This window comes from Pongo pygmaeus, chromosome 13 (genome assembly GCF_028885625.2).
Source record: "Pongo pygmaeus isolate AG05252 chromosome 13, NHGRI_mPonPyg2-v2.0_pri, whole genome shotgun sequence".
NCBI classification, from domain to species: Eukaryota; Metazoa; Chordata; class Mammalia; order Primates; family Hominidae; genus Pongo; species Pongo pygmaeus.
Window position 1 is genome coordinate 64,353,220 of NC_072386.2, and position 257,880 is coordinate 64,611,099.

General features: G+C 40.5%; 2 protein-coding genes, 1 non-coding gene and 1 pseudogene across 3 annotated transcripts; 2 read left to right on the forward strand and 2 right to left on the reverse strand.

Moving 5' to 3' along the window:
- Positions 1–8,045: 8,045 nt before the first annotated feature.
- TRPM6 (transient receptor potential cation channel subfamily M member 6) lies at positions 8,046–172,847 on the reverse strand. Its single transcript, XM_063649604.1, has 39 exons — positions 172,595–172,847; positions 144,028–144,107; positions 140,866–140,904; positions 129,268–129,445; positions 127,130–127,343; positions 121,120–121,244; positions 114,904–115,075; positions 108,800–108,968; positions 107,434–107,557; positions 104,043–104,115; positions 103,820–103,920; positions 96,377–96,511; positions 94,892–94,945; positions 92,100–92,240; positions 87,879–87,971; positions 85,962–86,239; positions 84,326–84,554; positions 80,804–80,956; positions 76,628–76,774; positions 72,602–72,730; positions 69,845–70,096; positions 66,661–66,835; positions 66,344–66,458; positions 59,843–60,036; positions 55,667–55,799; positions 45,936–47,071; positions 45,632–45,744; positions 39,301–39,421; positions 36,266–36,357; positions 34,655–34,713; positions 31,883–31,908; positions 28,094–28,144; positions 26,561–26,626; positions 23,737–24,023; positions 23,382–23,464; positions 22,422–22,627; positions 16,709–16,760; positions 12,245–12,351; positions 8,046–8,748 (listed from the first exon to the last, which is right to left on the reverse strand). The coding sequence occupies exons 1-39, from the start codon at positions 172,610–172,612 to the stop codon at positions 8,615–8,617; spliced, it is 6,054 nt and encodes a 2,017-aa protein (XP_063505674.1). The 5' UTR covers positions 172,613–172,847; the 3' UTR covers positions 8,046–8,614.
- On the forward strand, positions 143,029–143,135 carry LOC129044856 (U6 spliceosomal RNA). The gene has a single exon (XR_008504831.1). It is a non-coding gene; the product is annotated as a U6 spliceosomal RNA (small nuclear RNA).
- A 49,770-nt stretch (positions 172,848–222,617) lies between the features above and the next one.
- On the forward strand, positions 222,618–223,231 carry LOC129043481 (required for meiotic nuclear division protein 1 homolog; annotated as a pseudogene).
- Positions 223,232–233,992: 10,761 nt separating this feature from the next.
- Positions 233,993–240,842, reverse strand: C13H9orf40 (chromosome 13 C9orf40 homolog). Its single transcript, XM_054500103.2, has 2 exons — positions 239,595–240,842; positions 233,993–235,619 (listed from the first exon to the last, which is right to left on the reverse strand). The coding sequence occupies exons 1-2, from the start codon at positions 240,018–240,020 to the stop codon at positions 235,461–235,463; spliced, it is 585 nt and encodes a 194-aa protein (XP_054356078.1). The 5' UTR covers positions 240,021–240,842; the 3' UTR covers positions 233,993–235,460.
- Positions 240,843–257,880: the final 17,038 nt, after the last annotated feature.

The following is a 257,880-nucleotide window of genomic DNA, read 5'->3' on the forward strand; positions in this document are numbered from 1 at the left end:
TGAAGATGACAGAACCCTGTCAGCCTGGATCCCAGAAAAACGGTGTGGAGCAGAGAACCCAATGACTTGCCACTGCCCTGGACTTTTCAGTAGGCAAGAAATAACTATTCACTGTGTTAAGTCTTCACATTTCGGTGCCTATTTATTATTGTTGCCTAGCCCACATCATAGAGAACCATTTTAATACTGACATTCTAATATCTATGTCATGAACTATTTAGTCTTTGAAAAAAAGAAGCAGCTCCAGCTTTACCCATCTTAGATTTGAGATAGCTTTGGTGATTAAAAAAAATAACTTAAATAATAATTCATAATTTGGAAATAAAATTATTCATAATATGACATTTTAATAATTTCCCATCATGCCTATTTGTGTGCCAGACACTGTACCAAGTGCCTTATGTACATCATCTCTAATTCTAGCAATAATCCTGCTTGTTAGACATTAGGTTACAGAGATGAATTTGCTTTATAACACTCAGTCACAAGAAATGGCACACTACCTTATTTTTCTAAATCTAGACATAGGTCCCCTCTCTAAATGATGAGAGAGTTACTGCCAGTCAAATTTGGGTATTCTAAAATATGTGAGGACAAAGGTAGTTCACAGGAGGCCTGAAAGATATGGGAGGGCTTCTCACCTTTAAGTCATCAGGCCCATGGTTCAGGGCCCTATAGTTGATTCCCAAGCAAGTGACTCCAACTGCTCCATGATTGGCATGGACATTATTGCTTCCTATGACTTCTTAGGCTATAGCTATAGTCAGTCCTCCTGATATCTATGAACTAGCCTACACTTCTCACCAAAAACATCACCATCTTCCCTATCCCCGTAAATAAATCTCTCTTCTCTTTCCCACAGGAAGGCACCTTCTGCCTCAGCAACTCCAATAACAGCTCCCATCCATTTCCAGAAGTCTTGGAGGGAGGTTGTCATACTGGGGCCTTGCCACCTCTGTGGTATGCCATTAACGTCCTGAGGCATGACCATCCACCTACCTTGTTGGGATAGAAAAGAGCAAGAAGGAATAAGAGTTTGGTATATTTACAGGTTTTCCTGCCATGTTCAGATAACAGATTGAGGTTCAGAGAGGTCAAATGAGTTGCCCAAGGACACAAACTACTCAGCGGCAGAGCTTCATTTCAAACCCAAATCCATCTGGCTCCAAGGCCTACAGAATTTTCTATAATCCCAGTTTCTCCCAGAAAAACCCAAGGCACCACAGGCCTAAGAAGTTTTTTTTAATGACAATGGAAAATAATTATAAATGATTTAAATGAGATGAAATATTTGAAATCCAAATCTTACAGGGTTTTTTCACTTGAAAAATCACCCAAATAGCTTACCTTTTATTTACACACACACATAGAAAGACACAGACACACATACAAATAAGTGAAGACAATTGGTAAAAATCATTAATTTGTAATATCATCTTGCAACTAGAGTTCTGAAATCACATATCTAATCAATTATCTTCATTGAAACACATCGACAATTAAAATCTCACTTGGCCCATCTTAATGACAGTCTTATAAAGATTTCCAAGTTTAAAATTTAACTGTATACATATCTGAATTTTTTCAGGAAAACAAAAATTTTAACACAACAAGAGAAAATTATTTGCTTTAACATGCAAATGGGGCCATTATTAGACTAAATAAGGGTGACTTAGGAGGCCTGAGTTATAGTCTCTCTTCTAACAATAGTTATACAAATTAACTTCGGGTGAAGCCCAATTTCTTTGGATTTAATCGTTCTTATTTATCCTTTTAGCTCTCACATTTTCTAATTTTACATTTCTTGGAAAACTGGTATCTCTTAAAATCAGTGATGTTTATTGATCCACATTTGTAGCCAATGTAGTGTAAAAAGGGGTAACATAAAGAGGGCATCAGAGAAAGAAAAAAGGAATAAAGAAGGAAGGAGGAGAAAGAGACAAAAAAGAGAGAGAAAGAGTGAGAGAGAGGGAGAAAGGTGAGAGAGGGTAGAAAAAGAGTAAATAAATATTTTCTCATCATGGTCCATGTTTCTCAAGGCTGGTCGAAGAGTTGCTTGAAATTCTGTTGCATCCTTTGGAATCAGTCTGAAGCATTTCAAACTTCGAGTATTCCACTCCCACTGGCAGGCCCATCCCTCCAGAGAAGATGAGATGAAACAGGATGTCTTAGCCTGACACCATTAAAAATTTGATTTATCCACCTCTCTTTGTTCTGATTCCATGCGCTTCAAGCAACCTCTTGATTATAATCCAGCTTCCGTGGCCTCCAGGGACACTGTGTGATGGTCAGGCTGATAAAAGTTTTGTAACTTGCATAGGTTCTATTTCTCACTATAAATTGATATGCTGCAGGTCACTAAATGCTTTCAAGTGGTAAGTATTGTTGGATTGACCAACAAATTGTCTAAGTAGCCAAAAAAAGGAGGGGAGGGGCAGACATGCAAATGGAGGCACAAAGATTCACCGGCTGACAGTGCCAGACTCAAAAGAAGCCACCCATTCCCTCATGACATGCCAAGAGGAGCTGGCTTTCCCATGGACTCACAGGGTCTACAGATGGCCATTAACTGTGCAAGAAAGATTTTCCTGACATGACAGGAGCAGAGAAGACATTGGGAAACATTCTATAGACTTCATTTTGGTTTTTCTCTTCTGATGGCCTAAGTTAGGTCCCAATTTTCAAATCTATCTTTCAAACCATCATAGGGATTCATGTTCTAGTACTTTAAGTGTGCTGGCTAGCATTGCATAGAATTCTACGTCATTGATTTGATCTAGCTTCAAATCCCAGCTCTCCCTTTGGTAGCTGATTTAGTCAAGTTACTTAATTCATAAGCAGTATTTTAAAATATTTATAATGGGAATAATAGACCTAGCCCATTGTCATTATTCAGATTAAATGAAATTATGCACAATGCTTAAGACATAATGACTGCTCGATACATATTACCTACAGTCATAACAAGTTATCATTATAATGATCATGGCTGAGCAATGCTGAATCAGCATATTGTAAACTCTTACTTGTTTTAGAGATCCTTAAAGACAGAAATGGATCTTATCTAATAAATTTAATCTTAGTGTCAGTGCATAACGTGGTAATGCTCTAAAAATATGTCTTAAGTAGGATATACAGTGAACAGTTGCACAAAACTAAGGACCCAACCACAACTTTCTTTCCACTCTACCTTCTAAGACATCCCCAGAAGCCCTTTCATGGTAGGCAAACATCCAATCCCATGAAGCCCAGCCCATATTTGTTTTCATCTGTAAGATACATGTGATCTTCCAGAACACACCACTCCCTACTTTCTCAGTAAAATAATTCACCAATCCTGCCACCATCCATGACATTCTGTAACCTCACCCATAGCAGACACACACATCTGATGATCGTTTCTCCTCCTCCTCTCCACTGTTGTAACTAGCACCTCTGCTCCCCAAGTCCTTATCAACAAAATTTCCAGGGTGACTAGGGAATTCTAAAACATGGCAACATACCAAGGGTTTCTTTTGGTTACCAAAGCATCCTGAAGTCCTGTGACCTGTTGGGGGGTGACCATTAGGATACAGAACAAAAGATTTATTCAAAGCCCAAGTGCAGTCACGTGACATCATTGGTGATTTCCCCAAATCCCTCCAACCAAAGGCAATTGTTATGTCCATATTGGGATAGCCATTAGCAAGAGTCTCCACCATAATATTTGGAAGAACTTTGTGACTAATTTAGCAGATGGAATTTTTTAAAGTTACAATTAAAAAATTCACTATAAGATGAAAATCCTAAAGAAAGTCAGTTGCTAAAAGCAGATGCTGGCAAGTTATAGGCCAGAATTTTCTTATTCCTAAACAGCCCAACACTGACAAAATTTAAATCATCATTAATTAAAAAAACCTTTTTTTTTTTTTAGACAGAGTCTCACTCTGTCGCCCAGGCTGGAGTGCAGTGATGCAATCTTGGCTCACTGCAACCTCTGCCTCCTGGGTTCAAGCAATTCTCCTGCCTCAGCCTCCCAAGTAGCTGGGATTACAGGCACCCGCCACCATGCCCGGCTAATTTTTGTATTTTTGGTGGAGACCGGGTTTCACCACATCGGCCAGGATGGTCTCAATCTCCTGACCTCATGATCTGCCCGCCTCAGCCTCCCAAAGTGGCGTGTGCCACCGCACCCAGCCAAATTTTTTTAAACCAAGTTTTATAGTATCAAGATTCTAAACCTACCCTCTTTTCATGCCTTAAAATGCCACCAATGATGGTGCCAGCTTGGCACTTTACTTTTTCTCCTGGAACCCTTTCTTTGGGCAAAGGATGGCAAAATAAATTAGCTGAGTAATCCCAAATCCATCAAAAAGCAAAATAAATAAGACATACTGTGAAATGGTGAGTTTTCTCATCTTGAAATATTTAATTAAGTTTTAAAACAAAAAGGCAGCAATGAGCTCTTTCCCCTTGGAAAGGGAGAAATAGCAGAAATCACTTGTGTTCATGTTGAAACAGGTCCACTGAGCATCCTCTGTAAACATTAAATAACTATCACATAACATCAAAAATGAAAAGCCCTTATTATTTATTTATTCAACTGAATTCCATGCTCACAAGAAGCCTTTTAAATAAGAGTCTCAGAGAACTTCATAAATAATCTCTCATTATCACTCACCTTCATTTGAAAAGGTATTTTCATCCCCATTTCAGCATTAGGGGTTAACAGAAAGGTTAAATGAATTATATAAAGTTATATTAAATGCCTGCAAACAATAGAGACCAAGGTTTATTATCCCTTGAGAACTAAACGTCTTTCTTTGAAAAATTAAGCAACTTATCTAATTATTTTTAGGAGGGTGTTTCACAAAAATACAATATTTTATGTCTACATCATGGTCTATAAAGAAAAGTCACAAAATAATAACCATGCTAAATAAAACATCAGTGTAGTTTCCAGAATCCTTTCTGTTCTCTGTACCCACCCATGTGGCTGGAGATTCGAAATGCTATTTAAGTCTCATTTTCCTTCAGAAGCTAACCTCTGTGGAATAAAATGCTGTTAAGGGGGAAAAATCTTTTCTGTCATTTGACTTTAACTTATGATAAATTAGCTTCAACTAGTTTCTTAGAAAATTGCCCAAGAAATGACTACAGAAAATTAAATACCAAGACTTCAAAGAGGCAAACACACAGCCTTCAAATTCCGACCTTAGAGAATAATCCTCCCTTTCTCATGCTTTAGAGAGATGTGAGTAAAGAAATCGTACTAGGGCATGGTAATGAACCATCTTTCAAATGACTTTTCTATCAATCTTCTTTTCAAAGGGTAATAAAGTGATGATTATTTCTAGGCAGTTTCTGGGAAGTTATCATCTCATTTCAATAGTCACCAGTGAAGGACTGCACTCTGGTATTCTCACCAATGGTGATAAGGGCAAGAACTGGGTGAGAATTCAATAGACAAGCTATAGGTTTTTAAAAGCTATTTCCTAGAAAATTAAAACAGAGAAAGATCAAAAGAATTGTGTTGGGTCTTAAGGAATTGGTAATTATTTCCTTCTAGATTAAAAGTTCAAATCTGATTTATTACCTAGTGAATGAAATCCACTATTATGTGAGTATTTTTTTCTTTCAACAAATATTGTTGACAGCATATTATGTGCCTTCCTTTGTGTCAGATGTTGGTTACTAATTGAGAAGGACGAGAGACAACAAGGGAATCTGTGTCATGATTTCTAGAACCAGAGCAATAGGTCTCATCTAAAACAACAGTAACAAACAACAACAACTCAAAAAAATTCTTTGAAAGCATTGACTAAATGGTTGCTGGGAATTCTTAGTCACCCGGTGTTTGTTTTGCAAAACTGCAGAAAATAACAACAGGGCAAAAATATCCAAAATTGTATCTGATTCCATTCCCCAGAGCTCTAAGAAGCTTTAAGATAGCATAGGGCTTCTTTAAGGACCATATGGCCTTGAGCAAAGAAAATCCTATGCACTGGATGCCTTCAGGAGAGGTCTCTCTGGAATGTGGCTGCTTCTCTGGTTGCCAAAGTCAAATTCAGATCCTGTCTGTGATATGGTCTTTGTGCTCAGACAAGGATTATGAGGTCTGCTTTTCCTCAGTAGATTCTAAAACCAGCCCCAGCCATGGCTTCTTATTTGTCCTAATTCTCTTACCCAGTCCAATCCTACTGCGCACTGGCAGATAGGATATGAAACACATTTCTGAATTTGACATTTGGCCAGAAGTTCAATTTCTTTAGCATTAGCTAGAAATCCAAACGTGGAACAAAACAAACAAACAAAAAGAAACATGAGACAAAGCTTTCTGAGGGCAAAAACATGCCATGTGCACCACTACATCCTCATCACTAACGCAGTTCAGAGAAGGCACTTAATATCTGTTGAATAAAATCAACTGACTGAATGAACACCCCACACTTTCGTGGTCATGGATCACTCAAAGTCAAGATTGCCACACTGGTATTTGTATGCAAGTATTCCCACAACGACTTTTGCTCAGCAGTTCATCTTTTTAAAATGTTATTCTGTTGATTTTTCTTAAAACAAACAAAAGAAAAGGCACACCACAGAAATTTGAAATCCAAATGTATTTGCTTTCAAGTTCCATTCCAGGTAACAAATATTTGACCAATGAACTGATGTCTTTAGTTTGGCCATTGGGCAAGCAAACTCTGCCTCTTTCCATAGTTGAGTGCAGCACTGAGGTGAGTACCAATTGTTCCTTTACTGATTTGTAGAATAGGATAAAGTTGTTAAGCCCCCAAAAAAGTATTAACATTTTATCTTCATTGCCAATCAACAAATCCCCCAAATTTCCTGCCTTCCATCACCCCAAAACCCAAGTAAAAGGGGAATAAATTAGCCCTTGTGGAACTCAAACTTACAAGAATCAGAGGCAATCATTGGCAAACTAAATTCTTGGTTTCCACCTTCCTATTCAACATTTCCCCTGTATACCTAAGAATGCAAGAGTGTAGATTTTTAAAGCAAGCTCACTAGCAAGTCAGCTAATGTCAGGATTAAAGATAAAAATAAGCTGGAATTTTTCAAACCCAGGAGGTTTGCTGCCTGTGAACTGGAGCATCTTATAATAAGAAAGGGGATGCAATAGGATGGGGAGAGGACTCCCAGCCCCCCATCTCTCCTTGTGTGAAAAGCTGGTGCTTGTTCGAGGTAGGGCGACCAGGCCCAGCATACAAGAGGGATGACTGATCCCTCAAATACACTACACAGTGTGGCTTCCAGGAGTCCTTCACCTTAGGCCTCACAAACCAATGACATGTTCTCAACCATATTTCAAAATATATATACATTCTTTATGCCAGGGGAATAGGGAACTCTGCCCTGGAAGGAAGCAAACACCTGTGAAACATGTTTTCAGTCTGAAACCATATCTTTCTTCATAGGACCTGACATAAAGTAATTTAACCTGCAATATTATATATACAACTTTGGAAAGAGGAGTGGTGTTTTACAGGCTGAGTTAGTCAACTCCTAACTAATAGTACCCCTGAGCTTTAAGGAAGGGAAACCCTTTCTTAATGATTTCCAGTTCTTCATATTCTTGTTCTCTTGTTTTAAAAAAAAAAAAAAAATAGGCCAGGCGCAGTGGCTCACACCTGTAATCCCAGCACTTTGGGAAGCCAAGGTGGGTGGATCACCTAAGGTCAGGAGTTTGAGACCACCCTGGCCAACATGGTGAAACCCCATCTCTACTAAAAATACAAAATTAGCCAGGCATAGTGGTGCACACCTGTGGTCCCAGCTACCCGGGAGGCTGAGACACAAGAATCGCTCAAGTCCGGGAGGCAGAGGTTGCAGTGAGATCGCATCATTGCACTCCAGCCTGGGCAAAAAGAGTGAAACTCCATCTCCAAAAAAATATATATATATATATATATTCCATATATATTGTATATATTATATATGGAAGGGTATTTGTTTTAGATTTCCCTTTCTTTTACAGAAACCTGAAATATCCAGGCATCATATGATTCACTGACAATATCTGAAACCCATCTAGATTTCACCAGTATACTTGGTAGTTTGCGCAGGAATGTGCTCCAATCTGTGCAAACCCACCCTCATTCCATTGTTTTTCCTATCATTGCTATTCAAAGTCCTATGTTGTGGAAAAGACAAGAGGAGGAAATCACATAACTTTTTATGAACATATATACATAAATACAATCTGTGGGTGAAGTGACAAATAGTAGTAGGGGGTCCAGTCTGCACACATAGTGAGAAAATAAAATAAATGTATCCCCCCCAACCCCATCCTTTAATGTGCAGGATTCTGCTCCAAGGTTCCAAGTGACCAGCTAAAGCAATGAGGTATACAAGAACAATATTCCCAGCTGACTCATCCAAGTATCTTCATGTGGAACTTGAGGATGGAGCTGCAAAGTGCCCTGGACAGAGGTCAGTGTCTAGGAGAACCCATTGATCGTATACCAATGAGGCCTTTGAACAGGAGATGTGAGGCTCAGAAGGCATGTCCCAAGGAGATGCTGATGTAATCAACATCACGTTGATCAATCTATGTTATCACAGAGTTCCTGGCAGGCAGGGCAAGCACTGGGATCTTCTTGCTCCTCCCTTTTTATAGTTGCATATCATCTTCTGGGGAATTTCTACCCCTCTCCCTTGCTGGAGGCTTCTCAGCTGATTCTATTTTTATCTCAAGTCCAAAGGTGGAATTTATCCTTTCAGGGGAATAGTCATTTCTTTTTAAATCTGCAAGGAGGACAAGTAAAAAGGTTATAGTGGATCCCCAAGAACCTACTGTTCATGAAGACAAATGGGACTTCAGGCTTTGCCAAGTGTTCAGAGAGATCTCCTCTTCCTCAGACCATAGATATTGGAATTCAAACCCTCAACCATGTCTAGATTAAGCCTCCTTTCCCACCCCAATACCCCCTCTCCCTTCCCTATGCTGTTTGGGCGCTGTTTATGGGGGCAGGGAAGAACGACTTGGTGGCTTGCTTCAATACACAGTGCCCTATAAGGCATAATCTGGCCAGAGTTAAGTAAGACCAAATGGGAAATGGGGCATTTTACTATTGAATGACAGGCAGAGGCAGAGAGGTCAGCCAAGAAGGCTGACTCCTCATCTCAGTGGTCAGTTTTCTATGACAAAAGCTCCACCTCAGGTTTGGTACAGCCAATAAAAGCTCCATCCAGTTATCAGATCCTATGCTTCCTAAGCCCTCCTTCCATTTGAAAAGAAAAAAGTTAAAAGAAAATATTAATAGGCATAACCTTTGTAAGATAAGTATGGAGGAAAATGGAGTTAAAATGTTTGTGACCTTTTTGTGCTGTACTGATTGTATTTGCTAGCCTAGAACATGTATTTCTTATTTTTTTAATGTTAAATGAGGATTATGTGAAAATAAAAATAATACATACTATATATTAATAATAAAACAATCAACATTTATTGAATATGTAAATTGATATGGTTTGGCTGTGTCCCCACCCCCAAATTTCATCTTGAATTGTAACTCCCACAATTCCCACATGTCATGGGGGGAATCCAGGGGGAGGTGACTGAATTATGGGGGTGAATCTTTCCTGCACTGTTCTTGTGATAGCAAATGAGTCTCACAAGATCTGACAGTTTTAAAAATGAGAGTTTCCCTACACAAGCTCTCTCTTTGCCTGCTGCCATCCAGGTAAGATATGACTTGCTCCTCCTTGCCTTCTGCCATGATTGTGAGGCCTCCCCAGCCATGTGAACTGTAAGCTCATTAAACCTCTTTTTTTAATAAATTGCCCAGTCTCAGGTATTTTCTTTATCAGCAGCATGAAAACAGACTAATACATATACTACATAATTCAATCTTCACACAAACTTTATGAAACAGGTGCTATTATATCTGGTTTACAGACGAGGAAACTGAAGCCCAAGGTCATATAGCTGGTAAAAAGCAAAATTAAAATGTTTGAGTTCAGCCTCTCTGGCTACAGAGCCTATGCCCTTTATACTATCCTAAACTGCCTCTCATATAAAAAAATATGAAGGGAAACGTAGTCAAACAAAAATGAAAAATCACCTCTAATCCTATTTTCCAGACAAAACTCTTTTTTTATTTAGATTACCAAATGTCTGAATAAACAAGGATATTTCTTATTTCCACTTAAATGTTGGTCAAAAACTAAGGTTTTGAAAGAAAACATGAATTAGGACTACAGATGGTGGAATTCTTGAATTACTCAAAACCTACCAGTGTATCACACCTGTGATCCCAGCACTTTGGGAGACCAAGGCAGGTGGATAACCTGAGGTCAAGAGTTCGAGACCAGGCTGGCCGATGTGGTGAAACCCCATCTCTACTAAAAATACAAAAATTAGCTGGGCATGGTGGCGGGCGCCTGTAATCCCAGCTACTAGGGAGGCTGAGGCAGGAGAATCACTTGAACCTGGGAGACAGAGGTTGCAGTGAGCCGAGATTGCCCCACTACACTCCAGCCTGGGTGACAAGAGCAAAACTCTGTCTCAAAAAAACAAACAAACAAACAAAAAACCACCTACCAGTGCAGTGTAAAAAAAATTATCTCAACCTTAATCATACAGGACCACTAACTGAGCTCAAGGATTGGAAGTAGTGAGTTCTGTCTCAAGTCTCCCTGTGTCCTGGCTCCTTAGATGTAGTACTTGTATCTTCAAGAATGCAGGCTGCCCTTCCAGGGTAGGAATGAATCAGACCTGGGAAAAGGACAGTATCGGAGGATGTTGAGTGAACGAGCTGGACTCCAGCCTGCCATCATGGAATGACTCTGATCGTTGTCAGCTCCTGCCTTCCAGAGGGCCCTTACCTGGAGGTCCTGATGACTCTCAGTCCAGTCCCAGCCCCTTCCTGAGCTCCTTTTGACCAGAGAAGCCAGTGGGCAGCTTGGCTGTGCACTAATCTCTTCGCTCACATCAGGTATGTGATTTGTGAGAGTGAGTCCTGGCCAGTTGTGAGAGTTATGGCCCTCCCCTCTCTGACTGCTGCATTTTGATCTCCCCACCCCTGGCTGACCACTATATTCCCAGTGGAACTGGAAGCCTGCTCCAACTCTGTCTTTCTATGCCTTCACCACAAGAGCTCCCCCTACCTCTAACTCCAACCTGTAATCCCAGCACTTTGGGGAGGCCGAGGTGGGAGGATCACGAGGTCAGGAGATCAAGACCATCCTGGCCAACATGGTGAAACCCCGTCTCTACAAAAAATACAAAAAATTAGCTGGGCTTGGTGGTGAGCACCTGTAATCCCAGCTACTCAGGAGGCTGAGGCAGGAGAATCGCTTGAACCCGGTAGGCGGAAGTTGTAATGAGCCGAAATTGCACCACTGCACTCCAGCCTGGGCGACAGAGTGAGACTCCGTCTCAAAAAAAAAAAAAAAAAAAAAAAGAAACCTCCTTCATTTGTTATAAATTTACACCTGTCCCATCCCAAGTTACGATGGATGGTGCTCTTTCACTGACTTCAAATTCAGGGTATGATCATTTATTATAAGGCAAGAAGAGCTACTCAGCTTAAGATACATGAAATCCCACTGTAAGGACAAGTTCCGTGTGACCAAAAGTAGTGGGCAAGCTGAGGCACACATGATGCTCCCCTTCTGGGACAAAAGAAAGGAATGAAACAGAGCCAGGACTGCCCATTTGGAGGGCACAGGCCTCCAGCTGCTTGCTTTTATAGTAGGAATTTTTAAGTATGTCATATTATCAAATCAGATTTTAAAAAATATATGTTGCAAAGTGTGTTCAAAGTAGCAGATTTTTACAGTGAAAAGCACTACTTTAATTGAGGGTGTCATTTCCCTCCATACCACACCCTCCCAAGTACCCAATGGCGAAATTAGAATAGAATAGAAATGCTGTGGGCAACACCCTGCGGCCATCGGCAGCTGGCAGGACCCAAATGTGGGGGGTGGGGCGGGGGCAAAGACCTGCCTCGGTCAGATTTCATCCCATTTAAGTCGGTGGAACTTTTCCTTTGGAATGACTGTGACAAGTATTGGGCCCCAAGTTGTTTTATCACATTTTGGCAGAACCTAAAGTAAAATCCCTGTCCTTTTAATCCCTTTAGAGACTTGAAAATTTTGCAGTCAGAAAGTCAGGCTCTGCGAATGACTGTGAATGGGATAAAAATGTGATTACGATTTTCTACTTTATCCCAGGTTACAAAGGATGTTGTTCTATGGGAGATTTACTTAGAGAAAAATAGAACTGTTAGTGGCATACCCGGGAGTTTGAGCTTCCGGCAGCAGGAGTTACAATGATGTTTTGCAATGAAGTTTCTAATTGCATCTTCCCCCAAATTGGCCGGTCCAAACACCATTCCTCTTGATCTAGAGGAAATATCAGAATATCAATTAGATCACAGCTAAGAAAAAGGAGCTCAACTAGGATTCTCCGAGATACCGAACAGTATCCCATAGTAACCCAGTAAACTTGAAGGAGCCAACAAAGAACAGAGCACTTTGGGGGAAACAACAATGTTAGGTTTGCAAATTTAAAATTCAAATGCACTTAAATCTTTGTTCCCAACTCCAAGACCTACTGTGAAACGCATTTCAACGCTAATCTGATAGAAGAGTGAATTTTCTATGTACTACATTAAAACAAAATACAGCGAAATCCTTTTTAATGCATATGGGGTGAAAGAGTGACATTCATTACCAAATGCTCTACTAGAATACCCCAAAGGTAAGATATAAAGTAAAATACATTTGCTTTTGGGACACGCCTTCTAAAACGACGCATAGACATTGTTTCAAACCCAAATACTTTTCTGAAAATAACCGTCCTCAAAAACAAATTCCTGACTAAACCCTAGATCCTTACTCATGGCTCTTTCAAAGCCACTTGCTCTCCTGCAAACTGCTAGAGCTGGGCTTTTTGTGGAAAGACAAGACTATGACACAATGTGTTGGTGGAAGTAAAGTACATATGCTCGATGTAGGTGACAGAGTTACAAATAGAATCAGTATATATAAGGCACCTTTTGAATACTCTATAATCATAACAAATCCCTAGCAGATTCTAAGATCAGTGTTCATCTGTTATCATATCAAAGGCGACCATCATTCTTTGGATTTTGACACTGCACACCACAGAGCAGAGCACACCAGAAACATTTCCCAAGAAACTTTATGAAAGCTAATATTTTATTTTAATGACATGCAGAGTGGAAAAAGCACATTTTAAAATCTGAACTCAATTACCGCTCTTAAATACCACGTCTTAAGAAAAAAGAAAAGCAAACTATCACAAAAGGAAACAATAAACTTCGCTTCTAAGGAATGCGGTTTTTCAAAAGGGACGTGGTGTAAAAATGGACTTTTTTCCATCCAAGGATTGAAACATTTATCTCAATTTCCACTTCCTTTTGGCAGAATAACAGTAGCTGCTCTGAAGATGTGCCAAGCTCAGAATGAGGGCTGATGTCAGTTTGATCTCAGATTGCCTCTTTGCTCCGAGGCGAGTAGGTGGAGGAAATCTCTTGGGAAGACAAAGTGAACAGACACCCAGGATTAACTTTCCTGGTCACTCAATCGCTCTTACAGAATACAGCTCTGGGGATATTTACCCTGCTGCATAAGCTGCCTCTTGTTAACTATTCCTCTCTCTCTGTCCATCTGGTAAGGAACCACTTCAATAAGGTGAAACTGAAGGTGGCAAAAAAAGTCAAAGCACTCAGCATTTAGACCAGGATTCTACGATGCCAATAAAGTGAAACACAGTGTTATTTTAGTCGTTTAAATTGAAGAATGCCTTTTCATAGTCTCTCCAACATGACCCTGTTAGAATATTTCACTCATTTGCTTTCCATACCTGCCATTTCTTTCTCCCAGTAAAACGTAAAAGCCCCCAACTTAGAGATGCAACACTGAATCTCAGATAAAACCTGTAAGTTAAATGATTTCCCTCTATGAGCTCTGGGAAAGTTAAGACAAAAGAATCAAAATTAATACCAAATGCATATAGCAGGAGTTCGACCACTCCCGGTGTAGGGGAGAATGAAGGAGAGTTGTAGGGAAATTCATTTGCATCTACCCCCTACAGCACGCCTAGAGCCTTGCAGTCTTAGATAACCAGGTTTTAAAAAAAATACAAGTAGCTGTTTTCCAGATTTTTCACAACACAGGAAAAGCAGGTGGTAGCTTGGTTCCACATGCGAGGAAACGCTAATTAGTGCCATCTATACATAGATTTACTAAAGAACATCTCATCATCATTTCATACTTGTCAAATGCCCAAAACTATCAAAGCAGCAAGCTAAAAAACTGTAATCCCAAATGACCAATAACCAAGGCAGAAGGTTAGGGAAAGTTAAGAGACAATAAACATTAGAAACAATATGAGAATTTATACCACAAGAATATCTTCTCTTTTGGTAGAGGGTTATCCTTTCATTGACCCCTTCTCTTCATAAGAAAGTTACCATCTTCACTGAGCCTAAGTTTTCTCATTTTTGAACTGGGATTGAAAATGCTTCCTTTCATTGTTGTTGCAAAGGCTAAAATAAATAACCTATGAAAGCACTTGCTTAAATCAGTGCTTCCCAAACTTTAATTTACACCGGATCACCTGAGGATCTTGTGGAAATTCAGATTTTGGTTCAGTATTTCTGGGGAGGGTCCTGAGATTTTGCATGTCTAACCATCTTCCCGGTGATGCTGACCTTGTTGGTCCATGTCCCATGCTTCCTGTAGCAAGTGCTTCAGACATGTAAGGCATTCGAAATGTGAGCCCCATTGAACTAATCAGACGTAATTCCCCATGATCATGAGAAAATAGTGCTTCTTGTTATCTTGACCATGAAGGCCAACTGCATCCAAAATTGGGTAACCCCACAAAACCAGGCAGGCCACAATGAAGCCATCCTATCAGTTTCCAGAGTTCCTATCCTTAAGTCATAAAAAAATAAAGTTGTCATAAGACAGAGTTTCTCAACCCTGGTTGCCCATAGAATCACATGAGGAACTTTTAAAAAATACAGATATCAGGGCCCTATCTTCAGAGATTCTAATTTGATGCCAATCCTTGGCACTTTTTTTAAGTTCCCTAGGTGACTTTAATAGAAATTGAGGCCCACTGGCCTACAGCATGCAATTAAACACCTACCTGTCAAGTGGGATAATATAATCTTAGAATTCTAAATGATAGAATATTCAGGTCATATTAAGTGACATATGCCAAGGTCAAAATTTAATAAATGATAGATGGGGTATACATAAACTTGGTTCATTATATATGCAAAAAATTTCCACTGCAAAATTATAGAGTACTTTTAGTACAAGATTCCTACTACTAACCCTTAGGCACACCGGACTACTGAAGAAATCATATTCTTAGCTAAAAACACTTTAGCAGAGCTAAAGTGAAAAATAATAAAGTCTTTATGTATATAAGAGCGGTAACATGGTCTCTACAGTCAAATAAATATCATAGGAATTAGCTGTGTATGTTCAACATGGATCACCTTTATTTTCTCTAGTTCACCTAGTCCAATTAAATATCTAATACACTTTTAGATGGGCCTCTTTGCATAGAAGCCTACATGTTTAGATTAAATCACTCAGTAAAATAACAGAGCACTAAAGCAGTGAATACGAGTTCTTGGGGAGGGAAAGTAAAAATTTCAGATTTTATTGATTGCCCACTTATGTAGTTATATATATATATATATAGTTATGTATATATTATGTAGATATATAGATATACACATATTATATATATATATATAAAACTACCACCCAGGGGCCAAGTATAGACAATTATGACAATTAAGAAGTAAAAATGTATGCTGGCAGTTCTCAAGAGTGGTCTCTGTACCAGCAGCATCATAATTCCCTGGGAACTTGTAAGAAATGCAGATTATTTGGCCCTACCCCAAACCTACTGAAGCAGAAACTCTGGGAGTGGGGCCCAGCAATCTGTGTTTTAACAGGCTCTCCTGGTGATTGTGATGTAAGCTCTTATTTGAGAACCATTGTTGCCAGCCATATTGATCAGTGTTTAACCCTCATGATCACTTCTTTCTACCCCACCTTTAATAGAAGAATGCAACCTGAGATCCTTTACTGCCAAGTCTTCCCAAAAGCCTGCTTCTGGGATAAAATATCCATGGGAATTCAAGGGACAGGTTGATGAGTCATCTCTCTATAGAATTTAAACTTCAGCTCTTATTTAAGTCAGACAATCTGATGTTTCATATTTAAGCTCCATTGTTTTGTCCTCTCATAAGATTTGCTGTTACTAAATAGCACACTTTATGCCCCCAGCTTTCATTTTATAAGCATATGATGGAAGATGCTGCCCATGATAAGATGCAATGACTCCATTGTGAAGACAACAAAGGAAACTGTGCTTCTCCTATAACATTGTTCTCATATCAAAGCCACAGAGGCTGAACTTACATATTGGAAACTCAGTCAAATTTGCATTAGTCCTCATAATTTCCATTTATGTGTACAAATCTAACTGCAGATTTAATATCATTTTACATATTTCCATATTTTTCCCCCCATTTCCTAACCTATGCTTTTTTATAATCTTATTGTTTTTGGTCTATATAGATAAGCTACCTAAAAACCTTTCTAGGATCTAGGCAGGGAACATATATGTTTGTAAATTATTTTTAAAACCATTTACTATGTGTTAAATGCAATTTTCTAAATGATAACACATAAATTAACTTACTGTTTGACTTCAGGTTTTATAACAGATGGATCTGTCAAATTTTCTCCAACACCTCAAAAGAAGAAACAAAATTTGTTTAGCAAATGGAGATTTCATTTTCTTAGAAATTCAAGAAAATAATAATTAAATTCTAATTTCTTAATTTAAAACTCACAGTCACTCTGTAGTAAATTAAACGTCATGAGCCCATACTTCACCACTAAGCAATACTGGCAAGTAAAAAATCTGGCTGGGCGCGGTGGCTCACGCCTGTAATCCCAGCTCTTTGGGAGGTGGAGGCTCGCAGATGACCTGAGATTAAGAGTTCGAGACCAGCCTGGCCAACACGGTGAAATCCCATCTCTACTAAAAATACGAAAATTAGCCAGGTTTGGTGGCGCATGCCTATAATCTCAGCTACTCGGGAGGCTGAGGCAGAAGAATCGTTCGAACCTGAGAGGCAGAGGTTGCAGTGAGCCGAGATCATGCCACTGCACTCAAGCCTGGGCAACAGAGCTTAACTCCATCTCAAAGAAAAAAAAAAAAAGCATGCAAAAAAAATCTGTACTTGTACCCCCCAAATATATAAAGATATATAAAAACTAAATATAAAAAAATTAAATATTTTAATTCTCAAAAAATCATGTAAATTAAATGCACTATAAAATTGTTCAGAAATGTTCGAAAATTTTAGTTAATGCACTGTTTCCCACAAACCCTCTGTTATAATAAACTTCTAGGCCTCAAATGATTGTTTTAGTGGTGTGTTCACAGTTACTGATAGTGGCATCTGTCATTCATTTACCACTTGTATATACCAGATATTCTAATTTTATTTTCTGTAATTCTCAGCAATTATAAAAGAAAAGTGTTATCCTCGTAGCCTCATTTTACATTTTATCCTCATTTACATCAATGAGTACACTGATGTTCAAACCAATTATGTCATCTGTCAGAGTTTGCACAGTCCATACATGGTCAAAACAGGATTAATGCTGAGCCAAAGTTTGTGTTCCTAGTAGCTGGACTACAGGCATGTGCCAACACGCCTGGCTAATTTTGCATTTTTTGTAGAGACCAGGTTTCTCCATGTTGGTCAGGCTGGTCTCGATCTCCCGACCTTAGATGATCTGCCCACCTCGGCCTCCCAAAGTGCTGGGATTACAGGCGTGAGCCACCGTGCCCTGCCACATACTTATACTTTTATTCTACTTATAAACAGTAGAATAGAAACCACCAAATTCTTGATCTGGGTGATGGTTACACCTGTGTATTCAGTTGTGAAAATTCTTTGAGATGTATGCTTATGCTACGTGAATTTTCTAAATGTATATAAGTCTTCAATAAAATTTACCTTTGAAAAAAAGATGACACTAAAGCCTAAAAAGGTAACATAGGTGCAATGTAAAGCTAAAATTTATCAAAACAGGGATCAGCACCTAAAGTGGATCTCTTATAAAATATAAGTGGTGAGGAGGCTGATTTCCATTGGTGGAAATGTTCCAGGACAGCCAGTAAGATTTGGGCACAATCCAGCGATTTCTGAGATCATTCTCTAATCAACCATGCTTCTCTTTGCTTGAAAGCAACTAACCTTGGGGGAAGATTATTTTAAAATTATATAAAATTTGTAAATTTTAGTGTATTTCTATTTGTTGAGAAAACTCATGTTTTCTAGCCAGTATGTTTTAAAAAGATTTTTGCTATCATCTGTAGGTTTTACAATATGCTAAACCTTTCATAAGAAAATGTAATCCTTATAGACTTTCACCCTATGAAACTGACTTCCTTAGAAAAATAACCTAGAGCCTGAAATTGGGTGACCTGGATACCTTCCTTAATCTCTTTGAACCTCAGTTTTATCATCTGAAACTGTGAATAATAATGGGCCTAATCTTACAGGGTTACTAGGAGGATTAAATTAACTACTGGACACAAACTGCTTAGCAAAGTGTCTGCCCCCTAGGAAGCTGAAAAAATGTTCACTGTTACTTGTATTATTTTTCTTCTATCAAGAACTTCTTGTGAAGTGAAATTTTATTTCCTTATCACTAGTAAAATCATGTTTCTGATTGATTATCTCATTTCCCTAAAGTACTATGTTCCCTAAGGAACAGAACTCCTTATAAGAATGAGGGTAAAGAGTATCCACAAAACTTTATACCCCTAAACCCAATCTGACAGTCCAAAGATTAACTAATAAATACATATTTGGGGGCACACAAATGGCAGAAGGACCTTTCAATGTGTGAAAACAGAGAATAGGCCAGGCGCGGTGGCTCACACCTGTAATCCCAGCACTTTGGGAGGCCGAGGCAGGCGGATCTCTTGAGCCCAGGAGTTTGAGACTGGCCTGGCCAACATGGTGAAACCCCATCACTACAAACAAATACAAAAATTAGCCAGGTGTGGTGGCGTGTGCCTGTGGTCCCAGTTAACTTGGGAAGCTGAGGTAGGAGGATTGTTAGAGCCCAGGAGGTTGAGGCTGCAGTGAGCCATGACTGTGCCACTGCACTCCAGCCAGCCTTGGCTACACAGTGAGACCTTGTCTCAAAAAAAAAAAAAAAAAAAAAAAAAAAAAGAAAGAATTGGAGAGGAGAGGAGAGGAGAGGAGAGCAGAGGAGAGGGAAAAGAAAAGAAAAGAAAAGGAGAAAAGAGCAGCTCCGAGTACCAATCTGACTTCAAGAGAGTAAATGCTCATGTCAGGTAATATGCAGCATGCCTTTATGAGGAACTCAAGATTGACATTCTGATCCCAACCACCGTTGAGTACATCAATGAACTTGCACATTGGTGGAAAGAAGCTACCTTTTTGTAGTAGCAGAATTTATGATGATGATGATGTCGATGCCAATGCTGACATTCTGGAAACTGCTTTGTTGAATAAAAAAATTAATATCTCTAAAAATTAATATTAATATCTCCAAATTAATGTTGAAAAATACAATGAGCTAAAAAAATGCTATAAACCACTGTAATTTGAAATACAATTGTTTTTAATTTCTGTTGCTGGGAGCTAAAGGTTGGATTTTAATGATGATGATTTAGGCCCTCACATGTAGGATTTTTTAAGTGGAAATAGAGCAAAAAACTTTAGCATAATTACAAGTGATTGGAAATTGGTCAAGTCTCTCCTTAGAGTACAGTTTCTGACCTGGTGTGGCAGCTTCTGGGGTTAGTTATTGGCACTCCCTTGGAAGAAAGCAAGGAGGAGGAGAAAAGAAACTGAAAGAATCAACTGCTCGAGTGTTTCACACTCCTTCTTTCTCTCAAAGCGGTAGGGAACCACAGCACACTGAGCAGGGCCTTCTTCTATAGAAGCTGAAGCTGCAGTCTCTCTGCAGCACCAACAGGACCACACAGCTGAGGGCGGACTCCCTGCAACTGCAGATTAACCTCCATATTAAAGAGTCACACAGAGATTAATGCTTACAGCAACAATTACTAACATTTGCTGAAGGCGGTGTATCAGGAACTTGTCTCAATTCTTGCCCTTAACAACTCTATGGCTTAAGTGCCTAATACTATTTTCCCCATTTACAAATGAGGGAAGTGGGGCTCAAGGTGGTTGCTCCTCCGTGTTACGCAGCTAATTCACAGTGGAGCCAGAAGTCAGACTCCGGCATTGCAACTCCAGAGCTCCTCCTCCTAACTGCTGCTGGTGAGCCTCTGTCTCCACTTCCACCACCCAGACAATGTGCATTATCTCTCCAAAGACTAGAAATACAAATAAATTAAACACAATATAAAACTGAACTAAAAACCATTAAGAGATTTTAAAAATACATTCTATTTTCCCTTTCCAACATGGTTTGGATTAAATATAATAATGCACGTAAAACCTTTAGCCAAGTGCCTGGCACATAGTAAATGTTAGCTAGTAGTAGTGGTGTAACTGTTCATAATTACTATTATAGGATTCACATTCTTCCATAAATCCAGGTCTAACCAATTGGCCAAAACTCTCTGATAAGTATCTCAAATTTCATAACACTCATTCTATGATGTCCACTCTTCCCTTCTTTGAAGGTCAATGTTTTGACATCGTTTATTTGGAGCGGCCTATTTCTGCAATTCACATAATTGCCCATTAAAAGAATAAAGTTAATTCTCTTTTTCCCTCAAGACTGTCAACGCAGCATTTGTTCTGTTTAATGTTACTTTGGATTACTAAGAGACATAAAAATCCCCAAACATAAACATCATTACACAAAAACCTATTCAAGTGGAATACAAAACACACTGAAGAGTCATCATTAATTCCTTAAAGTTTTTCTTTGGTTGTTTTTTGTGTGTGTGTGTTTCTGTTTTTCCTTTTTAAACAACTCCACCCAAAACTCAAAGCACAAACAGTCAAATACAGATGAAAACAATCAACCTCTCTCCAATTTGAGCTACAAAAATAGATGCCTTGGGCATCGATGCTCTGGGTTTATATGGATCAGGTACTTGCTGGTTTAAAAGCTGAATCAACTTGGTCATTTTAACTTTGTTTATATTGCTTCCTAAAATATTGGCTTTGAATTGAATTAGAAATATAATTCAACTCTGTGAGCAGCATAAATATGAAAGGACAGAAGCACCTATATGTCATTTAAAAAATGCACTTATATGTAGTTTAAAAATTTGTGTCACATCCTTGAGCATGTGACACAAGTTTCAATCAAAGTGACTTTGCAGCCTTACCGGACATTGCTCATGATGCCCCAGGACTGTCTGCTTATCTCTACATTCTCCAACCTCCAAGCCTGGCTTTCAGCATAGAATCCCAGAACCAGAGAGCTGGGAAAGTCAGACAGGACAAGAAAAAGGCCCAAGTTGTTTAAACAAACCATAAGATGGTTATACCCTCTACATATGAAACTCTTAAAAGAAATAAAAGAACAGTGAAACGAAAAGAACAGGGATGTCTTAAGAACAGCTTAAGTCTGCATCCTGGCTCCCCCTTAAGTAGCTGTGCAACTCTGGGCAAGTTATTAAACTTTCTGGGCCTAAATTCCCATAATATTTACCTCAAGGTGCTGCTTCTAGGATTAAATGAGGTAACTTCTATGAACTTCCTGGACTAAATCTCTTATTTAAAACCAAAGCCCTAGTCAGTGAGCCTAAGGACTAAACATTGACCTCAATACGTATTTTGTTCTGTCCCTGCAAGGAAAGCCTGCTGGAGATACTCTGTTTTGTGCCGCAGGATTATAAGTCACATGTGAGGTGTTGATAGCCAGGAGATGTGCTGATCAAAGGCTTCCATTAAATAAGAGTGTGCTGTGTTGCCTCTCTCATTCTGTGTATTTTCATGAACTGTTATAACAAGGGACACAGCAAAGAGAGCATGCTAAATTATAAATTGCTAAAGCAATGAGCTCAAAATCATGAAAAACACCCAGAATTTAAATGTTCCTATGCATATAAATGCATGCCTAAATATTAACATAAGGCTAAGTGAAGTCATAAAACCGAAAAATTTGTTACAAAAATCATTCCCCATTTTGCTCAAAAATTTAGATGTCTTTACATTTTAAATAATCATCTGCCTACATTTTTCCCTCTACCTAAGTGGGAAATAACATAGCAGATTCCATGATTATCACTGTACAATGTCTCTGAAATAAATGTGCCCACCTCCCTTCAAAGCTAAACAGAGCAACTCCATATATTACCCATCCTGGTTCTTGCAAGATCTCTTTACACTTTGCCTCAAGCTTGTTGTATCAAATCCTACATCATCAATCACCTTGCAAATCTAAAACCAGCAGCTCTCCCCGAGTGTACTCATAGGTCCAGTGAGAGAAAGCCAACATCAGCTCCTCCAGGGTGTTGGTGGGGGTGACTTCATCACCATTGTTGTTGTTGTACTTCCGGAACTCCCCTGTCATATACTTCTCAATGGTCAACCACTGGTTGGCTGAATGGCAGTAGATTAAGAAAACTTCCAGGAACCTGGTAGGGAAAAAGAGGCCATTGATACCCCACAATACAGCAAAAATGGGACTTACCTTACTGAACAGTCATCAGCAGGAAAGATTACCTAACTCTGGTATGATGCAGCCTCAATGCACATGTCCTTGCCCTTTCTATGGAACGGATAGGATGCAAATATTGGGAATTTTTCTTTCCATGCTGACCCACCTCCCTTTGCTTTGAGGCAACTTTCCAACTCTTTTATGAGTACCAGACCCAACTCTTCTTGCTGTGCTCTATAAAGTTCCTTGTAAATGAAAGAATGAAGTTTTACTTTGTCCAGCACCAAATTATGATCTGTGTCTCAATAAATGAATGCAAGTGTATGAAGACACTCAAGTGAAAGTAACAAGAGTTTATTCTTACAAAATTCCTACTTTCTATAAGATATTGGGGGAAGAGACCACGCTTACAATAAGAATAACTTTTCTACCACAACGCCCCTGGACATTAGTAACACCCAAGATCTGTCTGTTTCCCATAACTGAAATCTTAGTTACAGCCTCTGAACCTCTTTTTTCCACTCATGTTTAAGTCCAGTGATCAACACCAAGGTATCTCTGGGGTCTCTAATTCTCCTTTTGCCAGTCTCCGAAATTATGGAAGGAAGAATCCAAAAATAAGATCATGGGGAATTTCCCCATGGATAAGATTTCTCATGAGTAATGGGCTGAGAAGACATGATAGAAATTCCTACTTGAAATAAAGGGCCAAGGTACCAAGATTTTCTTACCTTGGAGTGTAGGGTATGGTTTGTGGTTTCATTTGGTTGAAGGTATAGATCAATTTTTGAGCAGCTCTTTGTTGTTGAATTTCCTACAAAATAGGGGCACTGATAAAAATACTGATTTACTGTTGTACAGCTATGATCATGAAATTACTATAGGCCACCCCAATGTGATTTTTAGCCTTATTCAACTCCCACCACTGCCTGCCCCAAAAGCAAAAGTCCTACAAAGCAATACTACCTCTAAAAAATAATAGGCTCCCCTTTGGGTTGAAGATAATGGCCTTAGATAAGGATGTAGCCGGATCTCTTTTCTTTGACTTGTCCCTCTGGGCTATGGGTCTCTGAGTTTCAGACTTACCCTGAGGCAAAGATGAAGCACAGTGCTCCCCTGGAAGATTTTATGCCATGTCCGCACAACCTCAGGAAGAAAGGACTTGACAATGAAAACTTGTCCCGGCTTGAGAATGTCATCCTCAGACCAAGTGCTGACGACTCGCATAGCTTTACGGAGGCCCCCATCCATCTCCTCTCGGGACAATACCTGGATCATTGCTGCTCTCCCACGCTGAGACCAAGAGGACATGCTTTTATCAAGGTTTAAAGGGGAACTCTCCTCCAACCTGTAGACAGTTATTTCTTCTCCTGCTGCAAAGAGAAGTGAAGGCTAGGAATTCAGTAAGATCGCCATGTCTGTGACATGGATAGTATTCTAAATATCAATGCACAATCAGTTCAGTTACCCAAATGACCAGAGGAGAATGGGACTAGCAGGGAACAGAACAGAATAAGGACATGTATCAGGCTGGCAATGTTTCCATGTTATTTATTGTCTAGTAGATGTGGGGAAGGGGAGAAGGGACAAGTATCAGAGGATACAAAAGAATTAAGCTGTTCTTACTGTAGACTATAACTGGACAAAAACAAAGTGGTAAGGATATGCTTCTTTTGTTAAAGACAAATACTTCTAAAGAGACGGTTTAACCTGATGGTGTTGCTCATTATCATCCTCCTAAGGAGCCTATAATTAGACATTCTTTTCTAATTGTTCTTCTCATGACCTATTAATACAGGTTGCATATCCCTTATCCAAAGTGCTTAAGACCAGAAGTGTTTCAAATTTTAGATTTTTTCAGATTTTTGGAATATGTGCATATACATAATGACATATCTTGGGGATGGGACCCAAGCCCAAACACAAAATTCATTTGTTTCATATACACCTTATACATATAGCCTCATAGTAGTTGTATACAATATTTTTAATAATCTTGTGCACAAAACAAAGTTTTGACAGTGTCTTGATTCTGACCTGTCACATGAGGTCAGGTGTGGGAGTTTCCCACTTGTGGCATCACATTAGCCCTCAAAAAGTTTCAGACTTTGGAGCATTTTGGATTTCAGATGGATTTCGGCTTGAATTTAATACAAGCTCAACTTGTATTAAAAATATTCTGTATATCTGCTTATGTGTACTCTATGTAGATCTGTGCTTTATATCATAAAAAAACTTATTTTTTCCTAGGGGTGATATTACTTCATTGAAAATGCAAGGTTTAACTCAGCTGGAGTCAAACAGTACCAATGCCATATCCCAGAGCCTCTCCTTCCTTCCTTTGTGCCTTTGGATAAGTTACTTAAAGCCTCAATTTCCCCATCAGAAAAATGGGGATGAAAATACTGTTTTCATTGGGCTGTTGTAAAGGTTAAATAGGCTAACATGTCTAAAGTGAATTACAACCTCAGATACAAACTCAATCCCACTTAAAGGATTTTAGACACAAAATACTACTTAACTGCTACATAGCTTCCACTTTTAGGCTGTTGAAGAGGGAAAAATTCCTGTTGAACCTAAACGCTACCAAGTCGGTGTTTAATGTTTCTTAACAGAGCAACATAATCTATATACAACTTCTGTCCAGCCCCAGCTGGTGTTTCATTTCCCCCTTACACCTTTGCTTCATTTTATACATATGAGCACGGTACTGGTTTACCAAGAAAGGAATCCATTCTCTCACTCTTGCATCTAATTCCTCACCAATAAACACATCTAGGTAGTGCTCAGTAACAACTTTTCAAACCTTTCAAATATTTATTCTTGGTGCCCAGATAAATGCCACTGAAGATCTCTTTGGAGTTCTAAATCCCTAGAGGCTTTAGAGCAGAGCTATTGATTTGCAAAGCCAGCCATGGGGCCAAATGGAAGGGGAAGGCATCTGCATTAACAATCAGAAGCCAGGCCGGTGCGGTGACTCTGTAATCCCAGCACTTTGGGAGTCTGGGGCGGGTAGATCACCTGAGGTTAGGAGTTTGAGACCAGCCTTAGTAACATGGTGAAACCCCATCTCTACTAAAAATACAAAAATTAGCTGGGCATGGCGGTGCACGCCTGTAATCCCAGCTGCATGGGAGGCTGAGGCAGGAGAATCACTTGAACCGGGAGGCAGAGGTTACAGTGAGCCAAGATCCTGCCATTGCACTCCAGCCTGGGCAACAAGAGCGAAACTCCATCTCAAAAAAATATAAAAATAAAAATAAATAAATAAAAACAATCAGAAGCCAACCTGGTCTGTCCCCATGTGAACAGTGTGAGAAGAATCAAGATCAAGGACAGTTTGGGGACCCTTGCTATACTGTCAACTTGCTCATGCCTTATCCTGCCAAACAGAGAAATTTTGGTAGCTTTAGCCAGGGTGAGATTGTTTTTCTTTACTACTCCAGACTTTTAAAATGACATTCGCAGTCTGAGGTAAGAGCAATTAGTGTACACAAAACAAAATAAACAAAAAACAATACACAAAACATTTCTCTTCAGATGCCTGTTGGCTTTCACCATATTGACATTTATCGCTTTCTCCTGTGCTTATTATAAATGGTTGGTTTGTTCTTTTCTTTCCTACTTACTTCCAGCCTTGAGTCAGTGAATGCCAGGTGCAATATTATTGCTTTCTTCCCAACTGCTGCTCATTATAGGTCTTATTCCCATAGTATTAGCTTTTGTCACAGAATGCTGGCCATGACAGTTAACAAGAATTTCCATTTTAGGAAATGAATCTCACTAAACTACAACTATCAACAAAACAAAATTTTAAACTAAAATAATGCAATGTGGTTTCTCCTTTGATTCACTCAGATTTTATGCCTCTGTCCTGGCATAAACTCAAGAAGGTAGAAATGCTACTCACCAAACAGTTGGACTGGTGTAAATGGTATGGTCTGAGAAAGCCTCATTAAATTATTCCTTTCAATGGCTGCAAACAAAAACAGATTTTCTATTTTAAGTATGCATCAGTGGGCTGAATTTACAGAAAGCCTCTCCACATCAATATATTCATATAATGCTATTTAATTTCAACGACCTCTTATTTTTGCCATTATCAAAAATATAATCTATAATACAGTCTTAAAAATAAACTATGCCTTAAACAGGAAAGAAATCCCAATTTTAGAGGCATTTAATGAGATTATCTCACATGGTCTGAGGTAGGACTATCACCTCCACTCTCCTGAATACCAAATCACATACTAATCCATACATATGTGGAACTTTCTTTTAAATGGCATTTTAATCCGTGGACTTTGGTTTTCCTTTCCAAAGCAAATCCAAAGCACAGTGGACTGTGGGGACACCTACTGTTCACTTTGCACAGTTCATCTTCTTTTTCCAGAGAGAGCTGAAGACCAATTTTAATTAGAAGCGAGCGATCTGCATTTTCCTGTTAAGAGCTATAGCCTAACAGATCAGAGTCAATATGAGTTACAGTATTCCTCACTAGAGACTTTCTTAAGTTGACAGCTGGAGTCAAAATAATAGATTACTGCCGAGCTGAAAGACTCAGTTGTAAGAGCCTGGGTTGAGGAGTCTGGAATCCACTGCAACTCTATTCACTACAAAGGAGAATTCAGGATAAGGCAATCTATTACTAGACCCTGAACAAACAACCTCATATAATTATAACAGTAATTATCGCACCAATAAGCTCTTACTCATGTATTGAGCTTTAGATTTGTAAAAGGCTTGCCCATGTATTATCTCATCCAACGCTGAGAGCAATGACTCCCAAGAAACCATCCAATGGCACAAGTCCAGTTGGTTTTTATATTGCTTTGCATTTCAAAGTGTTTTCCTCTTAATTCTCAACTAGCCCTTTGGCAGACTGTTCCTCAGGAAGGGCAAGTACAATTATTCCCACTTTGAAAGAAAGACAACTGAAGCACTGTGAAGTGATGTTGCTTAAGAGAGTCAAGACCCTTGACATCTTTGTTTAATAACATCTTTGTTGAACTCACTCTGTGGGGTTGGCCTTCATTCAGTGATCATACTCACTGAGGCCCCATTGAGGGTACAAAACCCTCCCTCAAGGAACTACTTTCAGGTCTGCCTTTTCCCCAGTCCAAAACATTGAGATCTCTGGCTTGGGGCTGCTTTGAGCTTGCAAAGAATTTTTAGATCTCAAGGTCATCTTTCTACTTTGCAATCTGGAACTTGAGAATGCAAACATTTTGCAAAAATGCAAATTCTCTTAAATTCTGAAAACTTGTTTTCCCAAGTCAATGGCAAAGTTAGAAATTGGAATGCTCTTCTCATCAAAGTGAACAATAACTTTTCAAGTTGCAAGCCATGTCAGTAACACGGAATTTGTCAATGTTTCTGTTTACAAATGCAGAAGCACAGACATTTAGCTCAGCTGACATGTCTATGTGCACACGCATCCTACCTGAATAATGATGGTGAGGCTCTTGAGGGCTTTTTAAGGAGGCTGAGATCTCTGAAATTAGAGAGGAGATTGGCATTTTAATTACGTGGCTGGAGATAAATACATGTTTATGAATATATTGCCTTCAAAGTTATTATTGAACAGGTTAATCAGAATGGCTTCTCAGTATTCGAAAAAGCTTGCCTAATATTTTTTAACCACAGTATTGCGCATGGTATCCTGACAGCTTCCAATCATCAATGTAATATCTCCAAACATATTTATATAGGGAATTGAAGAAAGGCAGGTAATATTAGCCTCAAAGATGTATTTCCTCTGAACCAATTACACCTCTGGGTTGCAGAAGGCACTCAGCTGCCCATCATACTTCACGACATCCCAGAAGCATGATTCTCTGAGCTCCCTACCAAGATGCAGTACCCGTAGAAAGACAGTATTAATACCAAGTTATTAACAGACTACTTCACTGACCTAAAATAACAACAAAATGCTGAAAACACATTAAGAGCTATATACTGGAAACAAAGAAGAGGGTGGATAATATAGCACCAAGAGATTTGTTTGGTTATACAAGGACTATGTGTTGGGAACACCTCTTCCAACTTTAACTAATTCTCTTCTGTCTGCTCCAGTCCTAAATTACAAGGCTCTAGAGAAATCCCTTGCAACAGTTTTGCTATTTCATAAAATCAAAATTAAAGTGGAGAACTTTGGTCTCATGATGGCAACTGCTTTATACCTCGTAGAGTAAGCAGCATAATGAGCCCAATTTCGCAGATCTCTCTGGGTTTTTGTTGCTGGATAAGGAAAGGAACAAGAATCACTTCCTTTAGGGAGTGTTGGCAAAAAGTAAGATCAGCAGAAAAGACTGTTTCTTTCTGAAGTCATCAATAAAAACAAAAAGTATTCCTCTCCCATATCATACTAGGCATGAGAGATATGGGTAAGATGTGGTTCCTACCCTACCGAAAAGCAAATGTATTAGGAGAGACAGGTAACTATAATCACAATACAGTTAAAAGTAATATACGTAATAAAGGTATATACAGAGGTTTATGGAACACATTGATTCCACCTGGAAGGTAGGGCCTTCATAAACAGTGTGAAATGCTTGAAGTGTATGGGCATCTGAGTCTGATAAAACTGAGTTTCAGTCCTGGCTTCACTGCTTAAGGAGCTGTGAGACCATATTCGTATTTATTCAATATACATTTATTGAGTACCTACTATGTGCCAGGCACTGGTCTATGCTCAAGAGGAAGAGCAGTAATCAAAACAGATAAAGTCTAGTTACATTCTAGTAAAAGGAAATAGAAAATAATTATATAGTGCATATAGTATAGTGTGTGTGTGTGTGTGTGTGTGTGTGTGTGTGTGTGTATGCATCAACTTGAGAGAGTTAGAAAGCATGGGGATAGGAAAGTTGCTGTTTTATATAGGGTGGTTAGGCAGAGCCTCTCTCATAAGGTGAAATTTGAGCACAGAGTTGAAGGAAGAGAGGGGCAGCAATATGAATAAATGAAGAGTATTCCAGTGATAAGTAACAGCAAGTGTGAATGCCCTGGGGCAGGTCCATGCTTGTCATGTTTAAGGAGAGTGTAGCCACAGTGAAATGCACTGACAGAAATGAGGTTGGGGGGGTGGCTGGACAGCAGAACAGGGTATTGTAGACTCTGTTTGGACTTTGCTTTTGCAAAGTGAGGAGGAATGCCATTTGAGCAAGAGTGACTCAGTTCAACTTTCAGTTTAAAAGGATTATTCTGGCTGTTTCTGGAAAAAGACTACTAGAGAACAATAGTTTGGAGGCCATACTATAATCCAAGAAAGAGATTATGATTGCTTAAAAATGGTGTTATGGCCAGGCGCAGTGGCTCATGCCTGTAATCCCAGCACTTTGGGAGGCCGAGGCGGGCGGATCACGAGGTCAGAAGATTGAGACCATCCTGGCTAACACGGTGAAACCCCGTCTCCACCAAAAATACAAAAAATTAGCCAGGCGTGGTGGGCGCCTGTAGTCCCAGCTACTCGGGAGGCTGAGGCAGGAGAATGGCATGAACCCAGGAGGCAGAGCTTGCAGTGAGCTGAGATCGCGCCACTGCACTGCAGCCTGGGCGACAAAGTGACACTCCGTCTCAAAAAAAAAAAAAAAATGGTGTTATGTGGAAATAGCAAAACATGATCAGAGTCTTGATATATTTTGAAAGATTTACTGATAGATGGGATGTAGGGATGTGAAAAAATGGAAGACAAGTATTGCAAGACTTTGGCCTCAGGAACTGGGAGGATAGAATTGCCATTTCCTGAGATGAGAGAGGACAGTGTTGGAACATTTTGTTTGAGACACCTTTTAGACCTCCACATGGAGGTGTTACTATGTGGTCAGTCATATTCTGCAAGGCAGAAATAATGAATGAAAGGGATCATGCCTATGGGCCTGGAAATTTGAATTGAGATCCAGCTTTCAAGAGCATTGAGGAAAAACTCAGGGGTTTGCAGTCTACCTTTGGGTAACAGGGAGCCATTGAAGGCTTCTACTTGAGTGATGATTTAGCATTCATAAAGATAATTCTGATAGAAACATAGGAAAGTTTAAAAGGAGACAAACCAATCAGACTGCTAAGGCAAACTCAAGGGCAAATGAAAGTATACACTTTTGTTTTGGAAAATAAATAATGGTGGCTTTAAGGCAGGAGCAGTAGGGTAGACCAAACAGATTGCTTTGAAGATGTGGGGGTGGGGAGTAGCAGGGGAGGGACGGAGTTAGAAGTCAAGGTTAATAGCTAAGAGCAATGGGGTGGGAAGGAGATTGTAAATGACTAAGATTTCCAGCTTGCATGAAGGAACAAGAGGCTCTCAGAAAGACCAAAATAAGTCGACGAAGAAGTAGAACAGCCAAAGAAGAAGAGCCTCAAGGAAACACAGAAAAGAGAGGGTGCCACGAAGGAAAAATGGTCAATATCAAATGCCACGAGTTCAACAAGAACTGAAAAGAGTCATGTGAGTTAGCAGTTGTAGTGGAGTTTCAGGAAAGTGATGGGGCACACCCCATGGGCTGAAGATCAAATGTTAATTGCTCTTTCAATTAATTTGGAGGTGAAGGGTTGGAGTGGCAGCTTGAAAGCTAGGTAAATCAAGAAAAAGACTATTTGTTTCTTTTGTATAGAAAACAACCTAAATTTGTTAGTAGGCTGAGGAGAAGGAATCAACTGCAAAGGAGGTGGGGGAGTACTGGAAACCCAAGAAAGTGTGATGGAACAAGAACACAGAAGACGAAGGTGCCTTTACATCAGGGAGTCAAGAATATGGAAAGGAGTTTGTAAATTGTAGTCAAGTTTGAGAGTAACTGTAGTGGCTTTACCAGGGAGCTGTCTCACATGATCTAATCCTATTTAGCCATTTGGGGCCCCGGATCTTACTAAAACCCTACAGGAAAAGGCATCCATATAACAATCTTATAAATGGCTCTTAATGAGTAATTTGTGAAAAAACAAAAGGACAGTAAGAGTTGGTGAGCAAAATGAGCTCAGTGGTTTACTTTCATTCACACAGAAAATGGGGAAATAACAGTCAGAAACCGTCATTCAAAAAGTTTTAAACCAGACATCAATCCCAATTTGTCTGAAGAAAGATATTCAGCTTTCTACTCTTCTACTGAACTTTCTACATTGCATGACAGACAAAAATCATAAGTACAATTTCAAGAATGACAAAAATATCAGCAGGACAGTGAACCTCAGCATTAAAAAGATGAAAAAATAAAAAATAAAATGTTTAAATAGAAAAACTTACTGTCAACTCCATTTGAACTTTTCAGCCTGTTTGAAAAAAAAATGTTGTTTAGATAATGCTGCCTTAAATCTTACAGTTTTCAAAAAAAAGGAAACAGCATGTGAAACAGTAACAACACAAAGTATATATTTTATATATATGTGAAATACATATACAGTCATGCACTGCCTAATGATGTTTTGGTCAACGACAGACAGCATATATTACAACGGTCCCATAGATTATAACAGAGCTGAAAAATTCCCAACACCTAGTGATGTCTTAGCCATCATAATGTCACAGCGCAATGCATTACTTATGTGTTTGTAATTATGCTGGTGTAAGTAAGCCTACTGTGCTGCCAGTCATATAAAAATATAGTACATACAACTATGTACAGCACATAATACTTGATGATCATGATGGATGACTATGTTACTGGTTTATGTATTTATTATATTATGCTCTTTTTCATTCTTTTAGCATGTACTCCTTATATTTATGTTTTCTTTTAAGTTAACTATAAACAGCCTCTGGCAGGTCATTCAGGAGGTATCCGGAAGAAGGCATTGTTATCATAGGAGGTGATAGCTCCATGCGTGTTATTGCCCCTGAAGACCTTCCAGTGGGACAAGATGAGGAGGCAGGAGACAGTGATACTGATGATCCTGATCCTGTGTAGGTCTAAGCTAATGTGTGTATTTGTGTCTTCATATTTTTAAAAAGTTTAAGAAGTGAAAATAAATAAATAATTTAAAAACAGAAAATGGCTTCTAGAATAAGGATATAAAGAAAGAACATATTTTTGTACAGCCGTACAACGTATTTGTGTTTTAAGTGTTATTGTAAAAGAGTCAAAAAGATTTTTAAATGTTTTACAGTTTATCAAGTTAAAAAGTTACAGTAAAGCTAAGGTTAACTGATTATTTAAAAAAGAAAAAAATTATAGAAATTTAGTGTAGCCTAAGTGTACACATAAAGTCTCCGGTCGTGTAGAGTAATGTCCTGGGCCTTCACATTCTTTCACCACTCACTCACTCTGACACCCAGAGCAAGCTTCCAGTCCTGCAAGCTCCATTTATTGTAAGCATCCTATACAGGTGTACCATTTTTTATCTTTTATACTGTATTTTTACTGTACTTTTTTTGTGTTTAGATACACAAATACCATAGCTTACAGTAGTCAGTACAGTAACACACTGTACAGGTTTGTAGCTTAGGAACAATAAGCTAGATCATATAGCCTAGGTGTGTAGTAGGTTAGACCATCTAGGTGTGTGTAAATGCACTCTGGGATGTTTGTACAACGATGAAATCACCTAATGACACATTTCTCAGAATGTATCCTGTCGTTAATTGATGCATGACTGTATATATATTTGAAAGAGAAGCATTAGTTACATCTAATCCCTATCGTATCAATAAAGAAGTAACTTTTCAGCGCTGCAAGTGTTTTTATAGAAAAATGAGCACCAGATATGTATGTAAGTCATTTACTGTGTACATCCTAAGCTAATTGAAAAGCAGTTGTTGTTTTTTAATTAGCTTTGTGATCACACAATATATATAACATGTAACTGTGTTTGTGTTCTTCTGGATCAATTAAACTAAAGGGTTCCTGAACTATGCAAAGCAGATGCCTACAAATAAGTCTGTGAATGTCTCTGGACAAGCCTACAAATCAGTTTCATTAGCCCACGTGGCCCCTAAATGTTCACAGGCTGAAATTAGTTCTCTTTAAACTGTTACTTGCCCTGCTCAAATGCACAAGTGGCCACAGGCGAGTCTGAATAAATACATTCAAATAATATCTTCAGTATTTAAGGTCTCTAAGAAAGAAAGTACAATTACGATTATTGTTCAATTTCATGCTGCAATAAACCCATACTCTGCATGAGCACAAACTACTGAACCTCTGGGAGAAGAAAGTCATGTGTCCTTTAAGTTTGGAGGCAGGCTTGCACAGGGTCCATGATGGGAGCCCTAGAGAAAGACCATCTCTAAACAGAGCTGACTGCAAACTGAAAGTCACCTTCTACCTGCTGGGTATCAACTGGCACTTCCATAGAGTAGATGATTTTGAATTCTACCTGTATGAATAGTTAATGTGATGATGCAACTAGGAAAGTTCAGAAAATACTACAAATAAAATAGGATAATCTTTGCTTGGTTGATTTACAACTTTTATTTCTCTAGATATATACTAATAAAATTCCAGGAAGATACTCAAGTGAGTTATCTATCTTCTTTCTCTCTCCAACCCGTCTTCCTCTCCCTCTCTGTCTCAATCTTTCTCAGAGTTATTGCTTTGATGATTAGGATGCTACTGAGAAACCGAAAACAAAAAAGATATGCCTTATAAACTGAAAGGAAAAAATAATTATTTTTAAAATTAAAGAATAAACGTAATCAGGTGTTCAGTCTAAGTCTGTTTCGTTAAGCAAGACGATTTATTTCTACTCTTTTATGCAAATTCACAATCTTATCTATCCAAAAAGATATGATAATCATTATTCCATGTGTGTTTTGACACTGAAAAGGCAAATGTTTAATTTGTTGTAGGAGTATGTGTTTCGTTATATTCTTAAAAGGAACTCAGGTGAGATCTTGTTGCCAGAAACAGGAAAACTTGGAGAAGAAATCATTTTCATTCTGCTAACAAGAGAAAAATATTGTCATTTGACACACACTTCTTTTTTCTCCCTTTCTGACTATATTAAACCTTTGTTCCTTACAAAGTTAAAAAAAATAGAAGCCAAAGATTCTTAAAGATAGACATTTAGAAATACTCACAGGGAGTTCCTATTGAGGTTGGTGCTCCTGGAATTCCACAAAGAGTTTTTGCTGAGATCCTGAGCAGAAGGGAAAGGCCGTTACGTGTGTGCTCAACATAGTCCCACCCCAAGATTCTAGGAATGATCTGCCAAACACGCTCCTTGGAGAATCTTTCTTTTTTCTTCATCTACCTGAATATTCTTCTTTTAAAAAACATACTAAACCCAAGCTAGAAAGATGCATAATGTTAGGGCAATGTCAGAGTAACTCAGTGTGTTGATGGACTTTAACAGAATGAAATTACCTTTAAGGAGATATCAAACAGAAAATGTAATATATGAAATTTTTACAGACTGAACATAGAAAATCAGGATTAAACATACACAATCAGTTAATCAGGACTGAACATACACAATCAGCTAATGACATGGAGAAAAATGAAAGTACAAGTTGACAGACAACACGGATCATCACATTGTTATGTCTTATGAAAAGATTCTCATCTCAGGTCATGATGATTATTTAAAATAACATTACCTTGGATTTACCTCATTTGATTTCCTACTCAAATTCAATTATTTCCTGAGACTTAGTATACTCCAGGCATTACTCTAGGTAGGTCTTTTCATAGTTGTTATTTTTGCTGTCCATTAGCAATAATCTTATAAGGATGGCATTAGTCCCACTTTAGAGATACAGCTAATGAAGCTCATAGGTTAACTGATGTACATAGCTTTGAAACATAGAAAGTGGCAGAGCCAGAATTTGAACACAGGTCCCTGCTTCCAATTACCCTCAAGTAGTCTGACACTTTACTTTGAAAATTTTTCACAGATCCTATTCCTACAAGAATATCTAAGGTTGTTAGTCATAAAGGTCATGTCTCAACAGTTCTCAAGTTCAAACAGGTAATATTCAAACAAAGACTTAAAATTAGGTTTCTTGGGTTAAGCTAACTATTCACACTTCCCATGTGGTGGATGGCACAAAACAAGGCCCATATTTTTAGACAGCAAGAAAAACAGACTGCAAAACCAGAGAATCTCAGCATTGAAGAAACACTAAGGGTCTTTACCCTGCAAGGCTTGAATCCCCTCCATCATGCCTGCAAAGAGGTTTGTTCAGCCTATGCTTGACTGATCGCACTAGTGAGGGACTCACTACTTCCAGAAATAAATCATTCCATGCTTGGAAAGCTCCAATTGCTAAAAATTTCTCCTCAGATTGGGCTGAAATCTGTCTCCCAGTGGCTTCTATATGTTGATTCTAGATCTACCTCTTAAAAGTGTATAGAAAATAGCTTATTTTTCTTCCACATGACAACTTTCATATATTTGAAAACAGTTTCAAAAACTCCTGAATTCTTTCTCTCTCATGCTGAACATCCCCAGGATAAATTATTGAGTGGATAGGTAAATTGCATAAAGAAAAATGTCAAAGAAAGAATAATGTGGAGGGGATTGAAAAAATAGAACAGGAATTCAACTGAGCATAGCTTCAAAACAAAGATTAAACAGACTGTCAATAAAAAGTAGAAGCCAATTAAGGGACATAAAGGTAAAATGGGCATAGTCAAGAGTAGCACTGCATGCTCGAATGCTTTTTTTTTAACTCCTAAAATATTTTTACCTCTTGAGACTGCTTTAGGTAATCACTGATTTGTACAGCATATTGTCCAATTTCTTTAGTTTTCATTTTCTGATGTATGTAAGGTTCTACACCTTGTAAAGAGGAAGAGAAAGATTAGAAAATACATGAAAATGTGTTACATTCAAATCACAGTTCCCAAATAGAAAAATCTGAACACAGTACATTCATTTAAACTTGGATATAGTTTTCCCTTTCTGTTTTTAGCAAGTTTTACCAAGTTTCCTTTATCCTTTTTTTCTCAAGAGGTTGAAAACTATATATTCTATTTCTATTCTTCTATAGTTACTTTCACATTTATAACAACTTACACTTCTCTATTGAAGTCAAGAATTAAATGATCCATAAACTGTCCTCTTATAAGACAATACCTTTAGAAATTTTTTATATCTATCTTATCCTGCACACTATTGCACATGCTTTACTTAAAATATGTGAAATTTAATTCCATTCCTAGTCTAGTTAGGAATCCTTCCTTAGCAACTGCATCAAACATCATAGTAGGCTACTTAAAAAGAACAACAAAAGAATAATAGAGGCTGGGTGCTGTGGCTCACATCTGTAATCCCAACACTTTGGGAGGCCAAGGCGGGTGGATCACCCGAGGTCAGGAGTTCAAAACCAGCCTGACCAACATGGGGAAATCCTGTCTCTACTAAAAATATAAAAATGAACCAGGTGTGATGGTGCATACCTGTAATCCCAGCTACTCAGGAGGCTGAGGCAAGAGAATCGCTTGAACCCCGGAGGCGGAGGTTGCAGTGAGCCAAGATTGTGCCACTGCACTCCAGCCTGAGCGACAGAGTGAGACTGTCTCAAAAAAAAAAAAAAGAAAGGAATGCCATCAAATAAATAGATTTAATTTTTAGCCTTTTATTAAAAAGGATGATGAGGTTCATTACTGTTATTCTTTATGTAGCTGGTACCTACAGAGTTACTACATATAGTAGATGCATAATAAATATTTAATGAGTACTTGGTTGGATTAATTCTGAGAATAATACTTATTAGGAGTCCTGACTAAAAATAGGAGATAACAGTTGCATTTTTCCCTAATGATTTTGTGCTGGGAAAAAAAAAAGTATACAAGAAGTATAAAAATTACTATTTGAAGGCCAAGTGGAGTAGCTGGCTCATGCCTGTAATCCTAGCACTTTAGGAGGCCAAGACAGGAGCATCACTTGAGGACAGGAGTTTAAGACCAGCCTGGGTAACATAGTGAGACCCCCATCTCTACAAAAAATAAACAAAATTAGCCAAGCATGGTGGCACATGCTATAGTCCCAGCTACTCGGGAGGCTGAGATGGAAGGATCGCTTGAGCCCAGGAGGTCAAGGCTGCAGTGAGCTGTGATCACGTAACTATACTCCAGCTTGGGTGATGGAGCCAGATCCTGTCTTTAAAAAAAAAAAACAGAGAGAGAGAATGCTACCTGGCAGGGCATCTGCCTATTCACAGACTTTTATTTTTTTAATTCTTTTTCAATTAATTATTAACTCAGACACGTTTCAAAAAAACAAGCTTCTCAACTCTGGATGTGGTTCAAGGAAGACAGTGGGCCTCATTACTCACTCAGATTAGCCGGGCACTCAGATCAACCTATTTCCCTAACCTTACCTCCCCCTCTGATCATCTGACTTAATGAGATTCTTTCCCAGAAACCTCCTGCCACTTGCATCTCTCGATGTTTGAAATTCATTGGAAAGAACTTAAATGATTTAAGAATGATATATAACATCCTAAACATAAATTATACTATTAATAAAAAATATAATACCTAATATATATAATATAAATATATTACATTTATAAATAAAATGAATCTATTTATAATTGGTCCTGGAGTCATGTCTTTAGATGTGGGATTTAATTTATCCAAATTTATGGTCTCTAGTAAATGGTATGATTAAAGTCAAGGCAAATTAAGCTCTCATGCTATATCTATAAATTGAGGGGGTGCTGACTAATTTAATCTCTAAATGTCTCTTTCAGCTTAGAGACCACTTGATTTTCAGTGATTTAACAGACAACTGAGTATTTCTAAACATAAAATCAGGGTTTCTCCACCTTAGCAATGACATTTTGGGCTGGATAATTGTCATGAGGACCTATCTATTCCATTCATTGTAATCTATTCCATTCACTGTAAGATGTTTAACAGCATCCCTGGCCTCTCCTCACTAGGTGGCAAGAGCATTCCCCCCACTTGAGTTATGACAACAAAAATATCTCCAGATATTCCCAAGTGTCCCATGGGGAAAGTGAGGGGAACATGTAAAATCACCCCTTGGTTGAGAACAATTTACCATATGAACAAGCAGATTTTTAGAAAAGTCTGACAGCATAAATTTCAATACAATGTCTACTTGTACCTTAAACTTAGTATTTTAAATATTTTTAAAACCTTATGACTACTTAATCACTTAGTCCTTTCTGTTTAAAAATTGGTAAATGTCTCTTATCTAATGCAAGAAGTCCAAAGTTCTTATCATTGCTATCTTTTCTGTTCACAATCTGCCCTCATCTTACCATCCTTCTCTCCTCTACAAACACCATTATTAAGCTTATTAAGAGATAATTGCCCACAGAATAAACACTAAATGTAGACAGTAGTAAATAACCAAATATAACTTAACTCACTGAATTCTGTGTAGCGGTCCATATCAGTGTCACATGTACTTTAAGAATTTATAAAATTAGACAATCCCCTATCCATAAATCGGACTAAATGAATGCTGTCTGGATAAAACACTCTGAGTCAGGTTCAACAGCTTTGAATACAAGAGACTATCTAAATCTTAATTTTTCTTTTCTGGAGTCCTTTGGACAAACAAAATTTTGTCCCTTTCATAAAAATGAAAAACAGAAAAATGCTGTTTTCTTTACAGAGTGTAGCCACCTTCTCTTTCCCTCATCTCCATGTGAAAGAACAGGAGGGACCGCCAATGGTCTAAAGACTGTACCCTGAGAAAACTCCACCAGGGTTTTTGGGATCCAAGATTGTAGATGTTACACACCTGTGTGACTAAATTTGGACACTGTGAACCAGTTCTTGCTGTACTCCTCTTCAGAGATGCTGTTTTCTCCTGGCTCTGGATTCAACTGGTGACTCTGAGAGCAGGCATTGACTGTTATGATCTGGAGAGAAAGACACTTGTTGGAACACAGTGACACTAATTCAAAAGCACTGTGAGTCACACTAATAGAAGCACCAGGGTGAAGGGCAGTGTCCATTAACACTGGCTGCATATGACAATTGCCTGGGAAGTGCTGACAAATCCCATCACTTAGGCTGGCAGAACACAAGCATCCATGGGATTTCTCTTTGCAGTCATGACAGAGAACCCCTGCTCCACACCTTGGTTCTTAATCTTGAGTGCACATCAGAATCACCAAGGGCTTGGGGGCTGGTTTAAGCCACAGGTAACTGGGTCCTACCTCTGGAATCTCTAATGCAGCAGGTCTGGAAGGAGGAAGAATTTGAATCTCTAATAAGTTCCCAGGTGATGCTCATGCTGCTAATAGGAGATCATATTTTGAGAAAATATTAGAATCCAAAGAATTTGTTTTGGAATTCTAGCTCTGTCATTTAGAAGCCATGTGAACTTGGGAAAATCACTTAATGTCTCTGAGCCCCTTTTCCTTCATTACTAAAATAATAGATAGCCAATAATATGACTGTCCTATATACTTCCGAGCTGCAGAACAAATGCGGTAAATTGGTAACTCAAAAGCAATAAATAAATAAATGCAAGCTTGAATTACTGAACTCAGTTGCAATTTCTAGTTGAACTCTGGACATTTGAACTATTCCAAAAATAAATCTACTTAAGTGCATATTTCTTGGGATTCCAGAAACTCATGGCATTTTTCCTGAAAGAACAGCCTTCCTTAACTCTCCCCTAAAAGGTTCTTTTACATAATTGTCTCAATACTAATCTCTTTGCTTCTGCTTCTCATTCTAAAAAAAGGCTGAGGTATTTTTTTAATGCATCCAGATTATTATTTGGAAAAATAAGTGTAAAAATTTTTTAAATAAGGCAGAGCATTAAGATCATGAAAGGTGAATTCTTACAGAATTGCTACTTGAGATCTAAAACTTCCTAACGAAATATAAAAAGACTCACTGAATGAAAATAAAAACAACACATCAAAATTTGTAGGAAAGAGCTAAAACAGTGCTTAGAGGGAATTTTATAGCACTAAACGACTACAGTAGAAAAGAAGGACGGGCACAGTGGTTCACACTTGTAATCCCAGCACTTTTGGGAGGCTGAGGCAGGTGAATAGCTTGAGCTTAGGAGTTTAAGAACCAGCCTGGGCAACATGAAGAAACCCTGTCTCTACCAAAAAAAAAAAAAAAATACAAAAATTAGCCAGGTGTGGTGGCACACCTGTGGTCCCAGGTACTCAAGGGGCTGAGGTGGGAGGATCACTTGAGACTGGGAGACAGAGGTTGCAATAAGCTGAGATGACAACCGCACCCCAGCCTGTGTGACACAGTGAAACCCTGTCTCAAAAAATAAATAAATAAATAAGAAGGAAATCTGAAGTCAATGACCAAAGTTTCTACCTTAACAAACTAGAGGCTGGGTGCAGTGGTTCACACCTGTAATCTCAGTACTTTGGGAGGCCGAGGTGGGCAGATCACCTGAGGTCAGCAGTTCAAGACTAGCCTGGCCAAAACTGAAAATACAAAAGTTAGCTGGGTGTGGTGGTGTGTGCCTATAGTCCCAGCTACTTGGGAGGCTGAGGCAGGAGAATCACTTGAACCCAGGAGGCAGAGGATGCAGTGAGCCAACATCCTGCCACTGCACTCCAGCCTACACGACAGAGAGAGACTTTGTCTAAAAAAACAAACAAACAAACAAACAAAAACCTAGAAAGAGAAGAGCAAAGTTAAACTCAAAGTAAATAGAACAAAAGAAATAATAAAGATAAAAGCAAGCATGAATGAAACAGAAATCAGAGGCTGGGCGTGGTGGCTCATGCCTGTAATTCCAGCACTTTGGGAGGCTGAGGCAGGCGGATCAATTGAGGCCAGCCTGGCCAACATGTCGAAAACCTGTCTCTACTAAAAATACAAAAATCAGCTGGGCGGGGTGGCACAGGCCTGTAATCCTAGCTACTCAGGAGGCTGAGGCAGGAGAATCACTTGACCCTGGGAAGTAGTTTGCAGTGAGCTGAGATTGCACCACTGCACACCAGCCTGGGTGACAGAGAGAGACCCTGTCAAAAAAAAAAAAGGAGGGGAGGGAAGGGGAAAACCCAAATTTAAAATGTTAGGAACGGGCCAGCTGGGCATGGTGGCTCACCACTGTAATCCCAGCACTTGGGAAACCGAGGTGGGTGGGTCACCTGAGGTCAGGAGTTCGAGCTCAGCCTGGTCAACATGGTCAAACTCCATCTCTATTAAAAATACAAAAATTAGCAAGGCATGGTGGTGGGCGCCTGTAATCCCAGCTACTCGGGAGGCTGAGGTGGGAGAATTGCTTGAACCTGGGAGGCAGAGGTTGCAATGATCCAAGATCAAGCCACTGCACTCCAGCCTAGGCGACAGAGAAATACTCCATCTCAAAAATAAATAAATGAATAAATAAAATAAAATGTTAGGAACAAAAGAAGTGATGTCACTAACCACAGATCTCAAAGACAATAAATGAATAATAAGAGAAGATTATGAACATTATGCCAATAAATTAAACAACTTAAACAAAATGAATAAATTCTTTGACATACACAAAAAAAGCTCATTCAAGAAGAATTACATAACCTAAATAGCTCTATATCTATTACAGAAATTGAATTTGTAGTTAAAAGCTTTCCCACAAAGATGGTTTCATTGGTTAATTCTACCGAATGCTTCAGACTGAAATAATATCAATTCCTTACAAATTCACCCAGAAAACTGAAGAGGAGGGAATACTTCCCAACTCAATAAATAAACCAAGCATCATCCTAATACCAAAACCAGACAAAAATATTACAATAAAAGTGAACTAAAGACAACTATCCCTCAATAATTCTGATGCAAAAAAACTAATGAAAAGTTTGGCAAAATGAATACAATATGAAAAAAATACATCATGACCAAGTGGGGTTCATCCCAGCAAGGTAATTTAATATTCTAAGAATTCTAACATTATAAAATTAATGAATGAAATTCACTGTAAAATAACAAAATCAAAAGGAGAAATACCTGATCACCTAAGTAGATACAGAAAAAGCATTTGACAAAGGCTAATATCCATGAATGATAAAAATTCTCTGAAAACTAAAAACAGAAGGAAAGTTTTCACCCTGATAAAGGGCATCCATAGAAAAACCTATAGCTAACCTCATTCTTAATGGAAAAGGATTAAATGCTTTTCCCCTAAGAACAGACACAGGAAAAGATATCTGCTTTTATCACTTCTAGTCAATATTATACCAGAGGTTCTGTTCAGTGTAATCAGGCAAGAAAAGGAAATACAACATGTCCAGATTGAAAGAAAGAAATAAAACTATCTATGTTTGTAGATGACATGGTCATGTATATAGAAAATTCTTAAAAAGCTACACAAAATCTACTGAAGTAAAGAAGTTTAGCAAGGTTGCAAAATACAGGACCAGTATCAAAAAACTTCTATATACCATAAACAAATAATCAGATATTAAAATTGTTAACTAATAGCAGTTATAATAAAATTAAAAAATATGAAATAGGGATACATTTAACAAAATACGTGCAAGATCAGTACTCTAAAAGCTATAAAACATTACTTCAAGAAGTCAAAGAAGGCCTAAATGGAGAAATACATCACGTTCGTGAATCAGAAGACTCATTATTGTTAAGATGTCAACTTTCCCCACATCGACATATAGATTTATGGCAATTCCATTCATAATCCCAGTCCACTTCTCTATAAAAATTGACATGCTGATTCTAAATTTATATGGAAATGCAAAGAACACAAAAAGCCAAACTTTTTGAAAAAGAAAGAAAATTGACCTTTAATATATGACTCAAAATTTATTATAAAGTTGTATTCAAGATAGCATAATATTGGCATAGAGATAGAAATCGATCCATACATATTGTGATCTATATGGTCAATTAATTTTTGACAAAGATGTCAAGGCAACAACAGAAAAAAGAGATCTTCTATTATTGTTAATACGGTCAAGAACAAATTGAAAAAGATATCTTTTTACCAAAAAAATGGTAGAGAATTTTGATATTCATATTCAAGAAAGAAAGAGAAGGGCAGAAGAAACTCAATTCTTAGCTCAAAAATTACCTCAAAATGGATTATAGGCCTACATGCAAGAGCTAAAACTATAAAATTCCTAGAAGAAAACATGAGAATAAGTCTTAGTGATGTTGGCAAAAATATTTTAAATGTGATACAAAAAATCATAGACTATCAAAGAAAAGAATCAAACACTTCATCAAAAAAATTATGGTTTCAAAGGACATTTACGAAAATTAGAAGGCAAACCACTGAGACAAAATATTTGCAAAAACATCTACTCAAAAAAGGATTTATATCTAACATATATTTTAAAACGCTCACAACTTTATAATACGACAACAAGCCAATTTTTTAAACGGGCAAAGATCTGAGCAAACATGTCACCAAAAAAGATATACCGTCATGCCCTGCATAACAATATTTCAGTCAATGACAGGCCACTAATACAACAGTGGTCCCATAAGATTATAATGGAACTGAAAAATGCCTGTCACCTAGTGACATTACAGCTGTGATAACATCGTAGCACATTTTGTTTTTTATAAATTTAGTGTAGCCTAAGTGTACAGTGTTTATAAAGTCTACAGTAGTATACAGTAATGTCCTAGGCCTTTGCATTCACTCACCACTCACTCACTGACACTCCTAGAAAAACTTCCAAGTCCTGCAAGTAAGTGCCCTATACAGGTGTACCAATTTTTATCTTTTATACTGTACTTTTACTGGCCCTTTCTATGTTTAGATATGCTTAGATACACAAATACCATTGTGTTACAATTACCTAAAGTGTTCAGTACAGTAACATACTGTACAAGTTTATAGCCCAGGAGCAACAGGCTACATCATACAGACTAGGCATGTGGTAGGTTAGACCATCTAGGTTTGTGTAAGTACATTCCATGATGTTTGTGCCATGAGGAAATCACCTAATGACACATTTCTCAGAAAGTATCCCCATCATTAAGCAATGCATGACTGTACAGATGGCAAATAAACATATGAAAAGATGCCTAGTAGCATTCGTCACTATGGAAATACAAATGAAATTGTACCATGAGATACCACAACACATTCACTAATATGGCTAAAATTTAAAAGATTGAGTATAGTGAATTGGTGAGTGCTATGATTTGAATGTTTGTTCCTTCCAAAACTCATGTTAAAACTTAATTCCCAGTGTAATCATATTGAGAGATGGAGCCTTTAAGAGGTGACTGGATCATGAGGGCTCTGGCTCATGAATAGATTAATTCATTCATGAGTTAATGGACTAATGGATTATGGAGGGGATAGGTTATTTATCATGAGAGTGGATCTGTTACAGAAGCCTGTTTGGCTCTCTCAGGAGCCTCCCTTGCCATGTGATGCCCTGTGCCACCTAGGATTCTGCAGAGAATCTCTACCAGCAAGAAGTCCCTACCAGATATGTTCCCTCCACCCTGGACTTCCCAGCCTCCAGAACTGTAAGAAATAAACTTCTTTTCTTTATTAATCACCCAGTCTTAGGTTTCCATTATAGCAACACAAAACAAACTAAGACAGTGAGGATGTGGAATAGCTGAAATGCTCATAAATTACTGGTGGACATGTAAAATCTTACGATTACCTTGGAAAGCAGTTTGGAAGTTTCTTCAAAAATTAAAAAACACTTACCATATGACTCTGACATTCCATTCCTAAGTATTTACCAAGGAGAAATTAAAACATATGTCCACAAAAAGACTTGTACACAAATGTTCATAACAGCTTTTTTGGAATAGCCAGAAATTGAAAACAACCCAAATGTCCTTCAACATGTTAGCAGATAAATAAATTGCAGTATATCCACCCTAATGACTCTTAAATTTATATCTGGGTGTGGTTGTATATGCCTGTAGTCCCAGCTACTTGGGAGGCTGAGGTGGTAGGACTACATGTGCCCAGAGGTTCAAGATCAGCCTGGACAACATAGCAAGACCACATCTCTTAAAAAGAGGAACAAATTATATCTTCAATCCTTTCAATACAGTGTTATTTTGTGTAGATGGCACTTTACAATAAAGATAAATCAAACTAAGATAGGCCACTACCTTGACTACTCAAAACCTAAAAGACAGAATAACAGTACACTTACCGGCACCTGGAGTCCTTGAGTATTCTTCTTTTTCTTTGACAGTCTCCTGTCTTTGGTTAGCATTTTCGCTTTGACCCATGCTCCCTGCCCTATTTCTGAAGAGCCTGAAAGATCTGTAAGGGAAATGGTCCAGATGAGAAAGTTGACAACAGTAAGTGGGGAACATTTTATTTTACAGAAAAAGCTGAGAGAATGAGGAGAATGACAATGTGGTTAAGAGTCATAGATTTAAAAAACAAAACAAAACAAAACCAGTAGCAATGCAAAGGACTTAATGCTGATTTTTTAAATGTTTATTCCTTACTTTTAATCTTACAGATCTTCATCAATTTCTCCTCCTTATGGAATCTAAAACTATGACTCCTAGCGAAGGGCCTGTCTCTGCGGAGAGGATTGATCCAAAAGGATGTGTTTGGCTGAAGCCATGGTCCCACCTCTGAGCATTCACTACTCTGGGCCGATCTTGTTGAGTTATTAGATAGGGAGCTGTCCTGGGCCTGCTTCTGGTGCTGTTCACTCCAAGCGGAATCACTGTCACAAGTGGAGGGCAAGCAGGTTTGCCATTTTTCCTTAATGCTAAACACACCAGTTTCATCACCTTCTGAAAATGCCCAGTTTACATATCCACCTCCAGTTTGCATGATCTTGGCTTGGGAAAGAGGGGAGCTCATTGTCATGGGTTCAGGTGTGCAACTCAAAGTGGGTAGCACTTGCTCCGCCTTGTCTTGTCCATCCAGTAAGTAAGCAATTGGCTCGTGCTTTTCCTTGGGTTCATCCACTGATGCCCGGTCAGAGACAACTGGGGTCTGCCCAGTCAGATGAACAAGAACCTCAGTCTGGATGGCCTGTTCAGTTGCCAGCACATCTGGCACAGAGGGTCTGGACAGAGGCAAGACAGTTTCTGCTGAAAAAGGAACTCGCTTTAGATTAGAAGGGACCAGAAGAAACTGGCCATACTTTGAGTGTGCTTGCCTGTTAGGAGACACCCCAGAAACCACTATACTACTTTCTGTTTCTTGCCTTTCCTGGTCATTTCTTACATTTGTGGCCTCTCTTTTACTGTCTGTAATCTCAAGAAGCGCCCCCCTCTGCACTCTTGGGGGATGCCGGCCTCCAGCCAGGCTCCTCAGCAAAGAAGAGGGCATGCTATAATACTGGTATTTCTTCTCTCCAGCGATCTCCATGCTGCCTAGAACCTCTGCACAGATGACATTGCTCCAGCTGTGGGGAAGTTTTTTGCAAGTAGAATGCTTTCTCTTGGCCAGGAGAGCCTCATCCTCTTGCAAAGTGTCAACAGCAGAAAGGACTTTTAGGGTATCCACAGTCAGGGCAGAGAGATCCTGCAGGTGTCCCACCTGGCTGTCCAAAGACAGTAAGGAGTCGTTTATAAAAGACACCTTTTCATTCATTTCTTTCAGCTGGAAGTACATCTCTGTAACCCTAGTGGTGAAGGAAGGGAGAAAACCAATAAGCACATTAAGCCAGTGGGAATTTGCTCTCTTCCTACCCTACTTCCATCCTTAAATGGCTCCTGAGCCTCAGCTGCTTCCCTAGGTTAAGTCTGTCTTTTGCCTTCTTCTTCGCCCAATACATAACTCTCAACTCAGGTCATCTCATCCACTCCTATAATGCCCACTACTACCCACAGGAGAGGAAAAACTTACATATCTACATTTCCAGCCCTTATTTCTTTTTAATATTTCAGAACCACATTTCCAGTTCCAGCTAATGATTCCTTCAATTGTGTGATCAATCATCCCATTTTTACTCATTAATATATTTATTCATTTACATGACAAACATTTGAATACTTCCTAACTGCAAGCACTGTACAATTTTAATGCATGTAGGAGATCCTGAGGAAGAAATAAGAATGACAGAAACAGAATCAATAATCAAATATGTAATTAAGAAAAAGAAAAAAACACAGATCTTTAAAATTAAAAAAATATATATATCTAACTCTACTGTTCAAACAGGCTTCCCAAGTTTCAAACAAAATCCATTTTAGAAGACTTATATTCAGAAAAAGCCTAATGCAAATTTTTAAAGTTGTTTTGAATACTTTAACCCAAGATTATGATGTTCAGTCATTGATTCATGTAAAAGCAAGACAACACATGTTCACCTATTCAAATGTAAATGTTAAGTTGCAAGTAAATTGAATTAAATGTAACAATTAGTCCAGGTGCAATGGCTCAGGCCTGTAATCCCAGCACTGTGGGAGGCAGGTGGATCACTTGAAGTCAAGAGTTTGTGACCAACCTGGCCAACATGGTGAAACCCCATCTCTACTAAAAAATACAAAAATTAGCTGGGCACGGTGGCAGGCACCTGTAATCCCTGCTACTCAGGAGACTGAGGCAGAGGTTGCAGTGAGCCAAGATCGCGCCACTGCACTCCAGCCTGGGCAACAGAGTAAGACTCCATCTCAAAAAAAAAAAAAAAAAAGTAAAAATTAATTTAATTGAGAGATGGTTACTATTTGTCTGTACATTTCTTTGTAATTATCTCTGTATGTGGATGAGGTTGGTTTTGTATCCCCCAAAGAGGATATGTTGAAGCCTTAACCCCAGAACCATAGAATGTGACCTGATTTGGAAATCAGATATTGATAGAGTAATCAAGTTAAAATGTGATCATCAGGCTGAACCCTAATCCAATATGACTGGTGTCCTTATAATGTAAAATCCTGACACAGACACGCAGAGGGAAGATGATATGAAGATACACACGGACAAAATGGCCATTGACTAGAATGATGCATCTACAAGCCAAGGAACACCCACGGTTGCCAGCAAACACCAGAAGCTAGAAGAGGCAAGGAAGGATAGCAACATCGGAGAAAGCATGTCCCTGCCAACACCTTGATTTTGGACTTCTAGCTTCCAGAAGTCTGAGACGATAAAGTACTGTTAGAAGACACACAGTTTTTGGTATTTTGCTGCAGCAGCCCTGGGAAACTAATGCAGCTATCTAAACTTCATGAGTGATGGAATAAATTACAACATGTATGAGTTGATTACATAAAAAGAAACTTGTATGCAAAAATAGAACACAAAGGTTTAAAACAAAAATAAATTGGAAAACTAGTATTCTAATAAATTTGATGAGGCATTGATATCTCTTGATTAAGCAAAAACGTTCACAATTTATTGAGGAAAAAAAATTACAAAGACTCCCAAGGACAGGAACAGATGAAAAGATACAATACAAAAGGTAAGGAAACCCAGTAAAATAGTCAACCTCATTAGGTAATCACAGATGAAAATTAAGATAATAATGAGTTCATCCATATCATAACAGCATTTGTTTTAACCCATTTGTTTTAACCTAGCAAATTAAAAAAAGAAAAAGTGAAACAACTCAGTGGTAGCAAGGATGGAACACAGGGACACAATATTGTAAAGGAAACATAATCTTACTATGCTAAAGCAGACAGATATGTTATATTATGAGATAGAATATTATGCATCCATTAAAAATCATATTCACATTGTTGATAATTATTTTCTTGGGCTATTTCTGGTGGTAGAGGCAGGGCTGGGGATGTCTATTATGTTCGGCATTATGTTTTCAAATTTGGTATAAAATTTTAAGTTCAGAAACAATAGTTAAAATATATTTACAAAGTATATGTAATTAATTGGAGAAAACATTTTTGATGTGTAAAAGCAAAAAAAAAAAAAACAGGATACAAAACAGTATCATTTTAACTGGAAATATGTAGAAGACTAAATTTTAAAAAGCCAAAATTTTCACAGTGAACTCTGGCATATCACATTGTTTTTTCTTTCTTTTCTTCCTCTGTTTCGTTCTATTATTTGGGTGAGAGGAGGTATAGTTTCAGTTTCTCAATAATGAAAACCTTCAATAAACAAGATTAAAATAAAAAAACAGCATGGGAGGGAACCTAACCAATTGTGTCATGGCTGACGTGACCATTGCAGAAATGAAAAATGATTCCCGCTCTTATCTGGGGGCAGGGAGAAGTCGTGATTGTGCCATGAAGAGTTTAACACTCAGCTGTAACAAGTACTTCCCAAAATAGTGTCAGACTTCCCATCTTTAGAACACATCTCAAGTCACAGGGATTGAAAGAAAGATCTTCCACTTCCTCTTTCTGGGACCTTTGTAAATAGAAATTAAAGATAAAAAGAGTGGCATTTTTATTATATTCCATTTTTATTATATTCTATGTGAGTAGAACCCTCTCTTTCTTGCTTCTGCTATAGAATTCAACTTCTATAACTCAATAGAGGCTTAACAAATGCTTCCTGACCTTCTGGAATCTGCAAAATTAGAACTGGCAAGGATGATGTGGGAAACAGCACAAAATATATGTATACTCCCTTCCAAATATGCTTAATTAGAGCCTCTCCATCCAGTGAACTGTTTCATCTAATTCAAAAACAGTACAGTCTGAACACCAGTAATGGAGACTCATTAAGTTCCATTAGCAGCAGTCACATCGAAAGGATACAATAGAAACCAGCAACTATTCACAGCCACAGGTAACATGCTACAATAGAAACCTGTTAGACAAACAACCTGGTCACCCTTAAATCAGGTCCCTTGCTTTTACAGACTTATTTTCTAAAACTTGATGTCCCGTGAAACATATTTTAATTATATTGCTGGACCACCAATGACATTAATTTAGCCTTTCAGTCATTCTGACACATAAAATTTATAATTTTAGTTTCCTCCATGCAAGGTACGAGGATGGAAGAAAGATGAGAATGGTAGTTGTTTTATTATGGGCCTTTAGGCAAGATGGCTTAAAATGAGATAACAGCAAGTATAATTACAATCATCATGAAAATCACCATATTCACTGAGTGCTCACTATGTGCCAAGCATTTTATAAAGATTCTACCTGTACTATTTTATTTAATCCATGTAACAACCCTATAAGGTGGGCATTACTATTATCCTTTCATAGAAAAGAGCCTGGGTCGGCCGGGCACGGTGGCTCATGCCTGTAATCCCAGCACTTTGGGAGGCTGAGGCAGGTGGATCATCTAAGGTCAGGAGTTCTAGACCAGCATGGTCAATATGGTGAAACCCCATCTCTACTAAAAAAAAAAAATAGCTGGGAGTGGTGGCAGGCACCTGTAATCCCAGCTACTGGGGAGGCTGAGGCAGGAGAATCACCTGAACCCAGGGAGCGGAGGCTGCAGTGAGCTGAGATCATGCCATTGCACTCCAGCCTAGGCAACAAGAGCGAAACTCCGTCTCAAAAAAAAAAGAGAGGTTAGGTCACATAGCCAGAGTCACACGGCCCATGAAAACGTCAGGCATCAAACCTAGACAGGCCAACTCCATATTCAGTGGCATTGACCACTGCCTTCTGGTACCTCTCAGCAACTCACCTAGGATCTAGGCAATTTCTTTTGGGGGTTCCTAGAGTACCATGAAATACTACATGAACTACACCAACAATTCTCATGCTGGGAGGTGTCACAGATGTTCCTCAGTAAGGTTTCATGGTCAAATAGTGCTGGGACCTGCTTAAGCTATAACTGTACTGATGAATTACAATGCACATTATGTTAAATATTTTTTAAAACCACAGTATTTCCCAAATATAATGTACCAAAACATGCTTAATGTGGAAAAATACCTAAAAGCATCTTACTGCACAGAACAGAGAAAGGGAAAAGCTGACTTACACTACTAGAATCAAAAAAGAAGTTAGAGTCCCAAATAGGGAAAGTAAGATTTAAAACAGCCTTGCTATGTTCTCTTTTTCCACTGTCACAACTCACTTGATTCGAGAAGGATATAGCAATCTCTTCTTCAGAAGTAGGCTAACGTGCAAAATCCTCTGAATCTTCTTCCCTTCCCTCTTCAAACTATTGCTCAGTTACCTCAGGAAATATTCTCCCCCCTTTCCCATACCTCATTTATGAGGTCCCCACAAATGACCTCAACAAAGATGACAGTATAAGAACAGTGCCACTGAGATAGCTCCATCAAGAGGGAAAATAGATTCTATTTTGAAGTTTAATTAGAGCTGCAGGCTCAGATGTCGTAACTCATGCCTGTAATCCCAGCACTTTGGGAGACTGTGGCAGAAGGTTGCTTGAGGCCAGGAGTTCAAGACCAGCCTGGGCAACAGTAGCAAGACCCTGCCTCTATAAAAATGAAAAAATTAAAAGTTAGCTCAGCATGGTAGCATGTGCCTGTAGTCCTAGCTACTTGGAAGGCTGAGGCAAGAGGATCGCTTGAGCCCAGGATTTCAAGGGTGCATGAGCTCTGATCACTCTATCTAAATAATAATAATAACAATAAATTAGAGCTTCATAACCAAATTCTAAACCTCTTGGAAGCACCCATAATTTTCAGAAGGTACATATCCATTGAATTTCTAACCCTCTACTCAAATCCCAAGAAAAGAATCCAAGAGAAACACAATGCTTTATGATGGTTAATGTTTTTAGGATTTTATCATTGAATTACTTGTTTATAAATGTCTGGTTCTCAATTTTCACTCTATGTTCTCTTAGTTTGTGATACCGCCTTCTTCTAGTTCTCTTTATACTCCTCTGAATGGTTATTTATGGTCTTCTCCATGAGTTTCTCTTTGTTTGCCCATTACAGGTGTTGGCACCTCCCAGGATTTAACTCTCAGCTCACTAGGTTCCCTCACTCTTGCTTCCTGGGCATAATCACTTCCTCTGTCATACTTCTAGTTTCCTACAATAGGCAGATGACTCCTACAGTTGACTGTACCAATAAGCAGATGAGCTCCTCCACCAGTTCAAATGCTCCCTAGGGGCTTCAGATGCACACATCCAAAGCCTCCTGAACATCTCTGGCTAAATATACTACAAGAATCACAAGCTCAAGAAATCTAAAACTTATTGCTTTCTCCTCACACCTCCTGTGCCTTCATTTTGGTGGTGCCACCTTTCACCTGATTACCCTACTCTTTTCTGAAAGTTGTGCTGGACTGTATGCTCGCCCTTAGCTCCACATCTGATCCTTAACATGCCTAATGAATTGTTCTTTCTAAATGTCATATTCACCCCTTCCTTTCAGTCCCACCACCACCAACCTTGGCAAGGCTGTGGACACATCAGTGTGCTGCACTATTCTCTCAAATGGTCTCCCTGGTTCTTATTCTGACCCCTCAAATCCACACCATTACTGAAGGTAAATCTATCCATATCTTTGGCCACCTGAAATCCTTCCTTAGTTTATAGTTTAGAGTAAACGGCTCTCCATAAACTTATCCCAGTTCATAATCTTGGGGAGGCAGGGAGGCTATCCTGTCCACATCTCATCTGTTCACCCCCCTTTCCTTAAGGGTTGGAGAAGAATTTGTATTTAAAAAGAAATTATACTAACAATTTTGAGGGGCCCGTTTTTACTTAATAATAGATAACTTTCATTGTACTCTTACTATGAGTCAGCACTCTGCCACACAGTTCATCTATATTATCTCATTTAATCCTCACAACATCTCTAAGAGGTAGGGCTATTTCCGGGGTTTGTTTGTTTGTTTGTTTGAGACACAGTCTCATTCTCTTGCCCAGGCTGGAGTGCAGTGGTGCGATTTCAGCTCACTGCAACCTCCACCTCCTGGGTTCATGTGATTCTTCTGCCTCAGCATCCTGAGTAGCTGGAACTACAGGCATGTGCCACCATACCCAGCTAATTTTCTTTGTATTTTTAGTAGAGACAGGGTTTTGCCATGTTGGCCAGGCTAGTGTTGAGCTCCTGATGTCAAGTGATCCACCTGCCTCGGCCTCCAAAAGTGTTGGGATTACAGGAGTGAGCCACCTTGCCCGGCCTCCATGTCTGTTTTACAAATAAGAAAACAGCCTGGCATGGTGGCTCACGCCTGTAATCCCAGCATTGTGGGAGGTCAAGGGGGGCGGATCATGAGGTCAGGAGATCCAGAGCATCCTGACTAACACGGTGAAACCCTGTCTCTACTAAAAATACAAAAAATTAGCCGGGTGTGGTGGCACACACCTGTAATCCCAGCTACTCGGGAGGCTGAGGCAGGAGAATTGCTTGAACCCGGGAGGCAGAAGTTGCAGTGAGCCAAGATCACGCCGTGGCACTCCAGCCTGGTGACAGAGTGAGACTCTGTCGAAAGGAAGGAAGGAAGGAAGGAGGGAAGGAAGGAAACCAAGGAGGTTCAGTAAATTTGCCCACGTCCATATAACTAGTAAGTGCCTGAAGCAGGACTTCACCCCAGCTCCGTAAGCTCCTAATATGGGTCTATGCTTCATACAAAGCGGAGAACCAAGCTTTCCTGTCGGACTCAATGAGCATAGCTATAAAGGGGGGCAAAACGTGTAGAAGAAGGAAAGAGAAATTCATATAACTATGGACTAAAGATATTATGTAGGTGAAATCAATTTTTGTGGACTCAATCTTTGATATTCAATTTTTTCTCCATATTAAATTTGATCTGAAATTCAGGCACAGAAACACAGATTTATATAAATACGGTATCAATAGAGAAGTCCAGATTTATTTAAACATGACTTATGCCCATAGTGAACCATTTAGAAAGTTCTTCATATGATTCAGTTTAAGTAAAGCCATATTTAAGGATTCACATCTCTCTATCTGATATTTGCACATCAGAAAAAAAATACATAATTAGATATAATACATCATAGTTCCATGTATGTTCAAAAATAAAGGAACTCATTTAACTTCTGTCAATTTGCTTCCATTTACAAGAACAATTCTGTGTTTTAAAAAAATGCATTTCATCACATATAGCCTTCCATATTTTCACACGATGCCATGCACCCACAATTAGTAATAAATCCACAGTAACTCAGATCACATTATAGCTTCCTAATATGTTCAATCTCTCCAATACGTCTCCTCCTCTTTCCTCAAATCTCTGAATGTCCCCCATACCGCCTGCCTCCCTCGAAATCCCACACACAGGCACACCCAGCTGACGACTCTGCCTCAAGACCTGGGTCCCCACCAACCTTGTCTGCCTTCCCATCTACTCTGGCCATATCCTGTCCCGTTCCCCTGCTTCGGGGAAAAGGCCAGACCCTCCATTTTCCCAGCTTCTTAGGGACTTCTCTTCAGCAAATGGCCTCCTCCCTCCACTCCTGAGTTTCTCCCTTGCTGGTGGATCATTTTCAGGACCATGCTGTTTTATTTATTGCCACATTAAGCAAAATCCAACAAAAAAACCTCACTGTGTCCCCATACCTCATCAAGCTTCCCTGCACCGTAACACTTCTCCCAAAAGCCACCTGTAATTGCAGTTTCTGCTTCTCCTATTCTCTCTTCACCCACTTCAGTGAAGCAGCCGCCAACTCCACCGCACGACAACCGCCAGTCAGACGCCCTAAGAACCCCACTCCCCATCCAACCAGCACCCTCTATCTACCTCCTCCTCCCCTCTGGCTGCTGCCAGACACACCATGTGGCCTCAGGCGGCTGCGCTTGCTATTCCTTCCGCCAGGGGCGCTATTCCACCAGACACCCCTGCCTCGCCCACTGCCTCACTTCCTTCAGGCCTCCACTCAATGCCCTCAGAGCGACCTTCTAGGACCAGACCATCTAAACAGTCCACTCAACCCCCAGCTCCGCTAGATTTCACGCCACCATCATTTCCTATTCTCTCCAACTACTTTATTTTTCTTCATAGCTCTTTTACTGCCTGATATTAAATGACAAATCTATTTTTGTGGTTCCTTGCTTAGGTTTTGTTCTCCATCCACTTCATTTCTCTCACCACCTACACACATGCACACACACACACGCGCGCGCGCGCGCATGAATGTAAGTCCCATGAGGACAAGGATTCTTATGTCTTATTAGCCACTTATTCCTAGTAACTAAAAGAGTGCCTGGAATATAGTAGATGCTTAATAAATATACTTTGATTACATGAATATTATATATTATTAAATGTTTCAAATTATAAAGAACTCAAACCTCTGGGATTTGAAAGTAGATCTTTCTACTCCTTTAGATATTCTAGCAGAATCACGTTTTGTTAGTGGTTTCAGAATGGAAAAGATTTATATCTTTTACCTTTCTGATGTCACTCGGATTCGTTCCTCACAACTACAATTCACATCTTCCATCTTCTCATGGAAGTATTTTTCCACGCACTGCTCCTCAAAATCATGAAGTTTTTTCAGATCCTCCTTACTCAGGTAGAGTTCTATAGAAATAAGTATGAAACACAGAAAGAATCATTATTCACCTCAGGGCATGAGTGGCTTTTCTTCCACTTGTATTGAAAATGAGCAACTATAGCCTTTTGTGATAAAAGTTTGTCACCTTGTCAAACTATTTCTAATATTAATGCAGAAACAGCACCAATAAACAACTGGAAGCCAGGCGCAGTGGCTCACGCTTGTAATCCCAACACTTTAGGAGGCTGACGGAGGATGGATCGCTTGAGCTCAGGAATTAGAAACTAGCTTGGGCAACACAGGCAGACCTTCTCTCTACAAAAAAATTTCAAAATTAGCTAGGCGCCTGTGGTCCCAGCTACACAGGAAACTGAGGCAGAAGGATGGCTTGAGCCTGGGAGGTCAAGGCTGCAGGAGCCATGATCACGCCACTACACTCCAGCATGGGCTAAAAAGCGAGACCCTGTCTCAAAAAAGGAAAAGAAAAGAAAGGACTGGAAACACCAGCCTGGGTCTCTCCTACTCATTCTCTGAAAATGACTCATATATAGAATTCTTTCTCTTCAATATTTTCACAGGTTAGAATGTTTTCACATTTAACAAAAATTCACTGCGTTTATATGAAAATGGGGAATCTGATTGTCTTTTCTCTCTGCCAACACTTTCTAAAATTAATTAAATTTTAATTGATTCATATTAGATTCACATATTTTTGAGATACATGTGATAATTTGATACATTCATAGAATCAAATCAGGGCAACTGGTGGCACAAGCCTGTAGTCACAGCTACTCAGGAGGCTGAGGTAGACCACCTTAAATATTTACCTGTCCTTTAAGAGAGAAACGTTTGAATTATTCTCTTCTAGCTATTTTGAAATGTATAATCAATTAATTTTAACTATAGTCAACCTACTGATGGAGGGGCATGGTGGTTCACACCTGTAATCCCAGCACTTTGGGAGGCCGAGGCAGGTGGATAACTTGAGATCAGGAGTTCAAGACCAGCCTGGCCAACATGGTGAAACCCCACCTCTACTAAAAATAGAAAAATTGGGTGTTTCCTCTCTCAGCTTTGGAGGCCCCGTCCCTCTGTCTCTGTACAAGGGAGCTTCTTCCTTATTTGCCTATTAAACTCTCCGCTCCTTAAAACAAACAAACAAAAAAATTTAGCTGGGTGTGGTGGTCCATGCCTATAATCCCAGCTACTCAGGAGGCTGAGGTATGAGAAACATTTGAACCCAGGAGGCAGAGGTTACAGTGAGCCGAGATCGCTCCACTGCACTCCAGCCTGGGCAACAGAGCGAGACTCCATCTCAAACAACAACAACAAAAACCCTACCGATCTATTGAACACTAGGTCTTATTTCTTCTGTCAAAGTGTATATTTGTACTCATTAATCAACCTCTCTTCCAACTATTTTAGCTGTTACAATGACAGTAAATAACCAATAGGTTAAATGCAAGATTAGAAGAAGGCAGTCTGTTGAAATTAATCCAGTAAGTATAAGAAAGTTTTACCTTGTTACACAGAGTTTGTGCATACTACGTCCTTCTACTGAAGAATGAGATGTTATTATTGCCATTCAATGGCCCGCCACGGCTGTATACCTTCTCTGACACAATTATAAATAACTCATTAAATAGACACATCGCTAAGTGATATTATAAGGCTAACACAATTCTTCATCAAACTCCAGCATTCACATTTGGTCTATTACCTTGGCTTTCACTCCTGCCTAATAGAATAATATACCATCTTTTAAGCAAGTTTATAACACTTAGAAAATATATAAATGAAGTGATGCTGCTAAAAGGATTAAATTGGAAAGTTCTCTTTCTTGAATGGTTTTGCTTACATTAGGAGAAAAAGAACTAACACGGTTCTCCAGAATTTATTTAAAATGCAATTGTTACATTATTTTCTGATAAAATTAATGACCAAAAAATCTTAATTTTAAATTGAAAACATAGCTAAAAGTATTATTCAGCTGTAAAATGTATTCACAACTCAGGTATACAGTGCTTTCTGATTTAAATGGCAGGAAAAAATTTTCAGACACTGAAAAGATTCGGTATCTCCCATCCCCTACCCAACTCTAATGTCTTCTTTCACTAAAGAATCTCCTATGAGCAAGAAACTTTACAGGTGTCATGATGTGAACCTTATGTGGATCCCTGAGAGCAAACAATCCAGAGTAATTCCAATGACAGGTGTAGCTTGCAGTATGTGGCGCTTTCCTGTAATTGTCCGCAAGGTGGCACTGCTGCCCCTTTTGTAAATGTCTTTATCCTCAATATAAAGGATTAGAAGCAATGTTATGAAAATTCAAGAATGTTCCAGAAAGCTCAGGGTGAATTCATTTTAAACTTTACTTGAGTTTTATATGAATCCTCCTATAAGCACAGACCAAGGTGAACCCAGGAAACGTTCTTTCATGTGGTACTAGGAAGTCTGGGCAAATGCTAGTCAATTTCAGGATTTATCAAGCGATTCACACTCTGCTATTAGGTTGCAATGGTTCTGCAGCCAAAGCCTGGGACGTCTCTCTATTAGCAGCCTGAAATTCACAGTATAATTATAAGCCTTCAAGTTAACTTCAGTTATGCTTTGGCTTTTGTACAAAGGCTGAATCTCTTGGTCAGGGAGCGGGGTATGAAAAAGAAAAAAAAAATCTTCAGAGTGACTTAGGAGGAGAAAAAATACTTCACAGAGTCACCTACCACCAGCAAAAGCATATCACCCTGTCAACCCCATAATATATTGCAGGGGATGACCTGTCCCCCTAAGGACCTACCTAAACACATTAATAGCCCACTGTCCCTTAGCTGAAACTCCCGGAGTCCAGAGTATTTTAGAATTCAGAACTGTTCTTTTCTAGTTTCAGAAAGTTAATATAGTGAATATATCATAAATGAAGTGAAATCCCTAGTTAAGATTAAAGCAATCCCTAAAATCAAACATATTACTATTTTCTGCAGCAACATCAATGAATATTCATACTACAAGAAATAAAGAGAATAAATGGCTTCACATCAATTCTCATCAGCCTTTTTTGGCCAAATGAGTCTTTCCTCAATTTATGAAGAAAAAAGGCTTTCAGTTTTCAGAGGTATTTTAGATTTAGGAATTGGGAAAAGGATTGTGCATTTATGCCCTCTGCTTCCTGTATTTCTGGGAACTATCTAGAAATGGGCCTGGTACCAATTGTGGAATTGTTTGACAGGAACTACAGAAGATCTGTAAAACCACCAAACGCAATGTTCTCTGACAACAATTAGTACGACAGTCATATCATGCAGTGAAGATCTGGCTAAACGAGATGAATAAGAAAACCTCAAAATATATAAGCTTATGCTTTGAAAAAACACAAGTGAGAACCCCTGTTTCCGCATCCTGACTCACAATGTTGCCCAGGCTGAAGTGGCTATTCACAGGCATGATCGTGGTGCACCCCAGCTTTAATATTCTGAGCTCAAGCAATTCTTGTGCCTCAGCCTCCTGAGCTAGGACTACAGGCATGCACTACCACACCCAGTTTCTGAGTTGAGGTGCTTGAAAATAAGAAACATCCATTTCAGAATCACTTCCATGCTCAGGAGATTAGAGAACCAGAGGATCGTGACTCTGGTTAATAAGTTAAGCCCAGCTTTGCTTATCTTTTCCCTTAGACCCCAAGGCCTTCTGTAACTCCATTCTCTCTGAATTCCATCTTCCACAACAAGGAGAACAGTACATGTCACATGACTACTCTCTAGGAGTTATTCTGATGAGTTCTCCAGTCAGCAGAGAAAACAGAGGTTTTCCATGTGACATAAAGCCTTTACACAATCAAGCAGAGACTCTCTTCCTACCTATTCCTTTCTAAGTCTCTGTTCATCTTGGCAAAAGGCATTGCGACCTCATAATGAGGTCAATATATTTACTTAGACCCAGAACATCAGCTGATATCTATTGTCAGGGAACTCCCAGAGCCCCACAGTGCCCTGGACTTATGATACTCCACTGCATCTTTGTCTTGAATCCTACTTTTTGCTCTCTTTCTGCTGCCTCACATAGAACAACTTACTTAATCCAACGTCACCCTCTTCTTGATCGTGAGGAGCTCGATGACAGCACAGGCGGCGGAGGAGAAGGCCCACGTGGCTCAGCAGGATGAGAGGTGGGGGCAGCCAGGGCTTCTCATGGTAGGTCATGATGTAGCGATAGCGGTTATATTTCCACAGGTTATTTGAAATGGATTCCATATCTAAGTAAACGTTGCTGTAAGATGAAGTGAGAGAGGGACAAGTTTTAATATGAAGACTTGAAAGGTAACAGATTCTATATTTTCCAACATTTATGATTGGCTCACCTGACATTACCAGCAGTTACCCAATACAAATACTATCCATGTGTTTACGATTCTTCTTCCATCAAACAAATATATTAGCTACCTTCTACAATGAAACATGCTAATCAGAATAACAAGCAAAAGGCAGACATTACAATCAGAGAAAAGAAAATGCCAACATTTTCAGTGTAACGAACAGAAAATCCATTCTGGAGCTCAACACTATTCTCAAGTCACCATCTCTTCTCACATAAGAAGCTCTTTTTCAGTCCATAATTCATCGTTTATGGGAAACAGCTTTAACGTTCCTCTGTATCATCTACCTAATGTCAAATGTGAGAACTGCTAGAAAAATCCCAGTTAAAACACGCAAACGAACAGTGTTAGTGAAGAAATTGAAGAAGAATCAATTCATCTTAAATCAAAAAGCAGAGCTTCTATTAAAATCCAGACAAATTATTTAGATTAACTTTACAATAAAAGTAACTCCTTATTGGTAGGTCACTTTGTAGTTGTAACATGGAGATAGGATGGTGAATGTTGATATTATAGAACTTGCCATGGGGGTAACGATTGGAGGTACAGTTATTCTGAAACAATACACCATCCTTAACTACTTAACTTTAAGTATATAATATGATATAAGAGGAAAACAATAAGATGTCCACCTTAATATTTTGCATAGACTAACAAAATTTAGTTTCTTTTTAAAACAATTCTTCTTCTTGCAGTGTCAAAATTTTAGTTTCTTTAGAGAAAGATAGCAGAGTAGAACTTGAGGAAGGCAGCCAAATCTAGCAAATAAAAACACAGACAACCCTAAACTTCAACAGTGATAAAGAAAAGGAACCAGGATCATCCTGGAGAAAGCCATCTTTGGGTAAGAATAGATGTTTCTCAGAATCCATACAGAAGGTGATTGAAACATAGATGACTGGGTTATACCAGTAGTTCTCAAGCATGTTTTCTGAACCAGCAGCAGCAGCATCACCTGAGAACATGTCAGAAATGCACATATTTGGGGCCCGGTCAATGAGTGGGAAACTCTAGGGTTGCACATGCTATTAATAGCAGTTTCACTCCAACGTGACAACAGCCTTCCACCAGCAGATGGCGACCTTAACAGTGTATTTAATTTTGGGGGGTTTGTTTGTTTGTTTGTTTTTGTTTTTTTCAATTATTTTATAAAGAATTGTCTGTAACCGGCTCCTGGACAAGTAGTCAGGTCTGGGGTTGGTCACTTTGTATGGTCTTCAGTGTGTTCATCTCTAACGTGAGAAATTTGTCCTATGCGAGGATTTCTCAACTTCTTTTTTGATGCTGGACATTTGTTGTTGTTGTTGTTGGCCAGGAGGCTCACAAAGAGGCCTTTATTTATCTAGCTCAAAGTATACACTATCACAGTCTTATTTGCTACTCCTTCTACTAAAATAGTTCAAATCAATGTTTCTACCACACTATCAAAAAGTTATATTTCTTTTTGCCTCCCCACATCAGAGTGGTTGAATAGAAGGTAGAAACAGGCCGAGAGTCCATAGGCTCCCAGCTCTAAACAGTGTCAGGGCAGGAAGGGGTGGCTCCAGGTCTCACTGTGGCACCTTCTACAGAAAATAGACGCAGCTGCCAGGCCTGGGGACAGAAACCAGACATCCCAGTCCATCTCCAAAAAGCAGCACAAATACTTTCCCCCGACAGTATGAAAAATACACACCTCTAGCACACTGCAGTGGTGCATTTAGTTTTCTTTAAGAAAAAACAAATCAGTAGTTATGTATCCTGTTTCCTCAAGTTTCAAGAAAAAAAAAAAATGAAAGGTCACTCTTTTCTCTTTAAACACTGATGTGTAGCTAGTAACTTGGATAAAAAGGTAACCACCCTACAAAATGTGCTCAGCATGTTCTGATGCCAGGATGGGCTTGGCCGCCTAGGCTGGGGCTAGAAAGGAGAACTCCATCTGTCCCAGTGGAAACTGAAGCCAAGTGTCGGTGCCGCATTTGGCTTCAAGATCGAGAATCAGAGCCTTTGAAATGGAAAGGGGGCATCTGAAAGGGCACCCCCACCAGGGGCTTTTCAGAGCTAAGGCTCCAGAAGGAAGGAGTCGCCCTGCTAGTGACAGAGCTGGGAGTCACTCTGAGCTGCAGCTCCCACAGGATCCCCATGTGAGAGGCCCCATCTGACCCTCTCCAGCCCATGGCTCTCTGCAACTGCCACCTATACTCAGGTATATGGCTTTGCTGCTGCTGGCTTTTCAAATCAGCTATTATGTTTGAGATGTGACTGTCACCAACACAGTTCTGTCCTAAAAAGCCATCCCAGTGCCATGTTGGCTCAGGGGGCACCAGCTTTGTGCTGCCTCCGTAACAAGCAGGAGAGTTCTCAAAGCAATGTTCCACTGATCCCTGGACGCCACTGCAGCATTAGGGACAGGTTCGGTCCCCTGGAGGGGAAAGGTGGCTTCAAGGCTGTTCTCTGGGCCGTTTGCAGGAGATCTGCAGGTACCAGGAGCCCGTACTTATCGCTTCTTTCAGTGGTGGCCAAGCCAACCAGACCCAAACATGATGCACACGGGCTCCCAGACTTGGCTCTCACTCAAAATTGACCCACACCCCTTGGGCTGCTCTGCAGTTCTTTGGACTCCAAGACCCAGAAGGGCCTCTGCCCAGCTGCCTGCTTGGGCAAGACTCACTGGGTACCATGAGCAGCAGGTGTTCACCCAACCTCGAGTATACACCCCTAGTGACTGGGAGCGCACCACCTGACCGGGCGACACTCCTTCCCAAAGAGTCCAAAGAGCCTCTTGGAGACACCCACAGCAGGAGCATCACGCCATCCCATCAACAGCCCCCATTTACCTTCCTGGGGCTAAGATGCGGGGTGTGAGCCTTTCCCCTGAGAGCAAATGGGCAGTGAGACACTGGACATTTTTAATAAACAAAAATCTCAGACTACCAGCCTGGGCAACATGGCGAAACCCCGTCTCTACCAAAAATACAAAATTTAGCTGGACATAGTGGCACGCATCTGTGATCCCCGCTACTCGGGAGGTTGAGGTGGGACGATTGCTTGAACCAGGGAGGCAGAGGTTGCAGTGAACTGAGATCACACCACTGCACCACTCCAGCCTGAGTGACAGAGTGAATCCCTATCTCTCCCCATGCCCCCACAAAAAACTCAGACCCTTTTATTATTTGATATATAAAAATAGCTATTATAACTAAACACCAGCAAATATTCCAAGTTCCTAAAATGGTTGGGCTAAGAGACATGATGACTATCATATAAAAAGCAGGAAGGTATGTCTTCCCCATGTATAGGTAACAACACAGCAGTCACTTTTTTTTTAAGAATTTTGATTTACTTTGCTGACTCTCAACCCTTGTCTTCCCTACTTTCGTTACTCATACTGCATAAATTGATTTTCCCTTTTCTTATCTTTTCCTCTTCAGTAAGATAAGCAAGGAATCAAATACCTAGCACAGTGCCTGACAGTTAAGAGGCATCTAGAAAATATGAGTTTCTTCCCATTACTTCACTTGGTTTCTTTTGTCTAGGAAACAAGTATGTGTCAGGCACTCTTTTCAGTGTTTGAGGTAAATTGCTTGCTTCTGAGCAAGACGAGAAGATGTGAGGAAGTGGCCCATACTGGTAGCTGCAGGAAGAGCATTCTAGGCAGAGGGAATAGCAAGTGCAAAGGCACCTGTGTGGTCTGAAAAACTGAGGGGCCACTGTGGTTGGAGAGAATGGGTCAGGGGAAGACTAGTGTGATGCACGATTTAAGAAGTGACGGCTGGGTGCAGTGGCTCACACCTGTAATCCCAGCACTTTGGGAGGCCAAGGCAGGTGGATCACAAGGTCAAGAGTTCAAGACCAGCCTGGCCAATATGGTGAAACCCTGTCTCTACTAAAAATACAAAAATTAGCCGGGTGTGGTGGCATGCACCTGTAGTCCCAGCTACTTGGGAGGCTGAGGCAGAAGAATCACTTGAACCCGGGAGGCAAAGGTTGCAATGAGCCGAGATAACACCACTGCAGTCCCGCCTGGGCAACAGAGAGAGACTCAAAAAAAAAAAGAAAAAAAGTGACAGGGGCCAGGCATGGTGGCTCACACCTGTAATCCCAGCACTTTGGGAGACCGAGGCGGGTGCAGGAATTTGAGACCAGCCTGGCCAACAGGGTGAAACCCTGTCTCTACTAAAAATACAAAAATTAGCCAGGTGTGTGGCACACACCTGCAATCCCAGCTACTCGGGAGGCTGAGGTAGGACACCTGCTTGAACCTGGGAGGCAGAGGTTGCAGTGAGCTGAGATCGTGCCATTGCACTCTAGCCTGGGTGACAAAAGTGAAACTCCGTCTCAAAAAAAAAAGAAGTGACAGGAAAGCCAACTCACATGGGGCCATATAAGTCATTGTAGCGACTTAAACTTTTACCCAGAAGTAAAATGGGAGGCACTGAAGAGTTTGGAGCAGAAGAGTAATATCCTCTGATGTCTGCTTTTAAAGGGTCATTTGGACTACTGTGTTGAGAAAAGAATATAGGGAGTCAAAGACAGAAACAGAGAGATAAATTAGAGGCTCTGTGGTAACAGTGGGGTAGTGAGAGGTCGTTAAATCAGTTATCTATTTGAAGGTTGAGTTAATAGAAGTTCCTGAGAGTTTAGAGGTAGAGGTTCAAGAGACATTAAGAATGACTCCATGTACAGAATCATGGTGTAGAGTAGAGAAAAAGTAAGAATGACTACTTAGTTTTTGGTGTAAACAACTGAAAAGCTGGAACATCAACAAAAACTCATGTTCTTCCTCGCAGATTTGGGAAAGACTACATTAAATATTATAAATAAAAGTATGTTGGGAAAGAGGGGAGATGAAGAGTTTGGGTATTTTAAATTTTAGAAACTTCTAACTGGTGAAGGAAGGGGCCAGTTGGATCTCCATGGCTGGAGTTTAAGAAAGAGAGCTGGGCTGGGGATATAAATTGGGTGTGCTCAGGATATACAGGAAACTGAAAGAGATCACAAAAAGCATAAATAAAGGAAAAGGCAGGTCCGGGTTCAGGGACATTCCAATGTTAAAAGGTTGGGGAGAAGATGATCCAGAAAAGAAGATTGAGAAGTAGTGAGAAGTGACAGAGAAGAAAACAGAGGGCCTGACACCGTGGCTCACCAATCCCAGCACTTAGGGAGGCAGAGGCAGGTGGATCACTTGAGGTCAGGAATTTTAGACCAGCCTGGTCAACATGGTGAAACCCCGTCTCTACTAAAAATACAAAAATTAGCCAGGTGTGGTGGCAGGCGCCTGTAATCCCATCTACTTGGGACGCTGAGGCAGGAGAATTGCTTGAACCCAGGAGGCAGAGGTTGCGGTGAGCTGGGGTCACACCCACTGCACTCCAGCCTGGCTAACAGAGCAAGACTCTATCTCAAAAAAAAAGAAGAAAAAGAAAGAAAGGAAAAGAAAAGGAAAGGAAAGGAGAGGAGAGGAGAGGAAAGGAAAGGAGAGGAAAGGAAGAAAGAGAGAGAGAGAAAGAGAGAAAACAGAGAACGGGGAAGCTGGGAGCAAGTGAACAAAGAATATCAAGAACTCCTTAGCCAACTTGCAATTCCATCACTTGCTATCCTTTCATAATTTGAACTTACTGCCTAATCACAACTCAAGATCTCCTTGCATTTTGATGTTGTTACATTGTACTTTCCCCCCACAGTCAGTTCTCCATATCTGTGGGTTCTACATCTGTGGATTCAAACAACCACAGATTGAAAATATTTGGGGAAAAGAAAAGGATGATTGTGTCTGAGCTGAACATGCAGAGACATTTTATCTTTGTCATTATTCCCTCAACAATACAGTATAGCAACCATTTACATTGCATTAATACTATATTAGGTATTATAGAGAATTTAGAGATGTTTTAAAGTATACAGGAGGATGTGCCTAGGTTATATGAAATACTACACCATTTTCTATAAGGGACTGGAGCACCCATAGAGTTTGGTATCTGCAGGGGGTCCTGGAACAAGTACTCCACAGATAAAGATGGATGACTGCATTTATTATTTCACCGTTTCCCATGCTCCGTGTCCTTCTTACTAGTAGTTTTATGTGCATATTTCAAAACAATAATAATAAAACATAGAACACACAAAAATCAAAGGTTACATACTCAAAGTACATGTGAATCTACTCAACATATCTGCCCACATTTCTTATTTAAATAATCATATTTAATTGAAATAACCTACTTGAAGAAAGCAATCAACAGGTTCACCATGATGATATATTGCACGAAGAGGTAGACAGCTTGCAAGAATGGAGTAAGAAAAGAACCAGGAGGGCAGGATGGCTGGCTTGAACAAACTACAAATAAAGAATTTTAAAAGAATGAAAGATAAGATGAATCACAGTCCTGCCACTCTAGATAAACATTTAGCACATTAACTGCACAGAATACCATAAATTCAAACATTTTTAAGATTTAGATGATTGTTTTTCAGATTTATTTTACTCTTGTTAACTATGAAGGCACAATTTCTGCATGATGGTAAAATCCCATACACACCATCTATGTCTCCAGCATAGACTTCTCCGTATATCATCCAGTATGGCTCAAATACAATATCTCGAGCTAGACTCCAAGATGGTGGCTCCTTTGGCGAAAGGATGGCCTTGCGTGCCACTCCAAAGCTCAGCAGGACTATGGCCATGATGATCACAATATAGAACATGTTTGCTGTCTGCAAAAGAGCATAGTACAACCAGAATTTTACCACAGATTTGAAGTTCAAAAGAAACCAAACACCAGCAGCCATCATAATTATACCTGCAAATAATAAGATTGTCTAGTCATTGACTAAAACACCCTTGTGCAGGAACAGCTAGACTTTCTTTGGCTAAACTCTTGTTTTCTCACACAGTATGCATTTCAAGTCAACTTGGTCTATGGAATAATATAAATGTGCTGAGAGGAGAGAATCTGTGCTTCTTTGTTTAAGCAGTAATGAATTGTGAACACTTTTTGATTAGCTAATATGTAAGTTTGCCCCTAGTTGGACCAGAGGTTAGGAAAATTAAAAAAGAAAAAATAGGGTATTGTTGAATTAGTCCAATGGCTCCTTATTCCCAGAATTGTCTTCAGGAATTGATTAGAGTCTAAGAAACTGATCAAGCCAGTTTAATTCCATCTACTAAATGTACATCAACTCAGTCCTTTAGTTTACTGTAACAGAGAGAGCATTCACCACAATTCCCATCATTATTTCAAGAGCTACTCTACATCTCTTAGCTTTCCTTCCATTAGGCTGGGGCTGTGAAACCTATTCCAGCCAGTGGGCTGTGGTTTGATGGTGACTTGGGCACTTCTTGTCCAGAGCAGTTAAAAGCCATTAGACTTTCTCCATCCCTCTCACTCCCTACCATAGACCTTAGGAGCTAAATGTTCACGTAGCTATGTCACAAGACAAAGGGATCCCAGATTCCTGAGTCACTGCACAGAGGACAACCCCCATGAGCACTCACCAAACCTTGCATTAGGGAGAAATACCCTTGTGCGAAGTCATTGAAATATATTGATTATCTCGGCATAGCCTATCTCATAAAGACTAATGTCACCAAGACAAGAGAAAACATTTCTAGTCTAAGAGAAAAATGTCAAATAGGAAAAATCTTTGGAGTCCTGGAGGTTGTCTCTTTTCTGTCCTCTTTGTTTGTTTGTCTTAGCACTACCCTTCAATCTCCAGAACTTGCCCCTTCCCTGCCAGTAAGTATTCTAGAAGGAAAAGTCAAAGATGATCTTGAGACACTGTAATTATTAAAGCGTAGGTCTTAGGTCCTTGTGAACAGCCAGATGGAAAAAGCCGGCCAGGCTCAGTAGCTCACACCTGTAATCCCAGCACTTTGGGAGGCCGAAGCGAGCAGATCACTTTAGGTCAAGAGTTTGAGACTAGCTTGGCCAACATGGTGAAACCCCGTCTCTACTAAAAAATAAAAAATTAGCCTGGCATGGTGGCAAGTGCCTGTAGTCCCTACTATAGGCTACTCGGGAAGCTGAGGCAGGAGAATCACTTGAATGCAGGAAGTGGAGGTTGCAGTGAGCAGAGATTGCACCACTGCACTCCAGCCTGGACAACAGAGCAAGACTCCATCTCAGAAAAAAAAAGAAAAAGAAAAAAAGAAAAAGCTGACACAACTGTATGGCAAGCTCAGATGACAGACTGGAGCTAGGTGGCCCAATTTTGAATCCTGGCTCCCCATATATTCCTTTGAGGAATTTGCTTAACCTCCATTTCCTTGTATGTAAATATGTATAATAACACTACCTATTTCCTAAAGTTGTTACTAAGATTAAACGAGTTAATACATACTAATTACCTAGAACAGTGTGTGGCCTATAGTAAGCACGATCTAAGAGTGTGATGGTAGGGGAGAGTCAGTGAGTGATACAAGAATAAACGGATATTTTAGCAGAAAATATCATTGGTGGTAGCCTCACATGAATCTGGTCCTCGGGAATTATTGTGCTCAGAGACAGATTTGACTCAATCCCATACCATCTGGTCCTAATCAAAAGGGTAAGCTGAGTGTCCCAACCAACTAACTATGCAATATACTATCCAAGTTCATTTGCTAATACTAGTTTGTGGTTATATGGAAGGCAGTGGTGACATGATCTTGCTCGCTGTGCTTCTATAAATAATTCCAAAATAGCGAGGCACAATGGCTCATACCTGTAATCCCAGCACTTTGGGAGGCTGAGGCAGGAGGATCATTTGAGCTCAGGAGTTTGAGACCAGCCTGGGCAACATAGTGGGACCCTGTCTATATAAATAATAAAAAATAATTAGCTTGGCATGATGGTGTGTGCCTGTGGTCCCAGTTACTCAGGTGGTTGAGAATTTCTTGAGCCTAGGAGGGTGAGGTTGCAGTGAGCCGTGATCGCACCACTGCACTCCAGCCTAGGTGACAGAGCGAGACCCTGTCTCACATAATGATGATAATAATAATAATAATTTCGAAAGTTAAACTATCCGATATAAACCATGAAGAGCCATTAAAAAGAAGCCAGGCATGGTGGTGCATGCCTATAGTCCCAGCTACTCAGGACGCTGAGATGGGAGGATCCCTTGAGCCCAACAGTTCAAATCTAGCCTGCACAACATAGCATCTTTACAAAGAACACTAGAACAACAGGGGGACTATATTTAATAATAATTAATTGTACATTTTAAAATAACTAAAAGAGTGTAAGTGACTTGTTTGTAACACAAAGGATTAGTGCTCGAGGTGATGAATACCCCGTTTACCCTGATGTGATTATTATGTATGCCTATATCAAAATATTCCATATACCCCTTAAATACATACACTTACTTATGTACTCACAAGAATTCTTTTAAAAACTTTTTTTTTTTTTTTGAGATGGAGTCTTGCTCTGTCGCTCAGGCTGGGGTACAGCGGTGCAATCTCGGCTCACTGCAAGCTCTGCCTCCCGGGTTCACGCTATTCTCCCACCTCAGCCTCCTGAGTAGCTGGGACTACAGGTGCCCACCACCATGCCCGGCTAATTTTTTGTATTTTTAGTAGAGATGGGGTTTCACCCTGTTAGCCAGGATGGTCTTGATCTCCTGACTTTGTGATCCGCCCGCCTTGGCCTCCCAAAGTGCTGGGATTACAGGTGTGAGCCACCACGCCCGGCTAAAAATAATTTTAAAAAAGAATACCAGGATATAAAACTAGACTGTACTCACCATTTTTGCAATCATGGTCACATATGGACCTGCATGTTGATTCACAGCAAAGAAGTCCAGGAGCCGTGAGAACCAGAATATGATGTCTATGCAGTAGATCAGTCTTCCCGCTGTGTGAAAAGGAGGGTCACCCCATCGAAGAACGAAGCCAACTGAAAACAGGCCAATGGCCACAGTTTCTGTTAAGTTCCAGTACTCACTAATCCATACCTTCACCTTTTGAGTAAACTTCCCAGGTTCTGAAATACAGATCTAAAAGAAGGAAGAAAGAAACTTTAAAAACGAGGTACAACCAAAGAATCCCATCAATATGATCTTCTTAAATACACAAACCATTCACTGAAAGAGTAATCTAAAACCTGCCAAACCTTAAATCACTCGCAGATTTCAGAGACTTAAGTTATCATCAGTAATGAATTATTTAAACAATGCTATACAAATATAATTTAATTCATTTGATAATGCTAGATTGTCACTTGAAACTCCAACTAGAAGTCAAAAAAAACAGAAAGCACTTTTTCTAGCTTTCAATAACCCTAAAATACCATGAGAAAACACCAAGACATTTTAAAACAATACTGCAGGCTGGGCGCGGTGGCTCATGCCTGTAATCCCAGCACTTTGGGAGGCCAAGGCGGATGGATCACGGAGGTCAGGAGATCGAGACCATCCTGGCTAAAACAGTGAAACCCCGTCTTTACTAAAAATACAAAAAATTAGCCGGGCATGGTTGCGGGCGCCTGTAGTCCCAGCTACTCGGGAGGCTGAGGCAGGAGAATGGCATGAACCCGGGAGGCGGAGCTTGCAGTGAGCCGAAATCGCACCACTGCACTCCAGCCTGGGCGACAGAGCGAGGCTCCGTCTCAAAATAAATAAATAAATAAATAAATAAATAAATAAATAAATAAATAAAATTCAATACTGCAGTGGATCTGTATAGCTACGATTTCATTTCAGGAGGCACAGCAGGGTGCAAAGAAACACTGGATGGAGCAAGGGATCCTGTAATCCAGTCCGACTACTGCTATTTAGTGAGTTGTTGACAAACTACTAAGAATATGATATCGGGCCGGGTGCAGTGGCTCACGCCTGTAATCCCAACACTTTGGGAGGCCGAGGCAGGTGGATCACTTGAGGTCAGGAGTTCGAGACCAGCCTGGCCAACATGATGAAACCCCATCTCTACTAAAAATACAAAAATTAGGCCAGGTGCAGTGGCTCACGCCTGTAATCCTGACACTTTGGGAGGCCGAGGCAGGTGGATCACTTGAGGTCAGGAGTTCAAGACCAGCCTGGCCAACATGGTGAAACCCTGTCTCTGCTAAAAATACAAAAATTAGCTGGGTGTGGTGGCAGGCACCTGTAATCTCAGCTACTCCGGAGGCTAAGGCAAGAGAATTGCTTGAACTTGGGAGGCAAAGGTTGCAGTAAGCCGAGATCTCACCACTGCACTCCAGCCTGGGTGACAGAGCAAGACTCCGTCTCAAAAGAAAAAAAAAAGAAAAAAAAAGAATGTGATATTGGAACTCACTAAGATAAAAAAATACCCCTGAAACACCATATCAGACAAACAGAAATGTAAAATAGTACACCAATTTTCCCTGAAGCATTAAAAAAAAAGGGTACAGTTCAGATAACTATCTGTTTCTCTCCTGACTTATTTTCTATAATCATAAACTCCACATAGGAATTAGCAGGCAACATAGGTATAATTACAAAGAATATAAGTATATAATGGTTATATTACTTCTAGGAGAAAATAAACATAGGTAAATACACAGACACAGAGACACACATTGACATCTAAAACAGTCTGAGTCAGAAATATTTATGATTGCAGTTATAACTGATAGGAATGCTAGTTTTTGTTTTTGTTTTTGTTTTTGTTTGAGATGGAGTCTCGCTCTGTCACACAGGCTGGAGAGCAGTGGCACGATCTTGGCTCACTGCAACCTCCAGCTCCTGGATTCAAGCAATTCTCCTGCCTTAGCCTCCCAAGTACCTGGGATTACAGGTGCGTGCCACCACGCCCGGCTAATTTTTTGTATTTTTAGTAGAGACGGGGTTTCACCATGTTAGCCAAGATGATCTCGATCTCCTGACCTTGTGATCTGCCTGCCTCGGCTTCCCAAAGTGCTGAGATTACAAGCATAAGCCACCACGCCCGGCCCCTTTTTTTTTTTTAAAAGTAACTCACTATGAACTAGAAATTTTTAAGTTTTGTTTTTTTGCTTCTTGGATTATTTGCCTCAGAGAGATTTCCAGCTTCAATTTTCAAAATGTTTGGTAGGAGCTTTCAAAAGCTATAAACATATTCCTTACATATTGCACAACTTCAGCCATTTATGCCACTCATTAGATGAAATTGATAATATGAAAATAATGCAAAGCAACAAAAATCCACCCCACCAAAAAAAAAAAAAAAACTCAGGGAAATCAAACAGTTGGAGGGTTTAATACAATTCTATGGCACCATCTATCCTTTAGGATTGGTAAACACACCAAGATATCCACTTCAAAGATAACTGCTTCCAAAGTGCACCAACCAGCAGAAAGCAGCTGATAAGGATAAAGGGCTGGAATCAAGGATTCTCCCCCAAATAACCTTTATGCAGCATGTAAGTCAAGGTAAGTGTGTCCTGTCTTCCCCCACCCTTGACATGTCCGTTTTCATCACCAGAGCCAAGGAGTCTTTTAGCGGACACCTACAGAAGCTGAGGACATATGCAGAAGATAAAGGTAGATGGCATAACTCACCTCCCTGACCGCCTCAATAGCATTGGTGAAGATGTAAATGCTAACAAGCCACTCCTGCACGCTGGGCTGGGGCTGCATCTCCACCAACACGGTGTAAGTGAACAGCATGAGGAATGCCAAATACGCCATCTGTGAGGGGGACACACATTCCCCAGATGTAAGTGAGAGCAAGCATGGAGCATGCCAAGGAGAGGCAGATGGAGCAGAAACCCAGGCATGAACTTCAACATGATAACATGAACACAGAACTAGCACCACCTTCGGGTTATTGATGACCTACTATCAAGGAAAGCACAATAATCCATGGTGTTCTAGTCTAGGATTTAGAGGCAGGAATGAAATCACTGTTCTCAGATACATGGAAGGACACAATGTGTCATTCTGCTGGCTCCTGACTAGCATTTCCAGGACCCTGCACATCCAACAGGGGCACTGGCAAGCTAACAGCAAGCCCAGGAGGAATCACAGGTCTTCCCCTCCATCTTAAACACAGAAAGAAAACATGTGTGAAGCATGCCAGATCCGCAGTGGCAATAGATGCTTATTTTCAAATACAGTGAACTGTGGCATTTACCACTGCTGGAAGTTCTATTTTATGTTGATTAAAATACTCTGTTTAATAGAAAAGTTGTGTCCAACTGTGAGCCCTTTTAACTAAGGACTGTTTGTCAATATTTATATCTTCAGCACTCAGCACTCAGCACTCTGCCTGACACATGATAGATATTCAATAAATGTTTGTCTAATTACTGTGTATATATATGTATGCCTAGATTTCCAAAGTCTTGAAAGAATTAAGACATAGTGATCACACATATAGATACATCGTGATTAATAGCTTTGTAATCTTACCTAATATTCTTATCTTCTTAAGATATAGTCCCAGAAGCAGAATATCTGTCCATGCACATTGAAAACTGTGACAAATATTACTAAATTTTCTGACAGGAAGGCTTTACCAATTTACACTATTATCAACAATGTATGAGACTGCAGTCCTCTAAATAGCCTCAGAGACAACACACAATGCTCACTGATCAATACTTGCATTTTAAAACCTTGTATCGGCTGGATGCGGTGGCTCATGCCTATAATCCCAGCCCTTTGGGAGGCCAAGGCAGGCGGATCACCTAAGGTTAGGAGTTCGAGACTGGCCTGGCCAACATGGTGAAACCCCGTCTCTACTAAAAATACAAAAAATTAGCTGGGCATGGTGGTGGGCACCTATATAATCCCAGTTACTCAGGAGGCTGAGGCAAAAGCATCTCTTGAACCCAGAAGGCCGAGGTTGCAGTGAGCCAAAATCGCACCATTGCACTCCAGCCTGGGTGACAGAGCAAGACTCCATCTCAAAAAAAAAAAAAAGAAAAATCAGTTGAGAGAAAAATGTGTGTGTATGTGTGTGTGTGTGTGTGTGTGTGTGTGTGTGTGTGTTCATTCTCACAAAAGTCATATTATTTTAACCTTGATCCCTATTTCTCATATATTTTTATCTACCTAAATGGATAAGTCTGCTTCTAACTTTAGTTCTGCACAGATAACACAGAGAATAGCTTAAACCATTTCTAACTAGATAAGAATGGTATTATTGACAATAGGTTGTCTTTTAGGCAGTCATAATGGATATTAGTGCCTATGATTTACGGAAGTGTAGAAGAGAAGCATATAAGAAAGTAAAGGTAAATTTCAATAATTCTATACTTCTCTTGGTCTATATCTCAAAGTCTGAGTTTTTTTGATGACTCCTTCGGGACACACTTTAAGTTAATTTGTTCTTTCAAGCAACTTAAAAGTTTTTTGTCATTGGTTTCAGCATGGCTAGACAATTTACTCCTTAACTTTTACTCTGCGGTTCAGACCTTAGCCCATTTGTCTGTATATATTTTATTATTTGTATTTTGTTATCTCCTTATACTGATTCCTTATACTGGACTCATTTATGTACATTAATGGTCTCCCCTACATAAGTGCAAGCCGTTTGATGTCAGTATTGATGTTTGGCAATGTCTTCTTCTCACCGCCCCCACTGCTGCCTAGTATACTATGTCTTAAAGACAGCAGTTAGCTGTCAGTAAAATCGAATTGAGTGACCTGAACCTTAGGTTACCCTCAGCCGTAACTTTCTTTCTATATAGTGTACAACTATATACGAATCTGGAAGATTTATAAGCAAAAGACTACAAACATATTCGATAAGTAGATATTCAGATTGAGAAAGCAGCACAATTCCTCTACTTGAGAACAGGTTGGATTCCTAAAGGCTATGTTAAGTACACTTACTCTTTAGTCCAAAGTGGCATCACACAAAGGCTACAAGCAACCAAAGTACTCACACCTAGGTAAAATTAGGTACTAAACTCTCTGGACATTGGCAGTATTGCTTCTGACTCTTTTTGATTCTTTCCAATTATTAAAAACACCATGGTGGGCAGATCTGGCTGATTTTGTGCTATTGCTTAGCTTTGTTCCTGTTTCTTAAAGCTCCTGAGCTAGATGTTTCCAAGGGAAGAAATGCCTAAATACGCTTTTCCCAATGGTATGACTATGGTTAAAACTCTCCCAGCACTCCTGTCAGAGTCTTTCATATATGTTGTTGCACATTACAAAAATAGCAAAACCTCATTGTTTGAAAGCAGATGTGATTTTTGGAAACAGATAAAAATCATACACAGCTATGTACTTATTCAATAAGTATAGGAAATAAGTGTGTGGTTGGCCAGGTAAATATTTGGAAATACAACACATTTAGATAAATATCCTTTTATAATCACACTTCAAATGTTTTAGATATACAAACTCTTGGCCATGAGCTATTTGAGTATAGATAAGCATTAGAAAAATAAATGCTATGGGAGCACATGTTCTCAGATCTCCTGAGGGCTGTGTCACGGAAAAAAATATTTAAAAAAAAAAGAAAAGAAAATTATATGAAATAAATGTGAAAAGCACCAAACACATCTAAAGCACAGTTCATGCTTTCTCTGTAGCTCTACTATCCATAATAGATTTAGTATTTGTTCACACAGTTCAGCTTCTAAAATTTTTCATTTTCTCTCTATATTTATAAACATATACTACTGAAGGCAAAAACAAACACTTGCATCATTTTCTACCTATATAACACATTCCTACAAACAAAAAGCTGATTCAATTGCTGATTGTTTTTTGTTTTTTTTTCTTTTGAGATGGGGTCTCGCTCTGTTACCCAGGCTGGAGTGCCCCAGTGTGATCTCGGCTCACTGCAGGCTCCGCCCCACGGGGTTCATGCCATTCTTCTGCCTCAGCTTCCCGAGTAGCTGGGACTACAGGCGCCCACCATCACGCCTGGCTAATTTTTTGTATTTTTAGTAGAGACGGGGTTTCACCGTGTTAGCCAGGATGGTCTCGATCTCCTGACCTCGTGATCCACCCGCCTTGGCCTCCCAAAGTGCTGGAATTACAGGCGTGAGCCACCACGCCCGGCCTCAATTGCTGATTTTCTAAGAAGAATCCACCCACCTATTGCTTAATTCTACAAACACTGCTATTAATTTGGTTGTTCCACAAATCTTTGAATGCTCAGTCTCCCTTCAAATGGTGAGGTTTTACCACTTTTGTGGAATGTGCAACAACATATTTGAGGGACTCCGATAGGAGCACTGAGTTTTAACCACAGTCACACTGTTAAGAAAAGAATATTCCAGTGTTTCTTTCCATGGAAATTTCTAGCTCAAGAGTTTTTAGAGACAGGAGCAAAGCTAAGCAATAGGGCAAAGCCAGCTAGATCTTCCCACAATAACAGTGCTAACTCTTAGCACTCAAAGAGAGAAGAAAATGCTTGTTCTCAAACTCCAAAAAGTAGGCGAGCTCCACCCTAACCTCTCCTTGCATTCCTCCAGTCCTCTTTGCTACCTACTTTGTCATGCCCTCACTTTTAACTAGGTTTCTACATTTTTATTGCAAAGTGGCAAATCAGGCATATTATCAACATCATCACTAGCTATCAATCATCATTAATCCGACATATATTGTTGTAATGACACCAACCGTATAAAACCAAAACTTGACAATTGGAGCACTGTAGAACTCATAGACTTTCCTGGTCCACGGAAGGTGTTGGTGCCCACTTTCCAAACCAAAATGCTGATTTTCATCCAGTTTCTCATCATGGCCCCTTTCCAAATCATACTCTTTCTGTAAAATAAACAAATAATCATTTTCTTGTCAGCAGCTTAACTAAAATAGTGACAAGCATGAACATCCAAAAAATATCATAAATAATATATTAGAAATTAATTGGCTGGGGGCGGTGGCTCACACCTGTAATCCCAGCACTTTGGGAAGCCAAGGTGGGCAGATCACCTGAGGTCAGGAGTTCGAAACCAGCCTGGCCAACATGGAGAAACCCTGCCTCTACTAAAAATATTAAAATGAGTAGAGTGTGGTGGCACGTATCTGTAATCCCAACTACTTGGGAGGCTGAGGCAAAAGAATCTCTTGAACCCGGGAGGCAGAGGTTACAGTGAGCCGATATCATGCCACCGCACTCCAGCCTGGGTGACAGAGTGAGACTCTGTCTCAAAAAAAATAATAATAATAATTGGGCACCCACATGCCAAATTATAATCTTTGAAGGGAGAGAAAACTGCATGTATTGTATAAATTATTGACCAGTTAAAACGCATGAGGTATTTCTGAAATGCAAGCTGACTCTGTAGTAATCAAACCCAAAGTAAGAATAGTTCCAAGGATTTAAAAATTGGTCCCTATTCCCAATATCCTTTTTTTATGAGATGAAGTCTTGCTCTTGTCGCCCAGGCTGGAGTGCAATGGCGCGGTCTCAGCTCACTGTAACCAACCTCCGCCTCCCAGGTTTAAGAGATTCTCATACCTCAGCCTCCCAAGTAGCTGGGCTTACAGTCACCCGCCACCACACCTGGCTAATTTTTGTATGTTTTTCAATTCTGGAACCTAAGGATACTCATAAAATCCCTGTGAAATCAGTAATGAACAATACAATTATTTCCTTAACACATAAGAAATTGAGCATACATTGATGATGCATGGCCATCCCTTGTCATAGGAAATTCAGGCACTGCATTAGTTTTAGGATTCTGACCTTCGATAGCATCCCCACTGATTTATAGCAGAGGGTCTGTTTGCCTGCAGTTCATGTGCTCTCTGAGCTTCCAGAGTTCCTTGAACACCCTACAACCATGTGCAAGTATTTGTGTTGTACATGTATTTTTCTGGGGAAACAATCAGATTTTTCATCAACTACCAAAAAGGTATGTGTCAGTCCAAGGGAATTAACTCATGTAGAGAATTAGCAATGAGTATATGTAAGGCAGAGCAGGAGTTGCCTGAATGTGACTACACAAACACCCACGCAGAATGAGCTTTGAAAAGAGGAAGGAAAGGAAGAGAAAAGAAAAGAGAAAAAGGAAAAGAAAAGACAAGACAAGACAAAAGACAAGACAAGACAAGACAAGACAAGACAAGACAAGACAAGACAAGGAAAGAAGCACTTATAGCCTGGCTACCTTTAAGAAGCAGCAATATAAGGGCAGCAAAAGGAAAGCAAAAGCAATATCACTCTACTGTATAGATTTATAGGTGGTTTTAGTTTTTTAATAGGAAACACATGTAATTTTTAATTTTTTAAAGTAATATTAAAAGAAAAGAATGTTCTCTGCTGTCTCTCAAACTAGTCCATTCTTGCAACCTAGCCACAAAAGTTATCTCTTTAATGTCAGACCTGCAAGATTAGCAAAATTTTTTAAGCCAAAGAATGAATCAAATTTTGCTTGAGTTGTCCATGTAATTGCAGAAAAATGTGATGTTTAAGGCCTCGGGCATCTAGATGGGTTATTGTCAGTGCCTGATTAATTATTCAGTCATTTATTTCACTTTGAGCAGTGAGGTTAGGATTGTGACTGTAGGAATTGGCCCAGTTCCTAGCAGGTTTGAACCAGCCTAGAATTAAAATGGTGTAAAACCAATTAGAAAAGTCATCATTTATGAGCTTTTAATGACACCAACACCACATCAGAAAGACCCCAGAAAGCAATTTAAGTAATGACTTTATTATTAAATAACTTCTCTTATTATTTTTCTAGGAGTGTTTCATTAGCTCTTAATTGCTCTTGACAGTTTGGAGTGGATTATAAAGTGCTGATCGGGCCTGTCTCTGAGTTGACTTCAAAGACACCAATTGCTATGATGAAGACAACCTGAGAACGTAAATTCAGATTTTTTTTTACTGAGAAGAAGGTAAAGACAAAAACATATGACTTGAATAACTTTTATTATATATATATAGCTCCCCTCACCCCCCACACCCCCTGACCACCCCACACTCTTTTTTTCTCTCTAATTGTAATCTGACACACAAATTAAAATTATGACTACAGCAGTAAGTCTTCCCCCCATATCTGTTTTGCAGTCATCTTTCCCACTTAATTATGCTCTGATAGAATAGATTTTGTTATACAACTTTCTTAGTATTATTTCACTGTGATTTATCTACCTGTCTAAGACCGAGCTCATCTTTCCCCTTCCGAACCCACTCCTTCTCCAGTTAGCCTTGTGTCCCTTCAAGACGGCCTTGTTTAAAAGACCCTCTTCCTCTCCATGTCCATTGCTACTGACTCTCGTTAAAGGACTTATTGTTTCTCATCTGGATGGCTACCCTGGCCTACCCTGCTTCCAGCCAGTCTTCTTGCTAAACCATCCTATGCCCTGGAGGCAGAATAATTTCTCTAATAGTCAGATCATCTCACTACTCTGGCATACACATTCACTGGCTGTCCGTAACCTACAGAATAAAAATCATACTCCTTCACAGGATATACAAGATTCTACATGATCTATCCTCGATCTACTTTCCAGCCATTCCTACAAGTACTCCCAGCTTGTCACATAACCCTCATAACCTAGATTCCAGCCGAACCATACCACCTGTGATGCTTTACATACACCTTGCCACTTCCCAACTCCATGACCCTGTTGATAGTCTCCTTCTCACGATATGCTCTTTTCCCTCTCCACATCATCAAGTCAAGCTCAAACACCATCCCAATCATAAAACTGTCACTAACCCCTAATCCTTACCTACTGACTCCTAATGGGAAGAGTCTTCTTCTGCTGTTGGTTAACCCATTCCACCATCTTACTGTAATTTAGTCCTAAGAAAACTCATGTCATCACAGGTCATGTTTTCAAGAGGTTATCAGCTAAAAAGATCTAAATTTCACATGGCAAAGTTATTCTGCCTGTAAAAATTTCAATAACGAGTTTTATAAAACCTCAGTGAGTAAATGCAGTATTTGATGCTATACAGCTTCAGCTCCAGAATAATGGCTTTCCTTCTCTAATTACCAGAAGTGCCTTCTTTATATTCATTATTACCCACTATTACCACAAGAAGACAACACAGTGACACTCTAAAGAGCATCTAAGTATCACCTGCCTTCAGTTTCCTGCCACAATACATAATGCAAATTATGTTCCTCAACTAATAAATTGCATTACTTAATCAGTGTTATGAAATCTTATCTACCCCATCAAAAGTGCTGCCTCCACCCCTTACCCCATGCCTAGCAAAATTCTAAAAACATAGCAGCTTATTAATAATTACTGCTTAAGTTAAATTCAAAGGCAAAAGAAAGATTGTTCTTATGATTATAAGCCATTGATAGTGAACAGACTTGAAACACTTTTTCAATACCTGTTTTAATTGAACAATGGTGAGATATTGTGGATATTCTGTCTGATTATAAGCCCCACAGTTGAAAAGGCTGCATCTGCCTTAATTAATTCAGTATCCACAGAACCTCTAGCACATGTAAAGTGGCCACTAATGAGTCATTGAATTAATAAATTGGTATATGGCTATGTCCAAACCACGTCTTTGATTTTGGCTTCGAAGTAGAAATAGAATATTTTGCTTAATTGTATACGGGGCTTAATTAGGTCTATTGTACATAGTATACCTGACCATAGCATAATATGGTTAAGATTAAGAAAACTAAATGCTTGATTGATTAGTCAGAGGCATTTTAAAATAATGTATAACCCCAGGACCATATGTCATCACGGGCCTGAAATAGAGGCAACATAACTTTTGTTTAATAGATGGCTATATAAGTAAACTTTAAGGATGTGTATATTTGCGTGCAGTCAATACAATGAAAATTCAGTTCATTATGATTTTGCACTAACCACAGAAGCACTTTCTTTGGAACTGCTGGCATTCTGGTCACTGTAATACCACATAAATTGGAAGTCCTGGGACTGGGGAACATGTGACATCTCAGCTTTGCTTTTAAATTCCAGTGTCAAAATGGTGGGTGGTAAAATAATGCTTATAATAATCTGTAAAAGAAAAAAAAAGCAAAACAAAGTAGTAGGGACTACAAAAGCACATACCAGACAAATAACGAAATTAAGAATTTCAGTGTATATAAAATGCCAGACCCATCCCAGTCAATTTTCATCCCGTTTCTATAAATAATTTTTTGACTCAGCAACTTCAGTTCTAGTGTCTCTCTCAGAAATACTCATGAGTACAAGCATTTGTGGATAAGAATGTTCATTGCAGGACTATTTGTAAAAGCAATACACTGGTGTCCACCTAAATGTCTATCTAGAGAGGGACAACTGGTCTGGAATAACCTAATAGTGGAATACTGTGCAACCATTAAAAAGACAAAGGCAATGTTGAATATAATGAAAAGGTAGCCACGCTATATTGTTAAGTGAAAAGATCAAATTACAGTTACCTCTTGGTGTCCAAAGGGGATTGGTGCCAGGACACCCCTGACCCCCGACCCCAAGGATACCAAAATCTGAGCCTGCTCAAGTCCCTGACATAAAATGGTGTTGTATTTCCATATAACCTATGCACATCCTACCCTATACTTTAAACCATCTCTAAATTACTTACAATACCTAATACAATGTAAATGCTATATAAATAGTTGTACTGTATTGATTTTTCATTTGTATAACTTTTATTGCATTGTTATTTATTTGGGGGTGTTTTTCCAAATATTTTTTATCTGAAATTGATTAAATCTGCAGATGTGGAACCCATGGATATGAAGAGCCAACTGTATAGAAGAACATAGAGTGATCCCATTTTTGTTAAAAAATAAAATTAAAAATCTTAGCTATTTATATGCATATAAATATACATTTAAAAGTTTAAAAATATGTATACTACACTGTAATTATTTATCTCTAGGAGTAGCAGGACAGGGCAGTGACAAGTATTATTTTTCAATGAGCACACTGCTTTAATAATATTTTAAAGCCATTAAGTAGCTACTACCACATAAAACACATTAAAATTTGTTGACATTATAAAATCAAGAATCTAAAAGTATACCATCACCTTCTGTTAGATCCATCTCCCATCCCACAAGTATCTTTTCTCTACTAGTAAAACCCAAGGAGGGTATAGATCCAGACATCCACAAGTTTTTTTCATTATATTGCTATTATTCATTAATTGCTAACAGTCTTTTCAAAAAAAAATTTTAAGTTCAACTTGTATGGCCTTCCAAGGTAAAGAGTTTAAAAGATTTACTAAATGCTCTGATATCAACTTGATGAACACTACTTCTTCAAGCTAAAAGTAGGCCTTAGTATTCTGGTATTCAGTGATGAAAAAGAAGATTTAAATTGACTATTTGACATTCATTATTAAGTATGGTAAACTGAAGTCATATCCTTGTTAACCTTTTTTTTTCATGATGAAATTATCTTTTGTCATTCTGTTTTAAAGCTTGATCTCCTATGAAGATTCTCTGGACTTTCTCCAGTTCTAATAGGATTTTATTTGTGTGTTTGTTTTCTGTCCAGATGTACAACCCAAAATACATGCAATCTTCTAGGTCTGGAAAAATTGCAGTTACCATGCTCAGTGGTAATATTGTACTAATTAATCTCTAGTCAACTTCCTGAAAAGGCCCCACATTCTGTTGCCCTTGTGCATTGCAGAACAACTGGCTTATGAAATAGTATTTGACAACATCAGTATCCCATCTCTAAGGGATTGGATGGAGCATTACAATGAGTTTTCCCATCCACATCTCTCTACATGGTTTTCCTACAGTCTTCTTCTACTTGGAATTAGCCTAGCCAGGACATCTCACAATTATTTGCAAATGTGTTTCTAAAACTCACCAACCAAGCACTGATAAAGTAGCATCTAAACACTGGAGAAGAATGTTTACTGCAGCTTAGAGACTTTAAGTAGCTAACTCAGCCTTTTTTATTATTAACTCACTCATGTTTTGGGGCAAAACATTTAGTCTTACTTCACAAGTCTCCTTTTTGATATGAAGTATATGAAGAACAAGAAATAACATTAAGTTCTCAGAAATAAGGATTTCTAGTAAACTAGAGTATATACAGGACAGAAACATGAGGAAAATTATTTCTCAAACTACCAGCTATCTATATCTTATCTCACTCCCTGAACGTTGAACTTATGTAGCTAGGGGTGAACCCATTCGCATCTCTGATTCCTCAGTTCCAAGGGTGCAATCAAAGCAGATCATTGGAGAACTTCTGAAAACAATTATTGTTTCTGATATTTTCTTTAAAAGGATTTATGTTGAGATCCTTTTTGGTTGACATTTCTCTTATTTCTATAATTTCATCACTGGAAAAATAGTCATGTTTGGGACACATCATATTTTTAAGAACTCTAGGAAAAATAAAATTAAAATATAAAATACAGACTTATGTAGTTCTTAATACTCACTCTTTGTCTCCTTTTATTTATTTGGTTTCATAAGTATATGTACTCCTTAAGCTTGTCCATAACCTAAAGCCTTTAGACTTAGGTTTGATGTCAAAGGTTAAATGTCCTTAGCAGTCAACTAAATTATTCTTAATTTAAGATAATAGATGAGGCTGAGAAATTTGAGATAGTTACTCATATGAACAAATGTATTGGAGGGCAGCCTTATGAAACAGTCATTTATTCTCTCAAAAAAAAACACACACATACACACACACACGCACACACACACACACATACACACACACACATTGGGTGAGCAGAACAACAGAAGTTATTAATTTTATTTAGTTTATTATCTGTTAGTATTCTTACACTGAGAAAAAAATTCACTAAAAAGTCTCATTTACTTTTGTTGTAATTATTGGAGGCAATAGCAACTAGTAATAATGAAATCTTGCATGTTTGTCTATGCTTTTAACTTCTCAGCACCCTCACCTTTGTGGTGGACAGGGCAGGTAAAATTATACCTATTTTTCAAAAGGAAACTGTGGCCATGGGAGATAAAAGTCGTCTTCACAGATTCCTCTGGAAAGACCCCAGATCTTCTGTGAGAATCAAATATATTAACTGGGATGTAAGGGCGATCTGGCTGTGACATCTGTCAGCCCATTGATCGCCAGGGTTGATTCAGCTGATCTGGCTGGCTAGGCAGGTGTCCCCTTCCTCCCTCACCACTCCATGTGCATCCCTCCCAAAGCTGTGCACTCTGTCGCTCAGTCGCAGAAGACGACCATCCCCAATAGGGGAAGACCAATCTTCCGTCAAGGGTATACGAGTAGCCGCACTCCCCTGCTAGAACCTCCAAATGAGCTCTCAAATATATTAACTGGTTTTCCTGAAGACACAATTCTGGAACAAAATGTAACTCGAGTACAGAATTTTATACAAGACTAACATTAAACTCCATAAGACAAGTAAAGTAAATTTACCTTTAACCAAGAGTTTTTCCTCATTTTCAGCCGCCCCATCCACATGTCTGTCAGTAGCATCTGGGTACAAGTATGTGAAACAAAGGGTCGTAATCCTCCCGACACGGCCAGTTTCAGGCAGGTCGAATTGCTCCAGTTCCTGAGTTCATACGTCAACAGCGTCATGGCCATGCGCTCATTCTGCTTGAATGCCTTCTCCAACAAGTCCAGAGCCAGCTGGCCAAACTGTCTGCCATGACGGCGGCCAATTAAGAAAACAAAGGCAGGTGAGAGAGCTGCATTATTAGAAACATTTCAGAACATTTAGAAACATTGTAAAAGATTGGATGTGAGGCTCAGAAAATAACAATTCATAAGGCTTCCTTTAAAAAAAAAAAAAAAAAAAAGCAACAACACCAAACAGCAACTGAATAATCTTAGTTTCCAGAAACTATTTGAAAGGAATTACAGCTCAGGAAAGGGATTTTTCTCCCTTTCCTGAAGGAACAGAACTAGGAGGTTTACATTGTAGCATACAGAATTTAATTTACACCTGAGCTATTCATAGGGAGTAGCCACTCCACACTATTGGACATAGCTTGGTTTGGGACTTATACATAGGCTTATACATAGATTGGTTTGTTTGGGACTCCCTGATAAGACCTAATAAAGTGGGGTTTTTTTTGTTTTTTTTTTTTTTGACAAAAAAAAACTATTCAGAACCCAACTAGCAAGTAAAGAAAGCTGTGGAGTCACTTTTTTTTTTAAAGATTTTATAAAATATCTACGTGACTTAAGAAAGCTATAGACGTAGACCTAGAGACACCCTCATGTGATTTTCGAGGAGAATGTTTCCTCTGAAAGGTAGACATTGTCATGCTCTGGAATTTGTCTTTTTGGTAGAGACAGGGTCTTGCTATGTTGCCCAGGCTGGTCTTGAACTCCTGGCCTCAATCAATCCTCCCACCTTGGTGTCCCAAAGTGCTGAGATTAAAGGTGTGAGCCACTGCACCCAGCCTGGGAAAATTTTTTTTTTTTTTGACGGAGTCTCACTCTGTCGCCAGGCTGGAGTGCAGTGGCACGATCTCAGTTCACTGCAACCTCTGCCTCCAGCCTGGGAATTTTTAAATCAAAATTATAAATTAGTTTCCATTGATTCTAGCTTTCATTCTTTCTTCACTACTGTAACACTTCAGTAACTTAAAAATCAAAAGCATTTTTAACTTCTATTTTCCACCATTGCTCTCTGGCTCCCTAAGACAATGTATTTATTTGTTTTCCCACCTGAGAGATACTTAATGAAAACAATGTCTTAATTTAATTTAGCATCAAAGACTTCTAGAGTTAGGGGGAGCTTTCAAAATCATTAATTGAACATTTCATAGTTAGTAAACTAAAGCCCCGAAATCTGGTCAACTGACTTGTCTAATTAGTCAACAGCTGGACTAGAACCCAAGTCCCCTGACTTGAAGGTCACCTCTTTTCTTTACTTCACAAAGCTCCTTAGAATACCTGAAGACCCTTTTAATAGGAGAGTCCATAAAATGCATGGCGGTAAGTCCATTTGTCCTACAAGTTTAAAGACGAGAGAGATAAAAGTGTCTAACCATTCTAAGAAGTGTTGATGTTTAGTATGAAGTGAAGAGAGAACACTTACTTTGAGTAATTCTTCAACTCTTCTGAGGCATCATCCACCATGTGACTCTCCTTAGCTTCATGGGCCATTGCCCGGTAGAGGATACACGCAATCACGGCTTTAACCGTGGCCTCCTCTCCATGCTGCCAGAAGAACATGGCCATCTTCTGCCTTTTCATCAGCACAGCCCAAACTAGCAGGTCATTGTAAGGGTAAAGAAAGCCAGTAGACTCAGGGTCATCTGATACATTTTGTTCTTTTGACTTCTTCCTTGATTTATGAAGGACTATAGACTTTTCCTGTTGGAAAATAAAATAGGAATGAGTTTTCATATACTCAGATGCATGATGTTTTACCTAATTCAACACGGCAGGTGTCCTAGAGATTTTTTTTAATCACTACTAAAAAAGAGATAGAAATAATAAGAAGATTTTATAAGCCAGCAAGCAAAATTTAGACCATAAAGGGTAATCTACTTCTTGTTGCATTTAACAGATCCAGAGTCCCTGAACTGATATATCTTAAGGTTATTTAGCATAACTCAAAGCAGTGCCTCTTTAGGATATACCCAGAGTGCTTAATTGAATTTGAAAGATGGGTGGGTAGGGGGAGATATAACAATGCCTGAGAAATGGTTCCATCTTCCTCAGAGTAATAACCACAGAGCAGTACGATGAGTGCTGAAATAGAGACTACATGACAACTTTTAATTTCTCAGGGAAATGGATCAAAATGGCATATTGGATACATGAGAGTGATGTATTTTTAAAACGCTCTAACCTCACTTAGCAAATAGATTCATTATCTTCCCTTTGGGAAAACATCCCTAGTGTAGCCAACATGTATCCAAATAGATTGATTTGAAGTTTCTTTTCCTTTATTCTGATTATATTTACCAGCAAAGGTAACAGGTGATCATGAAATACCATTCTCCACCTGATAAATCCCCATTCATCATGCCATTCTACCTCCTCACATAATCCTGTATCATCACTTTGTGTGTCTCTATCTCTGGGCTCATCATACTGCACTACGGTTATGACTTTCAGGAAGATGAGATCATTTCTCGGACACAATTATATCCTCCCCTCCCCACCCCCCTTCCAAGTTCAACCAAGCACTCAGTATAATGCCTGGCAAACTCTAAAGATTCAATAATTACTCCTTTTAATTTGAGAGGTCATAGCAAAAAATTATAATCCATTTCCTCTATTTCTATAAATAAAAGGAATTCATGTTCATTGATGATGACCAAGGGTAATTTTATAAAATGCCTCTTTCATACCAGGAGCTATGGAAAGCAAACCTCTTTCAGCTAACATAACAACCATTTGCATGGAAATTCTTGAGCAAAAGCATTTATTCTCAGAGTAAAGTGGGACTGGAGGAGTATGAGACTAGGAGGAATAACAGTGTTGTAAACACACACACACACACACACACACACACACACTCATCATCATTGTCATACTGTAATATTAGATTCATAATAATTTCAAGAAAGCCTCAAAAAGGAAAAAATATTAAAAAAAAAAAAAGAAGATGCAAAAAGTCAATGCGACAGAGAAGTGAAGGAAAAGAAGGAAACAGACTTCACATCCAACTGGCCTTAGGGAACAGGACATAAGAGTATGGTGTTGGATTAGTGATCACATTTTTTAAGTACCATCCCATAGATCACCTGACTGAGTCACTGTCTAGACACAGCAGGGATAGCAGCAAGGAAGAGAGGCTAAAGTGCAAGTCCAGAGAATCACTGTGCCTTTGCTCACTGTTGTTACCGGACAGCTGTGTTATGCTTTTGACTTGCACCATCTGTTTATGGCACTTATAAATGGTCCCTCTATTTGCACCTCCCTTTCTTTGACGTAAATGAAGGAACAGTCTCGAGCTGCAAAAAACATTTTCCTTTCAAGTCTAAAAACAAGTAAATGGTACCTTGAATTTGTATGGCTGTGCAGTTCTAATGAACTGGGAGTGCAGCGTACTTTCTGCAGACTCATTTCTATTTCCTGAGGAGTGTCTCTGGTGCTGGGAAAGGTTTTGAACAAAGCTGGTCACTCTCTGGCACATGTTATTATTTTATTTTTAAAATAAAACAAAAGGAGGGGAGAAGATTATAGTGGTAACAATATTTTATTTCTAGACAATAATGAAAACCAAATATAATGTTGTGTCCTACCAAATATCCATGCCTCTGTTTCTCATCCATGATTAGCACCCAACAAGAGCCTCTAATGATCTCATTGTGCATTTTGTTATTTCCTAACATCTTAGAGAACACACTCTTTTGTTCCCTATTATATATCTGCATACCTTCACTACGTGGAAATTCGATTAGAATGAATGGATGTTCTCTCCCTGGAACAAGTTCAAAATAGGCAATAAAGATCTACAGTTCTGATAAGAAAAAATTCCCATTCACAAGCAGTTCTAAGGTTAAGGTTAAGTCAGAAAGTTATGGAATTTCTCAGGTATTATATAATATCTCCACTGGAACTCCAGTGGCCAGGCCCAATAACAACACAACTCATTGCCATTAGCAGGAAGTTTTCATCAATGAGAAACAAAAACAAAAAGAAGCATTCTTAAAGGGACTAACATAAAATATGATAAAAACCATTAGCTTGCCTGATCTCTACTTCTACAGAGATCCTGAAGAGATTGAAAAAGAAGAGCAGGCTGCTGCTGAAAAGGCTGTGACCAAGGAGGAATTTCAGGGTGAATGGACTGCTCCAGCTCCTGAGTTCACTGCTACTCAGCCTGAGGTTGCAGACTGGTCTGAAGGCGTGCAGGTGCCCTCTGTGCCTATTCGCAGTTCCCTACTGAAGACTGGAGTGCTCAGCCTGCCACGGAAGACTGGTCTGCAGCTCCCACTGCTCAGGCCACTGAATGGGCAGAAGCAACCACTGAATGGTCTTAAGCTGCCCTTGCACGGGCTCGTAAGCAACATGGAAATAAGCTTAATGTAAAATAAATATCAGTTTCTAAAAAAAGAAAAGTCCGAAGCACAAAAAATCCCAAAATATGCACATAGCAAATGAATGATTATAAATATTTATGGAAAATAAAGTTTAAAGAGGGAGAACTTTTTAATAGAAAAATAATAAAAATGTTTGAAATGTCATCTTAAACAACTAAAGACTAATTAAAATTAGTTTAATTTTACATTAGCTATAACAAAGGTTAGATGATCATTGCAACTGAGCACAACTCCTTCAACTGAGCAAAGACTGAATCAATTAATTTTTCTAACATAATTGGATAAAATCTCCAATCCTAATTTGTGTTTAAACTTTAGTGGCAAAACCATAAACAGGATGGTTTTGGCATGAATGTTTCCCATTTTTCCTAAGGCCTCTCTTAGTTTTTGATACTTAAGTCATTCTCCTAGGAAGAAATACAGATTCATTTTCACCTTGCTATTGATTTGGAAGATCATCCGCAAACCTATGCTCCCTAATGCAATTTCTTAAAAAGTAATGTCTTCACTTGTTGAGGGAGAACATTTACCGCTAGATAATCTGCCCACACTAAGAGCCCACAGGTTCAGTAAAGAGTGGGTCTGGCCACTAAACCCAGAAATTACTCCCTCATTACTGAGGAAACTTATAAAGAAAATAGAAACAATCTTCAGACAATGCTACTCCAGCCAAATGAGGAGGCCATAGAACTGAGATGGTGCTTAAGTAATATGTCTCAGAATGTGACAAATACGTGCTATCTGTGAATGTGAATTTTTCACATTTTCACCTGGATGCAAATTTGAAAGTTGAAGTTTAAGATCATTGGTGTCCTTAAAGCAAACTATACCTGGGTGACTGTGGCAGGGATGCCCAGAAGCCCCAGGCAGGCATTAGGGTGGTATAATGACTTGGGGATGACGAGGAGGTGAGGAGAGCCCTAGTTGGTTTTTCTTAAGTATCGAAAAGACGACTGGAAAAAAAAAAAAGTGCCTGCCTATTTTGAGGTTGGAAATCTTAATACAGAAAACACAAAGAGTTAAATGCAAGCAAGCACAAGTTAGACCAGTTCAGAAAAGCTGGAACTGCTTAAATTGAAACCCTCACAGCTGAATCAGAAAGCATTGTGAATGTTGATTGGATATTTCATTATATTAAGGAATTATTCATTGATTATATTAAGGAATTATTCATTTTTTGTGTATGATAATGGCATCATAATTACATTTTCCTAAGTACATTTCATTTAGAGATATTCACAAGAATTTATGAATGAAATGATATGATGTGTAAGATTTGATCTTAAATAATCTGGGGGCAGGAGGTTGGCCATTGTTGCTATTATTGAAACTGAGTGATAGGTACATGTGGATTCATTATACTATTCTCTATTTTTGTATGTTTAAAATTTTCCATTAAAAAATACAACTGAGAAAAAAAAACCATAGGCTTTTAAAAAATTTGTTTATTTATTTATTTATTTAGAGAATGGATCTCACCGTGTTGCCTGGTCTCGAATTCCTGGGCTCAAGCAATCCTCCTGCCTTGGCCTCCCAAAGTCTTGGGATTACAGGCGTGAGCCACTATGCCCAGCCCAAACTATAGGCCTTGAACTGCTTTATTTAAGTTTCTGTTTTGTTGATAAAAATTGAACATAGAAATGATGAGGTGAAGACTTTTTAAAGGCAACACCCAAATTATTATTACTATTGTAATATAGATTTAATAGTGTCATTATAGTAATTATCATAATGACCATTATTACTCTGCACCCTCTGTGTACCAGGAACATGGATTTTTCATATATTATTTTATTTAATCCTGACAAATTTATAAAAGGGGGATTACTATTCCCATTTATAGATGAGAAAACATGCACAGAGAAGTTAAGCTTATTGTTCAAGATTACACAGCTACTAAAGAGCAAAATTGGAGGCAGTCCTAGCCAGATGTCTCTGACTCCGAAATCATGTGCTTGTAACTACTACAATCTAGTTTAATATGACACACAATAAACTCTGCACTCCACTGGAAGACAATCCAAGAAATGGGTGACTTCATACTGGCAGGCCATTTAAAGAAAGGGCAATAAGGGAAGTTCCCTAGCAAGCTCTACACTGGGCTGCACCAGCGCCACAGTCAGTCCTCCTACTTGTCACTGGGAACCTCACAGCAATGTCTGTTCTGTTTAAATGAAGTAGCTGATACCTCCTTAAGTGTATCCTTATGCCTGTGAAATCTTAATAAAGAACATTTTTCTGTGTCAGATTTGGCTTTCCTGTTTTGCTTTTTCATTTCTGAAAGCCAAGCTGGGCTTTCACGTCACTTGATTCTTTATAAAGGATCCCAAGTAGCTTGATATTCTAGGCTGTTTATGGAATCTTACCCCAAACTGCCTTTCCAGTCTCCTGCCTTAAAACCATATGACACTGATTCTCCAGCAACAAAGGTCTCCTTGTCACAGCAGAAACATACCTGAATATCCAAAGGCTTTGCCCTTTACTGCTCCTTCTCTTCTCTCAACAAAAATACCCAAAACTACATTTTCTAATCCTCCCCTCATCTTCTAATAAGAATGAGTCTCCTCAGGTTGCTAATCCATAATGGCAATTTCAAGAAATAGGCAATGTTTCCTCTGCTAACTACTAACCAACAACTCTAATTTTACATTCCTAGATTCTCAAAACTATCATGGAAAATAAAATATGTATCACTTATGTTTTTAAGGATATTCTACACGCATCTTTCAATATGATCACTACATGCTTATACCAAGTTTGTTATCTCCAGACTATGGACTAGGATGAGTTTACATATCTAATCTGATTAAGCTTTTGATATCAGTATTTTCGGAAGAACAAAAAGAAAAGAAAAAAAAAGAACTAGTCATCTCTCCCTCTAACCTGCCTCATCACATTACTTCTATGTCACTATAGCATGTATTATATACTGTTTTGTATTATGGTTAGTTACTCATAAATCTGTTTAAGAGTTTCTAAACTTCTGATCCTTATGCATCCCAAGCCAACATTGCAACACTTAGTACAGTATACTTTACATACAGCAGATAACAAATATCCATAAATAAAATGACCATTTTAGGAGCTATTTTTGTCTGAACTTCCAAGGCCATTTTTCTAAAACAACAATTCCTAATCATTCTCAATTTTACTTGGGCACTTTTCAATTACTCTACCTTGTATTTTCTGTAGAGGTTGTTGTAGAGGGCTCTGAAATGTTTTCTAGTGTAGTTGCTGCGATATGCTCTACCAATGAGGTATTCTACTACTAATCCAATGTCAATCAAGGTTATTCGGTAGCTTGAAAGAAGGGTATGCTGCAACAAAAACATGCAACAACTTTTAACTTTTAGTTATCTTCTTCCATTTCTCTTGCCATGCCATTAGAACACAATCAAATTCATTGCAAAAAGGTAGACATACCTTTTAAATATCTTTACAAACTGATTAATTTAAGTGACCAGCCATTGATACAATATGCTAGTTCAGAAGGAAAAATATCTTAGCCTTAATATGTTTTCTCATTTCATAGACATTAAATGTGTGCTTCCATCTATGCGTGCTCTCTCTCTCTTACTCTTGCTCTCACTCTCCTTATCATGCACACAAACATAAATACACACACGTTTGAGTAAAATACATTTAAATATTTTTTATTCCATATTGAGTTCCTAATTGGAAGTAAGAGAAAAATATTAAACAAGTAGAAAAACAAACAAACAAATATGTATACAGAGTTTTTTAACTAGAAATAATATAGCTACTCCAACAGAAGTAAAATCTTAAAGTCTACACTGAATGTGTGTGATCCAAAATTAACATTGGGTTAGCTTTTCAGCTTCTCTCTTTGTTGAAATGGATATAACACTTTGCACTGCGTTGACTACATCATATGTAAAACAAGAATATGGGAGGAAGTAGAACAAATGAAAACAAGGAATATAGAATGACAGAGTCAAATTCAATACCAAAACATGAGGCTTATGCAGCCACGTTCTTCCTTGAATTGAACTTAATCCCGTATAGACAGTATAGTGTTTTCTATATTTCAGGGCATATTTGGGGGTCTTTGTGTCTATAATCCACTTTCCCTATGGTCCAAAATCCCACAGGATATATTACAAGGGTATTGAAGTTGTCAGCTTGCATGTCTGTCTTCCTTTACAGACTGTGTGAAAGGGTCCGTCTTTGTCTACCCAGAGTTTAGCATATGCACTTGGCCAAGCTGAGTAACTATCTGAAACTCCATACAGGCATACCTTAGAGACATTTGCGGGTTCAGTTCGAGACCACCACAATAAAGAGAATATTGCAATAAAGCAAAACAAACAAACAAAACCATGAGGCTGTGCCAAGACAAGTGTTACGGTTGGTTGGCAGGAGGGATGAGTGGTAGATTTCCAAGTATGTGGGTCTTAGTCTAAATGAAAATTATTTTGACTCCTTAAATCGCACTTTACTACCTCTTCATAACTATTCACTTTTGAACGGCCCATTTACAGTAAATTTGTAAAGGCACACAGTGTTGAACAAGGTCTCTGAAATGAAGATTGTGACTAATATTCACAAAGCTTGGAACAAGAAATAAGGTTATATATGAATGAATGTAAATAATTTAATTTTTCTTTTTCACATGCATAATTTACTTTTTTCAAGGAATGCCAAAAGTAATGCTCTTATTGCTGCTAGTTAGAACATATTTAACCTAGTTCATCACTTTTTTTCAGTTTACTGTGGCAGAGTTTAAGAAAAAAATAAATAAAATCATTTTTATATTGCATAAATCAATACAAACTAAATTTACATGAGCATGGACACTTTTGCTTACTGCTAATTTGCCAAGGAATAGGCGGGGCATGGTGGGCCACGCCTGTAATCCCAGCACTTTGGGAGACCAAGGCGGGTGGATCATCTGAGGTCAGGAGTTCGAGACCAGCCTGGCCAACATGGTGAAACCCCATCTCTACCAAAAATACAGAAAAGTAGCCGGGTGTGGTGGCAGGCACCTGTAGTCCCAGCTATTCAGGAGGCTGAGGCAGGAGAATCACTTGAACCAAGAGGCGGAGGTTGCAGTGAGCCAAGATCGCATCATTGCACTCCAGCCTGGGCAAAAGCAAAACTCCACCTCAAAAAAAAAAAAAAAAAACGAAACAAAACAAGGATATGTCTTCCTTTCACTCCGGCTCTCTCTCCACGTCAACATAATCTGAAAGCTCACATTCCTTCTAACAAGATATCAGACTTTAGAAAAACAAGAGAATTTTAAAAATGTGCCTTGGATTTTAACCATAGTGACAAATAAATAAAAAGTACTCCCAATTTTCAGGAGATGTGGATAAAAGTCACTGGTAATGGAAAGAGAAGAAACTGAGGTATAAAAGTTTGTTAAAGTTGGAAGGCTTTGGTAACTAATGGGAAATCAAATACTTTAAGTTTGACCTAACTCACAGTTCAGTGAGAACACCATGAGCAAAACATGACCAAGAGTATAGAACAGGGAGGGGAACCACCTGACTGCCTAGAACAATGCAGACTCACAAAAGCAGCAAGAGAGTGCCGGAACTATCACTGATATCAAAAACAATGGAAATCACATATTAGTCCTCCAATAAGGATAACACAACCACAAAGTTCTTTATTTCCAGCTGGTATCATCTTCATAGTCACCACCATGGTATCGTGGTAAGCTGAAGTTCTGATTAGAAGCATGGCATGTCTCTGATTCATGGCTTTTTATTAGCAAATATCACCTAACTGGTGGATCAAGTCTTTTAAAACATAAAGTAAATTAAGGAAAAAAGTGTACGAGTGTGGTTTGTTGATGAACTTGTTCAAATCAAGGTAAAGAAGATAGGTAATTAACAAAACAATCCAAATCTGCATTTTACACAGCAAAATTCAGTGACTCCTCCAACACAAAGCTAAGGCAATATACAAAGACACAGTCACGCCTTCTTAATTAGGTTACCTGTTTCACATCTTGGACGAGATGATGCAAGAGTGTATTAGTAGGTCCTTGTTTCTGAAATAAAGAACAAAAGGAAGAATTATTCTCTTTAATTACCATGTGCTGTGGGGTAAAACCTTTACTTCAGAATGCATAAGTAACTCAGAATACTGAAAATTGTGTTCAACATTTTTAGTAACAATGCTTAAGCCAATTAATTCTAAAGAAGGTGTTTTCCAAGAGAAGATGTAATTATATGAAATATTTTTCAAAGCAAGATGCAAATATGTAGATAGTAAAGACTTTATGTGATAAGAGATAGAAATGAATCTTAGGTAATTTATTACTATCCTTTATCATACAATTACAAATCCTATCACACGAGCACATTCCAGCAACAAATATTTATTGAAAACTTACTATATTCAATCAGGGATTCAATGACAAATATAAGCACTATTTTCCTGGAGTGTTTATAATAATAGAAAAGAGTGGCTACTTACACTAAAAAATAACCAACAATATGTGTGGGCTCAAAAAGAGTTACAAATAATTGGTACTCTAGAAACAAATCACTGTGAACTAACTGTAGTAATCAAGAAGACAAGACTTGAATAAATCATTGAAGAAAGAATAAGATTTAAAGGACAAGGAAGGCTATTTCAAGAAGTGTCCATGGCTTGAGCAATTGGTGTTTTCACACTGTGTAAGCCAGGCTAGTTTCAACAAAGGGTTTACATGGGAAAGGTACAGGAACAGTATTTTAATAGTGGCCTTAGGTTGAGATACTTCCAATCACTCAATAAAAGGTAATTTCTTCTTATTCACAATTTAGTCTTTAACTATGTTTTTACTAGGATAAAATAGAATTGGTAAGAATGTTTCTCCTTTGGTTGAAGAGTCTATCTATAAACTATCTTTGTACAAGAACATTCAAGGAGATAAATAAGTCTTAAGCTGATCAATAAATAATTACCAGGCAAAGTGTCAGACCCCTGGCAACGGAAAGTGACTGGCTTGCAGATAGTAAGAAGAATTTACTGACAACAGTATAGGTTTTGAATAAGGAACGTTTTATTAAAAGGAAAGAACGCTGGAGAAGAGTGCAGAAGGGAGCTTCCGCAAGACAGAACTGAGCTCACAGCAGTGGATTTTCCTCAGGAGTATTTATGGACCTTAAAGTGGGAGCTTAAGGGTAATTTGAACCATGTTAGCCATGTAGGTCAGGATAAATGATTGCATTTGTAGACATTTTGGTGCCTTCATGTCAGGAAGGGTTGCACAATGAGTTTTAACATGTATCCATTTTGAAGACGTACAGAAATTCTAGTTACTTATAAATATTGGGGAAAGAAGCCTGGAACTAGATCCAGCTTCAGATAATAGGGAAGTCCAATTACTTCTAACTTCCTCAGATAAGGAGTTTTGCCTCCGCATGGTCTGCTTGATGATCTTTGCTCTTCTCGAATCTGGAGAGAAATGATTGATGAAATGTTCCATACTCACTGTATTATAGAGCTCTTCCAGTCGAGGGATGGTAAGAAAGCGATGGAGGTTCACTCCATATTCTATTAAGAGCTTCACAAAATCCACCCGATCCATCACTAAAGCATCTGACATTGCTTGTTCCAGGGCATCAGGCTTCAGAAAGCACAAATAAGAAATGTAAAGACAATTAAGAAAGTAGAAATAACTAAAGAATTACGTTTTTGAACTCAAAATTACACAAACACAATAATTTTACAATAAAATCCTGCCATCAGTGGGTACAGAAAAAAAAAAAAAAGAAAAAAATTTAAATATGGTCTTACTAGGCCAGGCTCAGTGGCGCACACCTGTAATCCTAGCACCCTTGGAGGCTGAGGCAGGTGGATTGCTTGAGTTTAGGTGTTCCAAACCAGCCTTGGCAACACAGCAACACCCTGTCTCTACCAAAAATACAAAAATTAGCCAGGCATAGTGGCATGCACCTGTGGTCCCAGCTAATTGGGAGGCTGAGGTGGGAGGACCAATTGAGCCCAAGGGGTCAAGGCTGCAGTAAGCCATGAATGCATCACTACACTCCAGCCTGGGCAACAGGGCAAGACCCTGTCTTGAATGAATGAATGAATGAATGAATGAATGAATGAATGAATGGTCTTACTAGGAAATGTGCAGGACTTAAGTGAAGACATCTTGAATAAATCAAAGAACATCCCATGTACTTGGATGGGAAAACTGATTATTGTAAAGATCTCAAAGCTTCCCAAATGAATGACTGTACAGCCTTAATGGAATTCTGATAGACATTCAAGGTTTCTTCTTCTTCGTTTTTGTTACTTGTCATGTGTCCATTTAAACTCTACCTGGCTTCTAGGTACAAATGGCAGGTTGAACACGCTCATCTAATTTTTCTCCCACTCAAAACTTCATTAAAACTACAGTAGCTCTCCCTCTCCCTCTCCCTCTCCCTCTCCCTCTCCCTCTCCCTCTCCCTCTCCCTCTCCCTCTCCCTCTCCCCTCTTTTTTCGGTCTCCCTCTCCTTCTTTTTTCGGTCTCCCTCTGTTGCCGAAGCTGGACTGTACTGCCGGGATCTCGGCTTGCTGCAACCTCCCTGCCTCGGGCTCCTGTGACTCTCCTGCCTTGGCCTGCCGAGTGCCTGGGATTGCAGGCGCGCGCCGCCACGCCTGAATGGTTTTTGTATTTTTGGTGGAGACGGGGTTTCTCCGTGTTGACCGGGCTGGTCTCCAGCTCCTGGCCTCGAGTGATCTGCCTGCCTCGGCCTCCCGAGGTGCTGGGATTGCAGACGGAGTCTCGCTCATTCAATGCTCAATGGTGCTCAGGCTGGAGTGCAGTGGCGTGATCTCGGCTCTCTGCAACCTCCACCTACCAGCCTCCTGCCTTGGCCTCTTAAAGTGCTAAGATTACAGCCTCTGCCCCACCGCCACCCCGTCTAGGAAGTGAGGAGCGTCTCTGCCTGGCCGCCCATCGTCTGGGATGTGAGGAGCCCCTCTGCCCGGCCGCCCTATCTGGGAAGTGAGGAGCGCCTCTGCCCGGCCGCCCATCATCTGGGATGTGAGGAGCGCCTCTGCCCGGCTGCCACCCCGTCTGGGAGGAAGTGAGGAGCGCCTCTGCCCGGCTGCCCCGTCTGGGAGATGAGGAGCACCTCTGCCCGGCCGCCCCGTCTGGGAGGAAGTGAGGAGCGCCTCTGCCCTGTTGCCCTATCTGGGAAGTGAGGAGCGCCTCTGCCTGGCCGCCACCCCGTCTGGGAAGTGAGGAGCGCCTCTGCCCGGCTGCCACCCCATATGGGAAGTGAGGAGCGCCTCTGCCCAGCCGCCCCTTCTGGGAGGTGAGGAGCGCCTCTGCCCAGCCGCCCCGTCTGGGAGGTGAGGAGCGCCTCTGCCCGGCCGCCCCGTCTGGGAGGTGAGGAGCGCCTCTGCCTGGCCGCCACCCCGTCTGGGAGGAAGTGAGGAGCACCTCTGCCCAGCTGCCCCATCTGGGAAGTGAGGAGCGCCTCTGCCCGGCTGCCACCCCCTATGGGAAGTGAGGAGCGCCTCTGCCCGGCCGCCCACTCTGGGAAGTGAGGAGCGCCTCTGCCCGGCCGCCCACTCTGGGAAGTGAGGAGCGCCTCTGCCCGGCCGCCCACTCTGGGAGGTGAGGAGTGCCTCTGCCCGGCCGCCCCGTCTGGGAGGTGAGGAGCGCCTCTGCCTGGCCGCCACCCCGTCTGGGAGGAAGTGAGGAGCACCTCTGCCCGGCCGCCCACTCTGGGAGGTGAGGAGCGCCTCTGCCTGGCCACTCCGTCTGGGAAGGGAGGAGCGCCTCTGCCCGGCCACCCCGTCTGGGAGGTGAGGAGCGCCTCTGCCCGGCTGCCACCCCGTCTGGGAGGAAGTGAGGAGCACCTCTGCCCGGCTGCCCCATCTGGGAAGTGAGGAGCGCCTCTGCCCGGCCGCCACCCCATATGGGAAGTGAGGAGCGCCTCTGCCTGACCACTCCGTCTGGGAGGTGAGGAGCGCCTCTGCCCGGCCGCCCCGTCTGGGAGGTGAGGAGTGCCTCTGCCCGGCCGTCACCCCGTCTGGGAGGAAGTGAGGAGCACCTCTGCCCGGCTGCCCCGTCTGGGAGATGAGGAGCACCTCTGCCCGGCCGCCCCGTCTGGGAGATGAGGAGCACCTCTGCCCGGCCGCCCCGTCTGGGAGGTGAGGAGTGCCTCTGCCCGGCTGCCACCCCGTCTGGGAGGAAGTGAGGAGCACCTCTGCCCGGCCGCCCCCTCTGGGAAGTGAGGAGCGCCTCTGCCTGGCCGCCACCCCGTCTGGGAGGAAGTGAGGAGCGCCTCTGCCTGGCTGCCCCATCTGGGAAGGGAGGAGCACCTCTGCCCGGCCGCCACACCGTCTGGGAAGTGAGGAGCGCCTCTGCCTGGCTGCCCCGTCTGGGAAGGGAGGAGCACCTCTGCCCGGCCGCCACACCGTCTGGGAAGTGAGGAGCGCCTCTGCCTGGTCGCCCCGTCTAGGAGGTGAGGAGCGCCTCTGCCCGGCCGCCCAGTCTGGGAAGTGAGGAGCGCCTCTGCCCGGCCGCCCTGTCTGGGAGGTGAGGAGCGCCTCTGCCTGGCCGCCACCCCATCTGGGAGGAAGTGAGGAGCGTCTCTGCCCGGCCGCCCCGTCTGGGAAGTGAGGAGCGCCTCTGCCCGGCTGCCCCCTCTGGGAAGTGAGGAGCGCCTCTGCTCGGCCGCCCCCTCTGGGAAGTGAGGAGCGCCTCTGCCCGGCCGCCCCGTCTGGGAGGTGAGGAGCGCCTCTGCCCGGCTGCCACCCGGTCTGGGAGGAACTGAGGAGCGCCTCTGCCCGGGCGGCCCCGTCTGGGAAGCGAGGAGCGCCTCTGCCCGGGCGGCCCCGTCGGGGAAGTGAGGAGCGCCTCTGCCCGGCCGCCCCGTCTGGGAGGAGAGGAGCGCCTCTGCCCGGGCGGCCCCGTCTGGGAAGCGAGGGGCGCCTCTGCCCAGCCGCCCTGTCTGGGAGGTGAGGAGCGCCTCTGCCCGGCTGCCCTGTCTGGGAGGTGTACCCAACAGCTCCGAAGAGACAGCGACCATCGGGAGCGGGCCATGAGGACGATGGCGGTTTTGTTGAAGAGAAGGGGAGGAAGTGTGGGGAAAGGAAGGAGAGATCAGATTGTTGCTGTGTCTGTGTAGAAAGGGGTGGGCATAGGAGACTCCATTTTGTTCTGACTAGGAGAAATTCTTCTGCCTTGGGATGCTGTTGATCTATGGCCTTTCCCCCAGCCCCCTGCTCTCTGAAACATGTGCTGTGTCAACTCAGGGTTAAATGGATTAAGGGTGGTGCAAGATGTGCTTTGTTAAACAGATGCTTGAAGGCAGCATGCTCTTTAAGAGTCATCACCACTCCCTAATCTCAAGTACTCAGGGGCACAAACACTGCAGAAGGCCGCAGGGTCCTCTGCCTAGGAAAACCAGAGACCTTTGTTCATGTGTTTATCTCCTGACCTTCTCTCCACTATTATCCTATGACCCTGCCATATCCCCCTCTCTGAGAAACACCCAAGAATGATCAATAAATACTTCAGAAATTTAAAAAAAAAAAAAAAAAAAAAAAAAACTACAGTAAAGGGATTTTTGTTACGAAATAAATCTACAAGGACAAGGAGGACAAGAGTGGAGACAAGAATGCAACATTTTGGAAGCTGGAAAGCAGATGGTCAAGTCGTAATTGACTGAGCAGTCACCAGAAAGCCAAATAGCAGAAGTGGAAAATGTCAAGAGACAAACAGATTTATACTACAGAATTCCAACAGCAACAAAATACATGTATACATGCTGAATCCCTAATGTTAGGGTCTTTCCAGTCATCTTTCCCCTTTGAGTCCCATAACACTAGCAACAAGGCTTACACCTTCCAGTCAGGCAACTAGAGGATTCTTTTCTGGTAATGTCACCAATACAAGAGAAAAGACATGAATATGTTGGTATCTGGGGGCCCCTGAACTAATGGCAGTCAGATCACCCTACTGTGAAACTCAAACCTATAGGCAACCTCCAACTACAGGCTCGGAATTTCCAAAGAGTTTTTTATCCCCTACACTTAAACAAAAAGACCAAAACAAACAGATCAAAAAACATCAACTAGCAGGAAGCAGACAATGCAAGAAGAAGAAAACTTCAAAAGAGCTCTCATTCATACCCTCAAAAAGGTAAAAGAAGATATTGTATTCTGGGCCGGGCACAGGGGCTCACGCCTATAATCCCAGCACTTTGGGAAGCTGAGGCAGGCATATCACCTGAGGTCAGGAGTTCGAAACCAGCCTGGCCAACATGGTGAAACTCCATCTCTACTAAAAATACAAAAATTAGCCGGGTGTGGTGGCAGGAACCTGTAATCCCAGCTACTCGGGAAGCTGAGGCAAGGGAATTGCTTGAATCTGGGAGGTGGACATTGCAATAAGCCAAGATTGTACCACTGTACTCCAGCCTGGGCCACAGAGTGAGACTCCATCTCAAAAAGAAAGAAAATATTGGATTCTGGATGCTAACGAAAAACATAGCGGAGGGTGCAATCAGGGAGCAAGTTTGCTGTCACAAATTAATAGACTGCCAGGCATAGAAAGACAAATTTACATGTGCTCAATAATTCATAGGAGCTGAAATTTAAAACAATTGAATCCATGGAGATGGAGAGCAGAAGGATGGTTACCAGAAGCTGAGAAGAGTACTGAGGGGGATAAGGGGGATAATTAATGGGTACCAAAATATAGAAAGAATGAATAAGATCTAGTATTTGATAGCACAACAGAATGACTATAGTCAATAATAATTTAATTGTACATTTTAAAATAATTAAGAATTATAATTGGATTGTTTGTAACACAAAGGATAAATGCTTGAGGGGATGGATACCTCATTTACTTTGATGTGATTATTACACATTGTATGCCTGTATCAAAATATCCCAGACACCCTATAAATATATACACCCACTGTGAGCACACAAAAATTAAAAATTAAAAAAAGAAGAAATTAATAGATTCATAGTATGCTACCAGAAAAGAAAAGCTTCGTAGAAGGCTTGAAAATTAAAGTTGAGGCTCAGCCTATAATCCCAGCACTTTGGGAGGCTGAGGCAGGTGGATTGCTTGAGCCTAGGAGTTCGAGACCAGCCTAGCCAACATGGCAAACCCCCATCTCTACTAAAAATACAAAAATTAGCCTGGCGTAGTGGCACACACCTGTGGCCCCAGCTACTCAGGAGGCTGAGGTGGGAGGATTGCTTGGTGTGGGAGGTGGAGGTTGAAGTGAGCCGAGATCATGCAACTGCACTCCAGTATAGGTGACAGAGTGAGACCCTATCTCAAAAATAAATAAATTAATTAATTAATTATTAAAATTAAAATACAAAAATAAAGTTGAGCAAAGCTACCAAAGGAAAGATAGGGAACATGGGAGGAAAGAGATAAGAATATTAGAGGAGCAGTCCATAAGGTCCAATATTCAAAATATAGGAATTACAAAAGAGAACAAAGGTTGGGGGTGTTATGGAAGAGAATGGAATGGAATGCAATGAAAACATGTGATTTCCAAGTTGAAATCATGTGCCCAATTGGCAAAATGGATACAGAGACTCACAACAACACACAGCATAACACTGGAAAAGAAAGATTTTTTTAACTTCCAGATAGGAAAAAAAAATGGTGACAAAGAATCTGAAAACAAAAAAAAAAGTGTTTACTTCTCAATAGAAATTCTGGGTGCTGGAAACTAGGCATTCAAATTTCTGTAGGAAAAAATAGTTTAAATCATGAATTAAAATACACCCAAACATGTAAGTCCTCAAAATATGTCTCTCTCAAACTCCCTTTCTCAGGAACTTACTGAAACACGTATACCGTCAAAATAAATGAGTAAACAAAGAGGAAGACAAGGGACATAGAAGACATGCCCTCTAACATGGGAAAGATGCAAGGGAATCCCCAAGATGATGAGGGTGTGTCCCGGGATGACAGCTGTGCACCAGGAGGAGAAGGCAACTGGTCCACATTGCAGCTGTGAGGCCCACAAGACAGAAGTGTTGAAAAATTTCTGAAACTGATGAACCAAAATATAGCAATATGACATTATTTAGAAATGTCAAAATGACATTATTTAGAAAAATCAAAAACGTCTTAAGTACTAGCTCTTGTGATTAGCAGGGCAGAGAACTACCATCTTTTAAAATTGTCTTTTAATATAGTGATTATCATTAGCATTATGGGTAATCTTTCTTCTTTTTTATGTTTTCACTAATTTCTAATGTGAGCACTTACAACATTTTAAAGCAAAAAGTAAACTTTGAGTTTTAAATAACAAGATAGAAATCTACCCAAAAATAAATCAAAAATTGTATGCCAGGCACAGTGGCTCACGCCTGTCATTCTGGCACTTTGGGAGACCAAGGTAGCAAGATCATTTGAGGCCAGGAGTTCAAGACCAGCCTGGACAATATAGCAAGTCGTTGTCTCAAATCATAAAATAAAATACAATTTCCAAAGAAATTAGTTGGGCATGGTGGCATGCGCCTGTGGTCCCAGCTACTCAGGAGGCTAATGAGGGAGGATTACCTGACCCCAGGAGTCAAAGGTTACAGTGAGCTATGATCATACCATTGCATGACATCCTGGGCAACAGAGTAAGACCTTGTGTCTAAAAATAAAATAACATAAATAAATTAAAATAAAAACCTTCCATTCTGTCTTTCACTCAACTTCCCTTTTCAGCTTCAGTTAGATTGCAGAGCCAGGAAAACAAACAAACAAACAAAAAAAAACAGATGGTTTTCAGGAAGGCAAAGTCGATGGGAAAAGTGTCTTAGCTATCCCAGCTACAGAGATGCTACCCCACACTTCTACCAAATCAATATCTCCCCTCATTTTCTCTTTTGCCCCTTCCTAACAGACCATCACACAAAATATTTTTTCCAAATAACTTCATTTTCACTATACCTTCCAGTGTTGTTCATAAGTTAGGATATGTTTCTTGGCAATGTCCACCCTGTCCCAAGCCATTGCCAGATTTAATTGCTCTGATGCTGATAAATTTGTGCCTAGGGTAAAAGAAAGGAACAATCATATATTCTTTTCAAGATATCTACGCAAGAAGCACAAAGTACTGTGGAACATGAGAAGCGTAAGTGAGGAACAATTGCAACCCCATCCAGATACTCACCCTTCAGCAAAGCTGTTAGGATTGCTAAGTCCAGGTCTTGCTGCTCTTCAGAGTCAGCATCAAATATGGTAATCTACAACAGTGAAAAACAAAGAGCCATACATTTGGGGAACTACCAAATAAATGCTTTCAAAGAGTACCCACAGAATTCAGACTGGAGCTAATGAATTGAGGAAAACATTCTTCTTTAAAACCTTTTTTTACTTATAGGAGAGAAAACTTTTAAATAGGGTAACAAAGAATTATGGGCACTTGGGGGGAAAAAAACTAAAAATTCCACATATACAGAGGAAACATTTATGAAGGAATGTTATTACATGAATTTACTACGTACATGCTACAACAAAAAGAACCTCGATGTTAATTTCTGATGTAAATAAAATCATGTCTCCTTTCAAAGAGACAACGAATGAAATCCTTCATTCACCTAGCCTTGGAAACTAAGACTTTTGCTTTTTTTTCTCTTTTCTTAATTTTTTGTAGAGACAAGGTCTCACTATATTGCCCAGGCTGGTCTTGAATTTCCTGGGTTCAGGCGACCCTCCGGTCTCAGCCTCCCAAAGTGCTGGGATTACAGGCGAGTCACCACGCCCAGCCAGACTTGCTTTTTCATGAGAAATGAATCCTCAAGGGTTTGTCATAAAGTAACTGAGGTAATTACAGTGGACCCAATGAGCAAGTACCCTGGGCAACACAGACGGTCTTTGACTCTTTTAAAGACAAGTAAGTTAGTTACTTATGGTTCCAAAGGGTCACCTATGGGCCCTTGAGGCACTTGCTCACCCGTTCCCACCCTGTGGGGTGTGCTTTCATTTTCAATAAATCTCTGCTTTTGTTGCTTCAAAAAAAAGGGGGGGGGAGTCACCTGTTATTAATGACTATATCTCAGTCTTTTTAAATTAAAACACATTTCATATAGTAGAAGGAGCTATTTTAATGAAAAAGCCAAGATTGGAAAGACCTAGTTCCAAGTATGCCACTAACAAGCTAGTCCTAGGTAAATATCTTGAGGCTGCTGAATCTCAGGCTCCTCATCCATAAAATGAGAGGAACCTGCTGAATAATCTCTAAGGTATCATAAAGATAAAAAACTATGCTTCTATAACTTCACACATTGTTTCCTTTCACCTGACACGCCCACTATGTGCATGAATAAAATCAGCCCTCAATTGTACAACCCAATTCCTATCATCTGCAAGCCCTTTGCTGCCTTCTCTTGACCCTCTTAGTCATTACATTGCTTATTAATTATTCTGCTTGATGGCAGGAAGAGGCAAACATAAGGGCAATCTCTTTTACCTGTCCTTTTCTTAACTTACTGATTACTGTGGCAAATAGAAAGTGTAATAGACTAAGAAGATTTCAACTCTTCTGAAACTCAAGTTTCAGATCTATCATTTCTTTTTTTTTTGAGACAGGGTTTTGCTCTTGTTGCCCAGGCTGGAGTGCAATGGTGCGATCTCGGCTCACTGCAACCTCTGCCTCCCGGATTCAAGCGATTCTCTTGCCTAAGCCTCCCAGGTAGCTGGGATTATAGGCACCCGCCACTATGCCCAGCTAATTTTTGCATTTTTGGTAGAGACAGGGCTTCACCATGTTGGCCAGGCTGGTCTCGAACTCCTGATCTCAGGTGATCCACCCACTTCGGCCTCTCAAAGTGCTGGGATTATAGGCGTGAGCCAACGCGTCCGAGCCTATCTGTCATTTCTTAACTGCATGACTGCAAATCCCTTAAATTCTCTAGCCTTCTGCTTCATCATTTCCAAACTGGAAATAACCACTGCCATACTGAACTCACTCACAGGGCTATTTCAAATGAAAAGAATACATTTAGAAGCAGGCTGCTAATTAGAAACATGGTTGCTATTATTGTTGTTATTGGGCCAACTAAAACCCCAAAGAGTTTTTTCCACATAGATTTTGTCGTGCTTCCTCTAGCCAGAACATTTCAGTTGGTTTTTTTTTTGAGGCCAGGTACTTAAATATTACCAAAATTCTTATACAATTTGGTCCAGCCTTCAGATTCTAGAAAGATCACCTTGAATCATGACATATCTGTATATTTACTGTAATTGTCAGCTTCATATCATCTGAGTCATTGATATGAATTGATAATTCGGCGGGCACAGTGGCTTACGCCTGCAATCCCAGCACTTTGGGAGGCTGAGACAGGCAGATCGCTTGAGGCCAGGAGTTCGAGACCAGCTTGGCCAACCTGGTGAAACCCCATCTCTACCAAAAAATACAAAAATTAGCCAGGCATGGTGGCACGCACCTGTAGTCCAAGCTACTCAGGAGGCTGAGGCATGAAAATCACTTGAGCCTAGGAGGTGGAGGTTGCAGCGAGCCAAGATCTCGCCATCGCACTCCAGCCTAAGTGACAGAGTGAGGCCCTGTCTCAAAAAAAAAAAAAGAATTGATAATTCATATCATCCAAGTCATTTTGTTCATAGGCTGGCCATGGTGGCTCATGCCTATAATCCCAGCACTTTAGGAGGCCAAGGCAAGAGGATCACTTGAGCCCAGAAATTCAAGGCTGCAGTGAGCTATGACTGCACCACTGCATTCCAGCCTGGGCAAAAGAGCAAGACCTTGTCTTTACCAAATTAATTAATTAATTAAATAAATTAATCTTTTTCTCACAGTACCCTAAAACACTAAAAACTTTTCCTGAGTCTACATTATGGTAGCAGCCCATAGTTTGTGGGCTCCATTTTTTATCCCAGAGTTTATTCTCACTTTTCCCATTGTCCAGTACATTCCCAATGATTTCCTGCAGGATTTACTCAGGACGCTGTGAGGCAGTCATGTAACTCAGCACCATGAAGCTGTGTTTGTTGAAGACACAGAGCTGTTCCTTTACCCTCCGAAAATACTTCTGTGTAATTTTCGCTAAATCTGATAACTTTTCTGGAACATTGTTATACTAAGTGCCTTTTCTGTAGTAGAGTCTAGTATTTGAAGCATGGGGAGTGCGGACAGCAGTGACAGTAAGAAGTCAAGTTTACTCAACTAAGAATCAAATTCTGTAGAGCTAGATACACTCAAAATCAAAATGAAAAATCCATATTTTTTATTTTTAATTATTTTAATTTTAAAAAATTTTACTTTAAGTTCTGGGATACATGTGCAGGATGTGCAGGTTTGTTACACAGGTAAATGTGTGCCATGGTGGTTTGCTGCACCTATCAACCCACCACTTAGGTATTAAGACCTCCATGCATTAGCTATTTATCCTGATTTTCTCCCTCCCCCTCCCCCCTGACAGGCCCCTGTATGTTATTCCCCTTCCTGTGTCCATCATGTTTTTTTTAATTGTGAAAATAAATATTACAATGTTTATAAATTAGCAGTTCTTAAGTCAGTTGAATCATCAACTCCTCATACTCACACAATCCCTGTGAACCATACACTCCATTAGAATTTGGAAAAGGTGCTTGGACTGTTTAAGACTAAAGTTGAAAGTGTTCTGAATCATGCAGATGATCTCCTCTTTCACCTGAGGTCGCAGCATCCTGGAAGAGAAATAAATGGTCTTGACACAACCCAGAGAGGGGAATGAGCCGGCAACATCAATAGAAGAAAACACCCCATCAGCTCCCCAGACTGAAAAGGTGTCTATGGACAGTTCTGCCAGAAGAGCAAATGAGGGGGAGCAAACGGAAGCAGGAGCTCAAGAAGAAGGCCGAATTTGAAAGTGGGAATGGAGCCGGGCATGGTGGCTCACACCTGTAATCCCAGCATTTTGGGAGGCCCGGGTGGAGGATCACTTGAGGCCAGGAGTTCGAGGCCAGCCTGGGCAACATAGCAAGACCCTGCCTCTATTTTTACATTTATAAAAGAAGAAAGAAAGTGAGAATGGGTTGATCTGCCACATCCTGAAAAGAATATACTCTGAAGTGGAGTTCTGAAGCTGGTAGATTTCCAGAGGGCTGGGAATCTCCAGAAATTATAGGTATTATATTCTCTAAAGGATCTGAAACCCTAAAAGGTTTAATAACCACACATCCAGGTGATTTTAGAAAAGGGAGAGGAGTGAAAGCAGAGGGAGATGGTAGAGGGCGGAAGTAGAGGCAGGAGGAATGAACAGGGAGAGCAATCATAAGCAAAGGCACTCCAAAGAGCTGTTACAGCATAAGCAGCGAATAACTGTTTACTAAATAAATTAGTGGGGTCAACATTTTAGTTCTTAGGCACTGTACTTATTTATACAGTAGAAATATCATGCTTTTGAAATTGGAAGAATCACACTGGATAGAGGGATGGCAAGAGAAAAATTATCTTCTTATTTGAGAAGGGGAAAGAATTAAAGCCTGAAATAAGCATGACATATGCTATGAAAACGTCAGGATATAGACCTTCCCAATTTCTGCTATTTCCATTAAGGGCAAATGAATTTGAAGGTACTCTGGGCCCAATACTGGCCACCTCCCTTACAAGGTCCTTACGGCTGTAATGGCCAATTGCTCAAGCCACACCTCCCTCACTCCCCCTGCAAACACCTTTTCCCCAAAGTTCAAGCAAGACTCAAGCTTCCCTTTAAAGGCAGGCCTTTCTTCAGCTAAGAAAATAGCAACTCTCATCGCTGAAGGGCATTTTGATGTTGAACAACAAACACAAAGTCACTGAGAAATGAAATCCAGTCTCAACTTCTATAATCCAAGAATATCTGGCCCACATAAATGCACAGTCAAAAGAACTAAAATGGAGGAATAAATAGCCCCTATAGTTTCAAAAAAGAAGAGCCAACAACTCACCCTTCATCTGCCAGGTGTTTGTGTGTGAAGGCCAGGAGGTCAGCCGCCCTGCCTGTGCCCTCACACACCACCACCGGGTCCTTGTCCTTGACAGTCTCCCACACTGACAGGATGACGTTGGGACCGCCTTCCACCACCAGCCCCACCACCGGCACGCCTTGTCTTGAGCCTATTCCAGACCACAAACAATACCACACTGTTAGAGAATCCCTAGCTCAGCCAGTCGGCCATTTTGACTTCCAGACACAAGTCTCTCAATTGCCACCTATGTTCATTCCTCGCACTGGCCCATCTCTCATTTTACCCTGGTTTGCTTAGATCAAGACCAAGCCAGAAACTTGGACTTCAAATAAAATGTGGCATAAATATGGTGACAGCATCTTCAAGCTTTTACCAGGTAAAAAGGCTTTCAATAATTTTTCAAAAAAATAAGTATTGCTTAAGAAATAAGTGTTCCATTATGGGAAACTCCCAAAGTATCTAAAAGTAAACAGAACAATATAATAGATCCCAATGTGTTCATCACTCATCTCCAAAAATGAGCAACCTTAACCAGTTCAACAAACATTTTAATTATTACTTATTTATTTATTTTATATAAGACAAGGTCTCACTCTGTCAACTAGGCTGGAATGCAGTGGTGTGATCACAGCTCACTGCAGCCTCGACTTACCAGGCTCAGGCAATCCTCCTGTCTCAGCCTCCTGAGTAGGTGGGACCACAGGTATGTACCACCACATCTAGCTTTTTTTTTTTTTCAGTTATTTGTAGAGATGGGGTCTCCCTATGTTGCTCAGGCTGACCTCAGGCTCCTTGTCTCAAGTGGTCTTCCTGCCTCAGCCTCCCAAAGTCTTGGAATTACAGGTGTGAGCCACCACACCTAGACCCTATAAACTTTTAATGGTGGTTATTTCTAGGAACAAGGTAGGATGACAACCCTCAAAGACTTTTGCATTGCCATTTATTTCATTTTATTGTTTGAATTTTTTATCAGGACTATATATTACCTTTTTTTCTTACAGACTACATGACCCAAGCCTATATATATATATTACTTTATTAAAGTACGGGAGAAAGAACAGAAAGGAATAACTGCAGAGTCAGTCTTTTAAAAAAGATGTAAGCAAAAAAGCTTACAGAATAATATGCACAGTATTATCCTATGTATTTTTAAAACAATACACATATATACATATTTTATATGTATATATGCACATACCTGTATGTATAGCATGTTATATAAATGACCAGAAAATTCTGGAAGGATACACATCACACTATGAACAGTGGAAAAGAGAAGCGAAGATTTAGGAAAATGTTGAAAAGGGACCTTGACTATTTATTCTATAGATTTCTTATTTGCTTTATGTTTTCACACCACACATATATTGATATACTACATTTAAATCACTGTATTTTATTTTATTTTCCAAAAGAAGAAAATTTGGCAAGCAATGCCACACTCACCCCTAAGCAAAAGAGGACTTTACTCTGGGCCCCATGTTTTCAGGGGCGCACATTGGCCTTCCTCTGGCCACACCCCTGCCCTCACTGTGAGACCTCTACAGGGTCAAGAGTCAAGGGAAGCCTGTGCTCCCTCCCCAGCTTACTAGGATGCCCAAGGAACACCATGTTGCTCAGTACTTCCAAAAATCCAAGGTTTCCAAACTCAAGTCTGGCCTTCCAGCTGTATGTGTCAAGATAAAAGGCTAGGACATATTTTATACAGTTATCTAGATTTAAGGCATTTAAATAGCTAGACATATAGTATGTGGTCTTCCATGTGTATCCTGTGTCAGGCTCGCAAATGTTAGGGATGGGTCAGTTAGCAACCATCCACAAGCTTCACTCCATCGATTTAGTTGCTTTGACATTCTACTCCTTTTCCATACACCTCCACCTCATTATTTTCTCCATATCACTAAAAAGCATATCTATGATGTACCAACTAATAGACATGGGGTTTCTCTAAATAGATAGTCTTATAAAAGCCAAATGAAGCGGCAAAAATAGTATAAGGCACAAAAGTAATAGAAGAAAATTTCTATTAATATTTTATTAATTTTGGAATAAAAACATTTGTAAGTGAATTTTTTGTATCTTGTGTAATAAAATGTTATTCAGCCATTAAAATGTACTAAATTATACTCACTGACATGGAAATAGGACCGTGTTTAGTGGGGCAGGGGAAAAACTACAAAAGAAGCATTAAGAAATCACCCCAGTTTTTGCTTAAAAGATGTTGCTTGTGTGTGTGTGTGCGTCTGCATGTGTGTGTAGAAAATTTGTGAAAATATACACATGAAAAGGTTAAGAATGGTTAGTTTTGATAGTGAGATTACAGAAAACTATCCCTTTCTTCTGTTATATGCTTTCTTTGCATTACCTGAATGTGGAAGTATATAATACTTTTACCATCTGAAAAAGAAAAAGAAATTAATATGGGCATTTTTGTGGAAGAGGAAGAGAATTCAATTTCTGTTAGGTACTCTTTTTTTTTTTTTATGGAGTCTCACTTTGTTGCCCAGGCTGGAATGCAGTTGCACCATCTTAGTTCACTGCAACCTCTGCCTCCTGGGTTCAAGTGATTCTCCTGCCTCAACCTCCTGAGTAGCTGGGATTACAGGTGCGCACCATCATGCCCGGCTACTTTTTTGTATTTTTAGTAGAGACGGGGTTTCACCATGTTGGCCAGGCTGGTCTTGAACTCCTGACCTCAGGTGATCCATCCACCTTGGTCTCCCAAAGTGCTGGGACTACAGGCGTAAGCCACCACGCCTGGCCCACTTTTCTTGAAGTAATAACTTATTCCCACAAAATCAAATATATTTATGGCTTTTTCCGAAAAAAAAAAAAAAATCTTACTGATACGCTAATAAAAATTGGTTTAAAAAGAAAAAATGTAAAATTCTTGCTGAGAAATCTCACTAGAGAGCTGCTTCTACTGTAAGGTCCCAGGGTGAGGCAGGAATACAATATTAGACCTCCAAATTAAAAGTTCCTAGAACAGACATTCCAGGAAAGAGGACTCTTCTCCCTTGAGACTTGGATTATGAAAAGATACAGAGGCATCAGACCCTATGTTTCCTATCTTGAAATCACATCCTTAGAGTCTTACAAAACAGAAGCTGACATTGGCCACATTTCAAATGGCTGAAAGCCAGGATTCCTACAGCAACTTTATAATGTGAGTCTTTTTTTTTTTTTTTTTTTTTTTGAGTATTCTCTGCCAACAACAAGGGTTTGCCAGAGTCGCCAAGAAGACTGGCTGAAAAGCAATAAAATAAATCAACCAAAGGCTGGGCACGGTGGCTCACACCTGTAATTCCAGCACTTCGGGAGGCCAAGGCAGGTGGATTACTTGAGGTCAGGAGTTCGAGACCAGCCTGGCCAACATGGTAAAATCCCGTCACTACTAAAAATAGAAAAAAATTAGCTGGGTGTGGTGGCAGGCGCTTGTAATCCCAGCTACTCAGGAGGCTGGGGCAGGAGAATTGTTTGAACCAGGGAGGCAGAGGTTGCAGTGAACTGATACCATGCCACTGCACTCCAGCCTGGGTGACAGAGCGAGACTCAGTCTCCAGAAAAAACAAAAAAGTCAAATAAATCAACCACTAGTTAAGTATTTTCATGCCATCAAAAATAAATCCCTTCTTGATCATATCAACAACAAATACAAATACAAATATGGTAGCCAACCTCCCTCATAAGTATGTTAGGTATGAAGATCAGCTTGACACATAAGAATTTTGAGTTTCTTGAGGGCATGTCTTCTCTTTCTTCCGTGTGTGTGTGTGTGTGTGTGTGTGTATGTGTGTATGTGTGTGTGTATAGGTGGCTGCTTCTTTTTGCTGTTTTTATATGGGTTCTCCTTAGAATAATAAATGTTACCAGTCCACTGGAATTGACTCCACAGTCAGCAAAAGCCTCCGGATAAATCCTAGGTTTCAAGGTCTTTGAAAGTAGAAATGTCATCTGCTACTATAAGCAAGCTCAGGGTTGTTGCATTCATACTAAAATGGGCAATCAGCAGGGAATAAGAAAGACAAAGACTCTCATACCTCCCATGGAGCATACATTATAGCGCTGCACAGAACCCCACGCAATTTAGGTGGTGGGCAAAGGTCAACAGAGGCAACAGGACATTTCAGGTAATATTTCAGGCCCCTAATGGATCCCTCTCCATACAGATTCTTCTTCAAGGTCCTTCTCTGACCTCTCTTCCTTCCCTCTGCTCTGCTGGTCTCCCTTCTCCCAGCCTTTCCTACTCCGCAGAAGACCACATACCCGATCCTCTCTCCCCTTTTCCCGACCTGCATAAGCCTCAGAATCCTTATTCACACTAAGAGCTAAGTGAACGACCCAATTCCCAGAGTCCCTCCCCTCCTCCTACCTCACAACCATGAGATGATCACTATACCAAAGGAGGGAAAAAGGAAGGAAAAAAACAGACATTTATTAAAGACATACCGTGCACCCAACACAATTCTAGACACCCCTAATATACATCTTCTCAATTAATTGTCACAACAAACGTTAGAAGTAGGTAGTTCTTTCCATTTTATAATAAGAAAACAGTTTGACAGATGTTAATGCCATCTGGCCAAGGTCACAGGCACAAAATGACAGCCCTTCAATCTGTCTGACCTCACTACATTCTGCTGCCTCCAGGGATCAAGGCCAAAAACTAAATGGACTTCCAGCCTTTGATTTTTTCGCCCAATGCTCAAAGGCTGAAGAGGACTTGAGCCTCCTGAAGGCATTCCCACTCCCTGGCCCTTTGTCCCAAAGAAGTATTTTGTGGAAGATTTAATTTGGCACAAGAGGCAGGGGTCCACTTTCTGGTGCCTTGAACCAAAAGTCTCCAGTTTTCCAGGCAGTACTCAGCCCTCCTGCTCTCTGTAAAGGATTCACACTTCCCTGCCCAGTGGTGCATGCTGATTCTGGCCCTCCCTTCTCCTTGCCCTCCTCCAGATAAAACTACCAAAATGGCCCTCTTGAAGCACCACTGTGAGCATGACACAAACTTGAGGACTTTCCAAGGTCCCTATTTCTTTTTCTTTTCTTTTTTTTTTTTTTTTTTTTTGAGACAGAGTCTTGCTCTGTCACCCGGGCTGAAGTGCAGTGGTGCGATCTCAGCTCACTGTAACCTCTACCTCCCAGGTTCAAGCCATTCTCCTGCCTCAGCCTCCTGAGTAGCTGGGATTACAGGCATGCACCACCACACCTGGCTAATTTTTGTATTTTTAGCAGAGACAGGGTTTCACCATGTTGGCCAGGCTGGTCTCGACTCCTGACTTCAGGTGATTCACCCGCCTCGGCCTCCCAAAGTGCTGGGATTACAGGCGTGAGCCACCACACCCAGCCCCAAGGTCCCTATTTCTAAAACTCCTGTCTGGTCTTAACCCGTTCCCTGCCTAGGGCCACCCCACCCACACATGAAATGTCATCTTCCCTGACCATCAAAGCTCACACCCCTAGTCCCCTCAAGCTAGCCTCCTTAATGCTCTTCAGCCACCCCCCTTCCCACATGGGTATCTCCCCTCCTCTCTCCCTCCATCTATCCAACCCAAATGACTCTTTGAGGATCCACTAAAGTCTTCATCCCTCCATCATCCCCCAAACATTTCTTCCTCTCTCTCAACTGTCACCCACAAGTCTGCACTGTCTTATATCCTGCTTTCTTCTGGCTTCGGGTTCACTATGTTAACTTAATCCCCCTGGCTGCTCTAAGGCAGGGGCCAACTTGGGCCTCTCTACTCTGTGCAGATGATAAGTGAGCACCTTGACCACGGTGAACCCACAGCCGGAAGAACACAGGATATCAGACGGTGCAGACTTGTGGGTGACAGTTGAGAGAGAGGAAGAAATCTTTGGGGGGATCATGGAGGGATGAAGACTTTAGTGGATCCTCAAAGTGTCATTTGGATTGGATAGACGGAGGGAGAGAGGAGGGGAGATACCCATGTGGGAAGGGGGGTGGCTGAAGAGCATTAAGGAGGCTAGCTTGAGGGGACTAGGGGTGTGAGCTTTGATGGTCAGCGAAGACCATGAAAGACCTCAGCAGGCCTGCGACCAGGTGACTGAGCCCCTGTGATACTCACGGCAGTGTATTTTCTGCAGAGAGAGGTATTTCTCCAGGTTCCTTCTGAGCTTCATTTCATTTCCATACTTGCCCACGGTCCCGTCATCAGACAGGATGAAGTGCGAGTGCATGCTGTTGAGTGTTGTGAGCTTGCTGAGGGGGTTATCCAGAGTCTGATACAGGCACACCACCTGAGAGACAGCAAGGACAAGGGAGGGTCAGAGCTCTAGATCCTTCCCCAGGCTCACTTGCTCCAAAGGCCTAGCTTTATGTGCTAACAGAGTTCCTGTCTAGTTTAAAAAGTATTACTTGCGGCCAGGCATGGTGGCTCACGCCTGTAAGCCCAGCACTTTGGGAGGCCAAGGTGGGCGAATCACAACGTCAGGAGATAAGAGACCATCCTTGCTAACACAGTGAAATCCCGTCTCTACTAAAAATACACAAAATTGGCCAGGTGTGGTGGCGGGTGCCTGTAGTCCCAGCTACTTGGGAGGCTGAGGCAGGATAATTGCTTGAATCCAGGAGGCAGAGGTTGCAGTGAGGTGAGATCGCGCCACTGCACTCCAGTGCAACAGAGCGAGACTCCGTCTCAAAAAGAAAAAAAAAGTATTATTTGCAATTTAGAGCAGTGCTTCTCGAACTATCTGTGGTATCAATTTTTTAAATTTCCCATGTTTTAATGGACCAATATGTGATCCTACTATGAATAACTAGTAGGCAGCTTGTGGTACATGAGATTCACAACACAAGTTCAACAATATTGAAACAAACCCCGTTCAGCAAGATTAGCCTGCTTTCCACGTGCTTGAATGACACAACATGGTCACATTGCTGGCAGTGGTTTTAAATATTTTTTTTTCCTTTCTTTCTTTTTCTTTTTGTTTTTTTTTTTGAGACGGAGTCTTGCTCTGTCGCCCAGGCTAGAGTGCAGTGGCATGATCTCGGCTCACTGCAACCTTAGCCTCCCAGGTTCAAGCGATTCTCCTGCTTCAGCCTCCTGAGTAGCTGGGACTACAGGCACACATCTCCACACTTGGCTAATTTTTGTATTTTTAGTAGAGACGGGGTTTCACGCCCAGCCTTCTTTTTCATTTCTGTGCTTACCTTGTTTCAAACCATTAAAAAACACTTCAAGGACTGGCACCAGTACATAGACCACACCATTATTCAAAAATACTGTCTTTTTATAGATTTATTCCAGAATAATATTTTGACACTGACTTTTCTCTAGTATTTCAAACAAAATAAAGAGTAACAGCTGGCCAGGAGTGGTTACACCACTTCTGGCAATACCAGCACTTTAGGAGGCTGGGGCTGGCGGATCAGTTGAGGTTAGGAGTTTGAGACCAGCCTGGCCAACATGGTAAAATCCTATCTTTAACAAAAATACAAAAATTAGCCAGGCATGGTGGCAGGCACCTGTAGTCCAGCTACTCGGGAGGCTGAAGCACAAGAATCACTTGAACCTGGGAGATGGAGGTTGCAGTGAGCCGAGATCTCGCCACTGCACTCCAGCCTGGGCGACACAGTGAGACCCCATCTCAAAAATAAATAAATAAAACAGTGGAACAGCCAACCAGCCAAACAGCATTTCATTCATTATAAAACATCAAAATCTTTATTATATTAATGGACATTTTCTTAAGCTGCTCCACTTCATATTTGCTTTTAGAGGCAAAAGCACAATATTTAGAGTAAGAAAGCCCAAGTTTAAGTCAAGGCTCTTCTACTTACTAACCTTAACTCTGAGTAATTCTTGCCTTCTTTCTCAGGCTTATTTTCCTCAGGTATAAGTAAGGATGATGATACTGATAATTTTTGTTCAGAGGATTGTTGTGAGGCTTCAAAGAAATAATGGATGCAAAAGGCACTATGAACTTTATAAACATTAGACTTTAAATGTTACCTTTATAATTTTGAAGCATGACACTGAGGCAAGAAACCAAAAGGAAAATAATTGAGAGATTTAATACATATTTTGTATTTATTTTAAAAAGATAAGAAATAATATAAAATAAAAACTATGAGAAATGCAGCATACTTGACAAACAAAATTGTTACTAGGCTGAATTATAGGATCTTTCAAGGCTAGGCACAGAGAGAGGCTCATTCCTATAATCCCAACACTTTGGGAGGCCAAGGCAGGAAGATCACTTGAGGCCAAGGGTTCAAGACCAGTCTGAGCAACACAGCAAGGCCCCATCTCTAAAAGAAAAAAAAATTTAAGAATTAGTTGGGCGTGGCGGTGCATGCATGTAGTACCAACTACTCTGGAGGCTGACACGGGAGGATCACTTGAGCCAAAGAGTTCAAGACTGCAGTGAGCTATGATCATGTCATTGTACTCCAGCCTTGGTAACAGAGCAAATTTTATCTTAAAAAACAAAAACAAACAAACAAAAAACTTGAAGGTTAAGAACTCTAAAATCCCTGCTTGAAAATGTACAAAAACCATATGAAGAGATGTTGAACCTCACTAGCAATCAGGGAAATGTAAATAAGAAAAATCAGGTATTATTTTATACCTTAACAGAATGGTATAGCTTAAAAAAAAACAGAATACTCAGAACTCAATGGGCATCCACATACCCCATTGAAAATAATATGAATTGTTTTGTTTTGGGGTTTTTTTGTTTGTTTGTTTTGTTTTTTTCTTTTAGACAGGGTCTAATTCTGTCACCCAGGCTGGAGTGCAGTAGTGCCCATCTGGGATCACTGCAACCTCTGCCTCCCGGGCTCAAGCGATCCTCCCACCTCAGCCTCCTGAGTAGCTAAGATCACAGGCACATGCTGCCATGCTGGCTATTTTTGTTTTTGTTGTTGTTTGGTTTGTTTGTTTGAGACAGGGTCTCACTCTGTTGCACAGGCTGGAGTGCAGTGGTGCAATCACAGCTCACCACAACCTCAACTTCCCAGGTTCAAGCAATCCTTCCACCTCAGCCCCCCAAGTAGCTGAGACTATAGGTGCGCACCACCATGCCCAGCTAATTTTTGTTTTGGTTTTTTTTTTTTTTTTTTTTTTTGTAGACACAGGGTTTCACCATGTTCCTCAGGCTAGTCTCAAACTCGTGAGCTCAAGCAATCCGCCAGCCTCGGCCTCGGCCTCCCAAAGTACTGGGGTTATAGGCATGAGCCACCATGCCCAGCCAAGAATGTGAATTGTTACCACCTTTCCGGAAGGCAATGTGTCACATTTTAAACGGTTATACAGACTGGTCCAAGCATTCCACTTTGAGAATTAATTCTAGGGAAATAAGCAAGCTAGTATCAAAGATTTACATATCTTATCATATTATTATTATTATCCTCAAAGGTGAAAAACAGAACATGACCTAAATGGACAATAATAGAGGAATCATTGATTCAACACAGTACAGTATGATACTAGCTGACGTGAAAAATCAAAATGTTTCCTTGGCCTCCAGATGTGCTCTGCTAATACTATGTCCCAGCGACCAGGCACAGTGGATCCCGCCCATAATCCCAGCACTTTGGGAGGCCGAAGTGGGTGGATCACAAGGTCATGAATTCGAGACCAGCCTGGCCAACATGGTGAAACCCCATCTTTACCAAAAATAAAAAAATTAGCTGGGCGTGGTGGTGGGCACCTGTTATCCCAGCTACTTGGGAGGCTGAGGCAGGAGAATCGCTTGAACCCGGGAGGCGGAGGTTGCAGTGAGCCAAGATTGTACCACCACACTCCAGCCTGGGCAACACAGCAAGACTCCATCTCTGGGGAAAAACAAAAAACAAAAAACTATGTCCCACTAAAAGCAAACAGCCTTTACTCTGGGAAACAAAAAATATACACAATGAGCCTGGAATATTTTTTCATACTAAAAAGCAAGAAAGTCATGATAGACAATGGAATTGTATGGAAAGACAAGGAGACATCTTGAAAACACTCCACTGGCCAAAATGCATTTGAACATTATTAAGAATAATAGCTGCATTGATTAATGGATTGAAATATGACAAATATGTTTAAATTTATGAGTTAACAAAACTCATCATTCACCTTTCATTATTTTGAAAACTGGCAAATAAAAAGAAAAGAGTCAAGCATTTATTCAGCCCTTCCTATACAACTGTACCACAAGGTAAACCAAGTGATTGCTGAGAAAACGTTTCTCTATATGGAGTATTTAAGTATTAGAGTGTTAAGTACATAGAGCATGTAAACTAATAAACAAAGGACATTATAATTAAATGTCAGCATGTTGGAACTCTGTTGAAATAGTGAATCTATGCAAAGACTGCTAACATTATAAAAAGAGAGACCACCATATATTACAAGGGAAAGACATACCTCCTCCTATGGCATAAACTTACATAGAAAACCTGAACCTGATCATACCTCTCAATCAAACTACCAATTTACAGAAAAGAAGCAAAGAAACATGCTAAACACCACTACAAAAGATTAAATCTGGAAAATCCAAGCTGGAGGAAACTCTTCAGAACAAATGACCCAGTTTCCTCAATAAATAAATTACACACACATAAAAAAATGAGATGGAGGTAAAATCCATAGATTAAAAGTGACAAAAATAAAAGTAAGTCAAGAGATATATCAACCCATCACAATATATGAAACTTTTTTGGATAATGAAATCAAATCATTAAATAATGAAGACTTAAGAAATCCTGTTTTTGAAAAAAACATTATGAGGCAATGAAAAACTTGACTAGACTGGATAGTCAGTGATACTCAGAAATTCCTGGTAATTTTTTAGATATAATAACTTCATTGTGATTATATATTTTTCATTGTCCGTATATTTTAGAAAGAACTACTGAAATATTTATAGATGAAATTATTTGATGTCTCAAATTTGCTTCAAAATAACGGAGGGCGTCGGCTGAATGGATAAGGGAAGAGGCGAAACAAAATTGGCTATGAGCTGGTAACTGTTGAAGCTGGAGATAGGTACATAGAAAACAGTTCATTTTTCTAATTTCTCTACTGCCTAATATGTTGGAAATTTTCCAAAATAAAAGTTAAAACAGGCTGAGTGTGGTGGCTCATGCCTGTAATCCCAGCACTTTGGGAGGCCGAGGCAGGTAGATCATCTGAGGTCAGGAGTTTGAGACCAGCCTAGCCAACATGGTGAAACCCCATCTCTACTAAAAATACAAAAATTAGCTGGGCCTGGTGGTGGGTGCCTGTAATCCCAGCTACTTGGGAGGCTGAGGCAAGAGAATTGCTTGAACCCAGGAGGTGGAGATTGCAGTGAGCCGAGACTGTGCCACTACACACCAGCCTGGGCAACAGAGCGAGACTCCGTCTCAGGAAAAAAAAAAAAAGTTAAAACAACCCATAAGCATGTCTGTATTAATCGACATGGAGAAATAACTATGGCAAATAGGTAAGCTAAAAAAAAGCACATTTATCGCAATCAGTTCTGTTACCATTTTTAAATATACACTTTTTTTGCTGTACATATATACACACATACACAGAAAAAATTCTGAAATGATCCTGACAGAAATATTAACAGTCATCTTTCTTCTTTAGAACATTTTCTTATATCTGATATTTTACCAAAAAATTATATTAGTCTTACAAAGAGACTGAGACAAGTACATTCCCTTTGAAAGAATACATAGGATCAAAGAATCAATACACAAGAAGGAACGAAGCGGAGTAATACAAGATAACAGATGAGAACTAGAAGGGCCAAAATAAGAATGTCCCTTGTTTCACTACGGGCAAACCACTTCAAGAACCTTGGCTACTACCTTAAGTAAGACAGAAGTCCTTGAAGTGTTTTACACAGAGGAATGACATGATCTGATTTGTATATTTTATAAGAATCATTCTGGCTACTATGTTGAGACTATGCTGTTAGGAGACAAAGGTAAGAGTAAAGATGGCTATTGCAATCATTCAGGCAACAGATAATGGTGGCTCGGAATCACTCAGTAACAGTAAGGGCAGTGAGAAGAAGAAATCAGATTTTAGATATATTTTTAAAGTGGAACTGATAGATCAAGTTTGAGTGTGAGACAAAGAGATCATTCCAGGATTAGTCCAAGGCTTTTGACTTGAGCAACTGCAAGGGTGGGACTGTCATCTTCTAAGACAGGGTGAGGGAAGCAGCAGAAAGTCAGGAGTTGGTTGTGAATGTATTACATCTGTGATGTTCAATCATTAGACATCCAGGTACAGTGTTAAGGTGGCAATTTGCACACGTGTTCATTTGCTTTTGTTATGAAAGGATTGTCTACTTACATCTTTTCCAATAAGGTCTCTCTGGTTCTCAATGACACCCCAAGGAGGGATTCCAACTGTCCAGATTTTTCTCAAGGAATGAGAGGAATGGGATTTCAAGGCATCCCCAACATGCTTGGACACTCCTATGAACAACCAGTTTAGAAGTCAAACTTTAATTCACAAATCGTGCAAAACAAAGAGACTGCCAGAAACAGACAAATAAATAGGCAAGCATATACGAAGGGCTATTCTTAGGGAGAGCTGCTGGCACAGTGGAATTAGTTTCTGATATCTTGGCTTCCTCTGTTCTTTCTAGACACATCTTCCTTTTATCATTACCTCTCTCTACCTGAACAATGTTACTCTGAGCCCTTTGGGCAATTTCTGCCTACAACTTCAGATCCGATCCTACTCTTGCCTAAGCAAAATGCTGTGCACTGTCCTTCCTCAGCAAGCCCAGCCCTAACATTATGAATGCTTATTATTATTATTATTATTATTATTATTATACTTTAAGTTCTAGGGTACATGTGCACAACGAGTGGGTTTGTCACATATGTATACATGTGCCATGTTGGTTTGCTGCACCCATTAACTCCTCCTTTAGGTATTTCTCCTAATGTTAGCCCTCCCCCAGCCCCCCACCCCCTGACAGGCCCTAGTGTGTGATGTTCCCCGCCCTATGTCCAAGTGTTCTCATTGTTCAATTCCCACCTATGAGTGAGAACATGCGGTGTCTGGTTTTCTGTCCTTGCGATAGTTTGCTCATCTATATCCCTACAAGGGACATGAACTCATCCCTTTTTATGGCTGCACAGTATTCCATGGTGTATATGTGCCACATTTTCTTAATCCAGTCTATCACTGATGGACATTTGGGTTGGTTCCAAGTCTCTGCTATTGTGAATAGCGCCGCAATAAACATACGTGTGCATGTGTCTTTATAGTAGCATGATTTATAATCCTTTGGGTATATACCCAGTAATGGGATCGCTGGGTCAAATGGTATTTCTAGTTCTAGATCCTTGAGGAATCTCCACACTGTCTTCCACAATGGTTGAACTAGTTTACACTCCCACCAACAGTATAAAAGTGTTCCTATTTCTCCACATCCTCTCCAGCACCTGTTTCCTGACTTTTTAATAATCACCATTCTAACTGATATGAGATGGTATCTCATTGTAGTTTTGATTTGCATTTCTCTGATGGTCAGTGCTGATGAGCATTTTTTCATGTGTCTGTTGGCTGCATAAATGTCTTCTAATGAAACGTGTCTGTTCATATCCTTTGCCCACTTTTTGATGGGGTTGTTTGATTTTTTCTTGTAAATTTGTTTAAGTTCTTTGTAGAGTTTGGATATTAGCCCTTTGACAGATGGGTAGATTCAAAAATTTTCTCCTATTATGAATGTTTTTTTATCCCTAATCTTACCCAATGTCCCAGCACAACATCCTGCAGATATGTCCCTTGTTCATTAAGGCAAACTAATTTAATAGCTTTATATACACAAATATTTCAAAGCTAATACATTGAGGAGTAACATGTTAATGTTCACCCTTCTGGAATTAATACTAGTAATTAGTACAGTAGCCAACACTTACTGGCCTACAGTAAGATTTCAGTAAATGTTGGCTACCTTTGTATGTATTTACACTTTAAGTAGGAATGTTTTTAGTCCACTTTACAGGCAAAAAATTGTGGCAATGAGAGTTTAAATAAATTGTCCAAGGTTTGTAGAGCTTTGGACAATTTATTTAGAGCTTGGATTTTGTAGAGATTGGATTCCAATTTGGGCAATTTGACCTTTTTCAAGAATAGACTTTGTTTTTTAGAGTAGTTTTGGGTTCACAGCAAAATTGAATGAAAAGTACAGAAAGTTCCCATGCCACGCCCTGCTCCCACACAAACACAGCCTCCCCGACTATCAGCATCCCCCATGAGACTGGTACATCTGTCACAGTTGATGACCCTACATTATAGGGTCATGACAATAGAATATCACTGTTCTCCATAGTCCACAGTTTACATCAGTTTACATTAGGGTTCACTCTTGCTGCTGTACATTCTAGGAGTTTTGACAAAGATACAATGATGTATATCCACCATGTTAGTATCACTGCCTTGAAAATATTATGTGCTCTGCCTACTCATCCCTCTCTCCCCTCAGCTCCTGGCAACTGCTGATCTTTCTACTGTCTCCATAGATTTGCCTTTTCCAGAATGTCATATACTGTAGTTGGAATCATACAGTAAGTAGCCTTTGAGATTGGTTTGATCTGACCTTTAAATCACAATACTGCATTGTAAGACTTATTCTTCCTATTCTTCCTATGTGTGGTACTGACCTTATATGTGTCATTAGCACAGAAGGAAAAATAACCTGCATATGGCATGGATCTGATGCATAGCAGCTAAATCACTTCCTCGTTCCTGGCATCTTCCCTTCCAACTCATTTTCTGACCCTCTCCCAGAGCCATCTCTAGAATCTGGGATCTGGATCACGGGCACACATCAATATCAAGTGTGGAGCCATCCACCCCAGTAGAGATTCTGATTCCATGGTTTGGCATGGTGTGCCAACATTGTTGTTGTTTTAAGCACCTTACATGTGATCCTAACACATATCGTTGGTTGAGACTCTCCGTAAAACCCAATTTGACCATGTTATTCCCCTATTCATCCTGCTGTTCAAATTCCTTTCAGGGCTCCTTGCTATGTAGAGAATAAGACTTCAGCATGGCACACAATCTGGCTCAGTCTCCTTTGCAGTCCTTGTCCCTGCCACATGGCACACACTCCAGCCAGGAGCTTTATCACTTCTTTCTACACATGCCTTCACCTCTAGCTGTGTGCCTAACCCTGAGCTGCCACTTCTTACTTATGCCGCTTCCTACCTTTCCCACAAGACCAATGCCAAGTGCTATATCCTTCCCAAGACTTCCAAGGTGCCCTCAGTTGAAACTAGAATTCATGTCCCTCTTCCTTGAATTCTCAAAACACTTCCTTTGAATCTCAACTATAACCCAGTCAGCATCAATTTCTCACTAGTTGCTTTTTGTCTGTCACAGCCCAACCCATCACTAAATTCAGGGTCCATGTTACTCTTCTTTCATTACTAACACCTATCCAAATGCTTTTCACATAGTAGATTCTTAAGGCTTATGGTATTCAATTTAAGTAAATGTCAAAGATTCATGCCAAATTATGTTCAACTATGGTTGAGAAGCCTGTCAAGAATAGACAGGAGCTCATAAGCAGAGTTCAAATTTAAACGTGCATGGGAATCATCTGCGGATGTTGTTAAAACGCAGGTTCTGATTCTGCAGGTCTGGGGTGGGGCCTGAAATAGGCACTTTCAGCAAGCTCTCAGTTGATGCTGATGCTGCTGGTCCAGGGACTAATCCTTAAGTAGCCAGGCCATAGAGGAGCTGTGGTTGAATCAGGTTGGACTGATTGTTTTATGTTGTTGTTGTTTTCTTTTTTCTTTTTTTGAGACGGAGTCTCGCTCGTCACCCAGGCTGGAGTGCAGTCGCCCAGGCTGGAGTGCCAGGCATGATCTCGGCTCGCTGCAACCTCCGCCTCCCAGGTTCACACCATTCTCCTGCCTCAGCCTCCCAAGTAGGTGGGACTACAGGCGCCCGCCACCACATCCGGCTAATTTTTTGTATTTTTAGTAGAGACGGGGTTTCACCATGTTAGCCAGGTTGATCTTGATCTCCTGACCTTGTGATCCACTTGCCTCGGCCTCCCAAAGTGTTGGGATTACAGGCGTGAGCCACCACGCCCGGCCCTTTTTTTTTTTTTTTTTAAGACAGGGTCTTGCTTTGCCACCCAGGCTGGGTAGAGTGACATGATCATAGCTCACTGCAGCCTTGACCTCCCAGGCTCAAGTAAACCTCCCACCTCAGCCTCCCCAGTAGCTGGGTCTACAGGTGCACAATACCACATCCAGCTAATTTCTGCAATTTTTTAGAGATAGGGTTTTGCCACATTGCCCAGGGTGGTCTCGAACTCCTGAGCTCAGGCAATTCACCAGCCCTCAGCTTCCCAAAAGGCTGGGATTATAGGCATGAACCACTGCATCTGGTCTGACTGTTGTTTAGTGGAGATCCAAGTATTTCTCATTTCCCATTTCTTCTGTTTATATGAAGTATTTCAATCATCTCCACACTACTCATTTGTGTTCCTTTAGGTTAACTGGCCATAAACTCAATGATCTTTTTAAGGTATTAAGTAAAATGAAGCATGACATGCAGTTAGTTATTCAAAGAAAAAGCCTTGCCCAAGCTTGTCTTTTTAATGAATGATGTGAAACTTCCCTACCCACCCACTTTACTGGAAATCAAATAAGAACTATACAATGGACTCAGAATTCTGCCAACTTCAGTTTCTTCCAAGAATGTGAAACAATCTCTATAAAATATGTACAATAAAGTATGCGTTACCTATTTGTGATGGGCCAAATCCCTTGGTTTTATTTTGCTTTGTTTTTTCAGTCATTCACTTCCTTCATTCCTTTTCAGTCAAAATGAACTTTGTTATGTCAGTACGAGGTGCTAAATGCTTAGGCAGATGCTCAGGCCCTTGCCTCTAGTACACAACCAGAAGGAGAGCTAACACACTGACTCATCCTAGCCTGTAAGGCAAAATGCCAACATTCTACAAGTGCTACAGGCAGTAAATGCTGTAGAAATTAAAAAACAAAAGTGAGTAGCCCTAGTTGAGATATTCAAGAGGCTGTTTGATGAGTGCGTTGGCATCCCGTGTAGATCTTAAAACATGGGCAAAATTTGATAGGAGACACTGGGCAGGGCATGCCAAATCAAAAGAGAGAAAAGTAAAGGGAAAATAGAAAACCACAGGTTAGGCCAGACACGGTGGCTCATGCCTGTAATCCCAGCACCTTGGGAGGCCAAGGTGGGCAGATCGCCTGAGGTCAGGAGTTCGAGGCCAGCCTGGCCAATATGGTAAAACCCCGTCTCTACTAAAAATACAAAAATTAGCCGGGTGTGGTGACAGGCACCTGCAATCCCAGCTACTTGGGAGGCTGAGGCAGGAGAATCGCTTGAACCTGGGAGGCGGAGGTTGCAGTGAGCCAAGATTGCACCATTGCACTCCAGCCTGGGTGACAACAGCAAGACTTCGTGTCAAAAAAAAAAGAAAAAGAAAGCCACAGGTTAGTAACAAATTGGTAAGAGACAAGAGTTTATGGAATCACTAGTTCTCAATCCTGGCTGACATACTTCAGAAGCTCCAGACTAAAAGCCTCTAATTCATCTGGGGAAGAGCCTGTACATCTGTATTTTAAAAGCTCCCCAGGTTGTCCTTATGTGCAGACAGTTCACAAACACTGAAGCAAAGAAATAAGGTCAGAGCCCACCATATAAAATTCTTGAATTTCAGATTTTAAGAAGTATAGAAGAGTCAGTGATTGAGACGGTGAGTGTTTTGGCAATCATGTAGTTAAAAAAAAAAAGTATCTACTCATGCCCAAAACACGCAATGCAAGTTTTACCTACATCACTGATTTCCCAAATCTGAGAAACTGACAAAGATTATATAAGTTTAGTGAAAGTCCAGGCCCACACACACTATGCACTTGCATGGATTCGATGTCCCTTCTAGCCTTACTGTAGTTGGGAGCTCAGGAAAGACTATTTTCTTTTCCAGAGGTTTATCTGAAGTTACATTAAAATAGTATATTCTGACAATGGTGAAAACACATTCCAGGAAAAACCTATGATTCTTCTGGGTTTATTTTCTAGTCACTAGGATTTTCATCTTTCTTCCTCACAGCACCACGTATCCTAGGAGCGCTACAGAGCAGAGATTATGTGGCACACTACCTGATTCACAGTTAGAAAGAAGATAGAAAAAAGAGAAAGAGAAGAGAGAGAGAGGAAGGAAGGAAGGAAGAAGAGAGGGAGGGAAAGAAAAGAAAGAGAAAGAGAAAGGAAAAAAGAAAAGAGGGAGGGAGAGAGGGAGGGTGGGAGAGAGGGTGGGAGAAACAGAGGGAGGGAGCTTTACCTGTATTGATGCCTTCAGTTATTATCCACGCTCCTGTTGTCTCTGCAGCTTTAACCAAACCTTGGCTGAAAATCTCTTTAAATTTAGAGGGCATAGTAAAGTTCTGGATGCCCCCATGGACTGAGATCACAAGCTTGGGCAGTTCCATTTTCCACTCTTTCAACATTAAATGTAACAGATGATCCAATTTTGTATCATAAGAAGTTCTAATATACTGCAAGAAAAGCACATGTAGGTGAACAGAACATTGTAAAAAAGATATGCCAGGCACAGAAACAATGAGCACACAGCAGGGCAACTGAAATGGCCAAAATCTAAAAGGAAGTATGTGGGATCTCTTTAAAGTTCATCTTCATGTAATGGAAATATTTACTTTTAAAAGATTCCACACTCCCATTAAGTTCCTTCTGGGAATTACAAGTCACTGTAGGAAAGCTTCCTCTGGTTTTCAAGGCTGGCCCACCAATGCTCTCCAGAGAATCTGGGGTGAGGCAGAAATACTTCAAAAAGGCAGGGTGCGGTGGCTCACGCCTGTAATTCCAGCACTTCGGGAGGCCGAGGCGGGCGGAATACCTGAGGTCAGGAGTTCAAGACCAGCCTGGCCAACATGGTGAAACCCCATCTCTACTAAAAATACAAAAAAATTAGCCAGGCATGGTGGCACACATCTGTAATCCCAGCTACCCGGGTGACTGAGGCAGGAGAATTGCTTGAGCCCAGGAGGTGGAGGTTGCAGTGAGCTGAGATCACTCACTCCACTCACACCACTGCACTCCAGCCCGGGTGACAGAGCAGGACTCTGTCTCAAAAAAAAAAAAAAAAAAAAAGAAAGAAAGAGAGAGAAAAAAGAAAAGAAAAAGAAATACTTCGAACAACTGGCCAAAATCACTATGTCAGCAAACCTTTTCATCAGAAGCTATAACAAACAGGTGAAATGGGATTTTTTCATAAATGCTATGGCTTTCTGTTTACTTAATCATTTCACAGATTTGCATAATTTAAATTAAGATTTTAGAGCATGGACATTTAATTTATTGTAAATTTTACCTTCTAATCATTCCATTAAAATTGTAAATTTTACCTTCTAACCATTATCCCTCTGAAAACACTTTTGTTCTGAAACAAATACTTTTCACAAAACAGTCATCTCTTTAATCGTCAATGTAAGCAAAAGAAAAGGAAATCAAAGCCAGCAGGTAGACCCAGAATCATTTTTTATTTTACCTAATATTGTATTGCACCGCTGGCTTGCTTATTCCAGCAAATGCAGATCACTCAAAGAATATTGAGATGAATTTGCCTCCCTTAAACTTATGCGAACCAACAGCAAGAATAAGCCAGATTTATAGAAAGAAGGACAATAAGAAACCATGAATTGTGAAACAAAACCACAGGCAAAGATCTCCATACATGCAAATAGGAATTAACACATGATCCTCCAGAACGTGACAGTAATTTAAAACAATTTCCAATTCATCTTTGAACTTTTTTTCTTTTTGAGATGAAGTCTTATGCTGTCGCCCAGGCTGGAGTGCAGTGGTGCAATCTTAGCTCACTGCAACCTCCGCTTCCCAGGTTCAAGTGATTCTCCAGCCTCAGCCTCCCAAGTAGCTGGGATTACAGGCCCATGCCATCACACCAGCTAAATTTTGTATTTTTTAGTAGAGATGGGGTTTCGCCATGTTGGCCAGGCTGGTCTCAAACTCCTGACCTCAGGTGATCCACCTGCCTTGGCCTCCCAGAGTTCTGGGGTTACAGGTGTGAGCCAACATGCCCAGCCTGAACTTCTTGATACATAATTCCTTTATTCCAAAATTAAAATATTAAAATTTCTGAACATCAGGAATGGTGCAGCTATTGAAAAATGTGAAGGCACAAATACTTCAAACAGGCAGAAACCTGTTAGTAGAAACCCCGTCTCTATTAAAAATACAAAATTAGCCAGGAGTGGTGGCCCATGCCTGTAGTCCCAGCTACTCGGGAGGTTGAGGCAGGAGAATCACTTGAACCCAGGAGGCAGAGGTTGCAGTGCGCTGAGATCGTGCCATTGCACTCCAGCCTGGGCAACAAGAGCAAAACCCCGTCTCAAAAAAAAAAAAAGAAAGAAACCAGCAAAACAATTTGGGTTATTAGCAAACCTTGGCATGGTGGGTGTGCTCTCCATCTTGGAAATTAATCGTGCCAAAAGTATCTGTTGGGCTTTTTGTTGTGTGCTTTTCAACAGACCATTGTTCACTTTCTTTACCCTTGGCAGCTGAGATGGTCCAGGAATAATCTATCCCAGCATGGTCTCCAATCAGTCGGCCACAGTAACACCTTAAATTCAAGACCAAAAAAAAACTCAACTTCAAAATAGAAAATAGATGCAATATGTCTACCTTTTTCTAAAGTAATGTATAGATGCCATATACTATTTCTTAAAACTTCACATTAAGGTTTATATTAGATTTCTAACATAGGACTGTCTTCTAAGTTTAGAAACACTATTAGTGGTTCTCTCTGTTGGCTGCACATTAGGATAATTTGGAGAATATTTTTTTTTTAAAGGCAGGAATACCTTGGAGACATTGGAAGTTTGGTTCCAGTCCACTGCAATAAAGTGAATATGGCAATAAAGCTAGTCACACAAACAGTTTGGTTTCCTAGTGCATATAGTAGTTATGCTGACACTACACTGTAGTCTATTCAGTGTTCAATAGCATTCGTCTAAAAAACAATGTACATAACTTAATTAAAATAATTTATTGCTAAAAAACGCTACCAACCATCTGAGCCTTCAGTGAGTTGTAATCTATGTGCTGATGAAGGGTCTTCTCTCAGTGTTGATGGCTGCTAACTGATCAGAATGGTGGCTGCTGAAGGTTAAGGTGGCTGGGGCTATGTCTTAAAATAAGACGACAATGAAGTTTGCCACATTGATTGACTCTTCCTTTCACAAAAGATTTCTCTGTAGCATGTGATGCTATTTGATAGCATTTTACCCACAGTAGAACTTCTTTCAAAACTGGAGTCAATCCTCTCAAACTCTGCCACTGTTCTATCAACTAGGTTTATGTCATATTCTAAATCCTTTGTTGTCATTTCTACAAGATCGATCTTCACCAGTAGATTCCACTTCAATGAACCATTTTCTTTGTTCATCCATAAGAAGCAACTCCTCATCTAATCAAGTTTTTTAATGAGATTCAGTCACACCCTTCAAGCTCCAGTTTTAATCCCAGATGTCTTGCTATTTCCAGCACCTTCTACAGTGACTTCCTCCACTGAAGTCTTGAACCCCTCAAAGTCATCCATGAAAGTTGGGATCAGCGTCTCCAAAACTCTCATTAATGTTGCATTTTGACCTCCTCCCATGAATCACGAATGTTCTTAATGGCATCTAGAATGATGAATCCTTTCCAGAAAGTTTTCAATTTACTTTGTCCAGATCCATCAGAGGAATCACTATCTACAGCAGCTAAAGTCATACAAAATATATTTCTTAAATAATAAGAGTTGAAATTTAAAATTATTTCCTGATCCATGGGCTGCAGAATGGATGTTGTGTTAGCAGGCATGAAAACAACATTCATCTCCTTGTAATATTTCCATAAGAGCTCTTGGGTAGCCAGGTGTGTGGTCAATGAGCAGAAATATGTTTAAAGGAATCTTTCTTTTTTAAAGCAGTAGATCTCAACAGTGGGCTTAAAATATTCAGTAAACCATACTAAAGACAAATGTACTGAGATTCAGGCTTTGTTGTTCCATTTATAGAGCACAAGTAGAGTACATTTAGTGTAATTATTAAGGGACCTAAAATTTTGGCATGGTAAATGAGGGCTGGCTTTAACACAAAGTCACCAGCACAGATACTGATAGACTTGCTCGATCCAAGGTTCCCAGAAACCTCCAATTGTCTCCTAACAAGAGAGTCAGCCTGTCCTTTGAAGTTTTGAAGCCAGACATTGACTTCTCTCTAGCTATGAAAGTCTCAGATGGCATCTTCTTCCAACATAAGGCTGTTGGTCTACATTGAAAATCTTCGTTTGGTGTAGGTACCTCATCAATAATCTTAGCTAAATCTTCTAAATAACTTGCTACAGCTCTGCTGTTAGCATTTATTGCTTCACCCTGAACTTTTATATTACAGAGACTGCTTCTTTCTTTAAACCTCATGAACCAACATCTGCTAGGTTCAAACTTTTCTTCTGAAGCTTTCTCACCTCTCTCAGACTTCATAGAATTGAAAAGAGTTAGGACCTTATTCTGGATTAGTCTTTCATTTAGGGGAATGCTGTGGCTGGTTTGATCTTCTATCCAGACCACTCAAACTTTCTTCATATCAGCAATAAAGCTGTTTCTTTTCTTATCATTTGTGTATTCACTGGAGTAGCACTTATAATTTCCATCAAGCACCTTTCCTTTGCATTCACAGCTTGGCTAACTGTTTGGCACAAGAGGCCTAGCTTTCAACCTGTCTCAGCTTTCAACATGCCTTCCTCACTAAGCTTAATTATTTCTAGCTTTTGATTTAAACTGAGATATGCAAGACTCTTTATTTCATTTTGTTTCACTAAGTGGCCATTATAGGATTATTAATTGGCCTAATTTCAACACTGTGGCATCTTAAGGTAGAGGGAGGCACAAGGAGAGGGAGAGAGACAGGATCAGTCAGTGAAATAGTCAGAACATATATAACATTTATCTAATTGGTTTGCCCCATCTTATATGGGTGCAGTTCATGACACTCCAAAACAATTACAATAGTGACATCAAAGATCGCCGATTAAAGATTGTCATAACAGATACAATAATGACAAAATAAAAAAGTTTGAAATATTGCAAGAATTATTAAAACGTGATGCAGAGACAAGAAATGAGCATGTGCCACTGGAAAAATGGCACTGACAGACTTGCTCAATGCAAGGTTCCCACAAACCTCCACATTATAAAAAATGCAATATCAGTAAAGCACAATAAAGTAACACACATGAGGTATGCCTGTACTAAAAATCTCTTGCATACTCATGTTCATAGCAGCATTATTCTGAATATCCACAAAGTGGAAGCAACCTAAATGTCCATCAGTGGAGAAGTGGACAAACAAAATGTGGTATATAAATACCATGGTATATGATTCAGCCGTAAAAAGGAAGAAAATTCTGACATATGCTATAACATGGAAAAACCTTGAAGACATTATGCTAATTAAAAGAAGCCGATCACAAAAAGATAAACAGGCCAAGGGTAGTGGCTCACGCCCGTAATTCCAGCACATTGGGAGGGTGAGGTGGGAGGATCGCTTGAGGCCAAGAGTTCATGACCAGCCTGGGCAACATAGCAAAACCCTGTCTCTACAAAAAAATATAAAAATTAGCCCCGTGTGGTGGAGCAAATCTGTAATCTCAGCTACTAGGGAGGCAGGAAAATCACTTGAGCCTGGGAGGCAGAGGCTGCAGTGAGCCGAAATTACATCACTGCACTCCAGCCTGGGCAACAAAGCCAGACTCTGTCTCAAAACAAAACAAACAGTAAGAATAATTTATCATTTTATGCATTATCTACAACATGTTGAATAAAACTAACAAAAAATACAAATGTAGAGGGAAAGAGTTATAATTTAGATGAGTAATAAGAGCCTCTCTGACATCTTGGGATGGATGATTTTTTTAAAAATTTACGTAAAAAATAAAAAAAAAGAGCCTCTCTAGGAAATCAATTTGACATCAAGAGAGTTCTTATCTCTTGAAAATGAATATCAAGAAGCAGAGAAAATTTGTCATTTATTATAAATAATTGAGTACAGTTCCTACTGTGACTTTCACCTAACCTTGATTAATCAACAGATAAGTTGATTAGGTAAGTTGATTCTGCTTAGCTGCCTGGATATTAAATTTCTCTTTTCTTTAGATTTCTTGTCAATACAAACAAGTCAATTTATGGCCCAGTACATCAATAGACATTTAAGGTGCAAATTGTTTGCTTCTTTTTTTTCCCTATAATTAAAGCTCATTCTCTTCTTAAAGGGAAATTCATATTTCTACATTTATGTACCTCCTTTGCAAGAAGGGCCCTATTATATTATTTTAAAGTTCTCGCTATACCTAATTCTCATTTAAAACAATTTTATTGTTTTCTGGTATGAACTTTAGTGATACATTTTTAAATGAGAATTAGATAGGTATAGCAGGAACTTTAAAAACTGAAAACATTTTTCTTATCGATATTTTAGATTTTTTTTTTTTTTTTGACAGAGTCTTGCTCTGTTGCCCAGGCTGGAATGCAGTGACACGATCTCTGCTCACTGCCATCTCCACCTCCTGGATTCAAGCAATTCTCCTGCCTCAGCCTCCCAAGTAGCTGGAATTACAGGGGTGTGTCACCACGCCTGGATAACTTGTTTGTATTTTTAGTAGAGACGGAGTTTCACCATGTTGCCCAGGCTGGCCTTGAACTGCTGACCTCAGGTGATCCACCCACTTCGGCCTTCCAACGTGCTGGGATTACAGTCGTGAGCCACTGCTCCTGGCTATTTTACAATATTTTTCTAAAATGCACACTTTTAAGAAATTATCTTCATCTATTAAAATCTTCAGACCTGGGTTTGTTTACAAGTTCCAAAAAGCCTAGTCATCGATCTTATGAGTCTACAAACCACACATGGCTCCACGCACTAATCCACCATGACATTATTCCTTTCCTACCTTGAGTACACAGACGAGGTGTTCTGCAAGCCAACAATGGTCTTTTCACAATTAGGTGCAGCTATTCACACACCATCAAGTTTTAACTGAAAATGGCTGACAATGTCAAGTACTAGCAAGGACACATTTCCTTTGTAAAACAAATTTTTTAAATTATTATTAGTTTTAACATTCTCACTTTTTAAAATTTTCACTGTTTAGTTTGAGGTAAGGTCTTACTCTGTCACCCAGGCTGGAGTGCAGTGGTGTGACCATGGCTCACTGCAGCCTCAACTTCCCATGCTCAATCAATTCTCTCACCTCAGCCTCCCATGCAGCTGGAATTACAGGCAACGACTATCACGTCTGGCTAATTTGGGGCTTTGCCATGTTGCCCAAGCTGGTCTTGAACTCCTGGGCTCCAGCAATCCTTCTCCCTCAGTCTCCCAAAGTGCTGGGATTTTTAATCATTATTTTAAGATGTTAATTTGCATTCAATATTGTCAAAGGCCGGCTGCTCTGATGGTAGTAGGTTATCAGAACTTACTAACATTAGTGTCACTAAAGTTGGTATACAATCCCCCACTGCTAAATTTGACTGGTTTTAATATATATATAGTCATATATATATAGTGATATATATATAGTCATATATAGAGTCATATATAGTGCTATATATATAGTCATATATATAGTCATATATATACAGTCATATATATAGTCATATATAGTCATATATAGTCAAAGTCATATATATATATAGTCATATATAGTCAAAGACAAAGTATACTCTAAACCATTGTCATTCTTGATTTTAAGACCCATAAGTAACTTTGTGTCTCTGATTAAAGTTATGAAGCCTACACTCAGGAATTCTGAAAAATAGATAAATAATGAAGTTATGAAGCCCATCTCAAGAAAAAATATATATGTAGCAGTAGTTCTCCCTTATCTTCAGGGCATATGTTCCAAGACCTCCAGTGGGTGCCCAAAACCGCGGATAGTACCAAACCTAATTGCTGTCAATCAGAACAGGTTTCTGTTCATGTCTTCCACCCACAAATACAACAATTGTTTCATTTTAACTAAGCACTTACCAAAATTATGGCCCTGTGGCCATAATTTTGCAACTGAAGGTACAGCAGTAAAACTGGCATGAATTTCTTTTTCCTTCTTCACAATTTCATGGATAGAAGATGGATTTGTACCACAGATCTTAGCAATCTCAGCTAACTTTTATTCTTAGCTTATTAAGCTGAGAACTTTCACCTTTTCACTTAAAGAAAGCACTTTATGGCTCTTTGGCATGTCCAAATCACCTGCATCACTACTCTTGCACTTTGGAGCCATTATGAAGGGTTACTTGGATTCAAGTACTGCAATACCAAGACAGTCAATCTGATAACCCTGACAGCTACTAAGCCACTAACGGGTGGGGAGCGTCTGTAGCATGGCTAGGCTGGACAAAGGAATGATTCATGTCCTAGGTTGGACAAAGCAAATGGCAAGAGATTTTATCATGCCACTCAGAATGGCACGCAATTTTAAACCCATAAATTGTTTTTTTCTGGGATTTCCTATTTAATCTTTTTGGCCCATGAGAAACTGAAACAATGGAAAGTAAAAGGGCAGAAAAGGGGGGACTACTCCTGCCAAATTTCTAAACCTTCTTTAATTAAAAATTGCATCCTGGTCCACAGTTTTCCTCAACTGCCCTGCCTCCAGCTAGATAGTAATGCCTGCAATGCCTGAAAGGAGTCAATATTCTTAACAACTTTTCATTCTAAATTTCAGTGTCTATATTCTGATGCACAATTAATTCCATGGACTACGTAAGGTGCAGTATACATTAGTAAATGTTATATTTAACTTCTATATATCTGCTTATCTGATGACAAATATATACAGTGAGAAGAAAAAAACGTAAAGAAATCTAGACAGGGCCAGAGCTCAATTTCCAAAATGTTCCAAAGAGACAATAGAGACAAATACATTTGAGTACATGGTGGAGAAATGTGGCTAGCTGTTATGGACTGAATTGTTTTCCAACAAAATTCATATGCTGAAGCTCTGACCCCTAATGTGACTGCATTAATTACCTCCTTAAAGTTAAATTAAGTTAAATTCAGCAGGGCACCGTGTCTCACGCCTTTCATCCCAGCACTTTGGGAGGCCGAGGTGGGCAGATCACCTGAGGTCAGGAGTTCGAGACCAGCCTGGCCAACATGGTGAAACCTCATCTCTACTTAAAATACAAAAAATTAGCCAGGTGTGGTGGCAGGTGCCTGTAATCCCAGCTACTCGGGAGGCTAACACAGGAGAATCGCTTGAACCCGGGAGGCGGAGGTTGCAGTGAACTGAGATCGCATCATTGCACTCCAGCCTGGGCAATAAGAGTGAAACTTTGTCTCAAAAAAAAAAAAAGAAGTTAAGTTAAGTTAAATTAAGTCTTAAAGGTGGAGGATTAATTTGATAGAAATGATGTCCTTAGAAGAAGAGGGAGAGATCCCCAGGATGTGTGCACACAGAGAAAAACCATCTGAAGACACAATAAGAAGGTGGCCATCTGCAAGCCAAGGAAACACCACAAGAGAAACCAACCCTGCAAACAACTTGGTCTTGGATTTCTGACCTCCAGAACTGTGAAAAGTTCATTTCTGTTGTTTAAGCCACCTAGTTTGTTGTATTTTGTTATGGCAGCTCTAGATGACTAAAATCCTGGCTATAGAACAGTGGATTGTACCTGACAAGCAGGGGAACCAAAAACAAGAGCTGAAGTGCAGGCAGCCTAGGCCATAAACAGGAAGCATCTAGGAAGCGATGTGTCCTGGAGCAAAAGCACTGGACCAGGAGATGGCCAACGCCATGCAAATATCTGCTCTCCCAAAGCCTCTATTTCTTCAACTGCAGTAATGTAAGGATTGGTTGGACAAGGTGGTCTCTAATGCCTTTCCTTTCCTTTCATTGTGTAACTGAGAACCTGTAGCAATGCTCAGTGTTCAGGACCCTGCTCTGAAAGAGGTGATCAGTGGGCTAAGGATACTTATTGTGCAGCTACTGTATTGAGCAGCATGTCAGGTAGCACATGGTGAGAAGTTACAGGGGAAACAGAAGTGTCTACAACTTACAATCTCTTCAGAGAACTAGAACAGGGCTGGGCGTGGTGGCTCACGCCTGTAATGCCAGCACTTTGGGAGGCCAAGGCAGGCAGATCACTTGAGGTCAGGCATTCAAGACCAGCCTGGCCAACATGGTGAAACCCCGTCTCTACTAAAAATACAAAAATCAGCTGAGCATGGTGGCACGTGCCTGTAATCTCAGTTACTCAGGAGGCTGAAGCAGGAGAATCGCTTGAACCCAGGAAGCGGAAGTTATAGTGAGGCGAGATTGGGCCATTGCACTCCAGCCTGGGCGACAGAGGGACACTCTGTCTCAAAAAAAAAGATAACCAGAACAAGCGCAGGTGATGAAAACTTCTGTGTATGTAAAAACCAACGTAAGGCCGGGCGCGGTGGCTCATGCCTGTAATCCCACCACTTTGGGAGGCTGAGGTGGGTGGATCACATGAGGTCAGGAGTTCAAGACCAGCCTGGCCAACATGGTGAAACCCTGTCTCCACTAAAAATACAAAAATCATCCAGGTGTGGTGGCAAGTGCCTGTAATCCCAGCTTCTTGGGAGGCTGAGGAAGGAGAATTGCTTGAACCTAGAAGGCAGAGGTTACTGTGAGCCGAGATCACACCATTGCACTTCACCCTGGGTAACAAGAGCAAAACTTCGTCTCAAAAAAAACAAAAAAAAAAAGGCAAAGTAAGAATATTGGGGTTCCATATGGAAAGGTTCTTAATGTAAAGGGAGGCACAGTAATCCCAAATGTACCGAATAGACGTAATCAGGATATACTAGTTAGAATGCTGTCATCTGATCATCTTTTGGAAAAAGGGTCACCCTTCAAAATGAAGCAGCATCTATTCAAACACAAGACAAATAATGATGCATCTGCCTGGCTTTTTCTACACAGAACATAAATTGAGGTAACCTCATCTGGAGAGATAACTCATTATGATTTTATAAGGCAGTTCTTTAGTGCAAACCAACTTAAGTTGGTTCAGCTTAAGTATATTTCTATTCTGATTATCTATTTGATTTGAGTTGACATTTTATTCTTTTTTTTTCTAGTTCATTAAATTGTAGCAAGGTCCCATAGAAGAAACAGACCTCCAAAATTAAAAAATATATATTCATGTTTGCCTCTTTAATTACAACTTTTGAAGTCTCAAAGAACATATCACCAACAAGTACTAAAAGCTCACTTTATATAAATGTCAGTTCCAGGAGGGGGGTAAAAAAATGTCAATTCCCTCTCAAATTGTTTTATAAATTTAGTAAAATACCCATCACTCAGAGCATTTCACAGCCATGTTAAAAACAAAAAATAAAATAAATTTAAAAAGAAAAAAACATCAAAATCTCAAAATATTTTTCAGGGAACATTCTAAAATTTATATTAAATCGGCTGCGCACGGTGGCTCACGCCTGTAATCCCAGCACTTTGGGAGGCCGAGGAGGGCGGAACATTTAAGGTCGGGAGTTCGAGATCACCCTGGCCAACATGGTGAAACCCCGTCTCTGCTAAAAATACAAAAAATTAGCCAGGCATGGTGGTGGGCGCCTGTAATCCCAGCTACTCGGGAGGCTGAGGCACGAGAATCACTTGAGCCTAGGAGGTGGAGGTTGTGGTGAGCCAAGATTGTGCCACTGCGCTCCAGCTTAGGTGACAGAGCTAGACTCTGTCTCAAAAAAATATATATATATTATATATATTTTATATATATATATATTACAATCACTTATTGACAAGGAGATTTAGGATTATTTTTAAGTATTACAATATAGTCCAGGTGCAGTGGCTCCCAGCACTTTGGGAGGCCGAGGCAGGAAGATCACTCAAGGCCAGGAGTTCTAGAACAGCCTGGGCAACATAGCAAGAACCCATCTCTATAAAAAATAAAAAACAAAAAAAATCAGCCAGACACAGTGGTACATGCCAGGAGGGGGGTAGCTACTCAGGAGGCTGAAGAGTGGGGATCACTTGAACCCAAGAGTTTGAGGTTGCAATGAGCTATGACTGTACCACCGCACTTCAGCCTGGGAGACACAGCAAGACCTTGCCTTTAAAAATTAGAATTTTTTTTTTTTTAATGATAGCATTGCAATGTAGCGGAACTACTTTTTAAAACATGCTATTTTAAAGAAAATGTTTACTTTTTCTTTTTCTTTTTGAGACAGGATCTTGCTGTGTTGCCCAGGCTGAATGTGAACTCCTTGGCTCAAGCTATCCCCCATTCTCAGTCTCCTGAGTAGCTAGGACTACAAGCATGTGCCCACCACACTTGACTAAAATTTCCTTTCAATTAAAAAAAAAAAAATTTGTATAAATGCACAAAAGTGTTTTGAAAAGTAAAAACAATTTTTAAAAGATAAATAAAGTATAGGAAACTTACCCTATCAGATATCAAGACATATATTACAAAACTATAATAATGAAACAGTGGCATTTGACAAGCACAGAAGTAGATCAAAATACTGAAAAGAACGCTCAGAAACAAAGCCATAGATGGATGGAAATGTACTATATAACACAGACAGCATCAGAAATGAGTGAGACTTGGAGAGACTGCTCAGTAACTCGTATTAGGACATTTGGCTCTCCCTATCAAAAAAAAAACTAGTCTCATCTAGGTGCAAAAATGACTAGTTTTTAATCATTTTTAATTTCTGAGAGGTATAAAAGTATATGCTTTTCCAATATTTTCACATTAGTTGTGTCTGAAGGTTGTGGGGTTGAGGTTTTGGAGGACATTGAGAAGGAGAGTTTCTAAAGAATATAGTAGAAACTAGGTAGAATAAATGAGGTCTTTTCTTTTTATTATATTCTTATTTTGCTTTGCATTTTATTAGGTTTATGCAAAATTAATTGTGGTCTTCACCATTACTTTCAATAGCCAACACCACAATTACGTTTGCACCAACCTAAGAGCAAAATTTTAAATAATTACTAAAAGGAAAGAAAAAAATTGAGGAAAAACTGAGAGGTCAGCCAAACAGAAATTCTTCCTCCAGCAACCTCCTCCTTCTTCTCGTTCCATATCTGTGGATGCTGGTTTCCTCCCCCCATGATTTGCTAAACTGAGGGTTCCAATTTTTTATTTTATTTTATATTTATTTGAGACAGGGTCTCACTCTGCCACCCAGGTGGGAGTGCAGTGGCGTAATCACAGCTCACTGAAGCCTTGACCTCCCAAACTCAAGCAATCCTCTCACCTCAGCCTTCCGAGTAGCTGGGTATACAGGCACACACCAACACGTCCCGCTACAATTTTGGGGGTTTTGTTTTTGCTTTTGTACGTCGAGACAGGGTTTTACCATGTTGTCCAAGCTGGTCTCAAATCAGAGCTCAAGCAGTCCACCCGCCTTGGCCTCCCAAAATCCTGGGATAACAGGTGTGAGTGACCGTGCCTAGTCCCAAATGTTTTCTTCCAAGAAAAAATTTAACTTTGGTTCAATCCATTATATAAACTTCAGGCTATGATCAGAATTAAGAAAATTTTATTTCCTTCCACTTACAAAAGAGAAAGTTAAAAACGGTCACATAGTTTAAAACGCAAATCACTGTTAAAATTTGTATTGCACTAAAGAGCTGTTTTTGCCCATAAGCTTAGTATGCATACAAGGCACCTGCAAGTCTATACATCAGTTACAGTCCCGTATGCGCATGCAGCATCTTCATTATCCAAATGTGATCATAAAACTAAAATGTAATGCTTTACAGTGTTTCCCTTGGTAGAAATTCTTGTCGAAGGTCCTTAGCCAATTTACATGTCTCAGTAATTCAAGTAGTCTATTATGTTCGAATACTCGCTCTCCATCAAAAACATTTTTTTAAAACTTCCCTTGGAAAGGTAAATTGCATGCACCATTTACTGAGTCCATTCAAGATATGAGGAAACTGTCCCAGTAAATTTTAAATAGGGTGCCTAAAAGCTAAAAGGAATCTTGCTTATCTAAGTCTTACCTGATTAAATTCTGGCAGACCTGGCATACTGGAATACATCTAAATTAAAGAAATAAAACCTCTGTTAGTTTGTTGGTGTATTTGAAAATACATTTAATGCTTGTACAGTAAATATCTATTATTTTCCGTGATCTAGAAATCAAGGTTTGCTGAAATTCATATATCATGTTCCAAATATTCCATTATGGCATTTACCACATATTATTACTGCAGCAACTATGATCTAATTAATACAACATTCAGTTTAGAACCAAAATACCTCAATTTAAATCTCATTGATTTAACAATTACTCTAAGCCCCAGTTTTTACATCTGAAAATAATATGTGCTTCATAAGGTTATTAAAATAATTATCAGAGATAATAATATGTAATGTGTCTTATGGTACCTGGTAAAGACAGTGTGTACAATAATGGTAGCTATTATTATTATTAAACTATGAAGATAACACAGATTTCTTAAGAATCAAGAAAATAGATATATGTAAACCACTTTAAAACCATAAAGCACTATCAAATAAGGGACATTTGGTATAATTATAAATTATCCTTTATTAATCTTTCTTTTTTATTATTCAGAAGAATCTTATAGATTTAGGAGTTAGCACTGTGGTCATCAATTATATTTTTGGGCCAGGCACAGTGGCTTATGCCTGTAATTCCAGCACTTTGTGAGGCTGAGGTGGGAGGATTGCTTGAGTTCAGGAGTCCAAGACCAGCCTGGGCAACATAATAAGACCTTGACTCTTATAAAAATTCAAAAAATTAGCCCTGTGTGCTGATATGTGCCTGTGGTCCCAGCTACTTGGGAGGCTAAGATGGGAGGATTGCTTGAGTCCAGGAGGTTGAGGCTTCAGTAAGCCAAGATCATGCCACTGTACTGCAACGTGGGAGACACAGCAAGATCCTGTCTCAAAATATGTGTGTGTATGTGTGTGTGTGTGTGTGTGTGTGTGTGTGTGTGTGTGTGTGTGTGTGTGAAGAAGTATTAACAGGGAAGTCTAGTTAAAATAATGGAAGAAAAGGTAATGTTCATAAAATAAGGGCCGCTCTAAGTTATTCAGAAACTAATATTCAGGACTTTTATTTCTTCCTGTCCTAGCCTTTTGGGAATGCCTTTTCTCAGAAGCTTTCCTTCAGCAGTAAATTGAAAATGAGAAGGAAAAAGATGTTATAATCAAGTGTATCAGATTTGTTTCTTATTGGGAGCTACAAAAAGAATAAAACAAAGAAACCTTTATCAATATTTTAAAAAGTGAATTATCACCCACTTCCTGTGCACCAATAATGAAGAAAACTGCAAAAAAGCTAGAATTCTGAGAATTTTACTAGGATCTAAAAAAAAGGCTGGCATAGAAGAAATAGCCATAATCATCCATTAACTTTTATCTACAATCCCACAAGACTGTTTTTTCACTTGCTAAAGTATACCATGACTTGGAACATTCATGGAATTACAATCATTGATATTCTTCTTGAGTCTATGGGCTAGTAAAAGACTCAGTAATTTCATCACTTTTTTTTTGAGATTCAAGATTATTGTAAAAATGATTTTTTTATTCACAGACACAAAATGAGCCACCTGAATCAACTTGCATTCCATTGCAGTCACCACCACATGATGTCATAAAAAATGAAGGGGAAAAACAAGGTTATCTTGGCATACTATAAACCTTTCTTAAGCAGGTAAAAAGAGAATTTCCAATCACAAGACTTACAAATCATAGGTAATTCAATAAGGGTGGGACTAGTAAATATTTAACAAAGGCAAGGAACACTATTTCAGTCATCTCCAAAGAACTAGAATTTCAAAAACCTTACCATGCTACCCTTCATAACACATAGTTATGAGTTCTAAACCTTAAAGGCATATAAGGACAAATGCTCAAAAAAAATCTAAAAATAGATTGGTTCCCTTACTTAAAATATTACTCTTCTATTTTCCTTTTAATTTATTTTTCCAAGGGCAATGTCAATCTTAATTTCACAGACCTGATTACCCAGAGGAATTTTCCATAGCCCTTTCTTCCCCTATCTTTCACTAGTTGCTTTTTTGACCTTTGTTCTACAAGTAGAGCTTCCAAAGCATTGTCAAGAACTCAGTAGTCAAACTCAAATTATTCCATTCTGCTGCCGATTATCTGCTCAATCCAAAAGCCTATGGGCGCTCACTTCGGCAGCACATGTACTAAAATTGGAATGATACAGAGAAGATTAGCATGGCCCTTGCTCAAGGATGACATGCAAATTCATAAAGCATTCCATAAAAATAAAGTTTGTGGAAGGAAAATGGAACTGAAATTACCTGTTCATCTAATCTGGGCACAGTGTACTGAAATATACCAGTCACTATTTTCCACAGATACTTTAGTTGGGGATAAGAAACATTCACAATATTTTGAATATTCAGTATTCAGAAAATGTAAATTATTGATTCCAACCCAGTGAAATGGATGTAACACTAGATATTTCTGTAACGTCTATCCCCCCATCAAGAGGAACAGAAGAATCAAGTAGAATGAAATCCACGACAATATTAACAGTGATGGCATTAAGAATAACTTCTTTATACTTCACTAAATTCCTTAAACAGATATTTATCGCAGGGCTCGGTGGCTCACGCCTGTAATCCCAGCACTTTGGGAGGCCGACATGGGTGGATCACGTGGTCGGGAGATCGAGACCATCCTGGCTACGTCTCTACTAAAAATACTAAAATTAGCCGGACGTGGTGGCAGGTGCCTGTAATCCCAGCTACTTGGGAGGCTGAGGCAGGAGAATCGCTTGAACCCGGGAGGTGGAGGTTGCAGTGAGCTGAGAGTGCACCACTGCACTCCAGCCTGGAGGACAAGAGCGAGACTTCGTCTCAAAAAAACAAAAAAACAAAAACAAAAACACAGATATTTATCAAGAGCCTACTATGTGGCAGGCACATTCACAGACACTGGAGTAAGAGTAAGGTACAAATTGACAAGGTCCCTGTTCTTCCCACATTTTCTACAATAATCATGTATTATTTTTATAAAGTGAAAGAAATAAACATTGAAAATTCTAACTTTATAGATATGATCAAATCTTCTAAACAAGTCATATTTCTAAGTTTCTATAAATAGTACTCCAGGTAGTGTTGCTTTTAAAAGAAGAATGTAATTGAAAATTTTACCTGTGAGGATTTTTTGAGCTGGGTATGATTGTGCTACATTCTCTCTTGTCAAATACTCCTTTAATCCAGGATTTCTGGGACTAAAAAGAAAGTGTCATTATTTTATACTCTAATTATGCGACAAAACAATGTAACCATAGTAGTTCCCGCAGGTAAGAAATACTCAAGTATCATGAATGCTAATTAAAATGCCAAGACCAACCCCACACAGGCTAAGCATTTACCAGTTTCTATTACAGATAACATAGGCACAAATAAGCCAAATGTGAACATTAAACGACACACAAAGTGAATATGCCCATAATCTCATTTTGAGTAACAAAAGCCCCACATGAACAAACCCCTAGCAAGGAAGTAAAGATGTAACTGATATATCCTCTTAAATCTGCCAAAAGTCACTTTTATATCTTGTACCATACATAATCCTATGGAATAAATACCAAGCTCCCAAAACTTCAAAATTTTTACCCATCAAGTCCCACTTTGGCTAAGATTTCACAGGAGGCTGGAAAGAGTGTCAGAGGAGAGATGTGACTCAGCAAGATTCGATACACATTCTGCAAGCATAGTTTACCGTTGAGTGTGTTGTTTCAGGTTGCACAGCCTATAACTGTCCCTAAATCCAAGTGAGACGCTGATACTCACTCTTCCTCCTAATAAACTCTCTCCCATTCTACAGAATCCATGTTATAGCCAAGCTCCTCCATAAGCTATATTACAAGTCCAGTGGCAGAGGACACTGGATGGACTATACATCCCAGCTACTTATGAGTAGTTCTAATATAAAAATATTTTGGCTGTAAATGGTATAAGAATATGTGTCCTAGCCGGGCGCGGTAGCTCATGCCTGTAGTCCCAACACTTTGGGAGGCCGAGGCGGGTGGACCACTTGAAGTCAAGAGTTCGAGACCAGCCTGGCCAACATGGTGAAACCCTGTCTCTACTAAAACTACGAAAAATTAGCTGGGCATGGTGGCAGGCAACTATAATCCCAGCTACTCGGGAGGCTGAGGCATGAGAATCGCTTGAACCTGGCAGGCAGAGATTGCAGTGAGCCGAGATTGCACCACTGCACTCTGGCCTGGGTGGCAGAGTGAGACTCTGTCTCAAAAAAAAAAAAAAAAAAAAAAGAATATGTGTCCATATTACTTTATACACACATAGATATTAGAACAGAGATGAATGGAAGGCTTTCTAAAAGGCAGCTTTTTCAAACTCCATGTCAGTGCAGTCCCCACCTCACTCTTACATCTACCCCCATTCTACTGTGGAAGGAAATGCACTGGGCCAGAAAATATGCTACAAATCCAGCTGTAGTACCTCGTTATCACACTATCCTCAAAAAAAGTTCAGTGGATCTTGTCCAATATGCACCAATCCTAAACGTAAGTGTTCATCACCGAACAGAACTGTAGATAATGGAAGTCCAGACTTTTAAAAGTAAAATAGAAAGGAGAAAAACAGAGATTAGTTGATGGGTTCCTGTGTATTTAAATCTTATCTATAAACAAGGAAAACTTCCCAGATCAAGGCCAGAGTCATCTTAAATCATTTTACTCTCTTATTCTTTTTGCATGGTCAGCAGCATTTTCTGTGTATTAAAACACATTCACTAAATTGGCAAAACACTAAAAAACTTAGGAAAATCCAGAGTCATACAATTTATTTATCTATTTTTATTTATTTTTATTTTTTGAGACGGAGTCTTGCTCTGTTGCCCAGGCTGGAACGCAATGGTGCAATCTCGGCTCACTGCAACCTCTGCCTCTAGGTTTCAAGCGATTCTCCTGCGTCAGCCTCCTGAGTAGCTGGGATGATAGGCATGCACAAGCATGCCTGGTTAATTTTTGTATTTTTAGTAGCAACAGGGTTTCACCATGTTGGTCAGACTGGTCTCAAACTCCTGAACTCAAGTTGTCTGCTTGCCTTGGCCTCCCAAAGTGCTGAGATAACAGGCATGAGCCTCCGCACCCAGCCCAGAATCATAGAATTTAAAAGGAACTAAATGAACAGGGAATTCAAAATCTTTATTTCAATAAGAAATGACACAATCTGGCTGAGCGCAGTGGTCCACACCTGTAATCCCAGCACTTTGTGAGGTCGAGGCAGGTGGATCACTTGAGCCCAGGAGTTCCAGACCAGCCTGGGCAACATGGTGAAATCCTGTCTCTACAAAATACAGGAATAAAAACAGCCATGCATGGTGGCATGTGCCTATAATTCCCAGCGACCCAGAAGGCTCAGGTGGGAGGATTGCTTAAGCCCAGGGAAGTCGAGGCTGCAGTGAGCCATGATTGTGCCACTGCACTCTAGCCTGGGTGACAGAGTGAGACCTTGTCACAAAAAAAGAAAGAAAGAAAGAAATGACACAATCTTTTTGAATCAGTCAGCCCTGTCCCCTATTCAAAAACATTAACAATTTCATTGATTCATTCTCCAAACATTTATTAAATACCTAATTTTTGCAAAGCACTGACAAACATGTTACAAAGTCAGTATGTCCTCAAAGAATTCTTCATTCTGAATTTCAAAATATCTGAATCTATGAATTCATTCAACAAATATTTTGGATAGGCCTCCACGCTGCATGCTGGGACTTCTATTGCAAATGAGACAAAGTTCCTGCTCTCAAGGAAGTTGGAATAAAAAGGAGGAAACAGATAAGAAACTGATATCATTAAACTTTATGTGCACCAGTTAACTATTTTTTTTAATTTTTTGTATTTTTCATGCCTCTGAGACAAGTTCAAAGCCAATTAACTATTAAAAACAGATGCTAAAAGGGTATCTAATGTAGAAGCCTGTATAGACAAAATAGGCAAGCTGTGCTCAACCATTCACTTCTTTCAAAATGCTGAATGGCAGCTTTGTAGTAGGACTACCTGAACAAATTATTCAATTTCTTCATGCCTGTTTGTCTATCAAAATGGAGATAATAATAGTACCTCATAGAACTATTATTGAAAGGATTAGATAAAAGTTTAGAATTCTTCCTGGGACTTATTAAGTCTGAATAAAGCTCAGGTATTATTATTAGCAATATCAAAAGTAAAAACTGGCTTTGGGTTAACGGTCTGGGAACTTAACTTTGATGTATTTTTTTTTTTTTTTCATAGAAAAATGCCTCCTGACCTCCAAATTTCCCTCACAGTTCCTCTCATACTATGATTTAATGACCTTTACAGGCTCACATCTTCCGTGGACTCCAGCTCCTATAGGCCCCATGCCAGTCATTTCTATTGCCCTAGGGCCTAACCCAATGATTGTTGAATGAGCAACAAACATGCTGAAAATAGAACTTCGGTAACCCATGTATACCATTTTCCCTCCAAAGGTGTAAACAGGAAGCCCGTGTCATAACAAGAATGTGGAAACTTTCCTCCTTCAACTCCGGTTATCTTATCTCAAAACTACCAGAAAAAAAAAAAAGCAGGCTTTAGCTTGAAAACGTTTCAAATAATTCTCAATTTAGAACTTTACTTCCCACCCTGCCAACCTCGTAATAGTTCCTTTGCAATATACTCTCCAGCACACTTCAGAGAGGCCTCCATGTTCAGTTCAACAGAGAACCAAATGTTTGTTGGTTCTGATAGGACAAACACCCAGTGTGCTAGCTTCTGCCACTAGAGCAGCAAATTTGTTGTGGTCGTGGTAGTTGAGAGTAAGGATTTTGACATTTCTGCAGCTATCATGGCAGTCTTCATCGACTGGATGTTTTTTGCTTTTTAATTGTTGTAATTTAGGGGAGGGAAAGGCAAAAGAGAAAGAAGGGAAATAGTGTGTTGGTCTCAATTTGTGTCATCCTAAAACATAATCAGATTTTATATCTAATCTTTGGCCTGAGGTCAGGCTGGGGAATTGCAAAGAAATGTTCACAGACTAACATAGTGAGATATCTTGGGGAGGGATCCAAGTCTGAATGTGAAATTCATTTATGTTTCATATACATCTTGTATGCACAGACAAAAGGTAATTTTACACAATATTTTTTAAAAATTTATACATAAAATTATCCGGGTGTGGTGGCTCATGCCTGTAATCCCAGCACTTTGGGAGGCTAAGGCGGACAAGTCACTTGAGGTCAGGAGTTCGAGACCAGCCTGGACAACATGGCAAAATCCCATCTCTACTAAAGATACAAAAATTAGCTGACGTGGTGGCGGGCGCCTATAGTCCCAGTTACTCAGGAGGCTGAGGCATGAGAATCACTTGAACCCAGGAGGCAGAGGTTGCAGTGAGCCAAGATCATGCCACTGCACTCCAGCCTGGGTAACAGAACAGGACTCTGTCTCCAAATAAATAAATAAATAGTTTTATGTGTGAAACAAAGTTTTTTTGTTTTGTTTTGTTTTTTGTTTTGTTTTGTTTTGTTTTTTTTGAGACAGAGTTTCTCTTATTGCCCAGACTAGAGTGCAATGGCACGATCTCGGCTCACTGCAACCTCTGCCTCCCGAGTTCAAGTGATTCTCCTGCCTCAGTCTCCCGAGTAGCTGGGATTACAGGTTCCTGCCACCACATCCAGCTAATTTTTGTATTTTTAGTAGAGATGGGGTTTTACCATGTTGGCCAGGCTGGTCTCAAACTCCTGACCTCAAGTGATCCACCCACCTCGGCCTCCCAAAGTGCTAGGATTACAGGCGTGAGCCACTGTGCCTGGCTGAAACAAAGTTTTAACTGCATTTCAACTGCCACCTGCCACATGAGGTCAGATGTGAAATTTCCTGCTCATGGCACTCAAAAAGTTTCAGATTTTAGAGCATTTCACATTTCAGATTTTCAGATTAGGGATGTTCAAACTGTATTTCCACTCTAAGGCTTTTTAGGGTTCCCAGATCAATTATCTTGGGGTACTCTCTGAGAAGGCATAATTTCACAGATGTTCCTTAATTTTCAAAAAAGTGACTTTTTTTTTTTTTTTTTTTTTGAGACGGAGTCTCGCTCTGTCTCCCAGGCTGGACTGCAGTGGCGCGATCTTGGCTCACTGCAACCTCCGCCTCCCGGGTTTTACGCCATTCTCCTGCCTCAGCCTCCCGAGTAGCTGGGACTACAGGCGTGCACCACCTACGCCCGGCTAATTTTTTTTGTATTTTTAGTAGAGATGGGGTTTCACCGTGTTAGCCAGTGTGGTCTCGAACTCCTGACCTTGTGATCCGCCCACCTCGGCCTCCCAAAGTGCTGGGATTACAGGCATGAGCCACCGCACCCGGCAACCTTTTTTTCTTTTAAAAACATCCACAAGTTTGCATGATTGGAGGTAAAGGGAGACAAAGATAACAGGTCATTTGTTTTCTTTCTACAACTTTTTTGCACCTTAAAAAAAATCTATCATCTAACAACTACTTCTTCAGTGGAACTGATAACTGACTCCCATTTTGATTTCCTGCATTCTGTCTTACACACATCACAGCACTAACAATGTTTACTTGCATTCACTGGACCATCTCTCTCTCTCTCTTAACCTTATTGTAATCCACTTCAAAAGAGGGCATTATTTTATTTATCTTGGAATCCACAACACTAGAATGGGTCAAATAGACAATATTTTCAGACTCCAGATCAACATTTGTTACTTTTTCTTCAGAGCGCCTCCCTTGAAGCAAGAACCCCTTCAAAGTGCCAGGTAGATGGACATCAGGATGTACCATCAATCAATCTGTTGGCTCAGGGAATCCATCAGTGCAAAGCCAGCCCATCCACTTTCAAGTGTCAGCTCAGGGCCTTCTATCAGGTTCTGTCCAAATTCTGCAAGGATACCTACCTGACACTTGATCCAAGAGGGGCAGTCTCAGAAAAACAGCATCCAAGCTAAAAATATCTAAAAACCAAGTTCCTGTTCCACCAACACTACCACAAAGTGTGTTGACTGATTTTCCACTAAATACTCTGTCCAGGAGGCAGAGAACACAAAGTAACCTTACACCTTCATCTCACTTTGGTGGTAAAAGGTGAGCACTATTTAGCTGGTAGTGATTTATTTTTGGTAACATCTCTAAAAATTGAATGTCAACTAAATAATTCACAATTCCCTAAAACGCCGTTTCTCCTGAGTAGGTGAGAAATTTTACTAACATTTTCACATAGTGCTTTGCTAAGCAAAGGCATTTAGAACCTTGGAATGAGGCCTGGTGCGGTGGCTCATGCCTGAATCCCTGTACTTTGGGAGGCCGACGTGGGTGGATCACCTGAGGTCAGGAGTTCAAGACCAGCCTAGCCAACATGATGAAACCCTGTCTCTACTAAAAATACAAAAAATTAGCCACGCACGGTGGTGGGCGCCTGTAATCCCAGCTACTCAGGAGGCTGAGGCAAGAGAATCGCTTGAACCCAGGAGGTGGAGTTGCAGTGGGCTGAGATCGTGCGGCTGCACTCCAGCCTGGGCAACGAGAGAAATTCCGTCTCAAAAAAAAAAAAAATGGAACCTCAGAATGAATTTCTAGATTATATAAACTCAAGAGTAAAGGAGTAAAACATTTATAAATCTTCCTGGAGCCAAATAGGGGATTAGAGGAACTCAACAGTAACCTTTCAAGTAAAGTGCATCAGAAAGGTGAAAAGTGAAGTGATTTCATACCCCTTCCTTCCTCTTTCCAAATTGGTTGAAGCCCTCATTATTTCAGCCCCAAAACCCAATTTCAAAATAGCAGTGAAAGACATCCTTTTCCTCAGTTGTCACTCACGCTTCAGGGTTTAACCAGTCTCCTGGGGAATAAAACATGCAAATGAAACATTTGTAATTTCAGATCTTGTTAAATCATTCTGATGAAAAGGGAAGAGGAAATGGAAGTCTCCTTTATGAGTGTACTTTACAACTGTCCCTCGATAGTAAAATACAGAGATTTAACCAAATGCTGGGCCTATTTGTAGTACAACCACTCTAATCTGGTTAGATTTTCCACCTACATGCACTCAATTCTCTCCAATTTCCAAGCTCCAAAATGCTCACAAATTTGTTATCTATGTACACAGATGGTCTTCATTTATGCTCCAAATATCTTGTTAAATTATCCAAAACTTTACTAGTACTACATGCAAATGAACTACATGACCTAAAAAAAAGTCTTTTTTGGAGTGGCTCATGAAACTATGCTTTTATTTTTGTTTTAATACAGAGTCTTGCTATGTTGCCCAGGCTGAAGTGCAGTGGCTATTCACAGGCGTGATCACAGCACACTGTGGCCTCGAACTCCTAGGATCAAGTGATACTCCTGCCTCAGCCCCCTGAGAATCTGGGACTACAGATATGTACCACCATGACTGGGGAAAATATACTGTTAAATAATTGACTTTTAGGAAACTTACCAACCTCTCAGACAATAAAGCCTTTATTAGAAGTTACATGTTTGGCCAGGCATGATGGCTCATGCCTAGAATCCCAGCACTTTGAGAGACCATGGCTTGAGAATCATTGAGCCCAGGAGATCAAGGCCAGCCTGGGCAACATATCAAGACCCTGTGTCTACTTCCAATAATGTAAAAAATAGAAACATTTTTAAAAAGAAGTTACAGGTTAAATTTTATTTATGACATTCATAGTAAGGTTTATATAGACAATGGAGATTATTTGTCTTATTTTTTTCAGTATAGCACAGCAGAAAGAAAACACAACTGGATTTTGCTCCTTAAAATTTGGTGTACACTCATACCGCATGTGTAACTTAGACAAATTCAAAAGCTTTGCTAAAAGAATGAGAGAAGGTTAGAAGGTGAAAAATAAGACAGAGAGAGAAACAATTTTAATAGTGTGGGCAGTTTCACTGTCATTCCACAATCAGTAGGTTTGATTTTTTGTTTGTTTGTTTGTTTGTTTGTTTGGGTTTTTTTTTGAGACAGAGTTTCATTCTTGTTGCCCAGGCTAGAGTGCAATGGCGTGATATCGGCTCACTGCAACCTCCACCTCCCAGATTCAAGCGATTCTTCTGCCTCAGCCTCTTGAGTAGCTGGGATTATAGGCATGCCCCACCACACCCGGCTAATTTTGTATTTTCAGTAGAGACAGGGTTTCACCATGTTGGCCAGGCTGGTCTTGAACTCCTGACCTCAGGTGATACACCCACCTCAGTCTCCCAAAGTGCAGGGATTACAGGCGTGAGCCATCAGGCCCAGCCTCAGGAGTATCTTATATCCAAAAGCAGCAGTTCTGAAACTTCTTGAGCTTAGGATCCTTTCATAATCATAAAAACTACCAAGTACTCCAAAAAATATTTTGCTTATTTAAATTATGTCTACCAATATTTACCACATATGAAATTAAAACTGAGACATTTAAAAATATTTACTCATTAGTTCATTTTAACCTATTACATGCTAACACAAAAATTTTCCAAAAAAGTTCATAAACAGAGCACTGTCTTATGTTTTTGCAAATCTCTTTCATGTCTGGCTAAAGATGGCTAGATTCTCATGTTTGCTTCTGCACTCAATCCTTTGCAATAAGTGGTTTTGCTTGAAGTATACAAAGAAAATCTGCCTCACAGAGACATGTAGTTGAAAAGGGAGAGTATTTTAATGGCCTTTTTAGATCATTGTGTATTCGTCATGTACCCTTGGGAAAACTCCACTGTACACTCATGAGAGAATATGTCAAAAGGGCAAATAGCATCTTAGTACCATTGTGAAAATAATTTTGACTCTGAGGACCCTCTGAAAAGGTCTTAGAGACCTCTAGGAGTCCTTGGACAACATACAGAAAACTACTGCACACAAGTGACTGTGTGTAGACACTAGAGTGGAGTCTGTGAGAGCAAGAATATACCATTCCCCAGATGGTCTCAGTTCCCACATGCATATCTTAGTCTGCATACCTCATCTTAATGAGTAGATTCTAGTACTTCAAGATCCCCTGTTTAATCTGGTACTCAACTGAAGAAAGTTCCAACACAAGATAAAATCTTCATGTACTGTATTTTATGCTCAATGAAAGGGACTTTTCAAGGGTAGTTTGGAATGCATTCAATTTCTAAACTTACAGCCAACTTTAATGCCTACCGTACCCACCTTCTGGAAGATGTCATTAAATTCAGTGACCTTGGGAAGCTTGTGAAGTGTGGAACCAGCCCTTTACAATCCATAGGCAGGATACATCCTATCAGTTTATCCACCTCTTTTAAAACATTGAAATCTCGAAAGGAAGAAACAAATGAAAAGAAAAATTGATACCTCTAAGAATAATAGGTTTATTCATTCATTTAAAAAAAAAAAATACGTTGACGGCCAGATGCAGTGGCTCACGCCTGTAATCCCAGCACTTTGGGAGGCCGATGTGCAGGGTCACGTGAGGTCAGGAGTTCCAGACCAGCCTGGCCAACATGGCGAAACCCCAACTCTATTAAAAACAAAAAAAATCAGCTGGGCATGGTGGCACAGGCCTGTAATCCCAGCTACTCAGGAGGCTGAGGCAGGAGAATCACTTGAACCCAGGAGACAGAGGTTGCAGTGGGCTGAGATTGCGTCCCTGTACTCCAGCCTGACAGAGCGAGACTCCGCCAAAAAAAAAAAAAAAAAAAAAAAAAAAAAAACAACTTTGACACCTCATGTTATTCTAATTAAAATAAATAAAATAAAAAAGTGTCCCGCCGGGAGTGGTGGCTCACGCCTGTAAACCCAATACTTAGGGAGGCCGAGGCAGGTGGATCACCTGAGGTCAGGAGTTTGAGACCAGCCTGGCCAACACGATGAAACCCCATTTCTACTAAACCCAAAAATTAGCTGGGCGTGGTGGTGCACGCCTGTAATCCCAGCTACTCGGGAGGCTGAGGCAGGAGAATCATTTGAACCCAGGAGGCAGAGGTTGCAGTGAGCCGAGATTATGCCACTGCACTCCAGCCTGGTCGACACAGCAAGATTCCATCTCAAAAAATAAAATAAAATAAAATAAAATAAAATAAAATAAAAGTGTCCCAAATGCCACCAGCAAATGAGAAGCACTTATGTTAACAAATGGATACTAAGTAAGGAAGTAGGTCATAAATGTCACAAACGTAGGCAACAGGACACTGGTGAACGAGAAATTCCTTCTGCCTATAGATCCTTGAGATGTTTTCATGGAAGACATGGAATTTATGAAAGTTCTTGAAAGACAACAAAGGTTTTAAAAGGTGACGAGGGTGTCCGTGGTCGTTAGAAACGCAGATTTCAGCCTAGAGGAAAATTTAGAAGGGGTTCACTTTAAGGTGATGATAAAAGCCATGAGGTCACTGAAGGACAGATAATAGAGAAGATCAAAGAGTCAAGAACTTTCAGAAACATCTAAACAAGGATGCAGAAGAAAGAGTTTGGGGGATAGAGAATAGAGACTTACTAGCCAGGATGGTGGTTTGATACCTGAATTAGGGAAGGGAGAAAGTTTCTCACTTTAGTAAAATGTTTGCATCATTACCAAAGTAGAAAATTTCAAAGAAAAACTGATAAGACATATTTAATACTAAAAAGAAGATAAGAAGAATGGCAATTTTGTCCATGATGAACAAACCAATTTCAAGAGATTCAGGAAAAAGGTTGTAAAACAGAGGAGATAGGTAGTTAGTGTAAGATTCTCTTGGGAGAAGCAATACTAAAAACAACAGTCAGGGCCGGCCTGTAATCCCAGCACTTTGGGAGGCCGAGGCAGGCAGATCACGAGATCGGGAGATGGAGACCATCCTGGCTAACACGGTGAAACCCCGACTCTACTAAAAATACAAAAAAATTAGCCGGGCATGGTGGCGGGCACCTGTAGTCCCAGCTACTCGGGAGGCTGAGGCAGGAGAATTGCTTGAACCCGGGAGGCAGAAGTTGCAGTGAGCCGAGATCACACCACTGCACTCCAGCCTGGGCGACAGAGTGAGACTCCATCTCAAAAAAAAAAAACAGTCATAAATGGACGATATAAAGCAAAAGCCAACACTAAAGTAGTTTGTCATATCTGCCAAAGGCTGGGTGGGCTAAATGTCTTAGGTGCTTTAGCTAAAGCAATATTCACAGTTCTGTGGCTCATCACAGTACTATTTATTCCCTCTTCACCGAGGAGGAGCAGGTTCTAATGCTAGTGCCGGAGATCTTTTACATGATGTTTTATAGGCACAGTTTATTTTATGTTGAGAAAACAGGACTTTGTAGACTAAAGGAGAAGTCAACAAAAAGAGAGAGAGTGAAGATGCAATGAGAGAATGGAAATGACTGTAGAGATCTTGGAGAGGGGTGGAGAGGGAAGGAAGGAAGGAAATGGTATGGACAGCTGAAGAGGAAGGCTCTGCCTTGAAGTAATCTTATATCTCTGATAGATATCAGAAAGAATGACAAATTTTCCTTCTTGGTAAATTTGCCCAATACCTTATTATCCATGTTCTATAGAAACTGATAGCCTGTTTAGCTCTGGAGGTTGCAAACTTCAGCACTTATTTTTGCCCCTCTTACCCAGGGAGAAAGGACAGTAGGAAACACCCATGTGCATTCACAGACCCCCTTTTTATTACCCGCACTTTACAGTATAGCAGCACAGTATAGGACATTTCCCAAAGTAGGTTCTACGGATCACAAAGCATATGAAATCCTCTCTCAGCAAAGTATCTGCTAAATTTAAAATAGTTGAAAAAAATAATGAATTCAATTAAATACCTAGGGAACACCTATAGTATCCCATTGGATGCCCCATGGGGAATATAATATTCCTGAAACACAACATTGCAGGAATTTCCCTAATAAGCTAATAACCTAAAAACATGTACCTTTGAACACGTGGGTCTGCAGACATCTACACTAAGGGAATAGGAGTTTGGGATAAAGGATAAGAGTAAATGTAACTGGGGATCATGGGCATTCAATAAATCATGTCAAGCTATAATGAAAGGAAAAAAGAAAGGGAGGAAAAACAAGATAACACTGTTTTCTTCTGTAGCCTGTAGGTAATCTCTACCAGCAAACTAGAGAAATCTTGTTCTCCCTGGGTGAGTGACCCCAGGAATTGTTAATTTCCAGCTGTCCAGCTATAAAGTTTCATGAACATTCCTTTAGCTGCACTTAGAAATAGGCACTCCACGGGCTGGGCGCAGTGGCTCACACCTGTAATCCCAGCACTTTGGGAGGCCAAGGTGGGTGGATCACCTGAGGTCAGGAGCTCAAGACAAGCCTGGCCAACACGGTGAAACCCCATCTCTACTAAAAATACAAAAATTAGCCAGGTGTGGTGGTGTGTGCCTGTAATCCCAGCTACTCAAGAGGCTAAGGCAGGAGACTTGCTTGAATTCAGGAGGTTTGAATTTGGGAGGTTGCAGATCGTGCCACGGCACTCTAGCCTAGGTGACAGAGAGATACTCCGTCTCAAAAAAAAAAAAAAAGAAAAGAAAAGAAAAGAAATAGGCATTCCACTTCTATTTTTAAAAAATAATAATAATTACAGTAGCTTCAAGTAAACCCTCTATAACCGTGTGCCTAAATTGCCACATAGCAAAAAACAACCAAAACAGATAGTTACAATGTTATAACTGTGACAAAGCTGCACTTAGTTCTTATCTAAGTCCTCACTATATCATCCATGGGATATGCTAAACCAGCTCCTGGCAATTTTTTTCTAATAGATAATATTGCAAATGGTATAAAATCCAGGAAGTACATCAGGTGATACAGGGAAAAGTTAAATTTCCCTCCCACCCCTGTTCCCCAGCCATCCAGTTTCCCTCTTAAAAGTTAACCTCTATTACAGTTTGTTGTGCATTCCTCTAAAGATAGTCAATGTGTTTACAGGTACATCCCCCAAAAAATTCTTACATAGATACAGGCAAATTATACATGCTGTTCTGCACCTTGTTTTTTTTCCTGATTAATAATGATATGTAATAACCTTATATATAGAATTGCTTCATTTTATGAGGCTGACCAGTATTCCCTAATATGGAAGTCCCATAATTGACTTAGCTAAGCACCTGGTCGTATATATATGTTATTTTTCATCTTACACAACATATATACAGCATAGCTTTCATGTTCATGTATATCTTCAGAATATACACCTGCAAGTAAAATTTCTAAGTCAACTCAGATTTCCACATTCCCCTCCATAGAGAGGTACCAATTTATAAGCACAATAGATGACTTACGAGCAACTTTTTTTTTTAGAGGGGGTCTCACTATATTGCCCAGGTTGGCCTTGAACTCCTGGGCTCAAGCAGTCCTCCCACCCTCACCTCCCGAGTATCTGGGATTACAGGCATGTGCAACCATACCCAACTCAGTAGTAACTTTTTTTTTTTTTTTTTTTGAGACAGAGTTTCGCTCTTTTGCCCAGACTGGAGTGAAGTGGCACAATCTTGGCTCACTGCAACCTCCGCCTCCTGGGTTCCAGCAATTCTCCTGCCTCAGCCTCTTGAGTAGCTGGGATTACTGGTGTGCGCCACCACGCCCAGCTAATTTTTGTATTTTTAGTAGAGACAGAGTTTCACTATGTTGGCCAGGCTGGTCTCAAACTCCTGACCTCAAGTGATCCACCTGCCCTGGCCTCCTAAAGTGCTAGGATTACAGGTGTCAGCCACCATGCCTGGCTGCAACTTTTTAAAAATAGTGACAGGGTCTTGTTATGTTGCCCAGGGTAGCCTTGAACTCCTGGCCTCAAGCAATCATCCTGCCTTGTCCTCCCAAAGTGCTGGAATTACAGGCATGAGCCACCACACTCAGCCAACAGTAGAAGTTTTTAAGCATTAAGGAATACACTGAGATGGGATCTTGCTTTGTTGGCCAGGCTGGTCTCAAACCCCTGGCCTCAAGCAATCCTCCCACTGCAGCCTCCCAAGTAGCTGGGGTTGCAGGCATGAGCTGCCATGCCTGTGAGCTCTTTTTGAGACAGGGTTTCTCATTCCTGTGCCCAAGCTGGAGTGCAGTGGCACAATCTTGGCTTACTGCAACCTCCTCCTCGCAGTGCTCAAGCAATTCTCCTGCCTTATCCTCCCAAGTAGCTGGGACCACAGGTGCACACCACCACGCCCGGCAAATTTTGTGTGTGTGTGTGTGTGCATGCGCGCACGCATGTACATGTTTTGTAGAGACAGGGTTTCCCTGTGTTGGCCAGGCTGATTTCAAACTCCTGAGCTCAAGTGATCCGCCAGCCTCAGCCCCTCAAAGTGCTGGAATTACAGGCGTGAGCCAATGCGCGGGACCTGATTCTATCTCTTAAACATCTCTTGTATCTGCCTACCTCTCTGCATCTATATTGCCACTGCCCTAGTTAAAGTCACCATAAACTTTTGCCTACATTGCCTCCCAGGCCTTTCTACCTCGAATTTTCTCTTCAATCCATTCTCTATAATAAAGCTTATAATCTTTTAAAATAAATAAAGTGAACAAGTCATTATCACATAAAACCTTCCAAGGGCTCGTCATTATCCTCAAGATAAAGTTGTAAAGTCCTTCACACGCTTTACAGAGCACTGCCTGCCACATCTTGGGTGCTCCAGCTCCTACCTGATCTCTTGCTCCTCCCTGCCTCCATCTCTACATTCTAAATATACTGAGCAACTTTGAATTGTCTGAATTCACCTACAGGTATTCTCTACACACTGTTCTCTCCACCTAGAATACTCTCCACTCCCTTCCTTTCTCCACCAACTTAGACATCATGCCTCCTAGAAAACTTCTGGAAACTCTCAAGTCTGAATCAGGACCTCCTTCCCCATGCTCTCTGAGCCTGAGCCTTCTGTGCTTATCCCCTGCACTGTACTGTCATGACCTAGTTAGACCCACTGTACTCTATGTCGCCAAAGACAGGGAACTGTCTGAAGTACAGCCTGAAGAAGATACTGTATTTCATGGAAGAAAAAGAAAATGTGCTCTCCTGGGCAGCACATATACTAAAATTGGAAAGGAAAATGTTTCGTGGCTGTATAAGCACATACGAGAATTATGATTGTCCAGAAGGGAAACACTGTCTGTTTCCCAAAATATATTTGATCAAGGATTTTCTCTGAGGATATTACAGACTTGTTTCCATAGGATGCAATTTCAGGAGACTCTTTTCTAAGACATTTCCAACAATTATCAATTAAGACTATCCCCTCCCCTAAATCATTTACCTTAAGATTCTTATTTTAATCTTTGAGGGACTCATCTTAAATTATAAAGATTTTTTATCTTAACATTTAGAATTTTTAACTTTTTTACAGAAAAAATCTTTTAATTTAAAAGATCTTAAAAATCTTTGAGACTTTTATTGTAACTTAAAGATTTAGGGTAGGGTACAGACAAGTTTTTTATTCAGAAAAAAAAAAAGACCCTCACATTCAAAATAACTGATTCCCCTAAAATTTTTAGGAGGAAAAAATGTTTTAATAGAATTAGGGCAGTCCAGGCTGGGCATGGTGGCTCACAACTGTAATCCTAGCACATTGGGAGGCTGAGGCAGGCAGATCACCTGAGGTCAGGAGTTCAAGACCAGCCTGGACAACATGGCGAAACCCTGTCTCTACTAAAAATACAAAAATTAGCTGGTCATGGTGGTACATGCCTGTAATTCCAGCTACTCAGAAGGCTGACGGAGGAGAATCACTTGAACCCAGGAGGCAGAGATTGCCATTAGCCGAGATTGTACCACTGCACTCCTGGGCGACAGAGTGAGAATCTGTCTTTAAAAAAAAAAACACAAGAATTAAAGTTGTCCAGGAAATTGAGACTCAGAAGTCTGTCAGTGGGATATCAAAAATCTTATGAGTTAACAGAGGTTGGCAGATAGGACACTATCATTTGCTAGGCTGAAATTTCCCAACTTCTCTTTCTTGCTGGAACACATGATATTAAAAGTTCCAGTGTTGTTGGTTAGAGAGTGCCTGTACTTTCAGTGCAATTCAGGAAGGAAAGGAGAGCACAGTTACCCATATAATGCCTTTCTTTAAGTCAATGAGGACCGCAACTCCAGAACAGGTTTCTATTTTCACTGGGTTTTGATGCTGAAGATGCTTCTTCGGTATTTAATTTCTTCTGATATTGTAAGATGAGAAGAAATATATTTTATCCATAGAAAGAGACTTTGAAATGACCCAAAAAGGCAATCATAAAAGAGGGATTAAACAAAAGCAAAGCAATTTTTCTTTTTCTTTTTTTTTAAGAATGTGTCACTCATATGCTCATAACATTTTGTAATTTTTTTTTTTTTTTTTTTTTTTTTGAGACAGTGTCTCGCTGTGTCACCCAGGCCCGGAGTGTAGTGGTGCAATCTTAGCTCACTGCAACCTCCACCTCCCGAGTTCAAGTGATTCTCCTGCCTCAGCCTCCAGAGTAGCTGGGATTACAGGCATGCACCACCGTGCCCAGCTAATTTTTTTTTTTTTTTTTTTTTTTTTTTTTTTGCTACTTTTAGTAGAGACAAGTTTCGCCATGTTGGCCAGGCTGGTCTCAAACTCCTGACCTCAGGTGATCTGCCCACCTCAGCCTCCCAAAATGCTGGGATTACAGGCATAAACCACCATGCCTGGCCTGTAATTTTATTATAAGAAGGAATATTTTATCTTAGCCTCTTCCAGTTGCAAACCCAGGCCACCAAATAAGTAAATAATTTTTAAAACCACCATCATCATCTGCAGGTCAGAGAACAAAACTGATAAGACACTGGAATTCAGAGATGTTGGCCTGCACCTTACAGCAATTTTTCCCTTCCATTAAACTTGAAGGAGGGCTGGGTGTGGTAATTCATGCCTATAATCCCAGCAGTTTGGCAGACCAAGGTGGGTGGATCACCTGAGGTCAGGAGTTCGAGACCAGCCTGGCCAACATGGTAAAACCTTGTCTCTACTAAAAATACAAAAATTAGCCAGACGTAGTGGCACACACCTATAGTTACAACTACTTAGGAGGCTGAGGCAGGAGAATTGCTCAAAACTGGGAAGTGGAGGTTACAGTGAGCCAAGATCGTGCCACTGCACTCCAGCCTGGGCGACAGAGCTTGACTCCATCTCAAAAAATTTAATAACAATAATAATAATAATAATAATAAAGATGCAGTCTATAAAGCCTTATGTCAATTCATTATTCCCTCGTAGTTTGCCTTTCTTAAGGCTGTCCTAAAAATGATAGTTAATTTTAGAAAGATTTTAAAATTTGAAGACTTTGGACCCCATTCTCTCTACGTGCTTGACCTTGGGGTGAAAGAGCAAAAACTGCCTATTTGGAAGGTTGTTTCTCTGGGCCAGACAAGGACAAAGGCTAAAATATGTTTTCTTTTGTTTTAAAATCCCTCTAAAGCAGACACTAACAGTGGTGACAAAGGTTAGAAAGCATTAACTTAAACAGGCCAAGGATCTGTAAAGTACCCTGTAAACTTAAGCTTATCTAAGAAGATAATTCTCTTTCCTGAGAAGATTACAAGATTCAATTTGCAGAAACTTCTTGGCCCTTTTAAAGATCAATAGAAGATATCTACATCCCCCAAGAAAAGAAAAATGTTTTCATATTCAAAGGTCAACCTGGTCTGTCATGTAATATTAACTGCAGGCTAACAATTTGTTTATTTACTTATTTTTGGAGATGGATTTTCGCTCTTGTCGCCCAGGCTGGAATGCAATGGCATGATCACAGCTCACTGCAACCTCCGCCTTTCAGGTTCAAGCAATTCTCCTGCCTCAGCTTCCCAAGTAGTTGCAATTACAGGCATGCGCCACCATGCCTGGTCAAATTTTATATTTTTAGTAGAGACGGGGTTTCATCATGTTGGTCAGGCTGGTCTCAAACTCCTGACCTCACGTGATCCACCCACCTCAGCCTCCCAAGTGCTGGGATTACAGGCGTGAACCACTGCATCCAGCCAGGGTAACAATTTATTCAGCACTTTCTGTGTGCCCACCTGGACAATGCAAAACATTTTGTTTATTAACTCACTTAAATTGCTCAAGAGTACCTGGGTGCAGTTATTAAACTCATTTTATGAAAGAGGGTACTGAATCTTAGAGAGGTTGAGTAATTTCCCTAAGGAACACAACAGCTCATAAAAGTGACACTAGGATTCATATACAGGCAGTCTGACTTGAGTTCATTCCCTTAGCAACTTCATTTTACTATCGCTTACCCACAACACTTGTGCTAATACCAATCCCTGAAGCACTATAGTGTTTTAGGGTTAGCCAGTCACTTTCCTGAATATCTGATCATCACACAAATCTGGTACATAATAATTATGGGTGAGACTAAGCATATAAAATGCCCTGAAAAACATCCGCCACATAGCATGTTCTCTGTGAGAAGCCTCAGGCCCTTACAGATACTGGGAGGGTCATGAACCCTTAGAAACTGTATACTAACTTTTGCGTGGATGTGCACATTTTCCAGAAGAAAATCTGAAGCACTGGATCAAAAATAAGTGCCACACAAAGGATCTAAATAGTTCTCCAAAGAACAAATGTCAAATAAACCCATGAAAAGATGCTCAAAATCATTGGTCATAAGGGAAATGCAAAACCATGCAGTCTTCATACCTGCTAGGATGGCTATAATCAAAAAGTCAGACAATATGAAAAATAGGGAGAAACTGGAATTATCATGGATTGCTGGTGATTATGTAAAATGATACAGTTGCTTTGAAACAAATTCTGGCAGTTCCTCAAAAGGCCAAACACAAGAGTCATCATATGACCCAGAAATTCCACTCCTAGGTATCGCCCCAAAAGAAATGAAAACATATGTCTATACAAAAACTTGTATACAAATGTTCATACCAGCATTATTCATAATTGTCAAAAAGTAGAAACAACACAAATATCCATCAACTGATTAATGGACAAATAATATACAATGCAGCCACAGGAAAAAAGAACCTGGACTCCAGTGGGCCCTGAGACTAACAGGGAGCTGCCTGGAGACCATGTGATGGCATTGCTCCAGGGAGAGAGCTCACATTGAGTCCCACGCACACTATGAATTCTAAGCAGCAACAGCAAGGTGCCATTTTTAGAGCCCAGCCCCCACCAGACTGCACCCTGTCCTGGGACCCAACAGCCCCACATCTCCATATCCCTGGAGTCCCATTGATGTCCCCTGCCCACAGCCCACCTCCACTGTTTGCTGCTGCCTACAGGGCCAAACCATGAGCCATTGGCACTGACCCCACCATGCTCCATATTGGGGTCACCACACATTTAAAAGTGCCCTGAGGAAAGGCAGCCTCATTTAAAGCCACCAGCTGGAGCCAAGCTAGCTTTCCCCTGCTGCCTGTTTACAGCTTCTGCCGTTGAAACAACTCTGCCCTCCCCAGCAGCAGGGCCACAATGCAGCTGCTGCCACTCCAACTCAGGCATTCCACCAGGGGCCTGGGGATCACCTCACTCCTCCTACCACAGCCAGTGGCTACATGCACCATGAGGGGCCTGAGGAGAAGCCCACCCTGTCCAACTCCATCCCACCCAGTGCTGGAGCACACCATCCAGGGGCCTAGGGATCACCTGCCCCACCCACCACAGTTGACACCTGAGCACTCCTCCCAGAAACCTGAGAATGGGCTCACCCAACCTGCCACCACCACCACAGCTGGCACCCACACGCACACCACCTGCAGGCCTGGGGACTGACCCACCTAATGCATCACAGCCAATTTCAACACCAGCATGGATCACTTGGGAACCAGAGGATTGTCTCACCACTGCTACTGTTATCATTCACACCACACCCACTGTCCAGGGGCTCAAGGACACACCTGCCTGCCCTTCCCACCACTGCCACTGACAGCACCCAAGAAAGTCACCTGCAGGCCCAAGAATCAGCTCACCTGGCCCTACTAACACCAGTGTCAGCATATGCCATCCAGGGGCCCAAGGACTGGCACATTCAGCTCACTGCTATCACCACTAGGGCCCAAGGACTGGCCCATCTTATGTCCCCATCCCCAGCAAAACCTCACCAAAGCCTCCACTAACAATCACACCCGAAGCCACTGAGCAAATCTCAGACACTACTGACACTGTTTATAGCTGAAGAAATCATACCGAGACTATTCTACTGCACACACCCAGAATCAAAGCCAAAGTGCCCTACCTAAACACCACCACACAAACGTCTTCAGAATACAATCCTCCCCTGTGCAAGCAAATTCAAAAGATTGGAAGAAGCAATGGTTATGCCAGATGCACAGATATCAATGTAAGGACACAAGAAACATGAAAAAGCAAGGAAATATGATACCTCCAAAGGAACATAATAATTCTCCAGCAATAGATTTCAATGAAGAAATTCATAAAACCCAGGAAAAAGAATTCAAACTAATGACATTAAAGAAGCTCAGCCAGGTGTGGTGGCTCATTCCTACAATCTTAGTTACTTGAGAAGCTGATGCAGGAGGACCACTCAACCTCAGGAGTTCAGGAGTTCAATCTGCCATTGAGCTATGATTGTACCACTGGAATCCAGCTTTGGCAACAGAGTGAAACCTCATCTCAAAAAAAAATTCTTTTTAATTTTAAAAAAGTTTTATTTAAAAAGCTCAGTGAGATACAAGAGAACTTGGAAATACAATACAAAGAAATCAGAAAATTCAGGATACAAATGAAAAATTGACCAAAGACATAAATATCATTAAAAAAGAAACAAAACAAATTCTAGAATTAAAGAATTCTCTGAAAGAAATACAAAATATATTAGAAAGCTTCAACAATAGACTCATCAAGCAGAAAGAATTTGAGAACTTGAAAACAAGTGTGATGAAATAACCCAGTCAATGTGGTGTAATGATTTAAATACATATATATGTATATGATTTATATATATATGATTTATATACATATATATAACAAGGAACCACTTTATATATATAAAGGAACCATGGATATATATAGGTTTTTACCCATGGTTCCTTGTTAATAACTCCCATATCCTTTCTTTGAGTCTTTTGTTATAATGTCGGGTGTGTTAGGCCTCAGTGGAAGGTCTGAGGAAGCAGAATTTGTCTCCTGCCTTTCTTATACCTGGCCCAATGCAGGATTCTAATCTTTCTGCTCCTTTCTGATTGTGAGCCTTAAGTCCCTTCCCAGAGAGGGTCCCACCCTATACCCTGGAAGAAGAAATTCTGACATCATGAAGCTTCCATAAAAACCCAAGAGGACAAGGTCTGGTGAGTTCCTGGATAGCTGAACACATAGAGGTTCCTGAAGGGTGATATGCCCAGGGAGGCATGGAAGCTGTGCACCCCTTCCCCCATACCTAGCCCTGTGCATCTCTTCATCTATATCCTTTGTAGTACCCTTTATAATTAACCAGCAAATGTGTTTCCCTAAGTTCTGTGAGCCGCCCCAGCAAATTAATGAAATCCAAAGAGGAGGTCATGGGAACCCCAACTTGAAGCCAGTCAGTTAGAAGTTCCATCTGAAGGAGGCAGGTGTAGTCTTAGGGAATGAGTCCCCAACTTGTGTGATCTGGCACTATCTTCAGGTAGATTGTGTCAGAACTGAATTGGAAGACACCTACCTGGCATCCGCTGCTTGATGTGTGGGGAAAACTCCCACACACATATTTGTCACAGAAGTCCTCTGTGCTGATTGTTGTGGTGTAAAAGTAGAGGAGAAATGAGGATTTTTCCTGACACAGACAAAAATAAAGAAAAAATAATTTAAAAGAATAAAGTCTACGTGACATATAAGGCACCATAAAGAAGCCAAATATTCAAAATTTTGGTGCTCTGGAAGGTGAAGAGAAAACAAAAGGAACAGAAAACCTATTTAATGAAATAATAACTGAAAACTTCCCAGGTCTAGCAAGAGATGTAGACATCCGGAAACAGGAAGCTCAGAGATTGCCAAAAAGATACAATTCAAAAAGATCTTTTCCAGAGCACATTATAGTCAAACTGAAAGAATTCTAAATTCTAAAAACAGCAAAAGAAAAATGTCCAGTGATTTATACAGGAACCTCCATCAGACTAACAGCAAATTTCTCAACAGAAACTTTACAAGCCAGGAGAGAATGCAATGATATATTCAAAATACCAAAAAAAAAAGCACTGCCATCCAAGGATACTATTCCTAGCAATGTTATCCTTCATAAATAAATGAGAAGTGAAGTCTTTCCCAGATAAGCAAAAGCTGAAGAAATTCATCACCACTAAACCAGCCCTATAAGAAATGTTTAAGCAAGTCCTGCATATAGAAGCAAAAAGACAATATCTACCATCATGAAAATACACAAAAGTATAAAACCCACTAATAGGGCAAACACACAAATAAGGCAGTAAAAGTGCTTAAATGTTACCACTACAGAATACCACCAAACCACAGTGATAAACAATAAGAGAGAAAGAAAAGAACCAAGGATATACAAAACAACCAGACACCAATTGATAAAATGGCAAGAATAAGTGCTCCCAGATCAATAATAACTGTGAAAGTAAATGGATTAAATTTTCCACTTAAAACATATAGATTGGCTGAATGGATTGGAAAAAAACAATGACCCTGGCCGGGCGTGGTAGCTTTCACCTGTAATCCTAGAACTTTGGGAGGCCCAAATGGGAGGATCACTTGAGGCCAGGAGTTCAAGACCAGCCTGGTCAACATAGCAAGACCCCATCTCTATAAAAAAATTTTTTTAATTAAAAAAAAAAGACCCAACTATATGCTACCTGTAAGAAACTCATCTCACCTATAAAGACAGGTATAGACTGAAAGTAAAGGAATGGAAAAAGATATTCCATGCAAACAGAAACCAAATGCAAGCATAAATAACTATAGTTCTATCAGATGAAACAAACTTTAAGTAAAAAAAAAGTTAAAAGAGACAAAAAATGTAATTATATAATATAATTATATAAGGCAATCAATTCAGCAAGAAAGTATAACAATTCTAAACATATATGCACCTAACAAAGCATGCACCCCAATATATAAAGCAAATATTATTCAATCAAACAGGACAAATAGACTCCAACACAGTAACGGTTGGGGACTTCAACACCCCACTCTCAGCATTAGACAGATTATCTAAACAGAAAATTAAAATAATATTTAAATTGTACTTTAGACCAAATGGACCCTAATAAATATTGACAGAACATCTCATCCAACAGTTCCAGAATACACATTTTTATCAGCATGTGGGACATTCTCCAGAATAGACTACATGGTAAAACACAAAACACATCTCAACTAATTTTTAAAAATCAAAATCATATCATGTATCTTCTCAGACCACAAGATAAAGTAAAACTAGAAATCAATAATAAGAGGAACTTTGGAAACTGTACAAAAGTATTCTTATAGCTATAGTAACCAAAACAGCATGCTATTGGTATAAAAAGACACATAGACCATTTAACAAAATAGAGAACACAAAAGCAATTCCACATTTTTACAGCTAACTGAATTTTGACAAAGGCGTCAAGAACATACATTGGTTACAGGACACCCTCTTCAATAAATCATGCTGGGAAAACTGGATATTTATATGCAGAAGAATGAAACTGAACTCCTATCTCTCACCATATACAAAAATCAACTCAAGATGCATTAAAGACTTAAATGCAAGACTTCAACTATAAAGATACTAGAAGAAAATATAACGGAAACACTTCAGGACATTGATCTAAGCAAAGATTTTGCAGCTAAGACCTCATAAGCACAGACAACAAAAACAAAAGTACACAACTGATTCAGTGCTTCTTGGTTGGTTAAAAAGAAAAAAGAGAAACAAAAATACACAAATGAGACCATGTTAAACTAAAAAGTTTCTGCACAGTGAAGGAAACAATCAACAAAATGAAGCGACAATCTGTTGAGTTGGAGAAAATATTTGCAAACTATTTATTTGACAGGGGACTAATATCCAGAATATTAAAAGAACTCAAACAACTCAGCAGTAAACACAAAACAAATAAGCCCACTGAAGAGTGGGCAAAGGACATGAATCAACGTTTCTCAAACGAATACATACAAACAGCCAACATGCATATGAAAATATGCTCAACATCACTAATCATCAGTAAAATGCAAATCAGAACCACAATGAGATATCATCTCGCTCCAGTTAAAATGGTTATCATAAAAAGGACAAAAATTAACAAATACTGGCAAGAATGCAGAGAAAGGAGACCCTCGTACACTGTTGATAGGAATGTAATTTAGTACAGCCGTTATGGAAAACAGTAATGGAGGTTCCCCCAAAAACTAAAAATGTAATTACCATTCAATCCTGTAATCCCACTAATGAGTATTCATCCAGCTGAAAGCAGATTCAACCACCTATTGAAAGTATAAGACAAAGCCCACTACAAAGGAGTCTGTGTGAGAATCTCTTTTTCCGTTTTTGTTTTAATTGTGGTAAAATATATAATGTAAAATTTACCATCCTAACCATTTATAAGTGTGTAGCTCAGTTTTGCTAAATATATTCACATTGTTGTGCGGCCAATCTCCAGAACTTTTTCATCTCGAAAAACTGAAACTCTATACCCATTAAACAACTAAACATTTCCCCTCCCCTAGCCCTGCCAACCATAATTCCATTTTTTGTTTGTATGAATTTGATTTCTATAGATGCCTCATAAGTGGAATCACACAGTATTTATCTTTTTGTGACTGGTTTATTTTACTTAGCATTACGTCCTCAAGGTTCATCCATGTTGTAGCATGTGTCAGAATTTCCCTCCATTTTAAGGCTGAATAATATTCCCTTGTGTATATATGCCATATTTTGTTTATCCATCCAGAAAATCTATTTCTATATCAGTGGTATTGTTCTGTTGGTCTGGTGGCACAACAGGTATTTAGCTCAATTTTTAATGATTGTGATTTTATACCAAGAGAAAAAGAGATGTGATTGTATATTTGCACTCTAGGAAAGGAAAACCAAATTAAAGCTGAAACTGAGCTGTTTCATCAAGAAGCATCTCACTATCCCTTTCTATCTCAAAAACAAAAGTTTTGTTCACTGTATATTCCCAGATTCTGGAACACAGTTTGGCACATAACACTCAGTCAATATTTGTGACTGATCGTGAAGAGAAAATGCTATACCTATGATCTTGATCACTCCAGTTCATCTGAACATATTATTCAAGAAGGCATTAATGTGTATTGACACGGAAAAATCTTCAGGAACTACTGTTAAGTGAAACAAGTTACAGATCAATATATACAATATGATTCAATTTATTTAAAAACACATGCAAAGCCAGGCACGGTGTCATGTGCCTGTAATCCCAGATACTTGAGAGGTTGAGGTAAGAGGATCCTTTGAGCTCAGGAGTTCAAGACTAGCATGGGCAACATAGTAAGATTCCATCTCAATAAAATAAAATTAAATTAAAATAAATAGATCAGGTGCAGTGGCTCATGCCTGTAATCCCAGCACTCTGGAAGGCCGAGGCGGGTGGATCACCTGAGGTCGGGAGTTCGAGACCATCCTGACCAATATGGAGAAACCCTGTCTCTACTAAAAGTACAAAATTAGCTGGGCATGGTGGCACATGCCTGTAATCCCAGCTACTCGGGAGGCTGAGGCAGGAGAATCGCTTGAACCTGGGAGGCAGAGGTTGTGGTGAGCCAAGATTGTGCCATTGCACTCCAGCCTGGGCAACAAGAGCAAAACTCCATCTCAAAAAATAAAGTAAATAAATAAATAAATGCACAAATCAAAATAATAAATACATATGTATGGCCAGGCGTGGTGACTCACACCTGTAATCCCAGCACTCTGGGAGGCCGAGGTGGGCAGATCACAAGGTCAGGAAATCAAGACCATCCTGCATAACATGGTGAAACTCCGTCTCTACTAAAAATACAAAAAATGAGCCGGGCGTGATGGCGGGTGCCTATAGTCCCAGCTACTCAGGAGGCTGAGGCAGGAGAATGGTGTGAACCCGGGAGGCGAAGCTTGCAGTGAGCTGAGATCGTGCCACTGCACTCCAGCCTGGGAGACACAGCGAGACTCCGTCTCAAAAATAAATACATACATACATACATACGTATATAAAAGCACATCTAAATAATATGCTCCAAATCAACAGTTTGATTACCTCTGGGTCAGAGGTGAAGTAATTGAGGGGTAGAAAGGGAACTTTCTATTTGGATTTCTATTTGTAGTATTTGAGTTATTTACAACAAGAAATTATTTTTATATTGTTAGTGACAAAGTTTTTAAGGGAAAAACATCTGGACAATTATTTTCTGTGATACACAATCAAGGAAAAAAACATATTCAATTCTGTTTACCTTACATGTACCTTTTCTTAGAAAGCTATTGGAGAATGTGCTCCATCAAAATGATAGAAGAAATCAAAAAAGACTGAGGTGTGGGATATAGGAAACAGGGGCCAGCATAACAGAGATGCAAAGTGAATCAGTCCCCAAATGATGGTGAAGAGAGAGCCCAAGGTAATAGCTGTGCATCAAACATCAAGAGCAACCAGTCTGGACTGGCAAAGCAGGTAAGAAAGCTGTGCTAGAAATAAAATTGATTCAAATGGCTGTTGCATTGGACATCTTGAGGGAAGATTTAGACAACTGGCAAAGAACTTGTGGTTAAATTGGTGAAAACTTTGCAAACACAGAGAGACAACTCTGGAAAAAAACAAGGAAGAAAGCTCTTAATAGCATGTAGGGAGGCATAATAATGTTGACCTAACTAAATATTGACCTAAGCAAAAATTATGAAATAACTATATTCAGAGGATCTATGGAAGGAACAGGTAGGATGCACATAAGTGGTAGTGGCAGGAAAGCAGAAAAGAGTTAAATCCACACATTTCTTGCAGGAAAGCCAATGCATGATGACTAAACCTCAAAAACCAAGAAGGAGCAATTATAAGGAATATCTAGAGATACAGACAAATAGTAACTAGTTAAAAGAGATGAACATGATTACTTCTCTTAAAAAGCAGGAAATGATGGAGGGTTCTACTGTTTTTAGATATTAACCCTATGGAATTAATTGATTCTGAACAATGAGAACGTAAAACTTCAATAAAACTAAGAAGTAAAGAAAAAAAGGCACTATTGAGACTCACATCATAATATCTTACCTAACAGTGATGGATTTTACAGAAAATAGTTGCCATGTAGACTTCCGATGTGTCACAAAGAAATAACTGAGTTACAGGTAGGATGGTCACTTTTAGTTCCAGCATGGTATGATTCTACCAGAAGTATAATGAAAATCACTCAGATTATTTGGGCTGTTTATACTGAAAACTCATGATTTAAAACACAGTGAGGCCAGGCACGGTGGCTCAGGCCTGTAATCTTGGCACTTTGGGAGGCCAAAGAGGATTGCTTGAGCCCAGGAGTTGAAGACCAGTCTGGGCAACACAGCGAGACCCTGTCTCAAAAAAATAAAATAAAATAAAAAGTGAGAAATTTGAAAAAGAAGGAAAAAGAGAGAAGCCATATTTCAGGCACAGTATTTACCAAATGCTTGATAGTTTTGGCATAGATGTCCTATCCAAAAAATTAGCTATGATAGAGAATTGTAAATAGGCAAGATAAGACCAAAAATTGTGACAAATTGCAACATATTGCACGATTCTTTCCCTTCACCTCTGGTATAATAATCTCAAATGCTATTCATGCCCTGTCTATCAAGACAAGTTTAACACTACCAAAGGGTACTAGTCTCCAGTTTTGGCCCAAAAAACAAAACTCATGCTAACTCCTACCCTAGGTGGTTACCACTCCTGGTGGGAAACATAAGAAACAAACAGATTCTTAAAGTCAAGCCCAGATTCCAGTCTGGCCAAAATAGCTAACGCTTTATCAGTCCTGTAAGAACCCAAAGCAGATGACAGTGAAACATCAAAATCTGTATACAGGGGGAAATAAATTGAATAACTCGTTTCCCACTTTAACAATTAAAGGTGATCATTTCTCCCTAGAAGAAATAATCACAATGATGTGTATGACTAGAACATCCATGTTCTCAGTGTCTTTTTTTCTCTCTTTTTTTTTCTATGTTCTCAGTGTCTTAAAGCACTGACCTGAGTTCAAATCTCAAATCTGCTTTTCTCCTTTGGTTTCATTTTCCTCACCTGTAAACCGGTGGGGATGGGAGAGAAAGGATACTTGGACTTTATAGGATTACTGCCAGGATGAAATAGTTAAGAATCCCAAACTCTTACAACCTGCTAAATACGTCAGGCATTATTCTAAGTGCAAATGGCATGTAACATTTCATTTCATCTTGAAACTACAAATCGTATTATCGCATTTTCCAGATGAGAAAGCCGAAGAACAGATGTTAAATCGCCCAAGATCACAGGTAGTGATGCAGCTGGGATGCTAATTCAGACTACCTGGCTCCAGAGCATATGTTCTTATCAGAGCAGGCTGAAATGAGCTAACGTTTGCTAAGCTGCCTGGACTATTCCTGAAATACAATGTGCTCAATGATACTTATTTTTCATACACAGTATGAGAAAGTCCAGACAAAATAGGCAAGACCAAGGAATTACCAGGGTCTCCACTACTCTCCCAAGCGTCTCCAGCGCTCTCCCAACAGCCAGGAGCACCCTCCCTCTCCAAGCCCCCCAGAACTTCCTGTTGCGCCACATGCCAGCGGTGGAGAGGAGCCAGCGGGGACTCCTGAGGTTGCAAGTCCGGGCGGCGCCGCGTTGGGGAAGGAAGCGGACTGCAGCGGGGCGGGCGTTTACCGTAACCGGCGCTGTCATCGCTCCGGGACTCCGGCACGGGGCGCACTGGGCGCACGGGGACGCGCAGGGGCGCGGAGGGACGGCGGTCTGGGCACTTCTCCAGGCGCCTCGGAAAGCCGCGACCCCCGGGTCGTCAGCGTCCTGGTCTGAGATCCGTGCCCGTGGCAGCTCAAAATGCGCCTTCTCTCCTCCGGGTTCTCAGCTCAAGCCACCTCCGAACTCCTCTCCCTCCGGCCCGGAGCGGAACCACAGAGCTGCCTCCTCTCCCGGGGTGTTTCCCACCGCCCCAAGCTGAACCCCCGACCCCGCTAGGTTTCCGCTCTGACACCACCTCCGCTATGGCCGCATCCCAGCTCTTGAAACGGGGGCTGCGGGACCTGCCCTGTAGCGTACACTACCTTAGATAGGATAATCATCTTTGGGTGGAGACCAGAGAACTTGAAAGCCGGTATTTCGTAAATCCTAGCTATTCTAAATCCTCGTTAGCTGTAGTGTCCCTGGCCCCACCCACTTCTATCTAAGGCCGGGGGCGCAGATCTAGCGAATCGCCTGAAGTCGAGCAGTCGAGCAGCCTGAGCTTACCTGCAAGCGCTCCAAGACAGGTTGTTCTTTCATCTTTGATTTGCAGGCCCTGCTCCCAAAGCCCTGTCTGAGCTTTTAACTGTGGAGGCAGAAACTCTGGGCTCCACCTCCACACGCTGCCTTTTACAGCCCAGTGGATTTGTCACAATACCTTTCGGCTTCAGTTACCTAACTGCCTAGAAAAGAAGGTGACTCCCACGTTCCTTCGATAAAAGAAGAATAATAAGGATCAAATGGGATGGCCACTGTCATCACAGACATCCTGTGTAGTAATGTATTGTTATTGTTGAGTCAGTGTGGGGCGTGAGGACATCAGAGATTTAAGCTAACGCACAGCTTTTACTACCTGTGACTTATTGGGCATGTCAAGCCTCAGTTTATTTATCTATGCAATGGGAATAATAGGGACAAAAATCCAGTTCCCTCACAAGGTTACAATGAACAAAGGAAATCACTTAATGTGCTTCATGTGTAACATACAATACAAATGTTTTGTTATTTCTGATTTTTTTTATTTTTTTGTTTGTTTTGTTTTGTTCTGGTGGATTCCTCTGGATAGGCGTCTTTTTTATTTCTTTCTTTCTTTCTTTCTTTCTTCTTTTTTTAGAGATGGAGTCTTGCTCTGTTGCCCAGGCTGGAGTGCAGTGGCAGGATCATGGCTCACTGCATCCTTGACCTCCCAGGCTCAAGTGATCCTTCCACTTCAGGCTCCAGAGAGTAGCTGGGACTACAGGCACACACCACAGTGCCTGGCTAATTTTATTCGTTTATTTATTTATTTATTTATTTATTTATTTTAGAAATGGGGTCTCACTATGTTGCCCAGGCTGGTCTCAAACTCCTGGACTCAAGCGATCTTCGTGCCTCAGCCTTCCAGAGTCCTAGGATTACAGGCATGAGCCACCATGCCCGGCCTAGGCAGTCTTGATTAAGGTTGTGGTCAGTGATTTGGGGTGGATCCCAGTGTGTTGGCAGAGGTGGCACAAAGCACAAAGGCAAAATGATGTTCACATTATTACAAGTGTAATTAACAATGCTAGTCATTCATCCCTGACAACCGACTTAAAATTAGGGACACCTACTCATTTAGTTTACTATGAATTTTTGCCTGGTGAATTCACATTTGCAGACAGTTTACAGGGTTTTTTTTCCCTCATTTCTCAATGTGGTTTTAATGAGCATTTCTTTGTTTATTGGAAAATTGTAATCTTTCATATGTGTATTGGCATTTTGTTGTTTTTCTTTTTGTTGTTGTTGCTGTTGTTGTTGAGCCAGGGTCTCGCTCTGTCACCCAAGCTGGAGTGCAGTGGCACTATGTCGGCTCACTGCAACCTCCGCCTCCTGGGCTCAAGCAATCCTCCAGCCTCAGCCCCCGAAAGTAGCTGGGACTACATGTGCAAGCCACTACACCTGGCTAATTTTTGTAATTTTTGTAGATACGGAGTTTCACCATGTTGCCCAGGCTGGTCTCGAACTTTTGAACTCAAGCAATCCACCCACTTCAGCCTCCCTAAGTGCTAGGCATTTGTTGTTCTTCTATAAACACATTTAATCTCCTTTCCTCTCCTTAACCCATCTCCTTTAAAGAGTTAATCTGTAAACAGTTAACAGGTTCTGAAAGCTCTTCTAAGGCAATTAAATCCTTCTCGATCTCTGTCTTCCATACAATTTCTTTGTTAGGTCTCTTACAGTGACCGGGTCAGAGAGTTCTCAGAAATCTTCAGACCCACCGAGAAGAGTAGCCATTTGGAACCCAAGATTCTTAAGAAGTCTACCATCTTCTAGTTTACCATCTTTGGTAAATCTACATCTTAGGATGATCATATATTCTTTTCAGATCAAGCTTCAAGGCATTTAGAGGCTGAAATACAAGGGCAATTCGAAGTGCTTAAAGCATTGGATGTACTAGTTTACAAGCTGCCTTTGGTTCCCAAGCTGTATCAGAAACATCTGAGGCATTTGTCAAAAGTGCAGATTCCCAGGCTCCAACCACCCTACCCAGATCTCTTGTATCAGGATTTCTAGGGTGGGGCCCAGGAATCTGTATCTTTCACAAGCACTTTAATCAATTGTCAAACTTGTATATAAAACTTCTTGTCTGGGCATGGTGGCTCATGCCTGTAATCCCAGCATTTAGGGAGGCCGAGGCAGGAGAATCACTTGAACTCATGATTTTGAGACCAGCCTGGTCAACATGGCAAAACCCCATCTCTACAAAAAAAATACAAAAATTAGCCAGGCATGGTGGCTTACACTTGTGGTCCCAGCTACTTGGATGGCTGAAGTGAGAGGATTGCTTGAGCCCAGGAGGTCGGGGCTGCAGTGAGCTATGATGGCACCACTGCACTCCAGACTGGGCAACAGAGTAAGACCATATCTCAAAAAATAAATAAATAAAAATAAAACTATTCTGGGCACAAACATGCCTACGCCCAGGGTAGCTGTGAAAATTAAATTTTAAAATATTCATTAGTAGTCTAGTGTGGTTTGATTCAGGTCAACAAATATTTCCTGAACATAGACTGTTTGTCAGGCATCATGCTGGGCACCAGGAAAACAAAGATGAATAAGACATTGTCCAGTCTACAAGTAGCTCAAGTTTATAAGAGGAAGATGAACAATCAAAAATGAAACTGGGAAGAGGTGGAGCAAGAAGGTGGAATAGATGGCCCCGAACATCCCCTTTGCAGGAAAACCAAATTCAACAACTATGTACACACAAAAAAAGCACCTTTCTAAGAACCAAAAATCAGGTGAGCACTCACAGTAACTGGTTTTAACTTCATATTACTGGAAGAGGCACTGAAGAGGTAGGAAAGAGAGTCCTTTTTATTTTTAACTTATATTTTAGGTTCAGGGGTACAGTGCAGGTTTGTTTTATAGGTAAAGTCATGTCATAACAATAGCCAATAGTTATTTTTTCTGATCCTCTCCCTCATCCCACCCTCCACTCTCAAGGAGGCCCTAGTGTCTGTTCTTCCCTCTTTGTGTCCATGTGTTCTCATCATTTAGCTCATGGTGAGCTTGTAAGTGAGAACATGCCGTATCTGGTTTTCTGTTCCTGCATTTGCTAAGGATAATGGCCTCCAGCTCCATCCATTTCTTGTAAAATATATGATCTTGTTCTTTTTTATGGCTGTGTAGTATTCCCCAGTGTATATGTACCACACTTTTTAAATCCAATCTGCCATTGATGAGATTTAGGTTGATTCTATGTCTTTGCTATTGTGAATAATGCTGGAGTGAACATATGTGTGCATGTGTCTTTATGGCACAACAATTTACATTTCTTTGGGTATATACCCAGTAATGGGATTGCTGGGTTTAGTGATTGTTCTGTTTTTAGCTCTCTGAGGAACCACCACATTGCTTTCCACAATGGTTGAACTAATTTACACTCCCACCAACAGTCTATAAGAGGAAAGACAGTATTGAATTGTGGATGCCACCCCTTCCCCACCCATCCACAGCAGCCACTTGGCATGGAGAAATCTGTGTGATTGGGAGAGGGAGAAAGCAGCGGTTGTGAGGCTTTGCATTGAACTCAGTGCTGCCTTGTCACAGCAGAAAGCAAAATCAGGCTGAACTCAGCCAACGCCTGCCCACTGAGAAAACATTTAGAGCAGCTCTAGATAGAGAGGAATCATCCATCCCAGCAGTCAGAACTCAAGTTCCAGCAAGCCTCGCCACACCACAGACTGGAGTGCTCTGAGGCTCTAAATATTCTTGAAAGGCAGTTTAGGCCACAGGAACTGTAAATCCTAGTGCTGAGCTGGGCTCAGACCAAGTGGACTTGGGGGGCGTGTTACCTACTGAGACACAAGCTAGGACAGCTAACAGGGTGCTTGCGCCACCCTTCCCCCAGCCCCAGGCAACACAGCTCCTGCCAAAAGAGACCTCCTTCTTCCACTTGAGGAGAGGAGAAGGAAGGGTAAAGAGGGCTTTGTCTTGCACCTTGGATACCAGCTCAACCACAGTAAGACAGGGCACCGGTCAGAGTCATGAGGCCCCCATTCCGGGCCCTAGGTCCCAGATGACATTTCCAGACACACCCTGGGCCAGAAAGGAACCCACTCCCTTGAAGGGAGGGACCCAGTCCTGGCAGGAACCATCACCTGCTGGCTAAAGAGTGTTTGGGTCCTGAGTAACCAGCAGTGATTCCTAGGCAGTACGCCGTGGACCTTGGGTGAGACTCTGAGAGGTGCTGGCTTCAGGTGAGATCCAGCACATTCCCAGCTCTGGTGGCTACAGTGAGAGACTCCGTCTACTTGAGAAAAGCAGAGGGAAAAGTAAAGGAGACTTTGTCTTGCACCTTAGGCACCAGCTAGCCACAGCAGGGTAGAGCACCAGGCAGGCTCTTGGGGTCCCTAATTCCAGACCTTGGCTCTTGGACAGCATTTCTGGACCTGCCCTGGACCAGAGGAGAGCCCACTGCCCTGAAGTATGAATCCCAGGCCTGGCAGCATTCACCACAAGCTGACTTCAGAGACCTTGGGCCTTAAGTGAACATCAGCAGTAACCTGGCAATACTCCTCATGGGCCTGTGGCGGTGGTGGCCATGGGATGAAGCTCCTCTGCCTGTGGCAAGGTGAAGGAAGAATGAGAAGGACTGTGTCTCATGGTTTGAGGCCCAGCTCAGCCACAGTAGAACACAACACCAGGTAAACTTCTAAGGTTTTCGACTCTAGTCTCTAGCTGCCAGTCAGCATCTCTGGACCCACCCAAGGCCTGGGGGAATTCACCTCCCTGAAAGGAAGAACACAACCCTGGCTGGCTTCATCACCTGCTGATTGTACAGCCCTAGGATCATGAGTAAACATAAGCAGTAGCCAGGTAGTGGTTACAGTGGGACTCGGGCAAGACCCAGTGCTGTGCTGGCTTCAGGTCTGACCCAGAGCAGTCCCAGTGATGGTAGCCACAGGGGTGCTTACATCACTCCATACCCAGCTCCAGGTAGCTCAGCACAGAGATAGAGAGACTCCATTTGTTTGGGAGAAAGTAAGATAAGCTAACAGGAGTCTCTACCTGGTAATCCAGAGAATTCTTCCAGATCTTATCCGAGACCACCAAGGCAGTACTGTTAGAAGTCTGCAAGAACCACAGCATTACTGGGCTTTGAGTGCCCCCTAATGCAAATACAGCTTAGATTATAACACCCAAATCCTTTTGAATACCTGGAAAGCCTTCCCAAGGACAAATACAAACAAGCCCAGACTGTGAAGACTACAATAAATGCCTAACTCTTCAATGCCCAGACACTGACAAATATCATCCACAGGCATCAAGACCATCCAGGAAAACATGACCTCACCAAATTAACTAAGGCACCAACAACCACTCCTGGGAAAACAGAGATATGTGAGTTTTCAGACAGAGAATTCAAAATAGCTATTCTGGGAAACTCAAAGAAATTCAAGATAACACAGAGAAGTAATTTAGAATTCTGTCAGATAAATTTAACAAAGAGATTGAAATAATTTTTAAAAAATCACTGACTGCAGTAGCTCATGACTGTAATTCTAGCACTTTGAGAGGCCAAGATGGACATATTGCTTGAGCTCAGGAGTTCGAGACTAGCCTGGGCAACATAACAAAACCCTGTCTCTACAATAAATGCAAGAAATTAGCCAGGCATAGTGTGCATGCCTGTAGTCCCAGCCACCCAGGAGGCTGAGGTGGGAGATTGCCTGAGCCTGGGAAGTCAAGGCTGCAGTGAGCTGTGATCATACCACTGCACTCCAGCCTGAATGACAACATGACACCTTGTCTCAAAAAAAAAAAAAAAAAAAGCAGAAATTGTGAAGTTGAAAATGCAATTGACATACTGAAGAATGCATGAAAATCACTTAATAGCAGAATTGATTAAGCAGAAAAATTAGTGAGCTTGAAGACAGACTACTTGAAAATACACAGTCAGAGAAGACACAAGAAATAAGAATAAAAAACAATGAAGCATGCCTATAAGATCTAGAAAATAGCCTCAAAAGGGTAAATCTAAGAGTTATTTGACTTGAAGAGAAGGTAGAGAAAGAGATGGGGGTAAAAAGTTTATTAAAAGGAATAATATTAGAGAACTTCCCAAACCTAGAGAAAGATATCAATATCCAAGTACAGGAAGGTTATAGAGCACCAAGCAGATTTAACCCAAACAAGACTACCACAAGGCATTTAATAAGCAAACTCCCAAAAGTGAAAGATAAAGAAAGGATCCTAAAAGCAGCCAGAGAAAAGAAACAAATAACATACTATGGAGCTCCAATACATTGGGCAGTAGACTTTTCAGTGGAAACCTTAGAGATTGGGAAAGAGAGTCATGACATATTGAAAGGGCTGAAGGAAAAAAACTTTTACTCTACAATAGTATATCTAGCACAAAGGAGAAATGAAGACATTCCCAAACAATAGCAGAGGAATTTCATCAACATCAGGTTTGTCCTACAAGAAATGCTAAAAGGAGTACTTCAATCAGAAAGAAAAGGACATTAATGTGCAATAAGACATCATCTGAAGGTACAAAACTCATTGGCAATAGAAAGTATGTAGAAAAACACAGAATATTATATTACTGTAATTGTGGTGTATAAACTACCCTTTCTTAAGTAGAAACACTGAAAGTGAACCCATTCAAAATATTAACTACAACAACTTTTCAAGACATAGTCAGTACAATAAGATATAAACAGAAACAACAAAAAGTGTAAAAGCAGGCCAGGCATGGTGGTGCATGCCTGTAATCCCAGTGCTTTGGGAGGCCAAGGTGGGTGGATCACCTGAGGTCAGAAGTACGAGATCAGCCTGGCCAACATAGCGAAACCCAATCTCTACAAAAATACAAAAATTAGCCAGACATGGTGGCACATGCCTGTAATCCCAGCTACTTGGAAGGCTAAGCCATGAGAATTGCTTGAATCTGGGAGATGGAGGTTGCAGTAAGCCAAGATTGCACCATTACACTCCAGCCTGGGCAACAAAGTAAGACTATGTCTCAAAAAAAAAAAAAAGTGTACATATATATGTGTGTATATGGTACACAAAAAACAAAAAGCAAGAAATTAAATTATACCACCAGAGAAAATCACCTTCACTAAAAGGAGGACAGGAAGGAAGGAAAAGAAGACCAGAAAATAAATAACAAAATGGAAGGAGTAAGTCCTTACGTATCAACAATAACATTGGCTGTAAATGGACTAAACTCCCCAGTTAAAAGACTTAGAGTGGCTGAATGGATAAAACAAAAAGACTCAAGGATTTGTTGCCTCCAAGAAGCAAACTTCACCCATAAAGACACACATAGACTGAAAATATCCCAGGCCAATGGATACAAAAAAAGAGCAAGAGTAGCTATACTTATATTAGAACAAATAGATTTCAAGAAAAAAACTACAAGAAGATACAATGAAAGTCTTTATATAATAATAAAAGAGTCAACTCAGCAAGAGGATGTAACAGTTGTAAATATATATGCACTCAACACTGGAGCATCCAGATACATAAAGCAAATATTATTAGAGCTAATGAAAGACTTAGACTCCAATACAATAATAGCTGGAGACTTTAACACCCCACTTTCAGCATTGGAAAGATATTCCAGACAGAAATTCAACAAGGAAACATCAGACTTAATCCGCAGTATAGACCAAATGGACCTAGTAGATATTTACAGAACATTTCATCCAACAGCTACACAATACACATTCTTTTCCTCAGCATATGGATTATTCTCAGGGATAGATCATACGTTCGGTCACAAAGCAAGTGTTCAAACACTCAAAAAACTGAAATAATATCAAGCATCTTCTCTGGCCACAGTGGAATAAAACTAGAAATCAACAAATGAGGAATTTTGGAAACTATACAAACACATGGAGATTAAACAATATGCTCCTGAATGACCAGTGAGTCAATGAAAACATTAAGAAAAACAATTGAAAAATTTCTTGAAACAAATGATAATGGAAACATAACATACCAAAACCTATGGGATACAGCAAAAGAGGTACTAAGAGGGAAGTTTATAGCTATAAGCTTCTATATCAGAAAAGAGAAACACTTCACATAAACAGCCTGATGATGCATCTAAAGAACTAGAAAAGAGCAAACCAAACCCAAAATTAGTAGAAGAAAAGAAATAATAAAGATCACAGCAGAGATAAATGAGTTAGATTGAAATTTACAGACATGGAAAGGGGAAAATAGCAACTAGTAAAAGTAAATACAATCCCATTTTTAAAAATTTACATATGTAGGATGGAATATTCACAGGAAGGCTGTAGAAGAAAATATGCAGAATTGAACTGTTAACAAGGGAAGGCAGACTTATAATAAATACATTATTTGTTGCTTATCTGCAATTCAAATTTAACGGAGCATCTTGTCTTTTTTTTTTTTTAATCCAGCCCCAAATTTCACATCCCAGTCACATAAGATTGTTATGCAAGCCTAGATTGGTAGCTTCAGACAGCTGTGGGTGCTTTGCTTTGACACCAAACCTAAGCTTTTTTTTTTTTTTGAGATGGAGTCTGGCTCTGTTGGCCAGGCTGGAGTGCAGTGGTGTGATCTCGGCTCACCGCAACCCTCGCCTCCCAGGTTCAAGCAATTCTCCTGCCTCAGCCTCCTAACTGCTGGGATTACAGGCGTGAGCCACTGTGCCCAGCCCATATTCAGCTTTGAATGATTCCTAAAGGGCAGAAAGGAGGGTCATTAAAATTAGATAACTGCCACCAACAAAGTGCTAGACAAGCTGATAACCATCTTCTTCAGCTCTTTTAAATCAAAATTGACAATGTAGATTGTTTAATGGCCACAAACTTTTCCCATTCCAGTTGGCACACCAATTTGCAACAGCCGTCCCATGCAAAGGCACAGTTTCTATTCACTCACTTGAACCTGAGCTGGATTTGTGGCCAATAAAAGTGGCAAAAGTGACATGGTTTAAGTTTCTGAGCCTAAACCTCAGGCAGCCCCTGCAGCTTCAGCCTTCCTTCCATTTCCCATTTTTGCCTTACCCAGCATTTACAAGGTCCAGCATGCAAGAAATGTTTACTTAGCCCAATTAAATTGAAGTAGGAGCCTTATTATCTTTACATTTTTCTCCCCAAATTCTAAAAACCTTGCTATCTTTATTCTTTAACGAACTATCATACCTGTTCAAAATTATAATCTCTTACTTTAAAAGTTACCAAAAATGGGTCGGGCATAGTGGCTCATGACTGTAATCCCAGCAGTTTGGGAGGCTGAGGCGGGCAGATCATGAGGTCAGGAGTTCAAGACCAGCCTGGCCAATATGGTGAAACCCAATCTCTACTAAAAAAAAAAAAAAAAAAAAATACAAAAATTAGCCAGGTATGGTGGTGCTCGCCTGTAGTCCCAGCTACTCAGGAGGCTGAGGCAGAAGAATCACTTGAACCTGGGAGGCAGAGGTTGCAGTTAGCTGAGATCATGCCACTGCACTCCAGCCTGGGTGACAGAGCGAGACTCCATCTAAAAAAAAAAAATTAAAATTAAAAAAAAAGTTACCAAAAATGGAGGCAAAGTGCTAAGCATTTATATTTAATAGAGCTCAGGAATTTATTTATTTATTTATTTATTTATTTATTTATTTATTTATTTTGAGACAAGGTCTCGCTCTGTCACCAAGGCTGGAGTGCAGAGGTGTGAACACGGGTCACGGCAGCTTCACCTTCCTGGGCTCATATGATCCCCCCACCTCAGCCTCCCAAGTAGCTGGTACTACAGGCACTCACCACCATGCCTGGCTAATTTTTCTTCAATTTTTTGTAGAGATGAGGGGTCTCAACATGTTGCCCGGTCTGGTCTAGAACTCCTATGCTCAAATGATCCTCTCGCCTCAGCCTCCCAAAGTGCTGGGATACAGGCATGAGCCACCATGCCCTGCCAGAAATTCTTATTTAAAAAAAAAAAAAAAAAGCATGAAGAATAAGCAATCTGAAGCATTGTAGTTTTCTATGGCATTAGTACACTTAGGCCAGCATGATTGTATCTACAGGGAGAAAAAGGATATATTGCAACATGGATTCGTATCAAATTTCTCTAAAGTATTTTACAAAGTTGTATAGCATGGGAAAATCAAAAACCACAAAAGGAGAAAATGATTACTGCAAATAATGCAACTCATCATCAAGATAAGCAGAGATTAGAAGACAAACACTTTTACTTGGGCTGTAAATGCTATCTAAATGACATAGAGTAAGTATTTGTAAGTATTTATAGTCTTAAAGTCCCATCTAGAACAACATAGGACCCAGGAAGCCAAGTCACTGCTGTGTCAAGCTCAGGACAGAAATGGAAATGGTTCTGTGACTATGATCAAGGGACCAAGTTCACAATCAGGACCACCAGGAAAGCAAATGTATTTCAGGAAGACATTATTCAGAGATATCCGGATACTTCCCTTCTTTTTCCCCTTGTTGAGAATGAGCATTTAATATCAGGTCTGGTTCAAGAAGGAGGAGAACTGGATATTTGTCATCATTTCCTTAACAGAGGGCAAAGTTTTCAGTGTAACTTCTTCTGGAATAGTAATATAATCCAAGAGTTTAAAGGATTTGTGGTCCATAAGGAATCGAGTTTTTTTTTTGACTCTGGCAAGACACTGTCTGAGGGTGTCAGTAGTGACTTTGCATCCCATTGAGGGAAACAAGGAAAGGGCAGAATTGGTTCTGTCTCTACATAGATACTCCTTCTCTGTGAAGTTCTGAATTTGTGCATGTGTGTCTGCTGCACTCAGAAGGTTCTCCTATGATGCTGCTGGACCTAGCAACAACCTCACCTCTACCGTAAAGAAGCACACTGCTCCATATTCCACCTCCCCGCCTTCAACTAGTACTAGAAACTGCTTCCAAAAAGTTGCAAAGTTGCATGTGTCTCCTTCATTCCAGGAGCATTCTTATTTTTCTTTTTTTGTTTTTTATTTGTTTGTTTGTTTTTTTGTTTTGAGACAGAGTCTCACTCTGTCGCCCAGGCTGGAGTGCAGTGGCGTCATCTCAGCTCACTACAACCTCCGCCTCTTAGGAGGTTCAAGCGATTCTCCTGCCTCAGGCTCCCAGGTAGCTAGGACTACAGGGGGCTGCCACTACGCTGGGCTAATTTTTCTATTTTTAGTAGAGAAGGGGTTTCACCATGTTGGCCAGGCTGGTCTTGAACTCCTGACTTCAGGTGATCCGCCCGCCTCAGTCTCCCAAAGTGCTAGCATTACAAGCGTGAGCCACCACTCCCAGCCAGCATTCTTATTTTTCTGATTATAAAAGCAAAATGGGCCAGCAAAAAGCAAAAAGTAACAAGAGTGAAATTCCATCTCAAAAAAAAAAGCAAAATGCCCCCACGTGGTAGATCATGCCTGTAATGCCAACACTTTACGAGGCTGAGGCAGGAGGATTGCTTGAGGCCAGGAGTTCAAGACCAGGGCAACAGTTCAGCCTGGGCAACATAGCAAGACTCCCATCTCTGCACAAAAAAAAAAAAAAAAAAAAATAGCTGGAATGGTGGTACGCACCTATAGTCCTAGCTACTCAGGAGGATGAGGCAGGAGGATTTCAGGAGCCCAAGAGTTCAAGGCTGCAGTGAGCTATGATCATGGCACTGCACACCAGCCTGGACAACAAAGCAAGACTCTGTCTCTAAAAGAATAAATAAATAAGTATACCTTGGTTGTAGAGAACTGGGGAAATTCAAAAGGGTACATGGGAAAGGGAGAAAGAGTGGTCTCCCACTACAGAGGGAGAGAGAGAGAAAGTGAATCACTGGTAATTCTACCTCTTCCAGATAACAACTGTCATTATTCTAGTGTATTTGCTTCTAGAAGCTCTCTTTTCAGTATTTCTTTGCCCACTTCTCATCGGCTCCCTGTCTTGCACTTTTAATGTCATGTTTTTAATAGAATTGGTAGTTAAATGTGTAAATGCTTTAATTGGGAGAAATTTTATTTTGTGATGTTAAATGAAATGTATAGGAGGCCATTGGTTTGGACTGAACTCCTGCACTAGACCTAACAGACCAAACCAAAATCGAGTCACTCATGCTAAAGTTCCATACCACCAAGCTGAAACTAAGTTGTTTATCCTTCCTTCCAAGAAATTAGGACAGTGAAAGATAACAGCCAAATCCCCAAACAAGCCAGTTTTAGTGGGCATGATAAGGATGTTTCTTCTGCTTTAACTTTACAAGGAAAGTCACTTTATTTTGGGCGTTTTTTGTTTGTTTGTTTGTTTGTTTTTGAAACAGAGTCTCTGTCACTCAGGCTGGAGTGCAGTGGCATGGTCTTGGTTCACTACAGCCTCTGCCTCCTGAGTTCAAGCAATTCTCCTGCCTCAGCCTCCCGAGTAGCTGGGATTAAAGGCATGGAAGTCTCGCCAAGGCTAGTGTATTTATATATATTGCATATGTCAATAAATGTTGTTGTTGTTTTTTCCGTAGGCTTTTCGGGGAACGGGTGGTATTTGGTTACATGAGTAAGTTCTTTCTTTCTTTCTTTCTTTTTTTTTTTTGAGACAAAAAGTTTCACTCTTGTTGCCCAGGCTGGAGTGCAATGGCGCAATCTCGGCTCACCACAACCTCCACCTCCCAGGTTCAAGCGATTCTCCTGCCTCAGCCTCCCGAGGAGCTGGGATTACAGGCATGTGCCACCATGCCTGGCTAATTTTGTATTTTTAGTAGAGACGGAGTTTCTCCATATTGGTCAGGCTGGTCTCAAACTCCCAACATCAGGTGATCTGCCTGCCTCGGCCTCCCAAAGTACTGGGATTACAGATGTGAGTCATCACGCCCAGCTGAGTAAGTTCTTTAGTGGTGATTTGTGAGGTTTTGGTGCACCCATCACCCAAGCAGTATACACTGAACCCGACTGGTAGTCTTTTATCCCTCACCTCCAGTCAATATATGTTCTACATACATTGTGACTTAAACCCACAGACATATATAATACTGTCTTGTTTTCTAACTGTGTGATATGGGTACATACGTTGAATCTCCTAAGACTGTATGCACTAAGTCTTTGTACTTCCTTCCTTTGTATCCCAGGGCACTGAGCATTGCTAACTCCTGGTAGGTACTCAGAAAATACTATTGAGGTACCTGAAAAAGTAAGAAATATTAAAGGAAATAAAGAGATAGTTAAAACACTTGGCCAAGTTGGTTTTTTTAAAAAACTCAATATAATCTGGTGCCTAGAAAATATTTACTGGCCCAAGATTACAGTTTAAAGGCTGTAGAAGCCTGTACATCTGTCTCCTCTAATCCTAATTATGATCAGAAACAGGCCATTATCAACAGAAGCCTCTCTCCATGTGCCACATCTCAATCACTGTCTTGTCCATCCCTCAAAAAGTAACCATGATCTTGACTTTTATAGAAATAATTTCCTTCCACTATTCAGACTTTTATACCTTCCTTGCATTTCTTTATGATTTTATCAACCAAGTGTACACTCCTCGCTTCTGGAGTTAGTCTTGACTATTTTTTTTTTAAAAACTGGGGCCGGGCGCAGTGGTTCACGCCTGTAATCCTAGCACTTTGGGAAGCCGAAGCAGGTGGATCACGAGTTCAGGAGTTCGAGACCAGCCTGGCCAAGATGGTGAAACCCTGTCTTTGCTAAAAACTACAAAAATTAGCCAGGCGCAGTGGCAAGCGCCTGTAATCTGGGCTACCCGGGAGGCTGAGGCAGGAGAATTGCTTGAACCCCAGTGGCAGAGGTTGCAGTGAGCCGAGATAGCGCCACTGCACTCCAGCCTGGGCAACAGAGTGAGACTCCATCTAAAAAAAAAAAAAAAAATTGGTCTTTTCTGTTTCTTTTAATGTCCGGGTTTCCCTCCATCCTTACACTTTTTCTATTGAATAACCCAAGCCATTTGGCCTATAGAGATTCTCTCCAGTATGGATTTTGCTGATTGCACATTCGGGGAATACTGCAATACGTTCCTCCTACCTCTCTTCCTGCAGGTTGACAACTGAATCCAGAGGCTTCATCAGACAAGTTCAGTCTGTTTGGCAGGATCTAGTGGGTGATCTGTTTTTTCATCAGATGGCACTTAATGTCTGGTTTCTGTTCCTTATCATTATCAACAACATTTGATGCTTAGTACCTAGATTCATTAATTTATAGGTGGCTTGTAATAGGAAATTCTAATACTGTTATTTAATTTTCATTAGCTGAAATAATTTTTTGTGTGTTTTTTTTTTTTTTTTTGAGACGGAGTCTCGCTCTGTCACCCAGGCCGGAGTGCAGTGGCGTGATCTCGGCTCACTGCAAGCTCCGCTTCCGGGTTCACACCATTCTCCTGCATCAGTCTCCCGAGTAACTGGGACTACAGGCACCTGCCACCACGCCCAGCTAATTTTTTCGTATTTTTAGTAGAGACAGGGGTTTCACCATGTTAGCCAGGATGGTCTCGATCTCCTGACCTCACGATCCACCCACCTCAGCCTCCCAAAGTGCTGGGATTACAGGCGTGAGCCACCGTGCCTGGCCAAACATTATTAGCCTCTCTGTCAGAGAATCGAACCCTGGTCTCCCGCGTGACAGGCAGGGATACTCACCACCATACTAACGAGGACCGCATTTTTTTTTTTTTTTTTTTTTTTTTTTAAGATGGAATCTCACTCTGTCACCCAGGCTGGAGTGCAGTGGTGCAATCTCAGCTCACTGCAACCTCTGCCTCCCAGGTTCAAGCGATTCTCCTGCCTCAGCCTCCCGGGTAGCTGGGACTACAGGTGCATGACACCATGCCCAGCTAATTTTTTGTTTTGTTTTTGTATTTTTTTTAGTAGAGACGGGGTTTCACCGTGTTAGCCAGGATGATCTCAATCTCCTGACCTTGTGATCTGCCCACCTCGGCCTCCCAAAGTGCTGAGATTACAAAGTGCTGAGATTACAGGCCGTGAGCAACCATGCCTGGCCCAGCTGAGATAATTTTATAAACAGAAACAATTACTCATCTATTATTTGGTTTTTGCTGTTGTTGTTTTGTTTTTTGTTTTTTGTTTTTTTGAGATGAAATCTCACTCTGTTGCCCAGGCTGGAGTGCAATGGCACAATTTTGGCTCACTGCAACCTCTGCCTCCCAGGTTCAAGCGATTCTCCTGCCTCAGCCTCCTGGGTAGCTGGGACTACAGGTGCATGCCACCATGCCCAGCTTATTTTTTGTATTTTTAGTAGAGACAGGGTTTCACCATGTTAGCCAGGATGGTCTCGATCTCCTGACCTCATGATCTACCCACCTTGGCCTCCCAAAGTGCTGAGATTACAGGCGTGAGCCACCGTGCCCAGCCTAGCTGAAATAATTTTATAAAGAGAAACTTTTACTCATCTATTCTTTGGTTTTTGCTGTTGTTTTTTTTGTTTTTGTTTTTTTGAGACGAAGTCTCACTCCATTGCCCAGGCTGGAGTGCAATGGCACAATCTCGGCTCACTGCAACCTCCGCCTCCCGGGTTCAAGCGATTCTCTTGCCTCAGCCTCCCGAGGAGCTGGGATTACAGGTGTGCGCCATCATGCCTGGCTAATTTTTTGTATCTTTACTACAGATGGGATTTCACCATGTTGGTCAGGCTGGTCTTGAACTCCTGACCTCATGATCTGCCTGCCCAAAGTGCTGAGATTACAGGCATGAGCCACTGCGCCCAGCCTATTTCCCCAGGTTTTTTGTTTGTTTGTTTGTTTGTTTGAGATGGAGTCATGCTCTGTAGCCCAGGCTGGAGTGCAGTGGCACGATCTCGGCTCACTGCAAGCTCTGCCTCCCAGGTTCACGCCATTCTCCTGCCTCAGCCTCCCGAGTAGCTGGGACTACAGGCGTCCACCACCACGCCCGGCTAATATTTTTGTATTTTTAGTAGAGACGGGGGTTTCACCGTGTTAGCCAGGATGGTCTCATTCTCCTGACATCGTGATCTGCCCACCTCGGCCTCCCAAAGTGCTGGGATTACAGGCGTGAGCCACCGTGCTATTTCCCCAGTTTTTAAGATAACATATGGTTCTCTGTCATCCTTAGAAGAACAACTTTGTTTGTTTGTTTGTTTTTAGAGATGGAGTCTGCTATATTGCCCAGGCAGGAGTGCAATGGCTATTTACAGGCACCATCATAGCACACTACAGCCCCAAACCCCTGGGCTCAAAGAATCCTCCTTCCTCAACCTCCTGAATAGCTGGGACTATAGGCGCTGGCCACCATGCCCAGCTGTTTGTTTTAAATATTATTGTGAACTCATAGATTAAAGCATATCTGAAGGGTTTCGGACTGTGAGAGTCAGTTTCCAAGACGGTCCCCAGTGACCCCTGTCTTATAATATTCACAGTTATAGAGTTCCCTCCCACATTGTACAAGCATTGGTCTGTATAACCAATAAAATATAGCAGAAATGATGGCGTGTCACTTCTGAGATTAGGTGCAAACTTGCTGGACAACTCCCACTTTCTCTCTATACTCACTTTGCAGAGAATCATGTTATAAACAGCCATGTGAAGAAGCACACATTGTAAGGAACCAAAGTCTCCTGCCAAAAGCTACATAAGTGAGTTTGAAAGCAGATCTTTCAGACCCAGATTCAGATTAATGTATCCCCAGCTGGCAGCCTAACTACAGTGTCATTAGAGACCTTGAGACAGAACCACCAGTTAAGCTGCTCCTAGGTTCCTGATTCTCAGAAACTGTGTAAAACAATAAACGCGTTGTTGGCTTTAAGCAAAGTCCTGCGGTAATTTGTTGTACAGTCTGTTGCAATTCTCATTGTTATTGAAATGTGATTTGTCCCATCTCTGGTCAGTGGGAGCCTTTTCAAATTGTCTTCTGAGGCTGGGCGAGGTGGCTGGCCCTGGAGGCCCAGTGGTACTGAGGTCTCAGGAATACAACCTGATGGTGCCTCTTGCCATCCCGAATGGCAGAGCAACTCCCCTCAAGGGAGCATGGAGAGGGTCACTGTGGCAAGGACTTCTCAGAGGTCAAAGAATATGGCGCCATGACATTGACACAGTCAAGAGCTCAGTTCTCAGCAATAAAGGACAAGCGAGGTCAACAGGTCACCAGCCTTAGGGTCTTACCAGAAGACCTGGCCTGGTTCTGGATGCCAGTGACAAAGAGGGCTGCCCCAGGACCCAGAGAGCTGGAGAAGTGGGTGGGGCTGAGCACAAAGGTCTGAGCTGGGTTTGGATGCAGGCTGGGAGTGAACAGATTCTGAAATAGGGGCAAGATGGTGCCCCATGGAGAATCTGGAGAGGTGGCCCTGCCTGGACTTCCCTCCAGTTCCCTTGCAATCTATTCAAATTCTGGTAGTCTCTGTGTCACCAGGTTAGGGGAGGAGCAGTGTAAGGGAGACAAAGGGACCTGGAGAGAGGAGGGCCCCACTAGGCCAACATGGATAAGAAGAGCAGGAGGCAGCTGCTGGGCGGCAGGATACCCTGGAAGGCAGCCGGGTCAGCACTGGTAAGTGCAGGCAGTGAGGAAAGCACATCTGTTGGGTGTCTGAGCCACAGCTCAGGTAAGCTCCCATGGTCAGGTCTGGGGTCTCCTGCTGCCCAGCCCTGGCCCACCCTTACCTTGCAAAGCCAGAGCCTCCAGGCTCTCAGATTCCACTCCAGGGTGCAGGAGGAGCTGGCCATCTGTTGGCCCCTTTGAGTCTCTCCTGTTCTCAGTCCACCTGACACTCCATTGCTTCCTTCTGCGGTGTCCCAAATAGATGATAATAACATTCAGCCTGTGATCATTGGTGATTGTAGTTTATAGGCACTTTTTGGTTGGTTGCAGGGGTTGGGGAGCAGAGAAGTAACATGTGTGTAGACTAGCACTTCCATTCAGCAGAGGAACATGGTACCTCTTACAGTAAACAAACACATGCTCTGTGATCCAGCAATGCCATTCCTGGATCTAGAGTCCAAATAAATTCTCACACTAGATCTATGAAGAGACAGTATGAGGAAGTTCATCATAGTTTGTAGTACAGGGAATTGGAGATAATATTAATTTCCATCACTGGAGGTGTAAATAGGTATAATGAATGAATTCACACCGTGGAGTGTATACACTATGTAGCAATTCAAAATAATAGATCTATACCACAGCAATATGTATAGATCCTAAAATCCTTAATGTTTAGTGAAAAAAGTAAAAAGTAGATTAAGATCCATAACATATGAACATATTTATACAAATTGTACAATATCTGCTAAAAAAACAAAGCTACAGATTTTACAAAACCACATACACGAAGAGGATGCACACTAATCACATTAGAATGGTTGCTGTGGAAATAAGAAGGAATGACAATAGAGAATAAAGATAAAGAGGACTATATAAACAAATGAACAAACAGATACACAAATAAAAACATGAAGATAAATTGCAAAGATCAAGAAGATAAACTGCAAAGATCAATGAACATGAAGTGCCCTAAACTCAGAAGTAGTTAACTCACTTGTCCACATCTGAGTTCCTACTTTAAATATTTTTCCTTAAAACTTAACTTTTTGGAATATCTCTAACTGCAAAGTGAAAATTATCTTCCCTATCCTATTAGCATCTTCTCTATTTATTTTCCATTTTATGACTTCCTTTTTCAGCAGCGTTTTCAATCTTATAACATTTTATTCATCTGACTCATTCATTCATTTATTCAATAAGTGCTTAAGTGTTTACTCAAATATCAAGTGTACATAAAGTATTATTCTGGGGACTAAGAGGATATGAGGGAAATGTCTTATGATCCCTATTTCCGGGAACCTACAATGTAATGGTGGATGCAAAGCATTAACCCAGGAAACATTTCAAAATCGTCCGAGGCAGCATTGATTCCATGTCTAAAAGAAGTGGATGGGCCAGGCTCAGTGGCTCACAACTGTAATCCCAGCACTTTGGGAGGCCGAGGCAGGCGGATCACCTAAGGTCACGAGTTCAAGACCATCCTGGCCAACATGGTGAAGCCCCGTCTCTACTAAAAATACAAAAATTAGCCAGGTGTGGTGGCAAGTGCCTGTAATCCCAGCTACTTGGGAGGCTGAGGCAGAAGAGTTGCTTGAACCTGGGAGGCAGAGGTTGCAGTGAGCTGTGGGCAACAGAGTGAGACTCCGTCTCAAAAATAAATTAATTTTTTAAAACAAGAAGCGGTTGATGATTACAGGGGAAGGAATCCAAAAAAAAAGAACTGGTTGATGGTTACAAGTGAAGGAATCAAAAAAAAAAAAAAAAAAAGACATCAGTGAAGACTGATGTGGGTAGGAGAGACCTGTCAGAAAGGTCACAATTGCATTAGATCTTATCTAATGGGTAATGTAGATTAGAGAGAGAGAGGAATGGGCATCCCAAGGTGGGGAAATATCTTTTTAAAGACACCAGATTGAAAAAAAGCACCATCGGGAAGCCTAAAACCAGATGGCAGGAGCTGAGTAAGGAAGTAAGGGAAGTAAGATTGAATCAGGCTGGGTGTGGTGGCTCGTGCCTATAATCCCAGCACTTTGGGAGGCCAAGGCAGGAGTTCAAGACCAGCCTGGGCAACATAGTGAGACCCCCATCTCTATTTAAACTTGAAAATATAAATTTAAAAAAGAAGATTGAATCAGCCTAGAATAAATTATAGAGGACTTGGCAGCTTCACCAAGAAGTCTTGATTTAATCCTGTCAGCAGCAGAAAGCCTCTGGAGGTTCTTCAATTGGGAACTGAATAATTTTCTGTTGTATCCCACATCAAATCTCCTACCAAATATGGCTGAGGACCTTAGTCCTCTTTTCCTCCAGCCACACAGGGGTACACCTTGTCCCAAGAGGGTCCACTGAACTCCTACTACAAACCGTCTCTCTTTGCTGGCCACCCCACTTTCAGCCTTTTCTCCTTTCACTTCTACACTTCTTCAACTTCGCAGCCTGACTTCATCCCATCATAGTCTAGGTTATGTTTGTTCCCTTGGCATCCTGTGCTTACCTGTACCACGTTGATTCATTGTTCACTCATCAAATATTTATTATTTGATCTCCTACTGCCTTCTAGGCCCTCTGCCAAGGGTTGAGCTCACAATCAAAACCAAAGCCCGCCTTCACGAAGCCTAGAGGCAGAGAGAGCAGTTATCATATTTTTAGTATCCTATTTTTCACTGTAGCATTTATTGCACTATATTGCAACTGTCTTCTTCTTTTTTTTTTTTTTTTTGAGACAGAGTCTCACTCTGTCACCCAAGCTGGAGTGCAACGGAGCGATCTCGGCTCACCACAACCTCTACCTCCCAGATTCAAGCAATTCTCCTGTCTCACCCCCCGTGTAGCTGAGATTACAGGCATGCACCACCATGCCCAGCTACTTTTTTGTATTTTTAGTAGAAGTGGGGTTTCACCATGTTAGCCAGGCTGGTCTCAAACTCCTGACCTAAGGTGATCTGCCTGCCTCAGCCTCCAAAAGTGCTGGGATTACAGGCGTGAGCCACCGTGCCCAGCCTCCAACTGTCTTCTGTAATCTTCACAATAGAGTATGAGCTCATAGTGTCTAACACATTGTAGGTGCTCAATAAAGGTTTATTCAATAGATGAATGTATTGATGCTTGGGAGAATGCTACACATATAGCCATAAGAATTGTCAACAGTCCTGGATTGATAACGGCAATCTCATCCCTTCTGAGAATAACTGACCACATAAAAATGTAAATGCTGGGTTATAAGTTGACACACTTTTTCTGTGAAGTGCAAGATAGTAAATATTTAGTCTTCACAAGCCATATGGTGCCTGTTGCAACTACTCAGCTACAGGGATACTCAGCTGTACCTTTGTAATGCAAAAGCAGCCATAGACAATAGGTAAACAAACTAATGTGTCCCCCCCTCTGATGACCACGCTGGGCGTGGTGGTTCACACCTATAATCCCAGCACTTTGGGAGGCCGAGGCAGGTGGATCACCGGAGGTCAGGAGTTCGAGACCAGACTGGCCAACATGGTGAAACCTCGTCTCTACTAAAAATAGAAACATTAGGCAGGCATGGTGGCAGGTGCCTGTAATCCCAGCTACTCAAGAGGCTGAGACAAGAGAATCACTTGAACCTGGGAGGTGAGGTTGCAGTGAGCCGAGACTGCGCCACTACACTCCAGCCTGGGCGACAGAGTGAGACTCTGCCTCAAAAAAAAAAAAAAGAGAAAGAAAAAAGAAAGAAAAGGGAGGGACCATGTTGCAAAAAGTAGAGACGGGGTTTCACCATGTTGGCCAGGCTGATCTCGAACTCCTGACCTCAGATGATCCATCTGCCTTGCAAAGTGCTGGGATTACAGGCATGAGCCACCACGCCCAGGATTACAGGCGTGAGCCACCTCTCCTGAGGTCAGGAGTTTGAGACCAGCCTGGCCAACATGGTGAAACTCCATCTCTACTAAAAATACCAAAAAAATTAGCCAGGTGTGGTGGTGCGCACCTGTAGTCCCAGCTATTCGGGAGGCTGAAGCAGGAGAATCACTTGAACCCACAAGGTGGAGGTTGCAGTGAGCCAAGATTGTGCCACTGCATTCCAGCCTGAGCAACAGAGTGAGACTCCATCTCAAATAAATAAATAATTAAACAAATCAAGATCTGAATTTGAGAACTGACTTTAGGATTCATGCAACCTTTAGCACATTCCTAACCTTCTTGAATGTCAGTATCCATCCCTGCCAAGCAGGAACAACAATTCCCATTTCACCAAACAACACCTTCACCTCATGTGGGGCTCATGTGTTGCAGAATGTTTTGTTATAAAATGTTCTATTTTTACCTTTCATTTCTGAGCCTCACATTAAAAGATGGATTATCACTTACACACTTTCTTAAAATTCCAGAGGTTTATAAGTAACATTAGCAGGATCTCTGTGTTCCCTCAGCCTTGTTTGTCTTCCCAACTATGCTCATTTCTAAAAACTTCAATGCTCTTTTGAATTGCGAGTAAGTACTCTTCTGCAGACCAAGGGTATGAAAAAAAGGGGAAGGACAAATTAATGGGTATACATAACTTGGAGGCACTAAAAAGTCATCAAAGGATTATTATTTTTTCTTTAAATGGTTGTTATGAATAGCAATTATTATACTACACCATCAGTTCTTCATAAATGCATCTCAAAGAAAAAAAAAACTCACCCAGGACAGAGGAATGGCAGATTTATTGTATTTAGATAAATTTCTGTCTAGCATCCTGTGAACAGGAGCTTGAGATGATATTGTAAATCCATGGCTTCTCTTAGGACGTACCGTGGCGTTCCACGCCACCAATAGGGTGAAGTGGATTGTGCATTTCCTGCCAAGCAGCCAATGAGAGTCAAAACTGGGTCTAAAATACTGTGCTGTAAAAAGAATTTAAGAGCTAGTTGTCAGTTGTGTTTATTATGCTATAAACTTTTAAACATCACTTTCCTGATCGCCCTTAGATTGCTGGTTTAGAAGTAGATTGATGATTCAGAGTTCTTATCATCCTTCCTGAGATATTCACCATGAATTGCCAAGTTAATTTTAAGAAATCAATGTGTGGCAGGTGCGGTGGCTCATGCCTGTATTCACAGCACTTTGGGGCACTTTGGGAGGCCAATGCAGGCAAATCACTTGAGGCCAGGAGTTCAAGACTATCCTGGCCAACATGGTGAAACTCCATCTCAACTAAAAATACAAAAATTAGCTGGGCATGGTGGTATGTGCCTTTAATCCCAACTACTCAGGAGGCTGAGACATGAGAATCGCTTGAACCTGGAAGGCAGAGGTTGCAGTAAGCTGAGATCACGCCACTGCACTCCAGCCTGTGCAACAGAACAAGATTCTGTCCCAAAAAAAAAAAAAAAAAAAAGAAGAAGAAAAAGAAAGAAATCAATGGATCTTTCTTTCCCTACCTCACCTCCCCTCATCAAAGAAAACAAATTTTAACTATTTTAGTGTTGTAAAACTATTCTAAGTAAATTCAGCTAGTTCCTCTCTCTACACCCATATACTGCTTTTGTCTGTAAAATATAACAAGTGTTCTGGGTCAGTTTCCAATGTTCTATGCAGTGCCTAAAATGGTGGGCACTAGAAGGAGAAACTGAGTGATATGACTGACTAGAAGCCCGTAGCATTCATCCCTTCCACAAAGAGAGACAAAACAACAAATAAACAACTACATTTTAAGAAAAATAATCAAAGGAGCATGCTGGAATATGTCAAAACAGCAACAGAAACCTTGGAGAGCACAGAAGCTCATGATATCCACATAGAGAATGGAAGGATGCACTGGACCCCACCACCCCATTCTCCAGCCAGGATCAGCCAGGAATCAGGAGGAACTTCTCCCTAAAGCAAAAAGGGAGGCAAGAGGATCCCAGTAGCTCTCACCAATATCTTGGATACCTACAGTTTTCCCTGTTGGGATCCCCTACAGCCCTCACAGGCCCAGCTGAGGGAGCTGCCTAGAGGCCACATAGCAGCACTCCCCCAGAAAAGGAGCCAACACTGTGCCCCATCCCCTGTGGCCTGCACAGCTACTGCACTATGCCATCTTGAAACTAGAAATACTGCTGGAGTGTGTCTTGCTCCAGAGTTAAGTAGCCGTGGCTCCTTTTCATCCTTGAGTCTAAGGAGCCACTGAATCACCTCAGCCTGGTGGCCTGACATCCCCGAGCCAAGCTGTGAGCAACTGCTATACCCTTCCTCATGGGGCCATGCAGTGATAGAACTGTTCCATTATCCCTCTGCCTACCCTCTGGACTGAGCTGAATCTGTATAGTCCCTCCTGAAGAAATGGTACTTTGGCAGAACAGTTCCATCTTCTGAATTCCAGAACCTGAGCTGCTGGGGAAGGGGGCGTGCCTCAAAGACATAGATCCTGGTGCTGTTTACCTACATCCAACCCTGCACAGAACACAAACCTACCAAGACCCAGGTGACACAATAGGTTCATGAGACCCTGAGTCTAGGACCCCACAGCCACCCTAAGCACCTTGCACCTAGAACAGAGCGCCACAGTAGCTGCTTGTAAACAATGGTAGACCTAATACCAAGAGGGATCCCCTTAGCTAAATCTCCCTATTGTGGGGAAAATGAGAATACGAGAATCCCAAAAGTCCTTGCCACCAAGGACATTAACTACCTGTAGTGATGATAATGATTACCCTACAAAAACTTCTGCAGCCTAGTCTTCGGAGGCACCCACAGTTGTTAGTGACATTGAATGCAGCTGAAAATCTGCATGGAGACTATACCATGCACCTACCCATAAACAGAGTCACCACACCCTTCCCAACTGACACACTGAGACCCAATTGCAGGTGAAACTCTTCCTCTACAAAAGCCACTCTGGAAAGTTGGGAAGAAGTAATTCTTCCACCAGATGCACAGACATCGATTCAGGAACACAAGAAACATAAAAAAGCAAGGAAATGTAACACTACCAAGGGAACATAATAACTCTCTAGTTACAGATCCCAATGAAAAGGAAATCAATAAATTGCTATAAAAGGAACTCAAAGTAATGGTCTTAAGGAAAATCAATGTAATACAAGGAAATACAGATAGATAATTCAATGAAATCTGGAAAACAATTCATGGGTATGAATGAGAAATTCAGCAAAGAGATAGATATCATTAAAAAAAAAACCTCAGAAATCCTGCAACTGAAGAATTCAATGAATGAAATAAAAATACAATACAGAGCTCCAATAGCAGACCTAATCAAGGAGAAGAAAGAATCTCTGAATTTGAAGATGGGTTGTTTGAAATTACTGGGTGCAGTGGTTCACACCTGTAATACCAGCACTTTGGGAGACCGAGGTGAGAGGATTGCTTGAGCCCAGGAGTTCAAGATCAGCCTGGGCAATATAATGAGACCTCATCTCTAAAAAATAAACAAATAAAATAAAATTATCCAGTTAGAGAATCAAAAAAGAAATAAGAGAAAAAGGGAGTGAAGAAAGGCTATTTATGGGACTTATAGGACACTATTATTAAGTGAACAAATATTCAAATTTTGTGTATTCCAGAGGGAGAAAATACGGGAAAAGCCATAGAAAACCAATTTAAAGAATTAATAGCTGAACACTTCCCAAGTCTAGGGAAGAGTATGGATGTCTACATCCAGAAATCTAAAAAGTCTCAAATAAATGCAACTCAAAGGGTCCCCCAACTTCAGACATATTAATAGTCAGTGATTAAAAGTCAAAGACAAGGAGGTAATTCTAAAAACAGCAATAGAAAAGTGTTAAATCACATATGAGAGAATTCCCATTTGACTAACAGCAGAATTCTCAGCAGAAACCTTCAGGCCAGGCAAAAAAAGAGATATAGTCAAAGTATTGAAAGAAAAAAAATGCTAGTCATGAATACTATACCCAGCAAAGCTACTCTTCAGAAATTGGGGAGAAATACTCTTTCCCAGATAAGCAAGAACTGAGAGAATTCATCACCACTAGATTGGCCTTATGACATATGTTCAAGGGAGGCCTGCATCTAGAAGTAAAAAGATAATAACCATCATAAAAATGTGAAAAAATATAAAACTCACTGGTAGAGTCGATACACAAAGGAGAAAGAGAAAAGAATCAAACCTTATCACTGTAGAAAACTACCAAACTGAAATTATAAAAATTAAGAGAGGAAGAAAGAAACAAAGAATATACAAAACAACTAGAAAACAATTAACAAAATGAAATAAGTATTTACCTCTCAATAATAACCTTGGGCCAGGTGCGGTGGCTCACGCCTGTAATCCCAGCACTTTGGGAAGCCAAGGTGGGTGAATTGCTTGAGCCTAAGAGTTTGAGACCAGCCTGGAAACATGGCAAAACCCCATTTCTACTAAAAATACAAAAATTAGCCAGGTGTGGTAGTGTGTGCCTGTAGTCCCAGCTACACAGGAGGCTGAAATGGGAGGATCAATTGAGCCTGAGAGGCAGAGGTTGCAGTAAGCCAAGACTGCACCACTGCACTTCAGCCTGAGTGGCAGACTGAGATCCCATCTCAAAATAATAATAATAATAAACAACTTTGAATGGAAGTGGATTAGATTCTCCATTTAAAAGATATAGCCTAAGCAAGGTACAGTGTTGCATGCCTGTAGTCCCAGCTACTTGGGAGACTGAGGCAGGAGGATCTCTTGAGCCCAGGAGCTTGAGGCCAGCTTGGGCAACATAGCAAGATCCTGTCTCCAAATTAATCAATCAATTAATTAATTTAATAAAAAGATATAGACTGGCTCAATAGATTTTTTTTAAATGACCCAACTACTCGCTGTCTACAAGAAACTAATTTTTCACTTTTAAAGACATATAGGCTGAAAGTGGAGGGATGGGAAAAAGAAATTCCACACAAACAGAAACCAAAAGCAAGCAGGAATAACCATATTTATATCAGATAAAACAGACTTTAAGTCAAAAATTGTAAAAAGAGACAAATAAGGCCATTATAATGATAAAGGCATAAATTCAGCAATAGGATATAACAATTGTAAATATATATGACCCAACATTGGAGCACCCACATATAGAAAAGCCAATATTATTATATTTAAAGGGAGGTATAGACTCCAATACACCAATAGTTGGACACTTTAACACCCCACTCTCAACATTTAACAGATTATCTAGACAGAAAAATCAGCAAAAACCATTGGATTTAAACTGCACTTTAGAACAAACTGATCTAACAAACATTTATAGAACATTTCATCTGACAGCTGCAGAATACACATTCTTTTCAGTAGCACATGAGACATTCTCTGGGATAGATCATGTTAGGCCACAAAATAAGACTCACCACATTTAATATAATTAATAACACATCAAGTATTTTTTCTGACTAGAAAAGAATTCTTATTCTTACTGGAATAATACTAGAAATAAACAACAAGAAAAAGTTTTGAAATGGTACAAACATATAAAAATTAAACATCATGTTTTTGAACAACCAATGGATCAATGAAAACATTAAGAAGGAAATTTTGGCCAGGTATGGTGGCTCACACTTGTAATCCCAGCACTTTGGGAGGCCAAGGCAAGAAAATTGCTTGAGCTCAGACATTCGAGAATAGCCTGGGAAACATAATGAGACCTCATCTGTACTAAAATTCAAAAAAATTTAGCCAAGTGTGGTGGTGCACGCCTGTGGTCCCAGCTACTTGAAGGGCTGAAGTGGGAGGATCACTTGAACCTAGGAGGTTGAGGCCACAGTGAGCCCTGATCATGCCACAGCACTCCAGCATGGGCAACAGGATGCACCTCTGACTCAAAAATAAAAATAAGAAGGAGATTTAAAAATTTCTTAAACGAAAATAGAAACACAGCCTACCAAAAGTTATGGGATACAGCAAAAGCAGTATTAGAGAGAAGTTTATAGCAATAAATACCTACATAAAAAATATTCAAGTCTGGGCGTGGTGGCTTACGCCTGTAATCCCAGCACTTTGGGAGACCAGGGTGGGCGGATCTCCTGAGGTTAGGAGTTCGAGACCAGCCTGACCAACACGAAGAAACCCCGTCTCTACTAAAAATACAAAAATTAGTCGGGCGTGGTAGCACATGCCTGTAATCCCAGCTACTCGGAAGGCTGAGGCAGGAGAATCGCTTGAACCCTGGAGGCGGAGGTTGCAGTGAGCTGAGATCACACCACTGTACTCCAGCGTGGGCAACAAGAGTGAAACTCCGTCTCAAAAAAAAAAAAGATTTCAAATAAGCAACATAAAAATGCATCTCAAGGAACTAGGAAAGCAAGAACAAATCAAACCCAAAATCAGTAGAAGGAAAGAAATAATAAAGATAAGAGCAGAAAAAAAAACAATGAAATGAAAAGTTAGTTTTTTGAAAAGATAATCAAAACAAATTAGCTGGACTAACCAAGAAAAAAATCCAAGTAAATAAAATCAGATATGAAAAAGTAGACATTGCAAATGACACCACAGACATAGAAAGATTCATTAGAGACTATTACGAACAACTATATGCCAACAAATTGGAAAACTTAGTGGTAATAGATAAATTCCCAGACATATACAACCTACCAAGATTGAACCAAGAAAAAGTAGAAAACCAGAACAGACAAATAATGAGTAAAAAAATTGAATCAGTAATGAAAAGTCTCCCATAATTTTTTTTAAAAACCCAGGACCTGATGGTTTAACTGCCAAACATTTTAAAAATAACTATTAATACCAATTGGTTTCAAACTCTCCCAAGCAATTGAAGAAGAGAGGATTCTTTTTTTTTTTTTTGAGAGAGAGAGAGAGAGTCTTGCTCTCTCGCCCAGGCTGGAGTGCAATGGCGCGATCTCGGCTCACTGCAAGCTCCGCCTCCCAGCTTCACGCCATTCTTCCGCCTCAGCCTCCTGGGTAGCTAGGACTACAGGCGCCGGCCACCACGCCCGGCTAATTTTTTTATATTTTTAGTAGAGACGGGGTTTCACCGTGTTAGCCAGGATGGTCTCGATCTCTTGGCCTCATGATCCGCCCTCCTCGGCCTCCCAGAGTGCTGGGATTACAGGCGTGAGCCACTGCGACCGGCGGGAATTCTTCTATACTCATTCTACAAGGCCAGCATAACCCTGATACCAAAACCAGATAAGGACATAACAAAAAGAGAAATCTATAGGTCAATATTCCTGGTGGACATAGATTGAAAAAAAAATCCACAAAAACATACTAGCAAATCAAATCCGGCAGCACATTAAAAAGATCACTCACCATGGTGAAGTGGGATTTATCTCAGAGATGCAAGAATGGTATAATATACACAAATCAAAAAATGTGATACATCACAACAACTGAATGAAGGACAAAAACGACATGATCATCTCAACAAACACAGAAAAAGCATTTAATACAATTCAACATACCTTCATGATAAAATGTCTTCACCAACTAGGTATAGAAGGAACATACCTCAACACAATAAAAGCCATGTAGGATAAACCCTCAGCTAGCTAGCATTATACTAAATGCGGGAAAGCTAAAAGCTTTTCCTCTAAGAACTGGAACAAGAGAAGGATGCCCACTTCCACCACTTTTATTCAACATAGCACTGGAAGTTCTAGCCAGAGCAATTAGGCAAGAGAAAGAAAAAAAGAGGCTCCAAATTAGATAGGAAGAAGTTATATTTGCATATGTCCCTATTTGCATATGGCATGCTCTTATATACAGAAAACTCTAAAAGCGCCATCAAAAAACTCTTAGAACTGATAAAGAAATTTAGTAAAGTTTCAGGGTACAAAATAAACATGCAAAAATTAGTAGCATCTGGCTGGGCACAGTGGCTTACTTATGTGACCCCAGTACTTTGAGAGGCCAAGGGAGGAGGATCACTTGAGGCCAGAAGTTTGAGACTAGGCTGGGCAATATAATGAGATCACATCTCTACAAACAAATTGAAAAATCAGTAGCATATTTATACACCAACAATGAACTACTGGAAAAATAAATCAAGAAAGCAATCCCATTTGTGATAGCTTAAAAAAAAATACCTAAGAATAAATTTAACCAAGGAGGTGAAAAATCTCTATGAGGAAAACTATAAGACACTGATGAAAGAAATTGAAGAGTTCACAAAAAAATGAAGACGTTCCATGTTCATAGATTGAAAGAATTAATGTTATGAAAGTGACCATACTACCAAAAGCGATCTACGGATTCAATGTAATTCCTATCAAAATACCAGTGATATTCTTCACAAGAATAGAAAAAAAAGATCCTGAAATTCAAATGCAATTATAGAAGACCCCTGAATAGCCAAAGAAATACTGAGCAAAAGAACAAATCTGGGAGCATCACACTACTTGACTTCAAAATACATTACAAAGGTATAGTAGCCAAAACAGCATCATACTGGCATAAAAACAGACACATAGACCAGTGGAACAAGATAAAAGACACATAGATAAATTCACATATTTACAGCCAACTGATTTTCGACAAAAGTGCCAAGAACATTCAGTGGTAAGGGATAGTTTCTTCAATAAATGGTGCCAGGAAAACTGGATGCCCATATGCAGAAAAATGAAACTAGATTCCTATCTCTCACCACATACAAAAATGAAATAAAAATGGATTAAACACTTATATGTAAGACCTGAAACTGTGAAACTACTAGAAGAAAACATCGAGGAAACGCTTCAAGACTTTGATCTGGGCAAAGATTTTTGGGTAATAGCTGAAAAGCATGGCAACAAAAGCAAAAACAGACAAATGGGATTACATCAGGCTAAAAAGCTTATGCACCGCAAAGAAGAGTGAAGAGACAACCTACAGAATGGGAGAAAATGTATGTAAACCAACAAGGGATTAATAACCAGAAAATATAAAGAACTCAACTCTTTAGGAAAACAATTCAATTTAAAAATAGGCAAAAAGGTCAGTCTCACTGGCTCACACCTGTGATTCCAAGAATTTGGGAGGCCAAAGAGGGAAGACTGCTTGAGCCCAGGGGTTTGAGACCAGCCTAGGCAACATAATGAGGCTTTGTCTCTACTAAAAATTAAAATTAAAAAATTAGCCAGGCGTGGTGGCAAGTGCCTGTAGTCCCAACTACTCAGGAGGCTGAGGTGGGAGGATCACTTGAGCCGATGAGTTCGAGGTTGCAGTGAGCCGTGATCACACCACTGCACTCCAACCTAGGCAACAGAGCGAGACTCTGTCTTTTAAATAAATTTTTAAAATTAAAAAAAATTAATGGGCAAGTGATCTCAACAGACATTTCTCAAAAGACATACAAATGGCCAATAGGCCTATGAAAAAATGCTCAACATCAATAATCATCAGGGAAATGCAAATCAAAACCACAATGAGATATTATCTCACTCCGGTTAAAATAGCTATCATCAAAAAGACAAAAAGTATGCATTTCACTGCAATATCTAAATAAATAAACTAAAACCAAACAAAAATGACAAAAAATAAATACTGCAGAGAAAGGGGAATCCCCATTCACTGCTGATGGGAAGATAAATTAGTATAGCCACTATGGAAAATAGTACGGAGTTTCCCCAAAAAACTAAAAATAGGGCCGGGGGCGATGGCTTATGCCTGTAATCCCAGCACTCTGGGAGGCAGAGGCGGGCAGATCATCTGAGGTCGGGAGTTCGACACCAGCCTGGCCAACATGGTGAAACCTTGTCTCTACTAAATATAGAAAAAAAAAAAGTTAGCTGGGTGTGGTGGTGCATGCCTGTGAGCCCAGCTACTCGGGAGGCTGAGGCAGGGGAATCACTTGAACCTGAGAGGCGGGAGGTTGCGGTGAGCCAAGATCGCACCACTGGACTCCAGCCTGGGCGATAGAGCAAGACTCAGTCTCGGAAAAAAAAAAAAAAAAACTGACAAAAGGTCTATTACATGATCTAGCAATCCACTACTAGGTTATATCCAAAAGAACGGAAATCAGTATATTGAAGAGATATCTGCACAACCATGTTTATTGCAGCACCATTCACAATAGCCAAATCAAACTAAGTGTCCATCGACAGATTAATTCAGTCATGAATTAATTCGCAAAAATGAAATCCTGTCATTTGCCACAATGTGGATGGAATCAGAGGTCATTATATAGTGAAATAAGCCAGGCAAATATCACATGTTCTCACTCACATCAATTTCATTAAAAAGCTGATCTCATGGAGATAGAGAGTAGAATGGTGGTTATCAGAGGCTTGGAAAGGTAGGTGGGGAGAGGGTGAAGAGAGGCTGGTTGGCTGGAAGCAGTGGCTCACGCCTGTAATCCCAGCACTTTTTGAGACCAAGGTGGGTGGATCACTTGAGCTCAGGAGTTTGAGACCAGCCTAGGCAACATGGCGAAACCCTATGTCTACAAACAAATACAAAAATTAGCTTGGCATGGTGCTGTGTACCTGTAGTCCCGGCTACTTGGCAGGCTGAGGTAAGAGAATCACTTGAGCCCAGGAGGTGGAGGTTCCAGTGAGCCAAGATGGTGCCACTGCACTCCACCCTGGGCGACAGAGAGAGACCCTGTCTCAAACAAAAAAGAAACAAAAAAAAAAAAAGAGAGAGAGCGAGAGAGAGGGAAGTTGGTTAATGGGTACAAAAATACGGTTAAATAGAAGAAATACATTCTGGCATTTGTTAACACAGTAAGATGACGAAAGTAATTTCTTGTGTATATTAAAAGAACAAGAAAAAATATTTGAAATGTTCCTAATACAAAAAATTTAATAGATGTTTGAGGTGATGTATATCCTAATTACTCTGATTTGAGCAATACACATCAGATGCATGTATCAAAATATCATATGGACCCCAAAATATGTACAATTATTATGTATCAATAAAAATGGGGGTACTTTATAGATGTAACTATGTTCTCACTTCTTTTTGTTGGGCTACGTCAATTAGCTAAAAAGTTTGAGAAAAGTCACACACACACACACACACACACACACACACACAGGAGCTTTAAAGTCAACCTCATTGTTCAATGTTATAAGCGTCTGGCACATTGTAGGCACTGAATAATCAGTTTCCATTACAGTTGTCCCTCCAAATCTACAAGGGATAAGTTACAGGAACTTCCACAGATACCAAAATCCTTTTATGCTAAGGTCCCCTATATAAAATGGCATTGTGTTTGCATAAAATCCACGCACATTTGCCCATATACTTTAAATTATCTCTAGATTACTTATAATACTTAATACAATGTAAGTGCTATGTAATAGTTGTTATACTGTGTTATCTGTACTATTTTTTGTCTTATTTTTTCTTTTTTTAACATTTTCAATCTGTGGTTGGTTGAATCTATGAACAAGGATCCTGTGGATACGGAGGGCCAATTTAATTATTCAGTTATCTAAAGGATGGTGTCTACATAAGCACATGAAAAAAAGCGAAAAAATAAAATTTTCTGGAAAGGGAGTTTTCAATCTAGATTTTAAGGGGACCAAGGGTTCTGTGAACACCCTGAAATTGTATGTAAAATATGTGCTTGTGGCCAAGCGCAGTGGCTCACACCTGTAATCCCAACACTTTCGGAGGCCGAGGTGGGCAGATCACTTGAGGCCAGGAGTTCCAGATCAGCCTGGCCAACATGGTGAAACCCTGTCTCTACTAAAAATATAAAAATTAGCTGGATATGGTGGTGCAAGCCTGTAGTCCCAGCTACTTGGGAGGCTGAGGCAGAAGAATGTCTGGAACCCGGGAGGTGGAGGTTACAGTGAGCTGAGATTGAGCCACTGTACTCCAGCCTGGGTGACAGAGTGATACTCCGTCTCAAGAAAAAAAAAAATTAAAAAAATTTAAAAAAATTATGTAGTTCCTGGGGATAAGCTTGGGAAGTACACTCTAGACTTGGATTGCAACTTTCAGGGAAAGATTATATATTATCTCCATAATATGGCAAAGATCAATATTAACTATTTTGAGTGCAATATTACTCCTCTGCTTTTTGTTTTGTTTTGCTTTGTTTTGAGATGGAGTTTCACTCTTGTTGCCCAGGCTGGAGTGCAATGGCACGATCTCGGCTCACTGCAACCTCTGCCTCCAGGGTTCAAGCGATTCTCCTGCCTCAGCCTCTGGAGTAGCTGGGATTACAGGCTTGCGCCACCAAGCCCGGCTAATTTTGTATTTTTAGTAGAGACAGGGTTTCACCATGTTGGTCAGGCTGGTCTCGAACTCCTGACCTCAGGTGATCTGGTCGCCTCGGCCTCCCAAAGTGCTGGGATTACAGGCGTGAGACACCGCGCATGGCCTGTTTTTTTTTTTCAATTACAAACATTATAAGGTGACTAGTGTTATAGCATAATAAACACACATGAACAGATGATCGTGGTGCATGTTTAACTGAATCAGAGTCAATTAATGATAGCCATACTCACAGTGTTACAAGGTAATTAGACAGACAGGATAATAAAATGTAAATGCCTGAAACCTCTGTTACTTTTTTTTTTTTTTTTTTGAGACAGAGTCTCGCTCTGTCGCCCAGGCCGGACTGCAGTGGCACTATCTCGGCTCACTGCAGCTCCGCCTCCCGGGTTCACGCCATTCTCCTGCCTCAGCCTCCCGAGTAGCTGGGACTACAGGCGCCCGCCACTACGCCCGGCTAATTTTTTTGTATTTTTAGTAGAGACGGGGTTTCACCATGTTAGCCAGGATGGTCTCGATCTCCTGACCTCGTGATCCGCTCGCCTCGGCCTCCCAAAGTGCTGGGATTACAGGGGTGAGCCACCGCTCCCGGCCCTCTGTTACTTTTACATGGTCAAATCAGATATGGCTCTTCATACTTTAATTTTTGTAATAGCTGCAGGTAACCCTAATGCCAACAGTCCTACCTAAGATGATGTTGTCCTCACCCAGACAGGGAAATTGGTGTCAGGGAGCAGAGAAGTCCCAAAGAGAAGAACTCTATATACCTGGTATTTAAGGAGAGGAAGGAATTCCTTCCAGGTCCAAAAGATTATCCAGCGAGGGCAGAACATCAGGACAGGGAATGGAGGCCTGGAGCTGGCAGACAAAACTTAAGCAGGGAATGTCTTGTGCTAGAACAAACACTGCTCCATGTACCCCCACAGTGGCTGGGTAACCACAGATCCTTGTGGAACGGGGTGTCTGGAAGAGGGTAGGGAGTGTTTCTTCTCTTATATCCTCCCTCCCTTCCTAGAGAGACTCCATCAGGTTTATCAGCTTCCACCTACCTGCACACACCCGAAATTCCTCCAACAGAAAAGAAAGCAGGTGTGTCCTCCCCAGCACATACTGCAAAGGGGAGAATCTCTATGAAGAGCCTAATCACCATCATTTATTGAGCAGCTATTAAACATGGGGCACTTGCTTTACCTTCGTTTTCTTATTTAATCCTCAGAACAACACTATAAGGTAGGCACTACGATTATTCCCATTTAATAGGCTGTATCTTCTCAGGCTCAAAGTAGTGCAGTTTGAAGAGAACTACACCAGAGCTCTGTAATTTTTATTACAATGACTCATCTATAAGTTCTTATTTATTGTCCTTTGGTGTAAATCTTTATTTCTTCACTTCTGAACTACTAGACTCTGCCTACCTGGTCTTCTATCCTCCATCGTGTACATCCAATTCATCCTCATCCTCCACACAGAGCCACTGAAGCATAAGGTGAGCCAGCCTAGAGGCCTCACCACTGCTGCAAGCGGTTGGAGTAGCCAAAAACAAACACTTCTCCAGCTTAATACAAAAAACTGGGATTGTGAACACTTTAATACTCATGCTTCATTCATATTTTCAGTCAAATTTTCAGGTTTTTAAAAGGGAAAATGTGTTTTGGCATATTTAATCTTTAGAACACATTGAATATTGTCAACTACTTACTTAGAATAACTTAAATCTACTATGATTGTGATTATGGTTGAATGTAACACATGAGTGATTTTTCCCTCCAGGAAGACTGCTCTAGAAGCCTTCTTATGACTTGGCATCACTGAGTGACATTTGGTCCAATGAGGCCATAAACACTGTCATGTGATAGCCATTTTCTGAGGGATAGTTTGTTTCATAGCACTATCAGTACTCCACAGTAAAGGAGTCATAGGTGGAGTAACACTTGATAAACAGCAAAGATGAGCTTTAAAAAAATTCTCTTACACTTAATGACCAGCAATTAAAATAATAAAACAAGATCCATAGCAACATTGTGCACAGGTCAGAGAAAATGTGACAAATAAAATTCTCAAAATATTTTGTGAAAAAAACAAATAGGACTGTATCTGGTCTCAAGTTTGACTTTTCTCTAGAATTTTCAAATCCTAGAACCATGCATATATCAATATAATATGTTGATGGGTTAAAAACAAAAACGAATATGAATCGGTGGTTGAGACATACCTAAGAGTGAGGATTCTGTTTCCTGATCACCTATCTCTATGAACCTCTGGCTTTCATTCTAGGAAAAAAAAAAAAATCATTCCTTTTTTTCTTGGAGAAATAAGCCAATAAAAACAAATAAAGAAAAAAGAAAAAATCATTATTGAAATACAGAAAACTCATTCTTAAAATCAATAACTTAATTTGACTTTTGCTAAGACAAATCTTTCCAATCTTCCTTGATTTCTCTTGACCTCTATGACATGTGTCCAAGTAGAAATTCTCCCCCTGCACCCCCCCACCTTGGTTTTAGAGATGCTGCCCTCTCTTCTTTCCTCTCTGACCAGTCTTCTGCCTCCTACCATTTCTGTAACTTAAATGAGGTGTTGGTCCTAGGTATGTGATAATAGTTTTCTTTCTGTCTTCTCCTTTAATAGCTCAAAAACTCCCCTTGCTTCAGTGGGCATGTCCAGGCTAATAACTCTAAAATAAATATATTATTTCAGCCCCGAGACTTCACCAGCCTGAGAGTCCTATGTGCTAAACATTTGCAACAATCAGTGAGTCCAGTTCAATAATTCTAAGCTTGCCTATGATTATTCTCACCAAATTATCTTCCCATTCTCGTGTCCCTATTTCTAGTAATGATCCAATTACCCACTGTCTTACCAAAACTTGAAACTTCAGTATCATATTTTATTCAACTCTCTCTCACGGCCCCTTCCCACTCACTAGCATATCTTTTTTTTTTTTTTTAGATGGAGTCTCACTCTGTCGCCCAGGCTGGAGCACAATGGCACGATCTCGGCTCCCTGTAACCTCCGCCTCCCAGGTTCAAGCGATTCCTCTGCCTCAGCCTCCCTAGTAGGTGGAATCACAGGTGCCCACTACGACGCCTGGCTAATTTTTATGTTTTTAGTAGAGATGGGTTTTCGCCGTGTTGGTCAGGCTGGTCTCAAACTCCTGACCTCAGCTGATCCGCCCGCCTCGACCTCCCAAAGTGCTGGGATTACAGGCGAGAGCCATCACACCCTTCCTAGTATATCTACTAATAATCATTGCCAAACTTCAACGGATTTTTTTCCTGCATTAGAAAGCCTTTTCTTGCCAGGCATGGTGATTCACACCTGCAATCCCGGCACTTTGGGAGGGAGAAGCAGAAGGATCTCTTGAGCCCAGGAGTTCAAGATACAGCCTGGGCAATACAGTGAGACCTTGTCTCCACAAAAACCTTAAAAAATTAGCAGAGCGTGGTGTTATGTGCCCGTGGGCCCAGCTAGTGGGGAGGCTGAGACCCGAGGATCACTTAAGCCTGGGAGGCGGAGGTTACAGTGAGCCAAGATTGCACCACTGCTCTCCAGTGGTGACAGAAACCCTGCTGAAGGAGAGGGAGAAGGAGAAACAAAAAGAAAAGAAAAAAAAGCCTTTTCTTGCATTCCTTCATTTTCAATTTTTTTTTCATTCCTATTCTAGTTATCCTACTTCTGCCATTCAGCCCAAAATTTCTGGGTTACCATTATTTTCTCGTAGATGGCATCCTTTGCTTTTCTCTATTTTTTTTTTTGTTTGTTTGTTGTTACTAAATGCAATTTCCTTAGAGCACCACTTTGATAGTATCCTTCCTCTGATCCATAAGCTTCAACGACAGTATTATCATAGAGGTTTAGACTGGGGCTTCTCACATTTTAACATGTATACAAGTCAGCTGGGGCTCTTCCTAAAATGCAGATTGGGATTCCACTGGCCTGTGGTGAGTCCTGAGGGTCTGCATTCCCAGCTCCATGGGGGTGGGGGGTGGGGGTGCTGTTGATACTGCTGGTTATGGGCCACGTGTTGAAGATTTATGACCTTGGTCACGTTCAAGTCTCGTTTTCCTCATCTATCAAATGGGGAAAACAATAGCTGATAACAGGCCTCCTGCCCTCACCTTTGCTGTCATTCAATCTATTCTCAATATAGCAGATAGAATGATTTTGTTAATGTGTAAGTCTGGTCATGTCCCTCCTCTGATCAAAGACTCCCAGTGCCTTCATTCTCACTCAAGTAAAGCAAAGTACTCACTTTGGCCTGCAAGGCCTGTATGATCTGATCTATCCTTTACCTCCCTGACTGCAACTCCTAACATCCTCCTTCTTGCTTATTCCACTCCACCCTCGTTGCCTTCTTTGCTGTTTTTAAAACAACAACAAGCTTCTTCCTTTAGGGTTTCCTCTTGCCTTTTATTATGTCTAAAATGCTCTTCCTCCAGATAGCTGCATGGTATGCTCCCTCACTTCCTTTAAACTTGGACTTAAAGGTCATTTTCTCAATCATATCTTCCTTAGCCACGCTATCTAAAATTGCAAACATCCCTCCTTCACCACCAGGTCCTCACATCCTCTTCCTTGCTTTATTTTTCTCGGTAACATTTATCCATATCTAATATAGCAAATATTTTGCTTAGAGAACGTAAGCTCCAGGAGGGCACAGATTCTTGTTTCATTTAGTTATTCATACATTTCCATTTGTTTTATTTAGCTGATCCCTCAAGAACTAGAAAAGTGCCTGGTACATAAATAAATGTTTGTTAACTGAGAAATAAATGAGGAATAATACCGACCTCAAATGATTATTATGAGGATAATAAGATAGCACACATAAAGCATTTAACACAGTACTTTAAAGTACCAAAATTATTTGATTCTAATTTAGTTATCTTTCAATAATAAGATGGATGAATACATTGTGGTAAATTCATACTGTAGAATTCTATGAAGCCATGGAAATAAATACTTATATGAATTAATATGGATACATCTCAGTAACTAACATAATGTTGGGTAAAAGAAGCAATGCAAAATAAAATTATATATATATATATTTGTGTATGTGTGTGAGTATATGTATATATTTAACACACAAAAACTAATCTAGACCAATGGACATCAGAATATTAGTTACCTTTGTAGGTGGGAGGAGAGTGAGAGAATGCACAAAGCCGGCGTCTGGGGTGCTCAATTGTTCAATTACTTAATCTGGGTGGTGCTTACACAACATTTTCACTGCTTAAGAATTCATTGAATTATATACCCATGATTTGTATGCTTTTTGTGTATACGTTATATTTCAATTAAAATGTTTTCTTTAAAAATGAGAAAATGGTCTTTATGCTAGGAAACACTAAGCATAATTGAGGAGAGAGAAATTAATTGAAAGTTTACGTAATAAATGTCAAAACTATCAGTCTTCCTTTTTTTTTTTTTTTTTTAAATGGAGTCTCACCGTGTTACCCAGGCTGGAGTGCAGTGGTGTAATCTTGGCTCACTGCAACCTCCGCCTCCTGGGTTCAAAAGATCCTCCTGCTTCAGCCTCCCAAGTAGCTGGGACACAGGCGCGTGCCACCACGCCCAGCTAATTTTTTGTATTTTTAGTGGAGACGAGGTTTCACCATGTTAATCAGGATGGTCTTGATTTCCTGACCTCGTGATCTGCTGGCCTCAGCCTCCCAAAGTGCAGGGATTACAGGCATGAGCCACCGCGCCCGGCCCAGGCTTCCTTTTACTTGAATCCCAGAATTTAGTCAGCCAGGGCTTTCCCCTCCAGACAGGTTAGGTGATTCTTCTCTGGAGACTTTGACAAACTAGGAGAAAAGACTTGATATTACGGTTGGGCGCTGTGGCTCACGCCTGTAATCCCAGCGCTTTGGGAGACCGAGGTGGGCGGATCACCTGAGGTCAGGAGTTTGAGACCAACTCAGCCAACATGGTGAAACCCCATCTCTACTAAAAATACAAACATTAGTCGGGCATGGTGGCAGGTGCCTATAATCCCAGCTACTCGGGAGGCTGAGGCAGGAGAATCGCTTGAACCCGGGAGGCAGAGGTTGCAGCGTGCTGAGATCGCGCCATTGCACTCCAGCCTGGGCAACAAGAGCAAGACTCTGTCTCAAAAAAAAAAGAAAAGACTTGATATTAGGAGAGGAGTTCTCCAACATAAGGCTTAGCAGATCACTCTGTAATGAAGGCTCCAGCTGACAAGCCTCACACATGCACACAGCATTAATTAGCTTTTGTTTTTTGTTTTCTGTTTTTGCTTTTTTGACACAGACTCACTCTGTTGCCCAGGCTGGAGTGCTCGAGTGGTGTGATCTCAGCTCAATGCAACCTCTGTCTCCCAGGTTCAGGCAAGTCTTGTACCTCAGCCTCCGGAGTAGCTAGGACTACAGGAATGCACCACCATGCCCGGCAAATTTTTTTTTTTTTTTTTTTGTATTTTTAGTAGAGACGGGGTTTGCAATGTTGGCCAGGCTGGTCTCGAACTCCTGGCCTCAAGTGATCCACCCACCTTGGCCTCCCAAATAATTCGCTTTTTAATGTGCAAATCTTAAATATGCTCAGATAGCCAAAGACTACTGGATATTTTAGAAAAAATTTAATATGAAGTAAAGAAAACAAAGCAGGGAGGAAAAAATTGTCAAAAAATACATCATTCCTGTGAGACTACATCAAACAAAAAGCTTCTGCAGAGCAAAGGAAACAAACAACAAAATGAAAAGGCAACCTATCGATCAGGAGAAAATATGTGTGAACCATATATCTGATGAGTTAATATCCAAAATATATAAGGAACCCACACAACTCAATAGCAAAATAATAATAATCATAACCTAATTTAAAAATGGGCAAAGATCTGAATAGACATTTCTCCAATGAAGACATAAAAATGTCCAACAGGTAGGAAAATGCAAATCAAAACCACAATGAGATATCACTTCACACCTGTTAAGATGGCCATTACCAAAAAGACAAAAGATAGCAAGTGTTGGTGAGGATGTGGAAGTAAGGGAACGCTTCCACACTGTTGATAAGAATGTAAACTGGTGTAGTCATTATAAAAAAAATGCATGAAGGTTTCTCAAGAAATTAAAAATAAAATTACCATACGAACCCAGTAATCTCACTTCTAGGTATATATCCAAAGGAAATAAAATCAGCATCTCATAGAGATATTTACACTCCTATGTTCATTGCAGCATTATTCACAATAGTCAAGATATAGGGCTGGGTGTGGTGGCTCATGCCTGTAATCCCAGCACTTTGGGAGGCCAAGGCAGGTGGATCACAAGGTCAGGAGTTCGAGACCAGCCTGACCAATATGGTGAAATCCCGTTTCTACTAAAAATGCAAAAATTAGCCGGGCGTGGTGGTGCGTGCCTATAATCCCAGCTACTCGGGAAGCTGTGGCAGGAGAATCACTTGAACCCAGGAGGCGGAGGTTGCAGTGAGCTGAGATCGCACCACTGCACTACAGCCTGGGTGACAGAGCAAGACTCCATCTCAAAAAAAAAAAAAAAAAAAGAAAGATATAGAAATGACTTAAGTATCCATCAATGGATGAATGGTTAAAGAAATTGTGGAATATATACACAATGAAATATTATTCAACCTTTAAAAAAAGATCCTGTCATTTATGACAACGGGGATAAATCTGGAGGACGTTATGCTAAGTGAAATAAGCAGGAGACGGAAAAATATTGATGATCTCACTTATATGTGGAATCGTTTTTGTTTTATTTTTATTTTTTATTTTGTTAAAGACAGGATCTCGCTCTGTCACCCAGGCTGGAGTGCAGTGGCCTAATCAAAGCTCACTGCAGCTTTGAATTCCTGGGCTCAAGTGACCCTCTAGCCTCTCAAGTAGCTGGAACTACAAGAATGCCCCACCACGCCCCACTTATTTTTAAGTAGTTTTGTAGAGACTCGCTCTCACTATGTTGCCCAGGCTTGTTTCAAACTCCCGTCCTCAAGGGATCCTCTCACTTCTGCATCCCAAAGTGCTAGGATTGGAGGCGTGAGCCACGTGCTCAGCCTATGTGGAATCTTAAAAGAGTTGAATACATAGAAACACAGAGTAGAACAGTGGTTCCCAGGGGCAGAGGAGGTATAGTGGAAATAGGGTGATGTCGATTGTTTTGAAAAAACTCCCAAACCTGTTTTCCCTCTGCTCTCCCCCGACAACGATCAACACAGACGAGTTCTGTGACCCCAAAACATGTGGAGATTTCTCCCCACCTGTAAGCAAGCAAGCAAGCAAGCAAGCAAGCAAGCAAGCAACCATTTCAGCAGCGGACACCAGCTGGGTGTCCTCCAATTGAGTTCTGACACGGTCTTCCTGGAGATAGCGTCAGATCCCACAGGTTGAGGGCTCTCCCCGCAAGACTGTCCCCTCCTTCCCTCCAGTTACAAGCCCGGGCCTTCGGAACTTCTGACTGACTAGCTTCAAGTTGGAGTTCCTATGAGTCCCTCTTTGGGTTAATTTGCTAGAGTGACTCACAGAACTCAGGGAAACACTTACCTTCACCAGTTTATTACAAAGAAGATTTTAAAAGATACAAATAAACAGCCAGATGACGAGATACACAGGGCCAGCTCTGAAAGGGTCCTGAGTGCAAGAGCTTCTGTCCCTGTGGAGTTGGGGTGTGCCACCCTCCCAGCACACGAATGAGTTCTTGTTCACCTTCCTGTTGGCCTCCAAGTGTTTAGTTCCCCGGAAGCTCTCTGAACTCCCTCGTTTGGGCCTATTATGGAGACTTCATTGGTTGTTCATGGTTGAAGCACAATCGTGGCGAAATGTGATTGGATAGCCAGGCGCGGTGGCTCAGGCCTGTAATCCCAGCACTTTGGGGGGCCGAGGTGGGTGGATTGCTTGAGGTGAGTAGTTTGAAACCGGCCTAACATGGTCAAACCCTGTCTCAACTAAAAATACAAAAATTAGCTGGGCATAGTGGCTGGCGCCTGTGATCCCAGCTACTCGGGAGGCTGAGGCAGGAGAATCGCTTGAACCTGGGAGGCAGAGGTTGTAGTGAGCTGAGACCACTCCACTGCACTGCAGCCCAGCAACAAAGCAAGATTTCGTCAAAAAAAAAATTAAAAAATAAAAATAAATGATTGCACAAAAAGGATATGATCTAAACCCAGCAAGGTCTGTCTGTTCAGTTTAGATTCTTCTTGCTCTCCGTGCAGCATTCCTTCCTCCAGAGTATGCAGCAAGACCGTATCTGGAATGAGGGTCTTAGGACCCACAATCAGATTCGAGTGCTGCCTTGGGACTCTAATGAAAAGAGGGCAGGAGAAGGTCAGAGGGAGTGATTCTGTCACTTGAGGCCTACTTCTGAGTCTTAACAAAAGACTATAACAAGGGCTATGGGAGTTGTGAGGCAGGAACTGTGGATGAAAACATATATACATATTAGGCTGGTGCAAAAGTAATTGCAGTGTTTGAGTTCTGTGAGCTGCACAGTGGCTTGCACCTGTATTCCCAGTGCTTTGGGAGGCCAAGGTGAAAGGCTCACTTGAGGCCAGGAATTCGAGACTAGCCTGGGCAACATAGCGAGACTCCTGTCTCCACAGATAATGAAAAAATTAGCCAGCCATGGTGGTTCGCACCTGTAGTCCTAGCTACTCAGCAGGCTGAGGCAGGGGGACTGCTTGAGTCCAGGAGTTCAAGGTTGCAGTGAGCTATGATTGTGCCATTGCACTTTAGCCTGGGTGATGGCATGACCCTGTCTTTAAAAAAAATCAATTAATTAATTTAATTAATTAATCTTCCAGAAAAATCTTCCAGAAAGTAAGGCAAAAGACAATAATTTGAAAAATAGATGGAAAAGATATGAAAACTTGTAGACCAGCCCAAGGATCCTAAGATAGAGAGAAGGGAAAAAACAGAGTCAAGGATATTATCAAGAAATTGATTCAAGAAAATTTCCCAGCATATAAGTTCTAAATTCTAAATTGAGCATCCATCACAATGGATGAAAAGGAATTCAAATTATTGTGAAAGTCTACAACAGTGGGGAAAAAATAAAAGCCCCTATAAGCTTTTGTGATAAAAATGTCATACAAAACTGAAGAGTCAAAAAAGTACTGGATAACTCAATGGCAACATTGGAAACTAGGAGACAATGGTCCAATGGCATCAAAAGTTTGAGGAAAAATTATTTCCAATGTAGAGTAACACATTCAGCTAGACAATAAAATTCAAAAGTAAATAAAAATATTTTCAGGTGTTCAGAACCTGAGATTTTCCTAACATGCTCACCTCTTAAGAGCTACTAGAGGATTGGCTCCACAAAAATAATGGAATAAACTGAAAATGGAAAGTATGGTGTTCAGGGAACAGGGGAGCCAATATGAGAAAAAGTAAAAAGAATCCACAGGGTGAGAGGGAAAGGAGGCCCCAAAACAAGGGCTGTGCAGTAGGCGCAATGAACAGCTAGACGGAATTGAGCAGGCATGGAGAATGTGGGGAGATTTTCTTCAATAAGTTGCAAATGATAAAATACCTAGAACATATTGAAAATAATTTACTAATCGGGGTGGGGGGAGATTGGGCTTGAAATACTAGAAAATACATAGACAACTAAGCAAGTGAAAAAAAAAAAACTAATTCCAGGAAAGGAATAATCATGGTGATATGGGTTGGCTGTGTCCCCACCCAAATCTCATCTTGAATTGTAGTTCCCATAATCCCCACATACCGTGGGAAGGACCCAGTGGGAGATAACTGAATTACGGGGGTGGTTACCTCCATGGTGTTCTTGTGAGAGTGAGTGGGTTCTCACAAGATCTGATGGTTTTATAAGGGTTTCCCCCCTTTTGCTTGGCACTTCTTGCTGCCGCCATGTGAAGAAGGACATATTTGCTTCCCCTTCCACCATGATTGTGAGTTTCCTGAGACCTCCCCAGCTCTGTGGAACTGTGAGTCAATTAAAACTCTTTCTTTTATAAATTATCCAGCCTCAGGTATGTCTATAACAGCATGATAACAGACTAATACACATAGTATATTACAGTTTCCTATTCTGTGCAGATAAGGAATCTTAGTATATATACTACATATTCTCCTGTGAGTTGCATTTTCATAATACTGAAAATACTGAATACGGAACTAGCCAAGGTTACAATATATCTATATGGAGAAAAGTATGTGTGCATATGTGTGGTGGGGGTGGCAAAAGAAGCTAAATTCTCAGCTTCCATGATGAGTTATCAAAACATAATACCTAAAGCTAACCAAGAAATAACAATAAAAACATGTTATTGAGGGATATAGAGCCATAAAATAAAATAATCAGCTGAAGGAATTGAACCTTGAACAAGCCAAGCAACACATATAAAAATGAACTTTAAAAAATAACAATGGGCCGGGTGCAGTGGCTCACACCTGTAATCCCAGCACTTTGGGAGGCTGAGGCAGGTGGATCACGAGGTCAAGAGATCGAGACCATCCTGGCCAAAATGGTGAAACCCCGTCTCTACTAAAAACACAAAAATTAGCCGGGCATGGTGGCAAGTGCCTGTAGTCCCAGCTACTCGGGAACCTGAGGCAGGAGAATCACTTGAACCCAGGAGGCGGAGGTTGCAGTGAGCCGAGATTGCACCACTGCACTCCAGCCTGGTGACAGAGTGAGACTCCGTCTCAAAACAAAAACAAACAAAAAAAAACTACACAGCAATGAAATCAGCCAGCCAGGAGATGAATTTTTTAAAATTGTGGGCCAGGTGTGGTGGCTCACGCCTGTAATCCCATCACTTTGGGAGGCAAAGGCGGGTGGATCATCTGAGATCAGGAGTTTGAGACCAGTCTGACCAACATGGAGAAACCCCGTCTTTACTAAAAATACAAAATTAGCTGGGCATGGTGGTGCATGCCTGTAATCCCAGCTACTCGGGAGGCTGAGGCAGGAGAATGATTTGAACCCAGGAGGAGGAGGTTGCAGTGAGCCAAGATCACGCCGCTGCACTCCAGCCTGGGCGACAGAGTAAGACTCTGTCTCAAAAAAAAAAAAAAAAAAAAAAAAAAAAAAGTGTTTAAAAAAGAAACATCCTAGGAACACTAGAGGGCATTGGAAAATAAGAAATAAATACATATTTAAAAGAGAAACCTCTTGAGGTTTAGCAGTTTCTTCTATTTTACTTCAATTTCTTACCTTCTATTAAATTCAAGTAAAATTGCATGTAATACCTTTTATTTTAAGTGGCTTATTGCATGATAAGCCAATAAGCATTTTATAAAATTCTTTCTATCTACCTTTCCTCTATGCATCTATATATTTCAATTCACCAATCCCTCTGTCCATCAAGAAGTTCTAGATGTGATGCTCATCTAGTGTTGCTAAACATTACTTCTAAATTACAGTGATATCATAAAATTCTCTTTTGTATTTATCTGTGTTGCTTAAATTTTTACAAGTATGTTTCTTTTCAGTAAAGTCAAAGCCATTCTATTTTAAAATATTAAGAGATTTCAAGCTCACAAAAGGTCACAAGAGTATGTTAAAACAATACAAGAGTGTTCTAAACAACGTCATACTGAACAGGCAAAAACTGGAAGCATTCCACCTGAGAACTGGAACAAGGCAAGGATGCCCACTCTCATCACTCCTATTTCAAGTAGTACTAGAAGTGCTAGCCAGAGCAATAAGGCAAGAGAAAGATAAAAGGCATTCAAATAGGAAAAGAAGTCGAACCATCTCTCTTTATGGAAAATGTGATCCTATAGCTAGAAAATCCTGAAGATTCTGCCAAAAGGCTCCTGGAACTGACAAAAACTTCAGTAAAGTTTCAGGATACAAAATCAATGTACAAAATAAATAGCATTTCTCTATACCAGTCACGTTCAAGCTGAGAGCCAGAGGAAGAATGCAATCCCATTTAAAATAGCCACAGGCACAAAATAAAATACATAGGGACACATCTAACCAAGGAGGTGAAAGATCTCTCCAAGGAGAACTAGAAAACACCACTGAAAGATGTAAAACATGGCATAAACAAATGGAAAAACACTTCATTTCTAATGAATTGGAAGAATTAGTATCATTAAAATAGCTGTATTGCCCAAAGAAATCTACAAATTCAACACTATTCCTATCAAACTACCAACATCTTTTTGCAGAACTAGAAAAAACTATTCTAAAATTCACAAGGAACCAAAAAAAGGCCCCAAACAACCATAGCAATCCTAAGCAAAAAGAACAAAGCTGGGGACATCACATTACCCATATTCAAACTACACTGTAAGGATTAGGTAAACAAAACAGCATGGTACTGGTACAAAAACAGACACATAGACCAATTGAACAGCACAGAAAACCTAGAAATAAAGCCACAACCATTGGATTTTCAATAAAGCTGACCAAAATAAGCAATGGGGAAAGGACTTCCTATTTAATAAATGGTGCTGGGATAGTGGGCTAGCTACATGCAGAATGAAACTGGACCCCTACGTTTTACCATATACAAAAATTAACTCAAGATAGATTAAGATTTCAATGTAAGACCTCAAACTATAAGAATCCCAGCAAAAAACATAGGAAACACCATTCTAGACATCAGCCTTGGGAAAGAATTTATGATGACTAAGTCTTCAAAAGCAATTGCAACAGAAACAAAAACTGACAGGTGGAACCTAATTAAACTAAAGAGCTTCTGCAGAGCAAAAGAAACTATCAACAGAGTAAACAGACAACCTACCGAATGGGACAAAATATTCACAAACTATGCATCCAACAAAGGTGTAATATCCAGAATCTATAAGGAGCTTAAACAATTGAACAAACAAAAAACAAATAAACCCATTTAAAAATGTGCAAAAGACGTGAACAGACGTTTCTCAAAAGAAGACACACAAGTGGCCAACAAACATGAAAAATGCTCCACATCACTAATCATCAGAGAAATTCAAATCAAAACCACAATGAGATACCATCTCATGCCAGTCAGTATGGCCATTATTAAAAAGTCAAGGTCAAGTTCAGTGGCTCACACCTGTATCCCCAGCACTTTGGGAGGCCAAGGCAGGTAGATCACAAGGTCAAGAGATCGAGGCCATCCTGGCCAACATGGTGAAACCCTGTCTCTACTAAAAATATAAAAATTAGCTGGGTGTGGTGGCACGCAGCTGTAGTCCCAGCTACTTGGGAGGCTGAGGCAGGAGAATCACTTGAAGCTGGGAGGCACAGGTTGCAGTGAGCCAAGATCGTGCCACTGTACTCCAGCCTGGCGACACAGAGACTCCGTCTCAAAAAAAAAAAAAAAGAAAGTCAAAAAACGACCTGGCGCAGTGGCTCACGCCTGTAATCCTAGCACTTCAGGAGGCCAAGGTGGGTGGATTTCCTGAGCTCAGGTGTTTGAGACCAGCCTGGGCGACATGGCGAAACCCTGTCTCTACTAAAAATACAAAAAATTAGCCAGGCATAGTGGCACATGCCTGTAGTCCCAGCTACTTGGGAGGCTGAGGCACAAGAATTGCTTGAACCAGGGAGGTTACAGTGAGCTCAGATCGTGCCACTGCACTCCAGCCTGGGCAACAGAGCGAGACTCTATCTACACAAACACACACACACACACGCACACACACACACACACAAAGTCAAAAAACAACAGATGCTTGGCAAGGCTGCAAAGAAAAGGGAACACATATACATTGCTGGTGGGAATGTAAATTAGTTCAGCCAGTGTAGAAAGCAGTTTGGAGATTTCTCAAAGAACTCGGAACTACCAATCAGCCGAGCAATCTCATTAAGGTATATATCCAAAAGAAAACAAATCTGTCTACCAAACAGACACATGCACTTGCATGTTCTTTGCAGGACTACTCACAATAGCAAAGACACAGAATCAACCTAGGTGCCCATCAATAGTGACTTGGATAAAGAAAATGTGGTACATATACATCATGGAATACCATGCAGCCATAAAAAAGAATGAAATCATATCCTTTTCAGCGACATGGATGCAGCTGGAGGCCATTATTCTAAGGGAATTAATGCAGGAACAGAAAACCAAATACCATGTTTTCACTTATAAGTGGGAGCTAAACACTGGGTACTTACCGATATAAAGATGGCACAATGGAAACTGAGGACTTCTTGGGGGGAGGGCGGGCAAGGGGCAAGGGGCAAGAGTTGAACAACTGTTGGGTTATATGTTCAGTACCTGGGTGATGGACTCATTTGCACCCCAGACCTCAGCATCATGCAATATACCTAGGTAATCTGCACATGTAGCCCCTGAATCTAAAAAAAGTTAAAGAAAAAAAAAGGAGTGCTCTAAAAATCACGTGAATTTGGAAAAAAATAAATACAGGTTTAGCCATTTTCGAATATTAGTTTGATTTAACAAAAAAATGATGAATTCAAATATATGTGTATAACTGTAGGTAAGAAGCAATAAGCCAAAATAATAACTGTGGTTGTCTCTGGGAAATGAGATTTTGATTTTTTCTATATCTTTTTGTGCCTTTGTAAATTTCCACAATGGGCACATATCATTTAGATAATCATAAAAACAGTATTCATTATATAAAAAATTAATGAATAGATTAGTTAAGTACAGATAGAGAGTTATGTACTAGGTTAACAACTTTGCCTGCTAGACTTTACAACTGCTTGTTTAACAATGGAACACAGTAATCAAAGAATACCCGGAAAGCTTAGGGTGGGAATGCTTTTAGACACTATTGAATACACCCACACTTTTACACCTGCAGTTTTACAAGCTCAAATGAGAGAACCTATCATGTTAATAAAAATAAAAATATTGGAAGGAGCCCCCTTCCAAGAGAGGGGGTGGGTGCCATAGTGACAGGCTGGTGCTGAGGCTCTTTCCCTGCAGTCCTGCTGAGGAAGCGTGTGTCCCTGGCGCTTCCTTCTTCTCTTCAGGAGGAGAACTTGGGATGTGGTAATGCCAGCCATACTTCTCAGAGCTGTGGCCAGATCTCACCGTATATTATCAAAAGCACATCAGTGCAGAAGAATTGGTCATCTAATGTTAAAACCACTTAAGGAATTTGAAAATACCACATGCAGCACACTGACAATATGTCAAAACTTGGATTTGTTCCTTCCTGATAAAACAGCTGGTGGTTTGAATAAATCTCAGATCCTCGAAATGAACCAAAAAAAAAAAAAAAAAAAAAAAGATCAAATACTAGCATGCTCTCTCCATTAAATGCTGCTTGTTGCCAAGATGAAAAATCACACCTTCCAACCAGGAAATCCTTTGGTACTCACAGGAGAGTGACCCACAAACCAAATCTATTGGGTTCTAAATGGTTTATTAAAATATTAAAGAGGCATTTCTTATCTATATCAATGGAAACATTTCTTCCAAAACAAGACTTTCCACAGATCAAGAGACCACTGAAAGCATCCAGGACCAGGCAGCCATCCAGGACCAACCTTCCCGTTCTGTCTGTGAACGAAGTAAAGTGGGGGTGGCCATGGCTCTTGTGCTTAGTGATCATTGCCCACGCTAAACCAGTGTGCATTTGCACCCCAGCCTTACCACCAACATAAGAGAAATGGCAGTCAACTCAGACTTCTTCAAGATCTTTGAAGCATAATAAATATTCAAAGGGATTCAAAATCTTAATTTTTAAGAATTAATGATACATATAAAAACAAAATACAGGAAATAAAACATGAAAATATAGTTTATAAAAGATTTAGTTATTGGTCTAAGGAAACTGAAAAAGAGGACTAGTATTAAGTCCAGTCTAAGAATGGAACTGTAAAAAAACAACACAAAACCCATTAGAAAAAAAACAAACTAGAAATTCTTCATCAAATTAAAAAAAATCGTAACTCTGCAGACAGATAAGCCTTTATTAGCCTGTGGCAACTGTGCATGGGGAGGTGAAATGACACACTAGGATAGACTCCAAAAGCAGCAGGGGAAGAGGGCCTTGCTTTTTTATCCTCTTAAGGTTTAAGGGGGTATTTTTTATTCATCTGTAAGGGGTTTATGGGAATTTTTCTGCTACAATTTGCATTTCTCCTTTAATAACAATTTAAGGGTCAAAATCAAGCCCTTGGTAACCTTTGTATCTTGCATAATACCTAGAACTGTGCCTTGTACTTAAATGTTTATTAAATTGGAAAGGATCGGAAAGAGGCAAGAGGATCTTTAATGTCGATAGTCATCAACATTAAAGATATTTTAAACTTGATGAAGACTTCTGAATCTACCAGAAAACAGGTTAGAATGTCTGTCTTCAAGTCTTGATTCTGAAACGTAACCCCTGAGCCTGTTTAATTTTGGCTGTGTTTTTATTATGGTGTAGCTGACACCCCTTAGAAAGGTATACATACCTTTACTCATCCTCAGATCCTGAAGCTAGGAATTAACAAATGGTTTTTGTGTTGGATTCTGGAATGGTTTCAATTCTTGTATGGTTTCTGTGAACCCAGGATGTGAAGGATGGAAGCGTTGTGCAAGTATTGTTCCCCCTTTCCTTTCACTGGAGCTTTGGGGTAACCTGGGAAATTCAGTATTTAAGTGTCTGAGATGACATTAAGTGTAAAAACCTGAATTCATGGCAGATCCAAAAAAGAGAAAGCTCAACTCATTTTGTTCTTTTGTTACAGCTAGCAGCACAGTGCATCAGGTTTCTTAGGAAGGAGCTGATACAGCCAGAGAATTCCCTAGGCTCTGTTTCTTTGGGCCATCCTTAGACTTGGAAGCAATTTTCCTAAATACCATTTCTTATTTTTCTTTAGGATTTTTTTTTTCTACTTCCTTCCAGGAAAGGATTTGAAGAAATTTTCAACATTCAACATAGTTTCAAATGAGATAATAAATACTGTCACATATTAGTCAAAGCAAATAGTTGACATGAACAGAGAAATAAACGTTATAAAGTACCTGAAATGAATAATCTAGTTGAACGTTTTGTTTTGAGAGGCCCAGTAATTAAAAGAGGAAATCGTCCTGGGATTTATTGTTTGCTGTTTATTGTTGTGGGGGAGGGCAGAGTAAAAACATAAAAATATCTTAAGAGAAATAAATTTTTCCGGCGCTGAAATTAAGGAGTCAGTTATTTCATGGGTCCTGTTATAGAAGACATTATATAACACGACAGACAATGACTTCAGTTGGAGTTTGGCAAAAAGAAGCCTATGCTGTCTTTCTGAAAGCACAGGAAAATAATAGAAAATCATATGTTTCTGGCTGGGTGGTGGCTCACGCCTGTAATCCCAACACTTTGGGAGGCGAGGCAGATTACTTGAGGTCAGGAGTTCAAGACCAGCCTGGCCAACATGGTGAAACCCCATCTCTACAAAAATACAAAAATTAGCCAGGCGTGGTGGTGGTGTGTGCCTGTAATCCCAGCTGTTTGGGAGGCTGAGGCAGGAGAATCTCTTGAACCCAGGAGGCAGAGGTTGCAGTGAGCCAAGATCAGGCCACTGCACTCCAGCCTGGGTGACAGAGCGAGACTCTGTCAAAGAAGAAGGAGAAGGAGAAGGAGGAGAAGGAGAGGGACATATGTTTCTAAAGTGACCTGAGATAACTTGAAGATTTTACTTTTCATAGAGAAAGCGGTTTTGGCATGACTAGGTAATATGTCCCTAGGACCGAGACTGACTTTCATCTGCCCCAAATTGAGGGCCACTCCATTTTCATACGGCCACCATATTGCTGGTAAACCCTTTATACAACTCTTGACTGAGACAAGGAAAAGACTCTGCTTTGTGTCAGAAAGCATGTGGACTTTGTTTTGTTCCCATAGTTGCACCAAGCTCATGTTTTTTAGCTCTGCAGAACAGCATGCATCTGGAGTTGGCTGAATGAGGTTTCAGTGATGCTCTCTGTCGAAATTAAATCTTTACCTGGTCTCATTTTCAGAGATCATAAACTGAGATATTCAACCCACATCCCATTGGCTTACAATTCCTAAAAGCAATAGTGGGTGCAGTGGTTCATGCCTATAATTTCAGTGCTTTGGGAAGCTGATGCAGGAGGACCACTTGAGGCCAGGAGTTGAAGACCAGCCTGGCTACATAGCAAGACTCCCATTTCTAAAAGACTTTTTTAAAAAAAATTAGCTGGGTGTGGTGGTGTGCACCTATAGTCCTAGCTACTCAAGAGGCTGAGGTGGGAGGATCGCTTGAACCCAGGGGTTCCAAGCTGCAGTGAGCCATGACTGTACCTAACTCCATCCAGCCTGGGCAACAGAGTGAGAGTTTGTCACTAAACAAACAAACAAAAAAACAATAATAGCAGTGCTTCTTGTTAATGTCTAGTCTTTGAAGAGAACAGCAGAGGATGGGAAAGGCAGGTCTGAGTGGCATGGAGCCTGACACCAGGGAGAGAGTTTCCAGGCTAATGGCACAGGGTGTTACAAAATCACTAGTGAATTGTTAACCATTTTTTTGAAAAATGAAGTAGAATAGAAAATAACAGAATACACTGCTCATGATAAAGGTAAATATTGGTTTGTGAAGCTTTTGTGGCAATTATTCGTGTGTAAGCATATATGTGTATATGTACTGTATATAATTATTTCTTATCATAGGTTGTAGTAAAAAAAACTTACAAGGTAAAGCATAATACTGGTAACGTGAAAATATAAAAAATAAAAATATTGTCTTCAATTTTTAATAAGCATTACAGAATTTTATATTAATGCTCTCTGTAATTCTGATAGTTATCATCTTTCATTTAAAGAGCAAGCCAACATATTTTAATCAGTTGATTAAAAATATGAACTACTAGATGGAATAAGCTATGAATTCAATTGTTAAAATAAACATAGGACTGTTCAGGTTATCATTTGTTTCTTTAATAAGTCTTGGCAGTTTCCACCTTTAAAAAAATTTGTCCACTTGATCTAAGTACTCAAATACTATTTTTAAAATTCTAAATGTTAAAAGCAATACTATTTTAAAAATTCTAAGTGTTCAGAAGACTCATTAAGCCTTAGAAATATTCTAATAAAATGTCCAGGAATAATAAAATTTTGGACTAAAAACCAAAATGAGCAGGCAAACAAAAAACAGAATTAGCTTATTATAAGGACAAAATAATAATGTTTATATGTATTACACTTATTCTAGTAGTCCAGAGAAGGATACATATATTTTTATATACTGTCCTTTTTATATATTGTTAGATTTGTCAATATTTTATAGAGGATTTGTGTGTTTATGTTCATGAGGGATATTGTATTGATCTGTAGTCTTCTTCTTCTTCTTCTCCTCCTTTTTTTGAGACAGAGTCTCACTCTGTCGCCCAAGCTGGAGTGCAATGGCACAATCTTGACTCAACCTCTGCCTCCCAGGTTCAAGCGAGTCTCCTGCCTCAGCCTCCTGAGTAGCTGGGATTACAGGCACACGCCACCACGCCCAGCTAATTTTTGTATTTTTAGTTAGAGACACGGTTTCACCATTTTGATTAGGCTGGTCTCAAACTTCTGACCTCATGATCTGCCCGCCTCGGCCTCCCAAAGTGCTGGGATTACAGGAGTGAGCCACCGCGCCCGGCCGCTTTCTTCTTCTTGTAATATGTTTGTCTGGATTTGGTATCAAAGTAATGCTGGTTTCCCAAAGTGAACTAGAAAGTAATTCCTACTATTTTTCTGAGAAATAGTACATTTCTTCCTCAAATGTTTGGTGGAATTTTCCACTGAAATTATATGAGTCTGGAGTTTTATTGTTACAAGATTTTAAGCTATGAATTCAATTTTTAAAATAAACATAGGACTGTTCAAGTTATCTATTTGTTTCTTTAATAAGTCTTGGCAGTTTACACCTTTAAAGAAGTTTGTCCACTCAAATTTATAGGAATAAAGTTGTTTGTAATATCTGGGACACCAATGACATGAATATTGTACATTTTGATATTGTCTTAAAGGTTGATGAGGGTCTGTTCATTTTTAAATCTTTTTTCTTCCTGTTTTTCAAATGGTTTTCAAATAATTTCTATTGGCCTATTTTCAAGTTCACCGATTTTTCCTGTCTTCCTAATTCTGCTGCTTAGCACATGTACTGCATGTACTGAATCTTTTACCTATTGTAATTTTTTCTTCTCAAATTTCCATTTGATTTTTCTTATAGTTGATTTTTCTGAAAAATCATATCTTTTCATTAGGTTTATTTTCTTTATGGATTATAAATAGCTTTAAAATCTTTGATAATTCTAACATTTGTGTCATCTTGGGTTTGGCATCTATTGTCTTTTCCCCTGAAAACTAGTCACATTCTCCTAATTCTTTGTGTGTCAAGTATTTTGGATTGTGTCCTGAACATTTTGAATATTATGTTGCGAGAATCTGGGTCTTTTTAAAATCCTCTGGAGAATATCGATTTTTAAATGAGTAATCAACCCAGTTAGGTTCAGGCTTTAAGTTCTGTCTGTTCTTCTGTGAACACAGTTCTAACGTCACTTAAGTTTTCAAAGCCTTGGCTATGCTGCCTTGGGACTGTCCTATGCATGTATCACACTCTGGCGTTAGTATGGAGCTTGGGCAGAAGTTTATATTGCAGTTTAGTTCTCAAAGGCTTCACTAGGTGGCTTTCAATCTGTCTCCTGTATCTGTACCTCAGGGATGAGGCTGGGACCATTGCCAGTTTATACACAGAATCATGGGACCTGTAATCCAGTCCTCTCTGCTCCAGAATTCCTCCTACTCTCTCTTGCTCAAAGTAGTTCCCCCTTTCTTGGTCTCCTGGCCAAAAAAGATAGGTTTTTATCAATTTCTGCTGTTCATACTGCCCACTGCAGTTCTGCTAGATATTCACTCTTGCTTCAGAGCTGGGAGAGACCGGAAGAAAATGAAACCAGAAAACTGAACTCTACATGAGTTTCTTTGCCCAGTTCGACTTCCATTCCCAATTCAATAATGCTTTCATTTACTTTTCAGAGACTACAGGTGTACTCTAGCCAGAGCTTTTACTTGTTGTTGTTGTTGTTGTTGTTTGTTTGTTTGTATTGAGACAGAGTCTTGCTCTGTTGCCCTGGCTAGAGTGCAGTGGTGCAGTCTTGGCTCACTGCAACCACTGCCTCCTGGGTTCAAGTGATTCTCGTGTCTCAGCCTCCCAAGTAGCTGGGATTACAAGCTGCGCTACCACACCCGGCTAATTTTTGTTAAGTTTAGTAGAGACAGAGTTTCACCATGTTAGCCAGGCTGGTCTTGAACTCCTGACCTCAAGTGATCTACCTACCCTGGCCTCCCAAAGTGCTGGGATTACAGGTTTGAGCCACTGTGCCCGGCCGCTTTTACTTGTAAGTGGAGAGACACATGGGGTATAGTAACTTACTTGATCAACACTGAAAGTCCTTTTTTCACACTTATTTTTAAGCATTTTTCTATACCATCAAAATTTTTAAAAATACCATCTTATCATTTCATTATATTTCACTATATGTATTTTAATTATGCATCCATTCTCTTAAACCATTTTTGTTGTTGTTGTTTGTTTGTTTTTGTTTTTTTGAGACACAGTCTCACACTGTCACCCAGGCTGGAGTGCTATGGCACAATCACAACTCACTGCATCCCTGACCTTCTAGGCCCAAGTGATCCTCCCACCTCAGCCTGCCCAGTAGCTGGGACCACAGGCATGTGCCACCATGCCCAGCTAATTTATTATTATTATTATTTTGTAGAGACGAGATTTCCCTATGTTGCTCAGGCTGGTTTCAAATTCCTGGGTTCAAGCAGTTGTCCCACCTCAGCCTTCCAAAGTGCTGGGATTACAGGAGGGAGCCACCATGCCCAGCCCAAAAGCTATTTTTGTTTACTTCTAATATATTACTATTACATATAACACTGTGACATAAATTTGCATCTTGTTTTCTGATTATTTAACATATATTTTTAGATACAGAATTACTAGTTCAAAGATCACAAAGATGGGCTGGGTTCAGTGGTTTATGCCTGTAATCTCAGTGTTTGGGGAGGCTGAGGCAGGAGGATTACCTGAGGTCAGGAGTTTGAGACCAACCTGGGCCTATCTACAGAAAAAAAAAAACACAGCCGGGCATGGTGGTGCATACCTGTGGTCCTATGGCTACTCAGGAGGCTTAGGTAGGAGGATGGCTTTAGCCCAGGAGTTCCAGACTGCAGTGAGTTATGATGGGACCACTGCACTCAAGCTTAGGTGGCAGAGTGAAACTCTTTTTGTTTTTGATTTCCCTTGAGTTGGCCAGACTCCGTCTCTTAAGGAAAAAAAAAGTCACAAAGCTGAAATTAAAGCACCAGCTAGTTTGTGTTCTTTTCTGGAGCCTCTTGAGAAGAATACACTTTCAAGTTCATTTAGTTTATTGGCTGAATCTAGATCTTTGAAATTGTAGGGCTGAAGTCCCTGTTTCTTTGCTGACTGGCCGCTAGGAATCTCTCAGCTCCTAGAAACCACTCTCAGGTTTTTGTCCCCTGGCTCCTTCCATCTTCAAAGCCAGCAGGGGAATTACTTCCACATCAAATCCCTTGCACATTGTGCCTCTCCCTGTCTTCTTGTCTCTGACCACTCCATCCTTATAGAAAAGGCTCATGTGATTAGATTAGATCCACCTGGATAATCTCCCTATCTGAAGGTTAACTGGTTTGGGACAGTAGTTAGTCCATTCTTGCACTGCTATAAAGAAATACCTGAGACTGGGTAATTTATAAGGAAAAGAGGTTTAATTGGCTCACAGTTCCACAGGATATATAGGAAGCATAGCAGCTTCTGCTACTGGGGAGGCCTCAGGAAACTTATAGTCATGGCGGAAGGCAAAGGGGGAGTGAGTCATTTCACATGACAGGAGCAGAAGGAAGTGGGGTGGGAGGTGACACACACTTTTAAACAACCAGATCTCATGAGAACTCACTATCATGACATCTCCAAGGGGGATGGTGTTAAACCATGAAACCACCCCCATGATTTAATTACCTCCCACCAGGCCCCACCTCCAGCACTGGAGATTATATTTCAACATGAGATTTGGGTGGGGACACAGATCCAAACAGTATCAGGGACTTTAATTACATCTGCAAAATTCTTCACAGTAATGCCTCAACTAGCATTTGATTAAATAAGCGGATGTTACACCAGGGAATGGGAATCATCCCTTAGGGACAATCTTAGGATTCTGCCACTACAGGGTCACATCAGAAAGACACAAGATACAACCATCAATACATATAAATTGCTAGAGTATTATTGTTTAGGTCTGTGGACTCAAGAGACTCCAATAGCTAAACTTCTTTAAAAGTGACCTTAATCAGAATGTTTGCCTCAGTTCACGTCAGGTATTGCCAGACATCACTAATAGTTATCTGTCAGTCATATATCTATCAGAGATATAGCACATACATACATTCCAAGTACTACAGAGAAGGAAGAGGGGCCTGAAATGTTATTTAGTGTCCACTGAGTTCCCTACAGCCATCATGTCATTGCATCCCCATTCTGCTTCTGAGATGGATATCAGTGTCCTCATTTTCTGAGAATTCCGAGGCTCAAATTGTTTAGTGAATGACAGTGTTGCACAGCCAATACTGATTTCCAGCCATGAAGCATGAAAACATTAAAGTCCACTGTCAACGTTAACCAGTATTCACACAATAAATAATAAAATATATTGAAAAGTGGGGCAAGAGGAACAAGAGTCAACTCAAAGGGCCTCCAATAGCTAAATCTGGGATCTGTGCCACAAAATGATAGCAATGGATAACTCAGAATAAATTATTGCCCATTAGTCTATATTGGTATCATAAATACCTGAATAAAGAAATGGGTGAAAGGAAAGCTCTTCCTTTATACCAGGGGTCCCCAACCCCTGGGCCGCAGGCCACTACAAGTCCATGGCCTGTTAGAACCCAGGTTGCACAGCAGGAGGTCAGTGGTGGGCAAGTGATCAAAGCTTCATCTGTATTTACAGCCGCTCTCCATCGCTTGCATTACTGCCTGAGCTCCGCTTCCTGTCAGATTAGCAGCAGCATTACATTCTCATAGGATTGCTAATCCTATTGTCAACTGTGCATGCAAGGGATCTAGGTTGCAGGCTCCTTATGAGAATCCAATGCCTGTTTATCTGTCACTCTCTCCCATCACCCCTAGATGGGACCATCTAGTTGCAGGAAAACAAGCTCAGGGCTTCCACTGATTCTACATTATAGTGAGTTGTATAATTTTTTCATTATATATTACAATGTAATAATAATAAAGTGCAAAATAAATATAATGCACTTGAATCATCCCAAAACCATCCCCCACCCCCAGGCCTGTGGAAAAATTGTCTTCCATGAAACTGGTCTCTGGTGCCAGAAAGGTTGTGGACCACTGCTTTACAGAATTCCAATTAATGTAGAAGTCATAAAATAAAAAATTTTCCCTGATTTCCTCCCTCCTCCCACCCTCCACCTTCCGATACACCTCTGTGCATCATTCCCCTCTGTGTCCATGTATTCTCATCATTTAGCTCCCACTTATAAGAACATGTGGTGTTTGGTTTTCTGTTCCTGCATTAGTTTGCTAAGGATAATAGCCTCCAGCTCCTGGATACTAGGCTTAATACCTGGGTGAAACGAAGTAATTCTGTACAACAAACCCCTATGACATGTGTTTACCTATGTAACAAACCTGCATATCCTGCACATGTACCCCTGAAATTAAAAGTTAAAAAAACAAATTTTTTTTATCAGCATGCAAGAAGAATAGAGTATCTTTCTTTTCTCTTTTTTTTTTTTTTTTTGAGATGGACTGTCGCTCTGTTGCCCATGTTGAGGTGCAGTGGCACAATCTCAGCTCACTGCAACCTCCACCTCCCGGGTTCAAGCAATTCTCCTGCCTCAGCCTCCCAAGTAGCTGGGACTACAGGCACACACCACCACATCCGGCTGATTTTTGAGTTTTTAGTAGAAACGGGGTTTCACCATATTAGTCAGGCTGGTCTCAAACTCCTGACCTCAGGCGATCCACCCGCCTCAGCCTCCCAAAGTGCTGGGATTACAGGCATGAGCCACCACACCCGGCCAGAATAGAGTATCTTTCTATACTCCTATAGACGAGGATATTACAAAATTATCATCCTATGAAAAGATAATTAGAGAGTAATCAGCCAAAATAGGTAAGGAGAGAAAGCATTATAGAGATCTGTCAGGCAGTTAAATAATTTTTAAGTAAGCTATTTTTCTAAATTAAAAAAAAAATAGAAAATTACCATTTGACATATACCAGAGCAGTAAGGCAGTTAAGGCAAGACTCATCAATCCTAAAATTTGTGGACAGAGTATAAGAAATGGAGTATTTACTGTCTCAAAATATTTTCCCAGAAGGTAATAATTAATTACAAAAGGGAAAACAGTAACCTTACAAAAGAGAAACCTGGCAGACACCATCTTAACCAAGTTATCAATGTTATGATTACTGATCAGACAAGCTGAGATTCTTGTGCCTGTTGACATGATGCACTGATACATCAACATCACTTCCATGGAGTTCTTACCAAAAGGCATATTTTTAAGAAACATCAGACAAACCAAAATCGAGGGCTATCCTATGAAATACCTGAGCAGTGCTCTTCAAAAGGTACCTAGGTCATGAAAAGCAAAGAAATTCTGAGTTTTTTTAGATTAAAGACGACTAAGGAGATATTATAACTAAATATAACATGTGAACCTGAATTTGACACAGGGCTAGAAAAAGAATAGGACAATGGTGAAAGTCGAATAGTCTATAAATTTTATAATTGTTTTAGGTTTTTGACATATATCCTCTAAGAGTTGTCTGAAGTCATTCTTTCCATGTCCTCAAAATCGCACAAGAGAATTTTATCAATGTTAATTTCCTGATTTTCATAAGTGTACCGTGGTAATTTAAGATGTTACATCAGGGAATTGGGGTGAAGGGTTATAAAACTTTTAAAAACCCACATTTTACCTCAATTTATCCACAATGAAATTTTGCTGTTACCTCAAGTTTACTTAGTAAACAACTTTTTTAAAGGATGGAATTATTTTAACTCTTTCTGTTTTCTATATATAGACTGTCCCTGACTTGATGGTTTGACAGGATTTTTCAGCTTTACCACAGTGTGAAAATGATATAAATTCAGTGCATTTGACTAACCATGGGGTTATGTCCTGATAAACCCATCATAAGTTGAAAATATCATAAGCTGAAAGTTTCAATTCCAATTTCTATCCTGAAACTTCTAGAGGCAGTTAAAACTTTAACTATAGGCAGCATGTTTATTCTAATGATTTTTTTTAACCTACCTTAAGGTTATTATGAGAACTAAACAAGATGATGCAAGTAAAGTACTTATAACATTGCTTAACAATAAACAGTCTCTCTGAGGTAGATACTATTTATTATTTCTCATTTTACAGGTGAGAAATTTGAGGCTTGGAGATGAAAAATAACTGGCTTAAAGATACATAGGTATGAAGTGGCAGTACAAGACTTTGAACCATGTCTGACCACAATGCTATACAGTTTCTCTTCTGTTCTAAAGCATTCTTATTAATGTCAACCCATTCTTAAATCCTTCATTACACAAAATAATCAAGTTTTTCTCTTTCCCTCTCAATGGCATTTACCATTTGTCTTGAATTTTGGGTCTAATGTCATCAACAACAAAAAATGCAAGCAAGAACCAGTTATTCAATTACAAAACCAACATTCTGGATGCAGTACAAAAGTTAGTTAACTTAATCACTGATACTCACATCACAAATTGCTTACTTTATTTCTTTAACAATGGAATAGTAACAACACAATAATTCAGTTGTAACAAAGCCACCAACAGAGCAAAACAAAAACAAAGCTAAGTAAGAAGCATTGCTTCAGCTCAAATTAGTTATCTCCTTTAAACAGGAAAAACGACCATTAGTCTAGTGGTTCTCAACCCTGTCTGCACATGAGAGGAATGGAGGGAAATAGGACGGGTGTTTAAAAAAATAGTTATATCCAAGACCCACCTCAGAACTATTAAATGAGAATCTCTCAAGAGTGAGGCCCAGGCAAAGATTTTTAAAGTGCTGTCAGTGTTGAAAACTACAGGTCTAAAGTAATAAGGAATAAAACCATGCCTCGAAGCAATTCAAAACCAAGAAGCTGATCATATAATAAATTTTTTCCTCTAATCCTGGGAAAACAGGAGGAAGCAGGCACCGACTCAGTTTTCATTGTTCTTTATCCATCTTCAGTTGCCCATAGTAGAGCTTAACAAACATCAAATATTGGAAGTTATGCAAACACGCTACCCAAATTGAAATTCTCACTACTTTACATTTAGAAAGCTCTTTTAAAACAATAGCTTTTACAACAATCCCGCCCATCTTAAGTTTGCATAGATGTTCAAGTCAGCTATTTGTTCAACTAACAGAGTCAATAGAACGTATTAGAAAGTACTTTATTAACAACAGTTATTATAAAACAATATTCATTTTATGTACTACAAATAAACTTTTTGGTGCAGATAGGAGGAATATTTGAGTTTTTCCCACCTATTTCTAAAACTGCTAGAATTTCTTTTTATAAGATCAGTACCTTCAATTCTAGAATTTAAACAAAACTTTTTGCTCTAAGAATGCATACATAAAATACTTCCCCTACAACTGTACTCTATCCTTGACAAATCCTTATTAAGAGGTTCAGTAGTAACTGTAGGTATTTAATGTCAGAACAATCTTTCTTCATTTCTCAGGTTTGGAAATATAACTTCAAGTATGGAAAATAACTTTTCCCTTAAGAATACGAGAATTCACTTAGAGACATCTCCTCAAATCAGCCAATCCCACTGCTTCGGCTCCTTACATCAGGACTCCATGTCAACCTCTGCCCCTTCATTCCTGCCCTGAAGTGTTGCTTCTGTCAGGGTGTCTTCACTTAAATCTTCAATGTCTGCCAGATCAATAGGAGGCAAAGGATTCCTCCAGTACTGGAAGGTATTATACTGCCAAAATTCTTCATTGTGCTTTAGAGAAAAAAGAGAGATGAAAGTACATCAGTAGCTTAGAAAAAATTAAGTTTTTTTCAGAAAACAAATTTGTTTTAAAGGCAAACTCATATAAGATTTTGTAGTCTTCTATTTTGTATTTTTAACAAATATACATTTTAAATTTTGTCTCATCTAAGTACTTCATGTACTCAGTGAAATCTGTGCATTTTAATATTTAAAATTTGTGAAAGTATTTGTTAAATTTAAAGGAATTTCCTCCAAGAGCATCTCTTTCCACAGGTTTTCTCCCATTTTTCACCTAAAGAAAATTAAAAAATCTTAAAATTTTTTATCTTTCAATAAGGAAAATAAGAATTTATTTTAAAAATACAGACACACTCCTTATAACTTACTTTTGGTCTTGTTCTTAAGGTCTGGTATTTTAGGAGATTTACTTTACATAGGCCAAAATATTTTGAAATCTTCCAAAAAGTATTAGGTTATAAACATGATGAATAGCAAGAAAATGTTAAACTGATCATGTTATTAAAGATAAAAAAAAAATCAACGTTCAGTAGCCACATGACCTAGTGGCTACGGTGCTGGACAGCACAGGTCTGTAAGAAAGTCTCATTAGGAAGTTCACTGTCTTCTATGCTGAGCCTTAAAGAATTAAGTTTTGGGGGAATTTCTTAATATTGGGATAAACACACAATAAGTCAAAAGATATTAAGAAAAATTTCACTTTAATATTTTGGAAAATCTACTGTACAAATTATCTACTTATAAACATGGACCAAAAAAAGGTCTTTTAATTATGTTAGTAAAACACAGTGACTAAGGGCACACAAACTTTGCCACCAGACAGACCTGGGTTTGCAAGATAACTCTACCGCCCACTAACTCTGATCTTGACCTTATTGATAAAATGGAGGACTGTTGTAAAAATTCAGGCTTGGCATAGTAATTGCTCAATATTGCTAGGTATTATATCCCAATAAGCCTATGAATCATTAATCGCTGTCTCCTTAGAGCATCTCTGCTTACTTTCTGTTAAGAATATCTAACAGTTGGCTGGGCATGATTACAGCTGTAATCCCAGCACTTTGGGAGGCAGAAGGATCGCTTGAGCCCCAGAGTTTGAGACCACCCTGGCAACAAAGCAAGACTCCATCTCAATTTATTAAAAACAAATAAACAAAAAACTAACAGTTGAGTCAACACTAACAGAGCAGTGAATCTACATAGTGACACTAACATGAAAAAATACACGAATATTTAATGAATACCTGATTTTATTTCTCTAGTCAAAAAACATCTGAAACAGGAAATATCCTGAAGTTCCAGGACAGAAATGACATAACATTATCCTGCCTAGATTGCATTCTCAATGTAGAAAAAAGGTATTTGAGGTAGTATTTCCTAAATGAAGTCCCAAGGGTGAGGGCTGGGACTTAAGCCCTATTCTGAGCACAAAAGAAACCAGGCATTTACTGTATTGAACTGTTTACTTCTTTTTGTTATATTCAATTTTCCCTTGGTAATCAGGTATAAAATCCTTAAAACAAAAAGCCTGTGTCTTTGGAGGCAGGAAGGGAAAACAGAAGCTGGAGAGAGCATGTTTGTAAAAGAGAAGCGGCTCCAGAACAAATCTAACAAAAAGAAGGAATAGGAGTGTTACTGGGCTTTCCTCAAAAGAGGGCCTGACAGTGGCTCACGCCTGTAATCCCAGCAATTTGGTAGGCAGAGGCGGGAGGATCGCTTGAGCCCAGCCTGGGTAACATGGCAAAACCCCATCTCTACAAAAAAAAAAAAAAAAAAAATTAGTCCAGCGTGGTGGTGTGCACCTGCAGTCCCAACGATTCAGGAAGCTAAGGTTGCAGTGAGCTGGGATGGTGCCACTGCACTCCAGCCTGGGCATGGGAGCGAGAACCCAAGGCCCTTTTTTAAAAAACAACACAGAGAACAAGGGGACTAGCTTTGGTGAAGAAAGAACCCCTGGAGCCAACCTTTTTCCCTGTCATGTGCTTGCAGAGACTATAGGAAGTAGAGAGCTGCCAGATCTAGTCACTGCTGTGGGGGAAAAGACAGTTGAGTCTACGACTCTAAGCAAGCATCATCGTTTCAGGCTACTAGAGAACTCTTACTCTTTGCCTACTGTCATTTCCATATTTCCCTCTTATCACTGTGTGGCATACTATAGACAGTGTATTCTGGTAGGAGACAAGCCTATGCATGAGTGGAGTATTAAAATGGTCTGAAGAGCTTTCAAAAAGTTTTCAAACTACACAGTCCCTAATCTCCATATCCATTATGGATGGATGGTTTAGAAGACTATCCATCTGTTTTCAGTTGATTTTGAATATCTGAGAGCAATCTGAAGAAAAAGTTTAAATAAAGCTCATGTTTCAACCATAGGCAAAAAAAAAAAAAAAAAAGTCTTTCCCAACTATAAAACTCTCGTTATTTTATTGGATTTTTCACATGAACAAGTCATGCCTAAGAAATTTCATTTATTTTTTTGGAAAGGTATTTGAAAACCCTGACATAAGATACTTAAGAAAATAGAAAAACGTTGGGTGGATGCTATCAGACAGCTGAAGAGAATTTGGTGAATTCTGAGAAACCTGTACTTGGTTCTTCATCTCCCAAGTCCCCTGTCATTCAGGATTGTGAAAAAGTAGTATGAATTCCTAAGTCTAGACCAAAGCTGTCCAATAAATATATAATGCTCCAAAAACATAATTTAAAATTTTCTAGTAGCTGTATTTAAAAAGTAAAAGAAACTTCTGGTATTAATTTTAATATATTTTCTTCAATATAGCCAAGTTATTTCATGTGTAATCAATATAAAATTGAGCTATTTTATCTTCATTTCTTATTAAATCCACGAAATTTCGTGTATATTTTAAACTTAGAGCACATTTCCATTTGGACTAATCACGTTTCAAGTGTTCTTACCGGCTAGCGGCTGGGCAGCAGAGATCTAGGCAAACTGAGGCATGCCTAGATCTTCTCAGGATTCTTAGATGCAGAGATGAGGCAGGCTCATGTCTTGAATAGAAATCCCCCAGTGATTCTCATATACGCCTTAAGGCCCAAATTAATTTTCTTTTTTTCTTTTCTTTTTTTTTGAGACAGCGTCTCACTCTGTTGCCCAGGCTGGAGTGCAGTGGCCCAATCTCAGCTCACTGCAACCTCCATCTCCCAGGTTAAAGTGATTCTTGTGCCTCAGCCTCCCGAGTAGCTGCGATTACAGGCATGCACCACCACACCCAGCTAATTTTTGTATTTTAATAGAGACACAGTTTCACCCTATTGGCCAGGCTGGTCTCGAACTCCCGACCTCAGGTGATCCACCAGCCGTGGCCTCCCAAAGTCCTGGGATTACAGGCGTGAGACACCACGACCCGCCCCCAAATTAATTTTCAACGATACTTTTGCCTAGGATCAGATTTAACACTATGAGTTAAAACAAAGCTTTGCCCAAGGTACGTTGGTCCATCCTTTTCTCCAGAAGCTGTACCAGCCTGTAGGACGTTCAATTAATCGATGGCTACCACACTGGTCTCCCTCTAGAAAAAGAACTCTATCCCGAATTCTAGACTAATCATCGTTAAACCCAGGAAGGCCCTCTACATCTTTGTCTGTCGTTTGTCTTTGGGCTGAACCTATGCCCTCACGGTCCGCGTCCTCGCCATGCTCACAGCCCGCCACGACCCACGGTCCTGTTTCCCTTTTACGGAGCGCGGCGCTGACGCCGAAAGGCCACTTCTACCGCTCCCGACCACAGTCTGTTTCCCCCTCGCCCAGCCCAGTGCTTTCTGCCCATCGGACTCTCGGGGTGTGTCTTCTGGCTATCGGCGTCCTCTCCCGGAGCGGGAACCCCTTCTTTCACCCCCCTCAGGCGTCTTAACCTACACAAGCCATGAGTGGGAACCGTGGCGTTTTGTGTGTGGGGGAAAAGGCAAGCCCCTTCGCCCCTCAGCCCACCCGCCCCCAAGCCCCTACCTGGCGCGATGCGACCCCCCAGTCTCCCCGCGGGGGTCCTGCGCGCCCCGCCCCGTCGTCGCCACCGCCCCCCGGGGGCCGGGCGCCCGGGAGCTCCTCCCCCGACTCCGGCAGTACGGGCGGCGGCGGCAGCGGCGGATCGCCTGTCTCCAGGCCGTGGTCCTCACGCTCCTGGCCGCTCGGGGCGCTGTTGTCCCCGCTGTCACGGCGCTTGCTGGGCGAAGCCGAGGGCTCTGCCATGGTCCCTGCGTCGATTTTGCGCTTTCGGTGCTGCTCTGGGACGCCGAGGGGCTGCCCAGCATGCGCGACCCCGGGCGGCCGGATCCAGAGAGGCGGTGGCGGCGGCTGCTCAGCGAAGTCGCAGAGCAGGAGCCGCTTCCAAGGCACGTGGAACGTCACCGGCTCGGCCGCACGCCGCTTGGCCATGGGCCCAGAGGCTCGGGCGGAGCCCGCCAGGCGCGGGAGACCGAGTGCCGATAGCTGCGGGGGCGAAGAGCGAGGACTGAGCGCGTGAGAGAGGGACAGGCCGAAGTCGGGCGAGGAGGCGACAGGAAGCTGGAGGGGGTAGGGCGGGGCGGCTCGCGCAGGAGCTAGGGCTGGGGCTCCGGCTCGGAGGCAGCTCCAGCGCTCAGCCCTCGCCGCCGCCGAGATGCGGCCCGGACGTTGAGAAGCAACCGCGAAGCGGCGGAGATTCGAACCTGCGCACAACGTGCGCGCGCGCACTCTGTCTGGCCAGGCGGAGCCGCTGGTTGGTGGAGACTCGCGGGGCGCGCTCCCGAGCGCCCTCGCGACCGGAAGTGCGCGCTCGGGGGTAGGCGGAAAGGCGGCGGCGGGATTAATTAAAGACCCGATCAAGCAGCCCGCAGAGGGGCGTGACCTTGTTTCCTCAGGAGCGTAGCGGTCGTGTTACTACTATGTTCGGTATAGCGCGGTACGTTCTAGACCCTTCTATAGGAAATTTAAGGCCTTTAAAATGTATATTTCCTTCCTCCAGTCAGTGACCACAGGGGCGTCTCCATGAAATTAAGACAAAGATTATAATAGAGTTCCAGACTATCCTGGGCAACATAGCAAGACCTCGTCTCTACAAAAAATACAAAAATAGGCCAGGCTTGTTGGCCATCCCCTGTGGTCCCAGCTACTCGGGAGGCTGAGGAGGAAGATTCACTTGAGCCCGGGAGGTGGAGGCTGTAGTGAGCCAGAGATCGCACCACTACACTGCAGCCTGGGCAACAGAGCGAGACTCCGTCTCACAAAAGAAAAAGGAAAAGGATAATACAAGGTTTAAATAAAACTGGTGTTTAAGAAGCTTCACAGTAGGTTGTTATTCAAAACAAATGACTGAAGGGGAGTCCGGGCTGAGGGAAGTAGCTAAAGCTAACAGAAAACACACAAATCGAAGTGTATGTTTTGCATGTTTTGCGCAGCTGCTGTGGAAGGTGAAGCAGGCACTACATTCGTGGAAGATCTCTTGATTAAAAACTTAGGAAGTTACAGACAGAATGTGCAGCTCATCCAAAATAGCTGAGTAGTTGGCAAGAACCAAGCCTGAAGCACAGCTGTCCTTTTCAACTGAAACCTAGAATTGTTGGACTCTTAAATTAATGTTGGAAGGCTGAGTTCCCTGCTTACTATGGGCGGTGGTCAGATCAAGATTCTAAGGCCATTACAGCAAAATAGTGTTGTCAGGTGAAGTGAGGTGGAGACAATTGCAGTATATTTACTATTTTATTATTTTTATTTTTTATTTTGTTTGAGACAGGGTCTCTCTCGGCCGCCTAGGCGGGAGTGCAGTGGTGCCATCACGGCTCACTGCAGCCGGGCCCCACTGAGCTCAAGTGATCCTCCTGTCTGGGCCTCCCAAAGTGCTTGATTTATAGGTGTGAGCCACCGCATCTGGTCGTATTTACTATTTTAATAGTTTGATAAAGATAGTAACCAAGTAAGCAGAAATGGAAGGAAGAAAATAAGACTATTACCAGTGCTTTGAAGGGAAAAACTATCATCCTCTGTAGAAAAAGTGTGCAAGGAAGATAATATTTTAGTGCTAGGTACTATCTCAGTACTAATTACCCTGTACCCCTGCATCTCAAGGTGGTTGTGAGAGGACAAGTTAATTATTAGTTATTATAAGCACAGAAATGTACCAAGTTAGGGTAGTAAGCAATAGCTTTTCTGTTTGGTTTTTACTTTTCTTGTTTGAAATTGGTAATCGGCCGGGTGCGATGGCTCACTTCTTTAATCCCAGCACTTTTGGGAAGATGAGGTGCACAGATCACCTGAGCCCAGGAGTTCCATACCAGCCTGACCAACATGGTGAAACCCCATCTCTACAGAAAATACAAAAATTAGCCAGAGGTGGTGCCTTGCACCTGTAGTCCCAGGGAGGCTGAGGTGGGAGGATCGCTTGAACCCTGGAGTCAGAGGCCAAGATTGCACCACTGCACTTCCAGTCCGGGTGACAGTGTGAGACCCTGTCTCCAAAAAAAAAATAAATTGAAAACCCGTCTGTCTCAAACAGAGGAAGAGTTTTGCCGTTTTTAAATCAGCAGGAAAGATCTTAATCGTAGCCATCAGGTGCTGTTTGAAAGGTTTTGAGTGCCCCCAAAATAATGAGTATAGTTTAGCTAAAGGTTGGTTCTTTTGTATTCCTCTTTACAAACGCTCGTTTTTTCAAAATTGTGAAATTTATCATATATGCAAAAGGTTGTATAAAATACACATGTAGTTAAAATAATGATAGTAAGACATACAGCATTCTGTTTCAGAAATAGAATACTACCTGTACTAGAACATGACAAGCTCCCTATGTGCCCCTTCCCCACTGGCACATACCCTTCCCTTTCCCTCACTCCCAGTAATTACTGTTTAAATGTTGAGTTAATCATTCCTTTGCTTTTTAACTTCTCCATCTGTATGTCTGTATGTATATTGCTAAATAACTTTTTTTTTTTTTTTTTTTTTTGAGACGGGGCTTGCTCTGTTGCCCCAGCCGGAGAGCAGTGATATGATTACAGCTCACTGCAGCCCTGACCTCTCAGGAGCAAGCAGTCCTCCCACCTCAGCCTCCTGAGTAGCTGAGACTACAGGTGTACATCACCACATCCAGCTAATTTTTAAAATTTTTTTGTAGAGCCAGGGTTTTGCCATGTTGCCCAGACTAGTCTCAAAGTCCTGAACTCAAGCAGTCTGCCTGCCCTGGCCTCCCAAAGTGTTGGGATTACAGGCATGAGCCACCACACCCAGCTTAATATATTTTTTGAGACCAGGTCTTGCTCTGTTGCCCAGGCTGGAACGTAGTGGCGTGATCACTGCTTGCTGCAGCTTCAACTTCCTGGCCTCAAGCAATCCTCCTGCCTCAGCCTTCCAAGTAGCTGGGCCCATGGCTTGTGCCACCATACCCAGCTAATTTTTTATTTTTAGTAGCGACAAGGTCTCACTATGTTGCCCAGGCTTGTTTTGCTGGGCTTTTTTTGTTTTTGTTTTTGTTTTTTTTTAAACAGCTTTACCTAGGTCTAAATGACATACAATAATGTGCATATAAAGTGTACAATTTGACATTCATATACCTGTGAAACCATAACCATAATCAAGATGATCAAAGTTTTGAGAGCAATCTTTGGCATCTTGTTCTTTAGGAGTGTGTCAACTATACTTGGCCCTTTGTTATTCCATAATAGCATCCTCTGTAACATTTAGTTACCCTTTTGGAATTTTGTTTATAATTGCATTGAGATTATAGATCAATTTGGGAAGAATTATTATCTTTACAATACCAGCTCATTTCCTGTTCAAGAATATAACTATTTAAGTTTTAAAAAATCTCTCAATAAAGTTTTATATTTCTCACCATAAAGAGCTTATATCTTTGTTAAGTTTATCCCTAGGCACTTTATAATTTTTGTAGACAATATTCTTTTTCTTTTTAAATAACATTTTCTGAGTTTTTGTTGCTGCTCTGGGTTCTTTTTTTTAAGGCCCCAGAAGTAGAATTTGAAATTAGTTTACCCTAAGTTGTAAATAGTACCAGAGCCACTTGTTCAAGGAATTTGTCCATTTCATTCATCAAATTTGTTGGAATATTTTCTTAGTTTCTCTTTTTCCCATTTCATTGGCTTCTACTAAATTTGGATTTACTTTGCTCTTCTTTCTGTAGCTTCTTCTAATAGAACCTAGGTCACTGATTTTAGTCTTTGTTAGTTTCTTTTTGGAGACAGAGTCGCTCTGGCTGGAGTGAAGTGGCACAGTCTTGGCTCACTGCAGCCTCTGCCTCCCAGGTTCAAGCGATTCTCCTGCCTCAGCCTCCCGAGTAGCTGGGACTACAGGTGCATGCCACCGCACCCGGCTAATTTTTGCATTTTTAGTAGAGACGGGGTTTCACCATGCTAGCCAGGTTGGTCTCAAACTCCTGACTTCAGGTGATCCACCCACCTCGGCCTCCCAAAGTGCTGGGATTACAGGCGTGAGCCACCGTGCCCAGCCGTCTTTGTTAGTTTCTAAAATAAACATTTAAAGCTGTAACTTTCCCTGTAGCACTGCTTTGGCTACATCCTACAAATTTTGGTACGTTGTATTTTTATTATCTTTCAGTTTGAAATACTTTCAAAATTTCCTTTCTTGTTACTCTGCCTCCTTCCTATCATTATGAATTTCATTTTAAGTTAACCTACTGGTATTTACTTAACTATACCTCTTTGAATTAATAATGTGGTTGCCGTAAGGACTGTTCATATACATCTTTATTTTTTCACAGTCTACTTCGAGCTAACATTGTACCACTTTATGTAAAACAAATACCTTGCACCCCTCCCCCTGCCCTATCCAAATGCATTTTTTATTGACCTAATAGGATCTTCTACCTATTCTACATATCCCATAATTTTGTGGATAATAACTCAGAAGTCATTAGTTACAACAAAACACAAAGAAGGGAAACTTTTTTTCTTCTTACTGAAAAATGAATACACACAAACTTATTCTGCTTATCTTTAAACTTGTGTGTTTCAGACTAACTGAAGCCTCACAGCAGTGTATGGTAGGGAAGTAGTTTAAAATTTTTTAATTGCCACACCTTTTACGTATCTCATTTGATCCCAAAAACTTTGGGGCAGATTATTGCCAGTTTAACAGATAAACCTCTCCTCTGAGCATCAGATCCATGTGACTTCTCATGAGTCTACCTTAACCACCTTATTTAAAATTGCAACTCACTCTACATTTCTCCTGACTTTTGATTCCCCTCTTTTCCCCATAGCATGATTACTTTCTAATCTATTATATATTTCACTTACTTATTACTCTTATTGTCTCCCTTTCTAGAAAGTAAGCTTGTTGAAGGTAGGGTTCCAGTTTGTTTTTTGGGTTTTGTCCCCAGTCATATATTCAAAGTGACTAGCATGTTAGGTGCTCCGTAAATATTTGTTGCCTGAATGAGTGTCCATTATTTCCATTTGGGTGTTCTGTAGGCATCTCATATTCCATCCTCCAGTGTCATCAGTCATCTATACAGGTACCCATACCAGAAATATAATTGTATTCTTTCATAATCACATTCACTCAATTTATTCTTTCAATACATATTTTAAGCATCTGCTACTGACCAGGCACTGGGGTTACAACAGTAAAACAAAAATCCCTACCCCATGACTGTCCAAGGAATCTTGGGGGAGACAGACAATAAATAAGCACATCTATCAGTTGGTGCTGAGGAAAAATAAAAATAAAGCAGGGTAAGAGGTCAAGATGGGCATCTCTGACAAGACTTTTGGGCCAACACCTGAGGAAAGTGAGGGGGGGCAAATCATGTGATCCTAGTCAGATGTAATAGCAAGTATGAATGTCCAAAAGTGTAAAATAGCAAAAGCATGAGCAAAGGACAGCAAAAAAACAAAAACAAAACAAAAAAACCCAGTGCTGCCTTTTCCTCAATGTTTTGTTTTGGGTAGTGTCTGTTTCTTCAAGTTCACTAGTTCGTTCTCTTGTACCTTATCTGCTGTTAACTCCACACACTATTTTTTCATCCTACACGATGTACTTTTCATCTCTAGTTCCATTTGGGTCTTTTTTTCTATCTTCCAAATCTAGGTAACTTTTTGAACATATGGAATACAGTTATTCTGTTTTAATGCTCTCTGCTAATTCTAACATCTGTGTCGGGTCTGGTTTGGGTTCACCTGATCTTTCTCCTCTCTATGGGTCGTGTTATCCAGCATATGTGGTATCATGTTTGTCAGCATACCTGGTAGTTTCTGATCAGACACCAGATATTTTTTTACTTTGTTGGGTGCTAAGTATTTTTGTATTTCAATAAGTATTCTTGAGATTTATTCTAGGATGCTGTTAAGTACATAGACATAGTTTGACCCATTTGGATCTTGCTTACAAGATTTGTCAAGTGGGACCTGAGCTTTTTTAGTCTAGGGCTAATGATTCCACATTACCAAGGCAAGACTTCTCTGTACCACACCTAGTGCCCTACACATTTTGAAGTTTTATAGTCTGGGTGTGAGAACAAACACTCTTTATGGCCCTGTGTGGGCCCTGGCTACTGTTCTGATATTTCAGGTGCTTTTTTTCTCTGGCCATGGTTTTTTTTCTCACACATGCACTGATCAGTAGTACTCTGAAGATTACTCAAGGGGGACTATCCTCATATCTCCAGTGTTCTATGTGCAGCTACCAATGTTTGTATCATATTGGTTATTAAAATTTTAATAAGTGATTGTGTTGATAAGGATATGCAGAAACAGATGCTCTCTTTGTTTTAAAGTGTAAGTTAGTATAACCTTTTAAGAGAGCAATCTGGGCGGGGTGTGGTGGCTCACGCCTGTAATCCCAGCACTTTGGGAGGCCGAGCCGGGTGGATCACTTGAGGTCAGGAGTTTGAGACCAGTCTGACCAATGTGGTGAAACCCCATCTCTACTAAAAAATACAAAATTAGCCGGGCATGGGGGCATGCGCCTGTAATCCCAGCTACCTGGGAGACTGAGGCAGGAGAATTGCTTGGGAGGCGGAGGTTGCAGTAAGCCAAGATCGCACCATTGCCACTACAGCCTGGGCAGCAACAAGAGCGAAATTCTGTCTCAAACAAAAAAAAAAAAAAAAAAAAAAAAAGAGCAATCTGACAATATCTGTGAAAATTAAAAAATACACACACATATTCAGAAACTGTAACTCTAGGAACTTATACTCCAGATATACTACTGACAATAGACATAACTATGTACAGGATTATTACAAGAATGTTACTTATTAGTAAAGTATGGCCTATATTATGTATTATATTAATAATATTAGTATAATAAATATAATATGTATTTTATGTATAATGGAATCCTTTTTTTTTTTTGAGTCAGAGTCTTGCTCTGTCACCCAGGCTGGAGTGCAGTGGCGCGATCTTGGTTCACTGCAACCTCTGCCTCCTGGGTTCAAGCAATTCTCCTGCCTCAGCTTCCCAAATAGCTGGGATTACAGGCATGCACCTCCATGCCTGACTAATTTTTGTATTTTTAGTAGAGATGGATTTCAGCATGTTGGCCAGGCTGGTCTCGAACTCCTGACCTCAGGTGATCTGCCTGCCTCGGCCTCCTAAATTGTTGGGATTACAGGCGTGAGCCACCATGCCCTGCCTGTGCTTTTTAACTGAAGTAAAGTTGTATTTATGGATATAGAATAATTGTCAAAATATAACAAAAAAGGTGCACAGTAGACTCTATTGGTCACAAATATATAGGCATTTCTCAGAGATACTGCATGTTCAGTTCCAGACCAACACAATAAAGCAATTATTATAATAAAGTGAGTCTCACAAATTTTTTGGTTTCCCAGTGCAAATAAAAGTTATGCTGGCCGGGTACAGTAGCTTATGCCTGTAATCCCAGCATAAGGGAGGCTGAGTGGGTGGATCAGTTAAGCTCAGGAGTTTGAGACCAGCCTGGGCAACACGGTGAAATCCTGTCTCTACTAAAATACCAAAAAAAAAAAAAAAAAAGCCGGGCATGGCAGCGTGAGCCTGTAATCCCAACTACTCAGGAGGCTGAGACAGGAGAATTCCTTGAACCCAGGAGGTGGAGGTTGCAGTGAGCCAAGATTGTGCCATTGCACTCCAGCCTAGGTAACAGAGCAAGACTCCATCTAAAAAAAAAAACAAAAAAACACACAAAAATTAGCTGGGTGTGGTGGTGCACACCTGTAATTTCAGCTACTCAGGAGGCTGAGGCAGGAGAATCGCTTTAACCCAGGAGGTAGAGACTGCAGTGAGCCGAGATGGTGCCACTGCACTCCAGCCTGGGTGCTAGAGCAAAATCCTGTTTCAAAAAATAAAAAGTGATGCTTACACTATACTATAGTCTATTAAGCATACAATAGCATATCAAAAAAAGTACATACTGTAACTTACAAGTAACTTATTGCTACAAGATGCTAACAGTTATCTGAACCTGCAGTGAGCCATAATCTTTTTGCTCATGGAAGATGTTGCCTCAATGTTAATAGCTGTTGACTGATCAGGGTGGTGGCTGCTGAAGGTTGGAGTGGCTGTGCAATTTCTTAAGACAACAATGAGATTTGCTCCATCATTTGATTCATCCTTTCACAGAAATATCTGATGCTGTTTGATAGCATTCTACCCATAGAAGAACTTTTTCAAAACAGGAGTCAGTCTTCAAACCCTACCACTGCTTTATTGACTACATTTAAATATTATTCTAAATTATTTGTTGTTATGTCAATAATGTTCACAGCATCTTTATCAGGAATAGATTCCATCAAGAATTTCTTTGCTTAACTATAAGAAGCAACTCTTCACCTTTCAAGTTTTACCATAAGATTGTAGCAGTCCAGTCATATCTTCACTCATAAGCTTTTTTCATGGCATTCCATTGGGTGCTCAAGAAGGGTGGGGGCATACATAGCAGGAGTCTGCTGCGATCCCCCCTGTAAAGCAAAGATATATAGTATAGCTGCCCCTGAGGTGGGGATAGGCACAAAAACCCACCTGTTTCCCTGGTTCATTTTCTGCCAAAAACGGAAGCCTTAAGCCACTGATGGAGGGTTAACAAACATTTTCTCAGGGCAGAAAATGCTTTTGTGGGAGGAACAGAGGCAAAACGTTTCTGCCTCAGAAGGAAGGACAAAGGCAAAGATCTTTCATTTAAGGAGAAAAAGTAGAAGCACAAATCTTAATTTAGAGGAGAGAGACAGAAAATAGTTTGGCGCCTAGCATCCTCCACTAATACTACTGGGAGAGGAGTAGGAAATTCCTGCTGAAGACCAGTCATAAATACAGGGATAGGAATGCTAAGAAGGACACAATTCTGAGGCCAGGTGTGCAAAGCCTGCCTAAGACTGAGGCTGAGCTAAGACAACAAAAATTCCTTATTGTCTCTACCATGAGCCTAGCACAGACTAACAGGAAAATGCAGTCTACCTCTGAGGGAGGGGCAAGAGCAATGGAGAGAGAATGTCTTGGGAGCAAAGGCATACAGAGACAGCTGGAAGGTGGAGAGGGAGCTGAAACATTGAGGAAAATACCCTCTGGCATCCTGTCCTTTAAGCGCACCGGAACAGCTCACTGCTAGAGGAATTTGAAATCTGTGATGTGCTGCAGATGACAGTAAGAAAACATAAACTCAGTTTCTTACAATACTGACTCAACCTCTCATACTAGCCTAACAGGCATGTATTTATAACCAGACATAAATACTGTTTACCTCAGTTTCTGTTTTTTTCTACACACGATAAATGAAATTCAATATTATAAGACTCAAGGGAAAAGTAAAGAAAAAAAAACACCTTGTCAAGAGATAAAGCAATTAATAGAACAAGACTTGGAGGTGACTCAGATAAAATTTGAATTATCAGTTAAGGACTAACATTAATATACTATATTGAAGGATATAGTGAAATAGGTGGACAACACATTGACGCAGGGTGTTTTAGCAGAGATGAAAACTATAAAAAATAAATGGAAATGCTAGAAATAAAAAGCATGATATCAGATGAAAATCCCTTCAACAGGTTCATTAGTGGAATGGAGATAGCTGAGGAAAGATTCAATGTATTGGAAGATACATTTAAAAAGTCATTCTGAAACACTGAGAAAAAAATTACAAAAAAAAAAAAAAGGCCCAGTGTGGTGGCTCACACCTGTAATCCCAGCACTTTGCGGGAGCAAGACGGGCAGATCACTTGAGGTCAGGAGTTGGAGACCAGCCTGGCCAACATGGCAAAACCCCATCTCTACTAAAAATACAAAAATTAGCCGGGCATGGTGGCAGGTGCCGGGAATCCCAGCTACTCGGGAGGCTGAGGCAGGAGAATTGCTTGAACCCAGGAGGCGGAGGTTGCAGTGAGCTGAGATCCCGCCATTGCGCTCCAGCCTGGGTGACAAGAGTGAAACTCTGCTTCCAAAACAAACAAAAACAATAAAAACAGTGTCCAGGAGCTATGGAATAATAACAAGCAGTCTAACATACATGTAATAAAAGTCTCAGAAGAAGAGAAAACAGGAAAGAATATTTTAGGAGATAATGGCAAGGAATTTTTCAGAAATAATAACAAAACATCAAACCACAGATCTAACCAGTTTAGAGAACCCCAAACAGGATAAATACCAAAACCAATTAAAGCAGCCAGAGGAAAAAAGAAACACACTCAGAAGGACAAAGATAAGAATTATAGGGGAGTACTCATCAAAACAACAGAGTGACATTTAAATAAATAAATCAACCCCCAATTTTGTATTCTGTGAATAAATCTTTGAAAAATAAAAGATGAAATAAAGACTATTTAGACAAAAGCTGAAAGAATTCAATGTCAGCAGACTATGATATAAAGTAAGTTCTCTAGGCAGAAGTGTGATGGCAGATAGAAACTTGGATGCATACAAAGAAACGACTAGTGCTTTATAACAAGTTATCCCCAAGCTTAAGTGACTTAAAACAACATTTTCTCAAGTCTATGGGTTAGAAATTCACCATCAGTTTGGCTGGGTGTTACAGTGTCGCTCATGTGGTTACAATTATGTGGTTGGCTGGGTGTGTGATTATAGGAAGGCTTGCCTGGGGTGGAGGATCCACTTCCAAGCTCATTCAATTCATATGACTCTTTAGAGGAGGCCTAACTTCTTCACCAAGTGGGATTCTCCATAGGGGTATTTCAGTATCTTCATGACATGTCATCTGGCTTCCCCCAGTGCCAGAGATCTGAGAGAAAATGGAAGGTGCAATGTCTTTTATGACCTAGCCTTGGAATCACACATTTCTATGACATTCTATTCATTTAGTAAATTACTACAGCCCACACTCAAGGGAATGGGAATTAGGCTGTTCCCAAGGTAGGACTATCGAAGAATTTGTGGACATATTTTTAAAGCAACCCACACCAGAAACTATTCAAAAATGACGATAAATATGAAAGATATTTTTTTGTTAAAGAATTTAGTCTAAAGCAAAAATATTACCACTGTATTCTGGGGTTTATTACACACATAAAATTAAAATGTATGACAATAGCATAAATGATGCAAGAGAAATTGGAAGTATATTGTTGTAAGGTTCTTCTAACTATACATGAAGTGGTACACCATTTGAAGTTTGTATAAATTGAACATGCATATTTTAAAACCTGGAGAAGCCACTGAAACCTTTTTTTAAATAAAGAGCTGTAACTAATAAGCCAATAATGGAGATAAAATCAAGAAAATACTCAATCCAAAAGAAAGTGAGAAAAAAGAAAATGGGACAAGTAGAAAATAGCAAAATGGCGAGATTACATTCAACCACATCCATAATTACTGTAAACTAATTTCCAATTAAAAGACATCAGATTGAATAAAAAAACAAGACCCATCGGTCTTCAAGATGGCTGACTAGAAGCATCTAGTACTCACCTTCTCCATAAAGAACCAAAATAGTGAATAGACAATCACAGTTCGAATAGATTATCTAGCAGAGAACACTAAAATTCAACAGAGAAGTGAACAGGAAACACCTAAAACAAGGAAGGAGAGGGAAGTGAGGCAGCCTGCTCAGCTGGGATTGGCTGGGAGCCTGTAGAGACTTCCCAATGAAGGGAAAGGGTAAGGGATAGACCCCCCAGCAGTCTACATTTTTATTGCAGACTCCTACAATCCTAACCACAGGAGAGCCCCCTCAATCCTTGTGGGCCCTGAGACTAACATAGGGAGCTGCTTGAAGACCATGTGATGGTATTGCTCCAGAAAGGGAGCTAAGGTTGGGTCTTGCACACTCTGAGTTCTAAGCAGCTACAGCAAGGTCCCATTTTGAGAGCCAGCACCTCCATGCACCACCAGGCAGCCTGGGGACAGGTTTGCCTAGACTGGCTCTGTACCCCCTAGTCCCTGAGCACACTGTCAGGGGCCCTGGGGATTGCCCAGCTCAGCCCACCGCCATTGATGCCTGAGCACTCCTCCCAGGATCCTAAGGTCAGGCCCACCCAACCTGCCACTACAATCACAGATGTCACCCACTTGTATATGCCACCCTGTGAGCCTAGGGACTGGCCCTCCCAGTCTGTCACAGCCACTGCCAATGCTAGCGTGGACCACTTGGGAACCAGAGAACTGTCCCACCAGTGCTACTGCCTTGGCTTATGCCATGCTGACTATCCAGGGGCCTGACAAACTGCCTACCTGCTCAGCCCACCACTGTCACTACCCAGCACCCAAGCAAGCCAACTGGAGGGCCAAGAATCTGCCCATCTGAACCTGCTAATATACCAGTGACAGCATACCCCACCCAGGGGCCCAAGGATAGGCATGCTCAGCCCACTCCTGCCATCACCAAGAACTGAGGACTGGCCCACCTATGTACCTGTCCGCAGCAAAACTTCACCACAGCCTCCATTAAATGGACCCTAAGCCACTGAGAAAATCACAGTCACCATTGACACTATTTATACCTAAAGAAAACATACAGAGACTACACTACTGCACACACTGAGAATCAAAGCCACAGTGCCCTACCTAACCAACACCACATATACATCTTCAAGAAAAAGTCCTCCACTATGAAAGCAAATCCAAAAAAATTGGAAGAAGTTACTGTTAGACCAGATGTGCCGAGAAAAATGTAAGGACACAACAAACATGAAAAAGCAGGGAAATGTAACACCTTCAAGGGCACACAATAATTCTCCAGCAACAGATTCCAATGAAAAAGAAATTTATGAAGTACCAGAAAAAGAATTCAAAATAATGATATTAAAGAAGCTCAGTGAGATAGAAGAGCACACAACAAATACAAAAAATAATGAGAAATTTACCAAAGACATAACAATCATGAAAAAAGAAAAACACCAAATTTTGGAACTGATGAATTCACTGAATGAAATACAATATATATTTAAAAGCTTCAAAAATAGATGAAGCAGAACAAAGAATTGCAGAACTTGCAGACAGGTCTTTTGAAATAACCCAGTCAGACAAAAATAAAGAAAAAAGAATGAACAAAGCCTACATGACATATGGGACACCATAAAATGACCAATATTCAAATTTTTGGTGTTCCAGAATGCAAAGAGAAAAGGGATAGAAAATCCATTTAATGAAACAGTAGCTGAAAACTTCCCAGGTCTAGTAAGAGATTTAAAGATCCAATACAGGATGTTTAGAGATCCCCAAACAGATGCAATTCAAAGAGGACTTCACGACACATGGTCGTCAAATTTCAAAGACAGAGAATTCCAAAAACAGCAAGAGAATAGTGTCTAGTCACTTATAAGGGATCCCCCAACTGACTAAGCAGAATTCTCAATGGAAACCCTACAGGTCAGGAAAGAATGGGATGGTATAGACAATGGGCTGAGAGAAAAAACTGCCAGCCAAGGACGCTACACCCAGCAAAATTATCCGTCATAAATGAAGGAGAAGTAGTCTTTCCCAGACAAGCAACAGTTGAGGGAATTCATCACACTAGGTGAGCCCTACAAGAAATGTTTAAGAGAGTCCTGGAAGGAAAACAATGATACACACCACCACAAAAACACAAAATTACAAACCCCACTGGTAGAGCAAAGACACAAATGAGAAAGGACTCAAACATTACCACTACAGAAAACCACCAAATCACAATAATAAATAAGAGAGAAAGGGAGGAACAAGGGATATATAAAACAAGTAGCTATCAAGTAATAAAATGACAGGAATTAGCTCTTACGTATCAATAATAACCTTGAATGTAAACAGATTAAACTTTCCACTTGAAAGTTACAGGCTGGTCAAATGGATTAAAAAAAAAACATGGCCCACCCATAAGCTGCCTAAAAGAAACTTGTCTCACTTGTAAGAACATATACAGACAAATTAAAGACATGGAAAAATAGATTCCAATCAAATGGTAATCAGAAGAAAGCAGGGGTAGCTATGCTAATGTTAGATAAAACAGACTTTAAGTCAAAAACTGTTAAAAGAAACAAAGAAGGTCACTATATAATGATAAGTGGATTAATAGAGCAAGAGGATATAATAATTATATATGTACCCAACATTAGAGCACCCAGATATATAAAGCAAATATTAGATCTAAAGTGAGAGATGGACTGTAACATAGAGTTTGGGACTTCAACATACCACTTTCAGAATTAGACCAACTAGATGGAAAATTAACAAACATTTACACTGCACTTTAGACCTAATGGACCTAAACAGAACATTTCATCCTACAGCTATAGAATACACTTTCTCCTCATCAGCACATGAAGCATTTTCCAGCACAGACCATATGTTAAGCCACAAAACAAGTCTCAACAAATTTTTTAAATAGAAATCATATCACTTATCTTCGCAGACCACAATGGGATAAAACAATAAATAAGTAGCATGGGCTGGGTGCGGTGGCTCATGCCTGTAATCTCAGCACTTTGGGAGGCCGAGGCAGGCGGATCACCTGAGGTCAGGAGTTTGAGACCAGCCTGGCCGGCATGGTGAAACCCCGTCTCTACTAAAAATACAAAAAATTAGCCGGGCATGGTGGCACGCACCTGTAATCCCAGCCACTCGGGAGGCTGAGGCAGGAGAATTGCTTGAGCCCAGGAGGCAGAGGTTGCAGTGAGCTGAGATGGTGCCACTGCACTCCAGCATGGGCGACAGAGTGAGACTCCGTCTCAGAAAAAAAAAAAAAAAAAAAAGAAAGAAAAAAAAAAGAAGTAGCATGAGGAACTTTGGAAATACAAATACATAGATATTAAATAATATGTTCCTGAATGACCACTGGGTCAAGGAAGGAATTAATGAGGAAATTAAAAAGAAAACTTTTTTTGAGACAGGATCTCGCTCTGTTGCCTAGGCTGCAGAGCGGTAGTACGAACATAGCTCACCGCAGCCTCAACCTCCCAGGATCAAGTGGTCCTCCAGCATCAACCTCCTTAGTAGCTGGGACCACAGCTGTGTGTCACTATGCCCAGCTAATTTTTAATTTTTTGTAGAGATGGGGTGTTGCCATGTTGCTCAGCCTGGTCTCGACTCCTGGGCTCAAGTGATCCTCTTGCCTCAGCTTCCCAAAGTGCTAGGACTATAGGCGTGAGCCACCACACGTGGCCAAAAAATCTCTCGAAACAAATAAAAATTAAAACACAACATATTGGCTTGACACAGTGGCTCATGCCTGTAATCCCAGTTCTTTGGGAGGCTGAGGCAGAGGATCACTTGAGGTCAGTAGTTTAAGATCAGCCTGTGCAATACAGCAAGACTACATCTCTACAAACAACGTTTTTTAAATTAGCTGGGCATGGTGGTGTGTACCTGTAGTTCTAGCTACTTGGGAGGCTAAGGCGGGAGTTCAAGGTTAAAGTGAGCTACAATCACACGACTGTACTCCAGCCAGAGTGATAGAGCAAGACCCTGTCTCTAAAACAGCAACATACAAAAACCTATGAGATACAGCAAAAACAGTGCTAAGAAGGGAGTTTATAGCAGTAAACACTTACATCAAAAAAGTAGAAAGATTTCAAACAATCTATTGATGTACTTCAAGGAACTAGGAAGGCAACAAACCAAACCCCAAATTAGTAGAAGTTAAGAAATAATAAAAATCAGAGGAGAACTAAACAAGCAGATAAAAGAGTAAGGCACAGTGGTGCAAGCCTGTATACCAGCTAATCTGGAGGCTGAGGAGGGAGGATTGTTTTCACCCAGGAGTTTGAGACCAGCCTGGGTAACGTAGCGAGACCCCATCTTAAAAAACAAAACAAAACAAACAAACCTGGCCAGAGTAATCAGACAAGAGAAAGAAGTAAAGGGCATTGAAATTGGAAAAGAGAAAGTCAAACCGTCGACATTCACTGATGATATGATTGTACACCTAGAAAACCCTAAAGACTCATCCAAAAAGCTCCTACATCTGATAAACAAACTCAGTAAAGTCTCAGGATACAAAATCAATGTACACCAATCCGTAGCACTGCTATATGCCAACCACGATCAAGCTGAGAATCAAATCAATAACTCAATCCCTTTTACAATAGCTGCAAAAAATAAAATAAAATAAAATACCTAGGAATATACTTAACCAAGGAGGTGAAAGATCTTTATAAGGAAGACTACAAAACACTGCTGAAAGAAATAATAGATGACACAAATGGAAACACATTCCATGATCATGGATGGGTAGAATAAATATTGTGAAAATGACTACACTGCCTAAAGCATTCTACAGATTCAATGCAATTCCCATCAAAATGTCATCATCATTCTTCACAGAATGAGAAAAAACTCCTAAAATTTATATGGAACCCGAAATGAGCCTGCGCAGCCAAAGCAATACTAAGCAAAAAGAACAAATCTGAAGGCATACATTACCCAACTTCGACTGTACTATAAGGCTATAGCTACCAAAACAGCATGGGACCAGTATAAAAACAGGCACGTAGACCAATGCAACAGAATAGAGAGCACAGAAATAAAACCAAATAGTTACACCTACCTGATCGTTGACGAAGCACACGAAAACATAAATTGCGGAAGGGATACCCTATTCAATAACTGGTACTGGAAAAATTGGCAAGCCACATGTAGAAGAATGAAACTGGATCCTCATCTCTCACCTTATACAAAAATCAACTTAAGATGGATCAAAGACTTAAATCTAAGACCTGAAACCATAAAAATTCTAGAACATCAGAAAAACTGTTCTGGACATTAGCTTAGGCAAACACTCATGACTAAAGCCCCAAAAGCAAATGCAACAAAAATAAAAATAAATAAATGGGACCTAATTAAACTAAAAAGCTTCTGCACAGCAAAAGAAATAACAGAGATAACACACCGTGGGAGAAAATATTTGCAAACTATGCATCTGAAAAAGGACTAATATCCAGAATCTACATTTGGATATTTGAACAAATTTGAACAAATCAGCAAGAAAAAAAAATAATCCCATCAAAAAGTGGGCAAAAGACACAAACAGACAATTTTCAAAAGAAGATACATGGCCAAGAAACATATGAAAAATGCTTAACATCATTAATTATCAGAGGAATGCAAATTAAAACCACAATGATACCACCTTACTCCTGCAAAAATAGTCGTAATTAAAAAGTCAAAAAACAATAGATATTGGTGTGGATTTGGTGAAAAGGGCATATTTTTACACTGCTGGTGGGAATGTAAACTAGTACAACCACTATGGAAAACAGTATGGAGATTCCTAAAGGTAGAATTACCATCTGATCCAGCAATCCCACTACTTGGTATCTACCCAAAGGAAAAGAAGTTATTATATGAAAAAAACACATGCACATACATGCATGTTTATAGTAGCACAGTTCACAATTGCAAAGATAATGGAACCAACCTAAGTAACCCACCAACCAACAAGTGGATAAAGAAAATGTGGTATATATACACCATGGAATACTACTCAGCCACAGAAAGGAAAAAAATAATGTCTTTTGCAGCAAGTTGAATGGAGCCAGAGGCCATTATTCTAAGTGAGGTAATCAGGAATGGAAAACCAAATATGGCATGTTCTCACTTATAAGTGAGAGCTAAGCTATCAGGATGCAAAGGCAGAAGAATGATATAATGCACTTTGGGGATTTGGAGGGGGTGGTGAGGGATAAAAGACTACATATTGGGATAAAAGCAGTGTACATTGCTTGGGTGATGGGTGTGCCAAAATCTCAGAAATCACCACTGAAGAACTTATCCATGTAACCATGGATACTTTTGGTTACTTTTCAGTGTAACCAAAAACCACCTGTACCCCAAAAACGATTGAAATAAAGAAAATTTGGCTTTTAAAAGAGGATAAACAAAATGGATACTGT

Coding starts and splice junctions, on each gene's coding strand:
- TRPM6 (XM_063649604.1), bottom strand. Junction 94,946..96,376: donor TGGAAGAGCTCTATAATACA/GTGAGTATGGAA, acceptor TCTTTATTTCAG/AAACAAGGACCTACTAATAC. Junction 47,072..55,666: donor ATCCGAGTGACATCAGAAAG/GTAAAAGATATA, acceptor CTTCACCACTAG/GGTTACAGAGATGTACTTCC.
- C13H9orf40 (XM_054500103.2), bottom strand. CDS start 240,020: ATGGCCAAGCGGCGTGCGGCCGAGCCGGTGACGTTCCACGTGCCTTGG. Junction 235,620..239,594: donor GGGGGGTCGCATCGCGCCAG/GTAGGGGCTTGG, acceptor TTTTCTCTAAAG/CACAATGAAGAATTTTGGCA.